This window comes from Acinonyx jubatus, chromosome E4 (genome assembly GCF_027475565.1).
Source record: "Acinonyx jubatus isolate Ajub_Pintada_27869175 chromosome E4, VMU_Ajub_asm_v1.0, whole genome shotgun sequence".
In the NCBI taxonomy this organism is placed as follows: domain Eukaryota; kingdom Metazoa; phylum Chordata; class Mammalia; order Carnivora; family Felidae; genus Acinonyx; species Acinonyx jubatus.
In genome coordinates this window covers 55,212,901-55,492,096 of record NC_069395.1, presented here as the reverse complement: position 1 = coordinate 55,492,096, position 279,196 = coordinate 55,212,901, and the positions used below count along the sequence as shown (strand labels likewise).

The 279,196-nt window shown below is 40.4% G+C and overlaps 1 protein-coding gene, 3 long non-coding RNA genes and 1 pseudogene across 5 annotated transcripts; 3 read left to right on the top strand and 2 right to left on the bottom strand.

Annotated features, from left to right (window-relative positions):
• Positions 1–6,332: 6,332 nt before the first annotated feature.
• Positions 6,333–45,469, bottom strand: LOC128313008 (uncharacterized). The gene is made up of 3 exons (XR_008293088.1): positions 45,096–45,469; positions 32,441–32,571; positions 6,333–9,871 (listed from the first exon to the last, which is right to left on the bottom strand). It is a non-coding gene; the product is annotated as an uncharacterized LOC128313008 (long non-coding RNA).
• Positions 45,470–98,262: 52,793 nt separating this feature from the next.
• On the top strand, positions 98,263–99,817 carry LOC106966251 (uncharacterized). The gene is made up of 2 exons (XR_001428747.3): positions 98,263–98,628; positions 99,632–99,817. It is a non-coding gene; the product is annotated as an uncharacterized LOC106966251 (long non-coding RNA).
• Positions 99,818–144,712: 44,895 nt separating this feature from the next.
• On the top strand, positions 144,713–233,232 carry MROH9 (maestro heat like repeat family member 9). The gene is made up of 22 exons (XM_015062283.3): positions 144,713–144,752; positions 149,768–149,856; positions 152,740–152,786; positions 160,339–160,418; positions 174,893–175,028; positions 175,590–175,676; positions 178,081–178,185; positions 192,032–192,167; positions 197,897–198,021; positions 200,237–200,386; positions 203,922–204,076; positions 206,892–207,057; positions 208,216–208,358; positions 209,351–209,488; positions 211,499–211,619; positions 218,288–218,425; positions 220,948–221,124; positions 223,765–223,917; positions 224,019–224,135; positions 224,732–224,834; positions 230,906–230,968; positions 232,466–233,232. The coding sequence occupies exons 2-22, from the start codon at positions 149,802–149,804 to the stop codon at positions 232,750–232,752; spliced, it is 2,682 nt and encodes an 893-aa protein (XP_014917769.3). The 5' UTR covers positions 144,713–144,752; positions 149,768–149,801; the 3' UTR covers positions 232,753–233,232.
• An 11,251-nt stretch (positions 233,233–244,483) lies between these two features.
• Positions 244,484–247,550, top strand: LOC128313059 (uncharacterized). Of its 2 annotated transcripts, none has more exons than XR_008293212.1 (3): positions 244,484–245,171; positions 245,927–246,109; positions 246,798–247,550. It is a non-coding gene; the product is annotated as an uncharacterized LOC128313059 (long non-coding RNA). The 2 variants fall into 2 exon arrangements; XR_008293211.1 differs by having other exon boundaries at positions 244,488–245,171; positions 245,948–246,109.
• A 2,536-nt stretch (positions 247,551–250,086) lies between these two features.
• Positions 250,087–255,417, bottom strand: LOC106966228 (adenylosuccinate lyase-like; annotated as a pseudogene).
• Positions 255,418–279,196: the final 23,779 nt, after the last annotated feature.

Here is a 279,196-nt window from a genome sequence, read left to right as displayed (position 1 = left end):
CCTTTTGGATTACCCCTAATAAAGTAATTGGATGTAACAGTAAATGAATACATGAAATAACACTGTCAAAAAATTAACGCCTGACACTGTGGACTTCCTAGAAAATGTTATTCTAGTTATAAAAAAGGAGCATTCCTGAAAGGAAGATAGCCAGGTCATCTACAAATTGAAGGCATCTGAAAACTACTTCTTAGAGTCATATATTTATTTGCTTAGTGTCACTCAGTTAAGAAGAGGTAAATCAAGGCTAGCAAAACCAGACAGCTAGAGAAACTCACCCATGTGTACAGGAAGACATGAACGAAAATGTTCATTGCAGAATGGCTTGTCATAACAAAATTTTGGAAACAAATGAAATGTCCATCAACGGGAGAATAAATAAACTGTGATATGTTCATATAATGAAATACTATTCAGAAATAAAAAATGAATGAACCATGGCTACACATATCCACTTGGATCCTTCTCAGAAACATAACTCTGAGGGGGAAAAATAAGTTGCAGAAAGCTGTATGACCGTATTTCCATGAAGCTTAAAAATGCACACTAAAATCATGTATTGTTTGTAAACACAAATGTAAGTGGCAAAAATGTAAAAAGACGTGTAAGAGTGAAAAACAATTTCAGAATAATAATTTCAGAAAAGCAATTTCTGAGTAAGGAGGTAGAGAGATACACTGGGTCCTTCAAACACATCTGAAATATCTTATAAAAAATACGAGAAGCCAATATGACAAGTCTTAAAGTTTAACAAAAGCTGTGTGGTGAGTACAGCATGTTCATGATGTTGATCTCTGCACTTTTCTGTGCATATCATGTTTCAAAATTTGTTAAATGTGGAGAGAAAAGAATGGGCATGTATATCTTACCGCCTCGGCAGGGGAAGATGGGAGACTGAGGTGGGTGTGTTTGTGTAATTCTAGACTTTGTTGTAGCCAAGTGGGGAGGAAGAATGTTATATTTTTTAGAAGACAAAAAAAAAAAATCCTGCCTATATCTTAACTCACCCAATCAAGCTTCTAGGCACTGAAGAGTCAATGGCTCTGAAAGATTTCTGCCAAAAACATCTCCCTCAGTTTACTATTGTACCTAAATTTGTGCTTTCAGAATATGAGTTTCCAGGATCCATTATCTGGTCTCTATCAGGTGACCCATACCTTGAAGTTATTAGCCATCGTCATTCCTGCATGATCTTGAAAGAATAGGACATAGTTTTGATACGTGGAATGGGGGCAAAAGAGAGGTATGTGTGTAGGGTCTGAGAATCCTGTTGCAGAATTGCAAACATTGAGGAGAACTCTACAGAGGGGAATTTGAGGGGATAACGGGATGTAATGAGACAAACACAGACCTTGTTTCCGGTCCCTGCCTGGTTACTTATTTGCAGTGTGATCTTGGGAAGTTGCTTATCCCCTCTGTGTCTTTTTTCTTCTTTTGTACAATGATACCTACCTCATAAACTAAGACAACATACATAAAGCATTAACATCCTACTGGAATCCCCTTGTGGATTTCCTTTCCCTTCTATGTTATCGAGGGGCAACTCAGAAACAGCGAAAAGAGTCCTGAAAAGGTCAGGAGGCCCAGGCTCTCTGTGTGGCATGAAAGCAGAAGGAATTTAAAGATGAGGGAAGTGTGGCAGCAAGAGGAGGAGGAAAAATGTAGAAAGGAAAAGAGGGAACATATTGCATAGAATGTGGGCGACCTCACTGTTCTTCCCACAAGTATACACAAGATGGTTTTCCTGTTGCCTAGCTACTCTTAAAATTGAGGTGTTTTTACAGGCAGTAACTTCTTTGACATTGACTTCTTTCTAGACATGTCTCCTGAGGCAAAAGAACAAAATCAAAATTAAACTATTGAGACTATATCAAAATAAAAAGCTTCTGCAGAGCAAAGGAAACAATCAGCCTTCAGAATGGGAGGAGATATTTGCAAATGACATATCTGATGAAGGGTTAGTATCCAAAATCTAAAAGAACTTACACAACTCAACACCCCAAAAATGAACAATCCAATTAAAAATGGACAGAGGACATGAGCAGACATTTCTCCAAAGAAGACATCCAGACAGACACATGAAATGCGCTCAACATCACTGATCACTAGGGAAATGCAAATCAAAACTATAATGAGATATCACTTCATGCCTGTCAGAATGGCTGAAATCAACAACACAAGGAATAACAGGTGTTGGAGAGGATGTGGAGAAAGGAGAACCCTATTGCACTGTTGATGGTAATGCAAAGTGGTGCAGCCACTGTGGAAAATAGTATGGAGGTTCCTCAAAAAGTTAGAAATAAAACTACCCTATGATCCAGCAATCGCACTCAAAGAATACAAAAATACTAACTCAAAGGGATACAGGTACCCTATGTACCCTGATGTTTATAGCAATGTTGTCTGCAACAGTCAAATTATGGAAACAGCCCAAGTGGTGTCCTTCAGGTGATGAATTGATGGAGAAGATGTGGTATATGTATGTGTGTGTGTAAATTTATATGGGTGTATATATACACATATACATATATATACTTGCTTATTATATATATATAATATGTAATATATAATATATATTATATTATAATATTATATATTCATATGCACATGTACTTATTATATATAATATATGTAATATATTATATGTAATATATAATATTATATATTATATTATATTATATATATTCATATACATATATACATATATACTTGCTTATTATATATAATATATGTAATATATTATATGTAACATATAATATTATATATTATATTATAATATTATATTATATATATTCATAAACATATATATACTTGCTTATTATTTATATATATGTGTGTGTATATATATATATACACATATATATATATAATGGAATACTACTCAGCCATGAGAAAGAATGAAATCTTGCCATTTGCAGGGACATTGATAGAGCTAGAGAGTATTATGCTAAGTGAGGTAAGTCAGTCAGAGAAAGACAAATACCATACGATTTCACTCATATGTGGAATTTAAGAAACAAAACAAATGAGCAAAGAAAGAAGGAGGCAAGCCAAGAAACAGGCTCCTAACCATAGAGAACAAACTGATGGTTACCAGAGGGGAGGGGGTGGGGGGATGGGTTAAATGGGCGATGGGGATTAAGGAGGGCACTTGCTATGCTGAGCACTGGATGTCGTATGCAAGAGTTGAATCAGTCTATTGCACACCTGAAGCTATTATATTGTACACCTGAAATGTTACACTGTATGTTAACTGCAATTTAAATAAAAACTTTAAAAATTGAGGGTATGTGTGTGTGTGTGTGTGTGTTGCCTAGGATACCAAAATGGCGCTCAGAAGTTGAGACACCCTCTCCCCTACCCCAATGGCAATTCTACAGAACAGTGACTGCAGAGTTTCAATGAATTCCTTTTTTCTCTTTAGTGACACAGAAGAGCTCAGACACAAAGCCCCAGAGCACAGAGATCATTTCTGAGGGAAGACAAGGCCCTGTAAGTGTTTTAGTTCAGTTCCGTCTCCCTAGTGTTCTTGTCTGTGCGACGTCCCTTCTCCTCAGGGATGGAGTCTCAGATGCCAGCCTGCTAGAGAACTGCCCTCAGCCTGGATGGCCCTCCCTCTTTCTCGTCACTCCCAACCTCTGCCTTCCTGGCTCCAAGCGAGTTTTCAGAGAGTCTTCTTGGAGTCCACTGTTTTTGGGTCAGTGAGGGAAAAAGCAATCACCATGGGGGCCTGGGAATGATTGTGACATGTCCTTCTTTCAGCCTCAAAAAACTGAAGTCTGGGGCTGGCTCCCACACACCCTGCAGTCTCTCTCACTGGGTACCTAACTCAGTCCCCATCCTCCCAAGGAGAGAATACACCTCTTTCCCCCATCTCACGCCAATAGGAAATAAATTGCTGGTGGTCAGATGGCATTAAATAGTCTGCGAGTATATGCTATTGACAGGAGATGCATAAAACACAAGGATGGGATTTTGAAGAGAATATAAATCAGATGAGTATTAGACCAAAGAAACCTAGTCTTTCCATATGAATGAGAGATAACATAGACGTCAAGGCAAAACACCATTCGGGATAGGGAGCATCATTACATAATGACAAAAAGAACAATTCAACACGAAGCTGTAACAATTTGAAAGAACACTAAACATTTAATGACATAACCTTAAAATTTATAGAACATAAAATGACAGAATTACATAAAAATCCACAATCACAGTTGGAAATTCTAACGTACTTTTCTCAGCCAATGATAAAGCAGATTAAAAATTAGGAAGCATACAGAAGAGCTGAACAAGACAACTAATGAGCTTGATATTTATGAATATTGACAATATAAAATAATTTTTAAATATCAAAGAACTCATTATATAGACCACCTTTTCATTATAAATTGGTTAAACATCATATCATTAACTAAAGAAATATGATAGGAAAACATGATAGGCCATATCTGAAAGTCATAGACAGCAGAAGGTATTCCAGAAGCGTATGTCCAGGAAGATATTACAAAGTTTTAAGGAAGAGAGATAACAGATATTCTCCCTGTGTGTGTGTAGGGAAGAAGCCCTACAGGCAGTCTATGATGATGCTGGTCTGGCTGTTGGAGATATCACAGTAATTGACCCTTGTCTTTATCCCACTCTATTGAGTTTTGGAACATACCTGGACTGAACTCATGGTGACCTATGGAGGCTGAGGGAGATTTCTGAACGTACTATGCGGAACTGTACCTAATAATAATATAGGACATTGTATAATAGTTTGATAATCTCAGGCTTATGTTCAGTCTAGTCTATGCTCAGGCCTGCTTTGGCCTATATAGGACCAAGGAAGCAAAGCAGCTAGGTTTCCTGAAGGCTGACGTGACCCTCACTTACTAAGATGTTATCATCCGTAACTGTACAGGATATTACGGTGTGGAAATGTGCCCTTCCATTTTTCCTGGAAAATGTGCTGTGTATTCTAACAGTACTGACTTCCTTAAGGATCCTTTTAAAAAGCGAATCCAGCTTGATTTATTGAAGTAATGTTTGCATTTGGTCTTTAGGTCAATCCAAGCCCCCTGCTAAAATGTAGTCTTGTTTTATTTGTTTCCCAGAAAACTAGTGAATGGATGCTTTTCTAGAAAAAGATAAAAGTGAATATGACCACAAGAGGATAGGATGTGTTGATTATGCTCTTTTAAATGGGCAGGATTAGTAAACTGGTAGGTTAGGATATTCTAAAGTACTTGTCACTTTCCTTTTTGAAGACCTTTTAAAAATTAAGAAAGCTTTTTTTAAAGATTTTTAAAGTTTATTTATTTTGAGAGAGAGAGAGAGAGAGAGAGAGAATCTCAAGCAGGCTCTGTGCTGTCAGCACAGAGCCCAATGCAGGGCTTGAACCCACAAACCATGGGATCAGGACCTGAACTAAATCAAGAGCTGTATGCTTAACCGACTTAGCCACCCAGGTGCCCCCAAATTAAGAAACTTAGGGGGCGCCTGGGTGGCGCAGTCGGTTAAGCGTCCGACTTCAGCCAGGTCACGATCTTGCGGTCCGTGAGTTCGAGCCCCGCGTCGGGCTCTGGGCTGATGGCTCGGAGCCTGGAGCCTGTTTCCGATTCTGTGTCTCCCTCTCTCTCTGCCCCTCGCCCATTCATGCTCTGTCTCTCTCTGTCCCAAAAATAAATAAACGTTGAAAAAAAAAATTAAAAAAAAAAAAAAGAAACTTAGTATGGTAGGGATTCCATACTCTTTTACTTGATGGCTTTATCCTCAGACTGGTAGCTACAAAGTTGAAGATGCCCAAGAGGATTTTTTTAGTAAGTTTCTCATTTGTCAACAACAACAACAACAACAAACAGAGAAAAATGAGATAGATAATGACAGAGTGCAATTGGATATGATTTTGACTGGCTGAGAAACCATATCCAAAGGTTATCTGTCTTTATTAGCTTATCTCAGAACTTGGGACTAGGTCCATTTTTGCTTAATCGTTTAATTGGTTACTTGTACGAAGGTAAAAAAAAATGTAAGCTTGTCAAAATCTCAAATGACCCAAAACTTGAAAGAATAGCTCATGGACTTGAAGCACAGAATTCATTTCAAAATGGTCCTCATTGTTTATATATTTTAGATAACCGGTTAGTGGACTTCTAGTTCCAAAGGAACAAAATCTATGTAAAGCAATGTCTTTCACTGGTGTGGTTTCCACTACCTACCCCCTAGAATGGCTACAATGAAAGAGATCGTCAATACCAACTGTTGGTGGGGTTGTAGGGCAACTGGAAATCTTATACATTGCTGGTGGACATGAAAAATGATATAATCCTTTTGTAGAACATTGCGTTAGTTTCTTATCAAGCTGAAAATACAGTACCATGTAACCAAGAAATTCCACTCCTAGGTTTTCATCCAAGAGAAATGAAAACATTTAGCTATGTAAAAACTTATACCCAAATGTTTATAGCCATTTGATTCATAATAGCCCCAATGGAAACCACCTACATGCCCACAACAGGTGAATGAATAAACATACGTGTGGTATATATATACAATCAAATACTACTTGGCAGGGAGAAGGCCAGACTACTGATTCATGCTACAACACGAATGAATCTCAAAAACATGTTGACTACAAGAAGATACAGATAAAAGAGTGTCTATGTTTGTTTCCATTACGTGAGACTCTAGAAAAGACAAATCTAATCTGGAGGAGTATAAATTCAGTAGGTTGCCTGAGGATGGAATTGGAAGGATTGACTGCAAACATTACAAGGGATCTTTTTTGAGGTGATTGCACTGTTCTCTCTATCTTGACTGGGATGATAGTTACATGACCGCACACGTTTGTTGAAGCTCTTCAAACCACATGCAAAAACTAAGTATATTTTCTTGTATGTAAACTATGGCCTCAATAAAGTTGATTTAAAAATAGCCTGACTGTAGAACTCTAAGAAAAAGTTAGAGACACCAATAAAGTATGTAGTAGCAGAAACAGAAGCTCCTGGAACGACCCTGTGGTGAAGAGTTTGACTGGTAGGAAGTGAGATCTAGGAACCGTTGTTGATCAATGGCTTGAGCTGCAAAGTAATGGTTAAACTCATGGTGTGTGTTGATCAACTGATGGAACATCCAGACCCAAAACAAAGTTCCCACTATCACTTCTGAGAATATTATATGTTCAGAATTGTCCTCAACGCCTCAAGAACTAGGATCTGCAAATAAGCAATGATAACCATTATCATAATCTTTATTACTTATTCTTGTATTTATACTTCTCTTGATGATTAATATATCTGTATGCGTACCTTGAAATTTCCTGAAATTTAGGCACCATCTACTATTGGAAGGCAACCATGTTGGTACCAAATACAAACTGAATCTGATTTTCAGCATGAGATAATATGCTTACATTTCACACGAATGCGAATCATCTTGCCACATAAACTCTCGTTTTGCATTACAGAATGATGATTGTAAGGAAAACCTACGGTCTCACTTTAAAAAATTAAAACTCAAGGGGCGCCTGGGTGGCTCAGTTGGTTGAGCAACCAACTTCAGCTCAGGTCATGATCTACAGTTCATGGGTTCAAGCCCCACGTTGGGCTCTGTGCTGACAGCTTGGAGCCTGGAGCCTGCTTCAGATTCTGTGTCTCCCTCTCTCTCTCCCCCTCCCCTGCTCATGCTCTGTCTCTCTCTGTCTCAAAAATAAACAAAACATTTAAAAAAATTAAAAAAATTAAAACTCAAAAAGAAAGACATCATACCACGGAATAGGAAAGCCAGAAGGTAATCTAGGGCAAACCACAGACTGACCCCTGATGATTCTGCCCAAATTGTCTCTGCTAAGAGACAATCAGGTTGGTTCTGGGAGCCTAGGTTTGTTCTTGCCTAAAATAAGAAGAGTTCCTTCATGCTATCTCCAGATGGAGGCTTACCAGCTTGAGTGAGGTTTCTTGTTGTGAGTGACTTCTACAATTCATTTTCAGTTTGATTTGGGTATCTACATGAGGATAATTTATTTTTTATTTTTTTATTTAAAATTTTTTTTTTAGTGTTTATTTATTTTTGACACAGAGACAGAGCGTGAACAGAAGGGCAGAGAGAGAGGGAGAGACAGAATCTGAAACAAGCTCCAGGCTCTGAGCTGTCAGCACAGAGCCCGACGCGGGGCTCGAACCCACGAACTGTGAGATGATGACCTGAGCCAAAGTCAGGTGCCCCAGGATAATTTTAAATAGACTTTTTATACCACTCTGACATACTTTCACTGCTTGAGTGGCCTAGCACTGAAACAAGCAAGGTGCCAGCTTCTGGTTAGCTAGCGGGTCCTTGGGGACCCTGTGGGGCATGCCATCTCTCCAGTTTCTTTGCGTTTCCAAGCCTTTTATGGCAAAATGAAACCCGGAAAAGAAAAATACCCACATATTGTGCTGGCCGGGCAGTCCTATCGCATAGATTTCAGAATAAAGCCGTTAGTGTTGATGAATTTTCCTAATTATGCTTCAGACCCTGACATGGCGTTTTGAGAATGGCTCCACATTGTGCTGGCCAGTTTGAACTCTTAAAAATTGTCCAATTGCTAAACCAAACACACTCAGGGTTTTCCAAGGAAAATAATCTATTTTCCTATTTCCTGTGCTCCATCAGGGTACAAAACATAAAATAAGCCAAAATTCCTCCACAGTGGGCTTGCAGTCTTAGGAGACCATTATTTTCTACACAGAAAGTCAAATATTTTTTCCAGCACCAATTTTCTTGCTGACCACATTGAGTATTGAGAAATCAGGGAGAGCCTTCTTGGGAAAAACTGAACCAAAGGAGGAATTTGGCTTTAGAAAACAGGAAGTGGGTTTCTATTGCTGTGTATGGCCAACAGAGAATGGGACTTCTGGACCACATTGTCAAAGGTGCGTGAATAATCTCCAAAGACAGTGGCCACTCCTTCTGATGCTTACCGAAACCAAAGCAAGTTGTATCCATTACTCCTCCTTTGAGGACAAAGCTCTAGGAGAGTACCGAAGGACTTTCTTGCATTTTCTCTCTTTTCAAAGAAAAGGAGATCGAGTTGGGAAAGATCAGTTCAACACTTCTAAGAAGTCTTTAGTACAAACATATTTCATCCATTAGGGTAATGTTTTCCTCAGGCTTGTCCAGGAATAAATCCCAACCTTCTCCCCTTCAGATCCCAAAGACACAGCTGATTTGTTTTCAGTTGGGGCAATGAAATGTTGAAATGGGAAACACATGTCCATTTGGTCTGGAGAGGACAGGCTAGGAAGCTTCTTGTTTATGAGGCCCCCACTCAGCAATAATCTGACGGCCACAGAAAGACTGAACAAGCAACAGCAATTAACTCCTAAATAATAGTTCTTCCTGGGAAGACTGGATTTTAAGTCCATGTAGAACGCTTATTACCTAATATGAGGCTTAAAGCATTCTTTACTTAAAAACAGGAAGTGCTTTTAAAAACCTTAGTTAATTGTTGCCCTTCTCTTTCTCAGAACACAAATAATTTGACCTAAGGGCTCCGCCCAGACGCTTGCGATCCTGGATCCCTGCTCGGCACAGGTAGTGTTTCATTTGGAAATTTCTCCCAGTGTATCTTTTACCTTTATCGTTTTTTCTAAATGAATCCCAAGGAAAATAGGCTGAGAAATCAAGAAAATGGCAAGAAATGTATTATCTCCTGAGAGATTTAAACTTGATCAGCAACGCAGAGACGTTGCTGAGTCGAAGGAATCTCGGGAAGCGGGGACGTGTGGAGGGCAAGTGCAAAGGCAGCATCTTCACTAGGAGGGCGGCAGCACGCAGGAGAGATCACAGTCTGATCAGCCTTGCTTGTGGTCGGACCACGGTCTCTGTGCTGCGAACAGAGTCGTTCCTGTAAATAAAACAAATATCAGTAAGTCTAGTCACGTGGAATGTTTGATACAAATTCTTGGAATAGCATTTCTAGAAATAACAAGTTGGGGAGGCGAAATGAGTCCTTCAGCTGATAATACTGACATGCGATTCTATGTACTGCCGTTATCCTGTTTTGAAAAGCCAAATGTTACTTCATTTAAAGAGTACCCAATAATGTTCTCTACTGTTTGAATATCTGCTGTGGATCATAGTTCTTGCTGGTACAACCAAACTTAATATCTCTTACTTGTTAACAATCAACATTGATAAATTCATCAGCAATAGTAAATATACTTATTAAACAAGCACTTTCTAGACGTCCATGATGAGTACAGAGGATAAAGAACGTTGGAAGTATTTTAAGAATACCTTATGACTTTGGGAATCCCTAGGAATTCGGATTTCTTGTTCCCAAGTCCCTAAGATTAATAGCTGTTGGGAATGTAGAACACTGGCCTTGGATAAATTTAGGAAGAAATCTCATTCTAGAACGGAATCCTGGAGCTCTGGTGTTAAGTGCCCCAGCAAAGGATGGTGGAAATATTACACATTTGGAAACTGGAAGAGCTATATACAAGCTTTCCTACAGAGACTCGCCCTCCGGGCAATCCGGGGCAAGCCACTTGGCAATACAGATATACTAACACTTTCCTGGAAGGTTGATAAGATCAAATAAGATCAGGAATTTCATTTTGTACTTTTAAAAGTATTTTAATTTGGGGCGCCCGGGTGGCTCAGTCAGTTGAGCGTCCGACTTCGGCTCAGGTCATGATCTCACGGTTTGTGGTTCGAGCCCTGCTTCGGGCTCTGTGCTGACAGCTCAGAGCCTGGAGCTGCTTCGGATTCTGTGTCTCCCTCTGTCTCTCTCCACCCCATCCCCACTCGTGCTCTGTCTCTCAAGAATGAATAAACGTTCAAAAAAATTGAAAAAACAAAAGTATTTTAATTAAATAAAGGGTATAAGTTCGGGCAGTTGTCTCGAATGATCTTTGCTAAAATTTTGCATGCACAGGTCTAAAATTGGGAGGAGCAAAAGCTTGGGTGGAAAGTCAACTCGAAATTGGTAGAAAGAGCTTTGTGGTTCCGTTTTCTGCCCCTAGTAAAGAAAGAGTCTTCTCCATCTGCAAAATAGGGTCAGGAAAGGGTAGGGTGAAGGGGTCCATCACGGACTGTGGGATCTTGGGATTTCTGGGGACTACCAGACTCCAGATTCAGTGGACTTTCTTTTTCAAAACCGGAAAACCCTGTACCAGACAAGTAGGAAAACACAAAAAAGGGATCTGCCAGGACAAAAAATCAAAGGTCAGATGTGGCCCAAGAATGCTACGCAAATAGATAAGGGCGTTAGGACACCTTAACCATTCAGTTTTGCACGGCTTCCAAACTCCCATCATGTAAATACCATCTTATGCTTTCTACAACATCTGCATACCATCCGTACTCTTATTTACTTAATATTTTTCTTTAATTCAATCCATTTTTTTAACTTAGCCTTGTCCCAAACAATAATAAACATGAAGTTATTGATTGATGTGCAAATTGTATTTCCCTAAAGCCTATTTGCATAACTATTACATATATCATAACACATTGGTACATAACCATTACACTAAACAAACGTCCATCTGTGCACCATCTAAAATCAGATTGTCTACCACTGAACCACACTTTGGGAAAGAGTTATAAGGACCATTTCCACTGAGTTGACTAACAAAGCCTGCTGGAAAGGCATCTTGTCTTAAGTGAGGAAAAGGAAGCATACCTGTGCCATCATGCAGGACCCCATGCTCAGAAGGACCCCAGGCTTGGCCCTATCTCCTTCCTGGGATTCTTCATTTTTGAACAAGAGGCCCCACACTCTCATTTTGCACTGGGTGCTGCAAGTTGTATAGCCAGTCCCAAAAGGAGAGAGGAATGTGAAAAGGTTGGCATCAGAACATGGCTCAGTTGTGACCCTGAAATTTGCTTTTCGTCAACAACTTTGTGCAATGAATCCTTAAGTAGTTGCTAGAAAAACCACCACCCTAAAATTATGCAAGACGTCCACGGAAGATAAAAAATAAATGTTAGACATTTATTATCTTACATTAGAGCTAATAGGTAGGGGAGTTAAGACGATATTCATGAATCAATTCGATAGTCTAATTAAGAGCTAACCTCTATGTTGTGGCCAATCATCATAATAGTAGCTTGGAAAAGAAAGGCATCTCTGAGAGCAGGAGCAGTTGGAGAAGATATGAAATAGGGAAGTTTGAGCCATTTGACATCTCACAAATCTATTTTTGGAAAAGTGTATGCCAAGCCTTTCATGTAAAACCCTTCACAGTCTGGACCCAGCCTTTCCAGCTCCTTCTCTAACCAGTTTCCCCAAAATACAGACTTGTCTTTAAAATTTATAAAATGCAGGTCAAGGCTATCAGTGGAAGCTCATATAACAGGCATTTAGATATTTAAAAGTTATAAAACAAGGTAACAGACTGTTAAATAATACATGCTGTACTATCCCACATTGAGTATCCTGCCTTTACAACAATCTGGCAGGCTACCTTCTAAATTAGATTTCCTGTACTCTTGTGAGTTCTACTCTTAAGCATGTGGGGTGGCTGCTCCCAGCCCCTGGTTACAGCCAACATTCAGCTTCAGCCACAGAGTGAGGGACCTCATACATACCACGTGGACTCTAGCTCATGCATCCAAGCTTGACCACACGCTCACCCTCTTTGGCTTCATCTCAGCCCGTGGGTGCTCTCATCAATCACGTGGTCTGCATTTGGAAGGATGGATTTGGGGGAAAGGCCTTTGCAAGCTCTCCGGTATGTTTGGGGGCCATTTGGACAGGGGCATTTTGACCCTGGGAAAGCAGACTGTGGTCTGCAAAGGATAAGGGTAGGGTGGTGGGGAGGGCATGGGTATGAGCTCTGAGTGAGTATGTTCTCTTTCCCAAGGACTTCTTGGTTCATGGAAGGTGTGTAGGTGGAAGCCGACTGAAGCCTGGTCCTCTAATGCACAGGACCTCGAGAAGGTATAGCCAATATACCTCAAGTTCTACTCCCCTCCTAATTTCTCATTTTTTCTAAAAAGTGCTTTTAAGAATGTCTTTGTCTTCCTATATGCTACTCCCTGACTTTCTTTTTCACCTGGAACACCCACGCCTACTCTGCTGACGTGTCACAAAGCCTGGTTCAAATGCTACCTCATCTTTGAAGCTTTGCAGGCTCTGTTAGACAGAGATAGCTCATTTCCGCTTTGCATTCTCTTGGCATTTTGTTTACGTCTTTATGATAGACTTTATTACCGTGCATTATAATCACTGTCTTCCTGAATTAGATCATGAGGACTTTGTATATGTTTGGTCCCTTGTACCAGAACAGTGATTGGTGACACACAGTTCTCCCTCTTACAAATGTGTTTACTGAGTGAAGGAATGAATGGAATATACTCTTGTGGCCCCAAATGTGCCATGCTATGTAAAAGTTTATTTATCTTGGAGCATTACTGGCCTTTATGAGTCAGTGTAAGCATCTACATGGCACCAAGCTGGTGAAAACTGGAAACACTCAGGGATCCAGATGTTTGGTGTCATGTGGATAGATCCCTAGATGATTGACTGAATTTTTCAGTTCTCATCGGGATGATTGGCATTGCGTGTATATGGCCTTGTGTTACCAGTCCTTGTACCCCCACCACAGTGGGTTCTAAAAGTGACTATTACAGACTCAAATGCTCAGCAAGCTGGTAATGGGATGCAGGGTGCCTCATCACATGCAGCTCATGTGAAAGCTGACAAGTTCAGTGCCAAAGGTGATTTCAGTTCATCAGTCCTCATTGTCATTATCAAGTAGCATTTATTAGACACTCACATGTGCAAAGCACATTTTCAAATGAAAGACATCATGACAAACATTAGCTGATGAGATTTTCTTAAGTTGTGGAATCAACTTCCCTGCAGCCTACCCAGCTATTTTATGAGATTTCTACCAAAAGGGAGTTCCAAGCATGTACTATATTTTGATCAGTGAAATCTCACTGTCCTTTGTTTCCCCAATACTCTGTCCCTTGTCATGCCTTTTCCTTGCCTTGTGTCCCAAACTCCATTTATTGAGCGTACAATTTGTTTGTTATATTCTGCCTCTTAGTCTGGGTAGCTGAGGCATGCTGGAAACACAATGTACTGAGCATCAGAAGCCCGAGTTCCACCTTGCCTTTGTCACTTGGTGACTTGAGGAAAATCAATGAACGTCATACCTGCCTTCCAGAGTTGCTGTGAGATCGAAAGAGATAATGCATGAGAAGATACTTTGAAAACTCCTCAGCAATACAAAAGTATTAGAGGTTGTACGGTTATTTGCCTTAAGCACACCCTTTCCATTTGATTTGAGGTGTTTCACTTCCAACACAATCTCAGATGGTGTCTGAGCAATTGTCCTTTAGCGTATCCAGACGGGACGGCAAAATAATGTAAAGCCAATAAGAATTTAATAAACAGTAACGATGGTGATCCTGATGGGTAGAAAACAAGGATAATCTTTCAAGGACAGATGGGAAATTTGAGACCCAACCCTTTCCAGAGGTTTCCAAGGAGATTCCAGGACTTCCGGTGCAAATTCCAAAGCTCAGTGTTCTCCTTCCACAAATCCCAGCCAGTGTGAACTGCCCTCCCCCAGCGATAGCTTTCCCTTTAGGGGGTGACAATGTGAGACCTAATTTTTCATGTGCTTTTATGTGGCTTTCATGATGGAAGAGCTGCGGAGCATCAAAGAACCAGCTCAAGCCAGTGCATCCGAGTGGTGCTATCCTATGCCCTGGCCATGGGGTCGCTCCAACAGAGTGTGGGCTGACTACTGCTATCCCCTGTGATGCTGTGATAAAAGGCAGCCAGCCCACAGATAGACAAGTGTCCTTTTTCTTTGAAACAGTGACAGGGGAACAGATGCCCTAGTGGCTTTTTGTCTGAACAAATGTATTTGGCCAGCCATTTCCCTCGGCTTCTCGAGAAAGTGGAGAACGTAGACATTTATAAAGCCCTACGTCAGGGAAAGGATACAAGCACCTATTACGGAATTGACAGGTAATATTCAGAGAAGATACTCAGATTGGAACTGGGCAAGGGAAGGCCAGGTTGCCGGAAGACGGAGCTATTTTCATTGCACAACAATACCACATGGTGGCTCCAGAAAGAACTGCAGTAGAGGACAAAGTAGCTAACACCAGTTTCCTTCCTGCAACGCCTTTCTCAAAGGCATTGCGAGAATTTCAGAAAAACAAGGCAGTTAAAAATAGAACATTTGCTGCGTATTTGAAATAGCTTCTTAAATATCTCAAAGAGATATTTTAAACTGTTTTATTTTACGAAGCCTCCTCTGATGGTCTCCAGGTGGATAGAAGCCTCACAGCCCCCCGTGTGGGTGTGTCCAGGGTATCCAGTAATTGCCCACTTTACCTGTCTTACTGGCCTAGTAGGTGGTAAATCCTCTGCAAGGGGGGTTAATGTGCTGGAAAGAGCTCCTGTGAGACACTGGCCTGTCCCTGGGTTAGCTGGGAGACCTTAAGAAAATCACAGACTTGATAGACTCAGTTTCCCCATCAGAAAAGTGGGGATCGAAACAACTACTTCAGAGAGTCATTGCCGAGAAGTTAAATCCAAGGGTAAACAGTGCCTCTCACAGAGCAGAGACTTAATCAACATCTGTTGAATGAATAGAAGATACGTCTGTAGAACATCTTCATGTATTTTTAATTTGAAATTGGCGGCTGTGGTATTTTTTCAAAAATGCAATTTAAAGAGAGACGTTAAGATAAAATTCTCTCTTTCTAGACACTTTTTGTCTTTATTTTGCTCTTCTCTCAAAACAACTCTTCAGGAAGATACTCTTTATACCATGCTGATATAGTTTTTCTAGCCTTTTTGCTCTCTTATTACATGTCAATATGCTCATATTTTATGGCCTAAAAACAGGCTCTTGACCTGCAACTCCATCAACCTGATCTTTTTACCTGTCTCCATTTTACTATCAAAATCCTCAAGTTAATTTTCTTTTTCCATTTTCTTACTGTGAGACATACTACAGACTTTTAAAACTGCTTTTATTACCACTATGCTACAGAAACTATACTCATGAATATCTCCAATGACTTTGTAATCACTAAGTTTAATGGATTTTAAAAACCTTCTTCTTCTTATTATTATACTATTTTTTAACATTGGTAGCAATAAGAGTTCTATATTTTAGATCCAGAGTCACAGCTTAGTAGTTTTATGATACCAAATGAGTCTTGTAAATGTCTTTAGACCTAAATTTCTAATATGTATACTTTACCAACATGTGAAAATAAAGTGAGATAGGGTGTATGAACATCCTTGGAAAATTGTGATGCATTATGCTCATATTAAGAATCATTCACAAGAAAAAATCTTGGAAAGAACAAAAATACATGGAGGTTAAATAACACGCTACAAAACAATTAATGAACAAGCCAAGAAATCAAAGAGGAGATCAAAACATCGATGGAGGTAAATGAAAATGAAAACACAATGATCCAAAATCTTTGAGATGCAGCAAAAGCTGTTCTAAGAGGAAAGTTTAGAGCAATACGGGCATACCTCAGGAAGCAAGAAGAATCTCAAAGAAACAACCTAACCTTACACCTACAGTATCCAGAAAAAGAGAGAAAGAGAAGAATCCAATAAACAAAATCAGAAATGGAAGAGGAGAAATAACAACTGACACCACGGAGAGGCGCCTGGGTGGCTCAGTCGGTTGAGCGTCCGACTTTGGCTCAGGTCATGATCTCATGGTCCAGGGATCTCACGGTCCCTGCATTGGGCTCTGTGCTGACAGCTCGGAGCCTGGAGCCTGTTTTGGATTCTGTGTCTCCCTCTCTCTCTGCCCCTCCCTGTTCACGCTCTGTTTCTCTCTGTCTCAAGAATAAATAAACATTAAAAACAAAATTAAAAAAAAAAACAATTGACACCACGGAAATACAAAGGATTGCAAGAATATTAGGAAACGGTAGATGTCAACAAATTGGACAACCTACAAGAAACGGGTAAATTCCTAGAAATATATAACCTCCAAAACGGAATCAGGAAGAAATAGAAAATTTGAACACACTGATCACCAGCAATGAAAATGAGTCCGTAATTTAAAAAAGAAAAAAAACTCCCAACAAACAAAAGTCCAGGACCAGACAGCTTCACAGGTGAATTCTATCAAATATTGAAAGAAGAAGTGATACCTATTCTCCTCAAACTATTCCAAAAGTATAGAAAAGAAAGGAAAGCTTCCAAATTCAATTTTTGAAGCCAGCATCACCCTGATACAAAACCAGATAAAGACATTACCGAGAGAGAGAGAGAGAACTATAGGCCAATATTTCTGATGAATAGATATGCAAAAATCCTCAACAAAATATTAGCAAACCGAATCCAACAATACATTTAAAAAATCACTCATCATAATCAAGTGGGATTGATTCCAGGGATGCAAGGTGGTTTGATATTTACAAAACAATCAACATGATACATCACGTTAATAAGAGAAGGATAAAACCCATATGATCATCTCAATAGATGTAGAAAAGGCATTTGACAAAGTACAACAACCGTTCCTGATAAAAGCCTTCAACAAAGTAGGTTTAGGCGGAACATACTTCAACACCATAAAGGTTATTTATGAAAAACCTACAGCAAACATCATACTCTAGAGGGAAAAACTGAGAGCTTTCCCCTTGGGTCAGGAACAAGACCAGGATGTCCACTCTCACTATTTGTATTCGACATAGTACTGGAAGTCCTAGCCACAGCGGTCAGACAACAAAAAGAAATAAAAGGCATTCAGATTGATACAGAAGAAGTAAAACTCTTTGCAGATGGCATGGTACTGCATATAGAAAACCCTAGTGACTCCACCCAAAAACTACTAGAACTGATAGATGAATTCATTATGGTTGTGGGCTACAAAATCTATATGCAGAAATTCATTGCATTTCTAGACACTAAAAATGAAGCAGCAGAAAAAGGAATTAAGAAAATCATCCCATTTATAGTTGCACCAAAAATAATAAAATACCTAGGAATAAACTTAACCAAGGTAGTGAAAAACACGTACTCTGAAAACTATAAAACATTAATGAAAGAAATTGAAGACAACACAAACAAATGGGAAGGTATACCATGCTTGTGGATTGGGACAATCAATGTTGTTAAAATGTCCATACTACCCAAAGCAATCTACAGATTTAACGCAATGCCTATCAAAATACCAACAACATTCTTCATAGAAGTAGAACAAATAATCTTAACACGTGTATGGAATCACAAAAGACCCCAAAAAGCCAAAGCAACCTTTTTTTCCTAATTTAAAAAAAATTTTTTTCCATTTATTGATTTTTGAGAGACAGAGAGAGACAGAGCGCAAGTCGGGGAGGGGCAGAGAGAGAGGGAGACACAGAATCTGAAGCAGGCTCCAGGCTCCGAGCCGTCAGCAAAGGGCCCAACGCGGGGCTCAGACTCACGAACCACGAGATCGTGACCTGAGCTGAAGTCGGATGCTCAACCGACTGAGCCACCCAGGTGCCCTGAAGCCAAAGCAATCTTGAAAAAGAAGAACAAAGCTGGAGGTGTCACAGTCCCAGATATCAAGACATACTACAAAGCTGTAGTAATCAAAATAGTATGGTACTGGTATAAAATAGACACATAGATCAATAGAACAGAATAGAGAGCCCAGATATAAACCCATGATTATACGGCCAATTAGCCTTTGGTAAAGGAGGTGAGAATATGGCAATGAGAAAAAGACAGCCTCTTCAACAAATGGTGTTGCGCAAACTGGACAGCCACGTGCAAAAGAATGAAAGTGGACCAGTTTCTCACACCATACACAAAAATAAACTCAAAATGGGTCAAAGATCTAAATGTGAGACCTGAAAACATAAAAATCCTAGAAGAGAACACAGGCAAAAATTTCTCTGACAAAAGCCATAGCAACAGTTTCCTAGATATGGCTCCTGAGGCAAGGAAAATAAAAGGCAAAATAAACTATTGGGACTGTGTCAATATAAAAAGCTTCTGTACAGCCAAAGAAATAGCCAACAATATTAAAAAGCAACCTATTGAATGGAAGAAGTGTCCCTCAATAGATGAATGCATAAAAAAAAGATGTGGTGCACACACGCACGCACACACACACACACACACACACACACACACACACTGGAATATTACTCAGCCATAAAAAGAACAAACTCTTGCCATTTGTGACAACATGGATAGATATGGAGGGTATAATACTAAGTGAAATGAGTCCATCAGAGAAAAACAAATATCATATGATCTCACTCATATGTGGAATTTAAGAAGCAAAACAAATGAACAAGGAAAAAAGAGACAAACCAAAAGACAGACTCTTAACTATAGAGAATAAAGTAAAGGTTACCAGAGGGAGGGAGGTGGGGAGTGGGTGAAATAGGTGAAGGGGATTAAGATTATCCTTTTACCACAACGAGCCCCGGGTGTTGTGTGGAAATGTTTATATTGTACACCTGAAACGAATATAACACTGTAGGTTAAGTGTACTGGAATTAAAATAAAAAATTTTAGAAAAGAATTACTACTATTACTATTATCAGGCACACAAGGTTAACTAGAAAGAGATCCTGCTCTGGAAGATCCTATTGTCTGAAGAAAGATCTATGCAAGATAATTTAGAAGTAGGCAGATGAGTGCCCAAAGAGCCACTATAAAAGGTTTTTGGAAAACATAGGATATAGCATAAGTATGACTTTTTATTGCACACTAACCTATTTAGGAAGAAGGAAGCATTTTCTGATGTACTGAATAGAAAACTAATTGAAGAGAAATTAACAGTTTTTAGTAATGTATTATAATTTAACCCAAGAGACTGGACCCCAGGGTAAGGTCCTCTGGAATCCCGTTCTTACCCTCTTCTTCTTCTGTTTTGTAGCTCTTCTGGCTGTTTGGCAGCCAGCCGGAATGGAATCCTGAATGCCAGAGATACGCTGGCCACTGAGAAGGGAGAAGGAAGGATCTGGTGCTCTGGAAAGTTGCTTCATGCTGAGGTTTGGGGGACCCGCCTATCCTCCATGCAGCTCTGGTGGCTATAAATATACATGGGTGGGGCAGGGGTAGAATCTGGGAAATGAGTGCATAGTCCTGGCACGCTGAGAGACAAGGCATAAATAAGTACTTATACATACGTAACACACGTACACACATAAATAAATGCCTATCTGCTAGATTTGAGAGGTGGGCCATGTCTTGTGGAAAGGTTTTGGAATTTAAGAGAGAAAACAGTTCTGGATTACGATAGAAAGCATAATTATGTGTTAAAAATATGTATTCGTGTATTGAAATTTTTTTAATGTTTACTTTTGAGAGAGAAAGAGACACAGAGCGCAAGTGGTGGGGGGAGGCGGCAGAGAGAGAGAGAGGGAGACACAGAATCTGAAGCAGGCTCAGAATCTGTGCTGACAGCTCAGAGCCTGACACGGGGCTTGAACCTGTGAACTGTGAGATCATGACCTGGGTCAAAGTCAGACCCTTAACAACTGAGTCGCCCAGGCGCCCCTGTATTTATGTATTTATAGCATGTGTTTATATATCAGCAATGCACATTAACAATAGTGTGCTAATTAGTATAGATCACTGCAGCCTTAATATTTAACACTCCTAAACGTAGTTTTTGTTATCATCTGAATTTGAAAATAATCTGTTAAAAATAGTTTCTCATCCTGAGTAGTCCACTCCCTTCACCCTTGAGTTAAATCGAATTGTTCAAATTTTTGTTGTGTCTTCTCACAGTGGCCAATTTTATTTTGAAGAGCAGCTCTACTTTACGGAGGAGATATGATCAAAAGGGCACTGGATAGAGCAGGATGTCCAAGTTTCCATCCTGACTCTTGCCATGCCAGAGCTATTTTTAACGGGATTAAATTGTCCTGCCCCCAGACGTTAGCATTCTCATCTGTTGAATGAGGACTGCACAGTCTCTATGTTCCTGCCCGTTCTGTGATTCTCTGAGAATACTGTCCTTTTCCCTCTTTTCTTCTACTCTTACTGCCTTGATTCTTTCAGAAAGGGTTTTGCCAACTTTGTTTATTAACCTGTTTATTTTTCTGCACCTTTATTATGCTCAGCTTTTTGAGTGATGAAACTCACGTAAGATCCCCCCACTCTGCCCATGTTAATCTCATGCTGATTATTGACGTGCAGGTTAACACTGCTTAAAGAACAGTGAGTTGGGGTCAAGTAGACCAGGATTTGGAGCCTGCTCCCTATATACTAGCTGCATGAATTAGGGCAAGTCACAGACTTCTTGTTTACCTGAAGAATAGGATTGAGAATGTCTTCCTTTCAGATTTGTTTTGCAAATGACTTGATCTACTTATGCGAACATAACCCAACTTTGGGTTGGGCTTCTTGCCTTCAAGCAACCTTCAACCATTCAAAAAAATATGGTTTCCTATATGCAAGCATGCTTCTAAAAAATCTTTTTTAATGTTTATTTATTTTGAGAGAGAGAGAGAGACAGAGTGGGAGTGGGGGAGGGGCAGAGAGAGAGAGAGAGGGAGACACAGAAGCTGAAGCAGGCTCCAGGCTCTGAGCCGACATGGGGCTCGAACACACAAGCCGTGAGATCATGACCTGAATTGAAGTCTGATGCTCAACTGACTGAACCACCCAGGTGCCTCGTCTGCAAGCATGCTTCTAGATTGTTGGGCACATTGATAGAGCTTACGTTCTAGAGACAGTAAACAACATACATAACAAAGTAAATTTTATAGCATGTTAGAAAGTAATAATTGCTATGGGAAATAGAAAACAGAAAATGGAGTAAGGAGAGTCAGAAATGACAGGGGAGGAAGCAGGTTGTAATGCCAACCAGTAAGAGTAGGTGGGATTTGGATTAAACGTGGGGGTATGAGTGTATCCTGGCCAGAGTGAATGATTGCAGCAGGCCTCAAGGGGCAGCATAACCAGCATGTTTAAAGAACAACATAGAGGCAGTTCCTCTGGAGCAGAATAAGCCTGATGGAGCATGCTAGAACATCAGGCGCCAGATCCTATAGAGCCTTATAAGTTATTGTAGAAATGGTGGTTTTACTTTCACGATACGGAGACATTTTGAAGAGTTTTTAACAGAGGGGTGCCCAGATTTAATTTTGGTTTTTTTGTTTTGTTTTGTTTTTAATATGAAATTTATTGTCAAATGGGTTTCCATACAACACCCAGTGCTCATCCCAACTGGTGCCCTCCTCGATGCCCATCACCCACTTTCTTTTTTTTTTAATATAAAATTTTAATTTTGTTTCTTAAAAAAGGATCAGATGCCTGGGTGGCCCAGTCGTGAAGCATCTGACCTCAGCTCGGGTCATGATCTCACGGTTCATGAGTTCGAGTCCCATTTCTGGTGAGCACAAGTCCTGCTTTGGGTAAAACATGAGCCCCGCTTCTGGTGAGCCTTGCTCCTCTCTCTCTCTCTCTCTCTCAATCTTTCTCTGCCCTTTGCTCGCTTGTGCCCTCTCTCTTTCTCTCAAAAAGAAGGAAAGAAAGAGAGAAAGAAAGAAAGAAAGAAAGAAAGGAAGAAAGAAATAAAAGAAAGAAAGGAAGGAAGAAAAAGGATCACTCCACTCTAGGGCGCCTGGGTGTCTCAGTCAGTTGAACAGTTGAGGGTCTGACTCTTGATTTCGTCTCTGTCATTATCCCAGAGTCATGGGATCGAGCACAGTATCCAGCTCTGTGCTGAGTGTGGAGCCTGCTTAAGATTCTCTCGCCCCCTGCCCCTCTCCCCTGCTTGTTCTCTCTCTCTCTCTCTCTCTCTCTGTCTGTCTGTCTCAAAAGCAAGGATCACTCTAACAGCTGTGATGAGGATAAACAAGCGTTTCTCAGCCTCAGCACTGACATTCCCAGTCAGATGATTCTTTGTGGGGGGGGGGGGGTGGTGCTGTCCTGTGCATTTATGATGTTTAATGAATCCCTTATCTCTGGGCTTAGCAATGGGGAAGCCATTAGTGACCTTACTTTTAATAGGAGGTAATAGCTTGATTAAAGTGAGTTTAAGAAATGAGAGAAATCAGAAGCACCAAGTGTAGACAGAACTGTGCTGCAGAGGGGAGCAAGGGCATAGACTAGTATTGATAGATGAAGCACTATTTTTGGTTTTGGTCTTCAGATGGAGGAAATAACAAGATATGTGTATGCTGGTTGGAACTGACCTCTACAGAGGGGGAAATTGATGTGGGTGTGAGAAGGGAGAACCCCGAGATTCGGGTCCTCAAGCAGGTGAGAGGGGACGGAATCTGCCCAATGCAGGTGGATAGCTTGGCTTACGGAGGAGCAGAGAGAGAGTGCATGTTTAGTAACAGGCAGGAGGGCAGAGCATGTGGCCGCATATGCCAATAGGTCAGTGGATATCATGATGTGAGTCTAAAATTTCTCTTCTGTTTGCTTCAGTTGTCCCAGGAAAGCAGGAGTCAAGGTCATCAGTTGAGAGTGGGGGGGGGGGGTTGGGGTGGAGGAAGGGGGTGTTGGACATCTGGGGAGAGAAAAGCTGGTGTGTTAAATTGTTAAATAGCACAATGAATGGACTAGGTGCGGATACCTCGGTTTTCTGACAGCGTTAAGGCCCATGTGAGGTTTGTGGTTATGGAGTTAAGGTCAGAGCAGACAGAGTGGCTTGTGTTTTTTTTTTTCCAGCCATGCTCAGCGGCATTGAGTGCAGGAGCAGAATAGATGGAATGATTGGGCTTCTGGGCTGTGGCTTTGACACAACGAGAAAGGCGAGCTTCTTAAGGATGTATGTAATAGAGAGATGCTAATGATTAGCTATAAATTTATGCTGTGTAAGACAAGAGACATCAAAGGAATGAGAACCAGTGAGAAGGGGGTAGGGTTATTCATAGCAGTGAGGTTAAAGCATTACTGAGGGTGGACTGATGGGATTGACAAGGGGAGTGGGTGGGACAATTGGATAAGAATGAAGAAAGTTGGAGGTGCTGTGGTTATTGGTAGTGACAAAGTCCAGGCAATGCCCATGGGAGGGTGTCACCGAGGTCAGGGAGGGCAACATCATCGGAGAAGAGAAGTCAAGGACCTGGGAGGTCATTGCCATTTACTAGATATGTGAGTTTAGAGAAGTGGAGGAATAGAATAACATGCTTACTAGGCTCTCAATAAGTCAATATTAGCCTTTCTGAGCCTTTATTTTATCATCTGTAAAATGAATTTATCAACCTCTTCCTTCCTGCCTACTGTAGGGGATAATTGTGAGGATCAAACGGGACAGTGCATAAGAAAGTGTCTTGTAAATAATCTGCCAATGTTCAAGCACAAAGATTTTATTACATTTGTTTTTTGTCCACGATGTAGGATAGGAATCTGGTGAAGGGCTAAAGATTTTAGATTTTAAAGGATTACCGATAGGAGCTATTTTAGGATCTTGAAGGAGAAAGTGACCTAATCAAACACAATCAGTGGGATTATCTAATTTACACTGGGTGGAGATACCTTGGTAATTATTTACTAATTATCTCTCTTCTCTTGCTTTTCGGGTACAACGTTTACGCCATCCCCAAATGTACAGATTGGATCATCTCAGTTCCTTCACTGCAGTAGCCCCACTGTTTCCATGATGATACGTGCGTTCCTCTGCCTATTGTCCCATTGCCACCAAGACCTGATGTAATTTTGTCTTTCTACCTCCATATCCTGTTCATGGGCTGTGCAGCCTATCCCCTTCCATGATTTCAGAATATCGCCTGACCTTTCATACTGCTGCACCTTTGGGCCTGCTCTTTTCTCAGCCTATAATGCTATTCCTCCATTGGAGTCTATAGATTTGATTCCATATGCTACTTACTCAGTAAGGCCCTTTGTAAAATTTCATCTTTCTGTAGTGCTTTTATTGTGCCTTTGTAATTGAATCTACTTTTGTGTGTAATTATTGATTAAACCATTATTAATTGTTCATATTTATGTCCCACTGGACTGCAAGCTCCTTTAGGGCAGAAGCCACCTGTTATTTATCTTAGTAGAAATGAACGATGAATTCCATCTTCATGAGCATCTATTATTTCTTATGCTCAATATATATTTGATACTTGTTGACTGAGTAAATGGATGGAAGGATGATTGAAGTCTCTGCATGTATAAGGCACCACGCGGAGTGCTGTGTTAAATACGCTTTCAAAAAAAAAAACACCAGTAAGTATATGCTCAATAAAACTTGATTCGTTTCAACGTTCTTATTTTAAGGAGCTTCCCCACTGAATTGGAAACTGCTGGCAGAATCAGAGCAAACGGAGTTTGACATGTCAACTAAGTCAAAGGAGGCAGCTGTGGGGTAATAGAAACAGAAGTAAACAAGGCTCAGAACCTCTGATTTCCAGGACCAGCTCATACTCCAGCTTTATGACTTCGGCCACCTTGAAACATCTCTGAACATCAATGTCCTCATCCTTAAAATGAGGTATTTGGATTATGTGATCTCCAAAGTCCTTTCCAACGTTCACATTGCATGCTTCTAAAATGCTATGAAATCATCAGCATTAATGTCAAATCCCAAATCCAACTTTGCCAGGGAGAACCACTTGTGAATTTCTGGATGGCTGGTAACCTTGACTGGACAATGAAACTGTTCGCAAGAGAGGAAAACAAATTATCCTTTTTTCCATTGTCTGAGGCAAGATGATCGCCTCTGCAAATTATGCACTGTTCTGGGCTCAAAGTCCCAACAACTGTTATGCCTCCTCTCCGGTTTAGAGAGCATAAATAAATGCACATCTTCAATCTAGACGGAAATGGTGTGCCCCAGCTCTGTTTTAGAAGGCATGGATAAATGCACATCTTCTTCAGTCTAGATGGAAAATATGACATACTTCAGGTTCGGCTCCAACCAATGTGCAGAGAATCACTTCTGGAATCATGAGAAAATGAAAAAAACAAAACAAAACAAAAAACCCTGCACAACTTCAACCAAATTGGAATTGATATTTGTTGCAGAGCCTGGAGACTTGCCTCTTGGCAGAAGGAGATTTTTCCCAGTTGGTTTCAAAAGCCTAATGATATAAAACAACAGCTGGCCTTGTAATTCCTAATAGACTGCATCTGCCCCTGATATTTGAGACTGACCATGACAGCAGTCCCGGTAGGGATCTCCCTGAGCCTCAGTAGATAGCTTTGTTCTTTTGAAAAATCATATATTGTCTTGTTCACACATGCCTAAGACCGAAGGATCTGGGATAAACAGGGAAGACATACAGAGAAAACAAGAGGAAGGTTTTATTTGCTTAGGGAAAATACTAAATGTCTCTCAATCCAACTCCTTAGTCCATGACTTTGCGTGTTTTTCCACTGCCACAAAAGAAGTAGCATGATATAATGGAAAAACTGTGGGCTTTAGGGGCAGGTGGCTCTGGGCTTAACTAGTAGCTTGTAAAATCTCCTCCTAAGTGATCATATATAAGTTACTTAGTCTCTCTCGGTCTCTTTATTCATCTGCAAAATAGCAACCCTTATTTCTACCCCACAGACCAAATAAACTTTAAGTTGAAAATTGTAGCAAGGGACAAGGAAGGTCAAATTTAGTAGAAAGAAGGAAATAACAACGGTCAGAGTGGAAATAAATGAAAAAGAACCTAAAAAGACAATAGATCAATGAAACTAAGAGGTGGTTTTTTAAAAAGATAAACAGGGGCGCCTGGGTGGCGCAGTCGGTTAAGCGTCCGACTTCAGCCAGGTCATGATCTCGTGGTCCGGGAGTTCGAGCCCCGCGTCAGGCTCTGGGCTGATGGCTCAGAGCCTGGAGCCTGTTTCCGATTCTGTGTCTCCCTCTCTCTCTGCCCCTCCCCCATTCATGCTCTGTCTCTCTCTGTCCCAAAAATAAATAAACGTTGAAAAAAAAAATTTAAAAAGATAAACAGAATTGACAAACAGCTAGACTAAGAAAAGAGAGAAGATACAAATCAATAAAATTAGAAATGAAAGAGGAGACAAATGGTATCATAAATGATACCACACAAAGTGTCATGAGAAATGACTATGAACAATTATTTATACGCCAACAGATTAGATAACTGAGAAGAAATGGATAAATTCCTGGAAATGTACAATGTACCAAGACTGAATCATGAAGAAACAGAAAACCTCAACAGACCAGTTACTTTTAAGGAGATTGAATCAGGAATGAAAAACCTCCCAGCAAAGAAAAGTCCAGAACCAGATGGCTTCATGGGGAATTCTACCAAGCATTTAAAGAAGAATTGTTATCAATCTTTCTCAAACTCCTTCAAAAAACTAGAATAGAAGGAACACTTTCAAAGTCATTTCATGAGTCCACCATTACACTGATTATAAAAACCAGACAAGGACATTTTCAAGGTGAGAAAATTGAAAGCCAATATCATGAACACAGATGCAAAGATCCTCAACAAAATATTAAGAAACTGAATTCAATAGTACATTAAAGGGGTGTCTGGGTGGCTCTGTCAGTTAAGCGTCGGACTTTGGCTCAGGTCAGGATCTCACAGTTCGTGGGTTCGAGCCCCGCGTCGGGCTCTGTGCTGATGGCTCAGAGCCTGGAGCCTGTTTCAGATTCTGTGTCTCCCCCTCTCTCTGCCCCTCCCCTGTTCACGCTCTGTCTCTGTCTCAAGAATAAATAAACATTAAAAAAAATTGTAAAAAAGATAGTACATTAAAAGGATCATACACCACGATCAAGTGGGATTTATTCCAGGGATACAAGGATGGTTCAACACTTGCAAATCAGTAAATGTGATACACCACATTAAGAAAATGAAAGGTAATACAATTTGATATTAACACAAAACAGACACATAGATCAGTGGAACAGAAATAAATCCATGCATATATGTTCAACTAATTTTTGATAAAGGATCCAAGAATATACAAGAAGGAAAGGATAGTCTCTTCAATAAATGGTGTTGGGAAAACTGAATAGCCACATGCCAAGTAACAAAACTGGACCCCTCTCTGACACTGTCCACAAAAATAAAAAAAAAAAATTGAAGAGTTTAATGTTAAGACCTGAAACCATAAAATTCCTGGAAATAGACAAAGGAAATAATCTCCTTAACCTTCGTCTTGGAAATGAGTTTTTGGATTTGACAACAAAAGCTAAGGTAACAAAAACAAAATAAACACATTAGACTACATCAAATTTAAAAATTTCTGCACAGCAAAAGAAATTATCAACGAAATGAAAAGGAAACCTATAGAATGGAAGAAAATATTTGCAAACCACGTACCCAATAAGGGGTTAATATACAAAATATATATGGAATTCATACAACTCAATAGCAAAAACACCAAATAACTCAATTTAAACACCCGTTAGGATGTCTGTTATCAAAAGACAAGAGATAACAAAGATATCTTTGTTAAAGATAAAACCTAAGATAAAGATAAAACCTAAGCATCTGTCAACAGATGAATGAAGAAAATGTGAGGTGTGTGTATTAAAGACAATGAAATAATATTCAGCTTTTAAAAAAGAAATCCTGCCATTTGCAGCAGCATGGGTGAAACTGGAGGGCATTATGGCTAAGTGAAATAAGCCAGACAGATAAAGACCAAAAATACTGTTTGGTATCACTTATATGTGGAAGCTAAAAAAATAAAGTTGAACTCATAAAAGCAGAGTAGAATGGTTGTTGTTTGGGGCTGGGGGTGGGAGATACAGGGAGAGCTTGGTTAAAGGGTACAAACTTAGAGTTTTAAGATGAATCAAGTCTGGGGATCTAATACTATATTACACGGTGACTAGAGTTGAAAATACTGTGTTGTTTAATTGAAATTTGCCTGAGAGAGTAGAACTTGTGTTTTCACACACCCACAGACAGACCCTCCCCCACCCCACACATGTAAATATGAGAGGTAATGGATGTGTTAAGTGATTTGATGGTGGGAATCCTTTCACAATGGGTATGTATACCAAACCATCATGTTATACACTTCAAGTATCTTGTAGTTTTATTTGTCAATTATACCTCAATAAAGCTGAAAAAAGGCTGTATTCACACGGAACCAAACTATCTCGTAACTTTCTAAGGATGAAAACATACACGACTTTACAACGGAAAGATCTGACTCTTACCCTCTTTATCAAGGGCTCATATTTGACATCACCAAGAGTAAGACAATTTGATTTTATGTGCCACCCGATATAACATAATATGAAACACATAGCATTCCCTATAAAGTATTCATATTGAACATGTTTGACCTGAAGCTAATTATTCCTTTAAACCAAACTTCCAGTTTACAGGAATATAGGAGATAAAAGAAGCAAGATAATTGACATCCAGATGGAAACAATCAGTCAGGCAAATTCAGATCGTAGAAGTTCTACAAGACAACTGGCCCAGTCTCTTCAAAATTCGATGTTGTTAAAAAAAAAAAAAAAAAAAAAGAGGTAGTGAGACTGTTCTCAATTAAGAGAGACTGTAAAGATATACAATCAAATATGATGGGTAAACTTCAATCAATCAGATTTTTTTCATAAAAAAGCTAATTAAGATATTTTGTGGACAACTGGGGGATATTTTAATATGAACCGATGTTATATTAGAGATTTATGGTTAATTTTATCTAAGGTAATAATAGTAGTATGAATACAAAGAAAAATTTCCTTACTTTTAAGAGATATAGAAATGTCTTAATTTTTAGGAGACCTCACAACGTCTGCATCTTTGAAATGGCAAAATGTTAACACTTGTTCCATTTAGATGTCTGGTACATGGAACGCATTTTATTCTTCTTTCAACCTATTCTGGACATTAAAAATTTTCTATAACACAATGTTTGGTGGGAAGAGAACATATTATACTAAACATTTTGCTATCTAGAAAATTGTCCTAAGGAATCGGTGATCAATAGTGATAGAATAGTCCCGACAAAGTAAGTGTATAACAATTATAAATAGAGGTAAATAGGCTGTGTATTCTCAAGGAGCAGAATTAATCCCAACAGGATTTTTGGTCAGGTTGACTTTAAAATTTATGCAGAGAATCAAAAGGCAGAGAATAGCTAATTTGTTTCTGAAAAGGGAAAGGGGGAGAAGAGACTTGTGGCTCTAAATATAAAGATTAGAAAGAGTGTATGGTATAGGGACGGACTCATTGACCAATACACAAATTAGCTCTCAAAACAGTATATGACTATGTGGAATTTTGATATAGGATAGAGGTGGCATGAGAAAGGAGAAATTATTTAATAAACGGAGCTGAAGCAGCTATAATTCACATACGAGAAAAGTGAAATTCTAACACTGCCTCAAACCAAACTCGAGAATAAATTTCAAATGCAGCGAGAACCCAAATATTGAAAGATACTGTGAAGAAGGTCACTAGCTAGAGGGAAACATCAGGTTGAGGGATTTGTTTTTGGTGTTAGGATAGGAGAACCTCGAACTTGAGAAAAGCTTCCAGCAGAGAGAGAGATCTAGAAAAGAGGAGTATTCCTAAGAAAGCAATTGCGGTTGGGGAAGCAGCAAGGTGGCCAGCACAGAGCGGGTCCAGTAATTACTGAAGGAATAACTGAGAGACTGGATTAGCTTAGCTAGGATGTGCAGAAACTGGTTCACAGAGGAGTGGGCTTTTTTTTCCCTGACAGGTGTGAAAGGGAGTGAACAGAAGCAGCTACTGCTAAGTTTGCTCGGCTTTCTGACTTTTCACCTCAGGCTTCAGAAGCAGGAGGAAAGGAACTGCTGTGGCTAAAATTCAAATAGAGACTGCTTAAACTCAAAAGGCATGGGAAACAGTGTGTAGATAGGAAAATATGTGCTACAACCAGACAGAGTCCCCTAAGCGATGTCATTTGCTTCCCGGCTTATTGTTGTTGACGCTTTTGTTGGTTTTTCTAACCCTGGCATGAAGACGCTTCCCCGAAGGATAAAGGGAGCTTCCCAAAGCCCAGTGATCTCAAGATTTCAAAAGTCGCATGTGTGGCAAGAGCCAGGGGCAGAAGGATGCTAATTCTAAAATTGAACTGTCTAGGTTCATATCCTGGAACTGACACATGCTGGCTATGGAAACCTCCCGAGAGTTCCTTAGCTTCAGAAGTCCAGCCGCCACTTGTATCAAGTGAGGATTCTATTCGCTCAGGTTCTTTGCTGCAAGTTTAGAACCTGACTCTGGCTAACTTGAACGCATTGGGAGAACACGGGGCCATCTGTGGATCAAAGGGAAAGCTGCAGAACCAGGCTTAGAAAGAGCAGCGACCAGGGTACCCCACACGTCCAGGTAGCAGGAAAGGATGGTTGGTTCCTCTAGCAGCCTGGCCCCTCCAAGGTTTAGTAATGTCAGAGATGAATATTCAGCCTTTGTCGGTGTGCTTAAGATGAAATTCTAGAAAGTTTGGGTCCAAATAGCCTAATTTATTAATATAACACTGTAGGTTGATTACACTGGACTAAAATAAAATAAAGTAAAATAAAATAAAATAAAATCTTGCCATTTGCAACAACGTGAGTGGAACTAGAAGGTGTTATGCTAAACAATGTAAGTCAGTCGGAGGAAGGCAAATGTCATATGATTTCACTCATAGGTGGAATTTAAGAAACAAAATAGATGAACATAGGGGAAGGGAAGGAAAAATAACATAAAAACAGAGAGGGAGACAAACCATAAGAGACTCTTCAATACGGAGAATAAACTGAGGGTTGCTAGGGGGGTGTTGGATGGGGGGATGGGCTAAATGGGTGATGGGCATTAAAGAGGGCACTTGTGGGGGTGAGCACTGGGTGTTACATGTAAGTGATGAACGAACCACTGGGTTCTACTCCTGAAACCAGCACTACCCTGTGTGTTAACGAACTTGCATTTACATAAATAAAATAAATAAATAAATGAAAGGAAAAAAATAAATTAAAATGTGGGGTGCCTGGGTGGCTCTGTCGGTTGAGCGTCTGACTCTTGATCTCAGTTCAGGCCATGATCCCAGATTCATGGCATGGAGCCTGCTTAAGATTCTCTGTCTCTCTCCCTCTTCCCTTCTCCCCCACTTGCACTCAAATAAATAAATAAATAAATAAATAAAAATAAAAATAAATAAATAAATAAAATAAATAAAAATAAATAAAATAAAAAATAACCTGATTTAGATTCTCTGCTTATCTTCCAGCTAGGGGAGCACAGAGCATCTTTTGTATGGTTCCATCAAATATGAAGTTACTGTATTAAAACAAAACCAAAACCAATTTTACATGTTCTCCATGCTCTTGGCCATCCAAATATTCACATTTCATTGCTTTTTTTTTTTTTTTTATTTTAAAGAGAGAGTGCTAGCAGAGGAGAGGAGCAGAGGGAGAGAGAAAGAGAGAGAGAGAGAATCTTAAGCAGACTCAATGATCAGCCTGGAGCCTGACATGGGGCTCGATCCCACCACCCTGGGATTATGACCTGAGCAGAAATCAAGAATTGGACGTTTAACCAGCTGAGCCGCCCAGGTGCCCCCCTCCATCTTTTCATTTCTATGCATTAACTTTCAATAATGTTTTGGCCAACATACCTGTAAATATTCCACAGTGAAAATGCGTTCGTCCTCTCTCTAAAGATGAATAACCCCAAACTACATCCACCTCCAAGCCCAGGATCTCCGAGTAATCACTCTTTTGTCAGCCTACGTCATGAGTCTGCAGCCTGCAGTTCAAGCAAAATCACACAATAGAAAACAATCATGGCTTTCTCTTATAAAGCAGTGCATTTACATTAGTGCTAATCTTCTTATGTCTCAGAGATCCCCAGTGAACAGATGTGGAACATGAGGTCCAGAGTGGCCCTGTAATTTATCCAAAGCCACCAATGACTAAGCAATGAAGCCAATGTGTGACTCCAGGTTTGTCCAACTCCAAAGCCATCTCTTTCCTTTCCATGACAAAAGGGTTAGAACAACATGAGGCAAATGTCCTCCTCGGAGAATTTGAACAGGAAACAAAGCCCTATGAAAATAGCAGTCTGAGAAGAGTTTTAAGCTATGGAAAGCAGAAGACGGAAGGTTTAAGGTTGTAGATATATGAGTAGGGGATGAGAAGCCTGTTTATTTAATGGAGAGGGGGATAAACAGGACTTTCCTGTTGTTTAAACTATTTCACAGTAATGTTAACACACTTTGCAAGGGGCTTACATAACTATTTCCTCAATCATTTTTGCATTAATAGGTAGTTGTTTGGATTATTTTATTAGTAAAGGTTTTGATTGACATAAGTTAGTAGGACACTTGGAAATCTGATTACCCAATTATTGAGCTTTTTTAATCTCTCTCTATACCTATAAAATAAAAATACTATTCAATTAGAGGTAGGATGGTGTTGAAATGGACTATTTAGAGAAAAAACAAATTAGATTCTCACCTTATGTCATACAGCAAAACAAATGCCAGATGCATTGAGAAGTTAATGTGTTTTTTTTTTTAAGAAACTGTCAGAAGAAATAACTTAGAAGAAAATATAGGACATTTCTGGGAATGGAAAAAAAAGCTCTTGAAGCGTGAAGGCAATGAAATGTCCTTGCTAGCTGGGGGCGGGAATGCCCAGGAATTGCTTCAGCTTTAGTGATTTGAAGTTTGTGGTGATGGAGTGGATCAGGAGGTGGTGTCCAAAGCACTGAATTCCCTTTACACTCTTCTAAGAGCATTCCCCACCCTCGCTTCTCTATACCCAGCAAAGAAACAGTGCCAGACATTTTATCCTGCTCAGATTTATCCCCGACTTAAATCTTGGAAACTGCACACAGGCACAATAATTTTGGTCAATCAGGAAAAAGCCTTATTGTGTTTCAAAACAAGTCATGCAAGGAAAGACTTGAGGAATTTCATTTTAGCCTGAAGATGTGAAATTTAAACTTGCACTAAAGGACGCTTGGAGGAAATGTTTGGAGAAAGTCGTGGTGTTGGCTGAACTCTTTCTGAGTCACTTGTTCTGATGTCAGGTGTGTGGTAAGGGTTAGTAAGAATCTCACATTTGGCTCAATCTGGGCTCTCACAGTCTCAAATAACAAGCTGGTCGTACTCAGATTTTATTTTCCTTGAATGTTTAGATTGCATTGCACCGTTGGCTTGGTAGCTATTATTCAACTTGCACTTTTGAAACGAACGTTTATCTGTTGGTAAGCCAGAAGACCACAGAGTATATTTTTTCTTTGTTTTTAAGTTTTTGGTCAGACTATTTAGAACCACATGAATTCCAAGAGAAACACCCAAAGATCTAAGCGAATGACTCCAGTCGCTGCTACAGAATTCAAATTCTTGCGTGTCATCTCTGCCCGTAACTTTTAAATTAGTGATTGTATGGTGTAAATGATGTGAGAGCTTCTGCCAAGCAAAGCAAAACTAGGGGATAATGTCACAGCGGGGAGTGTTGCCAATCAATTGGATGAACTCTGAGAAACTAAAGGATGTGTAAGTAGCAAAAGTCACAGTTGGTGGAATCTCAAGAACACTGGTGAATTGTTACTCTATCAAGTGTCTGTCCCAATCAGTATGGTTTCATCTTGAAGATGAAGCTCAACTTGGCCATGTCAATTGATACAGTTAAAGTTGGATTAAAGACCCAAATGAGGTACGTCAATCGCACTGCTCAAGGAAGAGGGTTAAGAATATTTCAAAGCTACAGATATAAATAGATGGGAACCTCACTGAATAAATGAACAAGAGGTAAAAGGCTATCAGAAGTTCACTCTCTCAAGCTTTACCATACAGCAGACTTCCCTTTATCCCGTTGATTCCATAAGAAATTTGGGTTATGGAAACCATCGATAAATTAGATTAGACAAGAAAATAAGTCAACATCTGACACATCAGGAAAGGCATTGCTGAGTTTTAGGAAAGGAATAGGGACCTTCCAATGAGGCGCTGCATCTGAGAGGTTTAGACATCAGCACCCTCGATGCAACAGAGATGCTGGTGATTGATGCAGAAGGTATAGAAGAATGGCAGTGATTTGAAGGATTGCTAGCAGGGTTGAACAAACAACGAGAGATTCGACTCTGCCCGGTCAAACCATAATTCAGGAGGGATGTGTGTAATGGTGTGTGAATGTTTTAAAGTTCCCAGTGCCTACGAAGGAGAACGATTTAGTGCCTTTAAAGCAATAAATTCAAGCTAATTATTAGGATAAACTTTCTGACAGTGTTATTTGTTTTACTTAAGAGATAAACTATTCCTGGAGTCGAGAAATGGAAAAGAGTGAGCCAAATACCAGCGGAGGAAAACACATAACAAGATAGGAGTGCGGTGTCTAACACGCCATTTAATGGCAGGCGTGTGACCATGAAACCGAGGTTTACTGTTAGGCTGATTTTCCCGTGAACCCCTGGGTGTCGAGTTCAGGAAGAAGTAAGCATAGCATCCTTTCTGACTGAGGCCCCACGAGTAGATTTTTCTCTGCCTCACACGGGAAGTTCCTCTAGTGAAGCATGAGCCAGGAATGAAGGGGGTGAATGTAGAAGGCATCCTTAAAGCAAAAATGGGTTTCTTTCGAGGTCTAACGCTTTTGGTTGCTTGGGCTTTTGGGTGACATTTTGGTGGCCACTTGCCTTTGACATCTGGATCTCTGAATTTCACGGGGTTATTGGATGTCAGATTTTGCATCCACTGTTAGGTTTGTAGCATCTTTGACCTCTTCTTGATTCCTCGTGGGTAAGAGTCCTAGGTTCCCAGCCTAGCCTGGTTTGGCATATCTTTCTTACCTTCTCTTAGGATCTGCCTTTAGGAGGACAGAACTTCCATTCCTTTGCTGTGTTGCCCAGGCCCAATTATTCAGGACCTTGATAAATCTCATGTGTTTTCTCGTAAGGTTCTCTGTCGCCGTGCAAATCAGGTGGAAAGTAGCCTAAGGTTTGCAACAATACCCAGAGTAAAAACTATCCATAAAAGAGGGCGCATGCCAGAGGGCAGGGGGGTGGAGGGAGGGGCAAAATGGGGCAAGGGGAGTGACAGAGGCAGGATTCCAGTTATGGAATGAATAAGTCATGGGAATCAAGGCACAACAGAGGGAATCTGGTCTATGATACTGCAATAGCACTCGCTATATTCTGACAGACAGCAGTCACACTTGGAGTGAGCACAGCAGAATGTTCAGAGACGGCGAATCAGTGCGTCATACGCAACACTCTGTGGCATTATATTCAAATAAAAGGTTTCTTGAAAGAAGAGGGCACGTGCTTTGGGGAAGGAGGGAAACAGAAGGCATGTATTTTTACAGTGTGACATGGAGAAAGAGATTAAAGATGAGTCAACAAGTTTTAAAAAGGTTGTGGAAGTCAGCTCATATTTCTTATTTGCTCATGTGTGTAAGGCCCCGGGGAGAGAGAATTCAGAGCATGTGAAAAAAAAAAAAAATGAATGAAATACAAAACTAGATATTGAAGAACTTAGTGTCTCGGGGAGGGGGGATTGGAGAGGACACATGACATCTCTGATGTAAACTGGGGAGCGATGTGACCCTACGGTCTCTCAGACTAGGGTAGTTGTGACAAGACAAAGAATAACAGGTCACGTTTTCTCTGTTTTTCCTTTTTTCTTTTTCTCAAATGTTTATTTATTTATTTTGAGAGAGAGAGAGAGAGAGAGAGGGAGAGAGAAAATCCCAAGCAGGCGTAGAGCACAGAGCCTGACGTGAGGCTCAAACTCACAAACCGTGAGATCATGACCTGAGTCTAAACCAAGAGTTTGACACTTAACTAACTGAGCCAGCCAGGCGCCCCCCAACAATAAAATATTAAGTAATAATAATAATAATAATAGCATGGTCCTTCATAGCTTTTTCACTATGTGGTACATTGTTTACTTTTTAAAAATGTTTATTTGAGAGAGAGAGAGAGAGAGAGAGAGAGAGAGAGAAAGCAGGGGAGGGGCAGAGAGGGAGAGGGAGAGAGTCCCAAGCAGGCTCTGCACTGAAAGTGACGTGGGGCTCAAACCCAAAACCCTAAGATCATGACCTGAGCCAAAATCAAGAGTTGGACACTCAACCAGCTGAGCCACCCAGGTGCCCCTGCTATATTGTTTATTTATATAAGCTCCATGAGAGTTTAGGACTAATGTCTCATGTACAGCACTATGTCCTTAGAGCTTTCTAAAGTACCAGGGCAAACATCTACACATAGTCAAGCATAGCACTTGGCATTGGGGATATAGAAATTAACATGATAAAATGTCATAACTGCAAATGTATGTGTTATCCATTTGGTATCATCGCCTGGTCTGTAAATGATGCAACCAATGTCTCCTTCTCAGTCTTCTCTAGCTGGACAGACTTGGATGTATACCTTTGGATTTATATCTTCTCTCTAGAAATATAACATGATGACTGTGTTTTGTTATACTTGGTCGTGGAAATGTTCTGTCTCTTCAAGTTAGCTTTGTGGGGATCGGATGACGCTGTTCTGTGTTACCTTTACGTATCAACTTCAGTGCCAAATTACGAAACTGCTTTTCTTTTTATCGCTTGATGTGTTCCAGTTCTGTCTTAACTAGACCATTAATTCTTTATTGTATATTTATCTAATTTCAACGTATTGCTCAATATACAATAAGTGCACCTGATAAACTCTTTTCAGGTTGATTTTTCAACATTACCTTCCTATAATGATTATAGCCTCCAAACATGACTATTGGGAAAAATAGTATTTTGTCTCTTAATCTGTTGTTTTCTTTCCAGAAAACAGAAAAGAAAAAGAAAATGCGCCTTGGGGAAAACCTTCATTTGTAGCATTTAACCAAAAGGGAATGAGCAACTGAATCTGAGGGACAAAACTGGGGAGGGGGGTGTTATTTGGGAGTGTTTTTTGTGTTTGTATTTTGTGTTTGTTTGTGTGTTTTTACTTCCCAGCAGCAAACAGACTAAGAATGCTAGTAATCAAACTTTAAAAATAATCCCCTGAAATGAAAATGTATCTCAAATTAACTTTTGCTTTATATATTTCTTTGGAGTAAAGATGGCTGAAATTTAATCCCCCACCATTTCAGTACGTTCTGAAGAGCATAAATCCTAACCAGATTTTAATTCATTTCTTTGAGGAAACTTTCTTCCTTATGTCTCATTTCCTGAACCCTACTCTGGGGTCCAATCTGGTGCTATCCTGAGTGCCGTTTTCAAAATTGATTTAATTGCAAATGTTGGAGAGCACTTGAACTATGGGAACTTACTACCCACAATAATGTGCTCTTGCCCATTAAAAAGATGATATATTGAGTACAATTTACCTAATATGTTCAAATATGTACATAATATTACCTAATATGTTCAAAATATAATAACAATAATTAATGAATTAATCTGTAACAGTTGCCATTTCTTGAGGAAGCATTACATTCTAGGGACAGGACTAACAACCTGACATGCTGGCTCCTTTCTCCCCTTTTTGTTTTTTTTTTTGTCTTTTTTTTTTTTAACTTTTTAACGTTTATTCATTTTTTTGAGAGACAGAGAGTGAGCGAGCAGGGGAGGGGCAGAGAGAGAGACCCACACAGAATCCAAAGCAGGCTCCAGGCTCTGAGCTGTCAGCACAGAGCCCGATGTGGGGCTTGAACCCACAAGCCGTGAGATCGTGACCCGAGCTGAAGTCAGAGGCTTAACTGACTGAGCCACCCAGGCACCCGCCTTTCTCCTCTTAAACAATTCTGTGGGGCAATTCTTAATATCCCTATTTTGTACGTAGGAAAGTGAGGCTTAGTGAGTTTGAGAAATATTCCCTAAGTAAGTGGAAGAGGGAGAATTCAAATAGGGTTCTTCGTGGCTACGGTGTCTCTGGCTTTAATTCCTTTGCCATGTAGACCTTCATTGATAGTGTGGACAAGCCTTCCCAACCTGCTCTGCCTTTACTGTAGAGCAGCATGCGAAGCAGGGCTTGAACTGATTGGTGGGATCCCCTGGCTTTGGTAGACAGGTTGGTAGATGATCGCCAAGGAGGACTTCTAAGCCCTTGTCTATAGTTTGATGGGAAGAATAATAGCACAGTAGGACCTTGGATTGCGAGTAACTTATTCTGCGAGTGTTCCACAAGACGGGCAAACGTTTCTAGCACATTGTAACTTGACAAACGAGCGACGTCTTGCAATGTGACAGTACGCGATGTCAAATGTCACATGATCACAACTGAGCCAATGGTTCTTCTTTCTCTCTCTCTCTCTCTCTCTCTTTCACGCTGCAGGATTGTGGGTGATCGTCTCCCATGCTCGGATGCTCAGTCTCAGGCTGTGGTCTTTGGCAAGAATCAGGGATCTTTCAGAATGTTGGAAGGTGCCCACAAGTGACAGTAGTGTACTTTTTGTCACTTCAAAGGAATGGACATTCCTCTGCTTTTTCGTATGAGAGGAAGCTTAGGAATGTTTCGCCTTATTTTAGGTTGGGCTGACTGAAGATATAAACCCTTTCCTCTGCTGCCTTATTGCTGGCAATACTTTATATGTATACATTATTATACATAATATATATGTTAAATACAGTATATGACAAGAGTTTATTAATAACGTACTATAGTCAACATCCATTAGTGATAGTGAAAGTTGTCCTACACAATAACCTTCCTCTCTCTTGCCTCCCTCACACCAGCCATGAAGGTTTTCAAAGGTAGGTGCAGGTTCATTTGTTTATTTTTCTTTATAGTTTGTATTTTCTTTATTATTTTGTGTTATATCACAGCATTGTAATCGCTTTTATGTGAATATTTTTGGGGTTGTGGAATAAAGCATCACAGTTCCCGTTATTTCTTATGGGGAAATTTGCTTTGGTATGCAAGCGCTTTGGATTACAAGCATGTTTCCAGAACAAATCATGCTTGAAAATAAAGATTTTACTGTATTTAGAGTCACAAAATCTGCATTCCACTTCTTAGTCTAGGAATCCCTCAAGCACATCCCTTAATGAGTTGAAGGCATAACCTTCTTGCCTGTAGAATTGATAACATTAATAATTTCCTCCCAGAGATGCTTCGGTCATTACGTTATAGGAACTTGTACTGGGGGTGGGGCTACCTCAGCTTGAGTCTAAGTGGAAGTCCAAAATGATTGGCAAACTGATGGGGGGCGGGATTTACCAGAAACCTACTTGCATGGGTACTTTGGAATCTTCTGGCATGTCTCAGGATATGGTGAGATGGGCTCAACGTATGTCCCTTTGCAGAGACATGAGGAGCCTTCGTGAGGAAAACGTTCTCAGGAAAGAAGGATCCAGGGGTAATAAATCTGATCAAATAATAAAAACTTAATTTTGTAAAGGAGGAAAAATTCTAAATAAAGTTTGGTGTTTGTCAGTAGAAATTGCCTCCCATCCTAGTCTTCCCTGAACTTCAGACCAAAAACTAAGTGGAGCATAAAAACAGAGAGAGCTGTTTACTAAAGTCCTTATAAAATTTTGTGGCACCAGACAAAGCTGTTGGGGATTCCTCTGACAGAGGGAAACACAAGAAAAGCATCTCCCTTGCTTTGCCACAGACCATATCAGACCTTTGGAAACTTGGGGTTTTTAGGAAAGTGTGTCAAAAGCCAAGCACTGCTGACACCGGAAGAAAACACTGTGTGTTGCTTAATTTTCTGTGCCAGCTTGACTGGGCGAAGGTATGGCCAGATAGCTTGTGAAACTATTTCTAGGTGTGGCTGCAAGAGTTTTCCACAAGAGATTAGCATTTGGATTAGTGAGCTGAGTAGAGGGGATGACCCTCCTCAGTGTGGGTGGGGTGGGCATCACCCAGTGCCTTCAGGGCCCAAGTGAAACAAGAAAGCAGAAGAAGGGTGAATTTGTTCTCTTTCTGCTTGAGCTGAGCCATCCAATTTTTCCTGTCCTCAGATACTGGCACTCCCTCCTGATTCTTGGACTCAGGCACAAAGGCATTCAATGGAGGAGAAGACAGACTTTTCAATAAATGGCACGATTGAACATCAGTCTGCAAAAACAATGAACTTTAGCCTCACAACTTTTACAAAAATGAATTCAAGTTGGTTCATAGATCTAAACACAAGAGGCAAAACTTAAAAACTTTCAGAAGAAAATGTAGAAGAAAATCTTTGTGACCTGGGATCAGGCAAAGAATTCTTGGACATTACACCAAAAGCACGATCTATTAAGGAAAACAAAATGGAGAAAATGGACTGCATAAAAATGTTGCCCTGCAAAAGACACGTTTAAGAGGGTGAAAAGACAAACCACAGACTGGAAGAAAATATTTGCAAATCACACATTTGACAAAGTCTTGTATCCAGAAGATGTAAAGAACTCTCAAAACCCAACAGTCAAAACACAAACAACCCCAATTTAAAAATGGGTCCATGATGTGGGCATTTCATCGAAGAGGATATACTGACATCAGATAAGCACATGAAAAAATGCTCCACATCCTTAGCCACTGAATTAACGTGAATTATAACTATGATGAGGTAACGCTACGTGGCTAGCAAAGATGCACAGCAATCGAAACGTCTGGTAGCTTCCTGCTGATAATGCAACATGATACAGCCATTCTAGAACGCAGTTTCACAGTTATTCTAAAGTTAAACATACACTTCACATAAGACCTCACAATTTCCCTCTTAGGTATTTACTTTAGAGAAATGAAAGCCTGTGTGTACAGAAACCTGTACGTGAATGTTTATAGCAGTTCTATTTGTAATCACCAAAAAGCGAGAAACAGCTAGTTGCCCTTTAACAGCTGAATGCGTTGATAAACTGAGGTCCATCCATACAATGGTATACTACGTAGCAATGAAAAGGAATGAACTATTGAGACATTAGCTGAATGAACCTCAAAGACATCGTGCTAACTGAAAGAAGCTAGTCTCAAAATGTTGCATGTTGTATGATTACATTACTATGGTATTTATGAAAAGAAATCTATAATGGCCAACAGATCAGTGGTTGACAGGGCTAGGGACGGGGAGAGGGAGAGCTTGGAGAGGGGCATCGCCAGGAGGTATTTGGGATGAGGGAACAGTTCTGTGTCCTGACTATGGTCAGGTGGTTACACGAATCTCTACAGGTGTTAAAATTCACAGAACTGTGCGTGACAAAATTCAATTTTACTGTATATTAATAATAAGAAATTGTTAGGACTGGCACCCTCCCAGGCTCTCTCTGCCACCAAATATTATCCTTATTCTTACATTCTATTGCCACATTGCCATCCTTCCAAAAAGTGATCCGCACCCATTTCTTATGCCTTACTCCATAGTATTTGCCATATTGTTCGCTGTCTCACTGAAACTGCTCCCCAAAGGCACTTATGATCCTTCTTCTCCTACCCAGGAGGAATCCCCTAATAATTCCAGCCCATTCTGCCCTGCTGTGTCTTGACTCCTATAATTCTTCCTGTATCCTTCTTCTTGGCACATATTCTAACACTTAGATTATTCAAACAATGTTTCAGGTGCATATATTGGTCTGTCGTGACCAAGAAGCTTTTTCCTCAAGAAGCATGCAGATAGAGGACAAACCCAGACTTGTTGGAGCCAGACTAATCAAAACGTTATGGCGAAAAAAGAGCCAACATTATTTCTATGAGTGTGAGACTTTCAAAAGGATAGCTTAGGAAAAAATCCCAGTGCACATGAAATTCTGATTGTCTATGAAATGATTAATCACAAAATTTCACCGAAGAATATACGTACACATAACTATGTGTGTCCATGCACACACACACACACACACACACACTCACACACACACGCACACACACACCCCTGAGCTGAGCTTATAATCACCACTATCCATTCAAAATGACTGGTTGTGGCCATAATGAGGTGGAGTGGTAGTTTTCTTTTTTTTAGATTAAACATACTCATAAAATTTCATTTTCGTATCTCTTTTATACAACACCCACAGTTTGCTTTGGCCTCTCTTCTAATTTAATTATCTTGGTTATCTATATTTTTGCAATCAAATTCTGGAAGAAGCCAGGATACTTTGACATTGGTGAAATTGCAAAATACTTTCTACCCCAAACCTTCTGTCTTCAGGCAGATTTGTCTCTCTGTGGTTTTGTCTGCTGGGAATATTCATTCTACATTCATTCAATAAACACTGATTGACAACTTAACTGCGTGCCAGGTACTGTGTTAGATGTTGGGAGTAGAGTGATTAATAAGACAGACATGACTCCTGCATTGACAGGATCCACAGGCTAGTGACTGTAAGCAGACAAATGAGTCAATATTTATAGGACAGGCATAGGAATGTGTATATTTTTGGCGAACATCGAAGAGGTGCCTGACCCAGTCAATGAAAGTCAGGGAAGATTTCCTGGAGGGAATACTGTTTGGTTGAGTTTTCAGAATAAATAAAAGTTGGACAGACTAAGAAAGATGGGAAAAAATTGGCAGAGTAAAAACAAAATTATGTCCAAAGAGTCTGAGATTCTGGTACCGTTGTAATCTGATTATCTTAGAAATGTGACCTGTTTCTCTTACAAAGCCTTCCCTTGCTTCTTTGAAACTCTGAGCGTTTTTTTTTTCTCTTGTGAACTCAGCAGAATATGTTGTTTGCATCTATCTTTCGGCAGTTGTATGCTACCCTCAGAAGGCAGAATAACTTCATAAGGGTGAACCAGTTAGGATCTGGGGTACGAGTCCCGGCTTTGCTCTGGGTTTGAATTCCGACTGTGTTCTATTTCACTACTTATGAACCTCTCTAGAAGCTTCAGTTTCCTCATCTATAAAATATGAGTAATACTACCTACTTCACAGAGTTGTGACATAGGTTAATGAGCTAATAAATGCAACAGTGCATTTATTTAGAATGATGCACGAGATATTGCTATGCGTCAATACGAATGTTACCTATTACTAATATGTGTGCATGCCATAGTTTCCCAAATAAACTGTAAGTGGCGGGAAGGCAGAGCCAAGTTTTAATAAAAATGGCCAAGAGTTTTCCATATAAAATTTCACTTGATTCTTTCCATACTTCTGTGAGTTTGATATTATTTCCCCCTTCTTCAGGGGCGAAGACTGAGGCTCAGACAAGTTAACTTCATTGCCCAAGGCAATGTTAATGGGAGCATTTGTCCCCAAGTCCTCTCATCTAAAGACCCTGCCATTTGCACGACTTAATGAAATAAGAGAAGTAAGAAGTAAGAGGGTTTTTTGGTTGCAAACAACAGAAACAGGGCTTGGCTAACTTAAGCAAAAGGAAGTGATTAGAGGAGTCCTTTGTAGCTCTCAGATTCATTGGTGGCCTGGAGAGAAAGGTCCCAGAGGAAAGTTGATTGTCCAGAAACACACTACCTTTCCCTTCCCCTCCCGCCCCCAACCGTCTGGTCTGGTGAGCGTGTGGCCATGGCCCCCAGCTGGGGACACTGAGCTCTGCCATCATGGTCACTATAGCAGATTCTAAACAGTCCTTGTGTCTTCACAATGCTGTGTTTTCATGCTGAAGGTGTGGCTGTCCCCTAGTGGCTAGGGATCAGAGAAACCAGGTATCTGGCCTGTGGGGGCCTTGCTGCTCCAAACCTATAGTGCCAAATTCCCCAACACAGGGAGAAGGTTCTGCTGCTGGGCAACCTAAACAAAGAAATAAATAAATAACCAAGTTCCACTGATCGTCCTATAGGGTTTCTTTTGGAAACCATGTTGACATTCTCTGTGATCCGAAGCAATAAATACACTTTAAATCTCAGAAATGGTGATGCTGGTTTTATCTGCTGTGCCTGGCGACACCTCGACCCTGAGCCAACTTGCCGGCATAAGGGCAGAAAGGAAAGAACTCGGGCTCCCAGTTTGGAGGATTTCCGTGCAGACTTCTGGGAAACTGAGATGACACAGACTCAGCCCAAAAAGGAAAAGGGGCTGGGGGTTCCAGTTACTATGAAAGAATCAAGGAAAAGTTCAAGTGTGAGGCAAAGTGAGGGGGAAAAAAGGAAACATAAACACAAGTACTAAACTCTAGGAAAGGATTCAGGTGAAGATTAAGAAAATAAGACTAGTTTTATATATTTGGGGATGGAAAGAATGCAAGGAACCAATATCTAATAATGCAGAAGATCCCAATTCATATATCACAATAGAAGCAATTGTTCCAGGAAGAACTTAGAGGGGGCAAAGGAAGACACTTTGGGGTACTATGTCAAAGACAGTTATTCTAGAGAGAAATTAAGAGATCCAATTCCTCTCCCCACTCAGCCACCAGCATTAAAAAAGCTCTTCAGGCCTCACATTTTCCCGCGAGACTACAGATTCTTACCTGGGTCACATGAACACTGGGTCCCCCTTCATAGTTCCTTTGAGGTGTGAGTGTGTGTGATGGGGTGTCCAGCCCCTTTCCAGGCCCTCGGCTTCAGGGACAGAAACCTAGAGAAGGGAGAAGCAAGAGAACAGCCAGCTAGCCGCCCGGAGTAGCGGAATTGAGTATCACACATTGATGAGGTTTTTATCCAAATCCTCCCCGGCGAGGAGCGTCTGTAGCAGACAGGAGGTATAGTCAGGGCTTACTCGCCATGGGTGTGAATTGGGGCGGATTGTGAAAATCATTTTAACTATCATTTGCTGAGTATGTCATATCAGACACTAGTCTATGTGAGTTTGTTGAGGCCTCCTATCCAAGTAATTTTAATGGGTAAAATTACTGACCCCATTATATACAAAAGGTGACTGAGGCTTGTGAATTTAGGTAACATGCCGAAGCTCATGCACAAAGAAAGCTGGGACTTTTACTTGGGTCTGTGGCACGCTGGCAGTTAGCTGATTTCTGCTGCAGGGAACAGAACTCTGCCACAGAGACCCTTCAATCCTGAGGCATGTGTTGTTTAACACGGCAGGGAATCTGGAAGGAGACTGTTCAGCAGCACAGTGATGGGGTTTCCGTCTCTCTACTCTGCCATACGTGTTGGTGACATCTCATGTTCAAGAGCGTAGCTGCAGCAGTTTCAAGCATCCCATGAAGACATGAGCACATTTATTTAAAAAGAGGAGGCGGGGGGGGGGATGTGCTTCATAAATCTTTTTTTTAATTGTTATTTAAGCATAATTAACATACGGTGTTATATTAGTTTCGGGTATACGATATAAAGATTCAACAACTGTACACATTTCTCAGGGCTCATCAATTCCCTTTATCTATTTCACCCACCCACCCCCACCCACCTCTCCTCCTGCAACCACCAGTTTGTTCTCTATAGTCAAGAATCTTTTTTAGTTTGTCTCTTTTTTTCTTTGTTCATTTGTTTTGTTTCTTAAATTCCACATATGAGTGAAATCATACAGTATTTGTCTTTTATTAACTTATTTCACTTACCATTATACTTCCTAGGTCCACCCATGTTGTTGCAAATGGCAGAATTTCATTCTTTACGGCTGAGTAATCTTCCATTGTTTATATATATACCACGTCTATACCCATTCATCTTTCCATGGACACCTGAGTTGCTTCCATAACTTGGCTATTGTAAATAATAGCCATAGTGGTGCATATATCTTCTCATAAACATAGTGGTGCATATATCTTCTCAAATTAGTGTTTTCATTTTGGAGAGGTAAACACCCAGGAGTGGAATTACTGGATCACATGGTCATTCTATTTTTAATTTTTTGAGGAAACTCCATGCTGTTTTCCATAGCGACACCAGTTTGCATTCCCACCAAGAGTGCACGCGGGTTCATTTTTCTCCACATCCTCACCAATACCCATTCGGACAGGTATCTTACTGAGGTTTTATTTGCATTTCCCCAATGCTCAGTGATATTGAGCCTCTTTTCATGTGTCTGTTGGCTATCTGTATGTCTTCTTTGGAGTAGGTCTCTGCCCATTTCTCATTGGATTATTATTTTTTGGTGTTGAGTTGTATAAGTTCTTTATATATGTTGCATATTAACCCCTTATTGAATATATCATTTGTATATAATTTGCAAATATCTTCTCCCATTAAGTAGATTGCCATTTTGTTTTGTTTATGGTTTCCTTCACTACGCAGAAGATTTCTATTTTGGTGTAGTTGCAAGAGTTTAATTTCACTTTTGTTTCTCTTGCCAGAGAAGACATATCCAGGAAAATTTTTCTACAGCTGGTGTCAAAGAAATTAATGCCTACATTTTCTAGAAATTTTATGGTTTCAGGTCTTACATTTAGATCTTTAATCCATTCAATCAGTTTTAGTAGCTTTTTAGTGGATTCTTTAGGGTTTTCTATACATAGTATCATGTCATCTGGAAGTAGTGAAAGTTTTATTTCTTCCTTACGAAATTTGGGTATTTTTCTTTATTTTATTCCTTTTTCTTGTTGATTTGCTGTGGCTAGGACTGTCAGTACTGTGTTGAATAGAAGTGGTGAGAGTGGACATCCTTGTCTTGTTCCTGACCTTAGGAGAAAAGCTCTCCGTTTGTAACCACTGAGGACAATGTTAACTGTGCAATTTTCATATATGGCCTTTGAGGTACATTCCCTCTAGACCTACTTTGTTGAGAGTTTATCATAAATGGATGTTGTACTTTGTCATGTGCTTTTTCTGCATCTTTTGAGATGATCATGTGGTTTTTAATCCTTTCTCTTAATCTGATGTATCAAGCTGATTGATTTGCAAATATCGAACTATTATTGCATCCCTAAAATCGATCCCGTTTGATCATGGTGAGTGATACGTTAATGCCTTCTTGGATTTGGTTTCTTCACATTTTGTTGTGGATTTTTGTATATCTGTTCATCAGAGATATTGGCCCATAGTTTTCTTTTTTGTAGTGTCTTTATCTGGTTTTGGTATTAAGGCAATGCTGGCCTTGTAGAATAAATTTGGAAGTTTTCCTTCCTCTTCTATCATTTGAAACAGTTTGAGAAGAATAGGTATTAACTCTTCTTTAAATGTTTGATAGAATTCACCTGTGAAGCCATCTGTTCCTTGACTTTTGTTTGTTGGGAGAGTTTTGATGACTGATTCAGTTTCATTACTAGTAATTGGACTGTTCAAATTGTCTGATTCAGTTTTGGGAAGTTATATGTTTCTAGGAATTTATCCATGTCTTGTAGGTTGTCCAATTTGTTGACATATAATTTTTCATAATATTCTCTTATAATATTGTGTATTTCTGTGATACCAGTTGGTATTTCTCCTCTTTCATTTCTGATTTTGGTTATTTGAGTCCTCTCTCTCTCTCTCTCTCTTTTCATGAGGCTGGCTAAAGGTTTATCAATTTTGTTGATCTTTTTAAAGAACCAGCGTCTGGTTTCACCGATCTGTTATATCATTTTTTTAGTCTCTATTTCATTTATTTCTGCTCTCATCTTTATTTAATTTCCTTACTTCGATTGGCTTTGGGTTTTGTTTGTCCTCTTTTTTTTAGCTCCTTTAGGTGTAAGTTTAGGTTGTTTGAGATTTTTCTTGCTTCTGATGTAGGCCTCTACTGCTAGAATCTTCCCTCTTAGAACAGCTGTTGCTGCATCCCAAAGATTTTTGGGCCATCGTGTTTTTATTTTCATTTGTCTAACATGTATTTTTTGATTTCTTTGATTTCCTGGTTGACACGTTCATTGTTTACAATAGCATGCTATTTAGCTTCCACTTATTTGTGTTCTTTCCACATTTCTTCTTGTGGTTGATTTCTAGTCTCATACCATTGTGGTTGGAAAAGATGCACGTATGTGATTTCAATCTTTTTGAATTTGTTAAGACTTGTTTTGCGGCCTAGCATGTTATCTATCCTGGAGAATGTCCCATGTGCACTTGAGAGGAATGTGCATTATGCTGTTTTTGGATGGAATGTTCTAAATATATCTGTTAGATCTATGTGGTCCAATGTGTCATTTGAAGTGATTGTTTCCTTGTTGATTTTCTGTTTGGGTGACCTATCCGTTGATTTAAGTCAGGTGTTAAAGCCCCCTACTATTATCGTAGAACTTCAATTTCTTGCTTTATCTCTGTTAATAGTTACTTTATGTATTCAGGTGCTCCCATGTTAAATGCACAAATATTTATAATTGCTATATCTTCTTGTTGGATTGTTTTCTTTACCTTTAATGCAGTGTTTTTGTTTGTCTCTTGTTACAGACTTTGTGTTAAAATCTACTTTGCCCAATAGACATGCCCAGTAGAGTGTGCTGTGCCCAATGGTCACAGTTTGAGCCCATTCTAGAACCACCAATTTTTACTTTAGGCGACTTCTCCACAATTTATGTATATGACGTCATACTATACACCCTTTTATTTTGTGAATCCCTTGAGTGATCTTTATAGATATATTTTCGGTGCCATGGCTCTTTTTGCCTATTGCCCTGTGTTGTTAAGGGGTCATTCGAGGGATGCCATGGGCTTGTAGCTGGGGGACGTCAGCAGTCAGATCAGACGCCTGCCCTCAGCCCCTTTGCCAGAACTTCAGTGGCACCACACTGCAAGGCACTCTCCCCCTGCTGTTCTCTGAGAGGCTTTTGTTGGTGGGGATCCCAGTAGTCAAATCAGATGCCTGCCCCCAGGCCATGGGTTGGGGCTGCCTTAGCCCTAACTGCAGGGAACTCTCCCTATCTTGTCCCCTGGGGAGCTCTTAACAGGAGGGACTGGCCGTCAGATCAGATGCCTGCCCCCAGTTGGTGTGCTGGGACCACAGAGGCACTGATCCGCAGCACACTGTCTCCTCGCTGCCGCTGCCGCTGCCGCCCTTGTAAGACCCAGCTGTTGGTGCTCCAGTGGAACTGGTGTGTGCGGTTATCTTCCCCTCTCCTCACGGCAGGAGTCACAGTGAGGTGGCGCCGGTCCCTGCTGGGGCTGCTGGCGGGATGAGATTTGGTGGGACTCCTGCTGAGTGGGGCTGGTTGGGGCAGATCGGAGGAGAGAGCTCAGGGGCTTGAAGCGTCAGCCAAGTAGGTGGAAGATGTTCTTGCGGATTTCCATAGGTGTCTGGCTATCTAGGCTGCGTGGGGGTGGGGGAGAGATAAATGACACGGACCAGCTCTTTTGTTTTTGGAGAAGTCGCCTAAAGATCCGCGCCCTGCCAGCATGTGTTCTGAGATCAGTAAACAAGTCTCTTTCACCTATACTCCAGGAGCTTTTCAAACTGCTGCTTCTATGTTGTATTTCAGTGGAGTTATTTGTAATGCTGTCTCTTTAAGGGGCAGGACTCCGTTTCCTATCACCCACTGGTTCTTCCAGAGCTAAACCTACTGATTTTTAACGTAGGCAGATTTAAGCCCCCCTGGTTGCAAACACAAAACAAAAGGAACAGGCAAACAAGACTCATGAAGCTAAGTTCCACTGGCTTTCAAAGACAAACGTTATGGGGACTCATCCTCCTAGTTACAGGTCCCCCGTGCCTGGATTGCCTGGTGTGGGGTATGCTTTCCTCTCTCCTTTGTGATTGTGGTGTCCCTCCCTTTAGTGATCAGTCTCACTGGAAGTTTGGTTCCTCACTGAGTTGCTGTCCTTCCTAACCTTCTGATGCGGCCTCCCCTGTGTGGAAAGTCTGTTCTACCAGTCTTCAGGTCATTTTCTGGCTTGGTTGCACTGATGTGTGATGTAGGTATGTCTGGGGGACAAGGTGAGCATAGGATTCTCCTACTCTGCTATCTTCCCAGAAGTCCCCCCCAAATCTTTTTATTAGTGAGAAAAGCTTTCCCCTAAGGCCCTCCCTCCCCCACCATAGCTTAAGCCACTTGTCTATGCCTAAACCAGTCACTTTCCAAGATTATGGAATTACTACTATTGTCCTATTTCAAGGAAGATTCCCTGCCCGAAGCTGTTCTAGGAATCAACTTCCCTTAGCAAGCAAAAGAAGGGAGTGCATAGGGACAGGGGCGGTGGTGATGGCCGTGGGAAGACAAGGAAATTTGTCCACCATGGATACCACAACGAACTTATTGGTTTAGGAATGAATTTAGTTCTAATACAGTGAGGGAATGGAGAAGAGGAAAGGAAAGGAAAGCAAACAGAGAGGAGGGCCGATAACATTTATTGAGAATATATTATATAAATCACGTTAACCCCTTTCACATATCCAATCACGTGTTCTTCAGATGGTACTTACTTTGATTATATTCATTTTCTAGAAGCTTTATAGAGGCCTTTAAATCACAAAGCCAGAAAATGGTGCAGTGGTGATTTGAATCTAGATTGACTGATTAGAAAGCACCTGGTCTTTGGCTCTTAGAATGATTAGAAGTTATTTGTTTTAGATGCAAGTATACAGGAGACCAACATCAGTGGAAAACGGCTACCTTCTAGAAAGCTAACCTTATACCTCTTTGTGCACTTTCAAGCCTCTCAAAACCCCAAATTAAGCTAAGTCATTAGTTCATTAATTGTACGCACAGCCTGTTGAGCACATGTCTACGGTATTCAATAATCAAGTAGCAGGAAAGTCTTCTGACACCCCCACTGGATCCCCATTTCCATATTGCAGAGGCTACAGCGGTCATAGATCACCCTAGTGGGAAACCAGGGAGAAAAGAAAAGAAAAGAAAAAAAAAAAAAAACCACAGGCAGGAATGGAACAAGGAACTCCAAGAGGGGCTTCTAATATTTCATTGTTATTGAAAATTACACTTCATAAAAAGTCTTGTTCATTTTAAGTTTGAAGAGTGACAGAAAAATGGCTTTTATACTTAGGTCTGCTGAATGTACGATAAATCAAAAAAGATGGAACCAGGAGAAACCTTAAAAAGAAAGCAGAAAATCAGCGTGTAGTATAAATAACACTTCATTAGGGCTGTAGGGCCTTCCAAAACAGCCTAGAAAATTCCACAGAGGAATCGTAGTATACGGTGCAGGAGAGAATAATTTACTATCATTAGGGGTTTGTAATCCCTGCAGTGGAAAGGGGGAGTGCGTGCACGTAACTCTTTAATGATAGTGGATTTGCAGGCATAAATCCCTAAATGATGATGCGAATACATTTTAAAAATGCAAGTTTCTGTTGGGTAAGAAAAAGTCAGGCTGTCTGGTTTGCTCAGCTCGCTGACCTACGTCTATTACTGATTCACTGAGAACCACAGCATTGGGAGAGTGCTGCGTCCATCCTATGCCTTCCGCGGGGCCACACTCGAGGGATAGAGGTAGCGATTCGGTCTCTCGCTCATCAGAGGCACATCAACACGACACACACACAATTTCTAGCTCGTGGTAGTTGATGCCACACCATCCAAAACACTCTCAGCAATAACCCAAGTGTTTTCTGTCAGAGAAGCTTTTTTCTGTACTACGTTGTAGACCTCCAGCTTAGGGTGGGTCCAGAGCACAAATGAGGAACAGAAAAAAAAAAAAAAAAAAAAAAAAAAGAACACTTTTACACTCCACCCTCTCTTAACAGGGTTTCCTCTCATGATGCTATTCTCAAACTCTCTTCAACAAAATCGTCTCTGAAGCACAGATCTGAAACTTATTAACACGGAAATGCAAATGAAAGGCAAAGAGTTTAAATGTTACTTCTCCCAAAGGCATTTTTTGTTTTTACTTTAACCTAGATCCAATCCTTAAGCTAAGCAAGATTTAGACAGATTTTCAAAGGGATGGTCTCCAGACAAAGATGCTTGGATGTTGGATGGGAGGTACGGGGTTCCCAGGGTCAGGATTAGACTGCATTGGGTGGGGGATTATTAAGGTTGAAAGAAGGGAGCTATAGAATTATAATCAAGGGGGGGAGGGGGCGGAAAGACATCACAAATGTGGAAAAACATAAGATTCCAGGTCAGAGACCGGGAAGAAGGGGTCCAGCCTGGGAAGCGGGAGCGTGAGGCTAGCGTTCCCTGGCCGGTGGTTCCAGAGGAGGTCGTGAAAACCACACAGAACACCGGGAACTGGCTGATTCTCAGGGCTCGCTGCATGGAGTGGGCTGGGTTAAATCAGGGCTTCTTCACCTGGTGGGACAGGTGGCAGAGAAAAGTAAAAGGTGGTCTGTGAGCAGCCTTCGAGAGGTCGGGAGACGCCCTGATATCCCATTTCAAATGTTGTGCAAGACTTGAAGCTCTGATTAAATTCTCGAAATAGCATGCCACCCTGAAATGTCTAAGTGCAGCAAACCAATGCCAGGGGACTCTGGGAGGCCCCGGAGCCCATGGCTGCCTCGCGGGTCTGGAGCCAGCCATGCCCTTCAGCCTGGTTCCCACCCTGTGGGTCCACCTTTCGGCACCTGCCGCAGAGCCGGTGATCCGTCTGCATTCCCTCTGTCGTCTAAGTGCCCTGAAAAGGGGCCAGGAAGTCTACCTGACTAGTACTCTTGTGAAGCGGCATCTGTCTCTGGTGACGACCGGGAACGCCACCCTCCCACTGTTTCTCCCTGGGGACGCAGGTCACCCAGCGCCCCATGGCAGGCAGATCCCACTGGTCAGCTGCAGTCTCTCGTCTTTTTGATTTCTCAGGTGTCAGCCAGGTGCCACCATACGGTCCGAGCCCCCGGGGATGCGTATCAAACGCTCCAAAATGCCCCTTTGCCTAGGATTCTCTAGTCGGGGACAAGGCAAGAAAGCAAACCATAATACACTAACAGCTCCTCTCAAAACTCTGTTTTGATCGTACACTCTCTGGGCACTTTAACTTCAAGTATTTTATGCTCCCAAGTGGGTACAAGGCCAAGGTATCAAAGGCATCTCCTTTGCAAAGCCTGCATGGATCATCTGACTTTGGGGTATGGGAGAAGTTGGAGTCCGTTTTCCGGGTAAAGCTAAGACTGAGTTTCATTTGGATAATCTGTTACTTAGGGGTACATTAGGGGGTAGGAGGGGGCCCAGAAAGATCACCAGTGTCCCCCGGAGTCTAGAACCAGCCTGTCAAATCACAAAGCGGTCTGAGGCAGTCAATCCTGCAAGAACCATGGCTCCCTTGGGGTTCTTTGAGAAATAGGCAAACATTTAGGTTACACCTGAAAAGGAGGCTTTCCTGGACTGATCCTTCTGGTTTATGTTGGTAAACCTATTACAGGGCGCGTGCTGCTGGCTGTATTGGGTGCCTGGAAATGCACACCCCTGTTGATGGCATCCTGTGCGCAGGGCGGGAAGGAGAGGAGAAAGACTCGGAAGGGAAGAGAGGCAGAAGGATTCCCAGACAGTCCCTTTTGGGGAACTTTTGTTAACCAACAGCAGTAAGCACGATGTACTGTCGTGCGGGGGGCTGGTGTGGGTTTGCTGTTATAAAACAGGGGATTTGCCCGGAAGACACTCTTTCATACACTGGCCTACAGCAGGAGTGGCTGGTGGCCAGCCTCAACATTGCTCGAGAAGCCCAGAGGGTTTTCTTAAAAGTCCCAAATTGTTTGTGTTCTTCATAAAACAGAATCAGATACAGAGATGTCTCACTTCTCCAGCCCCATGGGGAACAAGCTGTCCCACAGAAATGCACTTTTCAGATGGTATGTAGATTTGTGCTGTGATTTAATCAGGCTCGCAGAAGTGGATCCTTACAACGACCCATAGCACAAGGCACGGGAGGCCTTAGCCCCACTGTAGCCTGCGTTGCCCCAGGTTACAGGTAGCATAAATGGCGCTTGACTTCCTCCATGGCTCTACGTCGTCGGACCCCAGGTAGAGCTCAGAGGTGTTTTCAACATATCACGGGTAGGATAATTTGGGAAATCCTCCTTCTGTTCACCAGTAAGAAAGATGAGCACCGAATTAAATTCAGTAAGTGTTTTAAAGCGATGCTTAAGTGCCAAGCTCTGTGACGTACTGTGAAAGTTACTCGAGCTCGGTCAAGCACAGAGAAAGGTGCCAGGTTTAGAAAACCCCAGAAGGCAGTTAGAGTGTGGGCTGGGATGCTGCCGGGCAGTGGCTAGAGACTCGGAGGCAGGTCACTACGAGGAGGGCCAAGCAAGAAGGAAAGACCGAAGTGTGGGCTGGATGGGCAGACCACGAACCCGAGAGAGTGGGTCAAGACCAAGTCCTTTTCAAGACAAAGCTGGAGCTGGGCAAGGCAAGGTGGGGTCATGTGGATGGTCACCTACTGGTACCAGTTAGCAATTCCTTGCTGTACAGGATTACCGGGTCCAGCCTCCGTGTCCCTAGGGTTTTAAGAAGTACTAATAGACTGAGAGACATGGCCCTGATCTCAAAATTTTACCATCCTCAGTTTACCCAGAATTTCCTACCTCCTATGACTTTGTCATCAAGTTTCATCAGCTTTTGCAAAAACAGAATTACCCTCTTGGAAGTTTTTGGCGGTCTCCTGCTATTTTAAATTGCAATGCTCTCATTAGGAAATGTAAATCCCACTCTATTAAATACTTTAAAAGCGAAGCTTTTTTTTGCCCTTTTGAGAGCGGCAAGCAGACTTGCCGAGGGAAGAAAAGGCATATCAGACTTCAAAACCGGAATATTCCTAAGGCTGACGTCTAACCAGAAGGAATAGATCACACATCTTCTGAACACCAGAGGAGGTGCCCTTCCTTGTCCTGGGCCTATTTCTCTCCCACATGACGGAAACCCATTCTTGCCATCTCCAGACTCGTCTCCCCTGCGTTTCCCTCCTCCTCTGCCTGTCCCCCCTCTGGCGGGCTTTGTTCTTGAACTCACTGGACTCAGTCAGCCCCAGGGTGAGCCAAAGGAGTTTCCACATCTGTTCAGGATGCCCAGCTCCTTCCAGCAGTGACCTCGTACTGAAAGTGCGCCTCTGCGAGCCTGAGGCTCTTGTTTCCGAACCTAAGACCGTGCTGGCACCTTACCCATCGCGCACATCCTTATGGCCACTCCAGAAAGCTTGACAGCTGTCCCAATTCAAACCAGAGCTTCTGTTCTGGGCTCCCTTCCGAGAAACTGGTCTCCCAGGCCTTCTCTTCCACTCTTGCCTTTTCCTCCCCTAGACAACAGGGCTCCTCGCTGCACCCGGGTCAGGGGCTGGTGCCTGGGCACCCAAGCACCCTGACTACTGCCTGTGAGTCAGTCTGGACTATAGTATCTACCGCCTGTTGCCAGGATGCCCAGCTGCCGGCTCCTATTTTCCCAGAGAGTGCCACGCTGTCATGTTGGGTCCCCAGTGCCAACCACCTATCCCTGAATCTCCACTGATGACCCCAGTAATGCTTACCTTCCCTGTCTCAGTCATGATGAACCACCTCTCTCAGCCACTAGCGTAGCACCGGCTGTGTACTGCCAGCCCTGGAACCTTCTCCTTACAAATCCTGATGGGAAACAACTTTTACAGGTTATTAAAATCCTCTCGTAAGTGTCCTTTTTATTTTTAATTTTTTTTTAACGTTTATTTATTTTTGAGACAGAGAGAGACAGAGCATGAACGGGGGAGGGTCAGAGAGAGAGGGAGACACAGAATCTGAAACAGGCTCCAGGCTCCAAGCTGTCAGCACAGAGCCCGACGCGGGGCTCGAACTCACGGACCGCGAGATAGCGACCTGAGCCGAAGTCGGACGCTTAACCGACTGAGCCACCCAGGCGCCCCTTGTAAGTGTCCTTTTAAGAAGTACAAAGACTTTCCGGAAGACATAAGACAGTGTTACTTTAGCATTAATATCAGATTGCTTTTCAGGAGAAAAATTCAGGCAGCATTGAAGAGTAGTGAGAAACTTGGGTCTATCTGAGTTTGTGTTGGGAGTGAAGGAAATCTGAAAGGGAGAAAAATCACAAGTACAGAAGATGAACTTTTCTCAAGTCTGCCAACAGTGGCATGAGGCATTTAAATTTAGGCCACATAAATGGATGAAACCATAAAAAATATTTTTTTCTCATCAGGTAACTTAGCTCTGGAAATTCGAAAGGGAGACTTTCAAATAAGCATGATGAATCTCTCCAAATTTTGCCACTCTGAAGCACTTTCTAAACAAGTGTTTCCGAAGTAATGGGATAGTCAGGTGATGCCTTGAATGTAAGGTTTTGATATACATTTCGGAACCTAACGTTGTAAACCACTTTAGGAAAAAAAGATAATTTCATGAAATTTTGCATCTTGAGAACTCCGGTATCGAATAAATCAATTTCACTGTTGTGATGCAGGAAGTTTTCCAGCTCATTTTAGTTTTTTCCCTTTCACCCATTTCTGAAGTCATTGTTCTTGTATTTAAATCCTCTTATAGCACCTAGTTCTTTGATTTGAACATGGTAGGCTGAATAGTGTTTGTTAAATTGAATTGGAGTCAACATGACCACATATGGGCCCATTTTACCTATAATTCTAGGGCAAGATGGACTTTTTGTTTTTCTACTGTGTGATGAAAGCAAGTTGGCAGGGAGCTAGCAACTTTTCATTCCCTGGAATCACTTTTATTATTTATTTACTATTTGTAGTACAAACATGTTTCCAGGAACTTTAGCAACCAGCATGTACTTTTCTACTTAAATTCAATCCCTCTTCTATCTATCAGGGAGAGTTTGGCAAAATTCAGAAACTAGTAAGGAAAAAAAAAAACACTGCAACTATTCTTGGGATAGAAGAGAAAAGAAAGGAGAAATATTTATTGAATCCCTTCATGCTTAACAGACCTATAACTGTTTCCAGAGCCAGCTCAAACTAATTCTGTATCTTGCGCTATTTTATTTCAGGCTTAATGAACTTGAGGACCACAGAAAGGGGACCTGGTTTGGCAAAAACATGTCAAACCATTCTTTTCTCTTCTTTCTTATCCCTTCTTTTTCTTAAATGGTTTGGGTCTTGGCAAAACCAGAAAGTGTTTTTCTCCAGTGCTTTTTATTTTTGTCTTTAATTTTTAACTAAATGTGCATTTCAAAGGAAATGTAAGCCAGCTGTTTCTTATTCTTTTGCACTCAACAAAATGGTACTTTGTAAAAACCATTCGATGTCCAAGAAGCCTTGAGCCCCTTAAAAAAAAAAAAAAAAAGTAAGCCTTTCTTTTCTTTAAACCAAGAATGCAAAACTTCACCAAAAGGGAAGAGTTGGAGCCAAGAGAGATTGGGATTTGGTTTAATTTAAACTTAGAATTTATAAGTGAGAGAATGATTGCAACTTTGGCAGGATATAGGTGTTTCCAGGTAACTGAAATTTACCTCTTTTATTTGTGAGCTCTGACCACACCGGATGGTGGCACTTCGATATTCTCTTCCATGGGGACCTCTCGAAGGAAAAGTAGTATCTGAGTGTGTGCGGATTTGGGAGGGGGTGATGGGCGGGAGGTTATAGCAGGAGGGAGAGTAATCCTACATAGTTAGCTGCATTGGGGAATAAAAAGTAGACGACCCCTGATTGAGACTTCGTTATTTAAGAAAATGACCACTTTCACAGAAGTGAGGATGAAATTTACTTTTAAGTTGTTAACAGGTAGTTTATTAAATGAATGCAACTCTCAATAAAAGCACAAAGAGAGATGCTTTACTTATGAGAGACGCTTTACTTATGAGAGAGGGAATTTCCAAGTTTTGGAAAGATCTATCTGCAACAAAGAAATTTGTATTTTAATTACCGACTTGTATGCAGTCACTAAAATAGATTGCTTAAGTTCCTGCACTTGGCAACATTTTGTTTTCTTAACTGGAGGCTATTGAGTCCTTGGAAGTAACAAAATGTATTTCTCTAAAGATATTTTATACTTCAGACTTTCCCTGAAGGAGAACAAGTTCCCTCATTTTCCTCCTGTTCTGAATTTAATTTTATTGATGGTTAAAAGGAGATGTAGAAAAAATATTCCTACAGATTTTGCTGTGAAAAAAATTGTACACATGATAAAGTGGAAATTTTAGCAAGAATCCATGTTGATGTTGCTGCAAATGTTGGCCAAGACACGTGATTCCTACAGGCATAAGACAAGGGCATTCAAAAATGATACCACTTTCTATTTATAAGACTTCTTTGCATTTGCTGTCTCAGATACTCTTTTGGTGTCAACTGATACTTGGTTTTTACTTGTAAAACATTGATTCTGCATGAGATTCGCTCTGACAGACAGGTACGGAGAAGACAGAGCAACGCCAGGGCCTCTAACTCATCAGAGCTGCTGTGGGAAGTAAGAAAACGTCCCTGTTCAAGTGACACTGAGCTGGAGGCACGGTTTGCAAAGTGGACAGTGTCCACGGGCAAAGAAAAAGATTTCTGGGGTGGCTCGGTCGGTGAAGCGTCCGACTTCGGCTTGGGTCGTGATCTCAGGGCTCGTGGGTTCAAGCCCTGCACTGGGGTCTGTGTTGGCAGCTCAGGGCCTGGAGCCCGTTTCAGATTCTGCCTCTCCCTCTCTCTCTGCCCCTCCCCTGCTCGCGCTCTGTCTCTCTGTCTGTCTCTCAAAAATGAATAAACGTTGAAAAAAGAAAAGAAAAGAGAAAGATTTCTTTCCTGTGGTGTCTACAGCCCCCACACGGGCTCTCAGCCTGGAGAGGGCAGCGTGGCTGGGCTTCAGGCCCCCTAACCCCGCCTGCGGAATGAACAGGACCGCTCCGATCTGAGTTCAGAGATTGTCGGGGGAGATGGAAGGAGTCTGGAGAAAACCCCACAACTGATGAAGAACTTTAAGACGCCTGCTGTGCGGCTTTAAGATTTTCTAAACTCTGTCTTAATCTCTCCTGCAAAAACTTCAGGAAAGCCTCTGTGGTTCAATAATGCTGTTGGGCCTGAGGATTCATTTTCCCCTGGGGAATATTAAGTAGTGTTGAAATCTGCAACAAAATGGATTTTAAGTGTCAACTTAGGACAGAAGACATCTGAATCACAAAGTTAACTAAGCCCTTTTCCTGCTCCCTGTCCAGTGGAGGGAAATGGACAGACTGAACAGGTAATTTCGGTCAACCTGGTAAAACTCAGATAGTCCATATGCAGACGGTATGCTCTCTTGGGGTAGAAACCAGGTCTAAGCTGTATCCTGAACAATACCTAGCACCTTTCCAGGTATGGGGTCAGGATCTACGTGCAGAACTGGGTGGGTGAAAATATTGCAGCTCTGAGTCCACGTGCTAATCTATTTTTCTCACCTTTAAAACTTTTGCTTGGAATGAATGAATTATAATTTATTCACCTTCCCTCAGGTCCAAAGGCAATAAAATATTTTGGTTAAAAAAAACAATGACTGGGCCACTCTGAGGCATTTTTGAAAACCACGTGTGGTTTTACTTCCGGTTTCTTTATTGCTTAGGAAGCAAATACTTGCACGAAATTTAAATTCAATAGCGTGTACACGTTTCCTTCAGATTGGTGATAGAAAGCCCTGTGGAAGCTTTGGCATTACGAGGAGCACGGATTCGTTTGGGCATTTATTTCCATGGTAACGGGTGTGTGCCAGAGGGCAAAGAGGTAAGAGAGCCATGACAACATAGACTTGTCCTCGGAGTCTGGCGCGCGAGGTCCCAGAATGGCTCAGTGACAAGTCTAGCGAAGACAGATTCTGTCAGTAAAGGGACCGGGGCTGGGGGCCACATGAGAGGAGAGCAGATTGATGATAGCCAGCTTGAGTCAAAAGCAGAGGATCTGGAAGACACAGATCCTCAGGCTACCTGGCGAGGGTGGGAAAGATGGAGAAGCTAGAAGGGCCTGCACACGAAGTCCTTCTAAAATGTCATCCTTCTCACAGTGCCCATCGGTCTTTAAGGCTTTCCTTTTCTCCTTGGGGGTCAGGAGGTTTAACCACGAGGAGTTTCGAATTAAAATTCTGGTACCCTCGTTTTCATGGCCCCTCCTGTCATTAGTAGTACGACGAAGTACTGCTTTGTGCTTGGGACAACAATTTGAAAAGGCGAGTCTGCGTGGACACCGGGAGTGGGTGTGCCTGGCTGGAGAAACAATGTCGAGAGGAAAGCAGGAGGAGGGCAGAAGAAACCTGTACCCCCTCCGCAAAGTTGTGCAAGACCAGCCTTCCCCCACAAGACTGACACCACCCTCGGGAACTAACACTCGGGGGATCCAGATCTGTACGCATCTAATTTTCCCTGCTTGCTTGGAAAGAAGGAAGAAAGTGCATATCTATGTAATATCTGCCGAGCATTAGGTGTTTGTGCAAATGTTTTCTTAAGTATTTCTCCTGAGAGCCACATGGCATCCTTAGTATCGTTTCCATGGAAACACTGGGAGTTCAGCCAGGACGTTTGACTACAAGTCTCACTCACTTTTCTCTGTCCTAAGGTGCTTCGGTGCTGAAATTAAGCTTGTTCCCCTCTGCCTTCCCTTTGTTTTCTCTTTTGATTATTCTGCTACCGGCATTTGGGATATTCTAGGGGTCAGATTTTCTCAGAACGATCCCCTGAGTTAGATACTATTGTCCCAATTTCTAGGTGAGGCAACTGAGGCACAAAGAGATTAAGTAATGGGCCCAAGGTTTTAGAGCCAGATAACGGTGGACCCAGGGTGCGTTCCAGGCTTGCTGACTCCAGAGCCCATACTCTGAACCACTGGGGATTTCCTTCTCCGTGCTGGTGCCTCTCGGGAGTCACCTAAGCATTCGCGGTGACCTCTGTGGCATCCTGGGGACCCAGCAGCCAATGTGTTGTGGGTATCAGCACAGACTCGAGACAAGCATCCAGTGGCTCTCGCACGAGAGGATCAGCTCCTGGGTGGGCACATGGTCCCGGCACAGTCCTGTCAGCAGGGCTAAATTAGGGATGGGAAAACTGAGGGACATTGTCTGGTGTTGAGTTCCTGTGATAGTGTCCACCCCTGTCTTGTCCAAGACTGAATCAGTCTTGATTTAGAGTTTAATGGGAACCAGAGTGACTGGAAACATTTTGCATGGAAAAGAGGACTGGTTCAGACTTCTATTTTTTTTTTTTCTTTCCTAATGACACAACTATCAAGGAGAAAGGTCAGGGACTGAATGTTGCTATCTCCTCTCCACCCCCGGGGGAGAAAGCAGTCCAGTAGCAGGACGCGGGGTGTCCTAGCAGAGGCTCTCATTACTCTACCCCTCGTTCGGGCGTAAATCACTCTCCAGTTGCAGACCAGGCATAAATCGTTCTGGAACCATGGTGCTCACTACATGTTATTGTGTTATTGAGACATAAATCCTATGTCAGCTTGATGAAATGTCTGTAGCCATCGAGTTAAACAAGTCAAGGCAGCTACTTAACGATTTCCAAACTCCCGATTATTAAAGTTCAGACAAGAGGTTCCAGTGGAAAACCATGTTAAAGCGGACTTTAAGCAGCCGTTCTCACATTTGTTTGGGAAGCAGTAGCGGTAAAGGCTCCCCCTGCTCTGAACTTCATCTCAGAAGGACCTGGGATACACAACACACTACACCAAGGACAAGTAGCTCAGCATTGGGGGTGGGGCGGGGGCTCCATTGACCTTTGCAACTGTTCATCCCGTGAAGCCCAGGCTGGATGCCACTCTCGGACCTCTTTCTTCCAACCTGTCTCTGGGCATCTTGTACGACGTGGACAGTGAAAAGGATTCATTTTGCCCAATAGATGTGATCGCAGTGAGCGAATTACAGTCCCGATTTATGTACATGAAGAATACGTAGCACCTTCTATCTGGATAGTTCCTTCGAGTTTCTGAGAATGTCCTCGTGTGTTTGATACACGGCCTCCTCTGCTCTCTCCCTGCCAACTTCGTGGACAAATTGGAATGACCAAAATAGGATTTCCCTAGCGTGTTGCCTCCACACTGCAAATTTATCTGCATTTCCTTTTCCATCCCTGGTGTCAGACGACGAGAGACGTTCTTCTGCCTTCTCCCCAAAATAATCCACTCCATCTATACACCCTTCTCTTTCCTGAGGGACTTTGCTCTATTGGGAACTCTCCTGCCTTGTTCTATTTATAGCTACAGCTCTTGTTTTTTTTACTGGCCCCTTCTCATTAAGAATTAAAGATCTCAAGTCCTCCCCACATTTAACTAAACAAATACACTTCTGCAATCTCCATCCTGCACCTAATGCATTATCTGTGTCCCCTCGCTGTTAAAACTTTTCCAAAGAGTCTTTCTCACTCATCGACTTCTGCTTTTTGCCTCCTACTCGGTGCTCAAACCACCTCAGTCTGGCATCTGCCCCTAAAAACTCCTCTAGAACTGATCCTGCCAGTCACTGTGTAGGTTAGAGGATCTTGCCTGCAAGTAGCAGAAACCGGGTTAAATTTTAAAGGGGGTTTGGGGTTCACATACTCAGAAAACCAGGAATAGAATATGGATAAGACAGCACTCAACCAAGTGAGGTCAGGTCTACACTACCACATGAGTCAGCTGAGTACACAATGGTGGCCATAGATCCAGGCTTTCCATCGACACAGTCATATTCTGAAAAGGAAAAGCTATCCCTTCTCGTGGCCTTCTTTTGGGAGACCAGAAACTCTTCCTAGAAACCCCTAGAAAGCTTCTTCAGCATGTTCTTTTTTCTTTTTTTAATGTTTATTTATTTTTGAGAGAGAGAGCGCGAGCAGGGGAGGGGCGGAGAGAGAGGGAGACAACAGAACCCGAAACAGGCTCCAGGCTCTGATCTGTCAGCACAGAGCCCGACGTGGGGCTCGAACTCATGAACCGTGAGATCATGACTTGAGGCAAAGTCCGACGCCCAACTGACTGAGGCACCCAGGCGCCCCCCAGGCATGATTCTTAATGTGAATTACGTATCAGTGTCCATTCCCGCAACAAGCCTGGAGACGCGGGAACGCCAGGCAAGTACCTTACTTAACAAGCAGCAAAATTGCTCTTATGTCAGTGGTTCTTGCCCCCAAAGGGACATTTGGCAATGTCTGGAGTCAGCTTTGATTGCTGTGGTGGTGACTGGTGTAGAGGTCAGAGATGCTGTTAAGCATCCTGCCATGCACAGGACAGCCCCACCACAAAGGATTACCCGGCCCCAATGTCAATAGTATCAACACCCTTCTTTCTTATCCCCACATCTCACCAGTCACAGCCCCTGTCAGTGCCAACTCCTAAAAGCCTCACATTTGCTCATCTCTCTGTCCTCTCACTGCCTCACCATCCTCGTTCGGGTCCCCGTCACTTTTTGGTTTTTGTGTAATTTTTTGTCTTATTTGCTGGCATTATTTTTCTCACGCAGGCCGTTATCAGTTAGGGTTTGGCTACAGGTAAGAGGAAAATCAGAATAAACAAGATAGAAATGTATTGCCCTCTCAAGCACAAGATGTCTGGACTTTTTTTGTTGTTGTTTATTTATTTTTGAGAGCCAGAAACAGAGCACGAGCAGGGGAGGGGCAGAGAGAGAGGGAGAGACAGAATCGGAAGCAGGCTCCAGGCTCGGAGCTGTCAGCACAGACCTCCATGTGACGTTCGAACCCACAAACTGTGAGATTGTGACCTGAGCCAAAGTCGGATGCTTAACTGACTGGGCCACCCAGGTGCCCCTAAGATGTCTGGACTTTGATGGGGCAAGAGTCAGAACTGGGGTTCTTTGGCAGGGACCCAGGTTCCTCCCATCTTGCTATTTCCCCGGTTTTTAGCATGCAACTTTAAAAAAAAAAATGTTTATTTATTTATTTTGAGAGAGTGAGAGCATGCGAGTGAATGGGAGAGGGGTAGAGAGAGAGAGGGAGAGGGAGAATCCCAAGCAGCTCTGTGCTGTCAGCAGCCTGATGGAGAACTCGATCCCATGACCCTGGGATCATGACCTGAGCCAAACTCAAGAATCAGGAGCTCAACAGCATGTGACTTTTTTCCATGCCGTCCAAAACATCTGCTTGAGCTCGGGCAATCACAACCGTATTTCAGCTAGCAGCATGGGGGAAAGGACAAAGAAGGGATCCCACCTTCCAGAAGTTCAATCTGTTCACTCAGCTTGCAGCTTATTGGACACTATTTAGTCATATTGCCACACTTAGCTATGAGAAGTGGGTATGCGTGGAGTTTATTTCAAGTGGCCATAGATTTAGCTACAAATTGGGATTTCTATTATTAACAAAGACGTGGGAAACGATACTGTGGGATGCCCGATTGTCTGTCCCAGAGCCAGAGTCATCTTCCCAAGGGGGGGAAGAATGAATGTGATTTGTTGCTTAAACCCTGGAATGTCTGACTCCATGTGATGTTCAGGATAAATGTTAAATGTTGGCATTTCAGCCCTCTCCCCCTCCCTTTTTTTTTTTTTGGATCAGTCTAATACATATAAAGTAATAAGTCGTTATTTTAGCCTCTATTTCTCTGATTACTCATGATTATGAGTAGCTCATTCATGTGCTTATTAGCCTTTAAGGGTTCCTCTTCTGTCAAATATGTTTCATATCTTTGGTGTTTTTGTCTTCTTCCAGTTAATTATCAAGAGTTTCTAATAAATTCCAAATAACTTCATGCTGGTTTTTGACGTTAGAAATACGATGTCATTCATCTATTGACTTTGTCTAGGGGTCTTTCACTGAACGGAAAACCTTGATTTTGATATAAATAAATAAATAAATAAATAATAAATATCAAATCTATATAATGTATGTGTGTATTGTATAAAATTATTTTGCCTCACATGCTTTTAAAATTTGGCTTAAGAAGTACTATCCCAGAATACTCAGCCACATTTTTTTCATTAACTGCATAGATTTAATATTCATGTTGAATATTTAAAAAAAATTATTTTTTCATGTTTTTATTTTTGAGACAGAGAAAGACAGAGCATGAGCGGGGGAAGGGCAGAGAGAGAGAGGGAGAGACAGAATCAGAAGGAGGCTCCAGGCTCTGAGCTGTCAGCACAGAGCCTGACACGGGGCTCGAACTTATGGACTGTGAGATTATGACCTGACTGAAGTAGGACGCTTAACTGACTGAGCCACCCAGGTGTCCCGAGAATTTTTTGACACAACTCCCATTTTCGATAAGATGAATATGATCATACCAGAATGAAATAAAATCTACAGGCAATCAATGCTGTGTCAACATTTATTTATTTATTTATTTATTTATTTATTTTTTAAATTTTTTTAACGTTTATTTATTTTTGAGACAGAGAAAGACAGAGCATGAACGGGGGAGGGGCAGAGAGAGAGGGAGACACAGAATCGCAAGCAGGCTCCAGGCTCTGAGCCATCAGCCCAGAGCCCGACGCGGGGCACGAACCCACGGACTGTGAGATCGTGACCTAAGCTGAAGTCGGATGCTTAACTGACTGAGCCACCCAGGCGCCCCTTCAACATTTAAATGTAACAAAACGTTCCAAAGACTCATGACTAGAAAAAGCTTATTTAATATGTCTTGTCTTATAAAAATATTTGTTGGATTTGAACTTAGTTCTTCATGTTTTATATGTTAATGGTACTCATGCTTTGGTGGTTTCATTGCTTTATCCGCCAATAATACATCTCTGCAATAACTCATGCCACCCTCTGTCATGACTACAATATAGAATCCAATAGGCGCGGGGCATGAGACTTCTCAATCCAACTAATCCAAACTCCTTGGATTTTGAATTTTTAAATTACTTCCACCGTCATCATTTGCTTTATCACCACTGCTACCTTCAAAAGAGGTGCACCTTTTCCTGACAAAAAGTCCAGGGAGATTTTACACTCTGCAAATATGAGTTAAAAATTAATACGACAATTTATATATAATTTAACTGATCTAATAATGCTACACTGTAAACTGAAAAGCAGGCCTGAGTTCAAATTAAACTGAGTCAAATTCAAATTCAAATTGGGAATAAAAACAGTCAGTTATAAGAAAATATGCTTATCCTTTCTGAGATTTTTGTACACGTTTCGTTTACAGGTGATGTAAAATATCACAGGTTATGACACAATCCCGCAGGGCATGCAGGCCTGGCTTCGTGGGTGTGTGACCTGTCCATTTGCACAACGCCCAGTACTTGGAAGGGCCCCCCTTGCTGGCTTTAATGCTCGGCCGCTACCATCTTGAGGGTCTTAATCATTTTTTAACAAGGGAGGCCACATTTCCATTTTGCCCTGGGCCCTGAAAATTATGCAACCAGTTCTAGCCAGCCTGATAACTCGAGACACATGCAACTCACTTCCTGAGTGTAAGCCCACTCACATTGGCTTATACCCTGCTCCAGTGACACTCCTCTGCTGACCACCTGCTGGGATGTCACAGCATTGTCAAACTGCTGTATACGTTTCTAAGTGCTCAGTCTCTCTGGACCAGTCTCAGCACAGATTGGTAACAACCGGCTGTAGATTGGCCAACAAGACAAGATGCACCTCAGGTAGTCTTTTCCTACACATTTAATCGGTGACCAACAAAATGAAGAATAAGCGAATCCATTTGGATGTTGGGAGCAGGAGGGCTTGAAATGACTGGGTGGGGTGGCTTTTGTTTGTGGGTGTTCCTGCTGTGTGCCACAGCTTGGCCACGCGCGATGATACATTTGTAACAAGCATCCAGCCAAGAAGAAGGCGTGTCATGACCTCAATTTAAGATGAGATGAGGCACAGGAAAAGTCAGAAGTAGCACACAGAGGGCCACCTGGGAGGCTCAGCCAGTTGGGTGCCTGAATCTTGATCTGGGCTCAGGTCATGATGTCAGAGCTGTGAGATCAAGGCCGGAGTTGGGCTCAGTGCTGAAAGCACAGAGTTTGCTTGAGATGCTCTCTCTCTCCCTCTCTTTCTGCCCCTCCCCCATGCTCTCTCTCTCACAGCTCTCTCTCTTTCTCTCTAAAAAGAAAAGAAAAGAAAAGGAAAGGAAAGAAGGAAAAGGAAAAGGAAAAGGAAAAGGAAAAGGAAAAGAAAAAGAAAAAAAGAAACGGCACGCAGACTTGTGATGACTTGAACCAGTCGCACAATTTGTGAGCAGGAGTCAGCTTGTTCTGTTCCTGAACTTTCTACCCCTAAAACAGCAGATCCCTGGTCAAATGGAAAGCAGGCCTTGCTTAGGCTCCACAGCTTTGATGAAGACTTGAAATTTGAATACATTGCCCTGACTTGGAGGAAAGGGTCACTATCTCTGAACAAGAACAAACCTGAATTATTTTATTCCTGCCTCCTCCCTTGAACCACACTAAAAGCAATTAAAGGGGAATAATGCCCTCCATCTTCTTATGGCAAAGAAAAAACCAGAACCCTAAGCTACAATTCTCAACCCAAAATGCTGTGTAATGTGGACCAAAAATGAGGGAAGATATTGAGAATTAAGACAGATCTTCTCCATCTTTGTTCTCAGGAAGAGATTCTTCTGAAGAGTAGGTTCTCAAATTTTAGTTTGCATCAGAACCGAGTAGGGATTTTCTCCAGGGACAGAAAACTGCGTCGGCCCCCAGGGTGTCTCACTCAACTGGTGACCCTTGTGAATCTGTACTTCTAACAGGTTCTCAGGGAAGGCTGATGTTATTAGTTGGGGACCAGAATTTGGGAACTTGAAAACCCTCTATAATTTTTTAATTAGGGCAAGGAACTCTAGGGGTTGGTACTGGCCCTTGGAAAGTCAAGGATTGTCTCTTGAGTTGCTCCGTGAAATGCCACAAAATAACACAAGGAGGGTAGCTACTCTCATCCCACCTCTTGACTGAGAGAGGCACCAGAGGTGAAAACGAGGTGAAAAGGGGAGGAGAAATAGAAACCATGAGAGTGTAATGCAGATAACAGTACAAAGGGCATCACTGGGTGCTACATAATCTATCTGCTCTGAAGCTGAACTGAGATGGTTGCTTAAGGAAACGGGAATAATGTAGACCCCACAATACACACTGTGTTCCTTGCTCACACCGCCCTCCCTCCCACTCTTTTCCAGCTAATTGAGGACTCACTAGAAATGGCATCTGTGCAGAAAGAAACTTGCATGGGATCCAGGCGTATATAAAGCAATGATTTGATTTTATTTTTTTTTAAAAGAAAGGAAAGTAAGCAAGAAGCATGTAAACTACACACATCATGAAATTATAATTACTCTCACATACATCGTGATCCTTTGAAAGTTTAACAATTAAAAAAAAAAAAAGATACCAATAGGTGAAACAAGAGTTCAAAGAAGGATCATCTACCCAAAGGAGTGAAGAGTAGATTGGCAGAGCTCTGGAAAGACATAAAAGAGAAAAATAATATCACTTCAAATATTTGCATCATTTGGGGCTGTGAAAATTTGTTTCAAAACTCGGGGCAGACTTGAGGAGATTTCAGTAAATACCATGGGGGGGGGGGGAAGTGAAGACTGGAAACCATTTACAGAGAAGAAAACCTGACAAAAAAATGAATGAATGAAAAGTTGCAGACCTATAATAAATTTTTAGGAATCAATTTGTCCCCAGAAAGCAGAAGCTGAGACCAGCTCTGTATGCAGGTAGCTATTTGAGGAAATAGTTGCAGGCAACAGGAGAAGACAGGGGAAGAATAAAGGAGGGAAGGAAGACAAGCCAGTGTGGGTTTTCTCCAGTCAGGCACTACTGTGGAACACTCAGAACCACTGAAGGGGATGTGCATTCAGGGTAGAAGGAGCAGCATTAATGCACCATCGCCTGCCCTCCCCCATCAAGGTCATCTCCACTGAATGTTAACCCCACGCACTTCCAGGATTACACATGTAACAGGTGCGGAGAGAGTCCCCACAGGAATCCCGAATCTCTACCTCAGAGAAGCCCTCCGCACAAAAGGATGGATTTGGGTGCTGTCAGATGCAAGATTCTGCCAGGTCTCGTCTTACCAAGTTGGTTACTGTAGAAAAGGCTGGAAAAGACCAATGGTTGGAAAAGATGTAGGAGGGGGGAGCAAGATGTGTTGGACTTGGAGGTCAAACCGTGTCTTAGGAAAAAGAGACAAGGGCAGAAACTCGGAAACACCTCTTGGTGAAGTAACTGAACTTGAAGAAAAATGAAAGAACGTCAGAACATCCAGGCAAGAAGCAAAACAGACATTAAAATCACTCATAAAAGGGGAAGAAATGGCACTGGTGTCAGACCTGACATTGTAGCGGTCAATACTAGAAGACAGAGGAACGAGGTCTATAAAACCCGCAGGTAGGCAAAAATGAAAACAAAGACTTTCATTGCTAGACAAAGATCGTCGAGGTACAAATGCAAGAGACACATGCTTTCATGCTTACAGGAACTCAGAGCACCTCAGCAAAGGACAGGTCATGATGATACAAGGACTGGTAGAAATTAGAGACTTGATTTAAACACAGAACATAGAATTAAATAACTATGACATTGAAGTCAAATAATAAGATTCAAAGGGCTTACATTTTGACATTGTAAAAATAACATAATTCGCACACACCTCGGGTGAATTATTTTCCTCACATGCCATAGTAGAGAATCATTACATACTGTCTGGCATTAAATAGTACATTTTTCCAGTGTAGTATTCCAACTGACTAATGCTTCTCAGAACACTGTGCCTCTCAGTATAGGGGGTATGTTCAAGCATTAATAATAACTCTTGTGGAAAAACGATTACCTGAAGTCCATCGTTCTTTCAGCTTCACCATGATTTCTTTATCTTCTGTTATATTCATATAAAAGTAAATCTAATACCAGAGTCTACGGTGCACAAGAAAGAAGACTAAGCTTGTGCATTTGCGAGACGATGACCTTGCTAGTTTGGCATGGTTAAACTCTCTGGGCAGAGCCGGTCGTTAACCCCCCTCCCACACACTATCTCTTCCAGTAAGGATCCTACTTCCTTCCTGACTTGTGCTGTCTGTGATGGAGAGGGATTTGGAAAGGATTTGTTCTTCACTAAATGGTTTATGTTTGCTTTGAACCAATTGTTCTGGCTATTTGGGGAAAACTATCCGCAGTAGTTTGGAGGGAAAAGAAAGAACACAAATAGCCATTTATAAAGAAGACAGCCCACGTTTGGATTTTTGATCCTGTGTTTACATTTTTCTCAGAATTTGTGGCAACAAATGTGGATCAGACACTCTCTGGTGGGAGAACAAGAGTTTGAAACATTGGGAAATTTGGCATCTTTTGTGGTTCCATACAAATTTTAGGGTTGTTTGTTCTAGCTCCGTGAAAAATGCTGTTGGTATTTTGATAGGGATTGCACTGAATGTGTGCATTGCTTTGGAGAGTATAGACATTTTAATAATGTTTGTTTTTCCAATCCATGAGCGTGGAATGTCTTTCCATTCCTTTGTGTCGTCTGCAATTTCTTTCATCAGTGTTTTAAAGGTTTCAGAGTACAGGTCTTTTTTCCTCTTTGGTTAGATGTATTCCTAGGCACCTTACTATTTTTGGTGCAATTGTAAATGGAATTGTTCTCTTAATTTCTCTTTCTGCTGCTTCGTTATTAGTGTCTAGCAATGCAATAGATTTCTGCATGTTGAGTTTGAAACATGAGGGAGAGAAGAAGAAAAAAGGAAAAAGCAACCCTGAATACAGGGTTGTAAAGGGCAAATAAAAGGGAGTGAGTACTCAGCACAGCCCAAAGCTCCCTACGGGAGAGACAACAAGCAAGGAGAAAGATACTCAGCTAGCCACTGTGGTCCTGCACATGTCTTTGCTTCCGTAGGCACACGTGCTGTGGTTCAGAAGTTTGGGAAACAGTTTTCTCAGACCCCTCAGCAGCCTTTGCTGCCCCTGGTGCTACCAGAGCTTCCTAACAACTTCGACTCGATCAGGACTGCCCTGGAAATATTGGTTTTGAGTGTAGACTATTGAGTAAAAAACATTTTGAAGACAAAAATGATTTCCATTAACGCGCAAATATATACTTGTATAAATCCTTGGATATATCTTCCTTTATGTATCCATAACTTTGTCTATAACTTGAATTCCCTTCTACAAACTATCTGAGATAAGAACAGAGAAATCATGAATTGAGCATTCATCTGGGGCTGAAATAACATCCAGAGAGCCACAGACATAAATAAATAATTAACATAAAATATTAACTGTAAACCATCAACCAAACTTCTCTGGGCACATCCTTTTGTTTAATTCAGACTTTTAGAACCATGGAATGTTTCATATACCTCCCAAATAAATAAGTAGTTAGATGGACTGAGGTGTGGGGGTAATGTAATACAAACAGTAACTAATGAGCCTAAATATATAAAAATGAATAACTGAATAACCAAACCACAGGGAAGAAAACAACTAGCCTAAGTAACTTTGGAAGACAGTATTTGACTATGTACAGTATTATGTACTGTAAGAGTAAATCCCCCCACCCGACCAAAGGTAACACATGTCGTACTCTAGTTAATCAATTTGTTTCGCACAGGAGTGTGGGTTACGAGTTCTGAAACCACGTTTGGTGTTTTCTAGGATTGAGCAAATAGAAAAATATACTGCAGAAAATGAGAGCCAGATTTATCCCTGTCAGAAAAAGAGAGAAGTCTAGATAATGAAGCCTGTGGTGTTGAATTCGAATCAGAGGTATCGGTATGATCTCATGGCCTTTCACAGGTGATGGATGATTGACAGATAGATGGAGACAGGTGACAGACATGTGCACGTGTACATATGGGCATACATGTATTTCCTAGTTTTCTCTGCTCTTTCTAGAAGCAATGGCAGTAGAATCTGAGCGTAACTAGCACCGGGTTTTGGTTTCTAAATACCACCATCCAATAAAAGGAACCAGGGTTCATTGGAGAAATGGTTAATTCCAGGGCTGGGCCAAGGAAAATACAGAAATAGCCTGGAATATTCTGTGGTGCCAGGAATTAAGGAACTGCTCACAAGTGCTGGAGGGACATTGAAAAGACATAGGAGCTGACTTGAAAGAACTCCCAAGGCTAAATAGAGACAATTTAAAGGGAAAGAAAGAAGGACAGAGGGAGGGAGGGAAGCAGGGAGAGAGAGGAAAAAAGAGAAGGGAAGGGAACGGAAGGGAGGTTACAGAAAATTACCATTTGTCAAGTACCACCATTATTTCTGTTGCAGGCAAAAATGATCCTGAATATTAAAGTCAGTAGGCAGAAGTATGACACAAGATACTTGCATTTTCTCAAAAAATCTCCCACAAGAGACTTGTTAATTTCAAAGAGAAAAGTAGTGACTTAGTATAGAAACTTGGAAGTCACCACCTTCATCAAAGTTAGCATCAACAGCAATGAGACATTTCTGCATAATCTACCTCTTATTATGATGCACCAAGAAGGGGGCAAAATCCCTCCCGTGGAATCCTTGCCAAAAATGAGCATCCTGAATTAATCACAGGAAAGCATCAGACAAACTGAATGGAAGAGCTCATTGAAAGTTTCAAGGTCATGAAATCCAAAGAAAGGCTGAGGAACAGTCCCAGACTGGATGAGGCTGAGGCAACGTGACCGGTAAATAGTTCCTGGACCAAAAAAAAAAAAAAAAAAAAAAAGACAATAGTGGAACAACCAGTGAAATCTGAATAAGGTCTATCTGTAGGTTCATTAGTAGTATTGTATCAGTATTGCTGTTTTGTTTCGTTTCCTTTGTTTTTGTTTTGATCATTGTACCGTGGGGAAAACTGTGGAAAGGGTAGACCAAAGTTCTTGCGCTGGTTTGCAATTTTTCATGAATCTAACATTATTTCAAAAGGACAAGTTAAAAAATAATCCTAATTAAAAGAAAAATCAATTCAAGCTGAAGTCTCAGAATACAGAGAAATGGACAGGGAGATTCCAGTTTCAGATGGAAAAGAATTGAAACTCCACCAATATCTAAACCTCCAACAATCCTTCATTCATCAGTGCTACATCCGTATGCAGGAATATAAACTTGAGGCAAGCCACCCTCAGATGGAATAGCTTTTCCTGCGCCTTCTTTTCTTTATGTAGCTTTATACCCTTCAGAGCTCAGCCATTTCTTTTTGGCATATGCGATGTTGCCTTTAACTCTGTGACAGTGTCCTCATTGGCTGCCATTTGAGCTTGTTACCTTGTTCGTTGATGCCTACAATTACAGCTTCATTCCTTTGACTTAGACTATTTATTCTTATTAAATCAAAAGTAAACCTCCTTGGATATAATTTAAACATACACACACACACACACACATTGTGCCCTAATGGTAATTTATATCTCATTGCAAAGGAATTTATTAAACAATCATCATCATCATTTTTAAAAAAAATTTTTTTCATGTTTTTAAATTTATTTTTGAGACAGAGAGAGACAGAGCATGAGCAGGGGAGGGGCAGAGAGAGGTCAAGACACAGAATCTGAAGCAGGGTCCAGGCTCCGAGCTGTCAGCACAGAGCCTGACGCGGGGCTTGAACTCACAAACCACAAGATCATGACCTGAGCCGAAGTCGGACGCTTAACCGACTGAGCCATCCAGGCGCCCCATCATTTTTTTTTTAGAAAGGGGATGGCAAGAAGACCCTTAGGGGGTTATGTGCTTGCTGGGGAGGGTAGATAATGAAGAAGGAGAAAGAAGAATCAGGGCCCTTCAGGGAGAATATTTTCTTCTACAATAGTAGCTCTCAAACTGAATCTCAACAGAGTATTGGGAAAAGGTCTTCAGCTCCTAAAATAGTGGCTCTGTTCTCACATTTTCTCACTGAAAAAAAAAAAAAGAGTGAATAGAATGTCTTCTTTTTTCACTTTGCCTTGAGCTTTTGCTCTCTTGGAAAAACAGAAAGTGCTTGTAAACAACCAGGGGTGCTTAACATAATCCCTTGCTTTTCTGTGCAGTGTAATGTGGCTATGACTTCACCTTGCTTATACAGAACAGCGACATGTTTTCTGCTAGTGAAAACTGTTCGTGTATATTTGGTGCAATGAGGCAGATCAGTGTTCCCTGATACTTTCTTTACAGGGAGCATCATGACCTCTAGGTATTTTCTGGAACCAGTTTGAGGATAACCACCCTACTTAAGAATCTAACCGATAGTGGGGTGTGGGTTGGCATCACATTCCCCTCTTCCACCAGCAAAGAGGTGTTGCTAAGCCCTTACCCGAGAATATTGCAAAACACGAAGCCAGGGACACCTTGGGGACTCACTGCGCTGATGCAAACTTGCACCCAGGATTTTTCCATCAGCAGTAAGCTTGTGTCATCTTACTAGATGAGGCTGCACCAAAGCTTCATGCGAACGCTATCCTTCCTCATCCTACTTTGTGTTTATCTGATATAGAGACCAGCCTTTGCCTGCTGCCATTTTTCATTTGGGAAGTTATTTATTTATGGCAATGTCTTTAAGTCTGAGTTTGTTGCTATGGGCTGGGTGTTTAGTAAAGATCTTTTGTTCTTGTTGCCTTTGCTGAATTAGAGGCCCATTACACTGTGTAGACCTTCTGAGTAATCACAGCTGCTATAAAAACATAAAAATTTTCAAAAGCAAAAATTAGAAATTGTTAAGTTTCATGGGTGTTGAGCTTAACACATTCCTGGTAGGCTACTAAAGTATGAGGCCAGACTCATGGATGGCCCAACTGTGAGACATCCACATGCAGGACAGAATAGAGAGGCCTGAGGCTTCGTGACCTCAGGGCTGGAAGGTAAGCACACGGTCATAGAAGAGGGGGACACACTCCCGATTGGGTCCTGATAGCTCCCTTGTGCCCTAGAAAACAGCTCATGGCTCGTAGGACCCGAGTTATACAAGGCTGCCTGACCTCAGGCCATAGAAAGGCAAGGTGGTGTGGGATGGTGATAGATACACTGCACCCCAGGAAGCCAACATTCTGGTCCCATGTCTGGTACAATCTGCCTTAAGACCTCTGACAGATCCCACAATCTCTCCGGGCCTCACTTTCTTTACTTGAACAATAAGGAATTTGAGCTAGGTGACTGCAAGTGTCCCCTCCGGCCCTAAAATTCTGGAATACTACTTTGTGATTTTTTGACCAGATGCCTTTCATGTCTTACATAAGCCTCATTCTGTGAGAATTAAAAATAGAATTATTGCCAATTAATGAAGTTGTAGTGAAATGTTTAGAGAGAAGATAAAATGAATTTCTTCTCCTGGGAAATTCTCACCCACTGTTTGAAATATATGCCACAGAAGGAAAATAGAAATTGGCCAGAGAACATTGAGTCTTTTCTTAGAGATCATTTATAGGTTTTTTACGAGAAATACCGTGTGGATGAAGATAATTTTGGGGTGCTGCTTCTGTGTCGTAATCAGGTCCAACCTCCAGGTGGTGACCAACGTCACCCTCCTGTAGATCGCTTTCCTCGGATTTAAAATCGATTCCCAACCCCCCACTACACATTATCTATTTACCTGTGCACAGACATTGACGTCAAAAGACCTCGGTCAAATGCACACAATTTACTTTCCCACATGAATGGAATAAAGGTACATTGAATTGCATTTTTTTTAATTTAAAATGCTATGTCGCGTCCATTAACAAGGCAATGAATAATGACTGTATTTACCTCTACGATGAAATGCTACTCGGCAATACAAAGGAACAAGCTACTGCAACAACGTGAATGGATCTTTTACACACGCAAAGAAGACAGACTCAGAAGAATATATACTATATCACTCAATGTATAGGCAACTCCAAAAAGACAAGGGTAATCATGTAGAAAGAAATCAGCATAGTGGTTGCCTGAGGTGAGGTGGGGCAAGAAGGAATTCTCTGGGGTGATAGAAATGTTCCATATCTTGTTAGGGGTGTTGACTACACGGGTGTATGCATTTATACAAACCCAATAAGTTATACATGTAAGATCTGTGAATTCCACTCTGTAAATTAGAACTCATTAAAGTTGTTCATGATTTTTGAAAATGCTATCTCAATAGTCTCAGATAGTCTACCAGTAAGAGTATAACTTGGAACCAATATTTGGAGTATTTTCATGTCAGTATAAAAAACCTTGACATACTCATACTTCTGACTCAGTAATTCCAATTTTATAAGTTCATCCTAAACCAGGAGTTTTAGGGGGCAAGTGTTTTTCTGTAATTGTAGTCGCAACAATAATATACTTTCCCAACATCTTATTATGAAAAATGGCAAACATATGGAAAATTTGAAAAAAAAGTTTACAGTGAATACATTCAGACCCATCACTTTCATCCACCATTAACATTTTACTTTTTTGATTCGTCACGTTATCTATCCCACTATCCTTTGAATTTACCAATCAATTTGTGGCAATTTGATATTTTTTTTACAATATTGAGTCCTAGGATACAGGACTAGAAGAAAATGTATCAAGACACTAACAGATTTTTTTTCCTCCCTGTGAAATGGGATTCTAGAAGTTTATAAATCTTATTATGAGTGACCAAAATATACTTCTAAGTGTGTCCATGGAATTAGAGTTAAATTTACGCAGAAGCAGATCACATAATGATTTCTGTGTTATAATGTACAGAGATAAGGAAGGTACCTTCTGCTTCCACACACCCTCTCTAATCTGCCCTGGTTCCTCAAAAGTTCCATCAGCAGGTAGTCATTCTTTTGAGTTAATGCACTGAATCTAGAGGTTAAAACAGCCTACTTCTAGGAGAATGAACACATCAAACCGCTAGTATTGTCTACACATCCATACATTCAAATGAGCAGCTACTAGGCAGAATTTCCTGAGTTGCGCAGGCAAGCTTTGAACTGGGCAGACACAGGAAAGAAGGCTAAGACTTGTGCTGGTGATTCCAAGTGGCTATTAGGCACTAGGACTAAACCTGGCATTTGGGGGCAGGGAAACAGGGCATCCAAGTGCAGACACATGTCGGGGACATTGCAGTGTGGAGTTGTCCCTGTATTCTGGAAGGGCCAGCTGCAAAACACCTAGACTTTGTAGCAAGGAGTTTGTGGCTAGTCAGATCAAGCTTTGATTTCCTCTGTAATTATCAAAATTTCTGGGCTCCCCCTACCCTGCTAGATTATGGTTTGTGTGAGATATTTGGAGGCACCCCGAGGCTGCAGTCCATCTGGCTGTATATTGTGTCATTTTGATTTTCTGTTGAAGGCCTGTGGGGACTTGGAATGGGCGTCCTCAGGGGGTTCAGAGGGACTTTTCGCCAATCCAATCAACCATATCTCTGGCTTAGTTATCTTGTTTTCAGAACCACAGGCACTGTTGTTCCAAAATTAATATTTTTGAATATTCCACACATCCCTGAGGGACAGCACAGGGCCTCCCCACCTTTGTTTCCCCTGCAAAACAAGTCAAGATGAAGTCTTTGCTGATGAAACCCTTGGCTTCCTCTTGCTCAGCTGTGCTTCATCGCTGTGGCTTTCCCTCTTGGAAATCCCAAAATAGTCATGGAGGCTGGCCTCTGAGGCTAGAGTTGACCTGGCCTGTCTGGCTGTCTTCCAAAAGGAATTTTTATGAAAATATTACTTTGCTTTTTTTCTCACCAGAGCCTTTTCTTTTGTTATCCGAGCCCATGCAAAGCCGTGTTCTTCCCCTCTTTACCATTCTTTCACACTCCCCAATTCTTCCTTTTCTTACCCTGTCAAGGACGCGAGCTTCCTTCTCTGGCCTAACTGCCATTTCTGAGAGGAACTCATGGAAGTGATGGAAGTAGAGAAGCACGGTGCCTTGATCGTGAACATGTAAAGGCATTTGGGGTCATGAAACCCTGAAAAGAACTGTCCTTCTATCCAGTGATGCATTCCCTCCTTGCTTCAGTGGGAACTTGGCTACACTTTATTTTTCACACATACACAAAATTACTGCTGTTGACAAAGGCTGAAGAGGAACGAGGAGTTCCCACTGTTGGTACCTTAATAGTTCTGGCAGGTGAGACCTCAGTCCCACATTCCCATAAGAACGCTGGGACTGTGCTAACCAAGAGTAAGAGTTGGTTACTTCCTGACATCATCTGGGTGTTTTTGTGTTTTGTTTTGTTGTTGTTTGGGGTTTTTTGTTTTGTTTTGTTGTTGTTTGGGGTTTTTTGTTTTGTTTTGTTTTTGTTTGTTTTTTTTTTTTGTTTTGGCTCAATCCCTTATTAGACGGTGAGCTTCTTGAGAACCAGCACTGTGCCTCATTTACCTCTATGGTTGCAGTTCTTAACCCAAAGCTTGACACGTGGGAAGAGCTCAACCAATGTTGAATGAATAAGTAAATTCGATCTGTAGTCCAAAGACCAAACACATGGCCCTTCTTCATGACTTACAAGTTAAGTATTACAGGGAGAGTCACTTAGCCTTCCTAAACTTGTTTTTTTATGCGGAAAGAAAAAATGGAAATAGTATTACTAAATGCCTTCAGGTTATTTGAAGGCTAAATGAAATAGCTGTGTGTGGAAATGACTGTTAACCATAAAGAGAGCAAGGGGGCTGGCTAACTGTTCTCTTTCTTCCTGTTTGACTGTCACCCAAAGAAGGTTAAGACTCAAGAAAAACAGGGTGTCTTAGTGTTGACCCCCCGTGTACCGGTTGTGTGAACTTAGGTGTATCATCTCTTTGAGCCTCTATTTCCTTCTCTGTGAACTGAGGACATTGCATTAGATAGACACAGGGCCTAATACATTGCCCTGCCCATGAGAAGCTCCTAGAAGGTGGTCACAGTGGGGAGTGAAATTAATGTGACAGATAAGAACTTTAGAATCAGGCAGACTTGAGGTCAAAGCTGTGCTCAGCTGGGTAATCTTGGGCAAGTTACTTATATTTTTAACCTCAGTTTCTTTAGCTACGAAATAGGCATAACATTAACACCAATTGCATGGGATTGCTATGACGATTGTATGAAATAATGGACGGGAGGTGCTGAACATGTGATAGGCAAGTGAGTTGCCCACTTCTCTTTCTTTCTCCCCACATCATCGGGCTGCCCTCTTCCCAGCCTTGACTTTTCCCAGCACAGTGCTCGAACCCCAAACACATAGGACAATAGAAAAAGGCTGAGCCCCACTTCTCCCCGCCAAGAGATATTCACAGGCTAGGCTCAGGTATTCAGAAGCGCCTTCCTTACTATCCCTAGGTCCTTATCTGTATTTCACCCGATGCCAGCCATACTGCTCCCCTTTGAACCAAATCCCAACGTCTGAAATTATTAAGGGCTCTACAGTCTGACACACTATAATTGCCTTGCAGAGTCCAATTTCCTTGCAGCTATAAAACTCAATAATCCCTTCCAGATCCTTGTCAGACCTTCCCAGGGCAGTGGCCAGGGTGCATAGGCAGGTGGCCAGGGTTTGATTTCTGCAGATGGGTCCAGAAGCTGCCATGGGAGCCAGGTCTGTTCTCTCTGCCCGAGCATCTCACTCTGCTGCCTGAGGAGCCTGTGCTCCCTGATTTTAGCTTTTAGTTACCCATTTCTATGTGCCTCGAGTGCACTTAAATGTAGCAATTGCCCAAATTGTCTGACCTCACTTATTTCCAGCAGGTTGACCTAGGCGCTAATGACTTAAATCATACCATGTTCACTTATATTCTGACATTCTGGATAACTCTTAATTCTGCCATTCACCGCTTAAGGAAAAAACCACTGGGATTTTTACCTAACTGGTTTCTAGAATGCAAAATTACAGAAATTCACAAGGAGAGAAGAGCCGAAATTCTGATTATGATGGCTTGTATGATTATATGTTAGTTCAAGGAAGGGCTGTGTATGTCAATGAATCATAGTGATAAGAATTGCAACAATATCCAGGGCGCCTGGGTGGCTCAGGCAGTTAAGTGGCCGACTCTAGATCTTGGCTCAGGTCCTGATCTCATGGTTTGTGAGTTTGTGCCCCACGTCCTGCTCTGTGCTAACAGTGCGGAGCCTGCTTGGGATTCTCTCTTCCTCTCTCTCTCTCTCCTCTCCCCCACTCACGCCCACGCATGTGCTCTCTCTCTCAAAATAAGTAAATAAACTTTAAAAAAAAAAAAGGAGGGCCAAGGACAATTTTGTGGGCTAATGAACTTTTAATAAAAGCTTTCATTTTTAGCACAAATTCTGACCTTTTACAGCCACACCAGCCAATCATGTCACACTGTAGACCTCTTTGTCATCAATAACTACAGTTCTCTCTGGTATCAATCTCAAACACCCGTGCTTTGACCCACATTAAATTCTCACTCTTTCACTGTGGCACCCAAGTCAAGCATCCTTTAATGTCACTGCCCCTTTAGTTTATTGATCCTATGAATTTCCCCCTATTGTCACTCCTCTGCACTTTGCTTACACAGCTTAAATTCTCCAATCAGTTGCTATAATGGGGCCTTTCCACTCACTGTCCAGTCCCATGCCCCCATCTGACTTCATTGTACTCGCTTGATAAAACTACAGCCTTGGTTATAACAACCCTTTGCCTCCTTTTCACCAGCATCTATGCGGCTGCAGAAAGACTGGTCATCTTTAAAGTCACTGCCACCACCAACTCAGGTGGATCCTTAATGCTGCCCGGGGGCCTATTTTATTCCCCTACCCTGTTCTTTCTCCTGGTCTGCCAGATAATTGTCCTCCACTCTGCTCTTTCTCCTCTGACCCCTTCACTAGAACCAGTTCATAAGGGTCTCAAATGACCTCCAAGTTGCTAAAACCAAGGATCACGCCTCAATTCTCATCTTATTTGATTTAGCAGCTGTGTTGGACGTGCTTCCTTCACTTGGGGTCCGAAGTAGTGCCACCTTCATGGCTATTCCTTCCCCGTGTCTTTTACTGGCTCATCTTCAACTCCCCGTCCTCCGAATGTTGGAGAGCCCAGCCTTCGGTAGTTGGCCGAACTTTGTCCCCAAGTGAGCTCAACCTTTTTCCAGGCTTCAAATGCCATTTATATAATGATGACACCCAAATTATTACCCCCCAACTGTCATCCCTGGCCCTACCTGTCATCATGGTTTGTTTATGTGGTCTCAATAACCTCAGAGCCCCTCTTTCTGCTTCTGTCCTTGTTTCTCCTTAAGCTAACTTCACCCAGTAGTCAGAAAGATTAAAAGTAAGTCAGATGATGTCACTGCTGTGTTCAAAACTTTCCAGCGTTTTCCCATATCATCCAAAGTAAAGTCCAAAGTCCGTGCAATGGCCTCTATATCCACTCTTCCTGCTCACCGCACTGCACACCCCATACCCACATTGAATCTCTGATCTTACCTACCACTTTTCATGGGTGGAGACTTTTGTCTGTTTTGTTCATTGCCATGTCCCCAGTGTCTTGACTGTAAGACATATTCGATACTTGTTTAGTATGTTAATCAATGAATCAGTCCTCATTCTTAGCAGGCTGGGTAAAATGGAGGTTTGGGAATCTCTGGGGACACAGTGATGGGTTGCAAGATAGGCAGTGAGTTTTCTTCCTCTTTCCATCTGCACCCTCCCACTTACTTTCAAACACACAGCTAGTCAAGAAATCTGAACGTTGTATAGATCTGTGGCAGCTTTCTTCCCATTTATTCTGGATAAGCCTCACTGATGTGTTATTGTGAGCCTGCCCTATGTTGTCTTTCTTCCTACAGAAGAGGAGAGAGCAGATCTTGGGAGGTAGAAATACAAATGCACTGTGGTGTGGCTTCTGGGACACAAAGGTGCCATCAAAACCATGATTATTTATTACTGTAATATGGATCCAAGAACTGTAGTAGCTTACACTTGGACTCCCGGTAAAAAATGGAAAGGGATATGTAGGGACCCTACCACATTGCTCCCCTTAAAAAGAAGAAGCTCAACTAAGGCCAAGTCCACCTTGGAAATCAAGGTCACGTGCCCTGGGTTGGGTTTGCCAAATGTTAATTGCACCACACGATACCTATGTGTATTCCAACCAGGTAACATCACACTTCTCTGCCAATAAGCTGTGCATTTTATCTAGTAAACCTTCAGCTCACACAGTTACCTAGTAAGTGAAAACTACAATTCCTCCCAAGATCATCCGCCTCCCTTTTGAAAGTCAAACTCCAGTTCCTTTCTGCCCACGTGGCAGGCTGAGGTAGGTCCGTTTCCTAGCTTGAAGGAAAGGAGTGATGCTAGCCCTTCAATGTCTATAAAGACATTGTCTACAGAGAGCAATCTTGGGGCACATGTGGAGGGATCCACCTGAACCCTTCCACCCATCTCTCTGTACTCTGTTTCTCATTTGCCCATATGTAGAAAAGCAGATAAAAAGATGTCCTTCTTCCTCTTTGTCAATGCCTACATTTTGATTGTGAATTACAGAAAAGCAAGGCTTTATTCATAAGCCCAAGATTTGTAAGCATTTCAGCAGCAGGGATTTCAAGAAATGTGGAGCAAGAACAGTCTCTTGTCCGGTGTTGTCCTTGGCTTGCTCTGCTTCAAATCTACTCCTACTCTTTTTTTCTGCTCGGTCTCTTGCTTCTGGTCTCAGCTGCTATTGGATGGTGGTATCATGACAGATTAATAATAATATTTGCTAATGTTTATTAAGCACTACATGACATGCATGGTACTTAATACCGCATCATCTAATTTAATCATTACACGAGGCGAACGCTATTTTTATACCCACTTGGCCAAAGGGAAATGGAGATTTTGAGGAATTGGGTAATGTGGCCAAAGTCAGGCACCTAGTAAATGAGTAAGTCATTAACACTGTGACCAGAGGTGCCACTATCAAGGCTGTCCCTGCCCCTGTCCCTCCCACTGCTGGTCAACAAAGAAAGAAAAGAAAAGAAAAGAAAAGAAAAGAAAAGAAAAGAAAAGAAAAGAAAAGAAAAGAAAAAAGAGGAGAGGGGGTTCCAGGGCAGTAATAACGGCGCTGGGAAAACAGATTTGTTTGGAATGATTAAAAAGTCACGGGACAGATTTTGAAATCTCTTACAGGTGTCATTTGTGACACCAACACCCTACACAGAATGGAACTACCTGTCGATCCAAATCATACCCAGGCTGGCAGGCTGCAGGAATGAACACGTGGCCCATCAAGAAATACAACTGTGTTCACTTCAGCATCAAGAAAAGGGAAAGCCAAAATGGTATTCCTGAAAACTGACTCTCCCTCAAGCTACGAGATACTCCGCCTGATACTGACCCCCTACCCCCAAGCCCAGAACCCTGATGACTTTTTGCTCCCTCAGATTCTTTTTGGAAAGGACATTGAACCATCCATCACTCTACCTGCATTATTTCCTGGCTTTCATGACAAACATGTTGTCTAAGGGTGCTGAACTGTGACAGGTTGTAGTGTGTATATGGTAAGGACTGAATGGTAAATACCAAGAAAGAAGGAATAAGTCTCTGTGGCAGATAGCTGTAAGATATAAGGGAAATTGGGGTGAAGAGTACCTATGGAGCCCCTGGAATAAGAAAGGAGAAGAAGAAGAAACATGAATGAGAGAAGGAAAGACCTCTACCTTTTCCTGCCCTTTCTCCCATGAGATCATCATGACGGTCACAAAGTCATCAGATTTCGATTATGGCGAGCAAAGGCACGCTGGAAACTACCTGATCAAACTGTGAGGGAGAGGCAGAATTCCCTTTCCAAAGACTTTCTCCTGCACTCAGGTGTGAACCCTTTGAAGCAGGCCTTGCCGATTAGTTGATTCCCGGCACGGTGAGCTTAGTTTCCTCATCTGTGAGATGGGATTAAAAATATCTCAGAAGATGGTGGTGGAGGGTTCTTACAACTTGATTTGACCTCATAAGGTGGTAATGCATGAAGACATAACGTATGTGCATGTGGTCAGATAATTTATGAATTAGGTTTGCCGGTACCTGGCACATGGTCAGATGCAGCGTAGTTATGGGTGGCAATGATGGTGACGATGATGTGGCTAAAGGAAAGACACGGAAAACTGTTTTACATCAAATTCTCTTAAATCACGTGGTATGGAGAAGTGAGGAGCACTGTAGGGGGAATCGGGAGCCTGCTTCCCCATCAACCCTTCTAATGAACGAAGTTTCTTTAGCCAATGACTTACGTTCTCTAGATTTCCATTCTCTAACATGAAAGTGAAACTGTGGGTTCAAAATACCCAAGGTCGCGTTTAGCTCTAAATTTCTCTAATACTTCCTTTGCAATAAATGCCCAGTTTCCCCCCTTAAACCTGGTCCTCTTTGACCACTAATTATTATGTGCATTCTGGAGTAGCAGATTTAGACTAGATTTTCTTTGTGACATGAAACTATCTGTAAATTTCGGGTTAAGAGAGAACGTAACAAGAGACGATAACCTCATGCTAATTTCCCAGTGTGGCCTGAACTGATAAACACTATTCTGGCTACAACACCCAAATGACATTCAGCTTTCTACTGGGCACAAGCATCTGGGGAGAACACCTGAACATAACCCTATGCGTGCATTCACCAGTATGGTGGTGCTGTTTCTTGGTGTTGTTTCGGCTGGCCTCTGAAAGATACCACTGGACTCCACACACAGAAAGGATCTGTCACCAACGGTTTCAAAACCTGATGGGTGTAAAGAGAGTTGCCACAAAGAAAAAAAAGTGTCTGAGCAATCATTTACGCCTGAAAACAGTGATCTGTGTAGTCATGGAAATGCCAAAGAGGGACCTGTTTCCAAATACCCATAGTTCTATCTAACTTACTTTCTTCCTGATAGAGCTTTCATCAGTTAGGCAAACAGCTGATCTTTACTTTCTACCGTGTGCAAGGCTGTCTTTTGGGAACTGTGAGGGGGACAGATGGATCAGTTACACTCTTCTCAAAGAGCCAGCAGCTGATTAGGGACCACGGGTTAACACGCGGCTGACAAAAAGGCCCAGTTTGCACAGAGAGCATCAAACGAAGCACTGTGCGTGTCCAGAGATCCCTGAGCCTGGGTGGCTCGGTTGGTTGAGCATCCGACTCTTGATTTCAGCTGAGGTCGTGGCCCCAGGTTTGTGAGGATTTGTGAGAAGTTCAAAGTGTTTTACCTTGACCCGCCATTGAAATTCTACCGTTCGCACTTCACCAGACTTGTTTCATTAACTATCTATTTATCTATTCATCCCTCCAGCAAACCACCTTTTTAAAAAATGCCATCAAGCTAGGTAAACGGGGCCTAGTTCTAGTCGTTCTACAGTTACTAGTTCTAGTCTACTTATCCTGTAGCCATGACCGTGCTACCCCTGCCTACACCACATCACTAGTTCAGTATTGCTTACAGTTTAATTTTCTTCCGTGGTAGAATTTACACACAGTGAAATGCATAAATTTTTTTAAACATTTTTTTTATTTTTTGGGAGAGAGACAGAGACAGAGACAGAATGTGAGCAGGGGAGAGTCAGAGACATGGGGAGTCACAGAATCTGAAGCAGGCTCCAGGCTCCGAGCTGTCAGCGCAGAGCCGGACGTGGGGCTCGAACTCACAAACTGTGATATGACCTGAGCCGAAGTCGGACGCTTAACGGAGCCACCCAGGCGCCCCAATCTTTGTGTAAATCTTAAGCAAACACTTGCTGGGTTTTGAGAAACATATATACATACAATACATGTAAAGTTAAATCCCTTTCAAGAAATTAAATACTATTATTACCCTACAAAATTCCATCCTACCCTTTCCTAGTCAATCTTTGCTCTCCTCCTTCTACACAAGCAACCATTTATTCTAATTATTACATTATCGATCATTTCTATTAAATTTTACTTCACAAAGTAAAATTGTAAATAGAGTCTATGTAAATAGAGTCATACAGCATTTGTCTGGCCTTTTGAGCTTATAATATGTTGATGACATTATCCACATTGCGTACTTTGCTCCTTTCTATTGTTGAAAAGTAGTCCATTGGGTGAATACACTCCAGTGTGCTTTTCCATTTTTTCATTGATAGACCAGCAGGCCGCTCCCAGTGTTTAGCTATTATTCAGAAAGCTGCTATAAAGTTTTCTATGCAAGGGCTTTTCGGAAATACATTTTCATCGCTTGTATGCAAACGCCTTAGGATCCTATTGCTGGATTCAAGCTACATTGTAATTTAGTTCTTGCAGGAAGCTCATGAAAGATCAATTGTTTCTATGTATAATGAGGAATCGCAGAAGAGTTAGGTTACTTTCTCAAGATTATTCACCTTGTGGGAGGTAAATACTGACTGACACCCAACCCCAGGCCTCTCTGAGCCTAAAGACCTTGTACTTTCCATGACATCGGTTGGGCAGGAGAGACATTTGTCTTCGGTGTATTTCATTTCTCGTGGACTCTAGCCGAAAGCGTGCTCGAACTTTTCTTGCCTCATGGTACTTCATCAAACCTTACTTCTGATTTCCCTTTCTTTAAAGTCTGTCTTGCTGCCGTGTGACAATGAGGGAACCAGACAAAACTAACTCACATTACCCGTCCCAGTAGCATATTCCATAACACAATTAAAATTTGCAGTTTAGGGGCACCTGAGTGGCTCAGTCGGTGGAGCGTCTGACCCCTGATTTTGGCTCAGGTCACGATCTTACAGTTCACGGGATAGAGCCCTGCGTCACGTTCTGCTCTGATAGTGTGGGGCCTGCTTGGGATTCTCTCTTTCTGTCTCTCTCCCTCTGTCTCTCCCTCTCTTTCTCTCTCTCTCTCAAAATAAATTAAAAAACATTAAAAAATGTTGCCTTTTATGCTTTTAATGTTAACCTGTCTTCAGTTGCATTGTGGAAAACAGGGGTAATAATAGTACTTACCTCTTAGGACTGTTTATTTAAGAAATACTAGTTAAATAAATATTATATGACAGGTACTAGGGAAAGAATAATGATCACAATAGGGGGAGGTACTGTTTTCATGGGGATTTGAATTCAGACAGGAAGGGACTGTAATGAAAACAGTGCATTAATTAATCTACTGTTACAAACTGATAAGTGCTCTGGAAGCAAGGAATGTAGTCTTATGAAAGGATGAGTTTGCAGGGGCGCCTGGGTGACTCAGTCAGTTAAGCATCCAATTCTTGATTTCGGGTCAGGTCATGATCTCATGGTTCTTGAGATCGAGCTCTGCATCCGGCTCTGCAGTGAATACATGGAGCCTGCTTGAGATCTCTCTCTCCCTCCCCCACTGGGGCTCTCTTTCTCTCCAAATAAATAAATTTTAAAAACTTAAAAAAAAAAAAGAAAGGATACATTTTTTTTAGGGCGGGTTCCCAAAGGAGTGGTCTGCATTTCAATATCCAAGGGGGACTAGGAATTCAGCTCTATTTCTAGAAGCTCCAGGTATCTGTAGAGCTCCAACCCAAGCAAGAAGCCAGGTACAATTATAAAACAGGATCTCCTGTCTTTGCTTCCGGAGCATCTGGCTTCTCATGAATCTTCACCCCTTCTTCTGGGTACCCAGTGTTTGCCCTAATTTCCCAGAATTCTTTATGTCAGGCCTTCTTGAACACTCTTCTTTCTCTGGATTTATCCCTTTCCCCTAACTTGAATCTCACTCCCTTGGGATGTGAACTGTCAACATCTGAATAACTACTCACAGTGTCGTCCCTGTCCCTCTGGCATTCCCAAGCCTTCACTCAGCCTCAAAATAAAATTGATGAGGGCGGTCATTTCAAGCACTGTTAACAGCTAGCTCCAGGTGGTGCCATGCATGAGGAGCCATTATGCACAGTTGCTCAAGAAGGTGCTGGGTGCTTCAAGGACAGATGACCCCTCTCCCACTGGGCAACCCTGTCAGGTGGAATTGCTGCAAGATAAATTGACTGTGTGGCCCGAGTCCTCTTGTAAAAGCAAATTCTTCAGACAAGACCAAGTAGGGACAGGCCTTTATGAATTTGCAGCTTTGGGGAAAGACACAATCTAGATCCAAATGGGAAATCAAGGACAAAGACCAAAATGTGTTGGAAAACTGGATTTCTTGTAAAGCACAAAGGACAAAGCACTGTAAGTTGAATGCAAAATTGTCTTGCTTGCAAGAGAAAAATTTTGAATCAGTTTCATAGGGGTATAAGTTACATATAGAGAATTCATCCGTGGTAAGTGTACATTTCAATAGGCTTTGGCAAACATACACAGTCAAGTGATCACACCATAAGCAAGATATGGAACAGTTGTGTCAACCCAAAAAAGTCACTCGAGCACCTCTGTAGCATGGGTTGTCTTTGATTGAATCGTATTTCCAGATTCTACTGAGGAAAAAGAGACAGACTTGCTGATGGGCTGGGTGTGGAGTGCCCAGGGTGACGCCAAGCTTTTGTCCTGAGAAATTGGGTGCATAGAGGTGTCCCTCTATAAGGGGCAGATGGAGGTGACAGGAGGCAGAGCAGTTTTGTGGGGGAAAATCAATAGTTTTGAACATTAAGGAGAAACTGATTTATGCAAGACAAAATTTAATAGGTGGGTAAGCATCTAAAAGACTGGCCACAATAGAAAGTCAAAGAGATTCTTACTGACGTGACAATGGAGTCCAATTTTACATCTATGGCCCTGTCAGTCATTGAAGGAATGATGCTATCCGTGTCAGTTGTATTTGGGAGAACTTGCGTAAGCACCAACGGCAGATGACCACTGAGATAAAAATTGTCATTTGAAGAAGAGTGTGCCAGAGACATGAGATGTCCAGGCTTCTTGAACCCTCTCATTTTCCAATTCTGGGACTTCTTTTTTTAGGGCATTATATTCTAAAATCAAACCAAATTTAAAAGACAGAAAAAGACTTATTTGCACCAAATGCCCACTGCAACTTTCTTTATGATGACAACATATAGGTAATAACTTAAAAGTCTAGAAAAGAGAGTGTACACGTTAAGGAAGGTGCATTTTGATAGACTATAATAAAAATAGCTACTGTTGAATATTTACTATGTACTTGCCACTGTTCTAGAGTTTAGTATACATCATCTCATTTTATCCTCATAATTGCTCTATGGCGTAGTACTGTATTACCCCATTTCACTGATGAGAAAAGTAAAGGGTGCATTCCTAGCTAACTTATGTCACGTAGACAGTTGGTGGTGAAGATAAGACTTGAATACAAGCAAGAGAACTCCAAAGCCTAGGGTCTTAGCCATAAGTAAAATCATCCACTATTGTGCAAATGTTGAGGGTGATTATGATGCATATGGAGTGAAGGTATAGAAAGTAACAGTATTATGTTAAAAAGGAAAGAAAATACAAAGATTGTTTCTATGCTAGTTATAGCTCTGTGAAATTATGTACACACACGGGGAAAGACCAGAAGAAAATACAGAAATAAGCCCTCATATGAGACTACTGGAATTCTCGGTTCGTTAGGAACAACTAGAATTGGGAGTTTATTCATGGTTTTGCCAGATAAATTTTCTTTAAGAGGTAAGGGCAAAATCCAGGTGGAAGAAGGTTAGTGAGCCAATGAAACTGAAAGGGAATATAGAAGGGAATGGGAAGTGTGAGTGAAGACTGATCTCTCAGAGGATGGTGGCAGGTGTTTGAAGAGAGCCAGTGCAGGGGTTGTGAAATGAGGGGAAGAGACTAGAGGCGAAGAGGGAGGAAAAGGAAGAGAGAGACCTAAGGGGACAGGAAGAGGGGGCAGAGGGGAAGGAAAGGGAGCAGAAGGGAGGCCTAATGGTGAGGAAACAAAGGAGTACAGAGCCTTGCACATTGAGTTGTTCAAAATATTTATTAAATTGGAAGTTAAAGCTATTAGTTGGAGAGCTAGATAACCAAGGCATGCACATTACCTTCAGGAGCTCATTTCATTGCTGTGTGTGTGTGTATGTGTGTGTGTGTGTGTGTAATAAAAATAGCTTTTTTTTTTTTTTTTACTTTCCTGGGTGTATTTATGTACATATATGTGTATGTGTATACATAAATATATATATGCAGAAAGCACAGTAAATAAGAAGAAAATAAAATAATTCATAATCCTACCTAAACAAAACTATGGTTAGAATTTTATTTTATTGTATTGTATTGTATTTTATATTATTTTATTTTTTTAAGGTTTATTCATTTCTCAGAGACAGAGCGTGAGCGGGGTGGGGGGGGGAGGGAAGAGAGAGAGAGGGAGACACAGAATCTGAAACAGGCTCCAGCCTCCGAGCTGTCAGCACAGAGCCTGATGCGGGGCCTGAACTCATGGACCGCGAGATCATGACCCCAGCCAATGTCGGACTCCCAACTGACTGAGCCACCCAGGTGACCCTATGGTTAGAATTTTAGTAGGTAGTCTTCTTGATTATTCCTATTCGTACATGCACACATATGTATATTCATATTTCTTCCTACAAAGGCATCAACACTTGTAATCTCCTTTTTATCACTCAACAATATGCCATGAACATTTTCCATGTTAATAAATAAAGGTATTTATTTCTTCCTCTTGAATCATTCTACAACATTCTGTTATATATAAATTGGTGTACCTTATTTAACCAATCCTCTATTGATGGCCACCGGGTTATTATGAATTTTTAGTTGTTATAAAAAACAAAAACCAAAACCATTGTGTTGACTATCCTTGTATATAGATCCTGTACAAAAGTCCATTTGTTTCCTTAAGAATTGCAAGGTCAAAGAGTTTGCACGTTGTTAAAGGTTCTTTTAACACAAATTACTCAAGTGAATTCCAGAAGGTTTGTAAACAACATCTCTTCCCAACTAACACAGTTAAGAACGCCTGCATTCCACACACCTTGCCATGTTGGGGTATCAGCCTTCTCTCTAATTTTTCCCAAAGCCTCTGTCCAGATGTGCACTCAGCATTTCCCCTTTCTCATTATGCATTGCCTCATGAGTACTTAGGAAGTATCTAGAAACTTCTGGAGGCTATTCCTAGTACTGGGAAATAAAACTTGACCTGACTTTAGGGTTTTTCCAGAAAACAAAAGAAGTTGGAAAGCATCGAGGCAACATTTTATATGTTTGATACCCTAACTAGTTCCCTGTGATGGGAAAATAAAGTAACTAAACCTAGGAAGAGTCTTAACAAATATGCAAAAATAGATCTTACGCAATGTAGGGAGCCATGGATTTTCCCCCAGAGTCAAAATTATGTCCAAGTTTTTTCTTCTTTACTTTTTTTTTTTAAGGAATAAATATAAAGGCATCATCTCTCAACCCTTGAAAACAAGCATGGGAATCACAAGAAAACATTTCATTCTTTTGAACTGTGATTAAGCAAACACTTAAGTACTAATACAATTTCAGACAAATAAACTTCAGAATTCTAGCAATTTATTATAGTTCTAATTTGCGATGAGGGATACCAGTAATACTCCTACTGATATCTTAGTAGAAATTTAAAATGTGTATTCATAACACTTAGTCATTTCCCTTTGAAAATAAAATCTTTTCAGCCTGCATGTAAAGTGGCCAGATGCCCAATTAGGAATCCTGAAACTCAGCTGGAATGAGTTAATAAGTACCCACGGCAAGTATAAACCAGATTATTAGATTAACCAAAATACCCCATTCCTCAACAATGAAAAAAAAAATACTTGCAAGCTCATAAAATGAGCTGTCAAAGTGGCTTGGTAAATTTCTAAATAAGATTATGATATTTACATGTTCTTGCTAACCTATACCCTGATTAGAAATCAAACTGTGCCTAAATGGATCTCCCTTATTTTTTGCTGTTTCCCCTCAACCCTCACTCCTCATTCCCCGGAAATATTTTATTTTTGGACTGAAAGAAAGGTTATAGATTTTTGGAGTTTGTGTGGGTTTTTTGTTTATTTCTTGAAGGATAGAAAAAGATGAGCTATTTTTTGGATATACATATCAACTTATGTGTATATATGTGTCTATGCACTTTGCCTGTTAAAATTCTTTTTAATGTCTATTTATTTTTCAGACAGAGAGAGAGACAGTGACAGAGACAGAGTGCGAGCAGGGGAGAGAGGGAGACCCAGAATCTGAAGCAGGCTCCAGGCTCTGAGCTGTCAGTGCAGAGCCCGAGGCGGGGCTCAAACTCATGGATTGTGAGATCATGACCCGAGCTGAAGTTGGACGCTTAACCGAGTGAGCCACCCAGGTGCCCCTACACCTTCCCTATTTTAAAGGCTTTATATTAGTGAATCAAAATGGATGAAATTTTAGTAACCCTAATTAGTCATTTGGCCACTCTTCTCACAGCTGAACACAGTTTTTTCCTGACAAGGAAGCAACGAAGAAGTATAAATATATATACACTTCTAATTTCTACTAAGAGGATGGATAAAATGTAACTGAGGTACCTTTGGGAAAAGAGGCACACTCTCATGATATTTAGTAAATTACTGGCATTCTGGAGTTTAATCATGTTTGAAGTTAAATTAATAAGTTCATGTTTGCATGAATCTTTATGCTTGTTTTCAAGGAGTCAAGAGAGAAGTGCACTAATTAATTAAGCTCCTACAGGAAATAAAAGTCACGAAAAGATAATGTTTAATACTTAGTTCAAATTGTTAGCATGAAAATTAACATAGATTATGACTAGATTATTAGGTTATCTAGATTACTAAATTATTGCCTAGATGATTACTAATATGATTTCTATATATCTTATCTCACTACTTAGAGGGCAACAAATTTTGAACGATAGAGGCAGGGTCGACAGAGTTTTGGATGATAGAGGCAGGGTCGACAGAGGTAGGGTAGGGTCATGTCTTTCTTTTGCAGCTCCCTCCTTCTCCAGCTTTGGATAATAAGCATGAAACCCACAGTCTGTAAATGCCACTGTTTCAATACGTAAGTGATTTAGGGAATTAATGTGTAAATTAAAGCTGTGTGCGTTATGTTCAATGGGTCACTGACAGAAATGCAAAGAAAACACAGAATTCCTTTTCCGTCCATCCAGAGGAATTGAAAGGGGGAAAGCTAAGTATTTCTTATCATTCGCTAATGCCCTGTAATAGAAATGACTCATCAGCCATATTTGTCTTCTCAACAATAAAGTGCTCTAAAAAGAATATGTGTTCTCGTCATTTCTGCCCTATTCCATGAACAATAGGTGGGATTTTTTTTTTTTTTAAACAACAGCAACAACAACAGAAACAGATGTTGGTGGTTGCTTAGCTGCTGGGCTGGTTCTAAGGCCAATTATAAAACAACAATGCCACCTGTTGGATAGAAAAAGAAAGCTTGGTACCATTTCTGTCTGTTCACTGGACAAGTGTTTATTGATGTCTCCTGTAGACATTGATGCAAAATGTTGGGCTGCAGTATGCAAGGAAAGAAAAAAAGGAAAAACAGTCCCCGCTTGCAAGAATCATCCTATTTGGTCAAACAAATGAAATATTGTTTCTACTCATGGCAAAATGTAGGAGTCTGTTTTAAAACATGACATTCCGCACCCCCCCCACCCCCGCCACCACCCAAGTCCTCCCAAGGATTTTTGTCTATCTTGGCATCGCTCTATTGCTTCTTCTCACCCTGCGTGTTCACTCTCCTTTATTTATAGGACTGCTGACAAAAATAGCAATCTTTAACACAGGTTACTTAATTAAGAGGAGACATTACTTTTAATAAATCAGATCATTGTTTAAGAGGTCTGAAAAGATGGTTCCACCTGGAAGGCTTCTGCAGCTTTGCACTTTCCTCTCCACGTCATATTGCTATGCAGTCAGAAATCTCTAGAATGTCAAGAAAGAAAGTGTGATACTCTCAATAGTGAGATGACATGTGGAGCTCAGTCCCCAACCTGGAAAATCAAAATAATGTCTTTGTTTGGGACCGTCTTAGAGTGTCTTCAGAGTTGGAAGCCTAACACCACTGTTCAAGATGGCGCCCTGCCACTCACCAGTGCGTCAGTCTAACGACGGAACCACTTGATGCTGTTGCTTTTCCCTTGCTAGCAAGCACTTAACAAAATGAACTTTGGCTGGGCTTCAGGCAGCAGAGAACATCTGGAATTCCTTGCTCCATTGCCACATGTATTGGAAACCCAAGAGGGCATGACAGATGGGAAGGGAAGGTTGTATTCTCCAAGAACAGAAGGGGTCTAAAGGAAACAGGCATCTCCATTTTCTTTTCTTTTTATCTTTGTGAAATAAATTTCCCCCTAGGACCTCTTTGGATTGATTTTCTGGCTACAAAGACCAACCTAGTCAGGTAAAGAAAAAGATAGGTGAGCACTCGGAACAGCAGATATCCCTTGTATGTCTGTACAAAAATAACTACAATATAAGGTAATGCACAATATCATCTGAACATGAGTATGAGTGATTGGGGGTATTTATAGGTAATAAAAATTTCAATTAAGATAAACAGGGAAGATTTATCCAGGAAAGCTCCAATTGTAAGGGTAAAAGCAAAGCAAACATGGGATCCAATCAGAAAGAGCCAGACCATGGGAATCATTAGGACTGTCTGACGTTTTTCCACTTATTCTTCCAGGTACTTGGTACAACTGCATTTTCCTGCCTCATGGAAGTTAGTAGGGCTGTATGACTTACTCCAGTGAGGTGTGAGGGAAAACAGTGGATGTTATTTCTGGGCTTTGAAAGGCAGTACAGAATTTTCCATGTACCCTTTTCCTGCCTCAACAACTGTGGATCCAAGGGTTGAAGTGAAGCTTTTTTCAATCTGGTCTCTTGTAACCAATACCATCAGTGTCCGCCTGCTGATTCACATTAGACATATACTTTTGTGGTGTTAAATCAAGATTTTGAGGTCTGTTTGTTACAGCCGCATAACCTGGTCCATCTTGACTGATACATGGGGTTTCCATGGAATATATAAAATAATTAACTAATAAAAGTAGAAGTAAGAAGGAAAGTCTTAAGGGAACTAAAATTAGGGTGGAACTAGGGGGAAAGCATTTAGTCATAAAGAAACATTTCATGTGTAGCATACAATGTAAGCAAATATCTAAAGATATATGGCAAACATACAGAGATATAGTAAACATATATACACAGATAGGTACAGATATGTGTATTTCTAAATCTTAGCCTTCCTCCCACTGAAAAACACATTGTTTCCCTACTTCTCCAACCCTGAAAGTGGCAGGGGAAACAGCACAGGCGTGTGTATGTTTCAGGGAGCACCTTCCTCTGTCTATTCTTTTTATTCCCTAGGTTGGAAATTACAACATCAGCTGGATTCCCTGCTTCTGCCTTTGTCCACCCAGAGTTTATACAGTAGCAGAGCAATTTTATTAAAACATAAATCAGACTGTGTCACTTGCTGCACGACTCCCTCCACTAGCTCGCTGTGCACTCAGAAGAGCCAGTCCTTCTCCGAGCTCCTAAGGTCCTGTGTGTTTACTACCTCTGACTTCAACTTCCTCCCTGTCCTTACCTCCCAGCCTAGCTGTTCCTGGACTATATCAAGCACACTTCCTACTTAAGGGCATTTGTAGTTACTAGACCTTGTGCCAAAGTGCTCTCCCTTAGATATCTACACGGTTCACTCCTTTCTTTCCTTCTAGATTCTGCTCAGGAAGACCGTTCCTGACCACTTTTCACACTTGAATGACTACCTATCAAAGTTACTAGGCTTTATTTTTTCTCTGTGGTATCTAAGACCCTCTGATATACTCCATATTTCCTGTGTCCTTGTTAGTAATCTGGTTCCCTAATGGAAAAGAATAAGTTCCATGAAGGCAGCTCCTGTGTTTATTTTGTTCTCCGTGGAATTTCGTCACCCACATGTGTACCTGGCGTGTGGCCATTATTCAATAATGATTATTTTCTCAGTGCTGAACCTCAGTGCCCCGCGGTGTGGCTTCTACTCCACCTTTGCAGTCTCTGAATTTGCCATTCGGTGAGCTGTCTGGGGTCAGGCACAGGATCAGAGCCCGAAGGCACTGTAGCCCCAGGAAGAAATTCACAGGGCTTAGCGCTGAGGTTCCCAAGTGCAGTCCATGACAAAGTTTGCAGTTGCTGATGAAGCAAAGAGACAAATAAGGGCAGATTTTGAGAGTTTTTACACAAGGCTGATTTTTTTAAAGTTTTTTTTTAATGTGTATTTATTTTAAGACAGAGAGGGAGAGCATGCAAGCGGAGGAGGGTCAGAGAGAAGCAGAAAGAGAGTGCAAGTGGAGAAGGGACACGGAGAGACAGAATCCCAAGCAGGCTCCGCACTGTCAGCACAGAGTCCGATTTGGGACTCGGTCTCACAAACCATGAGTTCATGACCTGAACCAAAATCAAGAGTCAGACGCTTAACTGACCGAGGCACGCAGGCGCCCCTAATTTTTTAAACGTAAGATTGTGTCCTTGCACTTTGGCACTAATGTGTCCTTTCGTGTATGACATGATGATGGAACGCCATGACAGATGTTCGTTTTGCAGTTTGTTTGCGTTTTCCTTTTCATTGCCTTTACTTGGTAAGGTTGAAGAGTTTAGAGTCCCTGGTAATTTTCAGTTTTCAAATATTCCAGAATTATCTATCCTAAAAGATGAGAAACTGAAGCCAACAGAGATGCCATGACTCCTCCAGGTTCAAAGATCTGGGTTTAGCAGAACCAGCTCTAAGACTCATGCTCCCTCATTTCCAGGTGGTTCAGCTTTCTCTACACAAGACTCCTGCCCCCTGAGAAGCCCTCTGAGAATGACTACTTCTCCAGCGTAAGAGTGCCCTTTATCCCCTGACACTTGTTTGTCGTTGTTGTTTTATTTATTTTTTAAATGTTTATTTGAGAGAGAGAGAGAGAGCGCGCACGTGCACATGAGTGGGGGAAGGGCAGAGAGAGGGAGACACAGAATCTGACCCAGGCTCCAGGCTCCGAGCTGTCAGCACAGAGCCAGATTCAGGGCTCAAACTCACAAACTATGAGATCGTGACCTGAGCCGAAGTTGGACCCTTAACTGACTGAGCCACCGAGGCACCCTGCAACTTGCTCTTTTAATCATTAAGTACTTTGGGGCTCTAGTAAAAACTCAAGACTCTTCTTTCTCATTTTTCTGTCTTTATTCCCCTCTAGGGAAAAAAAAGTACCTTTTTTTTTTCATTTCTTGCCCTGCCCCCAAAGATGAAGACCACCGTCATGAGTCAGATTAAGAGAATAGGTACTTTTCATTGGCAACTGGACAACTGGCAACTAGAGATTGTATTTTCTCCCTTAGAAATTTCAGTAATTTATTCAAATACTTCTTTGTTCCTTAAAAGAACAATGTAGAAGAGCGTAGAATAAAAGTCCCAACACTATTCCTCCCCCAGAGAAAACCACAGTTAACAATTTTGCATATATATATAAATAAAGATATAGAATATGTCTAGGTATATATTACTCTCTTCCTTAAAGACTGTTTGAGATATATATATATATATATATATATATATATATATATATAGTGTTCTAGCATGTGAAAACCTCATAAATTTGTGAAAGAACACACACACACACACACACACACACACACACACACACACACACACAATGAGAGAACATATACCACTATGCTAACTGGTTCTGAGGGGTAGAAGAATGATGTGTCACTTTTATACTAATAAAAATGGTGCTAAAAATATGACTTCAACAGAGAGCAAGCTAAGGTTGAATGCAATATTTAGTGAACTCAAAGAGTTTAAGAAAGTCAGTTCTAGGGGTGGCTGGGTGGCTCAGCTGGTTATGAGTCTGACTTGATTTTGGCTTAGGTCATGATCTCACAGTTCGTATGATCGAGCTCCCCATTGGGTTCTATGCTCACAGCAAGGAGCCTGCTTGGGATTCTCTCTCTCCCTCTCCCTGCTTGTGTGCATGTTCTCTCTCTCTCCTTCAAAATAAATACATATTTTTTTAAAAAGTAGTCCTAATAAGATAAAGTGTCTGTGTTAGAAGCAAACTGAACGGTTAGCACAGGATAGGAGGTGAGTAGAAGGCTGTTCTGTGTGTAGAACATTCCTGGGTGTTATATTGTCTGATCACCCCTTTGCTGCCCTGGATGTTGTTTTGTACATTTCTCAAGTATTGCGTGTGTGTGTGTGTGTGTGTGTGTGTGCACGCGTGCACAATGTGTGCATCTTGCAAATATCCAACTAAACTCTAAACTTCATTGTAGGCCAGAACCTTGTCTCCGTGTGCTCATTATTGCCCTAAACAGAGGGCCTGTGCAATACCCAGCACCAGGTAAACACTGAACCTCTGCCACGTCGACTTCTGCGTTTATTTACGCTCTTCCTTAAAGACTGTTAGAGCTAAAGATGGCTCGAGCTGTTAAGAAATTCCTTCCCCGTCTCTGGTACTATGGTGGCTCACGAGCTTCTTCCGATTATGTTTCTTGTTGTCTTGGAATCTGGCCTATAAACAGAGAATGCTAAGTGCACACCACATCACAATCAGTAAGGACTGGTCATCACAGCTGACACAGAGAATGGAGTGTGCTCCCTTTGTAGAGATCATGGCCCTGGAGAGCAAGTTCAAGTTTTCATGAGCCAAACAACCGATCATAGCACCTTCCTGCCACCCAGGATGTCCTGACTTCTATATGGGAACCATCTGGGCCACCATCATGTGGTGTACATCATGATCACCATCAGTAAACTCAGAACATCATTGAATTCCAAGATCAAAAGAAACCTTAAAGGTATCCTCATCCAACATCCATCTTCTTTATGGTTAAGTGATTGATGACTGTTAGTAATTTACATAATACATTTATTGTCGGGAAGTTTTCTTTTTGCCCATATGAGGATTTGAAATCTCCCTTCCTAAAACTTCGACCCATTGTTTTGCTCATTCAGTCATATTTAAAAATTGACCTCTTTGTATGTCAGATTCTGTGTCATGTGGTGAGGCTAATAAGACGGTAAGGCCACATGTGCTTTCAACAGCCTCGTGGTTGGGTTGGAAGCTAATTACATAAGTATATAATAAACAGGCTGTATTTGTGTGAAATAATTCCTAGTTTTGTTTGAAAGCAGGGTGGAGGAGCACTTAACCCAATCTGGCTGGCAGGGTAAAGGAATGGAAGCTTCCCGATGTATGTGATATGTCACTTCTCTCTCTAGCTTGTTAGCCAGGGAACTATTTAACCAGCTATGGGTCAGCCCAATTATATCATCTAGACAAAACTTCCACATCTTTTCTGCAAACATAATACTCTTTGCTGGGGCACAGTGACTGAATCCCCTTCATTCTTTTCCCCACTCCACTCCCACCCCTATGTAGAAACAATGGCATTTGAGAAATTGACCCCAACTCCAACCATCATATCATATCCCTTGCCAGGATCCCTAATCTAAGCCTATCAGTGCATGGCATTCCACTGATGACAAGTACTCGGGTTTTTTTTTTAATTTTTTTTTAAATTTTTTAGAGAAAGAGAGTGTGTAAGCAGGGGAGAGGGACAAAGAGAGAAAGAGAATCCCAGCAGGGTCCACCCACACTCAGTACGGAGTCCCATGTGTGGCTCGATCCCACAACCCTGGGATCATGACCTAAGCTGAAATCAAGAGTTGGCCGCTCAACTGTCTGAGCCACCCAGGCGCCCCAGGACAATTACTGTTTAAGGAGTGGGAACATCATGAAGGGAAAAAATATGTTCTGGGCTTGGGAGTGGCATACTTTCTCTCATGTTTTCTTTCCAGAAATGAATGAGGCAACATGTAGCCTATTTTCTACTAGTGAGCAACTTACATCCATGATGAAGCCAACACTCTTATCAGAAGAGAGACAAAAGGAACTTGGATCCTTGATCACATCGCTGAACTGGATGAACCAGTCCTGACACACACTTCCAAGCACGTAAGCCAATAAACGTACTTACTCGTGAAGCTAGTTTCATCTAGGTTTTCTGTTACTCACTTCTAGAAGCATCTTAAGTGTTTAACTTGCCTAAAGCTTTATTAAAGCAAAATGATAGAATGTCTATGTTTTTACCCCCCAAACAACCAGTCTCATAATATTAAGAAGGGAAAGAAAGTTTCCTCGGCATTCTTGTTTTTGTGAATCAATTATGGTTCCTTGGGCCCAAAGGCATATTTTCCAGCAGAAATGTTCTTGGTTCACTTACAGAATGGATAACAGTTGGAAGCAATTCAGCTCCACAAGTATTGATTACATGTCTACTCTTTGCCCTGCATTATGCTGGGCACTAAGGTATATGCAAAGTGCTTCTGAATAAGATATGGCTCCTTTCTTCAAGGAGTTTAAAACCCTTTGGAAATCAAATGTAATATAAAGAGCTTGAGCTTTGGTGTCATATACCGAGTTTCAAATCTTGCCCTGCCTATTATATGTCTGGCACTCTACGTAGGCTGTCTCCTTCAATCTTCACATCAACTGTTAAGGTCATTATTTATGAATGAGGAAATTAAGTTCAAAGAGGTAACTAACTTTCCCAAAGTGACTTGTCAGACATGATGGCGCTGGGAAATGAATATAGGACTGAGTCCAAAACCAAAGGTATGACCAATGTTTAGGTGGGAGTTGAATGTGCCATTAATAGGCAAACACCCCCAGCCAGCCAATTTATGTCTATTGTAGTTCTTCTGTCTTAAAGATATGCTACACTCCCAAGTAGTTCTTCTGTCTTGAAGTCAAAGGTGGTGCTCAGTTGGTCTTTTAGGGGAAAAAACTCTCAAGTGAGACAAAAGCTCCATCTGATGGCAATTAGTACAAGAACATTGAACGCTTTTTTTTAAAATTTATTTATTCATTTAATGAAGATTTATTATACCTAATATATGACAGGCATTGTGCTAAACACAATGAAGAATACAAAGATTCATGAGGTTGAGTTTCTGCTCAGAAGAAGCTATGGCCTTTTAAGTAACAATAACTGCCATGCATCAAACGTCTACTAACGGCTGGGCATTTTTTCATAATCATCTGTAATCTTTAAATGGCAGGGCAGTATTTTTGTGCCCATTTTATGGATGCAGGAACCGAGGCTTGGAAGAGGCTATACCCAAGTCACACAAGCAAAGTCAAGACTCGAAAGCAAGTCTGACCCCAATGCTTGTGTTCTTTTTGTGGCGAGCCACCTAAACTTGGTTGACAGAAGCAGCGCCCAATAGGTGCTCCTTTTTTATTCTCTACCACAGTGCTGTCCGCTTAGGCACTCAGTGACTCCACCCTGTTCGTTTTTAGTTCTGTAGCCGAACTCTATCCTCTTGTCCTGATGGTTACCAAGTGATTGGTTTTGAGAAATCTGAGATCTGTTCCCAGTTCTGTTGGCCACAATAGGCCTTCTTGTCCCTCATGTAAACTGGCTATACGATTTAGATGCAACAAATACATTTCGAACACCTACTAGGTATGCCGGTCCTTCCACATATGTTGTTTCATGACTTCCGTTTTTGCAAATAATGAATTTGGGGCTGTCATAAATTGCTCAAGGTCACTCACATTATTAAACGTGGGTCTAAGATTCAAATGCCAGGTCTCTCGACGATCCAGCATAGCTTGAAACATATATCCAAGTTTTCAATATACTTTCCAGGATATGTCCAAGTCTAATACAATTTCTGCTAGACCAGATGTGAACGCTGTTGGGTTTTGTATGGTGAGAACTACTTTCATTTAAAGCATTTACTCTCTTTCTTCCTCTCGGAATATTTTACGTCTATGCAACCTCTGCTTTTTTCCTTGGTGTCTCATAATTACTGGTCCTGGCTCCACGCTCTCTCCCATAACTATTCCCAGAGGCCAGCTCTCACCATGTTACAGCCTGTCTCCTACTTAAGTTTTCATGAGAAATGCCTCCTTTGTGGCATTTACCAAAGAGGGGGAAAGTCTCCCAAGCTCCTCTAAATAGCATAAAGTACTGCTTTTCTCATGGTCTTGAAAAAGTTTCTTTTTTTTTTCTTTTTTTAACTCTATGACCTGTCCCACGAGTAGGACCTAGACAGCTTGCCACATGAAATCTCTTTGAGTAGACTTTCTTCAAAACTTTGGTCTGCCTAAAACAGTGATTTACTCTCCTTAGCCCCAGGTAATCTCTTGGGAATGCTTTGTTATTTTCAGAAAGAAGAAAATAGCAAATTAAACATGTGAGATTTATTTTTAAAGTTAATGTTTATGGTAAAACTCAGCAGAGGTAAGGACCTCATTGGGGTAAGGCCACAGTAGTTCTTGTGTCTGTTACCTTGTGAAATTCCCAGTAACACATTAGATTTTTCTGTATTTCCTTCATAAACCCATCTTGTTTGACACTTCAGTGTGGTGACCCTTGGACTGAATGGAAAGAGTCTAAATGAGAAAAGAGCTAGGGTCATTCACTGCTACATTCAGAAGCTGTTCAGTGTTTTTGGAGTTCTCTCAAGAGAAAGTTGGCATGAAGTGAGATTCAGAGTACCCTTTACTTGTAAAAAGGACAAGTGGGAAAAAATGTCCTTGTCTTTTGAGAAAATAAGCAAAATCATGCTTTCAGCAAAATCGTGAAAGCAGACGCAGCATCAGCAAAGTAGTGAAAAGCAATAACTGAGAAGTCTGATAGACCAGAGTGCAAATCCCATCCCAACCACTTATTAACTGCAAGTGGTTTAATGTCCCTGGGGTTGACAATAGTTACGACTTCATAGGATCGTTGTGAGGTTTCAATGAGATAATGAAAGTAAAGCACTTAGTAAAGCATAACTTCCCTGATGATCCTACATCTGGTAAATATCCCAGCTGTTATGATAATGATTATGATTATTTTTTCTAGACGTATCTCTTCAGTGAAGTCCAAGGGCTGTGCAACAGGATGCTTCCACTTGGGCATCTGGTCAGCACCTCAAGCGTATAATCCTGTACAGCAGAGATGGATTTTTCTGAGATCAAGGAGAGAGGACAGATGGGACCAATGACATTGACCTTGGAGATAGTTTTAAATTGCTCATTGACATTCTCAATGCGTGCTTGTTGAGGCAATTAGCCTTCAGTCTGTATAAGTATAGGTGATTAGATTTCCTAATAAGGACTGGTTAAGAAAGATTAAATCACTCAAAGTCTCAGCCTATGTCTTCCGAAATCACGGAATATAAATCCCATGATTTGAGGGGGAGAAAGTTGGGCAAGAAGGAATCTGAAAGCTATTAGGTGACATTGAGAATGGCTTGGAGAAGAAAGGGACAAATTGAACATTCAGCCGATTATCCAGATTGTGCAACATAGGCCTGACAACCCAGGAACCTTTAACATTTAGTTCTTTAGCAGAATTTAAATTCCTGTCTCACTCTCCTTAAGGGACATCCTAACTCTGGAGCTGCTCCTGAAATTGCCAGTGACCTCGGTTGCAAAGAGACTGTTTCATTGAGAAACTTACCTTAGGCAATCTTTACCAGAAATGATCCCAAAAGCACATGCCAAAATGGGATTTTGGATTGTATGACCCCCTGCCTGGCTGACAATAAGGACCACATCACTGAAGAACTGCCCTTATAGCAAAAGAGTTTAGATATTAATTAATTAGTTAATTAATTAATTAATTCTTGTATTTACCTGGCACTAAACCAGGCCAAAAAAAAAAATTGGGATTATCCTTTATAATCCAGGAGCTTACATAGTATTTTAGAATATAAGAAGCATAGACAATCCTAAATTAATCTGTTGGCCCCAGACTGCATTTAGCTTGGTTATTGTCAGATTTTGAAGACTTATGAACCACAAATAATACCCTCCCACCCCTCAAACTGTGTGATCTTGCTCTAAATTTTGAAAAGCAGAGTTTCTGGTCAAATAAGCAGGAAATGAATTTCACCAAGTCAAGGAATTCAGCTGACCACCAGGCAAGCCGGCCATTTTCCCAGATAGCTGCCTCTCCAGAGATTATGGAGGCCCAGGGGAAGAGCCAGAAGGAAGCCTGTGTCTAGCTCCACGTGCTTCCTCCCTCCAGACACCAACATTTCTTCCGCAGTATATGAATTAGTTTTGACACAATATTTCTGAATAACAAATGACCCCCAAATTCAGGGGTTTAATGAAACAATCAGTTATTTTTAAAATCTGTGGGTTGGCTGAGCTGAGGCGAGGCAGGGCTCAGCTGGGTAGATCCCTGGGTGACTATGTTTCTCTGGGCCAGTTGGGGTGGCTCAGCTCCACATGTCTCTCATTGTCCTGGGATTGAAAGCTGGCCAAGGCATGTTTCTCTCATAGAAGGAGCAGAGGCAACAGGGAGAGGAAGCATGTGAGGCTTCTTAAGACCTGGGCATGGAACTGGCCCGGTCAATCCCACCTACATTGTCAAGGCAAGTCACACGGCTGAGCCCAAAGTCTGAGACGCATGGAAATGCACCCCCACAATGAGACTGTGGTAAGGGTATGGATGCAGGGGAAGGTGGAGAATAGGGGTCATTTAGTCCACCAATCTGGGTCATCCCCAACCCTTAAAAAAAGGGCTTTCCCCTGAAGAATTTGAAGTTTTCTTATTAAAAGGATTTTTCTTCCTTCACTTTTCATCATCATTTAGGGTATTAAATCTCCTTCACCCCTCCCTTAGCCAGAGTCCAGAATTCTTGTTTTCTTGAACACATGGAATTAACATTCATGATACTGCCTTTCACTCCCTATAAATAAAAATAAAGGATATAAGATACACAATCTCACCCTCTCTTCCTCCTGCCCCTCCCTGCTCACACACACACACACACACACACACACACACACACACACACACACTATAGAGAGTATCCAAAATAAGGAAAAGCTAATTATTGGGTAGGGTTAATCTGAACGTCTTCATGGATAAGTGGAATATTGAGTACAACCTTGAAGGAAATTACTAAGCTCCTTAAAGCCTTAATTACTCCAAAAAATTTTTTAAAAGTCTAAAAATCCAATCGCAACATTCTATCTATTATCCATATGGTGAAAAGAGAGCTGCATGGACTGGTTAGTTTTTTGCTCTTTTACTTGTTATTCACCACAACCCTTCCTTCAGCCATGTCAAGAATGCACACCATTTGGGGAGCCTGGGTGGCTCAGTCGGTTGGGCGTCCGACCTCGGCTCAGGTCATGAACTCGCAGTTGGTGAGTTCGAGCCTGGTGTCAGGCTCTGTGCTGACAGCTCAGAGCCTGGAGCCTGCTTCAGATTCTGTGTCTCCCTCTCTCTCTGCCCTCCCCTGCTCATGCTCTGTCTCTCTCTGTCTCAAAAATAAATAAAACATTAAAAAAAAAATTTAAGAATGCACACCATTAGTGAAAGTTGGGTGAGTGACAGCAGGGATAGCTTAGACCTAACCCATCCCCACAGGTAGACAGAGCTTAACACCCATCTTTGGTGGATAAGGAGTAGTATGGCGCGTGCATGTGCTCTCTGTCTCTGTCTCTCCCCGCGTGTGTACCCAAGAGTGTGTACATATAATCAAAAGTAAATGTATTCTGTGTTTATTGATTCATTAATGCCCATCAGTGATCGGTAAATTGCACGATATCTGCCCAATTGCTATTATCGTCATTAGGAGCCATTGGTCCATTAAAAAGTATATGTGGGGGTGTCTGGGTGGCTCAGTTGGTTGAGCATGTGACTTCAGCTCAGGTCATGATCTCACAGTTTGTGGGTTCAAGCCCCACGTCGGGCTCTGGTGCTGACAGCTCAGGGCCTGGAGCCTGCTTCAGATTCTGTGTCTCTTTCTCTCTCTCTGCCCCTCCCCTGCTCATGCCCTGTCTCTCAGAAATAAATAAACGTTAAAAAAATTTTTTTTAAGTATATGTGTCTGAGCCGCTAAGGTGATATATAGACTCCCCCCTGCCACCCCACTGTCTGAAAGTGGAGTGTTCCTATGAAATCTTTTATAAGCCAAAATGGAGTAAAATGAAGAAACAATTACCATTAATTTATATGGAAAACCTTTTGGGCATGCCCAGACCCCAAAAATAACCTCTCTTAGGCTTTTCTGATACCTTAGGGCACATCTTGCTAATGGATACAAAAATAAACTCGATAAAGCACACATGCTCACAAAACACAGTTCAAAGCTGGATGCTGAGATGCCCAGGGAAGTTCCAGGGAAGGAACCTGGCGGCCTCACCGTGGCTCTCAGGGTGTGCGCTGCCCTTCCTAACAGTTCTGCAAAACAAACCTGAAACGCTATTTTCACTTTTCACCTTTTGTGTGTGTGTGTGTGTGTGTGTGTGAACACAAACATCTTCTTCCGATTTCTTTTGGTTCATGAAAACAGGCACAAATGTAAGGCCTTCTGTCAAAGCAAAGTGGCACACTGCCATCTTTTGCAAAGGGGGAGGGGATACCTGTATCGGACAGTTGCATTAACCTTCTGTTTCGAAAACCAAGTTTAAGGTAAAAGAGGAGAAGCCACTTTTGGGGTGAGGTACCCTATTCAGAGTTTCTGTGCCACCCTGACTACCCTCCACCATAGCTTTTTTTCCATCCTGCATTCTGATCTTTCACTTGTCTATACCCACCATCTGACCATAAGCTCCAGGAGGGCAAGGAAGGAGCTTCATTGTTTATCGCTTGGCCCCGGGGCCTGCCGTATGTTAGACGCTCAGTAAATGAGTATTTGTTCAGAGAAATAAACAGCATTCCAATATGTTACACAGCACAATACGAGGGAGGCATTTTGTAACTTGTCAGTGTTGTGCAACTATCTTATAATTATTATAATCTCCATTAAAATGGCCTAATGAGAAAAATTACAATAAGCAAACTTCAGATTACGAATGTACCAGCCCAGGCAATCTGCCCACTTTGCCCGTCACCTAATATGGAGGTTTTATGTATACATCTCAGCATGAACATGTACAGCATATACTTAACAATGTGGGCTACAGGGCATATAAACATACTTCATGGTGGGGGGCAGGCCTATCCCCACTGCCTACATACACACAGAGGCAGCCACATTCATAACACATTCGTGGACTTCACCTTGAAATGGTTTCACTATGAAAGCCCTTCAAGGTTGTGAAATATGACTGAGATTCAAGTGCAAAATAAAATGCAAGTCTTACCAGAGGAAAAATACAGTTTTTCTCTGTGTTTAAAAAAAAAAAAGAGAGAGAGAGAGAGAAAGAGAAGATTTTTTCCCCCTTGAACGATAGGACCATAATGATTCAATTTCTCTTGCACCAATCAGCATCAGCTTGTGAGATCCAGACCTGGCACATGGAAATTTCAGCCTTAAGTCAAATATTATTTCAAAGTTAATGACAAAATCTATTTTTGCAGTGGTCTTGTTTAAAATATTTCCCCTTAATACTCTTGAAATGCTGTAATTGAAAGCAGTTATTTGAGATGCCAGTGCATACTTCTTTAATTATGTCCTGTGCCATCTGTTTCCAATGAAAGGGCAGTATCTGTTTGCAGTTACCAATCTTATGAAAAACAGGCTTGTCCCGAAATAGATTGGAACTAAAACCAGAAAGCATTTCTTTCAGAGGCATCCTTTCAAGCCAATTAACTTTAATCATTATAGAAATGTTTATTTCCCATCTTAGTCTCTCCTCACATGTAAATTCCTTCAGGGGAAAAGATCTCTTCTTGTGACTGTTTGAATAGTTCCAATTTGGATTAATCAGAACCTGCTGGCCTGTATATGTTCCAATTGTGAATGCTGGCAGCTTTCTTGATGAAGGAGGCACTCGGTCCCCGAGGAGAACAGATCTAGAAATGCAGCAGGCACACACCTACTGGTCAGGGCAAGTTCTCTTAACCCCCGCCCCCCCCCCCCCCCCCGGCCCCCAGGCTTGGCCCCGTGCTGCCTTCTAGGGTGGGGAACGATGGAGTGGTCCTATGGGCTGGAGACCAGACTCCTAAGCTGGAAGTGTGAAACCCTTCTCCCCAAATGAGCCCAATGTTCTCTTAGACCCCACATTTACATGTCACCCTCAGAGAAGCTGTAAGGAGGCTTGGTGACCTTGCAAAACGTCGTACCTGTGGTGGTGGCTTATAAATGGCATCATGCTACCTGGGCCCCAGGTATTTCTGAATTACCTCTGTTCTTCAGGGAAAGTTTCTATACACAAGTTAGAAGAAAAGGTTTGTGGAAAATTTATTATTATCATTATTATTATTATTATTATTATTAAGTAGCTTCATTGCTCCAAAATGTAAGTTCCTCAAGGAACTTACAGATTTGGGACTGATTTGTTCATTTACATATGCCCATACCTAGAACACTGCCTGGTAAAAATAAAACTTCAGTGAATATTTGTTCAATTTATTTACTCTTCTGGACCATGGGGAAGCATTAGCAGAAAACATACAAAGTCTCTGCTCTCATGGAGTCTTGGAGATAAAAACAAAATGGTCATAAGACATGACACATAGACCCATGCATCTTGAGGACTGAACAACAAGATCATCTCTGTGCTTAGTATCTGATGCAAGGTGTCTGGGGCAGAGTCGGTGTTTAATAAATATTCGATTACTTTAGCCCAACAGACATATGTGACTTGGTTAACCACCTAAGAAAACTGCCATTTATTGAGCCTTTAATAAGGTCCATTCACTGTGATGAATGTTTTAGACACTTGAGCTCCTCTAATCCTCAAAAGAAACAAGCACTCTGTGAAATAGGTATTAAATATCCCCAGTGTTCAGATGTGGAACTGAAGCTTATACATGGCAGATAACTTACCGGGGTCGGTCAGTTAGTAGTAAATGCCAACATGAGATTAGGAATCTGTCTTAATTGAAAGTCAATATTCATACATGTTCTCTATTGTCTCTTACACACCGCTCAAAGTGTCCTTCAGGAAGGCCTGCCTCTAATACATCAAAGCTCAGGGACTTCACGGCCATGTATTTAAAATCTGAAACCACATTATCATAATTTGGGAGGACAATGGTACCCATTCCCACTTCTCCCTGGAAGTTCCTGGAGTGGTACATCGACTGGGTCTTCTCATAATGACAGCCTGCTACTTTGGTTTCCAGAAGCTTGAGTATGTGTAGCTTTTGGATCTCATGAACCTTGGCCAAGAAGCAGAGACTCTCCTTGTTTCCCAAGAATCATGAGGATGAGTAATATAATTTCCACCTTTGGAGTTAAAATGTTATCCCGACTATCCCACGCTCTCTTTCTCTGATGACTTACACGGATCTGTAACAAAATCCTTGAAACTTTCATAACTTAGTCCCATCCCCCATTTTCCAGAAATCAGTCAGGAATTCCCATGAGAATGTCAAGTGAGAGGCAGTACAGGGTGACACAACCCAGGGCGATATGGGGGCAAATGCTGGAAATCCAGGAAGGAGAACCAAGACACTAATTATGCAGTAGCTGAGCATCTTAACACATTCACACTGAGGGCCTTCTGACATTATGCGGCCAAGGAGAAGCTGGTCTCCATGTCCCCGAGGCTGGCATTCAGGGGCTATAACTCATATGCTGGGTTGGGAGCAGACTAATGTGTTATGAACAAACTCCAAGCACAAATTCTGCATCAAATGGCTATGTTCTATTTGTCAACTCTCCATTTATCACATAATAATATCAATCACCACTTCTTAGTCTTCGTGTACAATGTATGAAGTTCTACCCTCTCAGCAAATGAGATGTATCTCTACCCAGAGAACATTCCATAAATTCATTAAACACCCACAAAGGCAAATATGGGATGAAGATAAGAGCTCCCTTAAAGAAAAGAGGAATGTCAGGGTGGGGCCAAAGTCAATGCGTTCAAATGAAAAACACTAATAAAAAAAAAAAACACCAATAAAAACACCAATCACTTATTTAGTTTCTTACTGTGGGCCAAGTACAGAGCTAGGAGCTTCATAGTGACCTTAGAAGGACGCTTTGAAACAAGTGTCCTTATCCCTATTTTAAAGATGAAAAAATTGAGGCTCCAAGAGATTAACACTTGTAGTTTCCAGAGCTAGCAAATGGTAGAAGCAGAATTCAAACCCAGCTCTTCCTGACTCCAAAATCTCTGCCCCTTCCATGCACATGCAGTTGTCTTAAGGATTATATTGGTAGAGAATGTGGTGCAGGAAACTCCCTTGGTGAAGGAAGCAGGTTGAGAAAATAGAGAAGTGAAAAGCTCAATAAAGGATCCTGGAATTATTCCTGAGCCAGACATTAGATCTAAGTTCCATTTTCTGCTACTTCAGTAATGAACTTTATAACTTGGGTATAAAGTTTCACCTCTCTGTGCTTCAGTTGTACCATCTATTCTATCCAATAAAGAAGATGAATTTAATTCTGCTAAAGATTCCAGCGGGAGGTTTTAGTGTCTAAATCCCACCCTGCCCCTACCTCAGGGCTCTCTGTTGAAGGAGATATTGGAGCAAGGCCAGATAGCCAAATATGGAATGACATACCAGCATTTCAGGTGGAAGGTTTGTCGGCCATCTTGGGCTTTGAGGCAGGACTGGGCTCTTCTCTCCCTACTCCCATCTAGCATAATTAGCATAGCATACTCTAAATTTACTGAAATAACTAGCCTTGTGGATAAGAACAGTTAGCCTGCCTCAGCCACCCAACTTCAAAGGAACATAGGGTCAAAAATGTGGGTGAACTTCCCCTTCCAAATAAACGAAGGCAGAAGCAGGGGATGGAGAAGAAGCAGAAGAGCATTGCAATTTCTCTCCTCCACAAATGACTTCTAAGACCATTGCTGGTATTTATTATGCATCCATGGATTGATGAGACTGCTGTCCATAAACGACAAGGGCTAACATTTCATGACAACCCTTCAAACTGACACATGAAGTGAAATTGCAGATTGCCTATAAAGTAATGACATTGTGGGGCGCCTGGGTGGCGCAGTCGGTTAAGCGTCCGACTTCAGCCAGGTCACGATCTCGCGGTCCGGGAGTTCGAGCCCCGCGTCGGGCTCTGGGCTGATGGCTCAGAGCCTGGAGCCTGTTTCCGATTCTGTGTCTCCCTCTCTCTCTGCCCCTGCCCCGTTCATGCTCTGTCTCTCTCTGTCCCAAAAAATAAAATAAAATGTTGAAAAAAAAAATTAAAGTAATGACATTGAGATTAAAATCAAGTATTTAATTCAAGCAGTAGAAATCAGAACAATGGTGAAGGGAAAATAATCATAAATCTAGATTTTTTTACTTAGCTAAACTATTATTTCAGAGAGAAAGGGAAAACACAGCTTACTATGCAGTTTTGCACTGAAAACATTATCAAAGGATGTGCTTCATGACATTTTCACTTAAAGAATCAGGTAACTCTCCTAAGCCCTAAGCTATAGCTCTTTCCTTTTCTTCTGCATTTTTCTGTACCTCTACTACCAGGCAGAATCTATAGAGCTAAGGGGATGTGCCCACCTTCTAGACCCTGGTCTCAATACCCAGAACCTCTGAATTTCCTGCCCAAACAGCCCTGAGCCTACTTACAGATCCTGTATAGGTCTCTTTCCCTAGTTTGTCGTTACAAGAGTGGGAGCTGCCACCAGTGGTCACATTCCTGTGACCCAAGAGATGACCAAAAGGGAACTGTTTGCAAGGGTGTGGATGGGGCGTGGATGGATGGTGGGGAGATCTTTAAACACGTAAGTAAGGTCGTTAATTGTGTTGGATGGAGCCACGTTGAGAGCAGAATGGGTGCAAGCTGCAGGACACTGCTCTCCCGAGCCATGATTTTCTGGCTTGGAAGTCCAAGAAATCTGAATTTGAACCTAGACTTTGAGGTTGTTATAAAGGCATATTTGTCAAGAAGGATTTTAGAATACCATTTACTTATAATTGATGGGCTTTATTTACAACTATTACATATTTAAACACAGGATCTGTGGACTTTTTTTTTTTAATTTTTTTTTTCAACATTTATTTATTTTTGGGACAGAGAGAGACAGAGCATGAACAGGGGAGGGGCAGAGAGAGAGGGAGACACAGAATCGGAAACAGGCTCCAGGCTCTGAGCCATCAGCCCAGAGCCTGACGCGGGGCTCGAACTCGCGGACCGCGAGATCGTGACCTGGCTGAAGTCAGATGCTTAACCCACTGTGCCACCCAGGCGCCCCAGGATCTGTGGACTTTTATTCATATTTTTGTCCAAAGCCCTGTAAATATTAGGGGAAGCCTAGAAGAAAGAGGAGCTTATGAGGCAGGAGTAGAATATAAAAAACAGCAGGAGGTATGAAATTAATAAACCAAGTCCCTAAATTAATTAATCAGCAACTATAAAAAAAACAAAACACTAATGACTAATTTTTTCATAAGTTTATTTACTTATTTTGAGAGAGTGAGAGGTGGGGAGGGGCAGAGGGAAAGAGAGAATCCCAAGCAGGATGCATGCTGTCAGCACAGAGCCCAACTCAGGGCTCAATACCATGAACCAAGAGATCATGACCTGAGCCGAAACCAAGAGTCAGCCTCTTGACTGACTGAGCCACCCAGGCACCCCCTAATGATTAACTTTTGTAGGTTCAATGAGTGCTACATCCTATTATTCAAGAGAAGAACACAAGTAATGAATAACTTTATATGCCATTAAAATATTTAAAGCTGATTATGCACAGTAAAACAATAGAAAGTTTAGGGTAGGCACTAAAGGATTAGAAATATTTAGTTTCTGAACCGAGAGAAGAAAATAAAAGGGAAATATATTGAACTTTAATGATCCTACAAAAAAAAAGGGGGGGGGATGAAGAAAAGAAACAGTAGTAAATAGAAAAACACAAAATGAGACCGAAGGAATAAATCCACATTTTAATAATTAAAATAAGTGTAAATGCAATGAGAGTAACTATTAAAAGATAGGGATGAGAAGTTTTGGATAAAATAAAGAATACAATCCAGCTATCTGCTACTTATAAGACATAAAACTAAAATAAAATGATTCAGGCTGAAATGCAGTTATGAAAAGAAGATACACCATACAACTCTAAGGGGAAAAAAGCTTATTTTATAATGTTCATACCAGACAACATAGAATTTAGAGAAGGTTAATATAAATAAAGTGTAATACAACACAACAATATAAAGAGAAATCACCAAGGAGAAATTATGATCAAAAATGTATATGCACCTGAAAGCCATAGTTTCTAATATATAAAGAAAAATCTGAAATAAATATGTCCTCCATCAGACCAAACCAAGAATTAACCATAATATATAAGATTTGAATCAACCATTACCAAGCTTGATCTAATATCCATATTTCTATTTTTATATCCATAGAAATTTTCTCCCTTTAATTAGAAAATATACACTGTTTTTAAGAACATAAAATGTATAGGGGCACTTGGGTGGCTGACTCTTGATTTCAGCTCTGGTCATGATCTCACAGTCATGAGATAGATCGCCCCCCATTGAACTCCATGCTGGGCATAGAGCCTGCTTGGGTTTCTCTATCTCTCTCTCTCTCTCTCTCTCTCTCTCTCTCTCTCTGTCTCCACTCTGTCCCTTGCCCCCCACATGCACTCTCTCTCTCTCTCCCCCCCCAAAAAATAATATGTATAAAAAATTAACCACACAATAGCATAGAATTAAATGAAAAATTAATAACAAAAAGATAAAGTATCCCCTCTATATGAAATTTTTAAAAAACTTAAAAATACTCATGGTATAAAACAAAATAGAAATATATTTACAACTAAATAATGTTGAAAATACTAAATTTTGTAATTTTTTAGGATAATTTAAAAAAATTGTTAGGATAATTGTAATTTGTTTGCTAATGTGCTGCTTATATAGAAGTAAAAGAAAAATTAACTCTAGAGAAGAAAAGAAATTAATAAAACTTGAATACAACAAAGCAATCGAGGGTATCAGCAGGGTGGATAGACGGAATTAATTTTATAAGAACGGGATCATACTCTTTAAGCTATTTTAAATAATACCAAACACTTAATTTTACTTTAAGAAGAAAAAGAAGCAAATAAATTACTAAACATGAGGTCAAAATTTCTTCTGTGTCACTTATTGATTTTAAAAATCTAATTTTAATAGGAATATATGAAGAAAATTAAATTGGTGCCACTTTTTCTAGAAGCTACATTCCCAATATCAGACCCATTTTCCTCTCTCCCACCAACAATGAAGCAATTAGTATTGTTACACTTCCTTTAATACCCCACCTTCCTGATTTTGTTACTTATGTTATTTTTATTTAAGGGTTACAATATTTATATTGTGTTTTGCAACCATAAATGCCTACAATTTTTTTTCTTCCTATTTTTAAATGGATTCAACAGCCACCAGCATTTGGTTTAACTTGACCAGTTTTCCAATCTGGTGTTTCTTAATTTCTTTAAAAATCACTTAATTGGCTGGGTTTTCTTTTTATTATTATTGAATGTTTTAGTCAAGAAATCTTCACTGAGCTCTACAGTCCTTTACCTTTTTCATATATGAGGTGTTGGTCGTTTCTCTTATTTCTTGAATTGGCTGGGTTAAATATTCTAGGGTCTGACATTTGTTCCTATAGAGGCTTGTAGACCTGCCTCATGATATTCTGGAATTTTTTTCCTCCTTTGGTGTCTCACTTTTCCTGCCTATTTATCTAAAGCAATTCTTTTTTAAAAAGCTTTTTTTTTTTTAAGTTCAGTAATTTAAACAGGATTCTAGATAGCACTAATTTTCTATCATTTTTTAATATGCAAAGTGCCCTCTCAAGCTGTAAATTCAATTCATTCTTTTATTTCAGGGAAATTTTTGTTATTATCTCAGGGATACTTCCTTCAATGCTAGATTATATTTGTCTCTCACAACTATCGTCTTCCCCTAATGGCTCAAATCTTTTGTCAACATCTGCCACATGCCATTATCTCCGCTTTCAAGCATGCCTATTCACTTCCTTGTCCTTTCTAATTCATTTATGAATTAGTTCATAATCTGTTTAATTCAGTCTACAATTTCTTGTTTATCTCATTCTTTTTGCCTCATCCCATACTTGGGCTTATATTTTTACAAAGTTATTTTCCGTTGTGAAGCATCGATAGCATTATACCAGGTTAAGATGTACAAAGAACGGGCACAGATAATATATGTAAATACCATTATACGTAATGGTATATAATAGATAGTATTTTATATACCCAGACACAACTATTAAATTCAGATAACACAATGCTTTGTCTAAATTATTCATAAGCTTAGGCTTAGGAACAGACATTAAAATTTGTATATTGTATATTATATTATATAAATATAAATATATGTGATATAAACTGTTTCTAAAGGGAAATTGTGAAATCCAATACAATTTCTATTCATTTCTTTCCATTCTTTCAGTTTATATCAATTCAGTCCAGGTAGAATCAGCTGGATTTAACTGAATACAACTGCTTGCTCTAATCTTGGTCCACCGTCATACTAGTGTGAGAAAGTAACCCCCCCCCCCCCCATAACGGCTCTCTGTTGCCAGCGCTTGCTCTAAGCACCCTCCAACTTCTTCACTTACTCACTTGACCAGGTTTTTCTATCTCTCATCTCATGGGCCTTTGATCTTTTGGCTTTGTAGCCCAGCTCCTATTACTTGCTTTAGATCCCTCTTTGTTTTGACAACCGATTGGAGCCAGTTTCTGTGTCCTGACCATTTCAGTCTATCCCACTAATCTCTTCTTGCGATCCACTCCATTCTTATGATTACTTTGCAACTCAAAATAAGAGACACTTCAGCTAAAGACTAGTTCTAAAAACATCCTCCAGACTACGGAACTGTGCCTTGACCTCCCTATCAGTGTATAATGCACTATGTTGCAGAGAGATATAAAATGGTAGGGAAAGACCCCTTCTACTGTGGACTGAAAAGACAATGATGCCTCAACCCATTCGTCACTGTACTCCCTTGCCTTCACTGTTTACACCCATAGCTTCCCCTGACTGGATAAAGCCAGAAAGACTAACCCAACCTGGAATTCCTTTCATGTGTGCTGATGCAATTCCTAAAACACGCATTGGGAGAAGCAGGCACAGAACTGAGGGCCAGCATCAGCCCAAAGTGGCTCAAAATAAATTACTTTCCAAATAGTTCAAAGAGACAAAGAAGGCAGACAGACTATATGGCTGGTAAAAATTTGGTGTCAAAGGCGGATGATGGATTTAGACCGCAGTTCACTGTATTTTTATGCTTTGAGTGATGGCATAAGTGTCTTCCTGTTATTCTTGGCAAGGCAAAACAACTCAAATTTTGCCTGTGGTATTTTTTTCTTTCTTTTATTATTTTTTTAACTGTGGTAATGCGGTATTTTCCAAACCTGAGAAAAAGTAAGTTATCTTCTCTATTGCTCTGGCCAAAGAGTTATTCTTATGCTGTGTATTCTAAGACTTCTATGAATTAAATTAACCTTAAATTATGGTAATGCTCTCACTACTCTCTCTGGGATATGACTTCCCAATCTAGTGATTCTTATTATTAACTGTTTCTTTCTGATTCTGGTTTTCCTTTCTTCATTTCCAAAACTTCTATTCATACTTCTCTGAACTACATTCTTCTATATTGTGCTGTAATCCTAACATGGGTTATGACCTTCTTGTTAAGAAAGGCACTTAAGCATTTCGTATAGTTAATGTATTGAGAGTAGGGATAGGTATGTGTAAGGGAGAAGATGTTAAAGAATCTGAGTGAGGACTTCCCAACCCTCAAGAAGTGATATCTGTTTAAGGTAATCATTAGATGGTAACTTGAAAGGAAAATGAAGTATCATAGACAGCTTGATGTATGAGTGAATTAGGATAGTTCCTACTTTATTATGATGGAGAGAGCAGGCCACTAAGTAGGCTTAGCATTTATTAGATCTTTATTGGATTTTTAGGCTATTATATAAGGTCTTTCTACTCGTTCTGTTGAACCTTGAACATTTTCTACCCCTGCATGAGCTCTAGTAGTTGCTTAGCTCAAAGTGCCTCAGTAGTCATTCCTCTCTGGTAGTCTTACTTTGTCCAGCCTCATAGACTCTTGCCCTGAGCATGTGTAGCTTATGATTTGGCCAAAGTTTCAATATAGATATCTGGAAGTGACAAAGAAAGAAATCCATGTTACCACTTCTATTCACCATTCTACTGGAGATCCCAACCAATTGACTAAGACAAGAAAAATAAATAAATAACATGCATATTGGAAAGGAAGATATAAGACCATCTTTATTCACAGGTGACATGGAAAATTCTAAGAAATCCTCAATCTAGTATAACAAATATATAAATTTAGCAAGGTCACAGGATGTAAGGCCAGTATACAAAACTTTAATTTTAATTCTAGATACTAACATTGAGGTTTGGAAAATAAAATTAAAGAAAACAATACCATTTACAATAGCTTCCAATAATATTATATTCTTAGAGGCAAATTTAGTGATGTTTAAGTAAGACCTATACATGCAAAACTATAAACACTGCTAAAATTAAAGAGCTAAATAAATGTCGAGATATACCATGTTCATAGATTAAAAGACTCAATATTGTTTTGATATCAATCCTTTTGAAATTAACTTATGGATTCAAAACAGCAGTAATCAAAATCACCAGGCCTTTTTTTTTTTTTAATGAAACTGACAAGCTCTTTATAAAATCTTTAGGAAAATGCCAAGGACCAAGAAGAGTTAAAACAAACTTGAAAAAGAATAAACTTGAAGGACACAGACTGCTGATTTCAAGACTTAATATAAAGCTACAATAATCAAGAGAGCGTCATATTAGCATAAAGACAGGCAAATAGGTTAATGAGACAAAACAAAGAGTTCAGAAATCAACCCATAGTTTTCACTCAATTGATTTTTTTTTTTTGAGAGAGAGAGAGAGAGAGCAAGCGAGCATGGGAGAGGGGCAGAGGCGGAGAGAGAAAGAGAGAGAGAGAATCTCAAGAAGCCTCCATGCTCTGTGTGGTGCCCATCACCAGGTTCAATCCCACAACTCTGGAATCATGACCTGAGCTGAAATCAAGTGTCATATGCTCAGCTGACTGAACCCAGGCTCCCTGACTTTTTTTTAAACTAAGAATCCAGAGGAATTCAGTGGAAGAAAGTCTTTTCAATAAATCGTGTTGGACCAACTACTACTTATATGAAAATAAATGAGCCTCAACCTATACCTCACATGTTACATAAACAATTATTTTGAGATGGATCATAGACCTAAATATAAAAGTCAAGCATATATAGCTTCTAGGAAAAAAAACAAAAACAAAAGGAAAATATCTTCCTGATGTTGGTGCAGGCAAAAATTTCCTAAACATGACCTAATAAACACTAATCATAAAACAAAAAATGTTAAATCAACTTCAGCAAAATTAAACATTTTGAAAGATACTGTTAAGAAACCTGAAAACAAGCCACAGACTGGGAGAAAATATATTATGTGTATATATATTCTATTTTTTATATATTATTATTAATTTATATATACATACATTTTTAAAAGGACACGATACTTGAACAAGCATTGTACAAGGAAATATACAAGTGGCCAATTTGCATATGAAAAAGTTTAAAATACTCTATCATCAGTCATCAGGGAAAAAAATGCAAATTAAAATCACAATGAAATACTGGAGCACCTGGGTGGCTCAGTCAGTTAAGGCTGGGACTTCGGCCCAGGTCATGATCTCACTGCTTGTGGGCTCAAGCCCCACCTCGGGCTCTCTGGTGACAGCTTGGAGCCTGGAGCCTGCTTCAGATTCTCTTTCTTTCTGCCCCTCCCCTGCTTGTCCTCTGTCTGTCTCTCTCTCAAATATAACATAAAAAAACATTTAAAAAAATCACAACGAGATACCAGTTGTTACTCATTAGAATGTTTAAAATAGAAAGACTGATAACACCAATTGTGGTGTTCATTCCAATGAATATGTGGAATGATCAAATTTCTAATACACTGGTGGCGGGAATATTATAGGGTAAAACCACACTGAAAACATTCTGGCAGTCTTTCATAAAGTCAAACATATACTTATCTATATTCCAGCAATTCCATTTTTTGGTACTTAACCGACAGAAATGGAAACCTATATTTTAAAAAGCGAATGTTCAAAGCAAGTTTATTCATAATAGCTTAAAAATTGAAAATGCCCCAAATGTCCATTAACAAATGAATGAACAAAATGTCACGCATCCATAGAGTGTAATACCACACATAACATGGCTAAACCTCAGAAACATGCAGAGTTAAAAAAGCCAGACACAAAGGAATTGATAGTATTTAATTTTATGTAATGGTATTTGATTTATATTAAACTGTTCTAAAACAGTTAAAACAAATCTATGGTTCTCAGGGGTGGGGTAATGGGTGATTAACTGGTATTAACTGTAAGGAGGCAGGAAAGATATCTCTGGCCTGATTAAAATGTTCCATATCTTGGAAGAAATATGGGCTACAAGGGTGTATGCATTTGAGCAAACTCTTCAGCCCTTAAATTCTGTATATTTTACTTGATATAGATTATACTTTCATTTTAAGATTTATAATGAAAAAAACTCATACTATAATTTTGTTCTTTGATCCCATCTCTTCCTAAATGCCTACCCCCCCCTTTTTTTTCCACTCTTGATGAGTACTTGAGTATAAAATTAAACTTCATTTACTTACAAAACTAGTGACTATCTTTATTTAACTACAAGGACATATTGAGTACCAGTGCCGGGCATTGTTATGTGTTCTGGAAATATAACAATGAATTTTTTCCCCAACGACCAGCCTAGAGTCATCTCCAAAGAAGGCAATCTCACAGCGGCTTGAAAACCAGGGCCAGAGGAAAGAGAGGTGTTTGCCAGCCAGAGGGACTCTTAAGGGAACTCATTAAGGGAACTCTTAGTAGTTAATCTTAGTAGTGAAGATTAGAGTTTTGATTATGAGGTAAAAGTAGACAAAATAATTACTGAACTAAATTTCATGAATAAAAAAATCACATTTGAGAGTGACCACAAAACTCATGGGAACTGCTCTAGATTTCCGCCCAGAGGTGGGAAGCAGCAAACCCCAGAAAGACAATTTTATCTAGTCGTGTGGGTAAAAAATAAGGACTCTTCTTGTGCTGCTGTCAGCATGGATGGTGGCAGTTGACTTGCTTGTCTGAACTCTATCGAGATCCACTCTTTGAATATAATAATTATTTTCTGTTCATTCCTTATAGCCGCAATATTCAGTAAAACTCTTGGTAATAATGAGAGTATTCTAGAGCTGAGCTGTCCAGTTTGGTAGCCACTAGCCACATGCTATTGAGCACTTGAAAAATGGGGGTGGAGCAACTAAGGGACTGGATTTTTATTTTATATATAGTCACATGTGGCTAATGGCTACCACATTAGGCAAGTTATCCTCAAAAATACACATGCACTGATTGATGTAACTACAGCCCCCAATAGACCCTGAAGGCATTGAAGTTCTCTGTAAAATGTTGCCTTGACTCTAGAAAGTGGATTAGTACTTTTTTTTTCCTTTTTCCATGCAAATATACTTGACTTTATTGGATAGCATCCATTTTTAACCTCTGGATCTCAGTTTCAAGGGAAGCTCATAGCTTTTCTTTCCCCATTCCCTGTGAAGCCACTGGGCCTCATTGCTGAGGAGTCAAACATTTTTATAACACTCATTTGTTTCTTCAGCAATTTTTGTGTGTGCCTAAAATACTGGGTAAGCCATTGGTGATCAAAATGGGTATAGGCCCCACCTTCATGGCATTTACGTCCTGCCTCTGAGGACTTTTGCCCTGAGATCCCCAGGCAAAACCAGATCAAGCAATTCTATTCTGAACCTCAAGGAGACACTTGTATTCTTCTCCTTCTACTTCTTTATTGCTGCCCCTTTCTTTTTCTTGGTATCCATATACTAGAGCTAGTCTTCATGGATTTTATTTTTCTTTTTCTTGGTATCCATATACTAGAGCTAGTCTTCATGGATTTTATTTTTCTTCACAGTGGTATAATCTTTTTTAATGTTTATTTATTTACTTAGAGAGAGAGAGAGAGAGAGAGAGAGAGCTAGCGAGAGAGAGAATCCCAAGCAGGCTCCATGCTGTCAGCACGGAGTCCAATGTGGGGCTCGATCCCACAAACCCTGAGATCATGACCTGAGCCAAAATCAAGAATCAGATGCTTACCCACCAACTGAGCCACCCAGGTGCCCCCATAGTGGTATAACCTAAAGCAACATTTCTGCAGGCTTTTTGTTGAGCAATCAATTCATAAGACCATTAATTTTTATATCAATTTAAAATTCAGTCATCAGAATTTTCAATAATCAGAAATCCTAGTATTAAAAATTTTTGTTATGATGATTATTTTAGGGGTATTATTTGCAAATTTTGTCAGCCCATGTATTTACCTCTTGATCGGTAAAGACAACCTGACATGTAGGTCAGTTGATTCTTCCTGAACAAAGTGTAACACAGTAGATATAGCGTGGGGTCCCAGGATTAGAATATTTGGTTTCAAAACCCAATTCTACCTCTTACTGACTGTGTGATCATAAATAAGTTAGCATACATTCCATCAGCATGAAGTATCGTTTTATCACATGCTTCTTTTCTTCCTTTTTTAGTTTACTAAATTAGAAAAAAATCAACTCACAGTTTGTTAGGAATCAGAGCATTTGTTGACTCTCTCAGATAGTTCCAGATATTCCTAATCAACCCTGAACCCCGGATGCTGACATCTCTGACTGAAATCAGTGCTGTGTCAATGGCCAACTCTGCCAGCTTCGTTTGAAATAGGCAAGAAAAAAGGTTTCAACCTTAATTTCCAAATAATTTCCTCATTTTTTGTTTCCATTTGGCAGTGGAAGCATTTCTTAGTTCTCTTATGTGTGTTATTTTGTTTTGTTTTGTTTAGTCTTGCTTTTCTCAGTTCTTAACAAATCATTGGTTTCTTTCTCCAGAGAGAAAAGGAAATCCCCAAATGTGGAACAACTGAGACCTCTGTGAGTGACTACAAGGTCAGCTTAGCCTTCTTTTGAAAATCATAATATCGAGGCACCTGGGTGACTCCGTCAGTTAAGTGACCAACTCTTGATTTCAGTTCAGGTCATGATCCCAGGATCAGGGGATCAAGCCCCACACTGGGCTCCACACTGAGCATGGAGACTACTTAAGATTCTTTTTCTCCCTCTCTCTCTGCCCCTCCTCTGCTTATGCTTTCTCTTAAAATAAGATAAAATAAAATAAAATAAAATAAAATAAAATAAAATAAAATAAAATAAAATAAAATAATTTTAAAAATCCTAATATCTTAGGGCACCTGGGTGGCTCAGTAGGTTAAGCATCCAACTTTGGGTCAGGTCCTGATCTCCTGGTTCATGAGTTCAAGCTCCACGTCTGGCTCTGTGCTGACTGCTCAGAGCCTGGAGCCTGCTTCAGATTCTGTCTCTCTTTCTCTCTCTTTATCTCTCTGACCCTCCCCCACTCATGCTCTGTCTTTCTCTCTCAAAAATAAAATAAACATTTAAAAAAATTTTTTTAATCCTAATATCTCATCCTCAATAATGCAAATGGTGATACTACTGTCCCCACACTAACAGGTTCTGGCCATATAAATGCTATATGTTGCTAAAATATATCACCAAAGCAAGTGTTTGGCAATTATAAAATTGACATTTTGGAATTTACAGTGTCAATAAGAAAACTTTAATATCATTCCTCATTTCAGAACTTTGAAGTTGAGAACTTTAACTTGGAAGCCAAGGAACATCCGTGTGTAATTCTTCTCATCTCCCTGCACAGAGCACTGAGAAGACACATGCTGGTCACTGTGGTTGAACCACACCCCCTTCCACACCCCACCACACTACCTCCGTCACGGCTTCCATCAAGATCATGGAACATTCTGCTGATCATTAGCCACTCAGGGGTGGGGGTGGGGGTGGAATATAATCATTAAGCTATGGAGAAACAGCATTCTCTAGCAAGTTTCAGTGAAGTTATTGTAGTGAATCTAATTGGTCATTTTGTGATTTTCATGAACAATTAAAGCATTAGTGTTCTGCCTACATGGTTCAGGATTTAGAAATGGAGATTCTAAAGAAAAAAAGACTTATAACAGACTCCTTGATGAGCCACTCCACCTCTGAGATTTTTCTGCATTCATACAGCAAGTCACATTTGTGTAATTACTTAATTTTTCTCTTTCCCACTAGACTGGGAGCCCAGAAAGAACAGAGACCATTTTGTTTGATGTTGTGTAGCCAGTGACTGGCACAGCACATTGCAATAGGTCTCAATTCACATTCCTTTAACATATAAATGAACAAGTGAGTAAACCAGTCCAGACTGGAATCAAAAGTTAAGATAAAAATTTAATATGAACACATCTTTCATGTGTTATAATTTTTGATGAGTTGTCGAAAGTCTGGTGTGCAATGATATTTTATTATTATCTTTCTATTTTATTGTTTGCCTTTTCCAAAATTCCAACATATGAATCTTACTGTAACTAATTTAAGTTGTGCATTGCTTCAGAAGCCAAAGGTGAGACACATATGTCAACCACATAAAGATAGGCAAAAAAATATGGGACCTCTACCTTAAGCTAATAGTTCATAAAGATAGATTCTTTCTTGTATCAGAATTCCAGCTAACAAATACAGAAGGAAAGATAGAATTGGAAATCACCATTTTGCGGATATAAGAGTGCTGATTCATAGGGGCACATGTACCCTAAGGTTTATAGCAGCACTATGAACAATAGCCAAATTATGGAAAGAGCCCAAATGTCCATCCACTGATGAATGGATAAAGAAGATATGGTTTTTATACACAATGGAACACTACTTGGCAATGAAAAAGAATGAAATCTTAACATTTGCAGCAACATGGATGGGACTGGAGATTATTATGCTAAGTGAAATATGTCAGTCAGAGAAAGACAGACATCATGTTTTCACTCATATGTGAAAGTTGAGAAACTTAACAGAAGACCATGGTGGGGGAGGGAAGGGGAAAAATAGTTTCAAACAAGGAGGGAGGCAAACCACAAGAGACTCTTAAATACAGAGAACAAACTGAGGGTTGATGGGGGTGGGGAGCAGGGAGGTGGGTGACGGGCATCGAGGAGGGCACTGGTTGGGATGAGCACTGGGTGTTGCAAGTGATGAATCATGGGAATCTACTCTGGAAGTCAAGAGCACACTGTATACACTGTATGTTAGCTAACTTGACAATAAACTATATATAATTTTATATAATTCATATCAATAAATTATATCGATAATAAATTGTTTATATAAATAAATTCATATTAATAAATTTTTATATAAATACATTAAAAATAAAATTAAAAACACTTTATATGAATGGAAAAAAAAGAAATCGCCATTTTTCAAGCCTTAATGAAATAGCAGATGTAACTAATAATCATCAGTGGATACTAAAATCATTAGTTGAAAGGCTGAAAGGGAACATTATAACGGATGGCTCAGGCTGACAATACCAGAATCCATCAATCTTAATATCACAAAAAGAAAAATAGCCAGGCATGTCGTGTCTACTGGTACGATACATAAAACATTCACAATGCATCTGCCAGGTATTCTTGCCAAAAATCGAATCTGAATCTTATTAAGCCTCTAGATCAAATTTCTAGCTCACAGGAACTGCAGGGGACAGAGGAACACATTAGTGACACCACAGAATGCAATAAGCAAATCCAGACCTTAGGAAATCCTACGCAATAAACAGACCAATTTCCTCCACAAATATATGACAAGAGGGAGAGAAGCCTATGGTTTGAAAGGGATTTAAAACACGTATCAATCGAATGCAAGTGTAAACACTTTTGGGTTCTGATTTGAACAAACTGTAAAACAATAAATTTTAAACAACTATCAGGCAATCAAGAAAGTCTGAGTGTTGACTAAATACTTTATCGTATTGAGGAATTATTTGTTAGTTTATTTAATGGTATTGGTGGGAATCTTTTACAGATACCTATTGAAGTATCCGCGGAGAAAGGATATGATAGATGGGATTTGTTTCAAATTAATCTAGCTGGAGAAGATAAGAAATGTATAGTTAAAACATGTTTGGTCATGTTTGATACTTATTGAGGTTGGGTGATAGGTATTATAATGTTCTTGCTGCTTTCACATATGTTTTAATATTTCCATAATAAACAGTGTAAAATAAGGGAATAACAAGCAGAAATGAATTTTTGAAACAATGCAGGATTGTGGTTCAGACTGCAGCTCTCTACTACTTATCAGCTGAGTAACCACAGTAATAAGTACTACAAAAAAAAAAAATCTTATTCCTCAGTTTCTTCATTCATTCAGTGGGCATAGTAATGGTCCTTGCTTAACAAAAGTTGCCAAGATTCAATGAATGAATACATGTAAAGCACTTAGAACTGTGACAGATACACTGTTAATATTGATACATGTTAACTATTTAAAGAAGTCATTTGGGGTTCCTGGGTGGCGCCCAGTCAGTTAAGCGTCAGACTCTTGGTTTCGGCTCAGGTCATGATCTCACGGTTCATGGATTGGAACCCTGCATCAGGCTCTGCACTCATGGTGCAGAGCCTGCTTGAGATTCTCTCCCTCTCTCTCTCTGCCCCTCCCACCTTCTCCCTCTCTCTCTTTTTCAAAATAAATAAATAAACTTTAAAAGAAATAAAAAATAAAGAGAGGTCATTCTAACCAGGAATTAATTTTGAAGCTCAACTGGAAAACTTTCCAACTCTAATCATTTGGTCATAGCTTCCTAAAGTCTTGAAATGAGTATGATTTTGAGACCAAATGTGAGCACAAAAAAAGAAAATTCGGCTTAGGTCTGCAAAGGTGGGAAAGTTAGGTGTGTGTGGAGATACTTACCAACTCTTTTCTGTGGTGTCCAAGAACCAAAGATCGGACAAGTTTCATAAAACTACAGCACTGTGAAACTAGCATGTGCTTTCCCTTTCTTTTATCGAGGAGAAAACTAGGGCCCAGAGAAGTCAAGTAACGTGTTAAAAATCACACAGCTGGCATTTCTACAGCCCACAGAATTCAGATCTCAAGATCCCAGTAAGACAAGTTATGTGTTTCTGACATCCCAACATCACATCTGTAAGGAAAGTGCATTCACCCATGAATCTAATTATGACTAGAGTCACAAGCTATCTTATTCTGTAATTTCCCAAAATCTTGAGAAAGAGAGAGCGGAATCAGTGTGGTGGGGCTGAGGAGGGACACCACTCCCTGGTTAATAGGAAACTGAATCATTCCCCACCACTCATCTCTTTGTTTTGCAGAGTCAAGTTTCCAAAGGATTTTATAGGTCAAAACTTACACATTAGTGCCTATCACCATTTAGATCTCTGGTTTCCTTTATGGCCAGTGAGACCCCTCTGCATGGTCACTCGAAGAACTCAATAATGACAGGGGCAGGGATCATTTTTGAGGTCTGTTTGGAGGCATCTGAAAATATCATTCATTTGCCTTGAAATAAAGGAAACATTTGTTCTATTTGAGAGTGTCCTAACTTTTCACAAGGAACATCCAAAGTAAGCATATTCTTTCCCAAAAACAGTTTTCAAGAAGGGTGTATGTTTCTTGCATTGCCAAGAACAAAGCTTTAATCTGTGAGGCACTTGAGAGTGAAAGTGTATTTCAAAGACATTTTAAACTTATCTGTTAACAGGTCATTTCTTCTTGGGACATTTCAGTGGCTTAAATTGAAGAAATGGTCACAAGGAAATTAAAAATTGAAGTCAATTCAAAATATTGTCTTTAAAACGTACTGTTAAGCAAAACGGCCCTTCACAAAGGTCAATCAACCCTTTTCATGTATCCTCACCATGTAAATTTTTGATGGGAAAGAAAACTATGAACCAGTTACTGCTCTTAGAGGCCATTTGCACACAGGGAAGCAATTCATAAACTAAGCAGTAATTTTCACAAAGTAGTTTGATGTCTTAAAAACAGTTCTCTGTAGCAAATACGCTTGCAAAAGGACCACTGTTCTAGTAACGACTGAACTTACCTGTAGCCTCCTGGACATCATGTCTTTCCATGTGCCTTTTCACATGCCTTTTTGGCTATTCTTTGCTAAAACTTAATAAGCAGTAATTTCTTAAATTACTTGCAATGTGGAATCTGAAACCATATCAACAAACTTTTCATACTCTATTACATTAAAATCCATTTATCTTCTTGTACCCTGAGAACATCTTTCACTCATGTCTGATTTTGTGACATCATACATTGGTAATTTGAAACACATTGGCTTACCAAATCACATTTGTTAATATCACCACCAATTTCATCAGAAAAACCTTTATGTATTGGGAAGCTGTCAAACTCAAGGTGGTGGACAAAATTTTCCAAGATTCTCATTTTCTTTCTAAACCTCTAATTTTATCATTGGCAACAGATACTTGTTTTCCCTGAAGTGACAACCTCACTTCACTTCTTTTTGAGAAAATGTCCACCAAATACCTGAGTATGAATAATCACAGTGTTAAAAAAAGAAACGACACACCCAAAATGGACTCACTTGTGCTAAGCTGATGTCACCAAACCAAAACTTAATGCCTAACTTAATTGCTGTTTTAGTCCCTGCCCAGGAATACAATTTTAACTAGACAGTCTGGGACTCTCTGCAGCAACAGTTGAATAATCCATTTAATAGACCCTTTTGTCTCCCCCAAAAACATGTCCTGGCCCAAAATAATCCTTTTTTTAATTCAAGACCTCCTTGTCCCACCCCTCCTCTGCCTTTAATTTTTTTTCCTTTTCTGTAGCTCTTTGGGGCTCCTTTCTGTTTACTATATGGGATGTTGCCTGATTCATAAATCCTTTCATAAAGCCAATTTGATCTTTAAATTTCCACAGTTGAATTTTGTTGTTTAACAGTAGTGTGTCCTTCCTTCCTTCAAATAAAAAAAAAAAAAAAAAGGTTTCATGAATAAAGGCAGAGAGCTCAGCTCACGACTCAAATAATCACATGTGTGCTTATCCTTAAACATAGTAAGCCGCCATATTTCATTATCTAGAGAGAAGTGCTTTGTGCGTCTTCCCATTTTGTTACACAGACTATTAAAAGGACACACACTAGCTTTGTTTTATTTTTCTTTTACTGTGAGTGTGAGGTGGTGAAAAATACAGTGCTTGTTGGAACAGCGTGGGGTCCCTGTATTGATTATATTAAAGGACTAGCAGTCTTATCTACCAATGCTTTTGACCATAAATACATTATTATGAAGATCATTTTGACCTCATGGACCCCCTGATAGGCTCTCAGAGGCCAACAAATCACCCGCTGATGACACTGAAAACTGCTGCCGTATAGCATATAGATTCTGACAGACTATAATCTGAAGTAAAAAAAAGGAATAAAGACTAGAGGAGAGGCGAGGAAGAAAAGGCTCTTAAAAAGAGCTTAATTCCTACTTGGGTTCTATCAAAAGTAACCTTTAATGGAAGATAGAAGAGAGTATCCTCAGGGCAGGCTACAAACTGATCCTATAGTTAAGCGGTAAATGAAGAAAGGAAATGTAAATAGATAAAAATCTAATACAAAATGAGAAATTACACTAAATACAATAAAAGCATTTTGCATCTGAAATGTGAAAAATACATTTGGAATTTCTACCATGGGAAGAAATCGGATGTGACAATTCTTAGTCAATCTAGGAATGACTTTAAGTTTTTGTAGAGTATTCAAGAACGATCATTCCTTTTTTGTAGAATTGCACATTAGCATTTCAAAGAACTGTAAAATCTGTGCCTTCAATTTACTGGCATTGGATAGCAACTCTATTATTAACCTCATAATTGGGGGAAAATTTCCACCAAAGTAATGTAACAGATAAAGCCAAGTTAGGTGCAAATATAGCTAGTTTGATACAATAGGTGTGTGGGCCAACCGGATAGCACAGTTTTGCACATCGATGTATCAAATATTCATCAAGAAAACTTGGTTTTGAAAAGAATTCTCAGATGAACTTTTGTCAGGCAGGTAATCACTTCCTATTTCTTTAAACAATTACTGGTTGTCTTTTCTAAGCATAAAACTAAAGCCTTTTCCTTATAGAACACGTAGAAAGTGTTTTACATTTTTTCTGGGGGCAAAGAGGGAAAAGGGGGTGAGGAAAGACAACAGAAAAATCATCCTTAATGCCACGTTACCATTTTGTAACTTATGGGATTTTTTAAAGAGGAAAATACATATTCAATATAAAAAAATTTGTGAAAATTTAAAATTTACTAATAAAAGTTGGCATAAAGAAATAGGAATCATTAAAAAAAAAATTGGAAACCACTGTTAACACTTCCCTCTCTCTTTCCCTCCCTCTTATTAAACCAGTTAAGCAGTTAAGCAGTCTGAACTCAGTAGAAATAAAAGCACAAAAGTGTTTTATATTTTTTCCTCATTATTGCCTTTAATGAGGCTAGGTTGCAGCTTTATTTCCTATCTCATGCTGATATATAGGAGACGACACAAAGCTTTACCATTTTAATCTCACAGCCGGTATGGACTTCAGAGCCTCCTGCCCCCCCGAGCTCCAGCCCTTGGGCCTGGACTCTACTGGAGAGAGTCATGCCTACTTCACCATTTTCCACTCCTTCCCAACTACAGTTATTGCTAACATTCACTCACTGTGTTTTTGTCCTTTTTGCTTGTTCTTTGTCCATGTGAAAAGGTTAACGTTATCTAAGTATTTTTTTATGTTTTAAAAAATTTTGTCATGGGGGTGCCTGGGTGGCTCAGTCAATCGACTTTGGCTCAGGTCATGATCTCACAGTTCATGAGTTCAAGTCCCGTGTGGGGCTCTGTGCTAACAGCTTGGAGCCTAGAGCCTGCTTCAGATTCTGTATCTCTCTCTCTCTGCTCCTCGCCCACTTGCTCTCTGTCTCTTTAAAAAATAAATAAACATTAAAAAAACCCTTTTTTTAATTCTTTGAGCATAATTTTAATGCCTGAATATTAAACTGTCATATGGTTATTTGATACCTTTCCATTATTGTTGTATTCAATTTGTTTTTATATGACTTCTATACATCAGATTCTTTTTAAACACGCATGCTTCATGTGTGTTGAAACCCCATAGCGTCCTTCTGTAAACCACCCCTACCCTACAGAATTCCAATGTGGCTGCAAAGGTTTTAGTTGAGTGTTGTGTAAAAAAGAATTTGGCTGGTGTTTGTCCCTGTCTGTCCTGGGAGGCAGCCTCCAAACACTTGGAATTTCCTTAGTGAGAGGAGTGTCTTATTATTCATAATGGACCCCTGAGTTTACGCTACCAAGGTGACTCACGGTGGGCCTCTAGATGGTTTCTGGCCATGCCAGAACTATCACCAGACAGTTACATGAAGGGAAGAGGGGCTGGAGATCTAGTTCAATCACATGATCAATGATTCAATTAATCATGCCTATGTAATGAAACCCCAATAAAATTCTGGACACAGAAACTCAACTGAGCTTCCTTGTTGGTGATACACATCAATGTAGGGAGACACTCCTATAAGCTTCAATGCAGCAGAGACATCGAGAGTGATATGCAGTGCAACTGTCACCAGTGAGACCCCAAGACCTGGCCTCTACTGCCCACCTGCTTGTACTCACTAACCTTTGTCTCACATTTTCCCCCTAAGTTCTCCTTTCCAGCTTTCCCCTTAACTCAAATAAAACCTGAGGGGCACCTGGGTGGCTCAGTCGGTTAAGCATCCAACTTCGGCTCAGGTCATGATCTCGCGGTACGTGAGTTCGAGCCCCATGTCGGACTCTGTGCTGACTGCTCGGAGCTTGGAGCCTGCTTTGGATTCTGTGTCTCCCTCTCTCTCTGGCCATTCCCCTCTTGAGCTCTGTCTCTGTCTCTCTCTCTCTCAAAAATAAAGAAACGTTAAAAAAATTTAAAAAACACACACAAAACCTGAAAACCAACCCCCAGTCGATGGCGACTGCCCTGACAAGACCTCTTGCAGGCACAGACCACCCAGACTGGTTGAGCTAACCTGACTCACACTTGCCTAGATGGACCATGGAATGACCTCTGGCATGACCTACAATTACCTTTACCTCATTATAATACTAAAATCTCTGCCCAAGGAGGAGCCTCAGCCTCATTTACATAACATACAATGTATGTCTAAGCATGTTTCATTAAGGCACATACGTGACCTTATGCCCACTTCTACACAGGATGACAAGGCTTCCTTATCTAAATATTCATCCTAACCCTAAACAAAAGAAACCCATTCACCCTCTCTTGGAGAGTCACAACTTTGGAAGCCATTCCCTGTGATCTCCTTACTGACTGCAAATACAAGTTTACTTTGTGCGACAACTCAACCTGGTACAGTTTCCGACACCAAGGAGTGAACTCATGTTGGCTCTGTTACACAACATGTCTGTTCCGTTAGATATACTAATTGTGAAAATCTTGGCCAAGCTTAGCCAGAACAATTTTAAGTAGGTAGAGTTTTAAAAAAAAAAAACAGGTTGAGAAGCATTTGAGAATCAAAGTATGGATAGTAGGAGTATGAGTCAAATTTCCTAGAATGTTAGCTGAAGGGGAGAAGGTAGAATGGTAGAGACAGAGGTTTAAGGAAGGGGATTTGAATGGAGGGCCATGCATGCTTATATGCTGACTGGAAGGAAACAATTGAGAAAGAATACAAAAGGGAGAGGATGCTTGATCAATCAAATTTCATTGGGATAGTGTCCAGGTAGTTAAATTGGTTAAGCAAAGGAAGTAGGACAACACTTCTCTGAGATAGCAAATGCTTCTCTATAAGTGTTCATTAGATTGTGTTTATTCACTGCCATTAAGTAGGTTGCTTAATCCAGTCCAGGAGAATATAACTCAATGCCTGGCTATAAGAGCTGCTCCAGTGAGTTATTGTAAAAGACAACTTCAGCTGCCTCTATTTTGACCTCATCTTTTCTAATTTCTTCTTTCCAGCTTGTCCCTTGACTCAGGCAGAAGACCCCGAGGGCAAAGCATTCCGATGGGAAACAAAACTACCCCCTGCCCTGAGCCAGCAGGATGCCACCAATGACTGACTTCAAGGCAGTGACTGATTTGACTTTCGTTGCCTACCTGCAGGCACTCATTCACCTTTGCCCCGCATTTTCTTATATAAACCTGGAAGAACTTTCAGCACGTTGGAGAGTCTTTGAGCCTGTAGCCCGCTATCTTCCTGGTGTTGGCCTCATTGAAATAAATTCTTTTTTCACCAGCCCTTGTTTCTCAGCCTTTGGATTTTGTCAGGGGTGAGCGGGCAAGCCTGGTCTGTTGGCAACCCCAGGAGCCAGGAGCTCTTGCACCCCAGAGCCCCCACTACAATTTTAGTTGTTACCGACAGCCCACTCAGTCAGATGAGGTGATGTGTGCATCGTCCTAGGCCTGGAATCTGTCAACATGTCCAGGACAGTTCTGGTTGTCTCTCCCCACCAAACTAATTCCAAGCTGCTTCGGGCCACCAAGACCTTCTGGTTTCCTTTGTTGAGTTCTACTGAGCATGGGGAGCAGTAAAGCAAATTATCCAGCCGAGACCTATTTGCCCTGTGAAGCTGCATTCTAATAATTTTCCTAGGGAATGTCACTTCTTTGTGTGCTCTCTGGGATAGGAAGGATTAGGAACTCATTCTCTTGGTACGTGGAATCATGTTTTAAAGACCCACTGGAAATAGTTTTGGAAAATACTGTGATGAGTTAAGTGTAAATGAATCAGAAACATAAGGATTGGCTTTCCCTGGAAACATAAATGGGCTGAAAAATGAAGGGAGGGAAAAATGTCCACCTGAGGTCCTTAAGAAAGCATTGGAATGTGTTGCCAAAAGATGACAACCTGTTTTTCCAACACTCAAATGCCATTTGAATTCTCTGTCTGCCTTTCCTTCTCAGGCACCTGACAAAAAGTGTTTGATAGTCAGCTGCTTTCCTCTACCCTGAAGTATGACTTTATTCATTCAATTAACTAGGTCCAGTCTTTCTTCCCACTATGCAAACCACAGGGGCACCTAGAATAAGGCAGAGGGAGGCAGGCAATACTCTGGAAGTACTGAACTTCTGATGAGCCTTTGCTCACCGGCTTCTCAAAGGGCCAGGGCAAGATGATGTTACTGCCCAAAGTTAACAGGAGGAAGCTTCCATCCGTGATAAAGCCTGTTTTTCTTGAGGTAAGGGGGTGCAAGGTGTGCCCTTTGCCTGCGGGTTCACTGGTACCATTCATCCTGTTGAGAATAAGATCCTTCCTTTCCTAGATGGCATAATCACGGGAAAAAGAACAGTTGCTTTCTGAGCTTGAGGAACTAAGTGTATCAGTTGGCTTTGGTGACATAACAAACTGCACAAAACATGGTAGCTTAAAAGACCAAAGATTTATTATTTTTCAATATTGATGGTTTCTCAATCCTTTGGGTTGCCTGTGAGATTCTCCAGGTCTGGGATGGCTCAGCTGAGGCTTGATGGTCTAGGATGGTTTCACTTATATCTCCGGTTTGTGGGTAATGTCTATCGTCTAGTCTATTACGTACATGGGGCATCCCGTGATTTTTTTTTATATGGGGAACAGTTTTTGACCCACATATTTTTTCTTTAATGTTTATGTCATTAGATTCATGCTGTGCACAGTTTCATATTCTGATTTTATTTACTAAAAAATTACATTGTTAGAGTTTCCTCCATCTTGAAAAATTCTCCAAAACAAAATTTTAATAGCTGCACAGTATTCTTTGGTTTTAGGTATGCCTCATAATTGAGTTAACCATATTTCTTTTGTTGAGACTTACATTATTCCTATGTTTCACTGTATAAATAACACTGCAACGAAAGCCTCTGTAAACAAGATTTTGAATGTGTCTCTATCTCTCTTAGATCTTTTGAAGTGGGATTGTTGTGATGTCACAAAGTAGGAACTCCTCCAAGGGTCTGGATTTATGTCTCCTAATTTTGTGATAGGAAGTCCAACCATGTCCCCACAGCATTGAATGACAGCATCCCATGCTGCTGGGGACACACGTTTTGATAAGCAAAAAAAGATGGGGAGAGCTATGTAGTCATTTTCATCATTTTGATTATTGGTTGGTTTGAACACTTACAATATATTTACTGGCCTTTTCTTTTTCAGTAAATTGTATCTTCATGACCTTTGAATTTTTTTTTAAGTTTATTTATTTTTGAGACAGAGAGAGACAGAGAGACCGAGCGTGCAGGGGAGGGGCAGAGAAAGAGGGAGAGAGAGAATCCCAAGCAGGTTCTGGGCTGTCAGCAAAGAGCCTGATGTGGGGCTCAATCCCATGAACTGTGAGATCGTGACCTGAGCTGAAATCAAGAGTCAGACTTGTAAACGACTGAGCCACCCAGGTGCCCCTCCATTATTTTTAGACTCAGATCTTTTTCTATTCAGGTCAGAAATTTGCTCATATTTTCTGCTGTGATTTTTCAAAAGCATTCATCTCTTTAATCCAACTTAAATTTCTGTTGCTGTCCCCTGAATAACCAGTTTTGCCTATACTCTCTGTTGTCTAATCCATACCTTCTCCAGAGCCTTGTAATACATCCTATGTCATTAAAAAAATTATCATATCCAATTGTCCACTCAGCATCTCTACTTGAACATCTGCATAATGAATGTATAAAACAGGCCTCCTTTTCTTCTAAACCATCCTTGCTCCCGTCCCTCCCAGGCTTCCCTGTTTTACATAATGGCGCATACATTCTTCTATTTGCTCATGACTTCTCTCTTCCTCTCACACCACCACATCTACTCCATTCAGCTAATGCAGAAGCCCTACATTGAAAACAGTCAGAATCCAACCACTCTTCCTACCGACACTGCTTCCACTCTGCTCCAGTCCCATCACCTCTTGCCTAAGTTATTACAGCCATCTCTTACCTGGTCTGTGTAATTTTGCATTAGGCTAACTTCAAGTGTGTTCTCCAAACAGCATCAGAAAGGTATGTTACATCTGTCCTTCCTCTGCCCAAAGCTCCCAATGGCTTGCCCTGCCCAATGGCATACAATGGTGAGGTCCTTACCCTAGCCTGTGGCATCCCCCTCTTACCTCTCCTAATGTTTGACCTGTCTCTCACCTCTGTCCAACTATAGTGGTCTCCTCGCTGGTCTTTGAGCAGTGCAAGCATGTTCTGGCCTTAGAGCATTTATACTTGCTCTCTCCTCTACCAGAAGTGCCCCTTGGCCAGGTAGATGCATGGCTCTCACTGTCACTCCCTGTAGGCCTTTGCGTAAGTATCATTTTCTCACTGAAGCATTTGCTATCCACACTCTTTAAAATTGCAAACTACACTCACTCCGCTTATGCCCCAAATTTCTGCCTCTGCTTTTACCTTGTTTTACTTTGTAACACTTAGAACTAGATGGCCTACTACCATTTGTATTCATTTACTTGTTTATTGTCCATTTCCCCACACTAGAAGGAGACCATGAGAGCAATAAAGTTTCTTTGTTTCGCTGGTAAATCTTCAGTCTCTATGTTTTTGTATTTATAATCCCATCAAAGTGTTCTTTGAGGGTTTCATTCGTTGATGCTCAGGGGGAAAAAACACAACTCCAGGTGTTTAAGTAGATCATAGTTTTCAGAGTCATTTTTTGTTTGTTTGTTTTTGTTGAATGTAGATGAGTTTCTATGTTTTCTATCTACTTTTGAAATTTGGTAGTATAAAAGGTGAGAAAAATTATTATGTAATGTTCTGTGCCCTACATTTTACCAAAAGTCTTTTAAAAATAAACACTTGGTGTTAGAATATTACAGATTTTTCATATTTAAAGACTTCCACGGGAGAATCTTGTCCTTTTGCAACACTTCTCAAATTTTGCTGTATAATAGGATATAACAAATTGTGTGTTATAATTGTTTATGGACTTTCCTCTTTTTTTCCCATTTCCCGTCACAAGAATTTCATTCTAAATTCAATAATCTGTTCTAAGAATTACCATGTCTAAATGAAAATGTTGTATAACTAGTTGCCCCACCCTCCTCCCAAATTTCCACATCTCTGAAAGGAGAACTTACAAAATTAGGGCCTATGATTTGGGTAATTTTCTTCAGTGCAAAGGTGGGAAGGGGAGTTCTTGTTTTGTTTTGTTTTACCAAAAGTTGGCATAATTATTTGCTGTAGTCTTGAAGAAGTTTTTTTATTAATTAAAAGCCAAGTTTAAAATGATTAAATAAGGGGCACCTGGGTGGCTCAGTCGGTTAAGCATCTGACTTCGGCTCAGGTCATGATCTCAGCTTGTGAGTTCAAGCCCCGCGTCGGGCTCTGTGTTGACAGCTCAGAGCCTGGAGCCTGCTTCGGATTCTGTGTCTGTCTCTCTCTGCCTCTCCCCTGCTTTCTCTCTCTCTCTCTCAAAAATAAACAAGCATTTAATTTTTTTTTAATTTTAAAAAAGTAAATAAAATTGCTAAATGAAATAAGACACACAGTAGAACTGAGCTCTAATGCACATGCCATGGCTGGTGCCAACCTGCTGCTTTCCAGTTGGGTTTTCCATTAGGTATGGTTTTCCACTAGCCATATTTTTAGCCTCACATATTAACCATTCCTATAATTAAATGCTAGGTAATAAAAGAATCAGAACAGTCTCTGCTCATCTTAACCATGCCCTTTCTATTTTGAAACACGACAAAAAGAAAGAAAGAAAGAAAGAAAGAAAGAAAGAAAGAAAGAAAGAAAGAAAGAAAGAAAGAAAGAAAGAAAAGAAAAATAAAGAGCAAAGGTGGGGGGTGGAACATGGGAGGAGTAAACAAGAAAGTTTCTTTGGGACACTTTAGTTTATAAACATAGGAAAGGTGAACTTTTGAAAGTTTTCATTAATAAGAAACCAATTTCCCCCTCCCATACACAACTGCCTTCCTGCTCCTTCAAAAAAAATTTTTTTAACCTTTATTCATTTTCGAGAGACAGACCAAGTGCGAGTGGGGGAGGAGCAGAAAGAGAGAGGGAGACACAGAATCCGAAGCAGGATCCGGTCTCTGAGCTGTCAGCACAGGGCCCGATGTGGGGCTCGAACCCACAAACCATGAGGTCATGACCTGAGCCAAAGTCAGATGCTTAACCGACTGAGCCACCCGGGTGCCCCAAGCCTTCCTGCTCCTTCAAATGTCCACCAGTCAACCCAAAAAGTAGTGTTTCTCCAGCTCCTCAGTTGTAGTTTGACACTCACCATGGAGTAGTATCAAAATGTATTTGATCAAAAATCTGTGAATAATTTTCTAACAAATCTGTGTTACCATAGATGAGTAATATAAAATCACAACTGTGAAAACTGTTACTTTGGAAAAAGAAGCCATGAATCTAAGACTGACTGGTTGCTTAAAACTTCTCCCAGTAATAATGCTTGGTACTTACTCATTTATCTATTCAAACAGATCATCAGTAATGACACCAAATATGCAAGCGAGATTTATGAAAGAATAATTTTAAACTAAGGAACTTTTCTCCACCTTTTATCCACAAATTGGGAAAACACTTTCGTTGTTCAGTTGGTGACTTTATCAGCAAAAGCGTTCCTAAAATTAAATCTCACTTAGTTGTGTATTTCTATCGGTTAGAACTTTGTTTGCGTGTGACAAAAACTTAAAACAGAAGGTTGGAAGTTTGTTTGTTTATGAATATGGCCCAGAGGTGGACAGTGCAAGGCTATCAAGTCAGTCCCGTGATCACCGAGGCTCTCGGCACAGGGCTTTCATCTCATTGTCCAGTCTGCAATTACCATGCAGACAATAGGAAAGAGGAAAAAGAAAACAAGGAAAATCTCTCCATTTACTGATGCCTCCAAGAATTTGCATGTGGACCATGATAAGGGCGTTGGGGAAATGTAGTCCTTATTCCAAGCAGCCATGTATTCAGCTTAAATTTGGGGATTCTGTTATTATAGAAGAAGAAAATACCACACCATTTGATACATTAAAGGAAAGAAAAGTATATAAATGAAACTGTTAAAGAAAATAAGGTATACAAAAAAACTGAGGAAGAATGGCCAGCCAGAAATTCTTCTACCTTGGGAAGTGTGCAATTACATGTTTCTAGTAGGAACCTCTGAATATCTCCAAAGCACTGTTCAAAGAAAGAAATTTTACTGCCCTCCTCATTTCTCCTTGTTTCCCACCCTGTCCAACCCATGTTAGGGGTTGGAGGAGGAATTCAACGAGAAAGAGAAGAAACTTACCTTACCCCTTCATGGAGGTGGCCAGACCAACACCAGCCCTAGCCTGGGGAGGAGAAAGCTGTGATTTTGATTGAAATAAGTTCTTACACAAAATTGGACATTTTTTAAAGTTTATTTATTTATTTTGAAAGAGGAGAGGGGCAGAGAGAGAGAAAGAGAGGGAGAGAGAGAATCCCAACCAGGCTTTGTGCTATCAGCACAGAGCCTGATGTGGGCCTTAAACCCCCAAACTGTGAGATCATGACCTGAGCCAAAATCAAGAGTCAGACATTTAACTGACTGAGCCACTGAGAAGCCCCCAAATTGGACAGTCTTAATTACTAAGTTGTGACAGTAAAAGTGATTATACGAGAGATCAGAAATGTCACAGATGCACCTGGGGATTTTATCCAGGATCAGGGAAAGAGCTTTTCTTCTGAATAAAGTTTAAAAGAACAATGAGAAATAAAAGCAAAGATCATTCGTGATTACATCCTGTGAGCATTGCTTGTACAAAGCAGTGGTTGCAAGAACTCCCTCGCAGGATTTTTCATGAAGAATGTAAGAAAGTTGCAGAGAACAAGGCTTAGAGAGGCACTAAATAAATGTTGGTTTCCTCCCCTTGATTCTTATTATTCCTTCCACAACTATGCATTGAATTCATACTACTTGTCAATTATGGTTTTCAGAATAAAAACATAGGAGGGGGAAAACATCAGAGCGAACAGTAGAAGTGGATTTGAAAAAGAAGAATCTTTATCTCACATCTCTGGTCTAAAAAGAATTCAATCACTTCTTGTCTAAAGAGAATTCGACGTATCTGCCTCATTACCACCTGGGAGAAGCTGTTGGAATTTTAGACGCAATTCCCAGGAGGGACTCCAGCATTTGGAGCTTGGAATTTTAGCTTCATTTTAGTAACAGTCATCCTATAACCTATATGTTGAGTTGTGAGCTCATATAGTTATTTTCGGTTAAAAGGTAATGCCAACCCAAATGGGTCCACACACAGATATGAAAGAAAGAGTCTGAAACCATTTCCTAGGGGTATTGGGCTAGAGAGAGGCCTCTTTCCATTTTCTTACCTAAAGGTATAAATTGCAGTTTTCTCCATTAACATGGTGAATTTCACTTGCCTGTTCTGCTTTCCCAGTTACAATGGCCAGTGCCTACAAGTTTTATCTTTAGTGACATCTAGTGGTTACATATTATAATGCGAACATCTCAGCTTTGATCCTTTACGGGGCTGAAATCACGGGCCAAGAGGGGTTAGGCTTGGGATTTGTTTTTCACCTTTAACCTCCTTGTCAAGTAGTCGGGTGGGAAAAATGTCTTTGGATCGTGGAAATTCGGATTCTCCCACTTCCGACTGGCAAAATAGAATGTTTGTGCCCCCACATCATTGATAGAATGTCAAATATCTCTGGAAGAGAGGTACTATGTTCTTTCAAGTGGTAATTAGAAAGCAACTTCCTTTCCTACTTTAGGAAACTATGAAGGTGTTACAAATTAACACTATGGAGAAAAGTAGAAAAGCAATGCCAAAAGTTTCCATTCCCTTTCCCTGGTTGGAGCAGAGACATGCTATGGAGATTTTTAGAGAGGAAGAAATCCAATGATTCACATTTTTCTGTCTGGTTTGAACTTGTAATTATTTAAAAGCAAAACAAAAACCAGAATTTGGCATTCCAGATTTGAAAGCTATTTCAAAATCATTTTATAACAGATCCAATTGTGGTTCGACTGAAATTTATTTTACTCTTGTCTTTTGTTTTCTCTCAACCCATAGATTACAAAAAATTGGGCAGAGTTAAATGAATTCCCAGAGAACAGAGGAATCTAATCCATTATGACTTTCTTCTTTCTTCCTAACTTGTACGTAGAAAAAAAGCACAAAAATAATATAGCATACACTCATGTGTCCCCATTTTCTTTAATAAAATAAAGAAAATATTATGGGAAAAGTTGGTCTTATTTTTTTCCTTCATTCCAATCCCATTCCCCATCACTATCATGCATATGGTATTTATTCTCCTAGCCAATGTTTTGTAGAAACAATTTTCTCTCTATATATGCACCCATCAAAAATATTATTCAGTGTGTGTTTTAATTATATAAATATTATTGTACTGTAGGTATCATTCTATACTTTGTTTTTTATAGCTATTCATGTATGGATATATAATCTTAGTCCTTTATTTGAACTGCTGAATTCCATTGTATAAAGAGATCACAATTTATCTGTCCATTCTCTTTACTGTAAGAAATTTTTTTCCCAACAGTATTTTTTTTTTCCTATTGGAAACAATACTGTGCAGGTACTTTTGTAATGGTGGAGTAAGGACTTCTAAAACTCTGTTCATCCATAAAAGAGATGAGGACACTGGCAAATTGTCAAAATCAACTTCTTTTCAGAATTTGGGGAACCAGTCAAAGGTTTGCAATCATCTAAGGAGTATTTACTAAAAAAAAAAAAAAAAAAAAAAAAAAAAGGATGAAAATCCACAACATTAAAACCACAGTAGCTGTGAAAATTAGGAGCCCAGACGCTGCTAGAAAGGACAGTATAGCTTCCCCCTAATTCCTCCAAATAACCACCCCTGTTTGATTTGTTTGTTGTCCCCTTGAAAAATACCATTTACAGGGCTTATCTTTACCTGACTCAGGCTCCTTCAGTACATCTCTATATTTATAGCAGTAAATGCATATATTAAGGAAGAAAAAAGGGGACACCTAGGTGGCTCGGTTGAATGTTCGACTCTTGATTTCAACTCAGGTCGTGATCCCAGGATCTTGAGATCGAGCCTTGCATCAGGCTCCACACTGAGCATGGAACCTGCTTAAGATTCTGTCTGTCTGTCTGTCTGTCTCTCTAAAATTAAAAAAAAAATAGGGGTGCCTGGGTAGCTCAGTCAAGCATCTAACTCTTGTCTTCGGCTCAGGTCATGATCTCATGACTCAGGAGTTTGAGCCCTCTGTTGGGCTTTGTGCTGTGTGGAGCCTGTTTGGGATTCTCTGTCTCCCTCTCTGTCAAAAATAAATAAATAAACATTTTTTTTTTAAATAAAATAAAAAATAAATTTAAAAATAAAGAATGCAAAAGGATCTCAAATCAACAACAAACTTTCTACTTTAAAAACTAGAGAAAAAAAAAAAAAGCAAACTTAATCCAAAGCTAACAGAAGTAAAGAAACAAAGATTAGGGTGAACATAAATGAAATAGAGATGGTGGGGAGGGAAGGAAATTAATTGAAACCCAAACTTGGCTATTTGAAAAGATAGCAAAATCATAAACCATTGGCTATATTGCCCAAGAAAAAAGGGAAAACCTGAAATGGCTAAAATCAATGGTAAGAAGCCATTACTATCAACCTTCTAGAAATCAAAAGGATTATAAGGGAACACTCTGAACAAATGCATGACAACAAACTAAATAACATAGATGTAATGGACAGATCTCCAGAGAGACACAAACTATCAAAACTTCTCAAGAAGTAGAAAAAAATTAGATTGGATGTAATTATAACAAGAGATTAAATTATTAATCAAAAACTTTCCTGCAAAGAAAAATCTCAAGAACAGACGGCTTTCCTGGTGAACTCTACCAAGTGTTTAAAGACAGATCAACATCAATTCTTTATACACTCTTCTTAAAAAACAAAAACAAAAAACAAGAAGATTGAACATTGTCCAATTCATTCTGTGAGCCCAGCATTACTCTAAAAGCAACGCCAGACAAAGGTATCTCAAGAAAATAAAACTACAGATCACTAACTCTTATAAATATAGATGTAAAAATCCTCAACAAAAGAGTAGCAAACTGAACCTGGTGACGTATAAAAAGGATTATATCCCATGATCAAGTGGAATTTATTTTATAAATGCAATGGTGATTTGTCATCCAAAAATTAATTAATGCAAAACACCATGTTAATATGATAAAGGACAAAAACCTTATGCGCACCTCAATAGATGCAGAAAAACATTTGACAAAACTTAATACCCTTTCATGATAAAAAATACTTAACAAACTAAGGTTAGAAGGGGGGCTTCCTCAACCTAATAAAAAGAATCTATGAAAACCCACAGCTGACACCATACTTAGTGGTGAAAAATTGAATTCCCTCACTACTTCTATCTATATCTACAAGTCAACACTGTACTGGAGGTTTTAGCCAGGGTAATTAGACAAAAAAAAGAAGAGGCATCCAGATTGGAAAGAAAAAAGTAAAACTCTTTTCACTTGCAGATAAAAAAAAATCTTGTATATAAAAATCACTTGTATTTTTACACATTAGCAGTGAACAATCCAAAAATGACATTAAGAAAAATCAATTTCCTTCAGAATCACATTAAAAAGTATAAACAGTTAGGCGCAAATTTAACTAGAGAAATACAAGGCTTGTAGACTGAAAACCACAAAACAATGTGAGATAAATAAATGGAAAGACACATGTTCATGTATCAGAACTTAATATCATTAAGATGGCAACATTCCTCAAATTGATCTACAGATTTGATGCAATCTTTACCAAAATGCCCACTGTATTCATTGTAGGAACTGACAAGTTGATCCTAAAATGCATATAGAAATGGAAGCGACCCAGAATGGCCAGTACAATCTTGAAAAAGGAGATCAAGTTTGGATGACTCACACTTAGTGATTTTAAAGCTTACTGAAAAGCTACTGAAAAGTAAGTGATTTTAAAAGTAAAAGTGATTTTGAAGTAAAGTAAAAAAAAAAAATTAAAGTGATTTTAAAGCTTACTGAAAAGCTACTGAAAAGTTGCTTACTGAAAAGCTTACTGAAAAGTAATCAAGACAGTACTGACATAGGATAGGCATATAGACAGATCAGTGGGATAGAACCAAGTCCAGAAATAAATAAACCCTTACCATTTAGTCAGTTTGTTTCCAATGAGAATGCCAAGACAATTCAATAGAGAAAAAAAATAGTCTTTTTAAGAAATGGTAGAGATTGGGGCACCTGGGTAGCTCAGTCAGTTAAGTATCCTACTTCGGCTCAGTGGGTTTGAGCCCCACATCAGGCTCTGTGCTGACAGCTCAGAGCCTGGAACCTGCTTTGGATTCTGTCTCCTTCTGCTCCTCCCCCACTCATGCTCTGTCTCTCTCTGTCTCTCAATAAATAAATAAATGTTTTAAAAAAATTTAAAAAAAGAAATGGTAGAGATAAGTAGGTATTACACATGCAAAGAATAAACTCCTATTTTTACATCATATACTAAAACTAACTCAAAATGCATCAAACACCTAAATGTAAGACCTAAAACTGTAAAACTCTTGGAAGAAAATATAGGTTTAAATCTTAGAGTGTAGTTGGTTTAAGCAATTTTTTCTTATATCTGACATCAAAAACACAATCAACAAAAGAAAAAATACAGATAAATTGGAATTTATTAAAATTAGAAACTGTGCTACAATGGACCCTTCAAGAATTCACAGAATGGGGGAAAATATTTGCAAATCATATATCTGGTAAGTGTCTCGTACCCAGAGTATCTGGAAAATCACTTACAACTCAACAATAAGAAGACAAATATAACTCAATTTAAAAATAGGCAAAGGTCTTACATAGACTCATCTCCAAGGAAGATACACAAATAGCTAATTAGTAGATAAAAACATGCACAAAGGAGATACAAATCAAAATTACAGTGAGATATACCACTTCACACCCGCAGGGATGGCTATAATAATAATTAAAAAAGATGATATTAAGTGTTGGCAAGCATATGGGGAAATTGGAACCCTCAGACATTGCAGATGAGATTCTGAAATGGTGAAGCCACTTTGGAAAGCAGGTTGGTAGTTCTTCCGAAATTAAAAATAAAGCTACCATATGAACCAGCAACTTTCCTTCTCCAGTATATACCCAAGAGAAATAAAAACATAGGTTCACACAAAACTCTGTACATGAATGTTCATAACAGTATTATTCATAATAGCCAAAAAGTAAAAAAACAACCCAAATCTACATTAACTGGCAAATGGATAAACAAATGTGGCCTATCTATACCCTGGAATATTGGTCAGCCATACAAAGGAATGTAGTACCCATGCAGGCCACAACATGGATGCATTTTGAAAACATTATGCTAAGTGAATGAAGCCAGTCACAAAAAGCTATACGTTGTAGGATTCCATTTATATGAAACGTCCAGAATAGGCAAATCCATGGAGACAAAAAATAGATTAGTGATAGCCAGGTGTTAGGGGAAGGAGACAGTGAGTAACTTCAAATTGGCACAGGGTTTCTCTTGGGATTAATGAAAATATTCTAAAATTGGATAGGACACATAGTTGCCCAACTCTGTAAATATATTTAAAACTACTGAATTGCAAACTTTTAGAAAATGAATTTTATGGAGTGGGAATTGTATCTTTATTTTTACTGATTTGTTGTGAAATGCTATCTTATTATTTACATTCCAGTGACTTCAAGGCAGCTTAAGCATCCCTTAATATTTATTGATCAGTTTTCCTCTTCTGTGAATTTTTATCCATATTCTTTGCCCGGCTTCCGTTGGGCTGGTGGTGTGCAAAACTACATTTCAGTGCTGGTGATGTATGAACCAGAAGCTTCCCTCTACAGCAGTGACAAGTAAGCATTAGTGGCCACTCGAACATGTCAGTACTTTCGAGAGGTAACCACATCCATTCCAGAATGGAATCTCTGAAACACATGGTTACCATGACAAATGACAACATCTCAAAGGATTCCTTTAGTTGACAGAGTGTTTTACTTTTGGCTAAGAGGTAAAGTACTTGAGTTTCTTTTCACTACTGTGCCTCATCACCAATAACAGAGAGGTTACACACAAGTAAGTAATTTTTCTCCTATTAACCCTTCAGTCAGTCAAAAGCCTGTCTTCTTTCTCAGGTGACCACTTTCCTTAGTTTGTATTGTTAAAAGAAACAAGAACGGGGGCGCCTGGGTGGCTCGGTCGGTTGAGCGTCCGACTCCGGCTCAGGTCATGATCTCACAGTCCGTGAGTTCGAGCCCTGCGTTGGGCTCTGTGCTGATGGCTCAGAGCCTGGAGGCTGCTTCGGATTCTGTGTCTCCCTCTCTCTCTGCCCCTCCCCTGTTCATGCTCTGTCTCTGTCTCAAAAATAAATAAACGTTAAAAAAAATGTTTTTAAATAAAAAAAAAAAAGAAACAAGTACAGATACATGAGGATGTACCTCACCATCTACCCTCTTCTAAAGTTCTTACCAAATTTGCCGATTGGAAGAGTTCATCTTCGTTCATTGATCTCCTGACTTCATGTCTATCATCTTTTCCACCATCTGCCCACATCTCTTCTGCCTTGCAGGCATTTGAGCTCCTGTGTTAGCTGATGGCTGTCTAAACCACCTATTGGCTGGCACCCACAAAATTTGGACTCAACCCAAGCACCCAAAGTCTAAAACTGAATTCCCATCCAGAAAACCTTTCATTTTCTTCAGAGAAGCTGGACTTCAAGGAGTCAGGAAACAAACCCATCAGGTGGTGAAAAGCCCGTGAGACTAATCAGTGTGCACATCAGTTTAAGAAACGCTAATCACAATTTATTAAAATAAAGCAGACACACATAGAAGCACAGAATAACAAAAATCGGATCAGGGAGAAAATCCTAGATCTGTCCTAAAATTTATTCATGTATGTATTTAATCCCATGAGAATTTTAAAGAGCGAATTTTTCCCAGAGCGAAGTCTTTGGTGGGATAGGCTAGGCACATTCATTTAGTAAGATGCAAAGTGTTTGGAAATGACAATGCAAACACTCAACAAATGAAAAAAGAGCTAAACTGTGAGCACATACAACATCTCGGGGATGAGGCTTTTGTTCCCATGTTTGGATCCAGACATGCCTCCCTGGGAATGGATAACCTTTGGTTCTGGTTTTGAACCAAAGATAAGTGGTGAAGCTGAACTAAGCAAGGAGTCACAAAGATAAGCCCTAGTGCAGAGGGCTCAGGATGGATATGAGAAATTCCGTAGTAGTTTTGAAGCCAACAGGATCAAATAGCTGGGGAAGAATAAGGCTGAAAGAGCAAATTTACACACACACAATTTTGGGTCAGGAAGAGAATTCCTCCACATGAAGGTCCAACAAACATTTGATCGGAGGATAGTTCATCTCATTCGATACTGAGTAATGATTACAAAGGAATCAAAGAAAGATTTTACAAGAAAAAAAGCAGGAAAGTAATATAAAAATAAATGACAAATAATTTTAGAAAAATATTTTCAAAGAGCAGATGACAAAGACTTTACAATTCAATGAAACAATTTTACATATAAAATGTGAGGATAAAATAGAGATATAAGAATTCAGGGAAGAATAGTGCAGCTCCAAAAAGAAATGGAGGAGAGAAATAGTCTACAAAAACAAAGGGCATGTTGGAAACAGTACAAAGAAAATAAACATTGCTGCAAACATGATAAGGCGCAGTAAGGACAAATTGAGGTCAGCTAGAAAGACTTTTTAAAAGACATTTTTGGGGTGCCTGGGTGGCTCAGTCGGTTAAGCGCCTGACTTCGGCTCAGGTCATGATCTCACGGTTCGTGGGTTCAAGGCCCACATCGGGCTCTGTGTTGTCAGCTCAGAGCCTGGAGCCTGCTTTGGATTCAGTCTCTCCTTCTCTCTCTGCCCCTCTCCCACTCACATTCTGTCTGTCAAAAATAAAGAAACAGTAAAAAAAAAAAAATTTTTTTAAGACATCATATGTAAGCACAATTGGTATCACCAAAGAAGAGAACTAAAATAACAGAAGAAAGTATTTAAATACAAATTTTAGTAAAACTTTCCATGAATGTATAGATTGAAAACCAGTCTACGCCCCCAGAAAAATTAACTCAAGACAATCAATGGTGAGTTATAGCCATTGAAAATGGCTGATTGAAATCACATCGAAAATGGTGATTTTCAAAGGTAAATAAAAGATGCTTTGGAAATCCAAGAAAAAGAAAAAGGTTCAATTAATCTATTCAATGCTAGAGGACTCTGGAACTGAGCCTCTAAAATCCTTGAGGAAGATGCTGTGGCCCAACAATGTTGTGACTCAGCCAGACTTTAATTCAGAGTGAATGTAACAAACATTTTTTTAACATGAAAGAACTCACGTGATTCCCCTCCTCAACAGACTAACAGAAAATGAACTTTAACCCAACTAGAGATGAACGGGCAAAGCATGGCCGATGACAGTGGATCTAGCTCAATGTAGGGCTAAGACAATGAAGGAAAATGAAGATTATTATTTCAGAACTGAATATAAATATTATAAACTTTGGAAATATAGAAATGATATAACTAATAACATAAAAATTAGAAAACAAAAGGGAAGGTAATGTCAGGACATTGACTTCTTCATTATTAAAGCTTAGGGATTAATAAGTTATCAAGGACAGTCAACTCTTGAACAAGACAGGGGTCAGGGGCATCAAACTCTGTGCCAGTCAAAAACCTCCATATAATGTTTGATTCCCCAAAAACCTAACTACTGATAGCCTACTGTTGACTGGAAGCCTTACTGATAACATACATTTATAGTACTCTATGGTATACACTGAAAAAAATCCACATATAAATGGACCCATACAGTTCAAACTCCTGTTGTTCAAGGGTCCACTGTAATATAAACAGAAAAGCATAAAGGTTTCACTAAGTAATCAGTTAAAATTATATGGAGAATGAGGGAGGGGAGGAAATAAAAATTCATTGTTGATTTCAAAAATTTCATCTTGGCTCACAGTTGGGACTCGACAGATTCGCTCTAAAGTTTTGAAGAATAAATACATTACAAAAAGTCATATTAATCATAATCACAAGAGGAATATAAGCCTTTCGTATTAAAGAAACACACAAACACATCACATTATACACACACACACACACACAAAGTAAGGGAGAAAATACCAAATCATAAAGGATTTAAAGGTAGCTACAACAAAAGCAGAACTTAAAAATAGGACAAAAGTAAAAACCCAAATCCATTATGTAAATACATCAAAACTCACCTATAAGAAGAAAAGAATCTGGGGCACCTGGGTGGCTCAATTGGTTGAGCGTCTGACTTCAGCTCAGGTCATGATCTCACGGCTTGTGAGTTCAAGCCCCGTGTCAGGCTCTGTGCTGACAGCTTGCAGCCTGGAGCCTGCTTCAGATTCTGTGTCTCCCTCTCTCTTCTGCCCCTCCCCTGCTCATGCTCTGTCTCTCTCTCTCTCAAAAATATATAAACATTCAAAAAAAATTAAAAAAAAAAAAGAAGGAAAGAATCTGGCTGAATTACAAATAAAACCCAGAAATATGCTACATACTAGAGACATTTATAAAACAAAAGATCTCAAAATGGTTGTAAAGAAAAAGATGGAAAAAAAACATTCCAGGAAAATGTACACAAATAATTGTGACAGCAAATTAGGAGTTGAGATCTTAATCCAGACAACTTGAATTCCACACTTGGAAATAAATGCCTGGCTTGCTCAGTCCATTAAGCCTCCAACTCTTGATTTTGGCTCAGGTCTTGATTTCACTGTCTTGAGATCAAGCCCCACGTTGGGCTCCACACTGGGCCTGGAGCCTGCTTGGGATTCTCGCTCTCTCTCCCTCTCTCTCTCTGCTCCTTCCCCACTCGAGCTCTCTCTTTCTCTCTCTCAAAAAAAAAAAAAAGACTTTAAAACATTAAATGTATTTTTAAGCAGCACTTAATGAGAAAATGTATAATCCATAATGAAGACAAAATAATTATAAAAATCTACATAAGAAGAATTTTAAGATGCCCCCCAATATTCCTGTCTCTCAGTATCCATGCTTTGAATAAATCCCTCCCCCATGAAGCTGGAAAGGTAAGGCAGGATGTGGGCTGCTCTCTGCCTGTGATGAGATATGACAATGTTCCATAATATGGCAAAAGGGATTTTACAGATGCAATAAAGGTTATTAGGCAGCTGACTTTGAGTTGATCAAAATGGGTGTTGCCCTAGTGGGCCTGGTGCAAGTTTGGGTCTAAACGTGGGAGACAGAAGTCAGAGGTTGGAGCGAGAGAAGGTCTTGCCCACGTGGCAAGGGATGGCCTCTAGGAGCTGAAAGGTGTACTCAGACACAGCCAGCAAGAGAGTGGCCCTCCATCTTAATGGTCTCAAGGAACTGATTTCTGCCAAACACCCAAATGACCTAGGGGAGGATCCTGTGCCTCAAATGAGATTGCAGTCCCTGCCGACACCTCAACTCCAGCCATGTGAGACCCTAAGCAGAGTTTAAACCTTCTGATCTACAGAAACCGTCAAACAATAAATGGATGGTTTTTTAAGCCATTAAGCTTGTAGTAATTTGTTACACAGCAAAAGAAAATAAATACAATGTGCATTCCGTATAACATAGTAGCATGAAAACGATAAAGCAATGGAAAATAATACACGTATTCCTGAAATCATAAGGCAACTACAAATCACCAAGCACAAAAAAAGTCTTACAGGAAATCAAATAGTGTGCAAAAGATACAATCTCACCTACATGAAGTTCAAGAAAAGGCAAAACTAATCCTCTGATGTTAGCTGTCAGAATAGTGGTTATCTCGGGCTGGAGGGGGGGACAGGGAGGGTGCGAGGGGGAAGGGTTCCCACTGAAAAGGGCACAAGGGTACCCTTTCAGACACTGGAAATGTTTTACACCTTCCTGGTTACATGGTTGTATAAATATGTAAGAAGTCATTGAGCTGTACTCTTAAGATTTTATGCACTTTGTGTATATTACCCCTTAATAAAAGTACCTTTGGGCAAAAAAAATGATAAAGCAAAACAAAACTATAAGAACGTTACTAGTTCATATACTAACACAAAACACTCTTTTGCAGTACTATTAGAAGACTTTAATTCACCTTTGTCAGCATGACATCAAAGATTCAGAAAACAAGTAAGAATTTAGGATACAGCAAAGACAAAGGTAAATATGTGTATGTATGTGTATGTTGTGTGAGAGAGATCTGTATATCAGTCTCTATCCATTAAAAACAGAGAATGTATTTTTTTTCCCCAGTGTGCACAAAAGGTCTATTCACAAAAGATCACCCTGTTAGGTTAGAAATCTCTGCATAAGTTCCAAAATGTAGAAATAGCAAAAATACTTTCTGATCACAAGACAAAACGTTAGAAAGTAATAACAAACTTATGAGCCTAAGCAAAGACGAAAACAAAAAACAACCTACCATTTTGCCATCTGTCCTACTCTATTTTGGACAATTCTTGGGTCAACGAGGAAATTAATACAGAAATTGCAGAATGTTGGTAACACATCGCAGGACCTACAGCACACAGCCAAAACTGCAAACAGAAAAAGATCCATAACCTTAAATATTTAGACTACCAGAAAGAATGAAAGTAATTGAATCATATATCCAAAGCAAGAAGTTAGAAAATAAATAAGTAAGTAAGTAAATAAATCCAAAAAAGGCAGTCAAAAAAGAAGGCATACATTCAAGGGATACAAGAGAGCTGATGCATAGGGGCACTTGCACCCCAATGTTTATAGCAGCACTTTCAACAATAGCCAAATTATGGAAAGAGCCTAAATGTCCATCAACTGACGAATGGATAAAGAAATTGTGGTTTATATACACAACAGAGTACTACACGGCAATGAGAAAGAATAAAATATGGCCTTTTGTAGCAACATGGATGGAACTGGAGAGTGTTACGTTAAGTGAAATAAGTCCTACAGAGAAAGACAGATACCATATGTTTTCACTCTTATGTGGATCCTGAGAAACTTAACAGAAGTCCATGGGGGAGGGGAAGAAAAAAAAAAGAGGTTAGAGAGGGAGGGAGCCAAAGCATAAGAGACTCTTAAAAACTGAGAACAAACTGAGGGTTGATGGGGGGTGGGAGAGAGGGGAAAGTGGGTGATGGGCATTGAGGAGGGCACCTTTTGGAATGAGCACTGGGCGTTGTATGGAAACCAATTTGACAGCAAATTTCATATTTAAAAACAAAACAAAAACAAACAAAAAAAAGAAGGCATACATAAAGACAAGGCTGAATTCCTGAATTTGATGAGAGGAATAAGAAGACTACTAAGCTCAAATTTTGATACTTTCTCATGATGAAGAGGACACTTCACTTGAGTGACATTCTTTCCTAAAAACCCAGTCTTATTAAGAGGAAAACACCCGACAAATGCAAATCAAGGGACAGTCTGCAAAATACCTGACTAGTCCTTTTCAAAACTGTCAAGGTCATGAACAAGGGAAAGTTGCAAAAACAGTTACAGGTCAGAGGAAACTAAGGCAGCAGGATGACTGAATGCAGTGGGATCCTGGAATGGGAAAAATGGGTGAAATCCACATGAACTCTATAGTTTAGTTAATAGAACCATACTAATATTAATTTCTTAGCTTTGACAAATGTGCCATGGTAACGTACAATGCTAACATTAGGGGAAGCTGCGTGAGGGGTATATGAGATCTCTTACTAGCTTTGCAAATTTTCTGAAAATCTAAAATTATTCCAAAAAAAAAATCTAAAGAACTTCAGAAGACCTAGAAAATTTAGGCAGAGCAATTAAAATGGAAGAAGTAAGAATAATTACCAAAGGGCTATCTCCTCAAACAAACAAAAGTATCCCAGGTCTTAAAGTTTCTATAAAAGAATTTTCCAAATATTTCAGTAACTGATAACTCCAATCTAACTCGTCATTCTGATAACATAGAGAAATTTAAAGAGCATTCACATTATTGTCCATGAAGTAAATAATTAAAAAATAATATATTTTTCCTTTGTAATATATTATTTCTATTTTCTAAAAATAGTGGATGATGAGGTACCTGGGTGGCTCAGTGGGTTCAGCATCTGACTCTTGATTTTGGCTCAGGTCATGACCTCACGGTTAGTGAGATTGAGCCTCAAGTCGGGCTCTGTGCTGACAGTGCGGAGCCTGCTTGAGATTCTGTCTGTCTCTCTCTCTCTGACCTTCCTCCGCTAATACTCTTGCTCTCTCTTTCAAAATAAATAAACTAAAAAAAAGTTTTTTTAAATAAAAATACTGGATGGTTATGTGCAGAAATGGCAAATAGTGGTAGAAATTTTTGTCTCATTCTTTATTTCAATGAGAATGCTTCTAATTATTTCCTTATTATATCTGGTCCTAGCTTTTGTGCTTATATATCACATTGAGAAATTAACCACATATCTACTTTATTAAGAACTGTTATCAAGAATAGGCTTACAAAACGGGGTGCTTGTGTGGCTTAGTCACTTAGGCATCTGACTCTTGATTTTGTCTCAGGTCATGATCTCTGGGTACATGAGTTCGAGCCCCGCATCGGGCTCTGTGCTGACAGTGCAGAGCCTGCTTGGGATTCTCCCTCTCTCCCCATCCCCCTTTCCCCTCCCTCACTTGTGCTGTCTCTGACTCTCTCAAAATAAATTAATAAACTTAAAAAAAAGAATATGCTTACAATTTTATCAGATTTTTTTGCCTCCACAAAAATTATTATGTAAATTTTCTTCTTTTTAAAGCAATTAATGTTAATAATTGTGTTATGAGCTCTCTTTTATTGAACCATCCCTGCACGTTTGGAATAAATACCACTTGGTTATAGCTTATTATTCTTTTAATGCGTCTCTGTATTCTGTCTGCTAACCTTTTTATTAAGTGTTGTTCAGTATCTGAAGTTTTAGTGTGTGTGTGTGGGGGGGTGTGTGCCTACTATCCTTGATGGGCTTTGCCATCAAGATCATACTAGCCTCAAATTTGGGGATACATCCCGCTAAGATGATAAGAGATTAAGTTGATTCCCTTTTAACTAGTCTCCTTCTTCTCCCTGACTAGTCACCGGTCTCCAGTGTCTACGGTCCAGCGTGAAATGGCATCGCCTGGTAAGTGAGATTCTAGAAGACATTAATGTAACTGAAATCTCCCGGGTAAAAAAAAAAAAAAAAAGTAAAGTAAAACAAAATAACTTGTTCACTGTCTCTATTACAAGGATATCACAATTTGTGTTTAAAATATATGTATCTGGGGCAAGGAAAGAGGCAGTTTGATTGAAAACTGGCTTTAGTTTTTTCTTCCCTGAAGAATCATATTCTTGCTTACCCTCATGTGCCCCCTGGAAATGACTTTCAACACTAATTCAAAAGGATGAAAGTTTTGACCCACCATCCCACTGTTTTCCCCACTTACCCACCCCCCATCTCCTAAATGATCTCCTACAACAGCCTCATATCCTTCCTTCCATCATCACTGTGAAACCCCTTCCCACCAAACTGGATCAGAAGTAATGCCATGAGCAGACAGAAAAAGAAAACTGTTTTTCCCAATTCACAGCCATGACCTGGAGAAATAAAGACAAGAAGGTGAGGGGAGCCATGAGAGAGGGAACCCCTTCCCTGCTCCAATCATAGGGAGAACAGCTAACACGTCCATAGCATTTATAACATGGTAGTCATGCTCCAATGGCTTTAAATAACTAAGTCATTTAATCCTTGTGACGGCCCTCCACGGTGAGTACTATTGCTATCCCCTCCTGGCAATTGAAGAGACAGGGCAGCAAGTGACCTGCCCATTTAGCTGCCAAGTGGCAGAGCCAGGATACAAACTCATGGAGTTGAGCTCCAAGGTCTCTGGAGTCACAGTAGGAATTAGTGAGACAGCTTCAAGAACATGGTCCTACAAAGGTGAAAACTGCACTACAGTTCAGGCCTTACTTTGTTTTCAGAAGCAGGGTCTCTATTTCTCTTAGCTGTGGAAACGATCAAGTCCAGAAATCAAATTGTGACATAGACTTAGGTTGAAAATAGTCGAATAGAGGAAACAAAAGAAAAAGAAAAACATGGTCAGATGGCCCATAGGATATAAAACAGAAACTTGTTTGACATGGGTGTCGGGGTTTGAGCCTAAATTGAGTTCCTGCTAGGCTTCAAGCACGTCTGGACCACTCCCATTGAGACAGAACTAACAAATGAAAGAGCCTGCAGGAAAAGAGCACATCTCAAGTGAAGAGATTATCAAGGTGTGGTTCAAGGGTAAGCGGATGGTGGAGAGGAGAGGAGACGCTCTCACCGAGGCAGCTGCTGAGTCCTAGGACGATGGGGCTGCTATGAGAGAGAAAAGCAACAAGCAGCTGGAAATGATGATAGTAAATGAGGTTGCCTGTGGCTCTTGCTCTAAAGCAAGAGCCCCTTTTGTGCGACCCCGATTCTCTTGATAACGGCTACCAGCAGCCATGGGACCCTATCAGCAAGGATTAGCAGCAGCATCAATGCCTTTGACCAGAGGGCGGGAACAGCCTCAGCAGCATGTTTTGGCTTCCACAGGGATAGGCGATGTCATCATAGCAAGTCAGCAATAAAGGAGTTATCACACTTTAAAACTACTAAAGATAGCTCAAATATATAAACCAAAATCTTTCTGTCTCTAATTAGACAAATCTATCCCCTTATTTCTCTTTTTCAAAAATATATCAGCTAATTTTACTCATTTGTACTTCGAGATGGACTTTGGAATATACTTGTCAAATTTCTCCCAGAATTTCTTTGGCATTTTGATTAGAATTGCACTAAATTTACAGATTAATTTATAGAGAATTTACTTCTTTAAATTACTGTCTTGTCATCTGGCACATGTATGTTTCTTTCCCCTTACTTGAATCTTCAGTAAAGTTTTTTTCTTCATGTAGACCTTGGACATTTCTTGACCATTTATTTTGGGGTATTTTATAGACTGTACGGTTATTGAGTGTAGATTATATGATTGGCAAATATTTTCTCTCAGTACATTGATTGTCTTATCTTTTCCTTAATGGTATCTTTTGAAGAGCAAAAGGCTTTAGCATTAATCAAGTCTAATTTATCATTTTTTTTCCTTTTATTGACTGTGTTTTGCAGCCATATCAAAGAAAACTCTCCCTGAACCAAAAATGACAAAAATGTTATCCTATTTTTCTTCTAAAGGTTTTATAGTTTTGGCTTTTACATTTAGATCTATCATCCATTTTGAGTTCTTTTTGTGTAGGCATGAGGTAAAAATATCAATTTGTATTTTTACATATGAATCTCTGTTGTCCCACTCTTCTGTTTCACATCCCGCATTGTTGCAAAACAACGTGACCTGCATAATTTCTATCTCTGGGAACTTAAAGAGATTTTCTTTGTGAAGTGGATATACGATAAATTTTCGATGTTCTTCTAGTTTTATGGAAGTAGGACACTCTTATTTTTAAAAATGAGAATAATCAGAGACCCGCACCCTCTTGAGCTGTCGGAGTTGATGTGAACGTGATGGTTTTCATGATCTGTTTGACTCAGTTTCTTTTTTTATATTACATACCAAGTAATATCTATTACAAGTTCTGAGGGTTTAAAAGATGGCATTAAAGAGGTGGGAGGGGAAGAAAGCAGGAAATTATATCAGCAGACTTCTATCAGGTACTGATACAGATATCTGTGAACATAGGGCTGCACAGTGCGCCACCACCGGCAAGTTTGAGAATTGCATGAATGAAGCCACGTTGAGATTTGGACCCAAAACAACACTTTGACTAACAAGTACCAAGTAGATATTACTAGGCAGTGATACGGGACACACTAACTTGGTTCTGATATCCATGTATGCTTAAGCTTAAAAATAAAGTTCCTTTTTTTGCAGGCCCCAGTCAAGAAAGTGGAAATCCTTCCCATTTAGGAAGTCAGGGATAGTTGGGTCTCTGGGTCTGTAGACACCCTTTGATTTTACAGGCATGCTGTAACTTTTGAGTTACGTCAAGAGAGTGCACTCTGGTGGCCTTTACTAATGCAGTTCAGCAGAAACGCTCACTGCTCTGTTTGGGGAAGAGGAATCAGAGAAAGCACAGAAGTCTACCTGAAAAAAATGATAAAAAGAAAGGTCTGAGGTCTCCAGGCACTCAATGTCAAGGTTTCTTCAGTGAGTATTAATCTTTTTGCAAATTTTTTTTCTTAATTTTTGACAGAGAGACAGAGACAGAATGCAAGTGGGGAGGGGCAGAGAGAGACAGGGAGACACAGAATCCGCAGCAGGTTCCAGGCTCTGAGCTGTCAGCACAGAGCCCAACACAGGGCTCAAACTCACGATCTGTGAGATCATGACTTGAGCCGAAGTCAGAGCTTAACCGACTGAGCCACCCAGGTGCCCTAATGAATCTTAATCGTTTACACCAGAATCAGTCAAAAGGCAGGTACACATGGTTTTGATTTTGCCACAATAATATAGACTTGCTTTTTTGAGCCTCATGTGTTGACTTTGGTCTTATAGAAAGGAAAAGTAACCTTTGGCCAGTAGTGCCTTTTTCTTTGTTCGTTTGCGTCTGAGGATAGCTGAGGCTCTCAGATCCAAACGTGAGACCCGCACTGAATGCTCAGCATAGAGAACCCGCCAATGTGAGGATCGACACAACTTTGCACCGAACTCTTCCACCCAAGTCTCCAGTGGCCTTTGTGGCTCCAAATCCTAAAGATGTTTTTCCGTCTTTTTCTTTTGGGACCTTTAAGCACTGTCACCAGTGACTATGTATCTCTTAAATCTCTCTTATTTCCTCTGTTGACACCGGAACCAACCCTCTTCTATTATAGTCTCTCTCCTGAGTAACATGAGCCTTAACTGTTCTCCTTGTAATCAGTTTACCTTGTTCAATCAAGCGGCCTTGTGACCTTGTCCCCCTTTTGATTAAATGACTACGTCCCCCCCCCACACACACACCCACTTGTTCTTAAAGATGAGTAGCAAATCTTTAGGCCTCACAAGAGGACTTGCTGTGATCTGGCCTCTCTGGGCCCATGACTTAGCATGCTTTGCTCTGGCCAGAAGGCCTTCTTTCGTGTCCTGTAACACAGTGGTTCTCAATTCCGGCTTCATATTACAATTATATATGGAGCTTCAGAAACAAAAACAAAAAACTATTGCTAGGGCCATACCTCCAGAGATCTGGATTCACTGGTGTGGGGTGAGTTCTAGGCATGTGGATCTTTTGAAGGTATCCGAAGATGATTTTAAGGCTCAGCCAGGGTTGAGAGCTACTTCTCGAAAGCATTAAACCCTTTCTCAATGCATGGATATTCATGCCCACAATTCAGATTCCTCATCTCTCTGCACTTTAGTATTTTGCTTTTGTCAAAGAAAAGAGACATTCTAGGAGCTAGAGATGAAGGAAAAGGTGCAGACTCACATTATATTCTAGAGGACCAAGTCCTCTTGGATCCCTTTGGCCATTGCAATGTTAATGGTTGGAATGGAACCAAATGGTTCCCTTTGAGCATTCCCAGGATTGCTTGAGAATTACTAGAAGGGAGTTCAAATTCCCTCAGAATAATGATTATTATGATAATACCATTTGCCCTCGGGCTAAGGTGGCATCAGAAACACATAATGTCTGTGATTTGAAACATCTGAGGTTTAAGGAACTAGTCAAACTGGCACGACTCCAATTTTGCTGGCCAAGAATGACAACAGATATTGAACAAAAATGTCAGTGATATAAGATATATATAAAAAGCAGATGGTCAGCTTAAAGAAGAAAGCCAAAATAATAAATATGGAAGCTTAAGTCCTACCAGGCTGGTCCTAGAAGCTAGTATTATGAAATATATTACAAAGTATAGATTTCCAGGATTGTGACCATCTTATCATTTACTGTGGGTTTCCAGTGAAGAGTCATAGTGATGAAGGAGTAATTGAAAATGAGATGAAAGAGAACTTATCCATGTAACAGAAGTTAAAGCCAGAATGATAGTCCTAACTCCCCAGAGGTGGCCCTGAGAAATTTCAGGGAACTCCGGTGAGCATGTTATGTAGTCTGAATAATAACAAAGAGCCTAACTGGGGAAAGCAGGTAAAATTCCTGGCCAATTCCTGTAACTTCCTAGGTTCACACCAGTTCAGAACCCACGTATAGATGTTAGACAAACCTATTGCTTACTGAGATGCGCACTGGCTTTGGGTATTACATTAATATCAGTGGTACCTATAGCACAGGCAAAAGCACGTTCACGAGAAGGAAGGGGTGTGCTATAACTCAGTTAATCAATAACAGTGTGATGTGAAGGTAATGTGAGCAGAACAATAACCTGGTGATGGAGTTGTAGTAACAAATTTGGCTCCACGAAAATAAAGAGAAGCTGGCTGACAGATGGGGAACAGAAGTCTGTGTTATTATAGATCAACTAATTGACAATGTATTACTGTGAAGCAAGCTCCAGGGTTGAGTGGAAATAGTTCACTTAAAAAGTGCTGCTCAATCCTGGATGTACTTCAGAATCACCTGGAAGCCTTGCTCTGTGTGTGTGTGTGTGTGTGTGTGTGTGTGATCTTGAATACAGACCTCTTAAATCTCTGGAGGTGTGGCCCAGGAATCAAAATTGGTTATTTTTCAGGCCCTGAGTGTACAGCCAGGGTTGAGAACCACGGATTTCAATTTGAAGTGTTACAAATTGATTTCCAAGGACTAACACCCAATTAGAACTTTGTCTATGAGGAAAGTTCCCAGTGAGGCAATAGTCCCAGAAGAACATTGCTTATATAGTGACAGAACATGCTATTAGTCACTGCCCAGAGAAATACTAGTGTATTTCTGGCCAAATTGAAAGAAAACAGTGCCAAGGACAAAAATGTCTAATTTCAAACTAGACAAACCACCATTTATAGTTCCCATGTCACAGTGAGAGTTGTCTGCCATGTAGGTTTTATGTTCTCTACGTAATGATAATGTGAGATATGCTAATAAACAACATAGCAAAGACTTATTCTCTTAAGATTGAATAAAATCACATTTGGTGTTGTTAGGAATCAACAATAGGTATGGATATAAATATTTTAGAGAAAGCAGAATAAGTCTTTTACACCACTCGGTCTCAGCACAGCCCAGGGAGGGGGGTGTTAGAATGTGTTCAGGGTGCTGTTACCCAGGAAGGTCATGGCAGGATACTTGTGCCTAGTGGGGAAATGCCAGCTTTTAGTTCCAATCCCAAACAGGAAGTTTCTTAAATGTCTTAGTTCTGGCTGATTTAACAAGATTCCATGGACTGAGTGGCTTAAACAGCGGAGGTGTCTCACAGTTCTAGAGTGTGGGAAAGCCAAGATCAGAATATGACAGATTTGGGGCACCTGGGTGGTTTCATCGGTTGAGCGTCTGACTTCGGCTCAGGTCTTGATCTTGCAGTTGACGAGTTGGAGCCCTGCGGCCGGCTCTGCGCTGACAGCTCAGAGCCTGGAGCCTATTTCAGATTCTGTGTCTCCCTCTCTCTCTGCCCCTCCCCTGCTCGTGTTCTCTCAATCTGTCTCAAAATTAAATAAACATTAAAAACAATTTTTTTAAAAAGAATATGACAGATTTAATGTCTGAGTGAGGTTGGTCCCCCTGGTTTTCAGACGGCCACCTCCCTGCATCCTCACGTGGCAGAGAGAGAGAGAAAGTGAGCTCTTTTGGATCTCTCTTATAAGGGCATGGATCCCATCTTGGAGTCCTACTCTCATGACTTCATATGAGCCTCATTATCTCCCAAAGGCCCATTTCCAAATACCATCGCACTGGGGATTCGAGTTTCAACATATGGTCTTGGAGGGGACACAAGCTTGCAGTCCATAACATGGACTTCACAGGCATATAGCCCTATCTACTGGATTAATTCTGACATCCCACAAAGGTAAGACACAGACCCCACAGGGTACTCAATACTGGAGTCAGAGGAGCGGCACTGAGCAGACAGGACAGGGCTTTTTTCAGGGTGATAAGTAGTCAGTGGCAGGTGTTTGCCTATGCATTAGAGAGAATAAATACCCTCAGAAATAGCATTATCTTACAGCAGCACCTAAAAAAGAACGTTGAGTTGTTCCAGAAGTACAGGCTGGGAATTTCCGGAAACAGCACTATTGGTTCCGATGCAAGAAGTGACATTGCCACAGAGGCTTGTATAAACAAGATAAGGATGCACGCAAGAAAAGAGATACTCCTCCACCAGACTTGCCTCAGGTCTCCAGTTTCTTCAATAAAGATCTGGAAAGTCTGCATAGGATCTCACTGATTGTAATTGATAAGTTTAAATCGCTGTACATTAACCTATAACATGGTTCTCACTCTATAGCAGAAGACATTCTTCAGTAAGTCCTGATTTAAATCATCCTGCTGGTATTTTTATCAAGAGACCCCACACCGAGTAGACTGTACTTAACAGTTACAGTGTCATAGAGGGCATCCTTGACAACATTTTGTCCAGAAATGCTACTTATAGAAGCACGGTGGTTGCCTGTAAAAGGCCACCATTTAGGCCAAGATGCTATCATGAGTTTAAATTAATTTGGTCTCAACACTATGAACTCTTGGACTTCTAGTCCCGTCCAGTTTGGTCCATTGCTCTCGGTGAAGGAGAGAACTACGTGTGATGCCTCAAGGGCTGCCATCATTTATTCTTTTCTTTTTTCCAGGAGCACATAGCTACCAGCCTATGGGATGTATACTCAGGCCTGTTCGGTGATCAAGCCATGATCCTCGCCGTGAACTCCAGGTACAAGAAGCTATAATGCTCTCGCATTTCACTGACTGAATATCTTTAAAACACAAGAGAGAAAACTCACAGTTGTGAAAAACAGAAAATTACTCCAAATCCTACCATCCTAATTCAGCAGCTGTTATTTCTTTCTTTCTCATGTTCTTCCTCAATTCTTCTGTATTGCATGGATAAACAGATAGTCTAATTATTGTAGAAAAATAAGCAGATTGTAGAGGGGAGGAGCCAAGATGGCAGAACAGCATGGAAGTTTTTGTGTGTCTCACATCCATGAAATACAGCCAGACCAACACTAAACCGTCCTGCACACCTAGAAAACTGATCTGAGGATTCACACAACAATCTGCACAACCTGAACCACAGAACTCAGCAGGTACACGGCGCGGAGAGGTGAACTGGGGGAGAGAGAAGCCACATAGGGCAAGGAGCCACTTTTGTGTGTGGAGAGAGGATGGAGACAGGGGGGAGAATACAGGAAAGGCACCCCCCCCAAAAGCAGCTGGAGAGAAAGTGGAAAAGTGGAAACACCCACAGGGACTGAACTAAAAAGGGAGAAAGGAGAAAGGAAAGGGTTTTAATTCCCTTAAGACTATAAATAGGGGGAGCGCAGAGGCTGAAATGCCACAGCTCCATACCTGGTGGTGCTCGGATGGGAAGGGCGAATCCCCAGGAGCAGAGTGGAGTCCGGGGGGCTTCGGGCCACACGGGAGAGACGGTTCCCCCACTGGGAGGACAGCTGGTAGAGGCAGCCTGGCCCCCGCACAGGCAAAGACCCCGGCAGACCTGGGAGAACGGCCACATTCCTGGTGCTGGAACAAGGATGCTGGGGGCGGAGCCCGGTGCCAGATGCGTGTTGTGATTTTCCATAATCCCTGAAACGCCGCTGCTACACGATCGCGCGAACTTTCTCTGGGGCGGGCTGGCCCCGGCTGCAGTCTCGGGGCGTCGGCACCAGCAGGGTCCCGCGAACGTTCCCGGGTGCGGCCGGCACCTGGCCATTGCTCGGTGAGACCCTCCGCAGAGGGGCAAAAAGGGTCAGAGCCACGGTCCCTCAGAAGTAAGGGGTCGGGAGACACAGCCGCATCTGACATAAAACTCAGGAGGGAGGAGCTGCCTGGGGCTTGGTCACGGACAGTGTAAGAGCGGGGAGTGGGCGGAAGCCGAAGACAGAAGACGGTTGTGCGATTGCTGATCAGGGAGAACAGAGTTCCGATATTAGAGAGCGGGTAACCAGGTGACACCATTTTCACCGTCCCGCACATGCGCGCACACGCACACCTGCAGCGCCACAACAACCCACCCCAGTAAGCTAGCTGCGCCATCTAGTGGACAACCCAGTCGTTACACTAAGCCCCGCCCAAAGGGCCAACCTCCCTCTTCAGGACACAAGTCTCTCAGCCTGCTTAGTTTATGGACTATAAAGCCCTTCATAGTTTCACTTCTAGGGGAAAACAAAGTCATTTCAATCATATTTCAGTCTGTTTGCCGGTCCATCTATTCAATTTTCTTTCTTTTTTTTCTTTTTTCTCTTTTTCATTTCTTTTTCTTGAATACAGAGAGAGAAAAAATTCATTTTTACTTTCAGTTTGCGTTAAAAATATTTTTCTTTAATTTTTTTCTACTGTATTTTTTACTTTTGTGTAAGTTTTTTTAAATTCTATTTTAGTTCCATCATTTCATTTTAGTCTACTTCAGTGTATTCATTTTTCCAAATTTTCAAAAGATTTCCTTTTTTTTTCTTTCTCCATTTTTCTCTAATCTATCAAGCCCCTTTCAACACACACACCAAAACACACCCAGGATCTAGCATCATTTATTTGATTTTTGTGTGTGTGTTTGTTTTTAATTTTTTAATTTTAATATATTTTTTAAATTTTAATATATTTTTAATGTTAATTTTTTTTACCTCATTAATTCCTTTTCTCCCTTCAAAATGATGAAATTTGAAGGGAGAAAAGGGAGAAAATGAGTCACTGATTTCTCTTAGTTCTTAAATTATTCTCCTTTGCCTTAATCTCCCTCTTTTTTTCTGCTTCATTATTCTCCATAAGTTTGTCTATATCACTGATTCTCTGTCCTGCCTCATCCATCCTTGCCACTGCGGCATCCATATGACATTTCAGCTCAGTTATAGCATTTTTTAATTTCATCCTGACAAGCTTTTACTTCTTTTCTCCCATCAAATTCCTTTTTCTCCCTTCAAAATGATGAAATGAAGGAATTCACCACAAAAGAAAGAGCAGGAAGAAATGACAGCCAGGGACTTAACTAACACTTGTATAAGCAAGATGTCTGAATCAGAATTTAGAATCATGATAATAAGAATACTAGCTGAAGTTGAAAATAGATTAGAATCCCCTTCTGCGGAGATAAAAGAAGTAAAAGCTAGTCAGGATGAAATTAAAAAATGCTATAATTAAGCTGAAATCTCACATGGATGCCGCGGTGGCAAGGATGGATGAGGCAGGACAGAGAATCAGCGATATAGACAAACTTATGGAGAATAATGAAGCAGAAAAAAAGAGGGAGATTAAGGCAAAGGAGCACAATTTAAGAATTACGAGAAATCAGTGACTCATTAAAAAGGAAGAACATCAGAATAGAGGTCCCAAAAGAGGAAGAGAGAGAAATAGGGGTAGAAGGGTTATGTGAGCAAATCATAGCAGAAAACTTTTCTAACCTGGGGAAGGACACAGACATCAAAATCCAGGAAGCACAGAGGACTCCCATTAGAGTCAACAAAAACCGACCATCAACAAGGCATCTCATAGTTAAATTCACAAAATACTCAGGCAAGGAGAGAATCATGAAAGCAGCAAGGGAAAAAAATCCTTAACCTACCAGGGAAGACAGATCAGGTTTGCAGCAGACCGATCCACAGAAACTTGGCAGGCCAGAGAGGAGTGGCAGGATATATTCAATGTGCTGAATCAGAAAAATATGCAGCCAAGAATTCTTTACCCAGCAAGGCTGTCATTCAAAATAGAAGGAGAGATCAAGAGTTTCCCAGACAAACAAAAATTAAAGGAGTTTGTGACCACTAAACCAGCCCTGCAAGAAATTTTAAGGGGGACTCTCTGAGGGGAGAAAAGATGAAAAATAAATAAATAAATAAATAAATAAATAAATAAATAAATACTAAAAGCAACAAAGACTAGAAAAGACCAGAGAACACCATCAGAAACCACCTCTATAAGCAACATAATGGCAATAAATTCATATCTTTCAGTACTCACTCTAAACATCAATGGACTAAATGTTCCAATCAAAAGACATAGGGTAACAGAGTGGATAAGAAAACAAGACCCATCTATATGCTCTTTACAAGACATCCACTTTAGACCTAAAGACACCTTCAGATTGAAAGTAAGGGAATGGAGAACCATCTATCATGCTAATGGTCACCAAAAGAAAGCTGGAGTAGCCATACTTACATCAGACAATCTAGACTTTAAAATAAAGACTGTATCAAGAGATGCAGAAGGGCATTATATCATAATCAAGGGGTCTATCCACCAAGAAGACCTAACAATTGTAAATATTTATGCTCCAAATGTGAGAGCGCCCAAATATATAAATCAATTAATCACAAACATAAAGAAACTCATTGATAGTAATACCATAATAGTAGGAGACTTCAACACCCCACTCACAGCAATGGACAGGTCATCTAATAAAAAAATTAACAAGGAAACAATGGCTTTGAATGACACACTGGACCAGATGGACTTAACAGATATATTCAGAGCATTTCATCCTAAAGCAGCAGAATATACATTCTTCTCCAGTGCACCTGGAACATTCTCCAGAATAGACCACATACTTGGACACAAATCAGCCCTCAACAAGTACAAAAAGATCGAGATCATACCATGCATATTTTCAGACAACAACGCTATGAAACTTAAAATCAACCACAAGAAACAATTTGGAAAGGTAACAAATACTTGGAGAGTAAATACCATCCTACTAAAGAATGAATGGGATAACCAAGAAGTTAAAGAGGAAATTAAAAAGTTCATAAAGCCAATGAAAATGATAACACCACAATCCAAAATCTCTGGGATGCAGGAAAGGCTGTCATAAGAGGAAAGTATATAGCAATCCAGGCCTTCCTAAAGAAGGAAGAAAGACCTCAGATACACAACCTAACCTTACATCTTAAGGAGCTGGAAAAAGAACAGCAAATAAAACCCAAACCAGCAGAAGACATGAAATAATAAAGATTAAAGCAGAAATTAATGCTATCGAAACCAAAAAAAGAAGAAGAAGAAGAAAAAAAAAACCAGTAGAACAGATCAATGAAACCAGAAGCTGGTTCCTTGAAAGAATTAACAAAATTGATAAACCACTAGCCAGTTTGATTAAAAAGAAAAAGGAAAGGACCCATATAAATAAAATCAAGAATGAAAGAGGAGAGATCACAACCAACACAGAGAAATAAACAATAAGAGAACATTATGAGCAATTATATGACAATAAAATGGGCAATCTGGAAGAAATGGACAAATTCCTAGACACATATACACTATCAAAACTAAAACAGGAAGAAATGGAAAATTTGAACAGACCCATAACCAGTAAAGAAATCGAATTAGTAATCAAAAATCTCCCAAAAAGCAACAGTCCAGGGCCAGATGGCTTTCCAGGGGAATCCTATCAAACACATAGGGAAGAGTTAACACCTACTCTCTTGAAGATGTTCCAAAAAATAGAAATGGAAAGAAAAGTTCTAAACTCTTTCTATGAAGCTAGTATTACCTTGATCCCAAAACCAGCCAGAGACCCCACTAAAAGGAGAACTATAGACCAATTTCTCTGATGAACATGGATGCAAAAATCCTCAACAAGATATTAGCTAACCAGATCCAACAATACATTAAAAAAGTATTCACCATAACCAAGTGGGATTTATACCTGGGATGCAGGGCTGATTTAATATTCGCAAAACAATCAATGTGATTCTTCACATCAATAAAAGAAAGGACAAGAACCCTCTCAACAGATGCAGAGAAAGCATTTGGGAAAATACAGCATCCTTTATTGATAAAAATCCTCCAGAAAGTAGGGATAGAAGGATCATACCTCGAGATCATAAAAGCCATATGTGAAAGGCCCAATGCTAATATCATCCTCAATAGGGAAAAACCTAAGGTCAGGAACAAGACAGGGATGTCCACTCTCGCCACTGTTATTCAACATAGTATTGGAAGTCTTAGCCTCTGAAATCAGACAACACAAAGAAATAAAAGGCATCCAAATCGACCAGAAGGAGGTCAAACTTTCACTTTTGGCAAATGACATGATACTCTATATGGAAAACCCAAAAGATTCCACCAAAAAACTTCTAGAACTGATTCATGAGTTCAGCAAAGTTGCAGGATATAAAATCAATGCACAGAAATCGATTGCATTCTTATACATCAACAATGAAGTGACAAAAAGAGAAATGAAGGAATCGATCCCATTTATAATTGCACCAAAAACTGTAAAATACCTAGGAATAAATCTAACCAAAGAGGTGAAAAATCTATACACTGAAAACTATAGAAAGCTTATGAAAGAAATTGAAGAAGACATACACACACACAAACAAAAACAAAAAAAAATGGAAAAAGATTCCATGCTCCTGGATAGGAGGAACAAATATTGTTAAAATGTCGATACTACCCAAAGCAATCTACATATTCAATGCAATCCCTATCAAAATAACACCAGCATTCTTCACAGCGCTAGAACAAATAATCCTAAAATTTGTAGGGAACCAGAAAAGACCCCGAGTGGCCAAAGCAATCTTGAAAAAGAAAACCAAGGCAGGAGGCATCACAATCCCAGACTTCAAGCTAAACTACAAAGTTGTAATCATCAAGACAGTATGGTACTGTCACAAACGCAGACACTCAGATCAATGGAACACAATAGAGAACCCAGAAATGGACCCACAAATGTGTGGCCAACTAATCTTTGACAAAGCAGGAAAGAATATCCAAAGGAATAAAGACAGTCTCTTCAGCAAGTGGTGCTGGGAAAACTGGACAGTGACATGCAGAGAAATGAACCTGGACCACTTTCTTACACCATACACAAAAATAAACTCAAAATGGATGAAAGACCTAAATGTAAGACAGGAAGCCATCAAAATCCTCGAGGAGAAAGCAGGCAAAAACCTCTTTGATCTTGGCCACAGCAACTTCTTATCAACACGTCTCTGGAGACAAGGGAAACAAAAGCAAAAATGAACTATTAGGACCTCATCAAAATAAAAACTTCTGCACAGTGAAGGAAACAATCAGAAAAACTAAAAGGTAACTGACAGAATGGGAGAAGATATTTGGAAACGATATATCAGATAAAGGGTTAGTATCCAAAATCGATAAAGAACTTATCAAACTCAACACCCCCCACAAAACAAATAACTCAGTGAAGAAATGGGCAAAAGGCATGAATAGACATTTCTCCAAAGAAGACATCCAGATGGCTAACCGACACATGAAAAGATGCTCAACTTCACTCATCATCCGGGAAATACAAATCAAAATCATGAGGTACCACTTCACGAACCTGTAAGAATGCCTAACATTAACAACTCAGGCAACAACAGCTGTTGGCGAGGATGCAGAGAAAGAGGATCTCTTTGGCACTGCTGGTGGGAATGCAAGCTGGTGCAGCCACTCTGGAAAACAGTATGGAGGTTCCTCAAAAAATTAGGGGCGCCTGTGTGGCTCAGTCGGTTGAGCAACCGACTTCGGCTCAGGTCATGATCTCATGGTTTGTGAGTTCGAGCCCTGCGTTGGGCTCTGTGCTGACAGTTTAGAACCTGGAGCCTGCTTCAGATTCTGTGTCTCCGTCTCTCTCTGCCCCTCCCCTGCTCATGCTCTGTCTCTCTCTCTGTCAAAAGTAAATAAACATTAAAAAAAAAATTTAAAAAAATTAAAAATAGAACTACCCTACAACCCAGCAATTGCACTAAGTATTTATCCAAGGGATACAGGTATGCTGCTTCGAAGGGACACATGCACCCCCATGTTTATAACAGCCCTATCAACAATAGCCAAAGTATGGCAAGAGCCCAAATTTCAATCAATAGATGAATGGATAAAGAAGATGTGGCATATATATATATATATATATATATATATATATATATACATACATACATACACACAATGGAGTATTACTCAGCAATCAAAAAGAATGAAATCTTGCCATTTGCAACTATGTGGATGGAACTGGAGGGTATTATGCTAAATGAAATTAGTCAGAAAAAGACAAAAATCATATGACTTCACTCATATGAGGACTTTAAGATACAAAACAGATGAACATAAGGAAAGGGAAGCAAAAATAATATAAAAACAGTGAGGGGAGCAAAACATAAGATACTTAAATATGGAGAACAAACTGAGGGTTGCTGGAGGGCTTGTGGGAGGGGGATGGGCTAAATGGGTAAGGGGCATTAAGGAATTTACTCCTGAAATCATTGTTGCACTATATGCTAACTAATTTGGATGTAAATTAAAAAAAATAAAATTAAAAAAAATTTTTTAAATAAGCAGATTGTACAATTCAATTTTCTGTAATATTTTTCCTTTTGGCACTATGTCTTAAGTTTATTTTTTCTGCCTAATCATATTTTCATTTTAATGGCACTAGAATATTCCCAAATTTTGAAATTTTCTAAATTACATTTTATTTTACCAATATTATGATAATCATCTTTGTATATAAAAGATCGTATCTTCTCTGTTTTTTTGAAATAGCCTTCTGAGGGTGAGGTTACTGATTTAGATGATAGGTAACTACAAAAATGCCTTTGGCTGGGGACCCTAATTAGTTGACAATCCCAGCTGCTGTCTATGTGGATTCATCAGCACATTTGTCCAGGCAACATGGTGGGCCAGTCAATTCTGATGGGTGTCTTTGAATTGAGGAAACCCATCCACCTCGCTGAAGCCTTTTTGGAACTTGCTGTAGTCTCAGCTACTTTCTACCCAAACCTACCTACCTACCTACCTTCCTTCCTTCCTTCCTTCCCTCTCTTCCTTCCTTCTTCCTTCCTTCCTTCCTTCCTTCCTTCCTTCCTTCCTTCCTTCCTTCCTTCCTTCCTTCCTTCCTCCTTCCCTCTCTCCCTCCCTCCCTTCCTTCCTTCCTTCCTTCCTTCCTTCCTCCCTCCTTCCCTTCCTTCCTTCCTTCCTTCCTTCCTTCCTTCCTTCCTTCCTTCCTTCCTTCCTTCCTTCCTTCTCTCTCTTAGAAATCTCAGGCATCTCTAATCCTGTTTTGGTGTCTGCTTCCCCTGGACCCAAACTAACACAGATGGGATGAAAAGTTTCTTAGAGTTTTTCATAAGGAGTCAGTCTGCTGTCCAGAAAAACCTCACTAATAATGGCTCTTCAAAGCCTAGCCACAAGAAGATACAGATATATAAATACATTTTTATGCTTTACTGATTTAATAGGTTCAAAATTATACCTCATTATTATTTTAATTTGTATTCCTTTCAAAAAAGCAAGACTCAATATTTTCTGTATGTTTATATATTTATAAATTTTCTCATGTGAGAATTTTCTCATTATCTCTGTCACTTCATTAGGGTTTTAGTAGTGGTATATATTTAGTAAGCTTCTCATGGTATTTTTATGGTTTTAAAATTTTTTATTCTTTTTTATCTTGTTAGAATTGATTTTATAGTCATAGCTGTATTTTTGTTCATGTTTTATGTGATATCTGGTATAAAATTAATTCTCCATTGCACTTTAAAATTATGTTCACTTTCTCCTAGTTTTCTGTTATTCAATTTTTGTTACCCTCCAGTCTATAATAGATATTTTTATGTATGAACTACTTTAAAATATCTTTCCAATTCCATAATAGGTTTAAAAGAGGAAGACTATCTCATAACATGTAAATGCTGTATGAAATTCAAATTTCAGGGTCCATAAAGAAAGTTTTGTTGAACACAGCTACGTTTATATAGTCACGTATTGTCTATGACTGCTTTTACATCACAATGACAGAATTAAGTAGACATAGACAATTTGGCCAGCAAAGCCTAACATACTTCTTATCTGGGCAGTTACAGACAATGTTGGCTGACCCCAATACAGATAACACTTATTTAAAATGCCTCATTTCCAAACACTCTGTGTTTTTTTTTTAATTCATCTGTGTAATGGAATAGCTATGGGTTTAAGGGTTCCAAGCTGTTCTTGAGCATCTTGATGGCAGTGGTGATATATGAGGCTCCATGTGTGATAAAATTGTATAGAACTAAATACACACACACATATGCACACGAGCACAAATAAAACTGGGGAAATCTGAACAAGATTGGTGGATTGAATCAATATCAGTATTCTGATGGCGATATACTATAGTCTTTGGAGAATGTTACCGTTTGGGAAAACTGAGGTGAGTGTGTTAGATGTTTCTCTGTATTATTTCCTTCATTTATTTATTTTTTTTATTTTTCTTATTTGAGAGAGAGACAGACAGACTGAGGCAGAGCACGAGCAAGGGAGGGGCAGAGAGATGGACACAGAATCTGAAGCAGGCTCCAGGCTCTGAGCTGCCAGCACAGAGCCCGACGCAGGGCTCAAACTCACAAACTGTGAGATCATGACCTGAGCTAAGTCGGATGCCCAACCGACTGAGCCACCCAGGCGCCCCTCTCTGTATTATTTCTTACAACAGTATGTGAATCTACAAATATCTCAATAAAATTTTTAATTAAAAAAAGTGTTCTAAAAGCGCGTTCTGACCCAACATGAAATACTATCACAATAAATTAGTCCCACATTTGGCCTGGTAAGGGCAATGGAGTATTTATCTAGATATTTTCTATTCCCATGTTAGGGTGTTCTCTAGAATATACATTCTCTTCCATTGTTTAGAATTTTGTTGTAGTCCCACCACTAAAGTGTTTTGATTTAGGGCTGTTTTGTAATAGATTTTATTATCTGATCAAGCTGGATTTTCCTTATTTTATTGATCATTTCCAGTATGGTAACCTAAGATAAATTTTTATCTTTCTAAGTGAAAGGTAAGCATATTTTGTCAACTTCTGGTGAAAATGTCCTGAAATTTTAATTGCATTTTCAGAGTTTGTAAAACGATTTGAGATTAAGTGACATTTATAAATGATCTTCCTCTTTATAAATCTATATTTCTAATTATTAAAGTTCTGTTTTATGTTGTTTCTTAAAAGTTGATTGTATCTTTGGGGTGCCTGGGTGGCTCAGTCAGTTAAGCATCCGACTTCAGCTCAGGTCAGATTTCACGGTTTGTGGGTTCAAGCCCCACGTTGAGCTCTGTGCTGACAGCTCAGAGCCTGGGGCCTCCTTCAGATTCTGTGTCTCCCCCTCTCTCTTCCCCCTTCCCCCCCCCACCCGCTCACGCTCTGTCTCTGTCTCTCTCTCTCTCAAAAATAAATTAACATTAAATTTTTTTTTAAGTTTGAGGTATTTTTGACATAGATTCTGCACATTACTAGACTAGCTTCTTAGTTATACTATATTTCAGGGTTTACCCCCCATTTTATTTGAACAGCAATTTCTGATATACTGGGATGCATATGGGATTTTTAGGGGGGCATATTTATCCTGTGTTTGATTGAGCTCACTGAACTATTTTTATTAGACCACGTCTTATTCGAAATACAGCAAACTCTGACATAATATTTTAAATTGGAAATTGAACCCTTATGTTGTTCCTGTTTTTAATAAAAACTCTTACACTACTTCTCAATTAGCAAAATGGTGGATCTTAGTTTAAATAAAACCTTTTGAGAAATTTTTTTACAGATCTTTTTCCTTAAAATATGATGTTGATATTTATTCCTTTTCCAAGATTGACTAAAGCATGATTTTTTTATTTAATCTATTAATAGGCATGTGCTAATCAATAGTTTTTAAGACATTGGACCATCCTTACCTTCCAATGATAAACCATAATTGGTGGCATTTCAAAATTATTTTATCGTTTCGAAAAAACTCTTACTCTAAAAACTTTAATTTTATACTCATAAATGAAATTGGTTAATTTTTTATTATTTTAATTCCAGTGTAGTTAACATTCAGTGTTTATTAGTTTAAGGCATACAATATAGTAAGTGATTCACCAGTTCCATATATTATTAGTCAGTCCTCAGCAAGATAAGTATAATGTTAATCTCCTTCACCTATTTCATCCATTCCCCTGACCTCCCTCCCTCTGGTAACCATCTGCTACCAGACTCCAGTTAAGAGTCTGTTTATTCATTTGCCTCTTTTTTTTTTCCCTTTGTACATTTGTTTTTTTTCCCTAAATCCACATATGAGTGAAATCATATGACATTTGTCTTTCTCTGACCAGCTTATTTTGCTCAGCATTATATTCTCTAGATCAATTTATGTTGTTGCAAATGATAAGATTTCATTCTTTTCATGACTGAGTAATATTCTAGTTGTGTGTGTGTGTGTGTGTGTGTGTGTGTGTATGCACACTTCTCTATCCATTCATCTATGGATGGACATTTAGGCTGCTCCCATAATTTGGCTATTGTAAACAGTGCTGCTATAAACATAGGGGTGCATATATCCTTTTAAATTAGTGTTTTCATATTTTTTGGGTAAATACCCAGTAGCACGATCACTGGATTGTAGGGTAGTTCTATTGTTCATGTTCTGAAAGACCTCCATATTTTCTTCCACAATGGCTGTACCATTTTACATTCCCACCAACAACGCAAGAGGGTTCCTTTTTCTCCACATCCTTGCCCAAACCTGTTGTTTCTTGTATTGTTGACTCTAGCCATTCTGACAGGTGGGAAATGATATCTCATTGTGGTTTTGATTTGAATTTCCCTGATGATGAGTGGTGAGGAGCATCTTTTCATGTGTCTGTTGGCTGGATGGCCTCTGGGGAGAAATGTCTATTCATGTCTTCTGCCCATTTTTAAATTGGATTATTTGTTTTTTGGGTGTTAAATTTCATGAATTCTTTATATATCTTGGATACTAAACCTATATTGAACATGTCATTTGCAAATATCTTCTCTCAATCAGCAGGTTGTCTTTTAGTTTTGTTTGTTGTTTCCTTTTCTGTGCAGAAGCTTTTTATTTTGATGTAGTCCCAATAGTCTATTTTTGCTTTTGTTTCCTTGCCTCAAGAGACCTATCTACAAATATGTTATGGCCAAAGTCAGAAATTAGTGCCTGTGTTCTCTTGCAGGATTTTTATGGTTTCAGGTCTCACACTTATATACTTAATCCACCTTGACTTTATTATTGTGTATTGTGTATGAAAGCAAGCAGTTTCATTCTTTTGCATGTAGCCAGTTTTTCCAATACCATTTTAGGAGACACTGCCTTTTTCCCACTCGATATTCTTTCCTGCTTTCTTGAAGATTAATTGACCATGTAATTGTGTGTTTATTTCTGGGGTTTCTATTCTGTCCTATTGATCTATATGTCTATTTTTGTGCCAGTACCATAATATTTTGATTACTACTGCCTTGTAATATAAGTTGAAGCCCAACATTGTGGTCCCTCCAGCTTTGTTTTTCTCTTTCAAGATTGCTTTGGCCATTTGGGGTCTTTTGTGCTTCCATACAAATTTTAAGATTCTTTGTTCTAGTTCTGTGAAAAATGCTGGTGGTATTTTGATAGGGATTGCATTAAATCTGTAGATTCCTTTGGGTAGTGTAGACATTTTACCAACACTTGTTCTTCCAATCCATGAACATGGAATGTCTTTCCATTTCTTTGTGTCGTCTTCAATTTCTTTCATCAGTGTTCTATAGTTTTCAGAGTACAGGTCTTTCACCTCTTTGGTTAGGTTTATTCCTAGGTATCTTATTATTTTTGGTGCAATTGTAAGTGGGATTGTTAATTTCTCTTGCTGCTGCTTCATTATAGGTGTGTAGAAATGCAAAGATTTCTGGGTATTGATTTTGTATCCTCTGACTTCACTGAATTCGTGGATCAGTTGTAGCAGTTTTTTGGTAGAGTTTTTAGGTTTTCTCTATATAGTAGCATGTCATCTGCAAGTAGTGAAAAGTTCACTTCTTCCTCATCATTTTGGATGCCTTTTATTTCTTTCTGTTGTCTGGTTGCTGTGGGTAGGACTTACCTCCAGTACTATGTTGAATAAAAGTGGTGAGAATGGACTTCTTCCTGAACTTAAAGGAAAAGCTCTCGGTTTTTCTGCCATTAAAGATGTTAGCTGTGGGTTTTTAATACATGGCCTTTATTATGTTGAGATATATTCCCTCTAGATGTACTTTGTTGAGGGTTTTTATCATGAATTGATGTTATACTTTGTCAGATGCTTTTTCTGCATCTATTAAAACAATCAATATAGTTTTTATCCTGTCTCTGATTGACGTGATGTATCATGTTAATTGCTTTGCAGATATTGAACAGCACTTTGCATTTAGGGAATAAATCCTACTTGATTGTGATAAATGATATTTTTAATGTATTGTTGGATTCCATTTGCTAGTATTTTGTTGAGGATTTTGGATCTATGTTCACCAGAGATATTGGCCTGTAGTTCTCTTTTTTTGTGTGTGTGGTGTCTTTATCTGGTTTTGTATCAGGATAATGCTGGCCTCATAGAATGAATTTGGAAGTTTGCCTTCCTCTTCTATTTTTTTTTTGTTAAGTTTGAGAAGAATTGTTATTAACTCTTCTTTAAATGTTTGGTAGAATATACCTGTGAAGCCATCTGGTCCTGAGCTTTTGTTTGTTGGGAGTCTGTTCAGAGTCTGATCATCCATACACCATAAAGAAGTCAAATTAATCTTCCCAAGATTTGAAAATGATCTAATATATTCTAAGAGCTTCCGTTTCAAACAGTGGGTATTAGATATTTCAATTTTCCTGTCCAGTAGAGAAAAGATATTCCGAGTCCAGCACAAAATTTCCTGCCTTACCGTCAATATCACCATCTTTTCAAAAAATAAGAAAACATTTTCACCTCCCCAAAAATCAGGAAGGACTGTTATCCACATCACATATATCAAAGGAATAACAATTATGTCATAATTGATCTGTCTAACTGCTGATGGGCAGGTTTCTTTTGCCAATAACTGGAGGGATGCAACCCCATAGTATCAGAAATATTAAATGTGAGAAACATTGTATGGTGGTTTAGAGAAAATGTGGCAGTAATACATTTCAACTAAAGCTCAGCATGGCTTTGTGGGCTTGCCTGGAAATATAACCACTCTTTACATTATTGTGTCTATGGAGAAATATATTCTGGTTTCTAAATAACTGATTACAGATGGTTTTTTACAAAGAAATTCATTCCTTTATATTTACAGTGCCATTGTCATTTTTATGGGAATATTTAAAAGTCCACATGTTATATAAAGCCAGGAGCTGGGTCTCATTTTCTAGCACATTCTCTCTGACCCAAGGACGAGCCACCAAAGTTAGGTTGCATTTGTTATCTTCTCTGTTGAATAATTGTACCTTTTTTCTCATTAGCTTTGTAGATCCCTCACTGCAATTTAAATCCCAACTGAAGATAATAGAGTCATCCTTTAAAAAGGTATTTTCTATTCCAAGTCTTGAGAAAGTGAGGCAAATGGGGAACAGTGAAGATGACAAAGAGGACATAGAGGTAAGTCTCCGCTTCAGTTATGAAGAGGCACTATTATGCACCACAGCAATCCTGACAAATGCCCTTGCACCAAATGCCCTTTGCTACCTCCTTCACTCTTTTGAGATATAATAAACAGTCTATTCCAGTGCCTCTGGACTCCTTGTGAATTCCACAATCCTTGGGATTTAATGGATCGTATAGGAGTTATGAGAACAAATGAGTGAAGAGAGTTTAGGTTAATTGTTTTAGCAAGGACAGAGTTTATGGGCCAAGGCTGCAAAGAAGAAAAGAGGAGCAAAGAAAGGTGGAGAGAGGAAGAGCCCTACAGGAAGGTCAACAACACCTCCGGTCTGCATTTCCTCAGCACAGCTACACAGCGCACCTGCCTTGTAAGATGGGGGAGCGGTTCATGGCACATTGTACTGAGTGAGGTCCCATCTCTATAGCTTACCTCATTCCTTTCTTGCCTTCAGTGTATGGGGAGAACTCAGGACCCCAGGACACAAAACTATAGACGTGGAGTACAATTACATCTAATTTTATCTGGCCGACTGTTTGTGCAATATTTTTGTTTTTCAGAATTTATATCAAAATATTTTAAACATGTATGAAGACACTCTTCTCATCTTGGTGTCTAAAGACCTCTACAAACTGCAAATCTTAAAGGTAAAGGGAAAGCAAGCACTTTTGTTCTCTGGTCTGAAATCTAAAAGAGCTCACTGTATTTCACTAATCATTTCCTTTTTGTCATATTTGCATCTTCTTCAAGTATTTGGTGGCTGATCTTTTGTTTCCTCCGAAGGTGTAAAATATCCCCCAAATGAAATCACTTCCCTTTATTTGGATTACAGAGACACACTTTTAAGAATGCAATTTGGGGGATGGGGCGCCTGGGTGGCTCAGTCGGTTGAGCGTCCGACTTCGGCTCAGGTCATGATCTCACGGTCCATGAGTTCGAGCCCCGCATTGGGCTCTGTGCTGCCAACTCAGAGCCTGGAGCCTGCTTCGGATTCTGTGTCTCCCTCTCTCTCTGCCCCTCCCTCGTTCATGCTCTGTCTCTCTCTGTCTCAAAAATAAATAAACATTAAAAAAAAAAAAAGAATGCAATTTGGGGAGGATGGCATCACCAGACACTTAAGACAAATGTTATGTGGCAATGTAAAAGTGAATCCAATATGGGTTAACAGAGAGGAGAGGGTGACTGGCCTAAATCACCTTCAGGTCCATGCGACATTAAATCATACTTCGATAGTGTCTATATGATTGCTTGTTCCCCCACAGCCCTGGGACTGGAGAATCCCATGAGCATCCCATCCTCATGGACACCATGATAACTAACAGAGGAAGGTGTAACAGCTGCGCCAAACCCCACTTACATCAAGACTTCACTGTTTTTAACATCTCAGTCAGAGACAGGAGACTGCTCAGGATATCTGACGACCTTTAGCTGTGCATTTCTAGCAAGATGGCATCAGGGGAACCTGTCTGAAAATACTGGGGAACCAGAGTGACTGATTCTACCAGGAGCATTATGAGTCTGTGCAAACTATAAAATACGTTCAAGTCAAGAAGCAGAATTGGTATCTATGAAGACAAGAAGGAATGTGAGGAAAAATAAAATCTACTGAGTTCCTTTGTGCCTAATTTAAGCCAAATATTTTCTGTGTACTTTAAAAATTTCACTTCACAGCCCTTTAAAGTAGTTGTGATTATTCCATTCTTAGAACTATTTCCCCATGCATGCTCTTTCAACCAATAAACCATTGTTTATTGAGCATTTGTTCTACATCAGGCACTAAGCTGAGTACTTCACATATGGGTTATTTCATTTAATCCTTACAATAAACCTATGAGGAAGTTACCATCATCCCTCCCGCCCCCATTATGCAGATAAGGAAATGGAAGCAGAAGAGAGGAGGAATAGTATGTACAATGCTCATGAAAGGGGGAGCTACTCGAACTTGGTAATCTGGTACTTAGCCATGTTGCTCTTATACCTTCCATGTCTAGAAACTGTCTTGATCCTCAAAAAGCTGAAAGCCCACACGTAGAAAAGGCAGAGACTGACCTCCAGGGATTTAGACTCTTCTGCCCTGGGAAATGGACTTTAGACCAGTTTTACACAATAGGAGCAAGTGAAAGGAGGACATTTAGCATAAATTCCATGGACTCCAGCAGAGTGCCTTAAGAAATCTGTTGATGGTAGCTGGCATGTGAGGCATAGGCAGTCTTCTTCCCTTCCCAAGCTTGTAAATATGTCCCTGCATCTGGAGATTTAGAACAAATAGAAGTTACAGCAAGATGGAGTTGAATCAAAATTAGCAAGAACCTTCTAACCGAGCTGCCTCCAGGAATATTTTCTGCACCCATGAGCCAGAAAATAACTGAGTGTTGAATCTGCAGAGGAAATTCTGGAGTAAAATGACATTTCAGGATCAGATGACATTTCAATTCTCTTTTAAAATAGAAAGTCAGATCCTGTGATTAAAGAGAGAGGATAGTACTTTGAAAGAAAAAGAGGAGAAGCAGCGGATAATCCCATCACAGCCTCATGTTAAGCTCTTTATGATGACTGACAAAGTGACCGTTAGGTTGCACATTAGTAAAGACTCGTTGGATAGAATTAAGTAACATACAACCCATGCTGGAGGGGAGGTGGGTGGGGGGATGGGCTAAATGGGTGATGGGCATTAAGGAAGACACTTACTGGGATGAGCATGGGGTGGTACATGTAAGTGGTGAATTACTAAATTCTACTCCTGAAACCAATGCTACACTATATGTTAACTAACTGGAATTGAAATAAAAAATATCATAGTAAATAGAAAACAAACAAATAACATTAGTAACATGCTACCCAGGTGTAGTTGCTACAATAGATGAAGTGTGCTAGATAGCTTGCAGCATACAACTAGCCGGTTGTCCGTCTTTTTGAGAGCAATGTAGGTTAGATGTGACATAATCAGGAGCCCCCCGGGGACCCTTGACATGGTGGAGACGGAGACTAAAAGGAGGGGACTTGTAGAAACGGAAACACCATGCTCTGGGATGATTCTTGTGTTTCCCACAGGACATGGCCATGTGGATGAATGAAGACAGTTCATACCTGCAGGAGAGAGCCATAGTGGTCATCAGCAGGGTGCTGAGCTTTGCCTCCAGGAAAGTCAGGGGATACGTAAGTGACAGTGCAATACGCCACCCGCTCCTGAAGGCTGAGTCTCTGTAGTGCTGCCTTCCAAGTCTTGAGGCTGGAGAGTTCTAAATGCCTGCTTGGTATAAGCATGCGGGAAGGTTGGGATACTGAGAAGAGTCAATATCCTACGTGATTTTACATGGCTCTGCAACTCGATTTTTTCACTGAACAATATGTCCCTCAGATATATTCATGGCAATGTATGTAAGTGTATCTCATTCTTTCAGCCAAAGCATATATCCCCGTAGTTTTGATGTATTGTAATTTAACTATAGATGGAAATTCGGGTATATTTGGTTTTTTTTTTTCCTACTTCAAACAATATACAAATGGTTACCTTTTTTCAAGTGCTTGTTCACTTAGAAATGCTTAGAAAGATAATAGATCAAAGAGTATGGATAGGTTACAGTTTTAGCATTACAAAATTATCCTCCGGTTTGTATTCCTGTGGATATTAGAGTAATCATTTGCCCACACCTTCACCAACACTGGGATGTGACTGGACTTTCTAACGGTTGCCTTTCAGCTGGAAAGCAAACAGGCATCTCATAATTGCCAGTATTTACTGGGGTTTTCTGTATTTTTAATAACATCATTCCTTGCCTTCTAAAAATCCTTGCCGTCTATGAACATTTCTCTCCCCTTGGATAGCGTGTATCCAGTCTCTGTTTTGAAACTCATTCTTAACTGTGATTTTTAAACATAAGTCTTCTAATTGCTCACCTGATTGTTTGAATCATTCAGGAGTTCAGAATAAAGGGGGCCAGAAACATACATTCGTGATGACACCTTCACGTACCCATTTTCTACCTCTTATACAGAGAGCTTTTGACATATTGAGACAAAAAGCCTAGATACACTTTACAATATACCTGAATTTTTACTGTTTTGTTTAAAATCAGCTTTGGAAGGTAACATAATTTACTTACAGGAGGAAATGCAGTCCAGGATGTTCTTTGCATCAGCTAATTCTCTATTTCTAAAGAGAGATGGAGTGATTTGCTTCAATCTTCTGGTTGCCTGGCCAGGGAAGGCAGCCTTCTATTTCTAAAATGGCTTGGTTATCCGTTCATATGTCTGAAAGGCTAGTCATTCAAAATTTTGCAGCAAGGCTTGAGATTAAGTGCAGTTCGCAACTCCAGCCTGTTTTCTGAACAGTTTCTAAATGTTTCATGCACTCAGCAAGTCTTTGATGGCGACTGTCTGACCAAGATCTATTCATGAGCGGCTGTCTGCTTTTGCATTTGTATTCAGTATACATATACTTGTTCATTTATATTCTAGTGAGTTCCACTCAGGTAGCAGGTATGACATTTTGGAGTTTTGTCATCTTCTATCACCTCTTCTCAATTTTGATTATGTGCATGAAGTTCATTCTCCCCTACACACATCTCATCCCTCAACTGTTAAAAAAATAAATCTGTAAATTCACATGTGTGCAGAAGCCTGTCCTAAATTGGGTGTCCCTACTTACAAGTGAGATTTGAGAAGTCAAATAGGGTAACGGATTACTTTGTTCTGCAATGTTCACTAAGGACCAGCAGGTGGAAGCACACCAGCATTTTCCAGAACATAGAAGCTAAGCTAGCATCAACCAGTTCGTCAGAGTCAAGCAGGCATAAAACTTTATTAAGTTAACTTTCTCTTTAGGATAATGTCCTCTAAACATGGTTAAGTCAGTGAAATTAATGGGGGAGAGAGGACAAATGTATGAAATAAAACAGATGAATGCATTATTAAATTAAAAACTAGGCTTCCCCAGGCCTTGTCTCTGTATCTGTGTGTCTGACACATTGTAGATAATCAGTGAAGATCTGCTTTGCCCTTCTCTAATTATATGTAACTACCTATTCTGTGCTCACGTGCTGTCTGTTCACTGGAAAGACTTTTTTTTTCTTTCATAAATTACTGTATCCTGGGGTGCCTGGATGGCTCCGTTGGTTAAGAGTCTGACTTCGGCTCAGGTCATGATCTCATGCTTCATGAGTTTGAGTCCCGCTTCGGGCTCTGCACTTGATAGTGCTGAGCCTGGAGCCTGCTTCACATTCTGTGTCTCTCTCCCTGCCCCTCCCCGACTTGTGGGCGCTTGCTCTCTCTCTCTCTCTCTCAAAAATAAATAAATAAACATAAAAAAATAAATTACCCTATTCTATACCTTCCAGAATCTCAGTGGCCCTTGTATTATTAAATAGTCCAAACTACCATTTATATTCTGTCAAAAATACTCTTTCCCGTAGTAATTCCCCTTATATGACCTATGTGCCTATCAGGGTGAAGAACTTCCACACTCAAAGAATATTTGTCCTTTCAATTAAACTATTCAACAAAGAAACGTGAGTTAGTTGTGTCATCTTATATCATTAACAGAAAGGCTTTTCCTGGGTTTGTTCTTTCGGCACAGTCTTTCAGCATCTGAGAGACGGGTGGGGCAGCACACCAGTGGCCCTGCCGACCTTTCTCTTGCTTCAACAGTGTTTGGATGGAACAGACTCAGGGGCGCCCCTTTTATCAGCCTCCAACTGCTCTCCAAACTTTTTCCAGTTGCAACCTTTGGAGCCGTCTTCTTGGCCACCCTCTGCTTCCAGGACCAGCCGATACCCTATTTCGAGCTTAACTCCTTATTACCGATCAACCAGGAGCACCCAGATTCGTCAGAATTATTCCACAGAGGTGGAGGCCGCTGTCAACTGCCTGGTCAACAGACATCTGTGGGCCTCTTACACCTACCTCTCTCTGGGCTTCTATTTTGGCCATGAGGATGTGGCTCTAAAGGCCTAAGCCACTTCTTTCAAGAATTGGCTGAGGAGAAGTGGGAGGGCACTGAGCGTCTCTTGAAGATGCAAAACCAGTGTGGCAGCCATACCCTCTTCTAGAACATGCAGAAGCCATATCAAGATGAGTGGGGGTAAAACCCTGGATTCCATGGAAGCCGCCCTGGTTCTGGAGAAGAGCCTGAACCAGCCCCTTTTGGGTCTGCGTGCCCTGCGTTCTGCCCATGCAGACCCCCATTTCTGTGACTTGCTAGAGAATCATTTCCTCGATGAAGCGGTAAAAGTCATCAAGAAGATGGGCGACCACCTGACAAACCTCCATAGGCTGGCTGACCCCCAGGCTGGGCTGAACGAGTATCTCTTAAAAAGCCTCACCCCGAAGCATAACTAAGAGCTTCTGGAGCCCAGCAGCCTTTTTGAGGGGCCCCTCTGGCATCCCCCTGGTGCGAGAGCTTGTGCCTGAGCCTCTTCCTGCAGCCACTAGGCAGCTTTTTAACCACCCTGCAGCCCTCTCCCAAGCTATGGGCCAAATGTAAACGATAAAGCTTTTAGCAGCAATAATAATAATAATAATAATAATAATAATAATTAGATGAGTGGGAATCCCCCCACCAAAAGAAGATGGGTGGGATTTAGGGAGGAAGATGGGGGTGGAGTAGGAGGACCCTAGGCTTGCCTTATCCAACACATACAAGTAGGTGACTATCAAATCATCTTAAGTACCCTAGAAATCAACCTGAAGACTGGCAGAATAAACTCCACAACTAAAAGTAGAGAAGAGTCCAGAAGAGCCCAAATCAAAGATGGTAGGAAGTGTGGACACACCATTTGGGAAAGAAACAAATCATGAATTCTGTGGTAGGGAGGGAGATGTGGTGGAAGAGAAGGGTAAGAGACAGACTAGCACAGTGGGTAGCACGCGGGGAAGACGAATCCCCATGGCAATTGGCTTGGAAAGTGGGAGGAGCCAAATTTCATGAGTCCTTGCAATCACTGGGGCTTAAAGCCTGGAGCTTTAAAGGTCAGCAGACCTGGCTCTAGAAGAGCTTAGAGGACATTGTGCTGCTCTTAGAGGGAAAGCAAACAGGCAGCCTATGGACATACAGCATGGAAACAGTGATATGAAAAGCACTTGGGGCACACAGTGAGGAAGTTATTTGCTCTTCTCTGAGTGTGCCCGGGAAAGGCAACATTCATGCAGAAATCCCCCTCCATGAACAAAGGAACTGGCAGATGTCGTTTCCTTCTCCTTCCCCTCAGCATTAACACAGACCCATGTGCAGCAACCAGGACAGCGCAATCACTACCTAATTTGCTTACATGAAGCCCTGACCCCCCTCCCCACCGCCATGCTCCAGCAGAATCACTCTTCCCAATCATGCTTGCTTGGTCCCAGCCCAGCAGGTGCCCTTTCCGAGAAAACTGGCTGGCCCAAACCCCTGCCCACGTTGAGTCTCCTGTCCCAAGAGTTTTGCAGGGCTTCAGTTCTGGTAGAGGTGGCAATGGGTATCACCTCACAAGCGGACCAGAGCACACCTAGTTAAAACTTGTCACATTCGAGCCAAGGACCAAACACTTCCCACAATAGGCAGAGAGACAGACAATTGAGCTTCAGGATAAAGTGGCCAGGACACAACAGCAGAGCACACACAGCACACATTAAAGATACTCCCTGAAGTGACAAGCCCTGGGGAATAAGGGAGCTTACATTATAGGGCACTAAGGACCTCTTCTTCATAAGGCCATTACCTTCAAGAACAGGAGACATAGCTGACTGTTCTGACACAGAGAAGCAGGCACAGAGACTTAGACAAAATGAGAAGGCAGAGGAATTTGTCCCAAGTGAAAGAACAGGACAAGGTTACAGGCAGATCTAAGTAAAAAATATATAAATAACATGCTTGATAGAAAATTTAAAGTAGTGATCATACAGATACTTGCTGGACTTGAAGAGAGAGTGGAAGGCATCAGTGAGACCATTAACACATGATAAAGAATTACATAGCATAGATAGAGGGCTGAATAAATAAAATCAGAGACATGCTTGAGGGAATGAATAGCAGACTGGAAGAAGCAGAGGAATGAATCAATGACCTGGAAGACAGAGTAATGGAAAGCAATCACACTGAAAAAAGAAAAAAAGAATTATGCAAAACGAGAATAGACTTAGAGAACTCAGTGACTCCATCAAACATAATAACATTCATATTGTAGGGGTCCCAGTAGAAGAAAAGAGAGAAAAAAGTGGGGAGAAAATTTATTTGAAGAAATAATAGCTGAAAACTTCCCTAATTTGGGGAGAAGGAAACAGACATCCAGATCCAGGGAGCACAGAGATTCCCCAACAAAATCAACAAAAGCAGATCCACACCAAGATATATCAAAATTAAAATGGCAAAATATAGTGATAAAGAAAAAAAATGGTTTAAATAGAAAGAGAAAAAGCATCAGTCAGTTACAAGGGAAAACCCATGAGGCCAGAAGGAGATTTTTCAACAGAAACTTGGCAGGCCGGAGTTCATGATATATTCAAAGTGCTGCATGAGAAAAATCTGAAGCCAAGAAAGCTCTGTCCAGCAAGGCTATCATTCAAAATAGAAGGAGTGATAAACAGTTTCCCCGACAAACAAAAACTAAAAGAGTTCATGACCACTAAACCAGCCCTGCAAGAAATACTAAAGGGGACTCTGTGAGTGGAAAGCAAAGACCAAAACTGACAATATGAAGGTAGGAAACACAAAAGCAGTAAAAAGGACTATTTCTTTAAAAAAAAAAAATCAGTCAAGTAAGTCACAAAATAAAAAGATGCAAAATATGACAACATATGACTAAAACGTGGGGAGGAGAGGAGAAAAGAATGGGTTCAAACTTAAGTGACCATCAACTTAATATAGACTGTGACATGCAGAAGAGGTTATATACAAACCAATGGTAACCATATATCAAAAACCACTGATAAACATGCAAAGAATAAAGAGAAAGAATTCCAAATATATCACTAAAGAAAATGAGCCAACTACAAAAGAAAGACAAGAAAGGATCAGAGAAAATCTTCAAAACCCACCACAAAACAGATGACAAAATGGCAATAAATACATATCTATCAATAATTACTTTGAATGGAAATAGACTAAGTGCTCTAATCAAAAGACATAGGATGACAAACTGGACAAAAGACAAGAGACTCATTTCAGTCCTAAAGACACTTTGCAGATTGAAAGCAAAGGGATGGAAAAACTTTTATCATGCAAATGGATGTCAAAAGAAAGAGTATCAAAACTTAGATCACACAAACTAGACTTTAAAACAGACTGTAATAAGAGACAAAGAAAGGCACTATAAAATAATAAAAGGGACAATTCAACAAGATGGTACAACAATTATAAATATTTATGCACTCAACATGAGACCACTCAAATACATAAAACAATAACAAACATAAAGGAATTAGCTGATAGTGATACACTAACAATAAAAGACTTTAACAGCCCCACTTAAATTAATGGAGAGATCATCCAAGTAGAAAATCAATAAGGACACAGTAGTTTTGAATGACACACTTGACCATATGGATTTAACACATATTCAGAGCACTCCATCCTAGAAGTGCAGAATACACTTTCTTTTCAAGTGCACATGGAACATTCTCCAGAACAGATCACCTATGAGGCAGGAAAAGAGTCTCAACAAATGCAAAAAAGATGATCTTTTTTGACCATCACACGTGAAACTAGAAATCAACTACAAGAAAATTCTAGAAAGACCACAAACATACGGAAGTTCAATAACATGCAGCTAAACAATGAATGGGTCAACCAGGAAATACAAGAGGAAATAAAAAATTACACGGAAACAAATAAAAATGAAAACACAGTGGTTCAAAACATTTGAGATACAGCAAAAGCAGTTTTAAGAAGGAAATTTAGGGGCGCCTGGGTGGCTCAGTTGGTTGAGCGGCCGACTTCGGCTCAGGTCATGATTTCGCGGTCCATGAGTTCGAGCCCCACGTCGGGCTCTGTGCTGACAGCTCAGAGCCTGGAGCCTGTTTCAGATTCTGTGTCTCCCTCTCTCTGACCCTCCCCCGTTCATGCTCTGCCCCTCTCTGTGTCAAAAATAAATAAAAACGTTAAAAAAATTTTTAAAAAAAAGAAGGAAATTTATAGAAATACATACCTACCTCAAATATACAACCTAACCTTACACCTAAATGAGCTAGGAAAAGGAACAAGAAACAAAACCTAAGACCAGCAGAAGGAAGGAATAATAAAGATTAGCGCAGGAATAAATGAATATAGAACAATAAGTAATAAAATGTAGAAACTAAAACACACACACTGTAGAATAAATCAATGAAACCAGGAGCAGGTTCTTTGAAAAGGTCAATAGAATTGATAGGCCTCTAGCCAGGCTTATCATGAAAAAAAGTAAAAAGACTGAAATAAAATCACAAATGAGAGAGAACTAACAACCAACACCACAGAAAAACAAACAATTATAGTAGAATATTATTAAAAACTATATGCCAACAAATTGGACAACCTAGAAGAAATGAATAAATTCCTAGAAATATATAAACTGCCAAAACCGAAACAGGAAGAAATAGATACTTTGAACAGATCAATAGCCAGCAAAGAAATGAAATCAGTAATAAAAAAACTCCCCAAAAATGAAGGGCCAGGGCCAGATGGCTTCATAAACAAATTCTATAAAACATTTAAATACAAGTTAATTCCTGTTCTTCACAAACTATGCCAAAATATAAAAGAGAAAGGAAAACTTCCAAATTCATTCTATGAGACCAGCATTAACCTGATACCCAAACGAGGTAAATACAACCACAAAATAAGAGAACCACAGGCCAATATCTCTGGTGAACATAGATCCAAAAATACTCAACAAAATATTAGCAAACTGAATTCACCAATACATTAAAAAAGATTATTCACTACAATCCAGTGGGACTTATTCTCAGGATGCAAATGGTTCAATATTTGCAAATTAATCAGTGTAATACATCACATCAATAAGGGAAAGGATAAGAACCATATGATCATTTCAATAGATGCAGAAAAAGCATTTGACAAGGTAAAATGTCCATTCATGATAAAAACCCTCAACAAGGTACATCTAGAGGGAACATATCTCAACATAATAAAGGCCATGTATTAAAAACCCGCAGCTAACATTATCTTTAATAGGGGGAAAATGAGAGCTTTTCCCTTAAGGTCAGGAAGAAGTCCATTCTCACCACTTTTATTCAACACAGTACTGGAAGTAAGTCCTACCCACAGCAACCAGACAACAGAAAGAAATAAAAGGCATCCAAAATGATGAGGAAGAAGTGAACTTTTCACTACTTGCAGATGACATGCTACTGTATAGAGAAAACCTAAAAACTCTACCAAAAAACTGCTACAAGTGATCCACAAATTCAGTGAAGTCAGAGGATACAAAATCAATACCCAGATGTTGTATGGAAACCAATTTGACAATAAACTTCATATATTGAAAAAAATAAAAAAAAATCAATACCCAGAAATCTATTTGCATTTCTACACACCTATAATGAAGCAGCAGAAAGAGAAATTAACAATCCCACTTACAATTGCACCAAAAATAATAAGATACCTAGGAATAAACCTAACCAAAGAGGTGAAAGACCTGTACGCTGAAAACTATAGAACACTGATGAAAGAAATTGAAGACGACACAAAGAAACGGAAAGACATTCCATGTTCGTGGGTTGGAAGAACAAGTATTTTTAAAATGTCTACACTACCCAAAGGAATCTACAGATTTAATGCAATCCTTATCAAAATACCACCAGCATTTTTCACAGAACTAGAACAAAGAATCTTAAAATTTGTATGGAAGCACAAAAGACCCCAAATGGCCAAAGCAATCTTGAAAGAGAAAAACAAAGCTGGAGGGACCACAATGTTGGGCTTCAACTTATATTACAAAGCGGTAGTAATCAAAACATTATGGTACTGGCACAAAAACAGACACATATATCAATAGAACAGAATACAAAACCCAGAAATAAACCCACATTTACATGGTCAATTAATCTTCAAGAAAGCGGGAAAAAATATTGAGTGGGGGAAAAAAACAGTATCTTTAATAAATGGTATTGGAAAAACTGGACAGCTACATGCAAAAAATGAAACTGACCCCTTCTTACACCATCCACAATAACAACTTACTGAATGGGAGAAGATATTTGCAAATGACATATCTGATAAAGAGTTAGTATCCAAAATACAAAGAGCTTAGAAAACTCAACACCCAAAAAACAAATAATCCAATTAAAGATGAGCAGAAGACATAAATAGACATTTCTCCAAAGGAGACCTCCAGATGGCCAACAGACATATGAAAATATGCTCATCATCACTTACCATCAGTGAAATGTAAATTCATACAATGAGATATCGCCTCCAACATCTCAGAATGGCTAAATCAAAAACATAAGAAACAACACATGTTGGCAAGGATGTGGAGGAGAAGGAACCCTCTGGCACTGTTGGTGGGAATGTGAACTGGTGCAACCACTGTGGAAAACAGAATGGAGATTCCTTAAAAAGTTAAAAACAGAACTGCTCTGTGATCCAGAAATTGCACTACTAGGTATTTACCCAAAGAATACAAAAACACTAATTCAAAGAGATACATGCACCCCTATGTTTATAGCAGCATTATTTACATAGCCAAGATATGGAAGCAGCCTAAATGTCCATCGACTGATGAATGGATAAAGAAGTGGTATCTACACACACACACACACACACACACACACACACAATGAAACATTGCTCAGCCATAAAAAATAATGAAATCACGCTGTTTGCCATGACATAGATGGAGCTAGAGAGTATAAGACTAAATAGAAGAAGTCAGAGAAGGACAAATACCATATGACTTTAATCATATGTGGAATTTAAGAAACAAAACAAATGGGCAAAGGGAAAAAGAGAGAGAGAGAGACAAACTAAGAAACAGATTCTTAACTGTAGAGAATGAACTGATGGTTACCGAAGGGGAAGTGGGGAGAGGCATGGATTAAATAGGTGATGGAGATTAAGGAGTGCACTTGTGATGATGAACACCGGGTAATGTATGGAAGTGTTGAATCACATTGTACACCTGAAAGTAATATAACCAGCCCTGTATATTAGCTACCTGGAATTAAATTTTAAAATAAATAAATAAATAAATAAAAGATGAGTGGAGGATTTCCAGTCAAAGCTAACAGATTATCTGCATGCCTTTCTCTCCTCTCCCTCTAAAGTCCTCACAAAACGGAAGTGATGAAATTTGTCAAATTAGTAAAAAGTTTTAGGTGGGCTAGATGTCAACAGGATGATAGAAAAGATAGAAAATGGTAACTGACAAAGCCTCACAAAGGAAGCTGAAAGACAGGTGCACGTGAACATTAGGATGGGGTACAGCTTTTTAGGAAGCAGTTTGCCCTATGCAACTCTGGAGAAGCTGGAGCTTGGAGGTCCAAGTAATGATGAAGGGTGAGAGGCAAAGCAGGGTTGAAAATACATGCATTAACTGAAAGGATTCACTGAAAGTTTATACAGAAGACTCTATTGCCTTCCATCCCCCTTTACACATGTACTATATTCCACAGGGACCTGGGTCCACTGGCAGATAAAATTTGAGGACTTCTTCCTCAAAATCGCTAGAAAATCCCCTGAGAAAATTATCCTGATTGTTCAGAAATATTTCAGTGTAACCCCAGCGTCCCCACCTAACCACTCTAAAGCAAAGCCCACCTGTTGATGAGCCTTGCTCACATACATAAATTCTGCCAAGAAGCATTGCATTTGTAAGTATGACTAGATAACCAAGATTTGTCAGACATTTGGATTAACCCCTCCCAATACCAGAGTCAGCCCAAGATAAATAAAGAGAGAAACATGATTATCAAAATAAAGAGTCAATTCAGGTCACAGGTGAGAATTTAGCCTTGAAAAGAGTAGAGAAAACATATTTATATGCCAAAAGAAAATATAATTAAAGTAAAATGGCCTATGCATTAAACAATTTTACTTAATCATAATAATAAGACCACATTATTTATTTTCAGCTTTTAGGATCAATCACAGAAAACTCAGATAAGTTATTGAATCCTATCAAATGCTATAAACTTAACAATGCAAAAGCAAAAATGCAGGGAAGAGTTTAGTGGTTCTTCAACAAGTTAAATACACAATTACCATATGACCCAGCAATCCTAGGTATATACCCAAAAGAATTTGAAAGAGCTGGTCAAACAAAAACTTATACACAAATGTTAATTGCAGCATAATTCGCAATAGCCAAGACGTGGAAACAACCCAAATGTCCATCAACAAAGTGAATGGACAAATGAAATGTGGTATATTCATACAATGGAATATTACTCCGCCAAAAAGAGAAATGAGGTCGGATATATACTGCAACATTAATAAAACTGGAAAACATTACACTAAGTGAAAGAAATTAGACCTAAAAGCCTACATGTTCTATGACATTTACATGAAATGGCAGAATAGGCAAATCCACAGAGACAGAAATCAGCTTTGTAGTTGACAGGGACTGTGGTTACCAAAGAATAAAGACTGACTGGTTAGCGGTTTTCACTCGAGGTGATGAAAAAGATTTAGAGCCAGAGAGAAGTGGTGGTTGTTCCACATTGTGAATGTGATTTATGCTACTGAATTGGGTACTTTAAAAGGGTTAAAATGGTAAATTGTAGGTTATGTATATTTTTTGCCACAATAAATAAATGCAAGATAAAGTACAGGCAAAAGTAGTAAGAAAGTAGAAGACATGGTAGAAAAAAGTTGAAGGGAAATACAAGGGCTCCAAAACACTTACTCTATAAAGCAGAAGATCAACAAGGTATTTGTATACTATGAAACAAGAAATAAAAGTACTGCCATATTATGAAAACAGAAAAGGGAAGGACTACAAATAGTAATGTGCCATAATGAGTAACATGCTATATAGACAGGATGGTGGTAAAACAGAAAGATGTGATAACCCCTAATTTATCACAGCAGGAATAGATAGGCAATGTCCCAAACTGATATTAGAACAGAAATGGGAGTCCATTATTTAGAGATAAAAAGGTGACCTCCAGAAGAAGCAGCTAAAAACACTTAGGAGTGGTTGCCTCTGGAATTTAGTACCTAAACTACCATTATTGCTAAGACAAGGAACCGGAGAGGCCACATCTACAAAGAAGGAATCCAGTAAGAAAGGGTCAGAAAAGTGAGCAGAAATACTCCAGCTTAGGGATGGATTCTGAGAAGTTTTTTTTTTTTTCTCCAGATCTTAATGCTTATTTTCCTTTCAGCACTTGAATAGATTTTCTATAAAAGCAGGGCCATATTGTACTGGAAGTTCCCAAAGTCTTGTGTTGGAGAGAGTGTAGCTGTTGTTGGTACACTTCTGAAGGGCATAATCAGTGTGCTCCACAGTGCAGAGCCTTTCTCCTGTCATGTTCCCCATCCTCCTCAAACGTGCCATGCAATCTAGAAACAGCCACACCTACAATAGAGACAGAAATTAGACAGACCCAACCTGGCAAACAGAATAGATAGACCACTGATAGCTTCATTTACAAAAACACCTGGTAATTGCACATCCACAAGTTCTTGAGGAGGCATAATCAGAAAAGCCATTTGAGGCAAGTAAGACTTTAGGGGCGATCCCTTGTAAATGGTTCCCAACTTCTGTGAACTAAGCTGAGAGGACTACTCCCCCATCGGGCCCGATAGAGAAGTACCACTCAGTCCCACAGTGTGATGGTGGTTCTTAAAATCTTGCCATTAGATGGAAAAAGAAACCTGGGCTGCAATTCCAAAGAAAAGAGCACCCAGGGAAGGAAAACATGTCTCCCTAGAGCCCAGTGTAATGTCTGCTTCTAGATTCTCCTAACTCATAGGACTCCTAGAGTAGAGGGACCCCAAGGCCAGCCTTACAAATAATCCACAGAAGTAAAGGATTATCTCTCCTTCTTCTGCTGAGACCATCGTTCCCAGTATCCTTGTTCAGTTATGCCCTTGACTCATGACCCAATTCACTTCACATTCCTCTTTAGAAATGACTGTGTGTGTGTGTGTGTGTGTGTGTGTGTGTGTGTGTGTGTGTGTGTTTAAGATTGAGAGAAAGGGGTGGGTCAAGCAACATGAGAGGCAGGGCTAAGCAGACACATGAGAGAAGTAGAAAGAAAGAGAAACAGGCTGTGGGATCCTCCCAGAGGGTTGACTTGATTCTAACTTTTACCACCAAAATTTTCTCTAATCCTCGAAACATCTATTTAAGAAAAATAATCACCTGTCTTAGAAACAAGAAGGCCTACTAGTTTACCAAACCTACATGTGAACAGAGCCCCCTTTGTTTAAAAAATAATTGGTAATGGTACTCAAACCTTCACGAAACCAGAATGTCCCTTCCACCTCTCCTTTCTTCTTGACTAGTCAATCAAGATGAAAATCTAACTATTTGAACAGCCTGTGTCACAGGACATTGTAGGAAGAAATACATAAAGGTTGTGATAGTAGCTTTGACATCAAAAGTAAATGCTCTGAATTTTTGGAAAATGAATTTCTTTGGGAAGAATCAGAACAACTCCAGGAGGAAAAGTTACATTTCTCCAGTGGCTTACAGAGGCATCTGAAGTGTGTCATACATAGACAAGAGCACATGACAGTTTTTGGATATCCTCCCTCTGCCCCAATATCCTGGAATGTGCTGCTACCTGATTTACAGAATAGAAACTAACATTAGTTGAGTTCCCATTATTTCCAAACACTTTGCTAAGAACTTGCTTTTTCGTCGTAAATAGTCCCCACGATAACTATTATAAGGCAGCATTTGTTATTTACATTTCACAGAGGAGGAAACTGAGGTAGTAACAGATTTGAACATAGGTTTGGTAAATTTGGAAGCTCATCCTCTAACCCTAGTCTGATATAGATATTAGAGGATCGGATACCGACGTTTGATGTTGACTAGGCACAGAAAATGCATTTTTCTCCCTTGTTTCTTCCCATTAGGCAAGTGTTGACGCTCCATGTCTGGGTGTCCTGGCAGCAGAACTGTCTCTTCTGTGTTGCCATAATGACGTCTCAATCACACAACAAGCATCCTTGGGCATGCATCACCTCCTCTGCATTGCAAAATGTCAGAACGGTAAGAATGATTTACCATCTCTTCTAAGGGGTACTACAAATTGTCCCTAACTGTTCTCCTTGTGGGTCCCAAGAAGGCTCTATGTCTGTAGATTTCTAAAGCCTGCCCCAACATCTATAGCTCCACTTTCTAACATGCCTTTCATAATCTTTTTAGAATGATCAAGATATGCCAATCATGGTCCTTCAAGATCTATAAAGTACTATACTTGGATTAGTGTTGGGTGTTAATGCTGGGGACAGGAATGCTGTGGGGAAGAAGAGGAGAAAGAGAAGAAATGGTACCAATGGGACTTTTTAAAAAAGGAGGTATATTTTCCCCCTCTAATGGGGCATCAAATGGAATATTCAGATTCTTGCTTCAGGGGTGGGGGAAAATTAGCCACCAGCAGTAAATGCTGCTGTAGCCTGCCTAACAAAGCATAAAAGCAAGTCCTGGAAGTATCATACTATTTCCAAATAACTTAGAGAAAAGATTTACCCTCCTGTAATACATGACTAAATGTATAAATATAAACATATATATATATATATATATATGTAATTGTGTGTAAGGCATTGAACACCAGATAACAAAGGACAATGATTTATGAGAGAGGGAAACAAATAAACAAAATGAGGTGGGGTCTACAGTTGCTTGAGCTTACCACCTAAAGTAAGTTTGTAGACTGCAACCCAATGGTGTCACCAAGAAGAGACAGAATTAGGGATCCAGAGAGGTCATGATAGCTAGAGCTCACAGGTCTGAGGGCCAGAGAGGAGTGCACAAAGAGCTCCAGAGATTTGCACAGGGTTCTCCTTATTCAGGTATGTAGTGGTCAGAACACGCATGTGAGAGGATGCATGGGTGGCTCAGTTAGTTGATTTCTGCTCAGGTCATGATCTCATAGTTCGTGGCTTTGAGCCCTGTGTCGGGCTCCACACTGACAACACAGAGCCTGCTTGGTATTCTCCCTCTCTCTCTCTCTCTCTCTCTCTCTCCTCCCCCTTTCTGCCCCTCCCCAACTCATGCTTACTCTCTCAAAAGAAGTAAATAAACTTAACAACAACAACAAAAAAGAATACGAATGTGAAGGAAACTACCTGAGGCCAGGGGAGAATGTTTAGGGAGAAAAATCCAATGAACTCGCAAAGGCTGGGAATAGTGCCTATGACGATAAGCCAACATTTAAAACTTCATAATGCACAAGTAATGAGGAAGAGTACTCAAAGGGTTTTGTTTCATTAGAAGGAAAAGACGATCTCTAGACTAAATTGTTTTAGTGCCACTTAACAGACCTTAAAAATAAGATCTAAAAAGATCAGGTTATCTCCAAATACTTTAAATGTTAATCAGAATGAAGCTCAAACCTACTCCTAGGAATACCAATATTCCAGCAGTCAACAAGTTAAAATTCACAGTGTCCAATAACAATTATTACACTTGCAAAGAATCAGACCACAGCACATAATGAGGAGAGAAATGAATCAAAACTGACCCAGAAATAACTCAGATGATATAATTCGTAGAAAGGGACGTTAAAACAATTGTTATAATATATTCCAATTATTTAAAGAGTCCAAGAAAAAGATGAACATGTTAAGTAGAGACATAGAAAAATTTCTAAAAGACCTCAATTAGACGTCTGGAGATTAAAAGCATAATATCTGAGGTGAAGAACACTGTGGCAAAAATTAACAGTGTAATTTTCAAGAGGGCCAGAGAAAATAAGACACATTTCATTCACAGGAACAAAAGTAAATATGACAGTAAATTTCTTATCAGTAAAAGCCATAAACAATGGAGCAGCCTCTCAATGTACAGGGGGGAATAAAGGCAATCTAGAATTCTTTAGCCAGCAAAAATTCTTTTAAAAACAAAAGTGAAATAAAGACATGTTTAGATATACAAGAGCTGCTAGAATTCATTGCCAGCAGATCTGCAATAAAAGAAATATTAAAGGAAATCCTTCAAGGAAAAACATCCTGGTGAAAATCTAGATCCGCATAAAGGAATGAAGAGTAATGTGTTGCAACTACGTAGGTAAATATTCTGTCCTCATTATTTAAAAAAAATTTTTTGAATGTTTATTTAGTTGAGAGAGAGAGAGAGACAGAGAGAGACAGAGAGAGACAGAGAGAGACAGAGCGTGAGTGGGAAGAGGGGCAGAGAGTGAGGGAGACACAGAATCCGAAGCAGGCTCCAGGCTCTGAGCTGTCAGTACAGAGACCGACATGGGGTTCGAACTCATGAACTGTGAGTTCATGATCTGAGCTAAAGTCGGATGCTTAACTAACTGAGCCACCCAGGCGCCCCTTCTCATTATTTAATCTTTTAAAATGATAATCAACTGTTCAAGGCAAAAAATAATAATGTAAAAGCTATATGACAACAATAGAGGCTTGAAAGAGGAAGTAGGATTACTTTTTAAGGTTCCTGCAAACAGTGTGACATGTCACTTAACGAGTAAACTGTGATAAGTTAAAGATGTGTAATATAAACCTTAAAGCAGCCTCCTAAATAATATAGCCAAGAGGTACATATATATATATATATGTATATATATATGTATATATATATACATATATATATACATATATATATACATATATATATATATATATAGTAAGCCAAATTGAGATGTAATGTTTTAAAAACTACTTTAAAAGAAGACAAAAAAGAGGAAAAATAGAAAGAACAGATGGGAAAAATAGAAAACAAATAGTGAAGACTTAAAGCCATCTAGAGTAAATGTAAATATTCTGAACACCTCCAGTGAAAAGGTAGAGATTAACAGATTGGATAAAAAGCAAGGCTCAACTATATGCTGCCCTATGAGAAACCCAGTTTAAATGCAAAGCCATAAATAGAATAAAAGTTAAAAGTTGGAAGATAACACAGTAACACTAGTCAAAAAGAAATTAGAGTGGCTGAATCAATATCAAAAAATATATATTTCAGAGCAAAAAATGCTTCCAGGGAAAAAGAGGATCATTTCATAATGATAAAGGGGTCAATTAATTAATAAGACAACAATGCTAAACATGTATGTCCCTAAAATAAAAAATTTATAAAAATTAAAATACATTAAACAAAAATGGATAGAGCTAGGGGGCGCCTGGGTGGCTCAGTCGGTTAAGCATCTGACTCTTGATTTCAGCTCAGGTCACCACCTCAGGGCCATGAGATTGAGCCCCGCAACACTCTCCATGCAGAGCAGGGAGCCTGCTTGAGACACTTTCCCTTCCTCTCCCTCTGCCCCCACTCGCTTGTGCACATGCTCTCTCTAAAAATAATTTTTTAAAAAAGGATAGAACTACAAGGAGCAGATGTACAATTATAGTCAGAGAATTCAGTATCTCTTTCTCAATAATTCATAATCACACAGAAAATTTTTAAGGATATAGACTTGAACCAACTTGACCTAATTAATATATAGAGAACACTCCACCAATAATGGAAAAATGAACATTCTCCTCAAGGGAAAAACAGAAAACTTACCAAAATAGACCACATTCAAGCCATGAATCAAATCTTAAGAAAGTATAAAGTCTTTAATTCGTCCAAAATGTATTCTCTGACCAAAATGGAATTAACCTAGAAATAAAACTAGAAAGATACCTGGAAAATTCAAAATATTCGGAAACCAGGTAATCCACTTCTAAGTAACCCATGAGTCAAAAAAAAGAAATAAAAGTAGAAATTGAAAGCATTTTGAACTAAATGAAAAAATACCTACAAAGAAAACGCCAGACTGTAATGTTCTAGTAAACACTTAAAGGTAGAAAGTATTCCAATCCTACCCAAATTCTTCCAGAAATGTGAGAATGAGGAAACATGCCAAATCATTCAAGGAGGCCAGCAACATTCTGATACCAAAACCACATAAAGACATGACAACAAAAACAAAAGCAAAACAAAAAACTACAGACCAACGTTCCTCAAGAACATAAGTGCAAACGTTTTTAAATAGATCCGCACATATATGGTCAAATGATTTTTGATAAAGAGTCAAAGGCAATTCAATGGAGAAAGAGTAAACATCGATAAATGGTGTTGAAAAATTGCTTATGTATCTATGCAAAAGAAAAGAACTTTGATCTATATCTTATATGTAATGCAAAGTTAATTCAAAATGGACCCATATGGGTCCATAACTATGGACCCATAGTTAAAACTATGAAACAAGAAGTCCTTGTACCTTGAGTTAGGCAAAGATGTCTTAAACACAACACCAAAAGCATGACCTATACATTTTAAAAGTGAAAAATTAAGTATTTCTGCTCTTTGAAAGACACTGCTAAGAGAACAGATAAGCCACAGACTGGGAGAAAATATTTGCAAGTTACATATCTGACAAAAGGCTCACACCCAGAATTTAAAAACGAACACTCCAAACTCTGTAAGAAAACAGACAACCAAATTAAAAAATGGTAAATTTGAATTTGAATTACTGAGTCATTTCCCCGAAGAGACACAGATGGCAAAGACACACATCAAAAGATGTTCAATATTTGGTCATAAAAGACGTGTAGCTTAAAAACTGCCCGAGATCCCACTACATATTCATTAGGATGTCTCAAATGGAAACTCTGACCATACCATATGTTATTAAAGATGTGAAGCAGCTGGGACTCTCACGTTGCCAGAGGGAGCGTGACATGGTACGACAACTTTGGCAAACAATTTGGCCGTTTATCCTAAAAAGATAAACACACATCGACCAAATGACCCAGTCATTCCATAACTTGGGATTTAGCTAAGAGAAATGAAAGCAGATACCCAGAGCAAAACATGTACACAAATGTTGACAGCACCTTTATTTGGAAAAGCCAAAACCCTGGAAACAACCCAAATGTCCATCAATAGGCAAATGGGTAAGCAGACGATGGAATAGTATTCATCAGTAAAACGGGAATGATAACCTATACCTATACCTATACCTATAACCACTTGGGTAAATCACAAAACAATTTCGCTGAGGGCAACATGCGACACAACAGAAGAGTACATCCTATATGAATCTACTTATCTAAGATCAGAAAGTACACACTTGACAGAAAGCGAATGACGGAAAGCAGAACCGTGGATGTCTTTGGATCAGGGGTGGGTACAGGGGAGCAGGTGTGGTGGAGGCAATGGATATGATTGGGTCTTTTTTTTATTTTTCGTTTATTTTTTTTATTGCAGTAATGTTTTTGTGAGTATATAATATACATATATAAAAACTTACCAAATTGTACATTTTAGACAAACTGGATGTCAATTATATCCCTATGGAGCTGTTAACAAACAAACAAAAATCGTTACAAGTTACCTTCTCTGGAACTAAAGACATCAGCACCTGAAGCTTTCACTGAGAGCTCCTGGCTTTCCTGCTATATGACTTCCCCAGCTCTTTGCAAAATGCCTCCAAGTCTGGTCTCCTATCAAGAAACCCTCCACCTTAGCGACAGCTTTTCCAGGGCGCTGAATGATGCATTTGATGGCCTAAATATATTCAATATCTGCTGAACCTATTAGAATGATCTGTCTTTCATTCGTATTTCACAGAGGCCTCACTTAAACACTTTATAGACTCTGAGTCTGTGCTGTCATAGTATCTGATGTGATCAAACTGTCAGCAGAGAGTTAAATGTTCAGAACACTTTATATCTCCAGAATCGGATAGGAAGGAGAAATTGGAAACAGCAATGCCATAGAAGGAACTGATGATCAACAAAAACCTTAAACTCTTTTTCTCAACACAGAGGACATTGAAAAAACTAAATCTACAAAGTATGAGAAGCATGGAAATCACTGCCTCCTGTCTCCGTCCTGTGATACAGAATTTGTACCCAAAGTCTTGCAACGAGACAGAGCTAAAATTGCCCAGGTAACTTACCCCCCGCTTTATCCAATGGCTTTTCTTTCATGTGTATTATTACTTTTAGTGACAACTTCTTTCTCCTTCCTTCCTTCCTTCCTTCCTTCCTTCCTTCCTTCCTTCCTTCCTTCCTTCCTTCCTCCTTCCCTCTCTTTCTTTCTTTCTTTCTTTCTTTCTTTCTTTCTTTCTTTCTTTCTTCTTATGTTTATTTATTTTTGAGAGAGAGACAGAGAGTAAGCAGGGGAGGGGCAGAGAGACTGGGAGACAGCTCAGAGCCTGACGCAGGGCTTGAACCCACCAGGAGTGAGATCATGACCTGAGCGGAAGTGGGATGCTTAACCGACTAAGCCACCCAGGAGTCCCTAGTGGCAACTGATTTCAACAGTTTCTATTTTTAATAAATTTTTCCGTGTTTTTAAAGTTCAGTGAAGCACAGAGTAAATAATATGTAGAGTGTTTGCCTTCATGATTTGCATCTCTATGAGTAAGAATGATGCCAAATATTCCTGAATATAGCAATTTATATTATTTTTATGTAATCCTTATAGCATGCACATGAGGTATTTTCTAGTTTTATACTTCTTTTGTTTGATTAATAAATATGTCACTAAAGATGGGGAACTCTGGTTATTCAGCAAAGTTAGTGGAGTCATCAATCAACAGGCTTTTCAATAGTATTATAATTTACTCAGCAAACATCAAAATAACTTGCTTTAGATTTTGTTTTAAAACACCTATTAGTGGTCCCTGGGTGGTTCCACTGGTTAAGCATCCAACTCTTAATTTGGGCTCAGGTCATGATCTCACAGTCATGAAATCGAGCCCCACATTGGGCTCCGCACTGAGCGTGGACCCTGCTTAATATTCTCTTTCTCTTTCTCTCTCTCTCTTTCTCCCTCAGCTCATCTCCCCTGTTTGTACTCTCTCTCTAAAAAATAAAAACCTTATTAAAACAAATTTTAAGTTGAAGTGATAAACCTCAGTACCGCGTAAATAATTTTTACACTGACCCCAACCCTTGGGGAAACCTATGGGGCTCTGTATACTCCCTCACTTTCTTCAAGGTACGTGGGCTTATCCACACACTTGCGAGGTCACCCAGCTCTGCAGCCTAGGTTGGGCTGTCTAATACCTGGCCCTCTAGCCACACACATGGAGCCAACAGCTCAGCACAGTTGCTGGGGACGCCCTTCAAGGCTAGCTCATCTCTGGAAGTGGGAGAGTCTTTTGGTTCCTGCTAAAAAGTACATACGTGAAGCAGTGTCTTCTCCTCCCATGGCCGAGGGGATAGAATCGTGTGAAGCTGAGATGTGGAGGTGATACACCTTACATAACAGTCAAAAATACATAGATGTCTTAAATATGCACCTTAAATTTGAATTTGAATTACTGAGTCATTTCACCAAAGAGACACAGATGATAGTGCATTTTTCCAGAATCAAGCATTTATTCTCACCCACCCCACACCTCAAAAATCACGAGCCTGGTTGACTATGAAGTTATCCATTTACATGAAGAAACCAAGCATCTAGAATTTATTAGAGGGGCGCCTGGGTGGCTCAGTTGGTTGAGTGACCGACTTCGGCTCAGGTCATGATCTTACAGTTCGTGGGTTCGAGCCCCGCATCGGGCTGTGTGCTGACAGCTCGGAGCCTGGATCCTGCTTTAGATTCTGTGTCTCCCCCTCTCTCTGCTCCTCCCCTGCTCATGCTCTGTCTGTCTCTCTCTTTCTCAATAATAAATAAACATTTAAAAAAATTAGAATTTACTAGAAAGTTCTTCTACTTCCTTCCATCCTCCATCCAGTGCCCTGGACTCGGGACCCTGAGTGCCATGATTAGGCTAATGAGTGGATGGGCAGTCTCCTCTGAGCCTCTTGCAAGCAGTTCATAGTTTTTCATTTCTTCCTGGCCTGGCCCCACAGCTGACTTATCCAGATGAAAATATTTGAGCCGCTTTAAAAATCAGAAGAAAAAAAAAAAATAAATGCAATTCCACTTGAATTCTAGTCATCTCAATATCACCACACTTGTGAAATATGACTTCTAACATTTTTGAGTGAAGGAAGAGGGCTAGAACGGCAAAAATGCCTAAGGCCCCCCCAAAACCACGTAGCGGTACCTGGCCCCTGGGCCTGGAGCTTCTCCAGGATGATAGAATTCAGCGGTCTTTCTTATGTTGTTGTTGGTCAGCCCTGAGGTCATGGCTCTCCTTTTGGTTTCAGAGTGTAGGACAAACTTTAATGCCGTCCTTGCTGACTGACTTTGTGTGGAGTCTCCTGATGACACTGTCTTCACCTAATTGTGTAACTGCATTCAAGGCATCAACCATACTGAAACTGACTCTGGAGTATCATGCCCATAAGGTCACCATGGTAAGACACTTGACAATGAGTAGGGGGCACGGAGTTTATTCTCTAACTTTATTCTCTCGTTGCCTTTGTTATATGCTACTTCTTTTCCTATGTATTTCTTGTTATTGTTCAACATGTCGCTTTGATCAAATGAGGGTTTTTTGTGTGTGAAATATTTCAAGCATACGGAAAGTGTGGAAAACAATGGCATGAATGTTTACTTGCCAATCATACCAAATAATAACATTTTGCCACAGTTGTGTCAGTTTTTTTAAAGAAATACATTAATAACTGTAGAATAATGCAGATATCATTGAAATCTCCTGCGTAGCCACTAAGGAAAGTTTTCAGGGACCCTCAGCTTGCTGCAGGGCTGGCTATATGATTTGTGGGGCCAAGTGCAAATAAACGTGGGGCTTCCTGTTCAAAACATGTGCTATTATTTAAAGTGCCATTAAATATACAATCATATGTCACTAAATTCTACTCCTGTAACCAATATTACACTATATGTTAACTAACTAGAATTTAAATGAAAACCTAAAATATATATACAGTCCTATGAAGTTTTTCCCCCCTTTCCTCCATGGTCTCTCTCTTTCTCTCAATTTGTCATAGCATTTTTATTTTCTACTTAATGTCTTTAAGTTAAAAAAAAAAAACTAAAATTTTAAAGTAGCACAAATTTTACCAGCCATTTTTACATCGTGCCATGCCATTTACAGGTGAAAACACAGAAGTGTTTAACTCAAGAAAATAATGCAAGTGACCGCTCATACACGAATATGTTTTCATTCGCACCAAAAGAGTGGAAGCAATACACAAAACTAACTCGATTGTTTGTATTTCTTTCTGACATTCACACTTTCTATGAACGCCTTCTACCTTCAGCTTATTGATGAGTCACCATTTTCCATTTAAGTGGTTGAGGCTTCAATGAATGCTTATCTTGTACGCGCTGTGATTTCCCACTGACTGCTACACATCTCGGGTCCACTGGAAGTCTGTGCACTTAGACTGTGCACGTTGCATGTGAACCGGACTGCACACGGGAGCCACAGCCACCAACTTCCCGGCTCACGTGCATGCTCTACGGTCCCATGGGACTTCACTTCGAAAACACAAGCTCAAAAATAAAATTATTTCAATATTCGAGATGGCGACAGCAAAGCTCTGAACCTTCTAAGTGCGGAACCCTGTCAAATGCATAGGTCACCTGCTCATGAAACCAGCCCTGATCTGATGGTGACATGAGGGCTGAACTCTCAGTTTCTGGTGCTGACACATGGTGTTATTTGACTGAAAATAAACTGAGAGGGGAACCTGGGTGGCTCAGTCGGTTGAGCATCCGGCTTCGGCTCAGGTCATGACCTCACGGCTCATGGGTTCAAACCCCATGTCAGGCTCTGTGCTGACAGAGCTTTGGCTTCTGTCTCCCTTTCACTCTGCCCTTCCCCCACGGGCGCTCGGTCTCTCCAAAATGAATCAGTGTTTGAAAATGTTTGAAAAAACAAAAAAAGAAAATAAACTGAGAGCTCATACTCAAATTCAGCGAGCAGGAAAGGGGAAGTAAAGCTTTCTATAGAACTCCCAACATGGCTACATCCAGGAGCATTCCAGAAGGCAAGTTGGACCAAGGGGAAAGCTGGAGGGCGACAGTCATTTCCTTGATAGATTAAGCTCTTCTCTCATGCGGTGAGAGAGGGTAGATAAAGCCATACCAAGGCCCTGGAGGGGAAGAGGAAGGAGCCCAACAGAAAACTAGACGTGAAAAACTAGCCTCTGCCGCAGTAAAATCATTAAACAGAGAGAGAGCAACTGAACAGAAATGGGGTTCAGCAATTCATCGCTCCACCCAAGCTCCCACAAACAATTAAAGTACTGAGTACAGTGGATTGTCATCTTAAACAGGGCTGGGTTCTAAAATCAGTTATAATGGGAAATTGTGCATAGTTAAAATTATCCCTGGAAACCACTGAAACTGCACATGGAGTCTGTGGGTTTCCAGTCTCTAAATAACCGTAACACAGCAAGTCTTTTCTTGAGAATGAAAGCAGATCATTACAGCACACTTGAGCATACAGTGACATAGCTGGCTTGTTGAAGGGGGCGCACTGCCTGGAAAGGAACGGGATGAGGAGAAAAGGGGATGAGAGCGCGTGCGCTCTCTCGCCGTCTCTCAAAAATGAGTAAATGTTTTAAAAAATGTCTATGGAGAAGAGTAATGTTTAATTGTCTCCCACTTCGTGCTCCCCTTGGAGCATATATGGCGGAAGGAATGTCCTGCACTCTTAACACTTCGCTTATTTTTTTTCTTTTGTTTGGAGTAGAGGTCTGTGCACAGATAACTAACTGAATTGTACATGAGGCAATCGCAATGGGATGTAAATTTACGTCAACCAACATCTCAGCTTATGATCTCTGAGGAGTATTTCCAAATAAAAAATGCAGGCATCCAGGAAGATGAAAATTGATGTTGAATCTACAACCATTAGCTTGAGACAAATTTCAGGTCTAACTAGAAATCTCCTTGTTTAGGAATGCATAAAAAGGGGAAAACATTGAACACACATAGGACTTATGAATAAAATTTGCAAGCTTATGACTCAGTGTTTACCATTCTGGGCCATTCTTCCAAACACAGTTTCCCCATTCCATATGCACATTCAAGTCTTCTTTAATTGCCAGAAAGTTTTTAAAGGATACAGTTCCATTGTTTTTCTGTTCCATTATTTTGACTTCCTTCTTTTTTTTCCATTTTTTTTAAATGTTTATTCATTTTTTGAGAGAGAGAGAGAGACAGAGCATGAGTGGGGAAGGAGCAGAGAGAGAGAGAGAGAGAGAGGGAGACACAGAATCTGAAGTAGGCTCCAGGCTCTGAGCTGTCAGCCCACAGTCCAAGGCGGGGCTTGAACTCATGAGCCATGAGATCATGACCTGGCTGAAGTCGGACGCCCAACCAACTGAGTCACCCAGGCGCCCCTATTTTGACTTCCTTCTTAAAGGACTTGAATTATACACGTTTTCTACACTGAGCCTATGTGTTTTATATAATGAAGCCTACCGTCCCCAAATAAACTTTTTAATGGGTATTTTGGGGTACCTGGGTGGTTCAGTCGGTTGAGCGTCAGACTTGGCTCAGGTCATGATCTCGTGGCTTGTGAGTTCAAGCCCAGCTTCGGGCTCTGTGCTGACAGCTCAGAGCCTGGAGCCTGCCTTGGATTCTGTGTCTCCCCCTCTCTCTGCCCTTACCCCGCTCATGCTCTGTCTCTCAAAAATAAACATTAAAAAATTTTAGTAAATAAATTAAAATTTAAAAAAACAGGTATTTTTCCACTATAGTAAATAGACAGGCTTCTTCTCATCCAAATAAGTATTTTACATTGTGTAGTCAGTCGCACACGTGAATATGCTTTCCTCTAGTGCGTATTTGTGTATAAATTGCTGCCGTGGCCATTCTGAAAAGGACCGAATTCTTACATCCAAGAAATGCCTTGGTTGACAGGTTGCCATGGAACAAGAGGCACTTGTTTGACCCTTGAAATTACTTTTCCAGGTGTCTAAGATTGTGGATGCTATTTATAAGAAACTCCGTGAAAACTCTTCTCATGTGATGAGGCAAGCTATGCTGCGGGTCACTACCTTGCTGACACGTACTTCACCAAAGAAGGTCATCTTTCAGCTTATGGATTATCCAGTTCCAGCAGACGAGTAAGGCCCCCTCACCCCTTCCTACAGTGCTTTGTTCCCAGTCTCCAGAATCAGACAGAGCTAGACTCAGGCTTCTTTTTTTTCTCAAAGAGGGTATCTATGTTTGTAACACACGGGACGATCATAAAGCTTAAATAAGATCATACATGTTATTCATATTCTTGTACGATATCTACACAATACTATAGACCACTGACAAATGATCATCGTCACTATTTTTTATCTGAGGCTTTAAATTGTGTTCTGCTGCATATACCACGGGAACAAAGCACTCCTCAGAGTGATGATGGGCGTTTTCCCCGTAAGTAATAAAACTTATAGTGCTTTTTTTCTCACTTAGGAAGAGCAGATGGAAGGCATCTCCACCTGCCAATAAAATAATGAAACATTAAAAATTCCCAGATATAATGGAGAGTCCCCTGTTACTTACATGTTTATCTGAAATTCATGATCCAGGATCACAGAAAATAGTAAGGGGAAAAGAATACCAGTGTGAGCCTATGGGACAGTATGAGCCTAACACACATTAGACGAGCAGAGTAAAGGACATCACTCCATTTCCATCATTTGTACCTTGAGAAGGAAGGTAATACTTCTCTACTATTAGTGTAAAAGGCAGGAAGTCACATTACGAAAAGGATGCAGGCTTTGGAAACGAATCTGAATTCCTTCCCAGCCACACAAGTTTCTAAATTCCGTGATCAGATTTCCCTGTCTGTGAAATGAGGAAAATTCTTTTTTATCTGTAAATCAACTATTGTGGGTTAAATGAGTTAACATCTGTAAAAGGACATCAAAACTCACAAAATGCCAAACCAATTATATGACTGACTTTCTTTTTCCAACTGAAAGCTTGTATTTATTTAGGAGGTTTAAACTCACAAAGTATTTTACTACCTAGAAAATTCCTGGAAATTAAAAATCTTCATAAGACTCAGCGTTTTCTCATTCAGGAATTAAGCACCCCATTGTATGTTAAATATTACCAGCCTTCGAGCATTTTGTCAGAAATGGGTGCAAGTTGCCAATGAATCCAGTACAAACAATATGAAATGAGGGAGTACAGAAAGCAAGCATAGAGTTAAGTGAACTTCATGAAAATAGTCACCAGCAGGGGCGCCTGGGTAGCTCAGTCTGTTAAGCATCTGACTTTGGCTCCAGTCACAGTCTCACGGTTTGTGAGTTCGAGCCCCGTGTCGGGCTCTGTGCTGACAACTCAGAGGCTGGAGCCTGCTTTGGATTCTGTGTCTCCCTCTCTCTCTGTTCCTCCCCGACTTGTGCACTCTCTCTCTCAAAAATAAACATTAAGAAATTTTTTTTAAATAGTCATGAGCAGATCTTGTGTATCTAGGTGGGGGCTGAGGCAGAAAAGAGTGGGATTTAGAGTTGAGCTACATCAGACAAACAGAAGAAATGTCTGATCGGTTAGAAGGTATGATCTGAGAGGTAAGGGAATGAGACAGACCATGTGAAACTGATGTCCATGTGGGTCCAAGCTTGGTTGTAAGCTGAGCCCCAAAGGCAGGAACAGTTGAGTAATGGATTCTAAAGAGCTGGTATGTCTCTGTTCCAGGGGACCAGGCCCCTATTAGGAACCTAAACTGAGAGAGACTGAGCAGTAGGATCCAGAACCCCGCATGGGTTGACAAGGTATCAGGAATGTACCCACACAGAGATGTGTAGCAGTTTTTAAGATGAGCACTAGTAAAAATAATCTTGAAAAGTGGCTAGGTGTGCAGAGGGAGGGAGGGGACTGGAGGTAGAGAAGCCGGGGTGCTAGTGACACCTGTGCCACTAGAATGTGTGTGACCTTTCACTAAAGGGCCCACCCCCCTGAGCTCAATTTTTTAAATCTAATTTTCTAATATTTAAATTTATATAGTTAATCTTTTACTTAGTATTTCTACCTCTTTGGGTTTTTTTTTTAAGTTGATATATTTATTTATACATTAATTTGTATTTCCCTACCAGTTTTTTAAATATTCTGTTATTCCTGGACAAACGAGGTCACAAGATGGGAGGACCAGAGTACGGAGTGGGGAAAGCTGATCAGTTCTTGATACTGAGCTGGACAGATATTTAAATATGGTAGAAAATCACGGCGCCTGGGTGGCTCAGTCAGTTAAGCGGCCGACTTGGGCTCAGGTCATGATCTCGCGGTCCGTGACTTCGAGCCCCGAGTCGGGCTCTGTGCTGACAGCTCAGAGCCTGGAGCCTGTTTCGGATTCTGTGTCTCCCTCTCTCTGACCCTCCCCCGCTCATGCTCCCTCTCTGTCTCTCAAAAATGAATAAACATTTAAAAAAATTAGGGGCGCCTGGGTGGCGCAGTCGGTTGAGCGTCCGACTTCAGCCAGGTCACGATCTCACGGTCCGTGAGTTCGAGCCCCGCGTCTGGCTCTGGGCTGATGGCTCAGAGCCTGGAGCCTGTTTCCGATTCTGTGTCTCCCTCTCTCTCTGCCCCTCCCCCGGTCATGCTCTGTCTCTCTCGTCCCAAAAATAAATAAACGTTGAAAAAAAAAATTTAAAAAAAAACAAAAAAATTTAAATGTGGTAGGAAATCAACTTGCAGACTTGCCGACTGCATTTTCCATAAGATCTCAAGGACACTCTTCCTCTGTTTTCAAGGACAAGAGACTTAATGAGATCATTTGGAAATGAGCATGCCAGTTTGGTTTAGACTTGTCTGTGATCTCTTTGGTATATAAACATGTAAAAGAAAAAAAAGACTTCGATTCATGACACTGTATTAAGCAGGAAATGAACAACCTGATTCTCATTGTGATGGTTGGGCGGGGGGTGGGGGCTGTGTTTGCAGCACTTTGATACTGATGTGGCACGCGGCAGGTTCTGAGTCAAGCGTGGCCCCTCATGTGCTGAAAACAATCTTATTGATACTGAAAGGAAAGCCTGGGGAAGTGCATGCTAGCCTTCCGGAAAGAAGACGTTTCTCTCTCGATACTACTAATATGATGCCTGTAGCGGTAAGTAATACTTAAGTATTAAGTACTAAGTGCTTCCTTGTCCTGGTGTTGTTTTTCTGATCATGAAAATCCCCATCTTCCCACGGACTCGGTCATACTTCTGGACACTGTCCTCTCATTCATTCATTCATTCATTCATTCATCCAACACATATTTATTGAGTGCCTACTGTATGCCACACCTCGACCAGGAAGCATACATTCCGGTAAAAGACACAGACAATGAACAAAAAACTGTGTTATGTATCAGATGATATAGAGCTGAGAAAAGACATAAAGTGATGTGAGTAAAAGAAAGTGACAGGGAGTTTAGGAAGGTTGGTCAGGGGAGGGGCCTCTGCTGAGGTGACATCCAGTCAGAGAGTGAAGGAGTGATCCTTGCAAATACCTGGGCAAGAGAGAAGAATATCTAGACAGAAAGACAAAAGCCCTGTGGATGGGAGCTTGCCTAGTAAGTGAGTGACTCCAAGGAAACTGAAAGGAGAGAATGGAGCAAGGGCGGAAGTTTGCAGATGGTCTCAGAGACTAGCCACCGGCTAGACTGGATAGACTTTGATACGCATGTGAAGCCCTGATGTCATTTGCGCCCACCATTTTGTATCTCCCAAGGACTAAACTCACCACTCCTGGGAGTAAATTCTAGTCTTACAGAGTCATAATGGGAAACAAAATGGGTAGCGCTCCACAAATGTGAGGTGGTGGGATGTGTTTCTCTGATGTGGCAGGTGGGTGTTGCAGTGGTTCGTGGGCCCAACGACTGTTAGTGATCTGGCCTGTCTCCTCTTAACCATCTCACTGGCCTGGATTGTTGAAGCACGGGAAGGACCTGGGTTATTGGTAGGACCATCCTTCATGGCCACATATGAAGGGGACACTGGGAAGTATACTGTCCTTGGGAACCAGCTTGCTTCCTCCAGTTTGGCACCTAGGGGGTTGTTGATAGTACTTTGAAAGTTCATTGCCATAGACTACTGGGCATAGTTCCATTCAAAATGGACTCCATAGCTGTTAGGGAATGAATGAATATGCATGCACCCTCCAGGCTGCCTTCAGGGGGTTGCAGGAGGGATTGCGGTGTTCCTCCCTTCACCCTCACTAAGGCTGACTGGGTTTAGAGGCAGATGGCTACATTCTTGACTTCTTTTTCCTTCCCTTGTAGGCATCCCAGGCCCTGTGCACATTGCTGCCTGTTGGTTCGTACAAGAAAGCAGTGGCCCAGTTATTCCCCCAGCTCCTGATGGCCCTCATGCTCCAAGTCTTCTACATCAGTGAACTGAGACTGGTGACAGAGGACAGGCCGTTGTGAGATTGCAGTGGTTATTTCAGAGTCAATAAGAAATAAGCTCCCAGCTGTCAACTATTTCTAGTCCCTCGGGTTCATGTGGAACTCCTTATAATCCTACGCAATGCATTCATTTATTACAGTTTTCTTTGTGAAACTACCCCGAGTACCTAGAAGTGAGCTAGCGCCCTCCCTGAGTGTATGTGGCGTGTATAAAGAAGCACCCCCACTTTCTGCCACAGTCGGAGCAGGTTGGGGGGCACCAAGGGGAGAGAGAGCAGGTAGGAGCTTTAGAGCCAAAGCCAGGCCCATGATAGCTCTGCCATTTACTCCCTGAAAGTGATTTCTCGGGGTAATTGTACGTGTGAGATTAAAATAACGCGTGCAAATGTGCTTTATGAACTGTGAAGTTTTATGATTGGTGATGTGATGTGTGGGCTTAAGAGGGTACATATTCTGTCCATGTAAGGTAAGATTCAGCTGTTCCCTTTCACCCAAGGCGGTACAGTTAGCTTTGCCCCAGGGAAATCTGGACCCACTGCCTGCTATTTGCCCGCATCAGGGGTGGACTTCTAAGCCAGGCAAAACTCCAAAGCACAATGCATCCCATTAAGATATTTAACCCATTCCCTGTCTTTCAAGCAGACATGCACCCACACAGATGAGAATGTATCTATTTATTTAAAGCATCTGAAGAAGAAACCCTGCGGACACTTTCAGCAAATTATCACATCATTTAATATTTTGTGCTAATAACCTGTTAAGCTAACAAATGACTAAGCTGCTCCATGATTAATCCCAGATTTTACATGCCACCATTTCAATTGAACCCTCAATCCCATGTACTGTTAATCAGGAAAGACGGAGAGCACTGAAAGTTGGTTTCCTTTGAAACATCCCCTTTCCCCAAACCAGCATCCTGCCCCAGACAGAATGAAAAGGCAGGTCACATGAACTTCACTATGTGAAGGCCACTGTCAAGTGGTGACTCAGCTCTTCTTTGGGGCCTTAGCTATGCCCGGGATGCCCTGAGAGTTCTGCTGAATTGTTCTGGACTGCAGCAGGTGGATATTGCTCTAAACAAAAAGAATTGCTGGAACCAGTTTTCCGAAGAGCTGTTTCACCATCAGGGGGTCTACCTTATTGCCAAGTAAGAACGGGGGCTCTGCACAGGGTTCTCTGTCTCTATCTCATCTTTCTGTCTTTGTCTCCATCTTTCTTCAGTGAAGCCACGTGTGAACGCCATCAATATCCACTCCGACTTCCCAGTCTCTCCTAAATTGCCCTGAATTGCCATTTGATTTCTAATTCTTCCCTTATTTTGAGGAATTTATTACTTATTGGGATAGTTTTCCCTTTCCTTGTCCTCCTACTTGATGATAAAGATACCTAGTCATCCTCCCTCCAAAGAGCAGGTTGCTCTTTCAGATATGGAGAACCAGGTAAATTTACTTTTTCTTTCCTCTACTGTTAGCTGATTCCCGCTCTGCAGGCATCAGTTATGGATGTGCTCCCACTTTAAAGAGGTTCAATAGAGGGGCACCTGGGCGGCTCAGTTGGTTAAGCGTCTGACTTCGGCTCAGGTCGTGATCTCGAGGTCCGTGAGTTCGAGCCCCGCGTCGGGCTCCGTGCTGACAGCTCAGAGCCTGGAGCCTGTTTCAGATTCTGTGTCTCCCTCTCTCTCTGCCCCTCCCCTGTTCATGCTCTGTCTCTCTCTGTCTCAAAAATAAATAAATGTTAAAAAAAATTAAAAAAAATACTTAAAGAGGTTCAATAGAAATCTGTTCTCAATGAGGCAAATTTGGAAAAGCAAGAAAGAGAAGTTTGATTTTTCTTGTACCAGAGGTTTTTTTTTTTCTTTCTAGTTAGCTTCTTAGTGAATAGCAAATTTCTGATTATAGGGATCAGATTTTCTGATCAAAAATCAAGATACATGGACTTGACCACATAATAGACCATTTGAAGTTGTAACAACTCAGAAAGTACAGGCTCTATGGTCTCCGGGCTTTTGCTGCATTTCACATGGCATATTATTTGCACATAGATTTCAGGAACACATTTTATAAAAGTATGATACATCTGCACCCCACAAGTGGCCACTAGTTAAGAACCACAATATCCTTAGTACTTTTGGATCTTCTTACTCAAAGTGTGGTCCACAGACCAGCAGCTACGGCAGCACCTGCAAGTTACAAATAGAAGGCAGAATGGGATCTCATAGGGCCCACTCCAGACCCACTGAACCAGAATCTGCTTTTTAGCAAGATCCCTGGGGAATTTGCATGCACCTTAAAGTTTGAGAAGCCCTGGTTTAGAATGCCAACCCAGGCTTCAAATGAAACCTGTCACGTCAACTTTCCCAGGCCTGCCACCACCCATCTGATCCAGACCAGTGTGTCAGGACAACCGTAAGCCTGGTCACTGTCCAGAATGGCTTAGTGAATCGCGACTCACCACCTCTCCTCCCGAGTAACACACGATAGTCCCAAACTCTCTTCTTCATTGTATCGATCCAAGGAAGGACTTGGTCTAAAACCATGATGGTGACCTATGCAGCCATCTTGGATTGCTAGGGTATTTATTTTGCGCTATTTGTTTTCTCTCCTTTTGGTCAGGCAGGAAGGAGCTTGCGGTATTATAGGGCATTCTGTTACGTGGCACAGGAGGGGAAAGATAGGAAAAGGAGTGATGTTAAGGAAAGAGACATTGTCAGTGATCCAGGTATATATAATTCCCTGGAGTCTGCATAGAATTCAGAATGGGGATGCAGTTTGCCTTGGACTAGGGATTAGAAAAGATCTGTATTTTTTTATTTTTTTTTAACATTTATTTATTTTTGAGACAGAGAGAGACAGAGCATGAACGGGGGAGGGGCAGAGAGAGAGGGAGACACAGAATCCGAAGCAGGCTCCAGGCTCTGAGCCATCAGCCCAGAGCCCGACGCGGGGCTCGAACTCACGGACCGCGAGATCGTGACCTGAGCTGAAGTCTGACGCTTAACCGACTGAGCCACCCAGGCGCCCCTAGAAAAGATCTTTATTTTTACCTGGGAGTACAAAATATGAGGATAATGCTTCTCTCTAGCATACCAGTAGCATTTGCTGATGCAGGAAGAGTTTTCATCGTCTTTGCTAATTCAGTGCCTTATTCTCTTTTACAGAACCCTCAGTGAATACAACTTTCCACAGTTTCCAGAGACTTTGCAGTATCTCTACAAGCTCTCAGTGGAAGGTCCTAGACGGTCAGAAGACAGTGTCATCACAGTAATATTCTTCACTGAAGTGAGTTTTATTAGGAGACCGAACAACCAGGTCCTCTTTCCTTACGCAAACTTAAGGCAACACTTCAACCTTTTATCTCCCTCTCTGAATATTGATTCTTATCAAGGGTTAAGACAATGACGGATAACTTTAGTCGTTTCCTAGGAGATGTGGATTTGCAAAGACTCAATTATTTTTGTAGTCGTATATCTCTGCATGCTTGTGAAAGTATATCAAGGGATAATTGAGTTTACTTAAAGATAGCAGGTAGCATCTGGGAAATGAATGATACTTCAGACTGGGGGAAAAAAAAGGAATGGTCCAAATGACTGAGTAAAATGAAGATATAGAGCTACATTAATTTGTGTATAAATATCTGCCATAGATTGTAATACTATACTAGAGTCAAGCAAATTGAGGAAGTCCTTTGATTTCAAAAAGGCAGGTAGAAAGTTGTATAAGTTGAAATTATCTGAGTCAAATATAATTTTTCCATAGAGGTAATATATAATGAAGTACTGGTCTAAGGCACCATATTAAATATTCTCAAAATTTTGATATAATTTCAAACATCATAGTGAAACAGTTAATAAACTATAAAAGACTATATACTACCTACTTCTAAAGCTTTTAGAAATATACATATATCAGTTTAACTGAACATTGCGGTACCAAATCACCAATGGTTTCAAACTTGCTTGATCATTTGAATCTCTCATTATTTTTATTATACGATTCATTATTTTCATTGTATTGTCCTTTAAGTATATACAAACATTAAATAGGCCTAAATAGGACATACATAATTGCTCCTATAAAATGATACATTCAAAAGAAATTTACAAATGACCTAAGATTTATTTATATTTATAGATAGAAGCGTTATTACTGTGACAGACGATAGCAAAACCTGATTGCCTGTCTAATCATGAATATGGTGCTTACTGCTATTGGAGATTGGCAGGCCTGTCCTTCCAGGAGCTGAGTAATGACCACATTCTTCTACTGTTTTCTCTAATTGAAGCTTCTGGGCAATCCTCAACTGTCCAGTTGACTGTGAGGTGACGTGGCCTTTAGCTGTTCTGAGCACACAATCTATGTATTTTACCTTAGTTTAGTCTTGTCAGCCAGCAATATTTAACACGGTACTATTGATGCTTATGACATTTATTTATATATGTTATTTCTAATTTTCTACTGATCTAAGTAACCATAGAGTTAACATGTTTGTGCCTAAATCTTCTTTCTTTTAGTATTTTAGCTTACTTCCTTCTAATAGATTCCAAGTATCTGAAATGATAACAGAAGAGTATAAGCATTCTCAAGGCCAAGGATTGTTATTGCTAGACTGATTTCTGGAAGGCTCCCGTGCAGTTTGTGGGTGCTCCCACTGCACTCTTGCCATTATTGATGAGTTTTCCAATTTCAGAGGAGGATGTGATTTGACTTGTCCTTAATTTTTAAATGTTTCGAGAGGTTGAACATTTTAAAACTATCATCATTCAGAAATTAAATTTCCATAATCTGAGCAATCCGATCTCTCCTTTTTCCGTTTGCCTACAAAAGTCTTAGTGTTTTTCTCAATGAATTGTGTGATCCTCTGTCGCTGTGTCTCTCCCTCTCTCTCACACAACACACACACACACAGAAATTTGTGAAGGATGTTAAGTATGTTACACATTTAATTATAATGCCTGTTGATAATCGGGGCCCAGTTTGTTGTTTGCCTTTTAATTTTGTTTATGAAACGTGATTTTTTTAAAAAAAATTAAGCATTAAAAATCTACTGTGGCTGAAGAATTGACAAATATTTGTTTATAATCTATTCACATTTGTATAATTTTTTACATGTAATGTCGTTTCCCATGAAGTTTATATGGTATACCATGAAGTAGGATATAACTTTAGTTTTCAGTGAATAATTAACTTCTGATCCCAGCATCATTTAATTAATAAGCCTTAAATTCACTACTCACTGGTGATACTACCTTCATGAAAGCTATTATTAATTTCATGTACATACACACATACACACAACACACACCCATAGTAGGGTCTACCCCGGATTACACTGTTAGGCTCCATTTATATTTTCACTCCTGTGGAAATGTCACAATGGAATTATGGCAGTTTGCAATAAAATTTAAAAAAAATTTTTTTGTTTATTTTTGAGAGAGAGGGAGAGACAGAGCATGAGTGGGGAAGGGGCAGAGAGAGGGGGAGACACAGAATCTGAAGCAGGATCCAGGCTCTGAGCTGTCAGCACAGAGCCTGACGCGGGGCTTGAACCCACGAACCATGAGATCACGACCTGAACCAAAGTCAGACACTTAACCAGTCCTGAGCCACGCAGGGGCCCCTGCAGTAAACTTTAATATCTTGCAAAACAACTTTCCCTACACTCTCTTCAAAATGTCTTTAGTCCTTCCTATGTATTTGTCCTTCTGGTTACATTTTAAAATAATTTTGTCAGGTTTAAAGGAAAAACACTTTCACTGAAACTATGCAGTTGAATTAAAGCTATGTGCTTCTTAGGAATCTTTACAATATTTCCACTTCTCTTTTTTTATTCAATATTTTGCCATTTTCATATAAGTCTTACATATTAATCTTGGAATTCTTACGTACTTTGTATTATTCTAAGCTGTTAGTGTAAATGTGGCTTCTTTGTTTTGGTTCTCAAATTTATCTTTATTAAGTATCACTTTGGGTACAGGTTTTCGGGTTTGTTTTGTGTTTTGAGATAGCTACCACCCAATATTACAGTAGGTTCAGGTGTACAACATAGTGATTCTATGACTCTACGCGTTATGCTATGATCACCACATGTGTAGCTTTGACTACGCAATGCTATTACAATACCACTGACTGTATTCCCAGTGCTGTATCTTTTATTCCCGTGATTTATGCATTCCATAACTGGAAGCCTGTATCTTCCACTCTCTTCCACCATTTTGCCCGTCCCTCTCCCCCTCCCTCTTCTTTTTGGCAAACATCAGTTTGTTCTCTGTATTTATGAACCTGATTCTGCTTCTTATTTGTTTATTTGTTTGTTCTGTTTTTTAGGTTCCACATATGAGTGAAACCGTGTGGTATTTGTCTTTCTCTGTCTGAATTATTTCAGTCAGCATCATACTCTCTAGGTCCGTCCGTGTTGTTGCAAATGCAACATCTCACCTTTTTAATGGTTGGATAATATTCCGCTGTGTGTGTACCACATCTTTACCCATTCATCTATGGATGGACACTTGGGTTGCTTCCATATCTTGGCTAATGTAAATAATGCTGCAATAAACGTAGGGGTGCATGTATCTTTTTGAATTCGTATTTTTGTTTTCTTTGGGAAAGTACCCAATAGTGGAATTATTGGATCATATGGTATTTTTGGTTTTAATTTTTTGAGGAACCTCCATACTATTTTCCCAAATGTGGCCTTTTTCATTCAATTTTCAAGCTCATTATTGCTGGGGATGTTCAGGAAAATTAGACTGTATTGTCTTAAATTCAGCTACTCTCCTGTGCCCTAACAGTAACTCTAATAATATTTTTGTTAATTCCCTTGGATTTTCTAGGTATATGATCCTGATGTATGAAAAATAAGGATACAATATTGTTACTTGTGTTCAAATTACTTTCCTGAATCATGTGTTTTTGCCTTGGCCTTTAAAGTTCCATTTTGTGAATTATCTGACCTCTCCCTTGCCCATTTACCCATTCCGATCTTGGTGTTTTTCTCAGTGGTATAATTCTCTCTGTCTCTGTGTCTCTCCCTCAAATACACACATTTGTGAAGGATATAAAGTGATCTATGAACATTTACTTTGACAATAAATACATCCTTAGTGAAATATATTCTAAGGACAAAAAAAATTCTGTAAAGAAATATTCACTTTTATCCAGGAGGTTTATAGATACTGTATGTTGATACTATAATTTTAAGACTATGGTATAAATTTTACAGCAGAAAGCAAGTAAGCAAATATATTAATACTGTTGGCACCAAGTTTTTCCAGGTGAGAGAAAGATGAGGCAAACATAAAGCCATAAAAAGCTAATATAAACTCTGTTATATTAGATTTGAACTGAATATATCAACATTGTCCAAATGATCTCCTGACTGAAAAAAAAAGAATACATCATGGTTCAAGTAAAAGCCAAGAAGGCATGATATTCCAAAAGCAATGAGTACACTTTAGTGTCCATTTCTAATGGATATAGTTTCGCATGATTTTGCCATCCGTGAGTTTGAGCCCTGCATTGGGCTCTCTAGTCTCAGGGCAGAGCGTGCTTCTAACCCTTTTCCTCCTTTTCCTCCTGTCCGCCCCCCACCCCAACTCGTGCTCTCCCTCTCTCTCAAAAATAAATAAACATTAAAAAGAAAGAAAGAAAGAAAGAAAGAAAGAAAGAAAGAAAGAAAAGAAAAGAAAAGAAAAGAAAAGAAAAGAAAAGAAAAGAAAAGAAAAGAAAAGAAAAGAAAAGAAAAGAAAAGAAAAGAAAAGAAAAGAAAAGAAAAGCTGTCCCAGAAGATCCTAGTGTGCATCTTGGTTAGGAACCATTGACACAGAGAATATCCAATATTCTCTTTAAATTTCAATCTATGTCACACCCCTTTTCTCACTGTTCATTTTGTTTGTTCTTTTTAATATGATATTGGTCAAAATTTGTCTATTATAATGCTTTTTTTTCCCATAGCACAGCCATTAGATTGATTAATCTACTGTGTTTCTGATTCCCAAGTCCATAACCCCTGCTTCTCTCCTTGTTATTTTCTTACACCAGTTTTCTTTAGCATGTTCTTATTGCTTGTGATATTTTATTTCTCATAATTTCAGGAAATAAATAATGTATTCATTTTTAACACTTCTTTTCAAGCAAAGTCAAGTTGTGCATTTACTTCCAACCACCGTGTACACATCCATTTTATTTTTATTTTCATTGTTCTGCAGTAATCTTTGTTGTATGTTTGAGTTCCTCTGTGGTTTACCATTTTGATCCACAAAAGGGAGAATTCTCGCTTATGGGCTTTTTTTCTTCCATTTAAACTTTCTTCTTGGTTTCTTCTTTTCTTACATACATCATGATTTTTTTAAAGGTGCTTTTTAAATGATTTGTTTTAGGGAAGTTATTGATTTTTTTGATCTGATAATCAATTTCTGTGAAAGTTGTTTGGAATGTTGAAAAGAATATATGGTCTCTCCTTCCCTCTCACTTTTGCTCTCTTGCTCTCTATTTTTCTATGTACTTGACCTTAGTCATATTTTAGATTCTTGAAATGTTTTTTGTTAAACTGTCACTTGTGTTTCTAAGACATTTTTAACATATGTTTATTTTGGCTGCTAGTTACTAGATGTATAAAGGCTCGTGGTAATCACATCTTCATTTTGGGTATTAGCTATTAAATACTAAAACTCCATAAACTGGCCTCCCCATCCCTGCCCGCCCTCCAGCCTCACTACCTTTCAGTCTTCTCTTCCCTTCTCATCCTATCACTCTGGCCTTCTTTCAGATGTTCAAACACACCCTGCTCATCTACCACAGGGCCTTTGCACATGGGTTACCTTCCTTGGGGTTATCTTCTCCAAACACTTTATCTAGCTAATGCCAACTCTGCTTTCAAGTCCAAATCTAAATAACAATCCTCATTCTAATTTCAGTCTACAAATGCACAATCTAAATTCAGTTCTCCTTTAAATGTTTTTGTGGCACCTTGTAGCTTTTCTTGCTAGTACTGATCACAATTAGCAACTCTGTTTTCATTGGCATAGTATCCTATCTCTTATAGTGTAGTATAACATTGTTGTACAGTATCAGCCTTTCTTGCCAGTCATGACCACAAAGTCATAGATTGAGACTGTTTTGCTCACTACTGTTTCCCCATTTACTAGCATAGTGCCTGGCCCATGGTAGGCACGGACTCCGAGTATATATAACCATTCTCTGTTAAGGAATTCACCTACCGGACTACAATCTGAGAGAGGGAGGTAATTTAAATTGAGTCACTAAGTTCCCGAGAATGGAGAGAAAAACAATATATATGTGTGTGTGTGTGTGTGTGTGTGTGTGTGTGTATACACACACACACACACACACACACACATATATATTTAATTTCTAACAACATGGGAGTTGGAACACTGACCTCCATGCCATCAAAAATCCACATGTAACTTTGAGTCCCCCAAAAACCTAACCATTGATAGTCTACTGTTGATTGGAAGCCTTTCCAATGACATAAACCATCAATTAACACATATTCTGTATGTTATATGTATTATATACTGTATTCTAACAATAAAGTAAGCTAGAGAAAAGAAAATGCTATTTTAAAAAATCATAAGGAAAAGGAAATACATTTATAGTACTGTGGTGTAAAAAAATCTGCATATAAGTGGACCCACAGAGTTCAAACCTGTGTTGATCAAAGGTCAACTATAGACATATACAGATATAGATACAGATGATATATAGATATATATGCATGTATTTCCTATTATGACTGCTACTTCTCCTTCCAGAGAACTCAGAAATTATGAACACAGAAATGTGTGTAGCGATACATATACGCATTTGGAATTTTAGTGACATTCATGCTACGGTTTTACCGAGAATGTCTTGATTTTTATGGCTGAAGCAGAAATCGTGCATTGGCCTTTATTCTGCTTATGATCTTGTTGACTGTTTTCTTGCAGCTTCTGAATAACTTCTTCAAGGACCCATTCCCAGAAGAATTTTTGGTTCTCTTCAGAAACTGGGTCAATGACTCCAATCCTGCAGTTAGCAAACTGAGCCTCCAGAAAATTGCCAACATGGCGCCAGTTATCAACGAGGTACGCGCGAATGTGTGTGTGTGTGTGTGTGTGTGTGTGTGTGTGTGTGCGTGCATGTGTGGGGAGGGGGGTGGGTGTGGTTTGTGAATGCCATCACCATCAAAGTTAACCTGAGATTTGATATTGCTCAATATCTTTACTGATAAAACATTGATATTTCTCAGTTTCTAACAGCTAACCCAGTATCAAAGCCTGATGTTTTGTTGGCAAGAAAATTGGGTTGAGTAGAACTGGTGGTGTAAGTAAATTCAGGAGCGTAATGACCTTGTTTACATTTTCCCCACTAAATCATTCATTGCCCTTGGAATTGAGCAGCATCGTCCTACACAAACTCTTTTCTTTCAGTCGAAACCACGCACACGTTAAGTTAATTTCCCCTTCAATACACACAGGTGCTGACACATTAATTCCGATCTTGGGGCCCTCGCTCAAGGTTTTTCTTCCACACCTCACAACACGTTCCTCCTTCACCCATACATATTCACATTTGTCTCCTTTTTCAGCTCAAGTCAAATTCCGCGGAATATTCTGACCTGGCAGCCTCGTTCTTCTCAGAGCCACACCAACTGTCAGCACTCGCTTATACAATACTTTATATCAAAAATTCTCTATGGGGCACCTGGGTGGTTCAGTCAGTTAAGCGTCTGACTCTCATAATCTCACACGGTTTGTGGGTTTGAGCCCCGAGTCAGGCTCTGTGCAGACAGTGGAGAGCCTGCCCGGGATTCTCTCTCTCCCTCGCTCTCTGCCCCTCCCCGACTCTCTTGCTCTGTCTCAAAATAAATAAATAAACTTTAAAAAAAAATCCTCTATGTATGATGCTTGGGCCAGCCGTGTCAGCATCTCCCAGAAAACTTGTTAGAAATGCAAATTGTCAGGCCCCACCCCAGGCCTGTGGAATCAGGAATCCTGGGGTGGGGGTGGGGGGGACACCAACCTGTGTTTTTGTTAAGTCTTCCAAGTGATTCTAACACAGTTTAAACTTGAGAATCACTGCCTTACACTGTTTCCTACTGAATCATGTGAACACTTCTTGCTTTCCAGGAAGATTGAATCTAAGCATACCCTTACGTTTTGTAATTCTCTTATAAATTCCTTTTTCCTAAGTTGTTTTTTGAATTCCAGTTAGTTAACATACGGTGTAGTATTAGTTTCATATGTACAATTTAGTAGCACTTACATGCAATACCCAATGCTCATCACAAGTGCACTCCTTAATCCCCATCACCTACTTCACCCATCCCAAAGTATCTCGCATAATGGCATTATGCTGATTCCATAACCCATTGTTGATTTAATAATAAATTTAATAATAAATCCTTGTTTATCTATGAAGCATAGTCTGAATGCTCAAAGCCGGTCAGTGGGTACTCATTTTTGCACTTAGAGAGACATGAGCCATGGTCTGTTTGCTTTAAATAAATCACACATGTCAGTGTATATTCTATTAGTAATCAGAGTTATTTGTTGCCTTGTCTGGCACTCTTCCCAATGTTATTAACAACTGAAAGGAAGATTCTCTGTCAAGGTTAGCTAGGAGAGAAAGAGAGAAACAGTGGAGAGGGAGCTGGGTTGAGATCACATACTATCTATTGGTAAAGACAACTTTCTAGCCAGATGCAAGGCCTCTGGCTATTTTTTTGGTAAATGGTCTCTTTCTTTTGCTTCTTTTCTTTCCAGCCTTTGTTTCTCTTCTTTGAGAAGAGAAGGTGTCTCCTTTTTGCCTTTTTCCTTGCTTTATAATCTGCTGTCTCTGACTCCCAGGCCTTGGCTCGGCAGCTCGGTGGCTCTCACGTCCACACAAGTCACTGGCACCCGGTTTAGAGGTCACACTGTTCGTGATGTGCTGGTGAATGCTTAACGGTCACCTCTCTGGAAATAACACAATTTCTCTAGTGTAGGTACTCTCAATGCGGCTAATTTCAAGCTGTCAAAGGGGCGTCATTAAACAAAGAATTGGGGAGAGATACACAGTAGCACATCACAATTTAATATTCCTACCATACAGATAGGATACGTGTATCATATGCCCTCAATGGCATATAAGAGTAAACTGGAGGCAAAGAAATAGGAAGTGATAAGTTTTGAGTATTTATTACCGTTGTTTTATTTCTTTACAGATTTACCAAACTTGGTTTTTAATAGTGACTTTTTAAATTTTGATTCCAGTGTAGTTAACATGCCGTGTTATATTAGTTTCAGGTGTGCAATAGAGTGATTCAACAACTCTATACGTCACCCATGGGGTGTTCATTGTGATAAGTGTACTCTTGATCCCCTTCACCTATTTCACCCTCTGCCCACCCCCCTCCCCTCTGGCAGCCATCAGTTTGTTGTCTAGAGTTGAGAGTCTGTTTTAACAATCAGCTTACAAAATTTTTGACAATGTGACAGTTGACCGTCTGGGGGCAACCCCCCCACACCCCTGCATGCTGCCCAAACTCTGGTGTGTTTGGTACCAAATGCTACCCCAAGTCTCCTTCTAGCTCCAAAATCCAACCATTTTCCTCTTGTATCTATAGATAGAAAATGTCTGCAGCTTATTAATATCGATCTTGGATGCCTTCCTCTCAAAAGAAAAGACTGTTATAATTCGGGCCTTACTCACCCTTCGAAGACTTTTAGGCAAACTGGACAAGGTGACCTACTCTTCTTTGTGTATTAGGATTGCTTCCAGCTACTGCCCTCTGATGGATCACGTGAGTTACAGTTACATACGTCATTCGGTTTTATAGATAAGCTGAAGGCCCAGAAGATAGTCATTTTGTGCAGAAGGACCATCTTTTCCAGAGATAACAATATGAGCCAAAGAAGTACAATCTCTCTCTATATAGTTATATACATATAAAACTAACCCGTGAGAACCTGGAAAAGTCGGCCCATAAGAAAAGAGAAGCAAAAAATAGCCTCTGTCTTTGCATGAAAGAGGAATTGTAGCTCAGTAGCTGTATCTCGGCTAACCCTGGGTCTGGATTCCCTGGGTTCAAATCCCTGTTCTGCCTCTTATGAGCTGTGAAATTTTGAGCAGGTGATTTAGTCTCTTAATGTTCCAGCCTCTCCACCTATAAAATAGAGACAGTGGCACCTGTATTATGGGCATTAGAGATGACGGGTACAATGCCCCCAAATGTGTTAGTTATTATCGAATAAAACTCTAAGTAAAAGGTCTTTCATCAAAAAGTTGTGCATTTTGAAAATTCTCATTTTGTATAGTAAATGTGTTCCAGAAAAGTTGGGTGAAAGCAAGATATTTTAATAAGCAACAACACTTTGGTATGCCATGGAGAATCTATTTATTTTTAAACACTTCCATGAGTTGTTTGTGAACCAGAGAATTATTTCGTAGAAAATTATTTTGCCAAAATTTATAGGCTCTTAATTATTCAGGTTTCATTGAAGAAGGGCACAGATTATTAAATTATAAAAAAAGAATAAATTTAGTGGCAAAAATTATTTTCATAAGGACATAGTAATAATAATGGTAAATGGATTTATTGAGCATTTACTAAGTACCAATCACTATTCTAAGGGATTTTCATGGACTACCTCATATAATTCTCTAAACAACTCTATTACTATTATCCAGTTTACATGTAAGGAAAATAAAGCAAAGAGAAATGAATATTTGGCCAAGTTCACACAGCTAATAAGTAGTGGGAATGTCCATGTAATAAATTATTTTCAAAATGAAATCACTTGGGAAAAAAAAAAAAAACTAAACTAAACTAAATAAATAAATAATCAAACCAAACCAAATGAAAAGAGGCAAAACCAGAGAGGAAAGTACCAAATATCGATTTACCCTAAGTCATCCCTCGGACATAGAGTATTTGAAAACTACTGGATATCAATGAAACTATGACACTATGTGTCTCCATTTTTTAAAAAAAATTTTTTTATGTTTATTTATTTTTGAGACAGAGAGAGACAGAGCATGAACGGGGGAGGGTCAGAGAGAGAGGGAGACACAGAATCCGAAACAGGCTCCAGGCTCTGAGCGGTCAGCACAGAGTCCGATGTGGGTCTCAAACTCACGGACTGCAAGATCATGACCTGAGCCGAAGTTGGCCGCTTAACCGACTGAGCCACCCAGGCGCCCCACTATGTGTCTCCATTTTAAAAGAAAAGAATAATTTGCTCAAGCTTAATCTATGGGGAATAAAAACAGGATTTCATCAGGTGTGGGGCACTAAAAGCTCTTTCCACTGGTCCAGATAGGCTTTCAATAGTTAGCATATCTTCCTATAGACTAAGGATACAACCGGTAACTCACAGATGAATGCACTTTGTGGGTGTGTTACATTTGGCTGTCATTTTATGTCATTGGTGTTACATTTAGACTGTTGTCTGAATCCATTATTTTTAAACTGGGAGATTTCTCACAGAAATCTGAATTGTAAATGAAATACCAGAAGATTTGAGAATACTGGAGCCCACAAACCCATTTGGCAACAGTCTGCAGGAGCTTGGTGCCCTCTCTGAGAGAGGCCAGAGCCCTCTGCTTCAAGCCCCCCTCCTCTCCCTGCTACCTGCTTTGCTCGTTTACATCAGCTTCCTAGCCCCAAGGACATGACTTGATGACCATTGCTTTAGGTTTTAGCTTTCTTCCACATTTGTTACCTCCGGGAAGGAACATACAAAGCCACATTAGCCATTTGTATTTTGCTGGGAATATATCTAATATATTTCTGAAAACAGAAAGGAAAAGCAATTAATGAAATCATGAACAAAAACTGGGAAGTGATACGATATTTTTAAAGATTAACCTCTTCTCTGACTTGCAGTTTTTCTCTCCTAGCTTTTTATAATCCCAAAACCTTCCTATTTGGCATAAGCAAGCTCTTAGAAACCTGGTTCTTATGCCAATATGCAAAGAGTTCCCATTGGTATTCACCAGTAATCTGCAAAGGCCTCCAGCCTTTGAATGCACCATGGTTACTTTAAGCACCTTTATAGAAATTACTTCCAGGTTATACAGATTATTCCAATTTATATTTTTAGAACGTTCTTAAATACCGTCTTCCTGAATTTAAGAAACACTTTTCACAGGGAATTTTCATAACGCACCTGAATTTGAGTAAGCGAATCTTTATTTTCCAATCAGAAAAAAGCTGACTACTTAGACTGAGATGAATCTTTTCTAAAAATAAATGATAATTATAATTATATATGTATGTATGTACATATATCTACATGGTATATATACACATATAGTATATATACATGTAAATATATTTAAACATATATACACAAGTGTGAGATATGTATCTCCCACTGCTTAAAGAAAAAAGCCTTAGTAATATCCTCATATGTGACCTTTCTCTGTGTGCATATTGTAGAGTAATGAAGGCATTCGGAGTATGGCCATTCGACACTTTGGTGAATTACTCAGGGACATGAGTCATTACATGTGGATGCTAAATGATGTGGTTCTTGGAGGCTTGGTGCCCCTGATCCTGTTTTTGGAGGACACAGATATCAGTGTAGTTAAAGTAAGTCCTGTGATCGCATTTTTCCTAGTTTTGCATAGAATCATAGTGTTTTTGGTAACATCAGACGAGCAAATCCTCAGTGACCTTTTTCTGCTTCACAGGCATGTAGACATACATTAACAATCTGTACCTCAGAATTAAACTGGTCAACATCTTATTTGCTCAAAGACAAATATTACAATTTTGAGCTGGTGGTGCTCAACATCTGTAACAATCTTGTAAGTAACCCCACAATGTTTACTACCTTAGGAGTTCTAGAAATAACTTGAAAGGAGACCCAAAGTGATGAAAGGTGTGGCAGGGACAAGAGTGGACCCTGGAGAAGGAATGTGAAGAAAAGATAAGACATGAATAGTTACAAGCCAGGGCTTAAGACCAGAAAAAAATTAAATTTTCTGCTTCTTCCCCAACATGGATCGCCTCTGATTATCTTTCTCCAACCCACTTACTTTGAGCTACGGATGGTGATAAACGTAGGAACAGCATTTCAGATCACCAGAAGCAAAACTGGAGTTACTTTGTCATCATCTTAATGAGCTGGTGTTCTGGAAACCAGCATGAATTGCAGCAATAGACAAGTGGGACTGGAAGAACGCTACGCAAAAGTTGGAAACACAAAGTTGGGCTTAGGAATCATATAATAAACTGAATAACATCTCCAAACAAAAGGGTAAAGTGTATACGTAGAAATCTCCAAGGTTTAAATTGGTCCTAATTTGGTATAAGCAACCAAGCTCTTTTTTCTGGAAGCCTCTCTAGAAGAAACATGCTTTTGCCAATGACTGAGATTCCCTCCCCCCCATTTTATTTTCAGCTTGTTTCTCATGAGAACTACATTACAGATTTGATATCTGACACCTTGGGGTTCCTGAGAAGCTCCCGAATATATCTGAGGAAAGCATCAGTTATTTTAATTGGTAAATAAAATTCAATTCTCATTTTTTAATTTGCCTTACAAGGTACAGAATGGGGTAGCAGCTGGAAGTCTTTCTTAAAAAAATACAAATTTTCTTGGTTTATGAGGGGCAGCACCTGCCATGGTGGTATCTATTAATCAAAGTTAGATACGTGATGAGAATAGAGTTCTATTTGCGAACACAGTAAGTATTATTATACAAAGTGCATTCAACAGGATGAATTTCAGATTTTAAGATGGTGGCAAACCATTGCTAATTCTTCCCCTTCACTGCCTAAAAATCTACCCAAAGAGCAAGAAGAATATAAAAAATACAAATACCATCTTCAATAAAACAGGACAACTGTAACTACAAATTACAGATGAGGAAATGCTACTGAATCCAATAAAGTTCTTTCAAAAGTGTTGTGGGGGGAGGGGAGGTGCAGGAAGATTCTAACAGAGGACAACTAAAGTTTTTGATCTTGTACACACCTGACCAAACGGGTTTTGTCCCCCCTCACTAGTTTGTTACCATAAAGATCGAAATTAATAAACCTTTATTTGGAATGACAGGAAGTGAGCTCCCTGTTTGGTAGTGGGATCTTCCCTTGACCCTATTTAGCATCATGGAGTAGCAGGGGCACCCAGGACTGAGGAAATAGTCATGTCAGTCGGACTTGTAGAGAGGAGTCTGTCAGTCAGCGAAGGTAGAAGACAAATCAAACCAGGCTCATCACTAGAGCTCACAATCTCTCTGGGGCTTAGAGGAGCAACGCAACACAAACGTGCAGAAAATCCTGTGTCATAAGAACTTTATTTCAAACCGGAAAGAGCTCCTATCCTGAATTCTACCCTGGAACTTTCTGCAAACAGTCCTCTATAACTAATATTGCAAGATCCCAAAATAAATAATTGAAAAAAGCATTATCTTTCTACAGAGGTATTTCCATGGGGAAAATGGAGGACAAAAAAAAATTAGAAAATGTTTCTACAGACCAGATAAAAACCATGATATATATTTCTGTGAACCCAAAACTTTGTTATGTAAAGATCTAAGGTATAATGTCAACACACGGGCAGTATATGATAGGAGAATGGGATCACAGGAAAAATCAGCTTTCAAAGAATGGGGGGAAGGCGTAAGAAAAAAACTATATAACCATTAGTACACTATAACCAGCAGAAGAGAAAATATAGATTGTTGAGAACCTTAGGAAGGAGGGAACAACAGGTACAGGGTTGAGAAATGCTAGCAAGAGGAATGAAAACCAGCAAGAAACAGTTTGAAAAGCTAAGGGGCAATGAGCAATCCAGAAGATAGATAAAAGAAATGCCAACTATGCATAAATATCCCTGAAGAAGAAAAATGATTAGGGGCGCCTGGGTGGCTCAGGCAGTTAAGCGTCCAAATTCGGCTCAGGTTATGTTCTCATGGCTGGTGAGTTTGAGCCCCGTGTCAGGCTCTCTGCGGTCAGCTCAGAGTCTGGAGCCTGCTTTGGATTCTGTGTCTCCCTCTCTCTCTGCCCCTCCCCGACTCGCATTCTGTCTCTGTCTCTGTCTCTCTCTCTCTCAAAAATAAATAAATATTAAAAAAATTAAAAAAAAATGTTAAAGAAAATGATTAGAGCAAAAAGGCGTTCATTCCAAAGGTATAACTTAAGGGGCTCCTGGGAGGCTCAGTCGGTTAAGCATCCAACTCTCGGTTTCTGCTGAGGTCATGATCTCATGGTTTGGTTAAGTTTGAGCCCCATGTCAGGCTCTGCCTTGACAGTGCAGAGCCTCCTTGGGATTCTCTCTCTCTCTCTCCCTCTGTCTCTGCCCCTCCCCTGCTCATGCTCTCTGTCTCCCTCAAAATAAATAAACTTAAAAAAGAGGTATAATTTAAGAAATAAAAGAATTAAATAAACTGAGGTTTGATAAAATGTTTTTCAAGAAACATTTTATACAGAATGCAGCATTAAGACATTTCCTAATGAAGTTATGGAACTTCACAGTTAAAGAATTCTTTGAGCATTTAGCGGGGGAAATGTCATCTATAAGTTACAAAATAAGTAAATCTGGCCTTAGATTTCTCCACTTCGGTATTCAACCCTAAAATAAAGTAGAATTGTGCCTACAAAATCCTAAATGGAATGAAAAGAAGAGAGAGGAAAGAAGAAGGAAGGGAAAAGGAGAGAGCACCAAAGAGGGGGGGAAAGGAAGAAAAGAAAAAGAAATAAGAGTCCCGGGGGGCGGGTGGGAGATGAGTGAGGGAGGAAGGAATGAAAGAAGTATGGACAGATGAAAGGAAGGAAGGGAGATGGAAAAAGAAACTACAATGTGTGCAATATTTCTATGGAAAAAAAAAAAAACCTTGCAAGTATTACTGAAAGACACAAAGAAGATCTGAAAAAATAGAAGGGTATAAACCAAATTTTGGGAAAGAAAGAATCAAATTTAAAAACGTGCCAGTTCTGGGGTGCCTGGGTGGCTCAGTCCATTGAGCGTCCAACTCTTGATTTCAGCTCAGTTCATGACCTCAGAGTTGTGAATCCAAGCCCCGCATCAGGCTCCACAGAGCCTGCTTGGGATTCGCTCTCTCCCTTTCTCCCTGTCCTTTCCCCCCTCTCTAAAATAAATAAATAAACTTAAAAAAAAAAAAAAACAAAGAAAATAAAATGTGCCAATTCTTTCCTACATGGATCTATGCATGGAATGCACTGCCAATTCGAATATCAGTATGGCTTTCTTTTTGCAAAACTGACATGTTGATTCTAAAAATAATGTGGAAACTTAGCACGCAAGAATATCCAGGAAATTCTGACCAAGAGAAAAAAAAAAAAAGATGGGGCCAGGGGTGGGGGTGGGGGACTAGCTCTATCAGATATTAATACAGCTACAGTACTTAAAATCACATGGAATAAATAGACAAACAAGTAGAACAAAGTACCGTCCAGAAATAACTATCAAAACATGCAGTGTTTTAAAGTGAATCATTGGCTTTAACTAACAGGGATGAGAATATAGAATCTTCCTTAAATAGCTTCGGGACACCTGGTGAGCCATCTGGAATTTCAAAAATTATTTCATTCCTATCTTACTTACTTACTTCAAATAAATTCCAGATAGTCAAAGGCTCATATGCTAAAAATGAAACCATAATGATAAATAAAGTAGAATAGTATGGAAAAATTTATTGTATAGTCATGGGGTGGGCAAGACCTTTCTAAAGTAAAGGTCAAAATCTAGGAGCCATGAGGAAAAGATTGATAAACTATGAAAAAAAAGTAAATACTTCTGCAGGGCAAAACCACTATAAACAGTCAGAACCCAAATTGAGATGATACCACAAATGAAGGGTGAGTTCTCACTGTCCGAAGATTCTTTATAAATCCATAAGAAAAGACAAGAAATTCCTAAAAATTCCCATTGTCAGCATAGAATTCTGTACAAAATAGCTGACATTTAATAAAATAAAATTAAAAAAAAAACAGACATATAGAAAGAATTTTTTAATGCAAGAAAAAAACCAAACAGTGGAAATAGAATCCAGGATATACAATTCTTGAATGAGCTTTAAAATAGAAATTATAAATGTGTTTAAAAGATTAATAAAATGGAATGCATAATTCAGTGGGTAAAATTAACAGCAGATTAGAAAGACCTGAAAAGAGACTTTGAGAATTAGATCTGTCAGAATAAAATATTCAGCTTCAAGATCAAAGTTTGAAGAGATAAGAGTAGAAAATAGGAAAAGAGCATAAGAGTATGAGACATGGTGAAAAGGTGAGAAATACACATCCATAAGGAGAGAGGAAGAAGAATGAGACAAAAATATTTGAAGGGTAAAGGCCAAGAATTTTCCAAAACTGAAATAAGGTAATAACAAGAAATAACACATCTAGGTTTGTAAAAGGAAAATAAAACTTTTAAAATATGTAGATAAATAATTATATTTAAAAATATTTAGAACACTGGAAGGAATTCAGAAAAATTGTTTGAATTAATACATAAACTTAGCAAGCTTTCTAGACCCAGCATCAAAATACAAAGATCAATCAGATTTCTATACACTAAGAATAAACCATCGGGAAATCAAACTTTTGAAAATGCCTAATACAATAGCACCAAAAAATCCTGAAATAACTCAAAATAAAACTACAGAAAGATGCCCAAGATGGGTACGCAGAAAACCAGAAAACCCTGAGACAATTTTTAGAAACTTAGATATATAATGTTGGTGGACTAAAGGATCAGAGAGTATGGTACCTTCGACTCTTCCCCAAACTGATCTGTAAATTCAGTGCAATCCCAAACAAAATCTCACCAGGGGCTCTGAGTGTGAGTGTGTGAGTGTGTGTGTGTGTGTGTGTGTGGTGTGTCTGCGTGTGAAATGAGACAAGCTGATTCTAAATTTTACATGAAAATGTAATGGTTTGAGAATAGCCAAGATGATTTAAGGAAGAACCACAACGTTGAAAACTTATACTACTAGGTAGATATCAGGACACAGTATACATTAAGGTAATGTGGCAGTGGCATTGTGATCGAATGAAGTCAAGACACTACCCCCCCCCGCCCCCGCCACACACACAATTATGATACAAGTGACCCTGCACAGCAATAGGGAAAGGACAGTGTTTGCTTTCATGGTTCTGGGTTAATCACACAGGGATATAAAAAATATCTTGACTCCTATTTTATGCAATATAATTACAGTTGGATCTACAATCCAAAAGTGTAAGAGGTAACACAATAAAGCTTCTAGAAGTAAATACTGAGTAGTAGGATACCAGGATGACCTTGAGACAGCAAAGATTTCTTATAAGGACCCCAAAATTCACTAACCATAAATAAAAAGAGGGTGAACTAGACTACATTAAAATTAAAGACTTCTGTTTATTAAAAAAAAAATGGAAAAGTTTAGCCCCAAAGCAGGAGAAGAATTTGTAAGGCATGTAACATTTAAAAAGATTAGTACCCAGAATAAAAACGCCTACGAATACATAAGTAAAGACAACTCAATATAAAAACAGGCAAGGGACTTGTCAGAACAGGCATTTTACAAAAGAAATATAAAAGTGGCCAATAAACACTATATAAAATTCTTATTAATCATGACCAAAACAGCAAAGAAAATCACAGTGTGATGCCACCAAATCCATGAGAATAACTGAAAGGAAAAAGACTAACAATGTCAAGTGGTAGGAGGCAAAGCAATGGAAATGTTCATAGTTACAGATGGGAGTGAGAATTGATACAACCACTATGGAAACGGTTTAACAGTAACGATTAAAGGGGAAGATAAGCATATCCCTTCGCCAATAAGTCTTCTGCTAGCTACATACCAAACATTAATGCGTACAAATGCATACTAAAATTCATGTACAAGAATGCCCATGATAATATCATTATTCGTATAGCCTCAAATTGTTCAGCAGCAGCAGAATGGATTTTTTTAAATGCTGCATTCATAAGATGGAGTATCACATAACAGCGTTCAGCGAACTTTTTCTGTAAAGGAACAGATAGTAATTGTTTTAAAATATGAGTACTGTCTGGTCTCTGTCAAAACTACTCAGCTCTGCCATAAAAGTAGAATGGATAAAAGTAGCAATGGATAATACATAAATATATGAGCCAATGAGCTTGGCTTTGTTCCAAGAAAACTTTATTTGCCAACTCCTGATATGTAGCAGTGGAAATGAATGAACTATTGCTTCATTAAAGAAGTTGGATGAACCTCCCAATAATGCTCAACAACAAGTTGAGCTAAAGAATAATCTAAGGGGTGGGGGAGGAGATTGGGAAGGGCATGCCAGAGACTTCTGGAATGGTGGCAGTTTTTCTATTTAATGACCTAAGTGGAGCTAGAAATGTTCTCAGTAATCATGCACTGAGCTGTGCCAATATGATTTATGCACACTGATACACATAAATATATCTCCATAAAAAGTATCATTAAATAATAATTATTTGAAAGCACTAAAAGGTGTTCCGAGGATAATCTAAGACATGGTTTGCTTTGAGGAAAGCTCTGGAGGCAGCTAGATTAGAGGATGCATTTCCACAATGTATTTTGGGGTCACTCTAATACTGCTTTGTGCGTAGGGTACTTGGCAAAATCAGGTGGCCATTTACTGCTCAGAGATGAAATTGAAGTCATGCTTGAAGGTAAGTGTTGAAGTTATAATGAAATCTGTATTATGAGTTATGTATAAGTCTAAATGAATTCACTGTCTGTGATTCAATTCACATATGTGTTCTATAATGGTGCCAGGGACGGGAGGAGGGTGGTAGGGAGGAATCAATGGAAAAACTAGGTTAAAGGGTATCTTTATTCTTTTCTTTTCTCTTTTCTTTTTCTTTTCTTTTTTTCTCTTCTCTTTTCTCTTCTCTTCTCTTCCTTTTCTCTTCTCTTCCTTTTCTCTTCTCTTCCTTTTCTTTTCTTTTCTTTTCTTTTCTTTTCTTTTCTTTTCTTCCTTTCCCTTTTCTGCTTCCCTTTCCTCCCTTCCGTTCCCTCCCCTTTCTCCACTTGCACCGGAGAGAATTAAGGAACAGTGTTTGCTCTCAAGATGTCCGAACTTTGGCATCTCTCTCTTAGCCTCTATTTCCTCATCAGGATCAGATTTACAAACAGGTGGGATAGAAAATAGGGTGGCAGTTTCCCTCCCTTCTGTGTGTGTGTGTGTGTGTGTGTAATAGACTTTATTTTTTAAAGCAGTTTTAGATTTACAGCAAAATTGACAGGAAGGTACAGAGATTTCCTATATACCTCCTGCCCTCACAATGTTGCACAGCCTCCCCCACCATCAACGTCTCCCCCACTCCAGATGTTTGTTACAACTGATGAACCGACATCGACACAGTATGATCTTCCTTTTTTATTCCCTCATTCCCCCCATTCACTCATTTCTTCAATACCTACTTGTGGACAACCTGCAAATGCTAAGCCCTGTAATTCTGCCTCCGTGTCCTCAGAATCTTCTTTCTCTCCCCCTTCTCTTCCTGCTCCTTCTCCTCCCTTTTCCACATCTGTCCTCCCCTCCCCCCACCATTTCTTCTTGTTAGGAAGAAAATAACTCCCACAAGCCTGGTGTCTGGATATTAGCCTCTGACATTAGCCTTTTGGTATATGTATTATCTCAGATATTTTTAAAGAATATAAGCTATTATATATTTATTTTTTGAATTATCAAAAAGTTGTGTAACTTTCTCATTTCCTCATATATTCATGCCAATATTCATATATTCATGCCAAGAAACAGGGGTTTGCATCATCGTGGTAATATGTGTGTGCCATTTCATTTTATGATATGACGGATTTTTACGTGCTTCTCTGTTGATGAATGTTTAGACAGATTCCAACTTTTCTCATTATTATGAGTACTACTGAGCCTCTTGATGAATATATATTTATGCCATGTAGCAGAATGCTTAGCACATGACAGGCACTCAGTCAATGTTTAGTGAGAATTCCTATTTTTCTTTTAATGAGGTCTGGTGGGGATAGCAGATAAAACTTCCAGGCTGCTTCTAGCCAAAATAGTGAAATTTAAGGGTGGAGAGGAGAGAAGGAGAGACTCTGTGAGACATGGTGTTTGTTCAGGGTTTGAGCTTCTCGACCACAAAAGAGACGTCTTGAACTAAACGTTCTTCTGCTCTTAACAGCTATTGACAGAGTGCTTTGGGATGAAGATCCCATCATCAGGCAGTTGGCAGAAATCACCCACAAAATTTTTAAGGAAATAGCCCATAGATTGACGTCCTCACATGTTAAACAAACCTTCCGAAGATTATTTCACTTCATCTATATAAAAAAATTGAAGCCTCTTTACAATTATAACTGGCCCAACAACCTGGCCAGCAGTCCTATGAAGATTAAGGAAACCGATGGTGACAAGGAAGGACTTACCGATGAGAATTATGTATACATGTTTGTAAAGAATGAGACTTGAAGAACTTCCCAGAAGAAGAATGATTTTCCTTTCCCACCTGATAACTTGAGTCTATAGGTACGTGCTTTTCTGAAGGATGCTGGAAGCCTTTCCTGTCGCTTCTTAACTCTCTATTCAAATAGAGAAATCTATTGCTTCTTTATGTTTGATGCTGAGCAGAGAGTTCACCTCATCAAATCCGCTAATAAAATTGAAAAATCATATAAGCAAAGCATTTGATGAGAAGCTCTTGATTTTGATCAAATCAACCTGCGTCTACTGAACCCCTTCCAAGTACCAGGCACGATGCTAGGCGGTGGGGACATCTGGATGATATAAACAGGGTTTCTGTTCTCAGGAGAGTCACAGCATGGCTGTTTCCATCCTGCTTGGGCAAATGCTGCCCAGGGCAGTTTCAACAAGGAAGGAACGGAACTTGCACTGCAGGACGAAGGGGAGCCCCTGTATTCTTGCATTATTGTTGGAGACACTGAGGCAAGAAGAGTGTTGGGGGAGAGCTAGAGACTTTGTTAAGGACACAGGCGGGCAAGGAAAGAGTGGGGAGAGCTGAGGCCTGAGGGGAAGATGATGCTGTGCCCATCACTTTAAACTTTTTGAAATGAAAATAGGATAACCCGTCCTAGTTAGTGGTGACCATTGCCCTCAGGATCTGGTGTCCCGCCATCCTGACCCATCAGAAAGTCCTCAATGGTCTGGCCTGACCTGTTGCTTGGGCTCATCTTTCATTCCCCTCACCGTACCTCCCTCCCACCCTGTGCTCCCTCTCTGGCATCAACCCCTCCAGCCACAGGAAACTACCGGTAACCCCTACGGTTCAGGTGTTGTGTCTTTGTAATGTGTCAACTCGCAACGCTCGCACATTTCCACTGCTTCGTGGGCCCACCGCACTGGTGTGGGGTAGCAGTCACTGCATCTGCCCTGGGGTCCTCCTTCCACCTCTCTGACTTTTGAGCCAGTGGGTTTAGTTCCATTGACAAAGGACACCAGCTTCTCCTGTGGGACAGCCATGGACGGTAGAAGCCATAGAGACTACCGCCGCTCCAAGACTGTGGGTTCTACCCCGTCCTTGCTGTCCTACTTTACACCCCCCTTCCCTTCCCAACTGCATTGAGCTTGAGACTTCAAGCTTGGCATCAATGTGAAGACGACAGTCTTGCAGAGACTACGTCCCCCATGGTTGCTTGCAGTCACATCCTTGGTCGTGCCTCTCTAATTCAACCCTGACCCGTGTATGGGAGATGCACTTTCCAGGCCCCTTTGGAGTGTTGCTCCTTAATGCTTTTTTTGTTTTGCCTTAATGCTCTGTGTGCTCTCGTTGCATTTACCAGCTTGTAGTGAAATTATTGCTTTTTTTCTCTTCCTGCCCCACAACATTGAAGTTTCTTAAAGGTAAATGCTGTATCTTATGCCTGGTGGAGTACTCTAGAGCCCCACGGTGCCTGGCACGGGATGAATGCTCAGTGAACGCATGCCAATGAATGAAGTGCTAACAGGACATGTTGCCCCCACGCTTCAGTGAGAATTTTCAGATATTAATAAGTGTTGGTTAATATTAAACATAATGAAAGAATGGATACTTTTAATTTACTCCTTAGTCCATATTACTTCATTCTTACCCAGATGTTTCAGACCTCACTTCTCAAAATCAAAGCAACTTCCTTTCCCACCTTTAAGCAAGCAGGATACCTAGTGTGGTAGGCTACATAATAACCCTCCTAACGATATCCAATTCCTGATCCCCAGAATCTGTGAATATTTTACCTTCCGTGGCAAAAGGAGCTTTACAAACATGATCAATTAAAGGATCTTGAGGTGAGGAGATTAGCCTGGATTATCCAGGTAGGCCAAATATAATTATAGGTTCTTTATAAGAACAAAACGGGAGGCCAGAGAGGAAAGAGATTTTTGGAGATGCAACATCCTTGCTTTGAAGCTGGAGGTAGGGACCAGAAACCAAGGAAGGCAACTCTAGAAGCTTAAAAAGGCAAGGGAATGGATTCCCTCCCAGAGCCTCCAGAGGGAGCACAATGCTACCAACACCTTGATTTTGTTCCCAGTGAAACGCATTTTGGACATCTGAACCCCCAAACTGTAACACAATAAGTTGATGCTGTTTTAAGCCACTACATTTGGCAGAGCAGAAATAGGAAACTCAGATACCTAGATTTCTACGAAACAAAGCAAACCAAAGTAAACTCTAACTCTCCCCACTCAAACACACACGCACACACACACGTACGCACACAGACAGCAATGAGTATAATGGACCTTACGCAAATGTCGAGGTTTCTGTAAAATATCTGATATTCTGTGCTATTTATACATTAGACATGCTCTTCAGAGTCCATTAGGCCACCCCATCCTCACACCCAACTGACACTATAGCCTCTTCATCATCTCCCGGCTCTCTCTCCACTTTCTCCCTCCCACCTCTTCTCCCCACCCCACCACCCACCACCCCGAATTCCTTGACTTCCCAGGAACCATGAGCTCTTTTCACTTTGTTGTAAAACAGTTGGCTCTCCACAGGTTCCAACTCTAGCCTGAACTTCCATATGCTCTGAAGACATAAAGGCCTTCTTGCAAAACGTCCTATCTTCCTGAGGTCCAATTGTGATTCTAAATAAATAGCACATTCCCTGCTGGCACATGTCTGTGTTACTGCCATTTTCAAAAATTTTAATAATTCTTGCAGGCTTCCCCATGGCAATCATGAATGTGACCTTTGGTGCTGTGCAGAACATGGCCACCATCCTGGAATACTCACCCCTCACTCTCTGCTCTCCAGGGCCACTGGCTTTCTCATCTCTGTGTGACCCATGCATTAGGGCCTGCGCTCATGCTCTTCCTGTGCCTGAAACACATCATCACCCAGCCAGTTAGTACCCATCTTTCTTTCTTTCTTTTTTTTAATGTTTATTTATTTTTGAGGGAGAGAGAGAGAAGAGGAAAGGCAGAGAGAGAGGGAGACAGAGGATCTGAATCGGGCTCTGCAGTGACAGCAGAGAGCCCAAAGCAGGGCTCCAACTCACGAACCATGAGATCATGACCTGAGCCAAAGCTGGACGCTTAATTGTCTGAGCCACCCAGATGCCCCCCTACCCATCTTGCAAACGCCAACTCAAAATTCATGTTCACAGAACCCTCTATATGCCTCTGTAGCACTAACCACAATTACTAGAATAACTAGGGTAATAACTAGGATAATTACGGAACAAATTAATGGAAAAAAGTAATTTATTTTACAATGAGTTGCCTATGCCCTGATCCCATTGCTAAAACGTCAGCTCTATAAGGTCATGCACCGTGTCGGCTTGGTCGCCCCTGTATCTGCCAGGGGCCTGGCACAGTGCCTTATGCATAATAATATTTAATATATATTTATCACATGGATGGATGAATGAATGAACGAATGAACACATAACCAGGTTTTCTGATACTAAGAGGCTAGATGTGTTGGTAATAATAATAATGGGAAGACTCAGCCAAAGCTTGATTAGGTACATTGTTGTGGCCCCTGGTATAAGGAATGGGCTACCATTTGTTGGATACCTACTATGTGGTCAGCATTTGTCTTATGATTATCTTAATTCATTTTCACAATAACCCTGGAAAAGGTATATTTTTGCCCCATTGTGCAGATGAGGCACTACCGTATACTCTATTAGCTTTGATGTCCATGGAGCTGGAGAGAATGTAAGTGGTCCCTGGTGAGGTCACTGTTCCAGAAAAGACCACTGGCCTCTCTTCAATGCAACAAAATGATGGTGGCACCCGGTCAGGGAAGGAAATAGCCTCCCACTGAGATACCCTCTCTAACTCTCAGTATGTTCCTGTTGCACATTCTGCCCACTTCCTTCGAACAAAATAGCGACAGAAATTGATAAAACTGAGTGGCGACTATATGCCAGACACTGTACAAGGTGCTCTATTGTACGATCCAAATTTATTCTTCCAAATATCTCAGCAGTTGACTCTTATTACTGTTTCCATTTTACCCTTTAGGAATCCAAGTCTCAGAAAGGTCGTGTAAATCGTCACCATCTTAGGGAGAGGAAGATAGAATATTTAGCCTCAGGGACTCCAGACCCAGGGATCTCAATCACTACCACATTGTATTTGCCTTTTAGGGATCGATTTTTCCCACTGGCTATAAAACCTCGTTATATATACTGGAATCACTTGGACAGTTGTTTGTTTTTAAAATTTTTTTTTAACATTTATTTATTTTTGAGAGACAGAGAGAGACAGAGTATGAGCAGGGGAGGGGCAGAGAGAGAGGGAGACACAGAATTCGAAGCAGGCTCCAGGCTCTGAGCTGTCGGCATAGAGTGGGGCTCGAACTCACAAATCGCGAGATCATGACCTGAGCCGAAGACGGACGCTTAACTGACTGAGCCACCCAGGCGCCCCATGTTCGTTTGTTTTTTAAATAACAGCAAGCTGACTTTAATCTAGACCATTTACATCAGAATCTTCCAGTCTGAGGCCTGGGCATCAATGTTTTTTAAGATTCCAGCTGGATGGGGTGCCTGGGTGGCCCAGTTGGTTAAGCGTCTGACTCTTGATTTGGGCTCAGGTCATGATCTCATGCCTCATGAGACCGAACCTCACACCAGGCTCTGTGCTTGGGATTCTCTCTCTCTCTCTATCTCTCTCTCTCTCTGCCCCTTCCCTGCTTTCTCTCTCTCTCTCTTTCAAAATAAACATTAAAAAAAAAAAAAAAAGAATCCAGGTGATCTAGAGGGAAGACAATACTATAAATCAATGTTATCAGTTCATCCTGGAGACTGGATTTAGACATTTGTGTATCCCCAGCATCCAGCACTGTGTCTGACATGTGAGAAAAACCTTATAAAATGTATCTATGATTTATTGTGCCGTAGGAACCAATTAGACAGGAACCAGTCATTTATAAACAAACATTTGTTAAGTATCTAGTGTAAGCAAGGCACTGTCCTGGGGAATAAGGATATAAATAAAGCATTTCCAGATACATGATTCTAATAAGATATTGCCAGTCAGTTCTTCTACAGCGCGGTGAGCAGCAGGAAAAGAGAGTCTATTTCCCTGTAAAAAGAAAAAGTACCTAAATTCTAAGCAGAGCTCCTGTGTGGACTAGGATAGTCAGGATTCTAAACACTGATGAAGTAAAAATTAGATGTTTACTACACTTATATCAATTTTCTTACTTTCCAGCAGATTTTGCTTTCATTGCAATATCTAAATGGACATTGATGTCGAGTTAATAGAAGGCAAATTACGTGCATGGTGTTGAGGTGGAGGCAAAGATCACGTGGGCAGACAGGAAGGCACGTCTGATAAAGAACGGAGTATTTTGGGCGAGGAAGTATTGTGGTTGTCTTAAAACCTGGTGGCATTCAAAGTGAACCACTACTCCAAGGTCTCCCTCTCGGAATAATGATAGAAGAATCTAGACTCGCATTGAGGAGTCGTGGGGTTGAGTCTTGCGCTCTCCGCTTACTAGCTCGAAGCCTTAGGTAATGCACTTCATTTCAGGTTCTCTTGCTGTGAAATGGAGTTAATATTCCCCAGGAAACAGGATTATTATGAAGCTTTCACAGTGTAATTATAGATGAACGCCTTAGAATGGATTGTGTTAACATAAGGCGTTGGGTCAGTAAAGGCCAAATCCCTACTGCAGGTTTTCCCCCTTATTCGGATCCCTGAGAGTGGTGGTTATTCCTGGAAGCCTCTCAGCTGGGAGAGACGTTCTCTCCATGCACCTTCCCTCTGTTCACACCCCTCCCTCCATCCTCAGCTATTCAGGCTGCAGGGACTAAGAGAACGAATAGCTGGGTGATCTTTCGCAGCCGAGCTCCCTCCCTGGATTGTGCGCTGTCCGTTGGCCTCTCACTGATTTGGGAGTCACCACTAGAAGTCTTGCTCCTTTTGTCGGACCCCCCAGAGAAAACCCAGGCACGTCATTCTCCTGAGAAGTCTTCAGTGAGTCCTTGTTCTCAGCGTGAAATTCTAACTCCTGAGTTGGGCAAACCTTCCCTCTCCTGGCCCTGCTTATCTTCTCTAGACTCGTTATGTCCCGACCTCCTATTATCTATGCTGCTGTCTTAAGGGACCACATGCAGCTGTCCCCATACAGCGATTGGGAGCCAAAACTTTAGAATCTGTCGGCCTGGATCTCACCGCGTGCTAGCTCTGCGTGGGTGCGGGCAGGATCGCTGACACTTTTGTGTCTCAGCTTCCTCCTCCATAAAATGGGGATACGGATTGTACCCAACTCTTTTTTTTTTAATGTTTATTTATTTTTGAGACAGAGAGAGACAGAGCATGAACGGGGGAGAGGCAGAGAGAGAGGGAGACACAGAATCGGAAGCAGGCTCCAGGCTCTGAGCCATCAGCACAGAGCCCGACGCGGGGCTCAGACTCATGGACCGTGAGATCATGACCTGAGCCGAAGTGGGACGCCCAAACACTGAGCCACCCAGGTGCCCCGGACTGTACCCAACTCTTAAAGTGTGATGACACCCATCTAACTTATCCTAAGATAGTACGCAAAAGCCACTTAAGTACACTGTCTAATATTTAATCATTCATAAACATTACTACCATTGTTATTACTAATTTTATTATTGTTCCTGCCCTTAAAACCCTCTTCTTCCTCTTTCCCTTTAAAATAATAGAATCAAGGGCTCCCATTTATCACAAGGCTATGAATTTCAAGGTACTGCCCCCAGGAATTGTAAACATAGTGTTTTTATGTTTCACTTATCACAAGAACTCTAATATGGCCCTCACTTTATAGACATAACAACTGAGGCTCAGAAAGTTCAAGTGATTTCAGCCTGCTTCATCTGAATCATGTTTTTACTTCATTAATTCCCACTTGATTTGGGGATTTGGCTAATTCTTCACCCCCTCCTGGTGCCTTTCCTTGGCTTCCTAAGACTAGCGGCGGTGTCCCTCTGTGCTCTCCGCCAGAGTCACAATATCTATGAGAGCAGATTTTAACTGCTGCATTCAGGGGCGCCTGGGTGGCTCAGTCGGTTAAGCATCCAACTTTGGCTCAGGTCATGATCTCGTGGTCCGTGGGTTCGAGCCCCGCGTTGGGCTCTGTGCTGACAGCTCAGAGCCTGGAGCCTGTTTCGGATTCTGTGTCTCCCTCTCTCTCTGACCCTCCCCCGTTCATGCTCTGTCTCTCTCTAGAGTCTCAAAAATAAATAAACGTTAAAAAAAAAAAAAAATCAACTGCTGCATTCAGATGTTTTGTCCACTAGATGGGAGTCTTTTGAGAAAAAGAGTCTTCTGTGTTCATGCCCGTGCACCTGGTAGAGTGCCAGATTCAATGAAAGAGCCAGCGCAGAATAAAGCAATGAGACAACCCTTAGGGCCCGAGGAGAGGGTGCTACCAAAGGAATAGGAATTTGTGAGTAGCCGATGCTGCCCTGAAATCGAAAGGAAGCTTTAGCTGACTTGACACCAGCAAGGGCCACCAGCCTGATGCCCCTGGGCTGGGCCCGAGGGCCTGCCGTTGACATCTGGGATCAGGAATGTATATCACAGTGATCGCAACACATCTTCGGTCTTCACAGCCCATCTCCTCTGAAACATATCCGAAGCCCTTTACACATTTGCAGGGAACTGACAAGCACAAAGTGTGCCCGTCCCCGTACAAGTTACCTCATATACATTTCACCTCCTGCAATCCTCACGGTAACAATTTAAGGCGAACTTTATTATCCCAGGCTTGCCAATGAAGAAAATCTCTAAGATTTGACTAAGGCTAGAGACACCAGATTCGCACACAGCTCTGCAGGATTCCACAGAGCCGGCTTCTCCCAGGATGTGGCTGGAGGTCCTCTGGCCTCCTCCTCTGGCCATGTGACAGGTTGTTCCCAAAAGCCAAAATGCCAAAGCACCTGGTATGTTAGTTAACAAGTCAATGGTACCTGAACACTGGGATTCTCAGGGAAAAAAAATTACATAACAGTGTGTGTGTCAAAAGTAGAAGGAAAAAAGGTGGAAACAAACCAAATGCCCATCAACAGATAAATGGGCATACAAAGTATGGTTTATTCGTACAATGGAATATTATCCAGCCATAAAAAGGAATGGAGTGCTGACACATATTACAACATGGATGAATCTTAAAAACATTATGCCAAGTGAAAGAAGCCGGCCACACAAGACCACATACTGTATGATTCTATTTATACAAAATTTCAGAACAGATAATTCGAGAACCAGAATGCAGATTACTGGGGCCACAGCAGGGAACAGGAAGAAATGAGGAGTAACTGTTTAATATATAGGGTTTCCTTTTGGAGTGATGAAAATGTCCTAGAACTAGGCAGAGGTGGGACGCCTGGGTGGCTCAGTCGGTTAAATGTCCAACTCTTGGTCGTAATCTCATGGTCGTGGGTTCAAACCCCACATCAGGTTCCACACTGACAGCAGGGAACCTAGTTGGTATTCTCTCTCTCCCTCTCTCTCTGCCCATCCCCTGCTCATTCTCTCTCTCTCAAAATAAATTAAAATAAAAGAAAACTTTTAAAAAAGAAAGAACTAAATAGAGGTGATGATTGTACAAAATTATGAATGTGCTAAATGTCATGAATTTGTACACTTTTAAATTAGTTTAGATTGTGTGAATCTTACCCCATATTTTTTTAAGAAGACCGATAGAAAATGGCTCCACTCTCCCTGAGCACTGAGAACACGACCCAACATCCCGACCAAGACCACTACCCTTCCTGAACCACGGTCTGCACACATAGTGATGCTTTTTGCCTCTACTACAATGTACATGACTCCCCCCTGCCCATGATGGCATGGCCTGGGAGGAATCTCTCTCAAATCTCCCTCCTGCTATGCGACCTTAGGTGCATTTCGCCTAGAGGGCAAGCATCTGGAATCAGAGCCTCAGTGTGTCCTTACGAGGCCCACAGATCAGCCAATGAATGTATTTGGCGAGTGAGGCCAGTCTGCAAGTGAAGGTTTCAGAGCCTAAACCCAAAGACAAGCTACTTTCTACGGTTGTGGACATGCTACAGGGGATGGTTTGCCTATATTCGGTCTGTGCCTATCATGGCAACTAAGATATCTTCTTCCTTTTGAAAAGAAGGGAGACAATGTATAACTTCTGAATACGGAGTTCTCTGGTGAGGAAGGTCTTAGGAAGTGATTTCAAAGCAGAGGAAAGCCCTCCACGGCGGAGTCTGCTGAATGTCCCCACATAGATACTTAGCTTCTCAAGCAGAGACCAGTCCCTTTAAGACTAGAGGTGGCCAAATTTCATGCCAATGGAAGGCGAGTAGAAGCAAAGTGTACAACTTTGACATCACTTGCTTAAGAGGAAATCCCACAGCCTGGTCATCTGCTTTGTGTCTTTCGGCCGGCTGCATGTGGAGGTGGAACTCAGCTTCAACCCTGCAGACAGTAACACGCTCTTTGGACTAGGGCAGAGCCCCCACTAGCCTGGGCATCTGGATGGCTTCTCAGTAGACCCTGTCCATCCCGTACTTTTATATGACACAGAAATAAACAACTATCTTCACTCCGATGAATATAGCCCCACTCCGAACACCCAGCTCAAACAGCCCAAAGTTACACTTTAAAATCTTTCATCCTTCGCCATAAAAACTTCTCTGTTGAGATGTCAGTGCTGTACCTTAAGGCTTATCATAATGAAATAGTACTCATCAGTTGTGTCTTCAAATAAGTGAGTTTAAAGGATTCTTTCTGGAGGAGAATGAAGAACATAACACAAGTCTCCCATTCCGTCAGAATGTACCCTTTCCCCCAAGAAAGACAGTAGTTTCATCCACTTAATGCTCTCTGCTCGAATCCGGTGACTTCTGGGTGATGCGGCCACTCCTCAGTGGACGTGGCTTCCCGTAGCCTGATCTGATGTACAACGCGCTACTCTTCATGGGACAGACAACAGCAGAGCTGTATTCCGATCCTTTTTTTTTTTTTTTTTTTGCATAGTGCAGAAAGTGGACAAGTCTATAAAAGCTTGGATTTTATTAGCATAATCAGTTTAATAATAGAGTTTGTAGCAGAGTGATGTGATCGATAGCAAGTCCTTGACCCTTTCTAGCACATAGGAAGAGGGAGATTTCCCAGAGTCCTTTGCAGTTAGGTTGGCAAGTGCCGGTCAAATACGAGTGAGCGACGAGTGTCACTTCTGTGTTGAGGTGTGAGCACTAGATATGCTTGCTCTTCCCTTTCTGCATCAAAGGTCATTTGTGAAAGATGATGGCAATATATCATGAAAGGTCCTTGGATCCTTGAGTCTCCATTTGGAGGATAACGTCCCAGAGAAAGTGTCCAACCCACATTATGTGAGTAAAAAATATGCTTTTAATGTTAAACCATTGGATTTCCAAGTCTGTGTATTCCCAAAGTTTATCCTAATTATCTTGACTAACATAGCATCTCATGTGGAATTCAGATATATGGGCAAATGTTCACATATGATGGCTGTCTACAAATCAAACAATAGATTAGTTGAGACATACGGTCTTCAAAACATTTTTATGTAAAACTTTCATATTTCTCTATCATTACATTTTACCCTCAGTATACACATTCAATGTTTCCTTAAAATCTTACGTTTCAAATTATCTGTTTACCATTTTGAGTATTCCCTTTAATATCTCAGCAACTGTCAGGGCACCTGAGTGGCTCAGTGGGTGAAGCGTCCGACATCGGCTCAGGTCATGATCTTGTGGTTGGTGGGTTCAAACCCCATGTTGGACTCTGTGCTGACAGCTCGGAACCTAGAGTCTGCTTCAGATTCTGTATCTCCCTCTCTCTCTGCCCCTCCTCTCTCTCTCAAAAATAAATAAGTATTTTTTAAAAATTTTTTAAATAATAAATCAGGAACTGTCTTTCAAAAGTATCTTTCAAAAGCATATTTTCAAAAAGTATGTAAAGTGAGAATTCTCAAACCTTAAAAACATTACTTGTTATCTTAACAAAACTCGTGCTATGGGAAAGCAAAAAACCTTCAGTATTTTTCAGAGTAATAGTCCTATGAGGTTATCCCTTAAGTAGTTTTAACCGATCACAATGATTTATGTCTTTAATTCATCGATCCATAATTGAAACACTTTATTCAAATATCATCTAGACTAATTTTTATCTCCCAACGTGCTACACATCTATGTCTACTTTCAGTATTTTCTGAAAATGGTCATTTTTATTTTTATTTCATCTGAACAGTCCCCAGCATTCATATGAAGGGAGGTTGATGGGGGCTGGGTCTGTTGTCCAGAATAGCTACCGTGACTTTTCTATGTGGCTTGGGCTTTCTCACAGTCCTAGGAGTGAGCCTTCTAAGAGAATGGAAGGAAGCCATATCACTTTTATGACCAAAATGTCACTTGTACAGTAGCCACAAGCAACCGGGATGCTTAAGGAAGGAGCTTAGAACCCATCATTCAATAGGAGTGTCACAGTAAGATTGTAAGAAGAACATGGGGGATTGGGGATAATGCACCCATTCTGGGACAGCACAGCCTACCACAGTTCCATAGTTTGTAGCCTTGCAGAGTTAAGAAAGCCAACTGCTACCCTACTTCAAACAGAAGGCATTATAAGTACAGGCTTAGGAGAGAAAATCAGTGCTACTTTCATAAAAGAGCAGAAAGCTTCTGGTGTGATCGAATTTGCCATTTTCTCAAATTTCCTCACAGCAGGAGCCATCTGAAAAGGTAGCACAGAAGCCAGTGGGGAAAAGGTCAGAATTGTCACATGTAAAAAGTATGTCTTCACAAGATCTTTGGCTGTTGTTTCTGATGTGTGGAAATGACTGGAAGCAAACAGACAGCAGGCTTGCAAAATCTAGATAGAATAAAGTGGTCAAAGGTGCCCTAAACCTGGCCTGTAAAAGCTTTTAGGTGCTAGAATAATCTCAGTGCACTCAAACTGCCACCAAAATAAGTGGGTTTCAAAAGCTGGGCAAACTCCTAGAAGTGCATCCATTATAATCCTCACCTCGGAGAGGAAAGATCGAGGTCCACAGAGGACAATGCACAAGGAAGATTCTCCCAGAAAGCAGACTCGGGAGTTGCCAGCTTGCTAACCAATGAGCTTCCCCTGTGCTAAGGCCCAGAGTCCTCACCACGTCTGCCAAGCAGAATTTGATGATAGCTATGGACCGGTGACCACCACATGTTTCCCATCGTCCCCTTTCCTGAATGGTAGTTTTTGTTTATTACGTTTACCTGTTCCTTCTCCACTGCTGCATATTGAGTGGTTAGAGGCAGATGACCTCTTTCTTCCTGCCTGGAATGTGGTCACTCTATTGGGAAGAAAAGAGCCACCAAGTGTGACCGCCATGAGAAGCAGAAAGACAAAAGGAGTTTGAACCCTGGGGGGTTATTAAAGCCATGCATATACTCTGCATTCTCAACTCCTGAACTTCTTATTAGGTAAGGAAAAATTACATTCCTTTTTTAGCTATTGTTTTTAATCTCTGTTACTCGTAGTCTAATGTAATTAATGCAATCCTGACTGGCTCAGTATTGTATTCTTGTAGTCAAGTCCTGTACTATTAAAATACCATGTTTTATTGACTCAACCCTAAGACTCACCCTGATTTTATGTACCGAAAAGAAAAGAATAGAAGAAAAATATTCTGTCCATCAGAAATATAAGATGATATTGATTGTAAGACACATACCTATTGCAATGGTGTTAAATACGACTCAGTTAAATACATTGTGTAGAGTTAGAGCTTGATCCATTTGCTTAAAAATAAAATAGTCCTGCATTTGGCATAAGCATAGAACATCTTGGAAACACAAAAAGTCATTAATGATGATTACCTTTGGGAAGTAGAAATGAAAGATATAGGGTAGGAAAGTTAATTTTTGCATTTTCCTTTCTATAGTTCTGAGATGTAGTATTTTTAGGAGTCATCTAAGCCAGAATGAGAGCACTAAGAGGGTGAATATTTAATTTCATCCACCACTGTTACCCCAAGTCCTAGTCCTATCGTTTCATAGACACTCAATGGAAACCAATTTGACAAAAAATTTCACATCTAAAAAAAAACAGACACTCAAATATATGTTGATCAGGTGAATGATTTTTTAAATAAGCCAGTGTCATTGAAAAAGTAAATGAAGAAATTGCTATAGCATGAATGTTAGTGTTCCCCCCAAATTCATATATTAAATCCTAGCCCCCAATGTGATGGTGTTAGGAGGTGGAGTCTTTGGAGGTGATGAGGTCATGAGTGTGGAGCCCTTCTAGAAGAGATCCCACAGCGCTCCCTAGTCCCTGCTGCCATGTGAAGATACAGTAAGAAGTCTGCAAGCTGACCAGGTGCCAGCACCCTGAAACTGGACTTCCAACCTCCAGAACGGTGAGAAATAAATGTCTGTTGTTCATAAGCCACCAACCGTGCCGTACTTTGTTATGGCGGCCTGAACAGACCAAGACAGAAATTGTCTGCTTTCTCCTCATTAGTCTACAAGTTCCTCTGTGATTAGGGCTGTGCCATATTTCTCATTGAATCCCTAGTGCTTTGTGCAATGCCTGGTCCATATTAGGAACAGGGTAAATATTTGGGGAATTAAAAAAATGTTTTGCAGAGACATTTAAACTCATTCTGTGGAGGGTACCATTGCAATGTGGGGCAGAGCCGTGATTTAATCAGACTCTCAGGAAAAGCATTCGTTTGGTGGCAATCTGTTGGAGATGGAAGAAGCAAGGGTAGAGTCAGGAAAGTGAGTCACGCCAACAGATGAGGTCGCGTGAGGGCTTCTGTCCAGGCTGACACGGGGAGCAAGAGATGGAACTTTACATTTTCCTTTCACTTTGAATATTTCAAAACTCAGCATCACACTTATCACAAAAGGCAGTATCCCTCTCTATTCCTCCCCACCCAGTGAGTTGGGTAGACGCAAAAAAGTAGACGCAAAAAGTACAGCCTCAAAACATTAAGCCAGCTTCCTTCAGCCACCCCATGCTCAGTCACAGAGCCGGGCTAGAACTCATAAGTTTGCTTCTAATGCTCTGATTTCACTAGACTCTGCTGATTCCTTTTCTAGGAAACCTTCTCTCTGGCCCTCTTCCCCCACCACCTCACCACGACATAGAGAAAAAGTTGAGAACTGCGAATCTATAGTTTGGAAGGAGAATGCTAAAAAATATTCTTTTTTGGAGATCCTTCATCAAGAAACACGGGAACCACAATTCTATAATCATATATTGATTGGAACTGGACCACTCCTTAGAAGTATGTTTTCAAGGCCAGAAGCACTAAGCTAGCCCACAGTGTCAGAGACTTTAATCCCTGGTATTTTGATGTCCTATTTCTTTACAGCTTGATTTCAGTTAATGCCTTTCTCTCTTTTATTTTCCCTTTCACCACCTACAGATATGGAATATGTCCCAGCATAGTTTCCTTCACCAACTGTCAAGCTATAGAGGAAAGTATTCCATTAAGGGGTTATAACTGTAGTCAAGAGTAGCAAAAAACAGGAAGAATAGGAAAGTGGAGGAACAGCCCCAAGTAATAGGGGTTACCTGGACCAACAGTGGCTAATGACCATGATGTTCATTGCAATAAATAAGCTAGGAAAGGCTGTTTCACAGTATTCTTTTTTTTTGTTTGTTTTTAATGTCTATGTATTTATTTTGAGGGAGAGAGAGGAAGAGCAAGAGAGAGAGAGCAAACAAGGCAGTGAAGGGGCAGAGAGAGAGGGAGAGAGAGAGAATCCCAAGCAGCTCTGCACTGTCAGCACAGAGTCCCATGCAGGATTCAATCCCACGAACTGTGAGATCATGACCTGAGCCAAAATCAAGAATTGGATGCTTAACTGACTGAGCCACTCAGGTGCTCCCACTGTGTTCTTTAAGATACAGAGGGATGCCTGGGTGGCTCAGTTGGTTGAGCCTTTGACTCTTGATTTTGACTCAGGTCATGATCCCAGGGTCATGGGATTGAGCCTAGCATCGGGCTGCAAGCTGAGTGTGGAGCCTGCTTAAGTCTCTCTCTCCCTCTCCCTCTGCCCCTCTCCCCCTTTGCTCAAGCTCTCTCTCTCTCAAAAAAAAAAAAAAAAAGATATAGAGACCATAAGTCAATAAGGCCTAATAAACATGCAATATTAGTAATTGCAAAAGCCATTGAATAATATATTGAAGTTTGAGAGTATTTTAGGTCATTCCTTACTCATAAAGTGTCTATCACTTTACAGATGTGTTTAGTGACAAAAAATTCATAAACTAATCCCAGCAATGAAATATTCTCTACTTCAGAAAAGTTTAAAATAAGCATAATCATGCATTCAGAGGATATTACAGGTATTTCAAACTCTTAAGGCTTTACTAAATGAAACAGTTATAAAAAATACTATTCTCTTGAAGCATAAACATTGACTTCTAAACTTTCTTTGCAATTTTTTAATTTGTTAAGCCAGAATCACAAAATAACAGACACCTGCTTGGTTCTGTCATTTCCATGGGTTTCCCATACCTGTTCCCTGAAGTATGCTTTTGTGTCTAAACAGGTCATAGTAAACTTGTACAGGGCTCTTCCATTAAAAAAAAAAAGAAACAACAAGTTCCAAATGGAGTCATTGGCTCCCCAGGACAGCAAACCAAGAATTACAGTTTCAACCTATTTCAGGAATGTGATCCTTTAACAGTCAACCTCAAAATTTCCTGATCAGTGCTAGAAGCAATCTGCATGGTAAACAAACAAACAAAAAACACAACCAACTCTGTCAAATGAAATATCACCTTGAAATCACCACAGTGAACTATTACCTTACACCTGTCAGAATGGCTAGTATTAAAAAGACAAGAAATAACAAGTGTTGGGGAAGATGTGGGGAGAAGAAACCGTCACACCCTGCTGGTGGGAACGTAAACCGATGCAGTCCCTGTCGAAAACAGTATGGAGGTTCCTCATAAAAGTTAAAAATAAAGCCACCATACGATCCAGTAATTCCACTTCTGGATATTTACCTGAAGAAAACAAAAACTCTAATTCGAAGAGATATATGCACTCCTATGTTTATTGCAGCATCATTTGCAATAGCCAAGATATGGAAGCAGCCCCAATGTCCATCAAGAGATGAACTGGTAAAGATGTATATAATGGAATATTACCAAATCACACACACAAAAATGAGATCTTGCCATCTGTGGCAACATAGATGGACCTAGACGGTACTGTGCTGGGTGAGATAAGTCAGAGAAAGACAAATACCACAGGATTCCGCTTATATGTGGAACCTAGAAGACAAATGAATAAACAAACAAACAAAAAGCAGAACCTGACCCACAAATACTGAGAACAAACTGATGGTTGCGGGAAGCGAGAGGGAGGGGATAAAGGGGGAGAGGAAGGCACGTTCTTCCAGACATGGAATGAATACATCACGGGGATTAAAGGTACAGCAGAGGGAATATGGTCAATAGTATTCTAGCAGGTTGTTTGGTGGCAGGTGGTAACTACACCTGTGATGTGCATAGCAGATCGCATAGACTTGTTGAAAAACTATGTCGTATACCTGAAACTAATGTAGCATTCTGTGTCAACTGTGTCCCACTTAAACAAACAAACAAACAAACAAATAAACCCTGCCTTTCCCTTCCCTGTCAAAAGAAGATGCAGCAAATCTTTCTTTTCTTTTGCTAATCAGCTTCCTTGCTCCAACCTCTTTCCTGTAAAACCCTTTCATCTTGTACAATTCCTCCCAGCACCTCTCTACTTGCTGGACAGCAAGCTTCCTAATTCATGAATTGCTCAAGGAAGCCAATTAGATCTTCAAAATTGCTGGTTGAATTTTTTTTTTATTTTTAACAGCCCCTAAGAGCCAAGCACTTTATATGTGTTGTTTCATCTTTATATTGGCCTTCTGAAGGCAAGGAATTTTTTATTCCTTTTTTTTTTAACGTTTATTTATTTTTGAGACAGAGATAGAGCATGAACGGGGGCGGGGGGGGGGCGGTTCAGAGAGAGAGGGAGACACAGAATCCGAAACAGGCTCCAGGCTCTGAGCTGTCAGCACAGAGACCGACGCGGGGCTCGAACTCACGGACCGCGAGATCATGACCTGAGCCAAAGTCGGCCGCTTAACCGACCCAGCCACCCAGGTGCCCCTATTCCTTTTTTATAGATAAAGAAACCAAGGCACAGAGACAGTAATTTGCCCAAGGATACATAACCAGTAAGCAAAGTTCAAATATTCAAACCCAAATTTTCTGACCAACTTTTGATTGTGAAGCTCTGCTATTTCCAATCGTTTTAGGCTCATGACATGAAGGCATCACACTTTGGTTACAGTATCTTACATTCATCTAAAGATCCTAATTATTATCAACCTTAATGTGGTGCCTAAATGGTGTCTCTCAATTCGATGGGGACCTCCAAATGTGGGGCAACCATCAGGTGGATGCCAGTGGCACGGGAGGTGAAAGAATTCACCCGAGGCAGAACAAAGGAGATAGAAGTTTATGGAATACACCACAGGGGGGCGTCGCAGGACAGCAGAGGAGAGGCAGTCTGCCAGGAGGCAGAGGGTGGGGGCCGCTTTCAAGGAAGGAAAGTGAGGAGGTATGGTGACGTACAGAATTTCCCTTTTTGGGTAAGCGTGCCTAGCTGCAAGTCGCCGGCTGGTCAGTTAGAGCCTATGGATATTTCAGGGTGAGGTGCCGGAAGGGCCTGTCTGTATTCAGCCAGGTGGTCACCAGGCCCTTTCTGTATCCCATCGCTCGAGCCTGTTTGCCTAAAAGCGGCCTCCACACTTCACACATCTGTCACGTTCACAACACGGTTATTTGTTGTAGCAAGGATCTACAGTAAAACCTTGGTTCGCGAGCATAATTCGCTCCGGAAACACGCTTGTAACGCAGAGCACTTGTCTATCAAAGCGAATTTCAAGAATTATTGGCTCAGTTGCGGTCATGTGACTTTTGGCATGATGCACTACTCATATGGCAAGATATCGCTCATTTATCAAGTCAAAATTTATTGGAAACGTTTGCTCATCTTGGGGAACACTCGCTGACAAGTTACTTGCAAAGCAAGGTTTTACTGTATCGCTACTTAAAATTTTAAAAATTACCTTTCTTATGACCTGGTCGCAGACTAAGCTACCTTTAGGTATACGGAGCAGAAGTGAGCCCAGGGCTTCAGAAGGACACCCACCTTCTTTTCCAAAGCCAAGCCTGCGTACACACACTCCCTACAATTCTTTCATTTGCACTGAGTTAGTAGTAAGTTCATGAAGTTTACGATCTACCAGAGAGGCGATATTAGACATATAAATGTACAAATTAGCGTACGATTATAAAATGTATGCTGTAAAATATAACAGGCGCTGAGATCATGTCCTAAAGGACCCAATATAAAATGGGGATTTGAGAGGTTTCTTTATGCACAGACGGATTCTATAGGAATGTAGTATCTGGAAGAGTTGGGGATCACCCAGGCAGAGGGGACATCATGTATGAAGGCACAGAGGCAGCATCAGTTGTCATTAAAATAGGGGAGTCACTTAGGAAACAATGGATTTCACTGGACATTGTTTTATATTAACACTGAAACCCTGGTTAACTATCCCACAAAGAAAGCTCCCGGGTGACTCAGAGGCTGGGAGTTGGCCTGGGAGTGGGGGGCAGAAGGGTGCAGCCAGGAAACTTGGAGGGCCATGGGGGGAGGTGAGATGTGCGGAGGCCTGGGGCCAACTTCATTCTGCTTGCCTATTTGTGTGTTCAGCTGGGCTCTGGGCTGGATCTCTGGAGGGAAATGGGCTTGTGGTCTGGGGAGGCATGAAGTTCTGCCTTAGATGAAAGGGTGCTAGCCGTGTGACTCTTTTCTACCCCTGTGATGTGCCAAAGTGATGGAGACTGGGCTGTGTTACAGATAGATCATTTTTGGGTTGTTGTTAGAACAGGCAAACGAAAACACAGAGAAAACAGAGTCCAAGTTAACGTAGTTTATTTCTGCATTGTGAATGCTGAGAAATGTGTCATGCAAACAAAAAGTACTGTATCAATTGCAGGTTAACGGCTCTTGAGGTAAAATAAGGCACTGGATAGAGCAAGTTTCCGTGACTCGGCAACAAAAGTTAACAGAGCCAACAAAGATTTCTTGTTTAATTCTCTTCCAACTCTACAGACGTAATTCTGCTTTCAACTTCATGACACCTTCATGTGGTTTTAGCAGGGGATAAACCTCCTCTTCTAAGAATCTCTGCACCTGTTGGGATGCACTACCTGTAAAAGAAGGATCCAGTAGATTGTCCGACTGGGAGTGAATGGGACTGAAAGAGGCACCATCCTGGATTCGCTCTATGAGGTCATCGTCACCCGCTTCCTTCCTGTTTGACCGCAGCAGCTGCCTGTTAGGAAAGCACTCTTACTGTCTCGTGGCGATCCTGGAAGCTAGCCCCAGCTTTCACCATGGCTGTGATGACGTTCTCCGTGGCCATGAAAGGCAGCTCTTGCTGAACGCACTGCTCAATTACTTCAGGGTATACCGCCAATCCTTCAGAAATGTTCTGCAGCGTATTCAGTGTAACATCTGCAGCGAGAAGTGCCTCAGCCAAACAGATACATAGATCGACACTGTCATCCACTGTGCCCTCAAACCAATGCACAGATGCTGCAGCACCGCTCTGAGCACACAGGGTTCCGCTTGTGTGGCATTGCACTTGGGTCAGTCTGCTGTCTCTCAGAGGGTTCCTTCATCTCCCTGAGGTATGCCGGGAGTCATATGTCCGTACAAATCTTATGTGTGAATGCCCCCAACCTAGCCAGCACCTGAATAACCACTTTTCGTATATAGGTCGGATGTGGTTTGAAGTGTTGAGGTTCGGAGCCGACAGCCAAGAAAGAATTCTGGAGACATCTTTGTTGCAGAAAAAAGTGGTTTTATTAAAGGACGGGGACAGGACCCATGGGCAGAAAGAGCTGCATTGTAAGTGTAAGGAGTGACTGATTATATACGAATTTTCCATCCTATGGAGGGGAGGATGACATCAGGGTCCCAAGAAGTTGAATCTACAGGTTTCTGGAAGTTTGCTATGGATAAAATTGCTTTTTACCTTAGAGGCACCTAGCTGGCTCAGTCATTAAGCGTCTGACTTCAGCTCAGGTCATGATCTCACAGTTTGTGAGTTCGAGCCCTGCGTCGGGCTCCGTGCTGACAGCTCGGAGGCTGGAGCCTGCTTCGGATTCTGTGTCTCCCTCTCTCTCTCGGCCCCTCCCCTGCTCACTCGCTCTCTCTTAAAAATAAATGAACATTAAAAAAGTTTTTTTGATTGCTTTTTACCTTGTAGTCATTAAGATAGTTATAAACTGATGGAGACTCTGTCCTGCATGACTGGGATCTCTATCAGTGAACCATTAGTTTTTTCCCTTTCCTTGGTTCTGGGGCAGCCAGGAGTGCCCAAGGGATGTCACACTCATCCCACCTGACCTGGCAGGTTCCTCCCCTCCCCCAGGTGGTTGTTAGCTTGTGCTTTGACCTCAGCTTGCCTCGGTTTCCCCACATCATTCGCCACCCTGAACAATTTTAACCTCTAAATCTTTAAGGTTGCTGAGAGTGGAAGGTCTTGTCTTCTGTAACTTCTTCCTGCTGAATAAGGGCATGGGGATGTCCCTAACTATGGGTCAACACTGTCAGTGGGGGGCTTTTGTAAGTAGGAGTTATGAAAGGAGAAGCAGCGAGTCCAGGGGGGGGGGCCACACGTGTGGAGTGGAAAGGATCACCTGCAGCTTGAAGTTATGGCAGGGAAGGAGTCTTGGCACCAAGTAGTGAGTTATTAAGAAAGCAACACACTACGATGAGTGTGGCTATAAGAATGAGAAGTCCAGGGGCGCCTGGGTGACTCAGTTGGTTGAGCATCCGACCTCGGCTCAGGTCATGATCTCACAGTTCGTGGGTTCGAGCCCCGCATCGGGCTCTGTGCTGACCTCTTGCTCAGAACCTGGAGCCTGCTTCCGATTCTGTGTCTCCTTCTCTCTCTCCCCCTCCCCCGCTCATGCTTTGTCTGACTCTGTTTCTCAAAAATAAATAAATGTGAAAAAAAAAAGAATGAGAAGTCCGATGAAAAGATCCCTAATTGTTGACCATAACCCTCCCCAGGCCAGGAACATAACCAATCATTGAAAGAGAGAGAAGGATTTTGGGGTGGCTTAGTCAGTTAAGCGTCCGACTCTCGATGTCAGCTCAGGTCATGATCTCACGGTTCGTGAGTTGAAGCCCCACATGGGGCTCTGCCCTCGCACCACTGACAGTGTGAAGCCTGTGTGGGATTCTCTCTCTCCCTCTCTCTCTGCCCCTACCCCACTTAAAAAATAAATTTTTTAAAAAACGAGAGAGAAGGACTTTGTAGAGCCCCAATTTGGATATTCACATTTTTTAGTAACCCTGTGACATTTCTGTGATAACCTGGGTTGTGCACACAGAATTCTGTTTCAATAATGCCCCATGTGCCACCTTGTGCTGTGGTTAGAGCATCTGAAGCCACTCTATTTTGTAGAACTGCTTTGCTCCTCTGTGCAACTTCAGTATTAAGTAAGGAGATACTGTTCTGTGAATCCCTGAGTGCCTTTATGGTGTATTTACTGAGGACTTCCATGTGCCAAATTATACTTTCTAACCCTATAGATGGAGAAAAATGGATGCCAAATGATCATACCATTGAAAACCAGATCGTGTCCATCTTTGTTGCTTTTTTAAATTTTTTTTAATGTTTTTATTTATTTTTGAGAGAGAGAAACAGAGACAGAGGGCAAGCGGGAGAGGGGCAGAGAGAGAGGGAGACACAGACCCTGAAGCAGGCTCCAGGCTCTGAGCTGTCGGCACAGACCCAACGCGGGCGGGGCTCGAACCCACAAACCACAAGATCGTGACCTGAGCTGATGTCGGACACTTAACCAACTGAGCCACCCGGGTGCCCCCACCTTTGTTTTAAATTGGGAAGATTAGTCAGGGTAGAGATGGTTTTGTTAATGCGCCCATGAATCCAGGCAAAACTTAGGGTGCAACAACCTATCCACTCCGGAGGAAGCCAGGGCCATAGGTTAGTCCCACATAACCAGTGGGTTCTGTTTGGAGCTGGCCGTCTGATTCCAGGTCGCCTTATCCAATCAGTAGCAAACTTGTCAGCAGCCTGGAGTACAATGGTTTGGGAACTTGTTTCTAATGATAGCCATCCTAAACGCCCAGATGTTGGCTATTTTCCCAGGTATCATATGTATGATTTCTTTGTCCCCAGCATAAAAGTGCCTTTTGACTGAGCTGTCCAGTCGTGGGTGTGAGCCATAAATATACATCCCAAATTTGATATATGCCATTCTCAGCATAGTGATAAGTAGGGTTTCATAACTATGGCACTTGTTGGCAGGCAGCAATTTGTGGGTTTGTAAAATCAGTTAAGATTTTAATAGTTTGAGGGCATGAAAAAGTCTGGTTATGTCCCGGTAAATTCCATATCCTATCGATCATGGACCAGGAAGAAACATCCTAATTAGTGATAGGTTTATCACAAGACATTGCATCATTATATATCATCACTGAAATATAAGAATAGAGAGAGAGCCAATCTGTGCCTCGTAAAGGGGAAACCCACCAGGGTAACCCAGATGTACTTGACATGGGCAAAACTCCACATACGCAACTAGCTGTTTGATTTTGTAGTTTAGCATCATGTTGTGCCCATTGTAGAAAGGAATTGTCAGCCAAGATAGGTGGACAGAAATCAAAGAGGAAATATACAACCTTCATCATCATTTGAAGAGGAGTTTGAGATCTTCTACAGGTTCACAGAATCGGAGGTGCATTTGTTTGCTCATGGGTCTCATGTGAAGGAGGTACAGGTTTTATTCTAGATATATGAGCCTGTGAAGTGTCCCTCTAATTTTACTGCAGGGGGAGTACATAATATGACCCGATATGGACCTTTCCATTTTAGATTTAAGTCTCCAGCTGTATTTGACTTCCAATTCTTTCAATAAACTATATCTCCAGGACTTACATGGGGTGGACTTTCAGTTGTAGTTAAATCAGGTTTGGGGAGCATGTGATCAGTATACTCATTAAGTAATTTGTGAATTAAACTAGCCTCAAGTGAATAATTTAACAAAGCATTACAATCTTCACCTAATAACAGATCCACTGGAAGAAATGGCTTTCCATAAAATAACTCAAAAGGGTTGAGTCCTAGAGGTTGTTTTGAAGCAGTTCTTGCTCTGAGAAGTCCTATTGGTAAAAGAGTAACCCAATTTTCCTGGGTCTCTAAGACTAAGTTTAGTAAGGTGTCATTTTAAATTCCTGTTTTTGACATTTATTTATTTATTTTTGAGAGACAGAGAGACACAGAGCCCAAGCGGGGAGATGGGCAGAGAGAGAAGGGGACACAGAATCCGAAGCAGGCTCCAGGCTCCCGGCTGTCAGCACAGAGCCCGGTGCGGGGCTCGAACTCACAAACCGCGAGATCATGACTTGAGCTGAAGTCGGACGCTCAACCAACTGAGCCACCCAGGTAAGGTGTTATTTTAAAGTATGGTTAGCTTTTTCTACCTTCCCAGAGGATTGTGGATGCCAGACTGAACACAGAAAATACTTAGTTTTTAAAACTTGCACTATTTGTTGAGTTGTTTCTGCAGTAAAAGAGGGACCATTGTCACTTTGAAGGGATCGTGGAAGGCCAAATGTGGGAATAATTTCTCACAACAAAACTTTGGTTACTTCTGTGGTTCTTTCGGTTTCACATGGAAAGGCCTCGATCCATCCAGTGAAGGTATCAATAAACACTAGTAGAAACTTACAGCCTTTGCAAGGAGGCATTTGTGTGAAATCAGGCTTCCAGTCCTCTCCTGGGTATGATCCAAGTCTTTGGACTGGTTTAAAAGTGGGGGAGGGCGGACGGTGCCTTCTGGATTTACCTGCACACAAACAATACAGGATTGGCAGAACTGCTTTACTGAGGCCGTGAAGTTTACTCCATTAAATATATTTTTAATTAAATGTTTTAAAGCATTTTTGCGCAAATGAATAGCCTGGTGTTTATAAACCCTGTGTTACTTTCCGTCAATTATTCTTGGGTATGAAGATTTTTCACTCCTGTGCATTTTTTGAATATCCTTGTTCCTCGGCTATATGAATTTCTTGGCCTGAATAGACTGGAGCTATGGACTTTATTGGAGTTAAGACTGGTATAAGATCAAATATTTGTTTATCCCATGCTGCCTGCTTGGCATGATGGTCTGCTGAATTGTTTCTTTTAGATTTTAGATCATGTCCTTTGGATATCCTTTGAGGTGAATTACAGGTACCTCCTTAGGTAAGTATACAGCCTCAAGAGGAGTAATAATTTCAGGCCCATATTTGATTGGGGAATTATGCCTTGAAAATAGTCCTCTTTCCTTCCAGACTTCTCCATGGGTATGCAGCATCAGAAAAACATATTTGAAGTCGGTATGAATATTAATTAGGCCTTTTGCCAATCAGGAGCATGGATAAGAGCTATCAATACAGTCTTTTGAGCAGAAGTATTTATTGGAAGGGCTTTTGCCTCAATGGTCTTAATTAGACTAACTATAGCATATCCAGCTTTTCTCTCTCCCTCACCCATGAAGCTACTACCATCAGTAAACTAATTATCATCTGCATTTTCAATAGAGGAATCTTTTAAATCTGATCTGCTAGAATGAACAAGATTGATAATCTGAGCAGTCATGTTCCAACATAGAAGTACGATGGTCAGGCCCAGGCATAAGGGTAGCTGGGTTTAAAATTTGACAGGTTTTTTTTTTTTTTAATATTTTTAATCGTTTATCTATTATTGAGAGACACAAAGCATGAGCAGGGGAGGGGCCAAGAGATGGAGAGACACAGAATCTGAAACAGGCTCCATGCTCTGAGCTGTCAGCACAGAGCCCGACGCGGGGCTCAAACTCACAAACTGTGAGATCATGGCCTGAGCCGAAGTCAGACGCTCACCCAACTGAGCCACCCAGGCGCCCCAAAATTTGACAGGTTTTAAGTATTATTTCATGTATCTAAAAGCATAGCCTGGAATATAGTAAGTCAGCCTCCCATTACCTATTGGTGGCCTTTGGTTTCTAAGACACTCTGGACCGGATGTGGAGTCATCACAGTCAGGGACTGTCCCATACTAAGTTCTGAGGCTCCTTCTACCAGGAGGGCTGTTGTAGCCACTGCTCAGAGACAAGTTGGCCACCCTTGAGCTACATTATCAAGTGACTTTGAAAAATAGCCCACTGGTCTTATTTCATTTCCTAATTTCTGGGTAAGAACCCCCAAAGCTTGTCCCTGTTTTCCTGCTGCGTATAAAGTGAAAGATTTTTCTAAATTTGGTAAAGCCAAAGCTGGGGCTGATGAAAGCCTAGCTTTTATTGTTTGAAAGGCCATCCACTGAGCGTTAGTCCAGAGTAAAGATTCCTCATCAGGGCCCTTAACTGAATCATGCACTGGTTTGGCCAAGAGCCCAAATCCAGGAATCCATAGGTGGCAAAAACCTGCCATGTCTAGGAAAGTACAGAGTTGTTTTTTCGTAGCTGGGATTCCAAGATCTAATATAGCCTTTTTCTCTGTCCATAGACAGGGTCCTGGTGTTAGTTCATATTCCAAATATCATACTTTCTGGTTCAGTATTTCTACCTTTTTAGGGGAGATTCAATACCCTCTGTCTGCCAAGAAATTAAATAAAAATATAGAATTGTTATCAGACATTTCCTCTGTGGGACTACAGATTAGAACATCATCCACATACTGTACTATAGTCCCTTGAGGCAGGGAGATATCATGGAGGTCTTTACTAAGCACAGCCCCAAAGAAGTGAGGACTGTCTCTAAATCCCAGTGGCAAGACTGGCCAAGTTAATTGAGCAGCCCGTGGGCTTGAAGGTGAGGCCCATTCAAGGGCAAATAGTGGCTGCATTTCGTCACTGAGAGGGAACCAAAAGAAGGCATCTCCTAAGTCCAGTACTGTAAGCCAGTTGGTGTCACCAGGGACCTGGGTGAGAACAGTATATGGGGGCACCTGGGGGGTTCAGTTGGTTGTTGATTTTGGCTCAGATCACGATCTCACGCTTCATAAGATCGAGCCCCATATGGGGTTCTGCGCTGACGGTGCAGAGCCTGCTTAGGATTCTCTTTCTACCCTTCTCTCTGTCCCTTCCCACCCTGTCTCTCTGAAAATAAATTAATAAACATTTAAGAAAAAGAATAGTGTATGGACTCGGCACTATGGGATGAATAGGCACTATTGCTTCATTTATAGCTAAATTGTATACCGTTCGATAGTCTCCATTTGCCTTTTTTACTGGAAAAACTGGAGTGTTAGAAGGAGAGTGACAAGGCTTTGACCATGTTTAAGAAATTTGTCTGTAAGTGGTTGTGACTTGGCCTTGGCCTCAAGTATTAAAGGGTATTGTTTTCTATGCGGTACAGTGGTTGGGACCTTTAAAGTCACTTTAATTGGTTGGGCTCTCAGAGCCCATCCTGGAACATCATAATCCCAAACCTGTAGATTTACTTCCTTCCAGATATTAGGAGGGATATCAGGGTAAGGTTTTAACTCTCCAGGTGTTAAAGACAACGAGCTGTCTCCTTATTTAGTAACTGCTTCCCAGTTTATATGTTAAATCTCATCCCAGTGATGGAGTGGGACAAGATGGAAGGACTAAAAAACACGAGCAGCCAGCTGACTTTTATATTTATAGGTTAAAGACATTGCTTGATGGCACATTTTAGTTTTCCCCTCTATGCCAACAACTTTATGGTTAGAAAGACAAGTAGGGCCAGTGTGCTGAAAAAGAACAGAATAAGTGGCTCCTGTATCAATAAGAAAATTGACAAACTTACCTCCCACATCCAGGGCAACCCGGGACTCAGTCATCTAGATGTCAAAGGGAGCCGGACCAGCCTCAGGGCCCTGTCATGCCAGTTTCTCTGGTTTTAACTCTTGGGCAAGGTGGTGAGTGCTTGACCTTCTCTCTCTCTCTGGACACAAGGACAGTCTCTCATCTGATGTCTTTGTTTTTACGAGCAGGGCATGACCCAGGGGGAGAGCCCTTGTTGGGACAATCTCTGCTCCAATATCCCATCTGGCCATGTCTGAAACATGGGATCTTATCTGACCTGTCATCTGGAGTCAGCCCTTAGCAAGGGCTTCTGGCTAGTCTGGTGTTGTGGGAAGCTCGAGATAGCGGCAGCCAATATTTGAGACGATTATCACACCCTGTAACTTAGCCCTCTGGTCCTTTTCTGGTATTAATGCCATGTCACCATTATTGAAAACTCCAAAAGCCACCTCCAAGAGGTGCTGAGTGGGAATTTGAGGGTCTAAAGTCATTTTTGTTAACTTCCGGAGGATGTGAAGTGCCCACTGATTTAGAAAATGCATGTTTAAAATAGTCATTCCTTCAGGTATAGTTGGGTCCAGATTTGTATATTTTAGGATTAGCATTCTATTAAGCAACCCTGAAATAGAGCAGGATTTTAATCAACTCTTTGGGTGACTTCCTGATTTTTGTTAAAATTTACAGGTTTAGTAAATCCTTTTTTCATTCCTTCTGTCAAACCACACGTCTCGTCTTTCCCTTTCCTGACTATCCTGATAGTTTCAATGTGGTTCAGTATTTGGGACAACAGCTCTCTCCGCAGATAATGTTCCCTGTCTCTTGTTGCCAGTTCATCAGCAAACTCTTGATCTCCGCCCAGATGCAGTTCTTTTCCTCAAGGATTCAACAAAGGGTTAATATGATATCTACATATCCAGGTCATATCCTACATGATAGATATTTGTTGAAAGTCCTCAATAAACTGAGAGTATTTTCAGAATATCATCCTCATTGTTGTCTTATCTGAGCCAGGTCTGCCATGGAGACATGGACTCTCATTGTGCCCATTTCTCCATTGGCAACTTCCCTAAAAGGGCGGATTCCAAATTTAGGTGGAGCTCCTGGAAGACGGGGAGTCCCACTCCAACTAAGTCCCAGCTGGGCTGGGAGCAGAAAGGTCTTGGGTTTATAAGGAGAAGGCATAGCAACAGAGCCAGTATCTTCTTTGTCTGGACTGACTGGTGATTCCTCCACTATGGAGGAATCACTATGGTGATGAAAACCCTTAAATCCTGCCTTTTCCGATACCATCTTGTCAAGCTGCTGTATCCTCTGGTCACCTCCCTCGAAGAGCTGCAGGAAGCTAGCCTGAACACGGGTGGTGTCCTTCATTCCCCAGAAGCACAGGTCATCTCAGGCACACTTCAGGTTCTGGAGATCCAGGCAAAGATCCCGAATCCAGGGTTAATGGAACATAGCTGGGGGTGGGGGGTTGCACAGGATGATACTGGAATTATCGACAGGGGTGCAGGCTGCACCAAGAATTTTGGATTTTATTTTGAGTCCAGTGGGAAGCCAACGAAGCATTTTAGGCAGGAAAATGATGCCCAATGTGAGCTTTTTAAAAAGGTCATTTTGTCTGCTTTGTCAAGAAAGAAATCGAGGTGGAAAAGTGTGGAAGCAGGGAAACTAGTTGGGTCATTGCAGAAGGCCAAGAAAGAAGTGGTAACAAATTATACCGAGACAGACCATACTAAACCATGATGTATGGCACTAAACAAGGTCAAATAATTTTACCATCACTTCATTCAGACCCATCCATATGTACCAAGAGAAGACCACAAATAACTCTGAACAGACCCATGTGTTCTATTAAAAAAACAAAAAAAACAAAAACACCAGAAACAAAATTAAAACAAAACAAACAAACAAACAAACAAACAAAACCCAGAAACAAAAACAAAAACAAAAAACAGGCCCCAAATGGAGTCACTTATGGTAAGCTCTACTAGATTTAATACCTAAGGTAACTGCAATGTCAGCCTCTCCCAGGAGTGGAATTTTAAAGCACTCAGTCTGGAATTTTCTGACCAGCACTAGTTAGGTAATCTGCACGGTAAAACACTCCCCCCACCCCCTCCTCCTACCACCTTCCTTTAAGGGAAGTTAATCTTGCCTGAAATAGTCCTTTCTTTTCATTGTTGCCTGAAATAGTCCTTTCTTTTCATTTGCTAATAACCTCCTTGTCCCAACTGCTCCGTTCCAGTCTACAAAATCCTTCCATTTTGTACAACTCCTCAGCGTGCCCCTCCATTTACTAGAAGCAATCATGACCAGCGCATGAGTTGTTGAATAGAGCCAATTAGATCTTCAAATTTACTCCGTTGAATTTTTGTTCTTTAACAGATTCCAAGAGAAGACCAGCATCTCCTGCCAAGTTCACACATTCTAACCAAGACCTTGCTTGCCTTCTTCTGTCTTAAAACCTCCCTTTGATAACCCCAGCCTCCAGAATGTGTAGGTACCTTTCCCTAGCCCCCCCCCCCCCTTTTAAGACACTGTCAAAGGTTGTCAAGGCAGTCCTCTCTCAGCTTTATACAGTCTGCCTGTTTTCTTCTCCTGGTCTTTATACGTGGCAGCTTTGACCGTAACTTAGACTATGGTGGTACCAGGCAAAATAAAAAGTGGATGGAGTCCATGTGTATTTTGGATGTAGATGCCATAGGTCTTGGAAATTGAATATAAAGGATGAGAGAAACAAGATGATAAACATTAATTCCAAATTTCTGTTCTTTTATTTCACTCCAAGGAGATAAAGCCTGAGGAGCCGATGCAAGGTACTGGCACAGTTCTTGGCATGTAGCAAACAATAAATGTTACCTGCTGTACTGAAGATGATTCACAAGCACGAATTCTAATATGCAAGACATTTAGTTGTCTATATTAATTGTATTTTCCTATAATAATTTTTGTTACAAGCCCCTTTTCTGCCTGGTAACAGAAGCCTCCTCAGTCAGTTCCGGTGTTGCCCCAGCTCCATCCTGCAGGGGGAGGCTGAATGGCTCCCTAGCACCAAGCCATCAAGGTGCTCGGGGGACAGGAAGGTTGATGCAGCTGGTCCTTGCTCGACATCACCACAGTGATATCTGCTAACACTACCTCATGTCTGTCAGGTGTTCTGTCATTCATCCACTAAGTCATCCCTGGGCCCTGTTCGTTCCCACCTCAAGACCTCACGACACTCAGCTGTCTCTGCCACGCGTGCCTCTCTGATCCATGAGAAAGACTGTTCCTTCTTCTAAACACCAACTATGAGAAATTAGATGGGGCTAGCTCAGGCACTTTGCCTTTTATATTCCACTGTCCCCATTTCATGCCAGACCAGAGAAGCCTGGGACTTTGGGGGGTGGGGGGAGGGTGCTTATCAGCCTCCTGGTGTTTCCCTGGGTCTATAAGGGATGGGCAGGAGGCTCAGGTCCTTTCGGTCTCACACCTGCAGATCCCTGCAGTACTTTCTTCCCTCTCTCCCATCAAGAGAACTTAAGGGAGGGGAAGCCAGCACCACAATTTCCAGTTCTATCTCCTCCAATGAGAAGATAAGCCCACCTGGCCCCGGGGGGGGTGAGATAAAATGGTATTCTTTCAAAGCCTTTGTTTATGCACAGAGCTTACTTTTTTTTTTTTTTCCTGTGTTCTATGCCCCCAGAAGATACTAAATCACTGAGATTTGAAGGAGGGAAAGGGTTGTACAGTTCAGGAAATACTGAGAACAACAACTAAATTCTTTAATATATCAAAATACTGTCCCACTATATAGTTATTATCGCTGTTCATATTTACTGTGAATTCACTGATTTCAAGAGGCTCTGTAGAGAAGTAATTAAGCACTTAGACTCTGGAGGCTGAAGGCTTGGGTTCAAATCCCAGCTCTGCTAATTGTGCGCTAATTGCTAGCGGTATGACTTTGGGTGATCGTTTTTAGTGCCTCAATTTCTTCATTTGTGTCCTGGAGATGATCATAATACCTCCCTCACAGTGTTGTTTTGGGAATTGAATGAGATCACTAATGTCAGAACATGTCAGAATAGTGCACATCTTGCCTGCAGTGTGTTTGCTTTACGACTACTAAGCCTGTCGGGCCCTTCTAACACTTGGCAGAAATCCATCACTGGTTCCTGTAATTGTTGGAGAAAACAAACCACTGTGTTGCTTCCAGAAGAAAATGTCGTATGTGAGCCCATAACATGACATTACAATCCCTACCCTTAACAGCATAAAAGGCAGATATGGAACATAAATTTAGAACTATGGAGCCATATACTGTTAGAAAAGACTCCCTATCTTCATTTATTCACTCATTTTCTTTTTATTCAATTAAGTATGTATCTACTAGCACGAGGCGCTGCTCTAGAAACTGGGGGCACAGTCTGGATTCCATGGTCCTCACACTCTGGTGGAGGAAGACAACAGAAATAAACTGAGAAAGAATAAACAGCTGCCCAAATGATACAAAGCCTGTGTTAAAATAATTAAGATTCATTCTCTGCTTGTTCTGGAAGACATTCAAGAATTTTTCGGCAATCCTGATAACAGTTACCAGGCAATGGAGAAAAATTCTCCAAACCCAGGACTATTATTCTGAGAACGCCCAGATTAAGGAGAGAGACACAGATAGATCATCATGCATATGTTGTCACAGTTTGCGATCCATGTTAAATGTTAAGCTATCTGTGGCTTAGTAGTATTGAATCACATTAGGGCCAGCCCAGTTCATGTAAAATATCTGTGCTTAGTGTGTCGAGATTTAACATTAACTATGTGCCTTAGGAAGTCACTTAACCTCCTCTGAGCACTGGTGCTCATTTGTAAAACGGAAAAGGTCACGTCTATCTTATAGGACTTGATTAGAGGCAATGCCTATACAATATATGGTAGGAACTCAAAAATTGTTGCTCTACAATGGATGCTTAAGGGGAACCAGACACTATCACATAGACCTCATTGAATCTGCAGCACGTTGCTGTGATGTAGGTGTTATTATCATTAGTTTGCCCTGGAAGAAACCAAGACTGAGTGAAGTGACCCACCCACCCCACAGACACTTCTAATTTCCCACTACAGCTCTGACATGCTCACAGGTAGCTGTAGGAAGCATATTGCTGTGTAAATGAAAACAGCTTCCGGTAGCCTTGTGGCCTGGATTTGCACAGCCTATTAACTAGTAGTCCTCTAAGAACTCCAAAAACCCTCACTTTGGGGTGCCTGGGTGGCTCAGTAAGTTAAGCGTCTGACTTCGGCTCAGGTCATGATCTCACGGTTTGGTGTTTGAGCCCCCCCTTGGGCTCTGTGCTGACAGCTCAAAACAGGGGCCTGCTTCCGATTCTGTGTCTCCCTCTCTCTCTGCCCCTCCTCCGCTCACTCCTGGTCTCTCTCTGTCTCTCAAAAACGAATAAACATTAAAAAAAATAATAAAATTAAAAAAACAAAAAACCAAAAATCCTCACTTGGTTTAACTCTTCCCTGGGCCCTAAGAAAATTAAAAAACCAGCTCCCAAACCAACTTCCTGGTGAATGGGTCAAACCCAGTGAATCGGTCAAAACTCTCAGGCAGAGTTGGGGCAAAGACAATCCATTTTATCGGGGTTTTCGACTCACATTATTACTAATAAGTGTCTGGCGGTGCGTCAGGCACTGTGCTAAGTGCTGAGGATACAGCAGCAAATAAAATCGAAAGGAGTCTTTGCCTTTATGAAGCTTATATCCAGCAGAAGGCAAGAATAGATAATAAACAAAACAAATAAATAAAGGTTAGATCATGGGAAGTTCTGTGGGGAACCATAAAGTAGGGGAAGGGGAGAAATGTGGGTGAGAGCGAGCTGTTCCAAGCAGCCTCTCCAACTCTGCACAAGTCTGGGGGGTAAAACCAGAAAAGGCCACCTCGGTGCTAGATGCTTCACAGCAAGACTGATTTGCTTTGTCCCTACCACTGGAGATCAAGGCTACTAGTTACTCTTCTTGGAGTTGCTTGGACGAAGGACGCGAGCCTACCTGCTTTGAGAAAAACAGTGACATGGGGGCTTGTAGAAGTTCCAGGGAGGACTTCTCCTATGTGGGTTGGTAATATCCTGTTATTGCCAACGTTGTTTATCTTGGGAGGTTCAGGCAATTGGGCAAGCTCACCACTAGAAGGAGGAATTGGATGGCTCTCCCTTTGCAGAGGCACTACCAGTTCAACAAACACACCATGTTGCATGCCAGGCTCTGGGCCGTCCCTGGGAACTGTGCACCCATATAATTTCATTGCCATATCAAACTGAGTTTATAGGGGAGGAAAAGTCATGGGGCGAAAGCATTTTGTAGGGCAGATAAATCAGATCATTCTTTAGAGAGCATTTATTCTTTAACAGACCTATATTCATGTATACCAAGCTTCGGAGATTTTATTTTATGGTTTGAAATAAAAAGCCACTTGCACATTGATTATCTCATGAGCATTTTTGTTAGAAAAGACATTTACAAAGCCTATTGTAAACGGATCCCTCAGTTGCCAACAACAGGTTGAATTTCTGTTTCTTATGACATTATGAAACTGGTCTCAAGTCATTTCCCTTTTATAGTGTGTGCTCTGCTCTCTTTGTATCTAGTAACCTTCACCTCCTCACCACTTAGCCCCTGTTCCCACAGCTACGCCCTGGACCCTGTCATCACCAGGAATTACTCCACCACTCGTATCTTAAATTCAAGCAATTCTGCTTTGGGACCTCCACCTCTTATATTTCCAGAACCCTGAACCTCCTATATTACTTTCGTAGGGCTGCCATAACAAATACCACAGATTAGGTGGCTAAAAACCCAGAAATTTATTTCTTCACAGCTCTGGAGGCTGGAAGTCCCAGATGAAGATGAGGATTTCTTCTGAGGCCTCTCCCTGCTGGATTACTCAGGGTTCTCCAGAGAAACAGAACGAAGAGCCATTTGGAGACACATGTAACAGAGTATAGGAATTGGGTTCAGTAATTCTGGAGGCCACAAAGCCCCACTATCCGCCTTCTGCAAGCTGGAGAGCCAGGACTGAGAACCAGAAGCTCCAATATTCAAGGGCAGAAGGGGTTGGATGTCCCAGCTCCAAAAGGAAGAGACCAGATATACCCTTCCCCCCTGTTTCTATTCTGTTCAGGCCCCAGTGGATTGGATGCTACCCGGCCTCCTTGGTGAGGGGGATCTTCACTCACTTTACTGATGCAGTGCTAATCAGAAACTCTCACAGACACACCCAGAAACCATGTTTTACCAGCTCTCTGGGCATCACTTATGCCAGGCAAGTTGATGCCTAAAAATGGACCTACACAGCTGCTTTCTCTCTGTCTTCACACAGTCTTTCTTCTGCATATGTCTGTGCTACCGTCTCATACTGGATTAGAGCCTATCCTAATGACCTCATTTAACCATAATTATCTTTTTTTTTTTTACAAAAATTTTTTTTAATGTTTATTCATTTTTGAGAGAGACAGAGAGAGAGAGAGAGAGCACAAGCAGGAGAAGGGCAGAGAGAGAGACACACAGAATCCAAAGCAGGCTCCAGGCTCTGAGCTGTCAGCACAGAGCCCGATGCGGGGCTCGAACCCACAAACTGTGAGATCATGACCTGAGCCGAAGTCGGACGCTCAACCGACTGAGCCACTCAGGCGTGCCCCCCCCATTTTTTTTAAGTTTTATTTATTTAAGAAAGAGAGTGCATGCATGTATGTGCACACGTGGGGGAGGAGGAGAGAGAGAGGGAGAGAGAGAGACAGAGAGAGAGAATCCCAAGCAGACTCCACCCTGTCAGTGCAGAGCCTGATACAAGGCTCGAACCCACAAATGGCAAGATCGTGACCTGAGCCGAAGTCAGACACTTAACCGACTGCGCCACCCAGGTGCCCCATAACCTTAATTGTCTTCAAATAGAGTCACATTCCGAGGTACTGGGGGTTAGGATTTTAACAAAGGAATTTGGGGGGGACATAGTTCACCCCATAACCGTCATTCCTACCACACCAGGTCTCCCAATCTGTTGGGACATTCAGACTCTTGAGACCATCCTCTCACATCATTTCCTTCTCCGCAAGGCCAAGGACTCTTGTTTTCCACTTCAGCAACCTCCCTAACAAAAGACACAATTCCACCACTCTTCTGCTGTCGACCCATCTAAAGAAAACACAAGTCTTGGATTAATTCACCTGTTGTGTAACTGAGCTAATTGTGAATTTGCTCCTCGGTGAGATACAGAAAGAGACCACACTAGCTGGAATCGTCACACAAAGGATACTTTATTGGATGCAACTAAGGAATCATGGGTAATAACTTCCAAAGCTGTGATGCTCCGAGTGGGGGTGAGTGGGTTTCTTTTATTTAGGGGTAGGATAAACATTCAAGAGGGGAGTTTGGTCACCACACGTAAAGGTGGGTATAAGGTTGCTCACGTGTACTTAGGAAACATGCTTATACATGCATCAGATGCTACATCATTAATAAGGAGATTTGTGTTCCCCTTTGGGCAGAGATTTCAACATTATAACTGGATAGATTTAACCACCGGACACTCCATAATTCATCTTTTTAATTTTTTTCCTTCAAAGACATGATTTGTTTTTTATTCACTTTTCAACTTTTTTCTGTTTTGACAGTCTGGCTAAAAACGAAAGCACATTTCAGAAATTAAAATTTTTAGTGGTGAGCCTACCTACTTTTTATAATCCAACTTCATGAGCAAATTGGATCTGAATCAGGCTCTTCCCCTTCTCTGAAATAAGACATATGATTCAGCGACCTCACACAATATTCTCCTGCCACTCATTGCTGACGGGGTAGCAAGTGTAGCCGCATCCGCTAGTCTGCATATCCCGGGTCCAATCTATTAGATTTAGTCATGTTTCACCAAATTCACATGAATTTAAACTTATTGATCCTTATTTTATCTACAAATATGTATCTTTTAAGATTATTTCCATTATTTAAATGCTTTTCAAACATGTAAATGCTTTCATAATGATTTACAAAATGCTTAAATGATGCTTTCAAATTAAATGATTAAATAAACAAAGTTTGAAAGATGAAGATAGGACTTTGCAGAAGCCACAACCCAACTGTTGGAAGAGATTAAATACCCCCAACACCAGCACTACTCTGCATCTGATGCACTAAACTCTACTCGCCACAAACTCCTGCCTCTCCTCTCTGTCACTCTTTTTAGGATTTTGTCCTACATCAATTAACACTTTTACTGAGTACTCTTTGTTTCAAGATTCTGTGCTAGGCATTGAGGATATCACCATGAGTATATGTATTCCCTTCCTTTGAAGATTTTAAAGGGTAATTGCAAAAACAAGACAAACAGGAAATTAAATAACAATGCAAAAGATAGTAATAACAGTGCAAAATAATAAGCAAGGCAGAACATAAAAGGTTGTCACAAGAAGGGTGCCTGGGTGGCTCAGGTGGCCGAGCGTCCCACTCTTGATTTGGGTTCAGGTCATGATCCCAGGGTCATGGGATGAAGTCCCATGTTGGGCTCTGCACTCAGTGTGGAGCCTGCTTAAGATTCTCTCTCTTTCTCCCTCTGCCACTCTCCCTGACTCCCTCTCTCCCTCTCTCTCTCTCAAATAAAAAATTTTAAAGTTGCTACAAGTTGGGGAAAGAGAGTCAGAGAGGGAACTGGTACTTTTAAGAACCTGTTGGGGCGCCTGGGTGGCTCGGTCGGTTAAGCATCCGACTTGGGCTCAGGTTATGATCTCACGGTCTGTGAGTTCGAGCCCTGAGTCGGGCTCTGTGCTGACAGCTCAGAGCCTGGAGCCTGTTTCGGATTCTGTGTCTCCCTCTCTCTCTGCCCCTCCCCTGTTCATGCTCTGTCTCTCTCTGTCTCAAAAATAAATAAACATTAAAAAATAAATAAATAAAAATAAAAGAAACTGTTTTATGCCAGGCTCTGTACCAGGTGGTTTTACAGCCTAAGCATTTCTAGATGGCAACAAGCTTTGTTAATTAGCATTATGTAACTAATGCTATTCCCCTGAGTTTCATCTGAGCCTTCAGAATCTTGATCATAATAGAAAATAGCCATTTAATGTAGGAATTTACTACTAAAACACAATTCTATCAAGTTTGCTGCTATTAATACCCCATTCTATAAAAGAGAAAACAGAAGCTTGTAAACATTAAGTAATTTGCCCAAGATCAAACATCCAGTAGCTAGAAGAAACAATTTTTTAATTCTAGACTTTATACAAGTCACTCAAGAACTTCAGAGTATCTCAAACCCACACTCTGGAATAAGAACCAGATGGCTTTCCCTTAGCTAAGTTAAGCATAAATACAAGTAGCACTACCTTAAAAGACAGGAAGCAGGGTCTTTATGTGAATGGGCAGTTGCTCCCTGCTGAGGAGCTGGTCAAAGTAGCCTGTGTAACCAAGGGACCAAATCTAGTGTGGTCTGGTCTGATGTGTATGATCCTTAAACTCAGCAGTTCTCATGCCCCGGGAAGAGTTTTGCTTTCTTTCCTTTCAGAGCCAGTGGGGGAGTAAGGCATTACAAGGCGTGTGATTCATTCTTGGACTTCACCCTTTGCTTCTGACCCAGTAGGTTTGGGATGAAGCCTGGGCATGGGAATCTGCTTTCTTTTGTAATTCCTTCAAGTTCATTTTGGTGTTCACACATGTTTAAGAACCTTTAATGCCCTAAAGCATGTTTCAGGGCAAAACGGATTAGGTTTAGCTTTGGTGTAAGTGATGAAATAAAGGCCACTTTCAGCGATTCATCACTTGATTTCTCAAGCTGTTTGCTCATTTCCACTAAGACCTACAAAATGCACTGCTTTAACCGAAGAAAGCTCCTCTTAAACAGAAGAGTGTGTTTTTTGGTGCCTATATTTTCCTTACCAGCTGTGCTTTCTTCCAGAAAGATGCTTTGCTGCTCAATGAGTATGTGTGCAAAAATACTGTCTGCCAAGTAGCATATGCCTCTGTTTCATATACATCAGCTAATTTATCCCTGTGGCCACTTTTTGCAGTAGTGTCCGTTCTTACTTTACTGATTAAAAAAAAAAAAAAAGATTTGGGAAAGAAATAACTTTCTCAAGGTCATGCAGCTAATATACGCTGGAGCTGAGTTTCAAACCAGATCTGTGTGATTCTAAATCACTCTCCTTTGATGTTTTCCTCTTGGTCTTCATTTTCTTTCCTGCCCATATCTTGAGCCCCATCGTGTTACCCACAGGCATCTCTGAGTCTTATTCCTGGTTCTGAAGACTAGGGAAGTTGAACCTTGGTGCCAGGTAGATTCCTACCTAGAATTTTCAGCTTATATATGAGCCTTTGGAGAATTCATTGGTTTGATGCACACTAAAAAGATGAACAAGTTTGCTGTTTGGTAACTTTGCCTTTCATTTTAGAGACTACGCATAAATATTATCTAATGTTTACGCATTCACCTTCTTCCTACCTAATTATGGCTCTGAGACCAATTCCCACATTTGTTGGGGGAAGGGGGTGCCCTACACCACCAAGCAATTCTCTGGACACCATCTGGGTGTCCTACAATCCAATTCAATTCTGATACTATCTCCCAAGAGATGGCCATCAGATCACACAGGTTATGAATTCAGTCCTACAAGACTGCCACCTCCCCACTTCAGAGGCTGGTCACAAGCCCAGGTTGTTACCTGTGCTTCTGTCCAACCGGCTACAGATTGGAGGTTCCCATGACTCCCCCCTTGGGTTCAATGTTTTACTAGAGAAGCCCACAAAACTGAGAGGAACGTTTTTCATACTAAATTACCAAAGAAGACTAAATTATAAAAGAATATAACCCAGGCAGACAGAAGAGATGCATCAGGCAAGATAGGGGACAGAGTGTGGAACTTTCATGCCACTCTTCACAATCTCCACTTATTTGCCAACCCAAAACTCTCTGAGCCAGTCCTTTTGGCTTTTTATGGAGGCTTCATTATATCATCGTAATTGATTAAGTCATTAGCCTTTGACAGGGGGCTCCAGCCCTTCTCCCCTCCCAGGAGGTAAGAGAACAAGAATTCCAACCCTCTAAACACGCAGTTGGCTCCTCTGGCAACTTGCTGCCATTTTTAGGTGGCCAAGGGATTTCCAAAAGTCACTTCCTTAACGTGACAAAAGACACTACCACTCTCACCTCTTAGCAAGTTCCAAGGGTCTTAGGAACTCTGTGCCAAGAATGAGGATGAAGATTAAATTATATATTTCTTATTATAAATCATAAATTTAAATGCTTGCTTTTTATTATAAACATTGATGTATTTCCCAGGAATACAAGGTCTCCAATTAGAAAGAAAATCTTTCTGTTACTGGACTTTTTTTTTTTTTCCAGGTCCAATAAAACCCCCTAGCAATAATGTCACCATGGATGATATTATCAAGAGAGAGAAGGACAGTGAGAAGAAGTACAATAATATTTGTCAAAGTTTCATAACTTTAAATGGGCTTGACTGTAAGGCAGACTGCTAAAGACCATAGTCTCTTCTGCTGTCCTGGGCTTCTGATTCTAAAATTGGACCTCATTTCTAAAACCTCAGACCATTCAGTAAATAACCTGGTGAGAATATACTATGCATTGGACATTGGGCTAAGAGTTGTGCTAAGATGAATCCAAGGAAGAATAGAAAACATGACTCCCACATTCTGCAATGAATTTTTAGAAATGAAATATCATTATGCAATGACAATGATAATGGTAACTAAGGCATAATTGTGTCAAAATAAAATAAGATGAAGGTCAGGCTTGAAGATCCCCTGAGCAGACAAAAACAGCTAAGCACTTAAGCAAAACTTAACCTAGCTTACTTCATGAATGTAAGGGCAACTGAACTTGGATTATTTCTTGTAAATGTCTCCACTAATCATAAATGAAACCTGTCATCTTCCTAAAAAATGGTATGTCAATCACTTTTAACCAATCCCCTGCCATCTGGAAACTTCTATTGTAATAATCATTGTAATAATCACTACCATCATCATCACTGTAAAGGTTAAACAACTTCCTTGCTCGCACTTTATAAATCACCCTGTAACAGCATGTCTCTAAGCTTCAGGCCACTTTTGGGTTTGAAGTCTCCCTGTTCCAAGACTATTTTGTTTCTCACTCAATAAGATATTCATATCAGGTAAAGCTCTCTAGATTTTCTTTTGACAGTAGATAATCAGTACAGTGAAAGTTGAGATGTCAAAATAAGCAGGTGCTTCTTTGAGCCTAAGTAAGTCCTTGCAAAGAAAAGGAAAAAAATCATTCTACTATCAAATAGCTGTACTATAACAACTTTGACTTTTATCATGGCAGAAAGTGCTAAATTATGTGCTTACACAGGGTTCTTTTTGTTGTCTGCTGATAAGATCAAAGATGGTTTGGATCTCTTGTAGAACCTTCAGAAGTCGAGCCAGCAAAACTAGGTTTCGTGTAAGTAAATGCAAGCTAATCTTCAAACCAACTTGATCCACAGATAAAATCCACAGTAATCACCACTATAACATTTTCATCACTATATGTAACATTTTCATAATCTTCAAGCTTTCAACAGCAATTTCAATTTCTTTTTTTGTTTGTTTTCACATGATGACTTCTGTGAAAGTGGCTTCTGTGTTACTTACGGGCCAGTAAGTGTTGGGTCTCGTCTTGATGTGATCGGGTTTGGGAGGGATAGGGAAATGGAAGAGTATTTATTTGAAAACTTACCAATGATATCTTAAATTTTAAAGATATACCACTTATGGCAGTCAGTTAGGAGTAGAACTGGAAAGTAGCCACAAAGAAGATCACTTGAATAGAAATTGCACGAGGGAATGGATCCTTGATGCTCAGAATATTAGCTGGTGCACAGTAGGCGTTCATTTACCAGATTAATGACTGTGAAAAGTACACATGACTGTAGTTCAAGATACAAATGAAAGGCATCATTCTCCTTGGTTATAAGTTCCAACCAGCTCTGTGAACCTTACCTATTTGCTCTTCTGCCTATTTAATGTCATCCAACTCTGCACACTGGACAGTGTGTGTGTGTGTGTGTGTGTGTGTGTAAAAGTGAAATTACCTACTTATGTGTCTGCCTTCTCTGCTAGATTCTATACCTGGTGTCATATAAATCTTTATATCTTTGGGGCACCTGGGTGGCTCTGTCTGTTAAGCATCCTACTCTGTATTTCGGCTCAGGTCATGATGTCATGGTTTGTGAAACTGAGCCCCGCATCAGACTCTGAGCTGACAGTGCAGAACCTGTTTGAGATTCTCTGCCCCTCCCTGGCTCATGCTGTCTCTCTTTCTCCAAAATAAATAAATAAATATTAAAAACAAACAAACAAATAAATAAATCTTTGTATCTTTAGCAACTAGCTTAGTGCCTGACATATCATAAGAGTTATGAATATTTGTTGAACTAGTCAACGACAGTTTGAATAAATCTTTTAACATCCTTCACATTTTTTTGGTCCAAAAATAAGGTAAGTGGGTTGATCTATAAGTGGTTCTCAGTGAACCACTATGTGGTAGGAGCATCTAGAAATGTACAGAGACAGCTTTTTTGTTTTCCTAATGCCACAGAGGTGTCACTGGCCCTTCTGACCAGGTCGCAGGCAAGTTAAATACACTGCAATCACTAGGCTAGTCCCACACACTGAAGAATTGCTCTGCCCAAAATATCATACTGAGGCCATTCAGAATTTCATTCCCTAAAGTCTTTTCTAGTTCTGAAACTCTATGATTGTAATATTTTAAAAATTACTGTTTCAAAATGCAGACACGAATATCGAGTTAACATCAGCTAATAAGGCTCCTGATTTGTTTCCTATTTGCCTTCAGGTATGTTCCTGCCTGGCACATTGCTCTCAGATACAGTATGTGGACTACATGAATGAAAAGGCCAGTTTTTCTAGTGTGAAACTGAACTACTGTCCCTGCTCCTCAGGGATCCCAGACTAGCCTGGGAAATCTTTTCTGGCCCTTGCATACTAACCTCATTCCAGTAGATAGGATCTGGGAAATGCAATAGGGCCAAAAGGATCTCTAATCCCTTCACCCCCAAATGTCGATCAAAGCCCCCAAGACAAGGAATCTTCCTCTCACGAGCCATAAAATTGATCTTCCTTATTCTCTAAGCCTCCTGCTCTAGAAGGCTCGGAGATTGCTGACATTTTCCTGGTGACTTAACTTATTTGTAATTTGTGTAAGATAAGCTCTTCCTCACGTAATCACAGCCCTTTGATTGTCCGGCTCCTAGGATAATAGTAGTTGCAGAATAATGACCTTGCCCTTTTGTAAAGGTAAACACCAGGGGGAGGGATCAACCCCTCAGAGCCTGTGGGTAGATCTGACTTTTAAGTCAGTGTTTCTCAACAGTTCATCCAAGAGTCAAAAATCACAGTGATTCACAGCCAAACTCCGTTTCACCCTCCTGTTCCAATGTTCACTTGCTTGTTAGCTCCAGGATGAAATTTACAGTCTTTTTCCTAAGTTGCAGAACACTTAATTTTTTTTCCTGATCAGAATATTTTCACTTCAGTTTTCTTTATTTTTTAAATTTCGTCTATCGATTGATTGATTTGGTCCTAGCTCTTTCATCCATTCACATATGATTACCTCACACGAAAAAGCATATTACCAACTTGATATATATCCATTCATATTTCTCTCCCTAATCAAAATTCATTACAGATTACCTGAGTGATTGTGTGTGTGTGTGTGTGTGTGTGTCCATACATATACAGAATTGTTAAAAATCATGGTTTAGCTTTCAAATTAGGATCATGTCATAAGCACTTTTCTATGTTTGGTTTTTGGGTTTTTTTTGTTTGTTTGCTTTGCTCTCTAACACTTTATGGGGTGTTTCTCTAAGTCATCTGTTATAGCTCTAACTCACACTTTTTAGTACCTGCAAAAAATTTCATGGAAGGGATAAAATAACTTATCCACTTCTCTAACAATAAGCATCTATTTTGTCCTCAGTTTTTTGACACTTTGACAATACAGAAATAAACTTCTTCATACAATATGTAGAAACGTGCTTGTGTTTTCACTTCTCTAAGATAGATGCCCAAGAATAAAATTGCTAGATCAAACACGATGTATCTTTTTTTTTAAAAAAAAAGAAAAACTGGGAGCACTTTATCATCATGATTGAAGTTAACAAATGATAAACCTAATAAAGGAAATGTTTTATATAATTTTACATCACTGATCCAAGACCTACAGATACAGGAAACAGATAGAAAACAGAGGAAAACACATACATCTTTGGAAATGAACACAGCATTCCTGTGGAGGTGAAACTTAAAATACAGAACACTTCTTAAGTTTGTAGCTCAAGTGCAATGGATTGCCTCAGCCTAACTTCACACTGCCTGCACAAGATGTCCCTTCCTGACTTGAGATGTTAGCTTCAGAATATGTACACTGAAGAGGCTGCTATCTCTGGAATGTTCCACAGGAGCACTAGGGATCCAGTCTGAATTTTCAAAGGCCATTGTCATTTCATACAAGCCTTTCATCCATTAAGGACGACATAGCGTCACCAGACTTACCCACCACATCTCTTGTGAGTCATTTAGAAGGCAAAAACGAAATGTCTTTGAAATACAGAGCAAATCCTGCTTCTCTCTGAGGAAGTGTTAGAGAGATTGATAGGACCAGATACGCATCTCTGTGTACCAGTTGGCAGATGTAGATTTGATGATGGTATCTGCAACTCCAATGGAGCAGACAGCGCTCTCAGTATCCCTCTGACCCTCAACAAGTTACAGCTCGGGGCAAGCCGGCCAAGCCAGCCTGCGCGCTCCCCCCAGCACTGTGTCAGAAGACTTTAACGCCTGAAGACATAAGCCACTGTGGTTTTTAGTAGGGCACTCCAGGGTCGTCATCCAAGTAGCAGTGTGTAACATCGTTCAGTAGGGAAAATGTGTAGGACAATTTAACACAGTCTGACCCACTCACACAATCCTATCTACTCTCAGCAAACAAAGACATGTTTTAGCTCGAATCTGTTCCGTCCTAATCTTAGCCACTACGCTGAGACTTCATACAGCCAAACAGCAAAGCATAATATGATGACCTCTAAGTCAATGCTTATTCTGGATTCTAGTAGCAGACTTCTTAAAACTAACGTGAATTGGAGGTCAACCTGTTGAGCATCCCTTTATTATTATTGGCCAAGTAGCCACAATCTACATCTTCTTCTCATCCTTGTGACTATACCGCTTACAAGCTTAACTGGATGTAACCTTCTTAAATTACGAGTCCTTGTATATTTATTACTCCAGTCTTCCAAACCAGAAATGGAGACAAATTTCTCCCCACGGCCATCAAGGAAGGAGCCCTCAGCTCCACCATCAGCACCCGGAGTTGAAATTCTACTTAAACTATTCCTTGTATGGTTATATGTAAACAAGAAGCATTATTGTCATATTCTATGTTGATATTGAGGAAAAATATTAAAAATTCACCCACTATGTACATCATGCATTACGTGATCCACCACATACTATTTTATCAGCATATACATGTTTAATTATACATAATACTATATGTAATTGTACATTAAACTACCTGCCCCATTCACATAACCATGTACATTAACCTATTTATCTTACATAATACATATCATACATAAAACCCCAGACAACATGAATAGCATATGCTACATATCACCATTCACATCACATAGGATAGCACATTATTGAGCATCCAGAGCCAATTGAGTCAAATTAATCCTTGCCACCATGTTTACCATAGCCATTATCTTAATCACCAAGTGTTGAGGAACTAGCAACCTACTCAGATTATACCCATTCCCTCTCTGGCCCCATAATATGTTGGGGTTTTTAATGGGAAACTATACCTGGCATCTGGTTCTTACTTCAGGACAATTCCACCCAAAATCGTCCATTCATTACCTTAAATAAGACATCCCAATGAACCAGTGACTAATCATCTCATGCTCACATAACTGTGGTGCCATACATTTGGTATTTTTTCAACACAGTCAAGCAACTTGTAGCTGAGCTTAAATTGAATATTACTTACCAACATCATAACCCTATGGTTTTAATTAGTTAATGCTTGTAGGATATGTAAAAACTTAATTATAAATTTGTACACATATTATCATCAAACAAAATTAGCTTAGCAAACCTCCTCGTCCCCCAATAGACTTTTAACTGTAAATAATATATAAGTTTATCTTGCCAAATTCCCAAAATAAAACTCTCTAACATACAAGGCCCAAATAATCTTAATTATTCCATAATTTGTATATTTTCTCCAATTACAGTCTCAACCAAAACATATTCTAGCCCAACTTCTAATTAAATAAAATTTTAAGACACTAAAAATTTTCCAAATATTAGGCTTAATGAGCTAATTATTTTTTATTCTTTATTAAGTTTAATCTGACCCCTTTGAAAAACTGATACAGCAGTTAGTATTTTGAAAATAAAATATTTGGAAAGGAATTTTTCTAGATATGATTTAGTTAATGAATCTTAACAATTAAAGCCAGGCACTGAAAATGCCTAGATGAGTTTATAAAACTCCATAAACTCATAGGCTTTGTCCCACTATTTCTACTAATTTTGTATCAAATTACACAGGCAAGTATATGCATCCCAGTGAGAATGCCTTCCAGATCTGTGAAGATAAAGGAACAGGCCTCAAGGTCAATAACAAGGAGTTCATTATGCCTTGCTTAACCACACCCATGAAACACAGTAGTGATAAAAATTGTTATAAGTGAAAGTTTGACTAGTTTATATTAGCTTACTATTAGAGTTGGTAAATTTTGTGCCAACCACCGCAGTCATACAATTAACCCAAATTAATAAAATTTGGGGGTAAAGCATGTTTAAGAAAATTTAATAATAAAGTTAAATTCTGATTAACCTATAAGAAGCTGCAACTAAAATCAAAACAACCTGCAGAAATGACTTTGATATTTCTGGTTACACAATAGCTAACTGAGATCCGAACTGGGATTAGATACTCCACAATGCTCAACCCTACACCCAGATAATTAATATAACAAATTACTCGCCAGAGCGCTACTGGCAATGTCTTAAAACTCTAAGAACTTGGAAGCCTGTTCTATAATTTATAAACCCAGATAAACCTCACCACCACTTGTTAATCCAGACCATGAACCACCTTCCTCAGCAAACCCTAAAAGGGAATGATAGTAGGCAAAAATATCAGCATAGAAATATAGGTCAAGCCATAGCTTACGAGGTGGAAAGAATGGGCCATTTACTCCACTTCGAGAAGATTAAATACCATGCAAAAGCCTGTATGAAACTGAAGACTAAGGAGGAGTTAGTAGTAAATTAAGAACAGAGAGCTTCATTGAATTAGGCCATGAAGCAGGCGCACAATCATCCATCACCCTCCTCAAATGTTAATTTCATTTTTTTAAGACTATTTATAATTATCTAACACATGAAAAAAGACAAGTGTGTTTGGACAAACCAAGGTGTAAATAAAGCACTTGGTTTACCCTCCGGAGATTTCATCTTAAAATGACTGCTTTGAACTAAAGCCAGCCAAAACTTAGCTAAACCTAACAATTATATTTAAATGCAACAAG

Coding starts and splice junctions, on each gene's coding strand:
- MROH9 (XM_015062283.3), top strand. CDS start 149,802: ATGACATCAAAGATTCAGAAAACAAGTAAGAATTTAGGATACAGCAAA. Junction 211,620..218,287: donor CAGTAATATTCTTCACTGAA/GTGAGTTTTATT, acceptor GTTTTCTTGCAG/CTTCTGAATAACTTCTTCAA. Junction 223,918..224,018: donor CAGATATCAGTGTAGTTAAA/GTAAGTCCTGTG, acceptor TCTGCTTCACAG/GCATGTAGACATACATTAAC.